This window comes from Camelus dromedarius, chromosome 8 (assembly GCF_036321535.1).
Source record: "Camelus dromedarius isolate mCamDro1 chromosome 8, mCamDro1.pat, whole genome shotgun sequence".
Classification (NCBI taxonomy): domain Eukaryota; kingdom Metazoa; phylum Chordata; class Mammalia; order Artiodactyla; family Camelidae; genus Camelus; species Camelus dromedarius.
In genome coordinates, this window is record NC_087443.1 from 81,911,080 (window position 1) to 82,196,716 (window position 285,637).

General features: G+C 54.1%; 1 protein-coding gene across 1 annotated transcript; it reads right to left on the reverse strand.

Moving 5' to 3' along the window:
- Nucleotides 1-51,005: 51,005 nt before the first annotated feature.
- On the reverse strand, nt 51,006-223,358 carry TCERG1L (transcription elongation regulator 1 like). The gene is made up of 12 exons (XM_064488626.1): nt 223,020-223,358; nt 220,860-221,006; nt 219,928-220,108; nt 184,430-184,612; nt 106,299-106,390; nt 102,872-102,960; nt 91,276-91,430; nt 80,488-80,557; nt 69,479-69,617; nt 58,502-58,591; nt 54,598-54,716; nt 51,006-51,190 (listed from the first exon to the last, which is right to left on the reverse strand). The coding sequence occupies exons 1-12, from the start codon at nt 223,356-223,358 to the stop codon at nt 51,034-51,036; spliced, it is 1,761 nt and encodes a 586-aa protein (XP_064344696.1). The 3' UTR covers nt 51,006-51,033.
- Nucleotides 223,359-285,637: the final 62,279 nt, after the last annotated feature.

The following is a 285,637-nucleotide window of genomic DNA, read 5'->3' on the forward strand; positions in this document are numbered from 1 at the left end:
TGTGGAGCAGGCATTCAGCAGTGCTTCCAGCAATCCAGGTGAGTGAATGCAGACACAGCCCCAGGCAGCTTGGCCTTAGCAATACAACGCCAATGAGCAATTGAATCCCCAAAGTCACATGCTGGGAAATAGTATTCTTATAAAGGGACGGGTAATGGAGAAATGTAATTTTAAGAAAAAAGTAATTGGGAAAGAAAGGAACGGCGAACCAGGGGCTGAGGACGTTTACGTTGGGTGGATGGAGGTGGGGGGGGCGGGGTCACGAGAGGTTAGAGGTACTTTCTTCTTTTTTCTTTTTTTTTGGGGGGCAAGATCTTAATTTTTGTGGGTAGTGGATTTACAGGTGCTTATAATATCATAAAAATAACTAAATAAGAGGTTACAGATACTCTATATAAAATAGATAAACAACAAGGACCTGCTGTACAGCACAGGGAACTTTGTTCAATTTCTTGTAATAACATAAAAAGGAAAAGAACCTGAAAAAAGTGTATGTCTGTACACGCATAACTGAATCGCTTTGCTGTACACCTGAAACTAACATCGTAAGTCAACTACACACCAATAAAAAAATTTAAAAAGCCCCCAAAACCTAGATAAAAATATAACTCGGGAAAGAGCTGTGTGTTCTGATAAACTGATCTCACAGGGCCCTGCTATGTGCAAGGTGGCATTTTTAAAAATAACGTATTTAATACCACAACTTTCTTATAAGGACATACTCTCAATGTCAGCAGGGAACACGGGCAGCTTCTAAACCCCAGGCTCAGGCTCAGGCGCGTGCTGTGCCGTCCCGTGAGGAGGGCTGTGATCCCTGGACAGCGGCGGGGGGGGAGGGTGATAAAACAGAAGGGGGGGCTGCCACGGTGCGGCCCAGCCAGGGAGAAAACACAGCTGGTCTTTGCTCATGGGTGCGATTTGGGTGATTCCAACCACACAGGAGGCCAGACAGACCTGGGGAGGCAGTATCTTCTTCAGCTACATGCCCAGGAGCGGGACTGCTGGATCACACGGTGAGTCTATTTTCAGTTTTTTGAGGAACCTCCATACTGTCCTCCACGGTGGCTGCGCCAGTTTACGTCCCCACCAGCAGCGCAGGAGGGCTGTTTTCTCTCCACACCCTCTCCAGCATTTGTTCTTTGTAGACTTTTTACTGATGGCCGTTCTGATCAATGTGTTTTGAGTTGCATTTTCTCTAATAATTAGTGATATTGAGCATCTTTTCATAGGAGTGTTGGCCATCTGACTGTCTTCTTTGCAGAAATGTCTATTTAAGGCTTCTGGGGAGGCAGTGTCTTAACACAGGTACAGAGAGGCTAGTTAACTTTCCTAAGGCCACACAGCCAGAAAGTGGCAGAGCCAGGGTTTGAACCCAGGCTGTCTGGCTCAAGAGCCTGTGGCCTCACCCACTGTGTTGCTCTGCCTCGGGGCAAGGTGCCGAGTCGCTGACTCCACGGGGGGGGGGGGGGGGGGGGCTCATAGCGGGGCCGGTGCGGTATAACGGCCCGACTCCTGAGGTATGATAAGAGCGTCTGTCTGTCAGTGTAATTTTTTGTTTTTCTTTGCTTTGCTGTTTTCCCAGCACTTCATACACATCTTCATCATCACAAAATGGGACTGCAATGACCAGTTACGTCCGTTTTCCCTAATCATACATGCCCAGGTTCCGTGGCGCCATGCTGTGTGTGCAGTGGGATGGACACAGGGCACTAACAAAGGTACACCCACGTTCCTGGACGAGCCCCGGGACGCTGTCTGCAGCAGCAGAGAGCAGACTGCAGGCGTGGTTCCTGGAGGCGCACCGTCCAGCTGCACGAGGGGGGCTTCTGGGCCTCTGTGACGTTGGGTGAACAAGGACAGTTGCGCACTGGAGCTTTTGTCTCTGCGATACTGCAGACTGGTGACTCACAGCACCCCGCCCTTCAATGTGACTACACACGTTGGAAAAAATATAAATAAAGACACCTTCTTGTGCACATCGCTGAGTTGGCAGAGGGGTCAAGACAGTCCTCAGAGGCCAACACCGGGGGAAGCGGGGCTTCAGGGAAGTAAGTCAGCAGCTGCAGTGTCTCCTGTCCTGGTGACCTTGACACAGGAGGCAGCAGACGAAGCCCAGGGCCCAGCTCCAGGGCAGGTTTGACAGGACCTTGCCTCAGAAAGCCAGGAATTCTCACTAAAAGGACTGGTTCGGAACAAATAGCCCCTTAAGGAAGGAACGCGGGGACCCAAGTGGGAGGCGGGCTTCCCCTCCGAGAAGCTTCGCCGTGGCCCGCGTGTAAGCTACTGGCCCGAATTTACACCGCGTGGGTGGCCCAGGAAATTCCAGCTTAAGCATTTACTTAGAAGTAGTTGCAGGTTATTGAGTATATGTAGTAGGACCTTGTTGTTTATCTGTTTTATATTCAGTAGTTTGTATCCGCAAATCCCAAGCTCCCAATTTATCCCTCCCCATCCCCCTAAATAGCCCATAATGAAAAAGAATAAAAAAAGGAATATATATGTAACTGAGTTACTATGCTGCACACCAGAAACTAGCACAACACTGTAAATCAACTAGACTTCAACTGGAAAAAAGGGGTTGCAGGTTAGTGGTGTTTCCAAGTGCCTGTCTGAAGTCGTCACCTTCCACTCAGGCCTCTGAGAATTCCCCCAGGTAGGGCTCAAGCAAACACACGCTCTGAGTAAAAAAATAAAAATTACAAACCTCATGAGGAAACAAGACGTCAGGCGTCAGAGCTAACATCCACAAAAGACAAAGCTGGCAGATAGTGAGGTCACTGAAAACAGAACGTAAAACTTAACATAGTTTATATGTTTAAAGTCATAGAAATAAAGGGCGGTGTTGAATATACAAATAGGGAATTTAAAAAGATTAAATACGATTAGGCAGATTTGAAAACTAATGAAATAAAACTTCAACTTCAAGGGATTTAAAAAATACTAAATATTAAAAACTGCCAATGAATCAAACAAAATGGAAACAATGGAAGAGAAAATTTAGTGAACTAGAAGACAGATCTAAGAAGTTGCACAGAACCGACACAGGAGACGAAGAATTGGAGAGGGCGGGAAGGGGCACAGGGACTCAGAGGTGGAGGCAGGCGGTCTGACGTGTGTGTGGTCAGAGTCCGGAAGGAACTCATAGCCAACATCATCTAAGAGTAATCAGATGATAACTAATAGTTTTCCAAATTATTATGAAATCCAGGGACTCAAGTGTTTTCAAAACAGGCTAATGAAAAATATTAAAATTATATATATACACTATATAATATGTAAGATATATAATATATAATGTATATAATTTTAATATTTTAGTTGTATATGTATGCATATATATATTTATAAATATATATGTGTGTGTGTGTGTGTGTGTATCTCCCCATCAAGATGAAGTCTCAGCTTAGTGGAACCACAGCACATTAATTAGACGTAAAAGCTTAAGAGCAGCCAAAGAGAAACACTACAAAGGAGGGGCAGCAGGGCTGACGGCAGGTTTCAGCAGAGCAAAGCTGGAACCCAGAAGGCAGTGGGAAATAGCTTCAAAGGGTTAAGGACAAAGACAAAAGCAAAGAAACAACTATCATTTAACAATTGCCGACATAGCAAATTCGTTCTTTTTTACGAGCTGCGTTGAGACAGCGTTTTCAGGAAAACGAAACGAGAATCGACCGCCCTCGGCTGCGCTCCGGGCCGGGCTCTCAGGAGGAAGGTCCGTGGGGCAGATGAGACCGGTGAGCAGGGCAAGGTCTAAACGAAGAAGGACTGGGTGAGAGCGCTGCTGCGCGGCTTCTGGTGGAAAAGCAGAGCTGGTGGTGCGCAGCACAGCCGTAAACTGGGAGCCGGGGTCAGAGTTCAAGTGCTTTAGAGACTTCGCGTTGTTTGAGCCGATGATAAAACTATCGATTATTTAGTCTGTTCCGTCTGCCGTGGATTCTCCCAGATAACCGTGCAAGGACAGCAGCGGGGCATCGGTGAGGTCGTGGGGCGAGTGCCTCGGCCTCTGGGAAACGCGGGGTGGTGTGGGACCCAGAAAGGATGGCCGTGCACACGGAGGAGCCCTGCAGAACAGAGACCCCAGACGAGACCGGACTCTCCATCTTTAAGCTGTGGGTGGAGAGCCTCGGCAGTGAACTTCTAGAGAGTCTGTTGCAGGGGGTTTGGGGGGACCCAGGGGCTGCAGAGTGCCCCCGGGGGAACTGAGCCCCTGTGCGCAGACCCTTAGAGCACAGGGAGCTCACACGAGTCCAGACAAACTTTCAGCATCTCTAAGGATATAGCTGGAATTTCTTTTCTAAATAACGGTCCTGACTGCAGGTTATTCTGTAGTAAAATACAGTCCCTAAGCGGCCCTACAAAGGCAGGCTGGAGCTGCGCTCCCACACCGGTGTCTGTCCAGCCCCAACCCCTGTCTCACCTCTGTGTGGTTACTAACGTTACAGGGGATGGAGCACGTGTCACACTGTGAGAGTCTGGGAGCTCCAAGGACAACATCTCTCTCTTCTTCTGTTAGAATTGTCAGCGGTAAATAAGGAAAGAGCTTTGACATAATGATAATCTCTCAAGGACCATTGGTAGCGACTCTGGAAAGAACTTTCGCTTGGCTTTGTTTTTTATTCCTGTAATTAGTATTAGCCTTCTTTGTTATCTGGGGCCTTTAGCAGTGCATCAGACCCTCAGGAGGACAGCATTCTGGGGAGAGTACACCTCTTTCGTACTCAACCAGGAGCTAATCCTCCTTCTTTCTTTCCAGAATTAATTTCTCTCCCTAGAAATATTATTTACTTCTTCATACATCAAGCTGTCAATACAAGTGATTTGGAAACCGGCGGGTTCAAGGAGGCTTAGCTTGGGGGAAAGAGAAACGGAATCTTGTGCTAGAGGGAGGTTTTTGAGTTTGAGTCGGGAAGCCCCACTGAGACTGCCGACCACTGTGGGCGGGTTTCCGGGAAGTGTCTCCTCTGCTCAGAAGTGGTGCTTCTGTATGTGACCAGCGAGGTGCTGTCTACAGCAACTCTGTGTCGCTGAGAACGCTCTTGTCATTAAAACGAGGGCAGCGCTGGTAACGTCTTAGAAGGTCGGTACTGAGACCAGAGATGCTCATGTGGGTGGATAAGTGGGTAAATTTTAATCTAAGTGTCTGGTTTATTTTTTTAAGGATTTAAAAAAATTTTATTGGCGTGTAGTTGATTTACAGTGTTAGTTTCAGGTGCGCAGCACAGTGATTCAGCTACACACATACATATGTATCTTCTTTTCAGATTCTTTGCCATTATATGTTATTACAAGAAATTGGGTATAGTTCTGGTTTACTTTGTTTTGAAGATTTTGAACAGGGTCAGTGCCTGTAGCCACCAGAGTTGGCCTGAGAAAGGTGACCAGGTAGGGGGGTGGGGGGAGCCAGGCAGAGGAGGACTGGGGGGCCCAGCGGGTGATCAGGGTCAGAGACAAAGAATCCACCGCTCCCAGGGCCCAGGGCCCAGCAGGAGGCTGAAGCCGGCTTCCACGCCCGCCGAGGCCTGCCGTCCGAGGGCGCAGCGGGCTTGGCCACAGGACTGAACCACCTCCCACGGCTCTTCGTTGCTTTTGGTGGATCAGAAGCCAGGAGTCAGTAAACACCTGTGTGCTGGCTTCCTCTGTGAACCTCTTCACTACTTTCAAGGAAGCACTTAGGAGATGGCTTCACTGCGTCACCACAGGATGGGGACCCAGACCCACGGCCGGAGGGCCAGGCTGGCTGCGGGGCGGGAGAGAGGAATCAGAGCTGAGTGAAGAGACTCGAGGTGACGAAACGCTTGCAGAAGACCCCAGCCCCTGCCCCGCAGGTCCCATGAGAGCCTACCCTCTCCCAAGTCTAGAGACCCCAGCCTTCCTCCCGGAGCTCCCACCCTGTCGCCCTGAGTCTGGGGCCACTCAGGACAAGCACCGCCCTGTCCTGCAGACATCTGGGTCTGCCCGTTTTTCCGCCAGACTCACCCCCCCCAGGACCCTTGTCATTTCCATCAATCTTATGCCGTGGCTCCCAGTCCTTCTCAAGGGTTGCTCCAGATACACGGTGCCAAGAACTCGAGGTGGTGCCTTGGCACGATCTTCCCTGCGGGGAGGGAAGCCCCCATCTACACCGGCCTCTGTCTGGAGTCTGCTCTCTGTGGCAGCACTTGTGCCTGGTGGGGCAGAGGTCCTGGCGGGGGCGCAGCATCCAGAGCCCATCAGAGTTTGCGGGGAGGAGGTTCGGGGCAGAATTACTTTGCTGGGAAGAGCTGGGCTTGCGGGCATTAGTAAGATCAGGAGAAGAAGGGAGCTGGCAGCGAAGCCAGCCAGGTCTGAGGACCGAAGGCAACGTGGGCTTGGCCACAGAGCAGGGGCCCAAGGACTGAGACCAAAGTGAGACCCCGCAGGGCACTGATGCCAGTTCCTGTCACCCGTACGAAATACCCCTGTGGGATGAGACCTAAAAGTAAGGTTCCGTATTGTGTGCTGCCCTGACATCTGAAACTGGAGTGCCTTGAACAGCTAACTGCCAGTGTCCCCTCCCACCTCTGCTCCCACGGGACAAGGTCCCCTGGTCCAAACAGCCCTCCTTATCAAACAAATTAAAAGCAGTCCCTGCCTATCCCTGGGTGGTGAGTCTCAGGGCCCTGCCGTCCTCAAGAATTACTCAAGTACGCCAGTCACATCTCCCGCAGGAACAGGGCACCCCGCGCTCCTGCTATGACAAAGTGCCCTCCCGGGGCCCTGCTGGTTCACTCCGCTCCCCAGACCAACCTCCCAGGACGGCGTGTGGCAAGCCGTGTCCTCCTCCCCCGGCTGTGAGCACGTCGGGCGGATGAACAGCTGCTGATCTCATCTGCCTGGGGTCAGACGTGCGTCTGGTTGTCCCCAAAACGCAGGGGGTAAAAGCCTCTCTCACCAAAGGGGTGAAGAGGAAGCAGTGTAAACAGCCCCCCTGCAGCCCAGCCAGCACCCTCGATGGCGAGCCTGGCCCCAGCCAGGGAGGACAGAAGCTGCTGAAACCTGACACTTTGCAAAGTGACTGCTTGCCTGTTCCTGGTCCGGCCCTCCACATGGAGTACCAGGCACCTGTGAGGTTTCCCGGCCCGGCACACCTGTCCCCTCGTCCTGGGGCCTGGGCTCTGTCACTCCCCAGCCGGGCCCTCTGCCGGGGTAAACGAGCCCACAGCTGCCGCGCCTCCAGCGTGGTCTCCCCTGGGCGCCTCCAGCCTGAGACTGGGGCCCCTGCCCTGACCCCGGCCCTGAGGCTGAGCCGGCCCTGCCCCAGGCTGCCCACCCAGTGGGCTCTCTGTCTGGGGCATCCCGGCTCTTGGAATCACAGTTGTCAAGCTCGACCTGCTGTGATCTGAATGTGCCCCCGAGATTCTTGTGTTGAAACCCTAACCCCCAAAGGTGACGGAATTAGCAGATGAGCCTTTGAGGGGTGCTTGAATCAGGAGTGTGGAGCCCCCATGCGTGGGATCGGGGCCATTTTAAAAGAGGCCCCAGAGAGCTCCCGGCCCGTTCCTCCAGGCGAGGACACAGGGAGAAGGCCCCAGCTGCAACCCATGCAGAAGGCCCGCGTCTGACATGCTGGTGCCCGCACCTCGGACTTCCCGCCCCTGAACTGTGAGAAACAAATTCACGTCCTGTGGCAGCCCCGCGGCCCGAGGTCTTCTGCTGCAGCGGCCCCAGTGGCCTGAGACCTCACCCGCGCTGAAACTCCCGCCCGTGTGTCACGACAGCGGCCTGGCGGCAACGGGCCGTCTGCCTGCCTGGCCTCTGGCATCCGCGCTCCCCCCGCCAGGATCGCTTCCCCGCGATTGGCAGCCCCCGTCCGACTCCCCGCCCTGGGATGCGCGCTCGGCTCACTCCGATGCCGGTATCGGGGCCCTGCCTGCCTGTCCGCGGCCTCCCTTTCTGCATCTCGTGTTCCCTGCGATTCGGGGTGGAGGGAATCCGGGCCTGGGGAGCCACGGAGCCCGGCAGGTCACAGCAGCCCCCGGAGTGCCGCGGGCAGAGTGGCCATCGTCGCTGAGTGGTGACGTGGGTCAGTGGCCACCCTCAGTAGGTCAGAGGGCGATTATTTCAATCCATTGTATTACAGAGGCAAATGATACAATGAAGTTTTCCTTTCATCTACAAAAATAATTTCACACCTTTTAATGACATAATCACAGCTAATTGATCCTACAGGCTATTCTGTTTTATACATGTAGCAATTAATTTACACAAAAAAAGCCAGGAAATGTTCTAAAATGACATCAATTTGAATATTTCTCCTAAATGTTACAAACAAAGCCTTTTAAAGTTCACATTTGACAAATGCTAAGTGCCATGGCCCATGAACAGGTTTTTCTTTTTTTTCTTTTTCTTTTTTTTAAGGTTTTTACTGTCTAGGATTTAACACATGAGTATTTAAAAACGGCCTTGTTTGGCCTTGGTTCAAGATGACACAGACGGTGGAGAAGGCCTGATGGTGGGTGAGGCTTCCCTGAGAGCAATGGAAACATTTTACGATTGTTTAAGGGAAAAACAAAATGCAGAGATCGGTTCTGGAGGCTCATTGCTCTGGAGAAGGGGACCCGTGGGCCCCGGGTAGGAGAGAGAGCCGGGCTGAGACCCAGGTGCAGGACCTGCTCAGGCCAAGTCATCTCCAGGGCCAGGAGCCCTGTCGGCCTCACCTGGGTGACCTCTGGCTTTAAGGGGTGGGTCCCCCGTCCACAGTTGCACCCAGACCTCAGAGACTGTGTGGCTCAGCTCAGGGAAGGAGAAGCTACAACCAGAAGGGGAAGGGCAGGGGTCCAGGGCGGGCAAAGCCAGCAGGTGTCCAGGGACAGCCGATATTTCAGTGATGAGGAAAAAGTGACCTAATTCCGAGCATTCAGACACAGGCACGTTGTCGATTTCAGATAAGCAATCAACGACAGGCCAGCACGTAGTGGGTGGGTAATCAGCCTTTTGCAAATTTAGAATTTAATTATGTTATGTTTAAAATATCTGCATTATAAAGCAATATGTTTAGCATAATTATAAATGCCATTTGGGGTGGTGCGTTTTTCTTAGTTGTTGGGTAATTTTCTGGAATTGGAGTCCCGTGTTCTTCCCTAAATTATGACCTGGGTAATCTGGCATTTTGTTAAAGGTAGAAGAAAAATTACAAAATGTTCAGCATGAGGTTTGCAAATTGGGAAGTAAATGTTGTGGAAATGTACCTAAAAAGATTCTCTGAATACAGTTCACCTTGCATTTAAATATTCATCTTATTCAATTGATGGGAGTTTTCTAGGTGCATCCCGCATGCGCAGGATTGAGGGGAATTTTTTATATCTATTTATAAATTGATCTATTTATCTACCTGTCCATCCACCAGCCAGCCACCCACCAGGCTCTCTGACTTCTGGGTTGACCACCTGCTGGCACCTGAGACACATACGTGTACTCCAGCCACTGAGTCAGTTCCAATCCGAGGTGAAGCTGAGAAGGTCCCAAATGAGGGGAAAAGGCAAACACTGTGAAAGCCGGCAGGAGGCAGGGTGTTGTCTTCTGCAGGTGGCTGGGGTGCCTGGAGAGGACATGAAGGATCAGAAGGGCTTGGCCACACACAGGGGAGAAGGGACAGTGCCATGTGGACACAGCATGAGCTGAGGCTTCAGTCATTTACCCCAGGGCCCAGTCATTTACCCCAGGAGCCCCAGCTGCTCTGACGGACAGGTCCCAGTGCGGACGGAGACTTACCAAGCTGGGGGCTCTGGGGAAAGCTTTAGTTTTCAGAGACGGCGAACCTGGAACTGAGGAGGGGAACCAGAGGGGAGAACGGAGGCAGGGCTGCCACCCCTCGTCCCCACAGGCACAGAGTCCTGGGAGTCCAGACACGGGGTGGGCACTGGGCCCCACTGCAGGAAGGAGGGACCCCCAGCCTGCCTTTTTCCCAGTCTGCGCACCCCAGGAGAGTTTTCCTCAGTGCCTGTGTTGGAACAAATCCGTCTAAAGTCAGTGCCGCTGTCGGATCAGACCTTCTTCCCCCTCAGAGGAGCTCGGCGTGAGCTCCTGCACCTTGTAACTCATCCCATTCTTCTCAAGTGTGCGATTGTAGGTACAGTTGCTTCCTTTAGTTAAAAGTCAATTTTTGCACGAAGATTTTATTCTTAAAAGTCCTTTTTTAAAAAGTAAATAACTGTTCACCCTAACAAAAATAATTAGGAACATCTTGGCTTTTCATTTGTTGTTTCAGTCAGAAAAAAAATGGCATCCTGTTTCCCATCACCCAGGGACAGGCCCAGCCATTTTTTTCATGAAGTCACAGTCCTTTAGCCCCAGGACCTGAATGCTCCTGACCAGCACCTGAGCTCGGAGAGGCAGCCTTCCCCAGCTGAGCCTCAGATGAGACCGCAGCCCTAGCCAACATCTTGATGGCCGCCTCTCAGAGGACCCTGATGAGCTGTGCGTGGAGCCCTGCCTGACCTGCAGGACCTGGGAGGTGACAGTGAGTGGTTTTAGGGAAGGCTCTGGAAAAGCGGTTACACAGCAACAGAGAACGTACCCTAGTTAGAGTCAGTCCTCACTCTCTGTACTTCCCATGGGGTGACAAGTCATCACAGATCCACAGATCTCCAGCACCGTCCACGTCAACCCCCACTGAGCGCGCAGGGCTTCCTAACCAGGTGGAAGCGAAGGCGGATGACATCACCAGCACGTGGTACCCCAAACCCTGCGCACCCCACCCGGCTGCCCCTCGGTCTTCTTTGAGAGGAGCTGGAAGTCACGGTTTCACGGTCACAGCGAGCAGATTTGATGTGTATGTGTAGGTAGCACAGTCCGTAACCTCATTCCTGGTGTCTTCAAGCCTCGATGGGAGAAACAGTGACAGACATAACAGCAGGAAAGCCCCAAGCCTCCAAATTAAACATCCATCTGGCATCGCACTTACTTTTCTAGGTTCTGCTGAATCTTTCTCGCAAGCCAGTTCACAACTGATAAACCGAGCACTTTCTTAAACGAGGTGAATGCCAACGGGCCTTGAAGACCAAGTCGCAGCGGAGCGGGTGGGCCCCTGTCGCTGCCCCTCGTCCGCTCTCCCCGGCTCTGGCAGGAGCGGCCATGAGCGAGGCGAGGCCCACAGCCCGTCTGCCCGCGCCCCGAGCCCGGCCCTGCTTCAGGCCCCGCGTGAAGGGTGTGAGGCCGTGAGGTCGGAGCTCAGAACCCTGCTTCCTGGTTTAGACTTGGTTATTGCTTTGTTTTCAAAAAAATTTGTTTTTTGGTCCCTGGGTTATGAATTAGGGTTAATTTTCTAAGATGTTTCCATTCATTTAAACGAACAGGAGTTCCCAGCTTTCCGGGATAAATGCCCCGAAGGTGGAGAGCTGATGTCCCAAGGTCACGGCCCGTCCTGGCTCACCTGCAGCTGCGTCTGACCCTGGACCCCTGACACTGATGACGCGGGCCGGGCTCTGAGGGCCGTCAGGTGTGTCCCCCTACCCCGGTGCCGGTCACTGAGAAGGACTGAAGCCCGAGTGCGTTAGCCAAGCTGAGGAGCAGCTGACGGCAAGAAACACGTGTGTCCAGCAGGGCCCCTGCTCCTGCTGGGAGCTGAGCGCCAGTGCGGGCTGCGGGCCGGCAAGTCCCCGCTCCGTTGTGTCTCAATGCTGCCCACCCCCGCGCTTGCCGCACTTGGGGAAAGGGCCCCGGATCACTGCTTTGTCATTTTTCAAGCAGCATAAGCTTTGTATTTATCAGATGGGAGATAAGGTGTCCTCACCGTTATCTCCCCGAGGCGTCACTGGGAGGCTGGGAGCAGGGGCGGGAGGGAGCCCGGAGATGCCGCCACGCAGACCCCGAGTACCTGCTCCCGGGCCGCGTGTGTACCGGCGCCATCTACCTAAGAAGACTAGGCTGCTTGTCCCCATGAGAAACCGTTCTTGTCACCAGACATTCCTGTTGAGAATGTGTGGTTGGACCGAAGGCGGTTTAAGAAATAGACTGTATCTGGACGGGCAGAACGAGGGCTGGTGAGACCTGGGGAGGACGCCCGGGCCATGTGCGGACACAAAGGAGACAGCGGTGTGACGTCAGCCAGGGGACAGTCATGGGGGATGCTCTGCAGGGGTGGGGGCCGTCCAAGAACTCGGCCACCATGGGAAGCCCCTGCCACAAGCACCTGCATCTCTCTCCTTCCTCGGCGTCTCCTGCTGGGGTCTCCATTGGCTGAACTCAGCTGTCTCCCTTGGGCAGGTCCCCACCTCGAGGCACAAGGATGGAGAAGGATGGAGATGGGGGTGGGTGGAGCCGTGGGTGAGACCCAGCAGAAGTCAGGCGTCCCGCCCGCCTGCTGGCCTCTGCTGTCTCCCAGTCGGCCAGCCCTCCCCAGACGTCCTTGCCCCACTAGAGGAAGAAGCCAGCCCCATCCCGCCATGCCGTGCCAGGGCTTGGCTCCCGTCTGCCACAGGGGTCACTCATGGGCGCCGGACATCACCAGGTTTCTTGGCGGTGTCCTGCTGCCACTCTGCCCACTGGACCCACCACCTCCTGTGCTCTGGGAACTCCGCATCCTGCGCCTTTCTCGGTCCTGCGCCTGTGCTCTGACGCCTTGGCCTCTGGGAAGGCTCCCTCCTGCAAGGGACAGCTCAGTCCCAGCATCTGCCTCTGCCCTGGTGCTCCGGACCATTCCTCCCTGTTCACGCTAGGACCCGTGCCTGTTCAGGGTGGAAGCTCCCTGGGAGGCGAGATGCCGAAGCTCCCTGGGAGGGGAGATGCCACAGCTCTCCGTGCCCCTGCCGTGGGCTGGGGCTGGGGGCGGGCCAGATGGAGAGTCCCAGCAGCCCGGGCATCACTCCCCCACCCCCGAGACCCGAGCCCCGAGCCCCGTGCCCTCGGAAGGCAGGTGCGGAATTGCCTTCCACAGACAACGGGGGTGACGCCGTCTTAGTCTCAACGGGGCAGGAGCTCACCTGGGCAGGAGGGGTGCTCGTCTACATGGAGCACAAATGGTGCGATGACGCCTTCTTGCAGCACAGGAAGCTCCGGCTTGGAGGCTCGGAGAGGGTCCTGGTCCAGCCGGGTCCGCATCCCACGCGTCTGCTGTCTCTGCCTACAGTGGGAGGGACCAGACATCTGGGTGTGGTTTGCACAGTAAGGACTGGCGGGCGGTGAGTCTGGCTGAGCTGGCCAACACGAGGCGGGTGCAGAGCCCTGGGCTCCTCAGGACCCACACCACATTCTCAGGGCCGTGGCAGCTTCCGTAGTGCGATCTCCAGAGCCTGCACGGGGCAGTCTGAGGGGAGCCCTTATCCTAAGCTGTCCCTCCAGCCAGAGCTGCCCCTCAGGTCATCCGAGTGCTGGAGACACTTGTTCTAAGAGGGTCTTTCTAAAACCAGCACAGAAGAGCCGTCTGGGAAGCATCCGGTTACCTATTCCCTTAGCGCCACCTCCCGTGGACACCCAGCCACGCTGTGGATCCCGCAGATGGCTCATGCCTGCCCCCCCCCCCCCACGTCCACGGGGAGTGAAGGAAAGTCTCCCTGCAGAGCACGGGACCGGCTGGAGGGGCGGAGTGGGCCACCCAGAGTCCAGGTGGGAGGCTGCCAGCCCTGGAGTTGATCAAAGACAAAGTCAGACAAAGAATTCTTCCTTAAGAGGCAGAGCAGCCCGTGAACTTCACCCAGTGGCCGGGATGGACAGGCCCTCCAGGACGGCACAGCTTGGCCCCCAAGGAGCCGTGACCTGGAGGCAGGGCCTTCCTGGATGCCGGGGGGAGGGGACAGAAGTCGGTGACCCCCCAGGACAGGGCAGGACAGCAGGTGTGCAGGGAAGATCAAAGGAAGTGCCCCAGGGCTTCAGAGGGGGAGCGTCCCTCAGCAGCCCCGGCAGGACCCGGCTGCGCAGCCCTGGCGCTGGTGAGCAGGCGGCCTGCTGCTGAGAGCTCGGGACAGAGCTTGCTCTCCAGGAAGCAGCACACAGCAGGGGAAGGAGTAGGAAACTAGCTAACTAGGTGGCTTCCCCGCCACTAGAGCTGTCTGCTGACTCACTGTGACGCAGATTCTTGCAGCGTGTTTCCCCCTTTTCTCTGACACAGCCCATCTCGGCCTCACTTGCTCAGCTGCTTCTGTGCTGAGCAGGCTCCAGCCTTCCCCCACCCTCCCCGCTCCCTAGACACTCTTGACCCAGAACAGCTCGTCCTTTACCCCAGCAGCTGCGCTCCAGCAAGGTGGTCACCCGCCGACAGCCTCCGAAGAATGAACTGGCCCTCCGGAGTTTCTCCGTGACACCAGGTGGGTTCATCAAGATTAAGACGAATACAGCACCCCGGGGAACACCCTGATTGTTGTCACCTTTTTTTGTAAAACCTCAGGACCCCAAACCCAAGGTGGGCTCACAGCCCCTAAGGCACGAGCCTGCTGGGACTCCCTTTGCCCGGCCAAGCAATAAAGCTGTTCTTTGCCGATTCTCCCAAAACTCTGCGTCCGAGTGTCAGTTGGGCCACTGGGGTACAGAGGCCAGCTTTGGGGCAACACGAGACCCTGCACGTGCGCCAGGAAGGTCAGACTGGTGAATCAAGCCGAAGAGCGGGCTTGAGGGGGGGAGGGGAGTCCAGCAGCGCTCCCCCATTGCTGCCCCCTCCCCCACCCCCGAGGATGCGGGCACCCGGGGCGGGTCCTGGGCCACACAGATGACTGGGCTCCACCCCAGGACGGGCCTTGGGCTTCTGCTTTTAGCTTCTCCCTGTGCAGCTCCCAACTGGCTGCCCTGAGACTCAGGTTGGTGGCTGGGAGCCTGTGAGTGCCAGGCACGCAGTCAGTGCCCAACCACTCAACACTAAGGCTCATCGGATGCCACGAGTCCCCCAGACATCACTTTTTACTCCAGGCACAAAGTACTGTCCCCCTCACCACTCGCACAGACACACGCACCCTCATCACTGCAGGGAAAGGGTGGGACTCCCCACGTTAGTCACAGTAAACATGGAACCTTGTTAGCACATCACAGACTCCATCCACCCAGGACAATAAAACAGCATCTGTGTTTGCGCCGCTCCCTCCAGACACAGGCCTGCCTCACAGATGGGGGGGGGGGAGGGGGGCTGGGGGGCAGGGCTGAGACCTGAGCGCTTCCTGGGCACGGCTGGGACGGCGGCTTCAGCACCTCAAGGCGTTGGATCAAAAGCCCAGGTGACTCAGGTGTGAGCAGAGCCCGGGTGGAACGTGCCCTGGAGGAGAAGCCCTTCTGTGGGGTTCGCAGGGAGGGCTGTTATGTCCACTGGGACGAGACCTGGCCTCGCCTGGAGGTGTGTGCCGTCCAGTGTGAGCCCCGGGGGCCAGGAGTCGGGCCCGGCATGTCCTACGCAGCGCAGGGACCGGGGACTTTCTCCCCGACTCGCCAGCGGATCCCCCCTCACTGGGCACGGGGGGACCTTGGGAAGAAGGTAGGGGCCTCCTTAACCACTGCTTTTGGGAAACCTGGGGGTGGAGGCTGTGCCTGGCCTGAATGCTCTGGCCATAGAAACTGACCTGAGAGACGAGCGCACCAAACCGGAGTGCGGCCCAGCTCGGAGCACAGGCTGGGGTGTCAGCCGGTCTCTCTGTCACATTTTAAGGGCAATAAACTGAAAAGGTGATGTTGGTGACAGTGTCTTAGAGCAGCGCCCTGACGGACTCCCAGGCCACCTGGCACCCATCCTGCAGAGCCACCCACTCCATGGGGGACACACAGGTTTTATGGGCCAGCAGGGAAAGTCCGCCTTCAGGGCCCTGGGAAAGCGCGGCCAGGCCAGGACACAGCGGAGGACAGAGCTACTGCAAGTGATCACAATAGGGACCGTCTCTTCTCCTTTTCTTGTCCAGGGACCCTCAGAAGTTCATCATGAAGCTGCAGGGGTCAGACCCCAGGTGCCAGGCCAGGGCTCCCCGCAGAGCCAGAGGCAAAGACCAGCCCCCGGGGAGGGCCGGGAGCTGGGACCTCAAATGCGAGTAAGTCCCCAGTGGGCTCCCGAGGCGGGGTGTGCTCTCAGAGGGCCACCAGAGCAGGAGGCCCCGCGCAGAGAGACTGAGAAGGGAGAATGAAGCCCACAGCCCACGGCCGATCGCAAAACAGAGGACAGCAGGGATAACCAGAGAGAGTCCCAGAAACCTGGCAGGGTGCCTGGAATGCAGCACTCGAGAAGCCATTTGGAAAAGGGGGCCATTCGATCTGGTGGCCCTGGTGGTGGCTTTCCTGTCATCACCCTGTTGGGGTGGGGGGGGGGCCTGAACAGCCTGAAGGCTGGGATAAGGAAGTCCTGTGTGCTTTTTGAGTTGGGTCTGCAGGACCCGGAGGCAGCTTGGACCGAGGATGCTGTCCCATGTCCCACGTCCCACCAGGCAGCGAGACTCGGGGAGGGAGTGTCCCTTCAGGCGGACATGACACCACGTAACCAGAAATCCATCCGTGGGGCAGGTGCGAACTGACCCCTCCATCTGTTTCAGTAAGGAAACTGGTGGAGGGGGCACTTCCAACCTGACCATGGGACATCTTTTTCCTCCAGCTGCCTCAGAAATGTCTGGATCAGGCCAGTGAGTGTTTCCCCTGGAATCTGGATACTGAGTCAGACGAGGCTCTGTGTCCGCTGCCTTCCTCCAGGGCCCCTCGTGGGTCTGGGCCAGGCTCACCGTCGTCCTGGGCTGAGCCCGCAGTGCAGCACACACTTCGGTATCTGACAAAGTTCCCAACTGGAATTGCATTCTGCTTAACATGTTCCCAAATGTGCATGCGGATAAAACCACTGCACAGCTGTGTTTTGAAATGAGGTCATGTTTCATTGGTTTAAAGGGATTTTCCTTAAAAAGAGACTGGGCCATTTCGGAAGGACGTCCTCGTCACGTGGGCTTGGTGGCCGACAGCTGGCTTCCCTGGGTACTAACTCTGAGTCTGTGCAGCGTTCGTGCAGGGGGCAACACGCAGCAGCTGAAACAGGACCAGGAGGAAAACAAAGGCGCCGTCCTCCTTCTCTCCTTCCCTCTCTTGCTCACAGCCCCCCGCCTGTAAGTGGATCCCGAGGGCTTGTGCTTCGGGAGCGGATGCGGCACCAGTAAATTCTGATGATTCCACGCTCCTCTCTGCCCCCGCTTTTCTGCTCCGGACAGGGTGTCCCTTCCCACCCTCTGGCTGTCGTCTCAGCTGTGCGGCCAGCTCTGACCAACAGTGTGAGCGACGTGACAAGTGCTTCTGGGATTGCCTCGGCCTCTTGTGCCTCTGCCTTTCCTGTGAAAACAGCCGGTCTGGTCCAGTCTGCTGGTCCCAGAAGCCTGGACAAGCCAAACCCCAGCCACAGGCCGCCCGGGAGCCAGAGCAGAGCTCTTTGTGGTTTTGCAGACCACTAAGTTCTTGTGGTTGTTACACAGCATGCTGTAGTCATGCTGACAACTGTAGCTTCCCTCTCCCTCATCTCGGAGGCATGGACAAGAGGCCAGTGAGATATGTGATGAGCGAGACACAGCTGAGAGAGACAGGGTGAGATATAAGTGAGACATGGCCAAGAGAAGGCACAAGCACTGGCCTTTCACAGCCTTAAACTCCAAAGTGCACCTGCACACGCATGCACAATGCTCCAAGCTGACCCCACCATGAAGGTAATTCAGACCCTTGACTAAAATTGGCCTTGAGTGGAACTCAGTTAGAATCTGTACAGATTACCAGCTCAATTCCCACAAAGGAGCCAACATCCCTTTGAATTTCTTTAAATTTTGCTTCAATTATGTATCATGTCTAAAATGATAGTGTTAAAAAGGTTTGAAAAGCATTTACACAACTTTTAAATATGAAGTTAAATGAAACCTCAATGTAAACAGTAATTCATTTTGTTCTGGGGAGAAGCTGTGATTCCCAGGGTGGACGTGTGGGTTTTGTTCGAGTCAATACTTTCACTCTAGGAATCCAGCCACCTCCTCCCATTCTCCGAGAAAGCCACCCAGATCGTTTACTGTTAGTTTCCAGGTTCCTCACTGGGTCCGGAGTGCCTGCAGTGCCTTCATCTTTGGAGGCTATGGTTTTGCCCTGACCAGCCAGGCCATTAGGCTGGTACCACCCAAGTGAGGTGCGTTCAGGGAGGACCCAGTGCGGGGAGGAGGGCGGACATCCCCTCCTGACTCCTGATCTGTTCCAGTCACCAAAATGAAAATGTGTGGCTCTTGGATTAGGATATTTCTATTAAGCTATGAAATATTTTTAAAACAAACCAAGGAGCCCAGAGAATATCGTTATGAAAACACAGGACTCTCAGCACCACCAGGGAGGGACAGCTCCTTCAGAGCTCCCCCCCCAAGGGGTGCACCGATGTGCGTCTCACGGGAGGACACCTTGTGGTTTCTGTGTGAACCATAAGCAGTTTGCACGTCCTACCATTTTGTGTAAATGTCACTCCGTCCTCCCCGAAACTGGCTCTGTCTGGGGGACTTAGTCGTGTTGACGTCTGTGGCTCCTGGCTGCTTATGTAAATAAACCGCCGTGTGGTCGCGCATCCTGTGAGTCCACACGCTTCGTCCATCCACGTTCTAATTCAGGGAAATTCAGTCACCCTCAGCGTCTTGTGTCAGGACACGCGCTCCGAAACGCGTCCCCACGTGCGCATGTGGAAGGCTGTCTTTCTAGAGGCTCTGAGTTTGAAAGCACAATTTGAAGGGGCATCCTCCACGTTACAAGGTTTGGTTAGATCACCCTAAAACATGGTTGCACAATGTGCTCTCCTCCCTCAGGGTCTGACGGCACCTGTCACACTGCTGTCTCATCAAAAATTAATTCTGACCAGCTTCTCATTCCAATATGCATTTCCCCGCTCATCTGAGGCCCAGAAACACAGTGCGTGTTTCTGGCCACTGATAGGCCCTCATCTGTACGTTACCTGTTTGTCTGCTGGGCCTTGCCTTTTCTTCTCATTGACTAGTTGACCTTTATTTATCTTAGACATTGATTATCTGCATCGCAAATACCTTCTCTGCCTGCGCCTTGACTTTCCATTCTGTTTATGGCCTCTGTTGTCAGAAACGTGACACTTTAATGCTCTCACATCTATCAGTCTTTGTTTCCACGATTTTTGTTTCGGATCTCTTATTTAAGAAATCTCTGCCTACGCCAGAGTCAAAGATACTCTTCTGAAAATTCTTCTAAAAAATTCTTTAAAAAAACCCCATGCCTTTCATAGCTCTGCTTCTGACAGACAGAAACCTATTAAAGTTGTTTTTGAGCCTAGCTTTGTTTCTCTGGCTTTCTTTTTCGAAATCGTGTGCATCACTGATCTGCACTGGAAGCTCGTGGGATGTGTGCAGTCGTAAGCCAGCAACCCCTTCCCTGTCAGAAGTCAGCTCTGAGTCTAAATGAGACTCAAAGCTACTTTGTAGCCAGGGTGGGGGGAGGGCTGAGGAGGAGGACGCCCCTTGACCTCATGGAGGGAGCCTTGAGTCCACAGGGAAAGTTCCCCTGACTCTCTTCTCATTCCTGCGATCAGCAGAAGCGCTCTGGCGTCGGCCGAAGTGGCTCATTTCTTTGGCGTGTCTCCTGGGTGTTGTGTTGAGCTGTCCAGCCTGCTTAACGCGATCGCCTCCACCTTTCTCTTGCTGGGGAACCAGGGCTCTGTCAGGATGCAGGGTTCACGGTGGCAACTTCTCCATCAGTTCTCGGCTGCCCCAGCATTTTTATTTTATTTTACTCCCCCTACGCCTCATCCCGGGTGTCTTCCCAGCATCTCCTGCTCAGGGATGCCCACCGTCCCCAGCACTTCAGTTCCCAAACTCACTCCCCTTCCCTGCTGTGTCTCCTTGATGGCTGTCACTCCTGTCAAACCATCGCAATGACTATTTTTCTTCTCGTGGCCCAGCTTCCCATTAGAAGATAAACCTCACGAAGGCAGGAACTGTTGCTGCCTCCTGTCTGTTTTGCGCATCACACCATCGCCAACACGCAGGAGGCGACATCCAGTAAATGTTGAGTGTGTGCGGCCGTGGATTGCTTCAGATGGGTCTTCACGGCGTGGCCGGACTCCTGTCTGTCCATGACGTCGGGACAGATCCAAACTGGCCTTTCGGAGCTCTTCTGGGGCGTGGAGGGGCGTTCCCCTCCCTTACAAACCACAATCTGTGGGGACAGAGGCCTTGGGCTGCCAGCTGCCGTTTGTCCTTCTGCGTGGAGAAAGCCCATCTCTGGCAGAAGCGCTCAGAGACAGCTCAGAAGGAGAAGCAGAGCTCAGGGAGGGAGAAGAAAAAGGAGGAAGAGAGAGAGGACCGTGACACCATCTGGGCCCCAGGATCCAGCTGCGGCTGAAGCTGCCCTCGGAATTACAAGTCCCAGGAGGCAGTCAGTTTGCTTCTTGGCTGGGGTTCCATCACTTGCAACTTTTGGGGATATTACAGAGTGCCTCGCCCTGGGCCGCACCAGAGAGCTAACAGGACCTCGCCCCCAAAACACACCCGAGAAGCACAGAGCTTGGCACAACGCTGGAGCTTGTTTAAGGAATGAGAGGCCCTTTCCAGCCAGCCCTCTGCACCCCCAGCAGGGCACTCGGGGCTTCCCGGGTGCCTGGTCTCTGACCCCCCCCCCCGGGGGCACGGCGCTCCAGCGCGGGGCTGTCCTGCCTCAGGCACCTGCTCAGCGAGGAGGCCAGCGAGGAACCAGCTGCGCAGACTCCGCGGCTGCTGGACCACACCCTCCCCCTCCCCTGCCTCTGTCTTGTCATGTGACCCCGACTGGTTTGGACGGCACTACGCCCAGCCTGGAGGGCCAGTCAGGACCCGCCCAGCTCGGTGCCACCGCCTGCTGCCTCTTCACCTGAGGTGGCTCTGAGACGACAGGCAGCCCGGCTCCGGGAAATGAGAAGCAGAAGTCTACGGATTCTTATTTTTAAATGTACAGACTTAAAAATTTTGAAATAGCTTAAGACCGACCAGCGTTGCCGCAGTCCCACAGTGAGTTCCCGAGTCCCCTTCCCCCAGCCTCCTCCAGCCTCCCCCAGCGGCGGCGTCTCGCACAGTCCTGGTGCCTTGGCAGAAGCAGGAACTGGCACTGGTGCCATTCAGTTGACACAAATATAGTCTCTGTTTGACTCGTCAGTTATCCACGGACTTGCTCTTGTTTTCAGTCTTTGCCATATGGTCCTATGGAAACTTACTCATGCACAGATTCGAGTCTCCCTCGGTACCACCCAGAGGCAGGGCCGTCCCTGACAGATGCCCACCCCGGTCAAGGAGGACCTCGGTACACGTGGATTAGTCATCACCTTTCAGTCCAAAAGTCCGTGTTCATAAGCCCAACAGAGAACGGAGGAAGCGTCTTTCATGCCTGTCCCAGCAGAGCCCAGCTGAGGGTGAGTCAGCCTCAGCCCGGGTGGTGGACGCGCTCCGCTGGTCTGCGTTTGCCTGGTTGATGGTGAACAAATGAACAAAGAAGCGCCTGAGGCCATTAATCTGACTCCACCCAACATAGAACGACAGGTGTGCCCAGGGATGGAGACCTGGCACAGGACCTGAGTTGTCACATGGGGCACAGTGTCCCCAGCTGGGCTGCAGGGACAAACCAGAGAGCCAGGGCCATCACCGGCCAGTGCTCCTCTGAGCGCGGCTGAATCCCACTGTGTCCCACTGGGCTCTGCAGTAAAGTCCCCGGCTTGAGTTTCTCATCAGCTCTTCTCGGGACCAGGACTGTGACAAACCCTGGCGCACTCTGAGGTCCTACCAGCTGCAAAGCCCATCAAACCATGCAGGCTTTCCAGAGAGGCTCCTGCAGGAATCCCCCCTACATCTTTTATGAGTACATTCATAATGGATTTTGAAAGGATGCAGCGAGAGTGCTGTCTTTGTAAAGCAGGCTGCAGCTCCTGAGTTCACTGCGTGGTTAATTGTGGCTAACAGGAAAACAGTGGACATATGCCAGTATTTATGCAAATAGCAAGGCTGCCCGGGGTGTGTGCCCGGGGTGTGTGCCCTGGGGACATCAGCTCGGCATGGCCGTCTTCCAAAGACACAGGGCCTGGTTTCACAGGGCAATTTAGATTACTTTGCAGATTGGATGGGAATAAATTTTGAATATTAATGCTAATGGTGTCAAAGGTTCATAATCAGAGTCCATGGTCCTAATTTTAGACCCAGGAGTGTGTCTGTGAGAGAACGGGTTGGGAGTGTCTACGGCCATCGTGGGGTCAGACTGGCTGATAGCTCCACTGATCACCGTTCTGGCATGAGGAGAACTTGTTCTGAGCACTGAGATGTGAGGGTCTCAAATGCTTAAGATGCTGTCTAAGAAATCGTCAGACACCCAGATTTTGTAATATCTGCATAGCTGCTGCCCGGGTCTGGTTCCCCAGAAGCAGCACTGGAGATGTGCATGCATGTTAGACTGATGCGTTGCCGGGGTGGCCCTCGAGATGGGGTGCAGGGAAGAGCCAGGAAGCTAAGCAAGAGCTGGTCTTGGCTGGAGGCTGCAGGAAAGCCTCGGGGGACACACACCTGCCAGCAGTGGGCTCCTGGGGGAGCACTGGCAGCGTCCGCCGGAGTCCTCGCCTCACACCGTCCTGTCCACTTGTCCCCGTGTTCCATTCACGCCATCTGGACACAGCTTCTCCAGGACTCTTGTTTCAAGGAGGCGACTCACAGTTTCAAGGAGGTGTGTTCAGAAGACCAGACCCTGGGGCTGCACTGGACTTACAGCCATCAGCAGTGCCATGCGGCAGGGTGTCAGGCGACTTGCCAGACACCTGCTGGGCTTTCCCAAGAACAGGCGCACCCCTGGGGTCCCACTTCTGTAGGAAGACGCTAAGACTTCTGGGACATGGGGGTTCTTGGAAAGTGGCCTCGGGCTCCTCCCTTGATTGTGCAACCAGGAAGCTGCCCCCAGGACAGAGATGCTCGCCTTGTAACCCTCGGGAGTTTTCACAGCGCAGGTGAGGGACGGACGGGGAGGGCCTGTCCCTGTCCCTGTCCCTGCCTTGCCATCCCCGGGACGCTGCTCCAGGCGCAGGGACCAATAAGGCAGCGCAAGAGGCTCAGGCGCCCCCTCTCCCTCTCCGGCTCCCCCAGCGCCTCACCTCCCCCCTCCCTCTGCCTCCCGGCTTGCGGTCGCCATGGCAACACGAGCAGATGTTTTCATCCCTCCCCTTCACTCCGCCAGAGCACTTGGTGGGTGCAGCCGAACTTCTTTTGATCACTAGTCTTCACACTGTGCTAATTATAGCCACAGGATGGGGGCCACAGGGTCAGGGGAAGGGACAGTAGCACGTGCGGGGGAGCCCGCTGTGAGCCGGGCCTGCTGCGGGTGCCACTGACCCACGATGTCCTCGGGCCCAGCCCAGTAACTGGGTTCCAGGAAGGCTTTTTGTGCAGCCCCCCAGTCCTCATGATTGATGCGTCTGCCCCCCTCCAGGTGAGCGAGGACCCCCGCGGGGCCTGGGAGCCGGTCTGAGTCCAGATCAGGCCCGGGCCGGGGCGTGCGGAAGGCGACGGGGTCTCCTGAAGCCTAGTCAAGGCTCCTTCCAGCCCAGATCTCACTACTGGCCTACGTCAAGCTTCGCTGTGGGGACCTCCAGGGTGAGGGGATGGGCCACCTCGCGCTTCCTTCGGCGTCTCCTTAGAGGGAGAGGGAGACAGAAGGGGGGAAGAGGAGGGAAGGAGGAGGTGGCGGGGGAGGAGAGAGAGGGGAGCCCTTGTTTGACTTTTCCACCTTTAAGCATCTTGGTTGGGCATCCTCGGGGTACAGCTAATACGTGAAAACTTTCTCCCCTAGAAAAATACTGCAAACCAGCAATTAACTAAGGGGGTCAGGCACAACTCACACCTTAACACGTGACTAGAAAAATAAAGCAAATTTTCTATTTTTTTTTTTTAAAGAAGTATACAGTTAGCGTCCTCCGTCTGCCTGGCAGCTGCAGGTCCACTCTGGAGGCAAACAGTGACCAGAAAAGCTGCGTTTCCCCAGCGCCGCCTCCACCTTCATGTCACCTAAATTCCAGCAGAGAGACGGAACTTAGTCACGAAGTGCTCGTTAAACAAGGCAGTAATCCCATAAAATGACGCAGAAGAACGTGGATTTGCTATAACTTTTTTTTTGCCGATTCATTTTTTTTTTTCATGTTAAAACACCAGATCAGTCAACTTGGTTCTAAGGTGCCATGGAACTCAGATAAATCTGCAGTTTTTCCTGCTTGCTTCAGGCCCGTCTCAGCCTGGTTACATGCCTGAAAGAAATGCGTTTGACCCTGGAGGCCTTAAAGTGAAAAATCGACGTTCAGCAGAGGCTTTCTTCAGGGGCCGGGGAGAGGGGTTGCCTGGTGGGACACACGGCACGGTCTCACCCCAGCACCTCACGCCAGGACCTCCCCTACAGCCCCGCCTGGCATGGCCGGTGCCCCCAGAGCCCCTTTCCGGAGGGACTTGGCTCTGAACATTCCCGCTCACTTGCTTCTCTCCCAGTTGCTCGCCTTTCCGGCCACCACCCCCACCAGGAACCTGAAGACAAGAGTTCAGCCGCTGTCATAACCACTGTGGGCCGTCCTTCTGGTTCTGAGAATCTCGTGAGGGAAGAGAATTTAGAACTTAGGATTTAGGATTTAATTTAGAATTTAATAAATTAAATTTAATTAAATTAAGATTAAAATTTAGATTTAGACTTCAGGAGCTCAGCTCTTAGGATCACTCTTCCTGGTTGTTGCACCTGAGGGGGCGCAGCTTGGTGACACTGGCTTCCAGGGTGGCCCCATGGATGGATGCCGAGTGCCCGGTGCCCCTGAAGCCCCGTCACCCCAATCAGGGGCAGGAGGCCGCACCAAGGGTGGTGTCCCCACGCCCTGGACACTCGGTCTGACCGTTCCCAGGCACAAGCATCCTTGTCCACATGGAGTCCCCACTTTCCTGGCTGAGCCGGGGCCCGGGGAGGGTCCTGGAGGAGTGGGGACTGGGGCGAAGGAGAGCTGACCGGAGGCGTGGGGGGAGGAAGGGGAGAGTGTAGGATGAGGGACGTGGAGGAAGGAAGCCGCAGGAACAAAGGAGGGTGGGGCGCTGACCACGGTTGGGGGGTGCTGGGTGCCGTGGGGATGGCGGAAAGGCACAGAGCAGGTCCCGCTGCCCATCACCAGCTCTCCTGGGGGGCTTACCTGGAGGAGGTGCTGGGTGGGAGGGATGAGGCAGGCCTGGAAGGCGGGGGCCTCTGATGCCCCGTGGATGAGAAGGAGAGGAGACAGGTCCAGAGGCAGGAGAGCCTGCAGGTTTGAGGTCAGGACAGAGACGGGTCTCTCGGAAGGAGCCCCAGCAAACCACCAAGTCCCCAGGTCCCCAGCTTGCTTCTCTCACCCCACAGCCCTGGGGCGGACTGTGCCGAGGGGGTCACATGTTCACATAGTTTTACTAAATTTGTAAAATCTCTGCCACTCTCCCCCTCATGTGTGGGGTGATGGGTCAGGTGTAGATATTTTTAGGACCCAACTAAGGGGGAGTTAAGTTTAATGAGGCAAATTAATGGGTTTACAGTTAGCTCCTGTCCCGGTATAGAGGTGGCTTTGAGGAAGCATGCCCGACTTGCTCTGATGACTTTCAGGTAAGGGGACATCAAGGTGCAGGACCAGGGGTCGAGGCAATGTGAACGCCCGAACTGGGAGAATATGGTTAGTGAAGGAGGAAAAAGGTGGGAAACCTACGGAGCCAGAAGCTGGTGTGGGGGAGACTTTCCCAGCCGTCACGTGGGTAAAATTCTAAGAAGACAATCAACTTTCATCAACAAATATCTAGACAAAGGGAAGTTTCTCTGGTCAGGTTACCCTCAGATGCCCAAGCACGTACAATTAAAAATGCGTCCTGCACAAAAGTGGCGCGGGCGCATGCTCCCCCTGGGCGAGCCGACGGAGAGGTAGACTGTGCTATCTCAGAGCGTGTGGACTGTATGTTCCACTTCATGCAGTTTCGATGAAAATAATTACGGATGTAGCAGATACACACATGCATGTACATAGAGATATATGCACACATGTATACTATACAGAGAGAATAATTACGTACGTAGCAGATGTGCATACACGTCACATGTGCTGTGGTTTCTTTGTCATTATACAGGTGCATTTTGTACCTATCTCATATTTGTGATTTCATTGTCTTCCCTACATATAATTCTTTCGTACATATTTGTTGACGGAAACTACATGGACACAGTTTATCCGAATTCCTCCTCCTCCGCAGCACAGTTAGCAGGACTAGCAGCTGCAGGCGCGAAGCCTCAGGGCTGACCCACGTTGCTGCTCTCGCGCGCTCACACACACCCACTGAGACACTATTTACATTCTCTGCTCAATTGACAGGAAGTGTTCACGTCAAAGAAGTTAACATAAAACTCACACCGCGTGAGACCATCAATGGCAGACCGGTTAACCAGCGCTGACAACTCAGGGAGGGCTTGACATCAGCGGCTGCGTGGGGCGTCCGGATGCCCTGAAGGCTTATGGTTCACACGTGGGAGAAACCTAACAAGATTTTCCCAAATGTGACACCAGTCCTAAGACGTACATGACGTTCCCGAGAAGCTGGGAAGCTGAAAGAGATTGTCTCAACTATCAATTAGAAAAGGAAGAAAAAAGGGTTGATCTGCCATGCTAGAGGAAAGACCGCTTCCTTTTTCTATTCTACACAGAAGATATTTTGCAAAAGCTTGTTAAATTTAGAGTCCACAGCCAAAAATGTAGTAAAAATAAAGAGGCTTCCGTGGACGTCAGGCAGCTGCTACACACAGGAAGGGTTTTGCTTGCAGAGGGGGAGGCGTGTTGTCTGCTATTTCTGGCGTTCGCCATTATTTTTAGCTTGTACTTTGTGGTGATCCTTTGTCGTCTTTGATGTGTGTTTTTCTCCCTCTCATATTTGTAATTTCATGGTCTTTCTCAAGGATTCTCACTTTCCTCCGCTCCAGCAGTACCTGGCAGGTGACACAGTGGCCAGGAAAGGACCCTCTCTCCCTAGGGGGTGAGATGGAGGGACCGTGGCTCAGATAGAGGGATGTGTTGTCGGTCCAACCAGGTGGGACAGACCTGAAGACGGGAAAGAAATAAGTGGTGGACCAGAAAGCCTGAGAAGGACGAGGCCTGCTGGCCCCGACGAGGGCCGACAGGCGTGTGGGGCAGGTGCAGAGGGCCAGGACGCCAAGGGCACGTTTCAGTTTCAGGTCTCAGAGGTGAACCCGGCTGCAGGGGCTGCTGTGTGTGGAGGTGACGGTAACTGGCGTGAGGCTGCGGCACCAGGGCCGGTGTCAGGACGGCTCATTCACGGGAGCCAGGTCACGGGACCCAGTGCTGCAGGGGGGCGTTGTGACCGAGAGGAACAAGGCTGTGTGAGCTCCCAGGTCCCCGGGGGGCCGGTGTGAAAACAGATGGGGAGAGGGGAGCGCTTCTCCAGAGAACACGAGGCTCGGGAGAAAAGCGGCGTTCCGTTGTGCTGGTTGTTTTGTGGAGGATGGAGCATTAGCTGGAAGTAAAATGAACGCTCTGTGTCCTCCTCTGAGCTGGGAGCAGCAGTTAAGGATCATGGGAGATGCATTTGGTGTCCAAGTCATGCTTTTGGACTCCCAGTCCCAGGCCAGTGTCAGCAGTGGACCGCGCAGGCGCCCCTCTGAGGGCCAGAGCACCAGCAGCTCTGGACCTGGCCCCGAGCTCCCGGGACGTCCTCGGGGACTGGCCTGGGGCTGCCGAGGACAGGGGGGCAGAGGCCTCAGCACGGGAGGGGATGCTCGGCAGTTCACCCTGCAGGTGAAGCCCAGCCTGCTGGGGGCTTTCAGCACATACACAGGGACCAGCACTTGAGGTCTGGCCCCATTCCTGAGAACAGATCAACATCCAAATAAGCCTCCTACACACGCGCTGTGGCCACTGTGGTGGCTCTGTGGCCACTGTGGTGGCTCTGTGGACACTGTGGCGGCACTGTGGACAATGTGGTGGCACTGTGGCATTGTGGTGGTGCTGCAGATGTTGTGGTGGCACTGGCTATAATGCCCATCAGTCAATATACAACAGAGGCTGCAGTAGCTGTTTTCATGGCTCCCTGCCTTCCTTTGCTTGAAAGTAGAAACAGACAGCTACTTTACAGAAAGGTAGGACCCCTCGACATTAAAGGGTACCTTCTCCTCTCTAAGAGCTTGCTTTTTATCTGCTCTATTGGAAAAAACTGCCTCTTTGCTCAGTGAACTAATGGAGAATTTCTGCCCACCCCAACCCCATGGGCACAGTCCTGTGTAATCTTTTTAGCATCACAAACAGGGTAATGAGCCAGCCCCTCCTCCTGGCTGCACCCCACAGAGTTAATCTGCCTGCTGTCAACCAGAGGGGCACACCTCAGTGGGCCCAGCAGGACGCGGGTAGAATGAGGGCTGGGACCAATGACAATATTTCTCAGTTAGTCATCTCTTGTGCTTGGATGACTCAGTTTAATGAGCCCCGTATGAGTGCTGCCCTGTGCCTTCTGGGTGCCTGGTCTCCCCTCTCAGGCCCTTTCTCTGGTTCTCCCAAACCCTCTCCTTGTCTGAGTCTTCAAAGCAGAGCTTTACTGAGCAATAGAAATTGAACACAATAGAAGCATGTTACAGTACAATGCAACTGTATTTTCAATGCAGTGATCCAAGCCACAAATATCACTTTTTAACATTTTCTAACAACCACATGTTTAAAAAAATGAAAAACAGATGAAACTTATTTCAGTAATATCTTATTTAATCTAGTGTATCAACAATATTATCATTAGAACATGTAATCAATGTAAAAATTATTAGTGAAATGCTTTCCATTTTTAATACCAAGTCTTTGAACTCTAGCCTGCATTTCAAACCTATAACCCGTCTCAGTCTTGCCCGGCCCCATTTCAAGGGCTCAGCAGCCTCCCAGGTCTACGGTGTCACTTTGCCATAACCCTCTGCTCAAGAACTTCATGACTTATTATTGCTTTCCCAGGGGTTCAGATTGTGGGTTTTAGAGTCAGACCACTTGGGATAAATCCTGTTGCACCTGCTCTTGGTGACTTGGGGAAGTTCTTTCACATCTCTAAGGTGTGGTTGCCTTACCCACAGAACTACCAGCACACTAGGATGTGGTTGGTGGACCTGGTGTGTCATTGCACTCATCTCATAGGAAGAGCTGAGCCTGTGCTCCCCAAGCCCACTGGCAAGATGGTGGGGCTGGTTTCCTGCACCAGCCGTGGTTTGTGGACCTGTCTGTGGGTGGAGGCTCCAGGACAGAGACCCTCCCCACAAACATCATCCCGACCCCACCCTGACAGCCCCTCCCACTATGCTGATCTCGTCAGCCCAGGCCTTTCACCTTCTGCACACACCCCCCCTCCCCTGACCTTGCTCTCACCATACTGAACTCCTACAGTTTCTCTTATTACTTTCTCATTAATTCACCATAACACTGAATCTGAGCCCCCCTGAAATCATGTTCTCCTGCTGAGTTTATGATTAACCTCTCTGTCCAAAATTGTATTCTCATTCTTGTCCCAGCCCTGTCTCTCTCAGGATGGAGAAGTATCAAAGAAAAGGGGGTGATTGAAACCGAGCAAGATTCTGTGGGGTCTTCCTGGGTACAAAGGCCCCTCCATGACCCCTATTTCTTGTTTGTAGAAAAAGGCTTGTCTCCTAGTCCTTCCCTGACTTCCAAAGAGCAGACTTGAGCAGTTGCTAACTAAAGAAGTGCAGGAATGCAGAAATAAGGAAAAGCAGTCAAGCAAGAAGAACAATAGTTCAGCAATAAAACAGAGCCCTAGCTCCTCCTCAAGGGATATACATAACAATCTGATGCATATTTTTTGAGTACGAGCTGCCTGTTCTCCTTTCTTGGTGCACTGCAATAAATGCTGTACTTTTCTTCACCACAACCTGATGTCAGGTTTGTGACAGATTGCCACCTCCTATATGTTCCAAGGATTCTAGTGGATTCCATGAATGAATGATATGCCTAAGGCTTGGCATAATGGCATTTCTATTTCTTGTTTAGGAAAAGTCTTCTGGACCCAGGACTGTAGCCATCACTGAGCACATTAATACAAGCAGCCACATCACTGAAGACAGAGATAGTAGATAATAGTTAGTGCAATGCTGCAGTGCAGCCCTGGTGATGGAGTTAGTGTAGACCTTATGGGACACAGTCCCCAACTAGCCTGCTCTCATTTCAAATGCCAACTGCAAGTTCAAGGGTCCCCAGGCCTCCTGCACTTCTAGCCAACTGGATACAAATTTTAGATTTTCATGACCTTTTCAGTTTCAGTAATTCACTAGAATGACTCAGAGAACTCCAGAAAGTGCTGTGCTTATGGTTCAGTTTTCTTATAGAAGTTACAACTCAGGGCCAGCCACGTGTAGAATATTGGGAAGGACAAAACTTTCCTTTGCCCTTCTAGGTTCTTCTGGTCATTCTAATAATTAAATTGACACAAGACAGATTAACAGGAGCAAATCCAGCAGAAGTTTAATAACATGTCCACACGGGAGAGACCCAGGAAAACTGAACAACACCTCAAAATGGTCAAAGCCCTCACCTTAAATACCATTTTCAGCTAAAGACAAAGAAAAAATGTTAGAGGGAGTTCTTTGGGACGTCAAAGGGGAGGAAGGCAATTGTCATGCAGATGAAAAAACAAGTTTTTGTGTGTCTCTTTGTTGCTCCATAGCCCAGCAAATATTTGTGTACCAAAGCGTTGCTTTTCCATGAGTCACCTAGTTAGCATGAGCTCTGCTGTGGTCCCAGTGCCTGCTGTGAATGACAAAGATGCCTACTCCTATCATTCAGGAAATCCAAAGGGTTTAGAGGCTCCCAGCACCAGCACAAGGCATAAAAGCTAGATGCATTATTTATTATACACAATTAGTTATTCAAAATGCATTGGAAACTGAGTTCTTGTTCACTGCCATTTCTAGTAAATCAAGAATTATTACATGCTTAGTTCTCTCTAAAGTTATGAAATAAACGTTTGACATAAACACACACATTTTATATGTATTGTAGAAAGGTATATCCCCAGAGTCAATGGGAGAGCAAAGTTCCCATAAGGTACTAGAAAGAGAATGTTGCACACTTTATGCAGATGGAAATAGGGCTGGGATTCACATATACATGTGTTTAAAACAAAAATACAACTATTACAATATAGAAAACTCTTTTAATGGATATACAGTTTTGAACCTAAGGATAAAATTTTTTTTTTTCAAATTGTCTAAATTGACCTCTGCGGAGTAAACATCACATTACAGGTAAGTAAGATTGTAGTCCTATAAATTAGTGGGTAACATGATGAGTCCTGTGGTACTATTTTTATTTCACTGTGACTGTGTTGCAGAAAAATAGGGTGCAAGAGGATGGCAATGTGCCAGGTCCAGGCGAGTCCCTGGGGTGCACCTTGTCAAGTGATGGTCCTTGTGCCCAAGGTCACTGAGAGTTGAATCTTCCACCATCTGGGTTCTAACCAGTTTCCATCCTATTCGCAATTGCTGGGTCATTCTTTTAATGGCTGTGCCCTGCCCCCTTCCCTCCTGACCCAACCACATCACAAGAGTGCAAAGGAGGACAGAATTTGCTCGGAACCTCTGCAGTCCCCCCCCATCCTACCCTGGAAATTACTGCAGTTTAGAGTGTTACTTTTCTGTTAGGGTGAAAAGTTGACTTAAAAAATACAAAACAAAACAAAACAAAACCAATTCCATAACCTAGGGGCATTTGGCAAGGTAGGAAATTTCATACCTTGGGAGCCGTGAAGATTTAACTAACACATGAGATGCCTTTCTAGGTGCCTCTAGAACCTCCTTTGTTTTGTCCTAAGACTTCTATCAAACAACTTCCAGGACAAAACACTAGTTTCTGTGACACCTTTCCTCTTGATTCACAACTTTTACTTTTGAGAGAAAGTAAGTTACTATCCTGAGAGGCTGGTTGACTTGGCTCTCATTTTAAAGGAGGCTTTTCTTGGTGCATGAATATCAGCTAAAAGAAGAAAACAGGAGCTCTGTGCCGAAGGCCTCCTGGGGCACATACACCTTATTTGGAATTTATACAAATTGCAGTGTCAAATAATCTCATTAACATACGGTTTTGTTCCCAAGCTTGGGATGCAGCTGTGCAGAACTGGGTAAAAACGCCGACCTTGATCACTGTGTTACAGCCGCAAATCACTCTCACATCCAGCAGCTGGAGTGAAAGGAAACGGCCTTGCCGTTGACGTTCTTCTTTGACATTTCTCTTAATGTAATTGAGGTGAGTAAAGACCGGAAAGCACAGCAAAGGGAAAGTGTCCACGGAGTTTATTTTTGTCCCCGAGTGGAATGGGAGTCAAAGGGCATAGGGCTTTTGGTTAAGACTGTCGGCCATTGAGAGGTTAAGCAGTGATTTACTTCTGTGCATCTGCATAAATCCATCGGAGAATATGGATCATTTCAGCGGAGAATTGCTCTTTCTGAAAAGACTGTAATTTAAACAAAATTCAAATTGGCCCCAAGGCAAAAACCTTGCCTTGAAAACACCTGCCAGGCCGCTCATTTCCTGCCAATAGGAAGAAGCCACATGAAAGTGCGGAGCCCTGAAAAAGCCCGTGTCCCGGAAGGACCCGGGTTTGTGGCTTGGGGTGGAGGGATAACGGTGCATCCGTTCCAGAACTGCTGCCACGTCGTGTGACACACCGAAGGGAAACCACGCAGGAGCCTGGGGGGACCTCCCAGGCACAAATTCTCCCCGTGTCCCTGTTTCTTGCTTGCAGGAAGTCAGCTTCATTCAGCCTGCCTGACCTCCCCTGAGCTCCAAAGTGCAGGTGCTGACAGTGCTAATCGGGGAAGGGAGGGAACCAAGAACGAAGGAGGGGCAGTCAGCAGACTACAGTGCAGCAGTTAAAGCAGGACCCGGTCCCTCCCCAAGGAATACGCGTGAGCGTACGCGTCCTCTTCTGCAGGCGCTGAGGCCCCCCCCCCCCCCCAGGGGGAGGATGGTAACCTCAGGCTGAGCAGAGACCCCTGGAACATCACCCTCTCACAGCCCCACCGGCCAGTCAGAAGAAAGCCCCACACCCTGCAGCCCTCACCTCAAACTTGCCTGTAAAGACTCCTCCCTGAAAACCATGGGGAGCTCAGGTTTTCCAAGTCCGTTCTCCTTGCGTGGCCCTGCAATAAACCTTGCTCTGCTCCGAACTCTGACACTTCTGTTCGTTTGGCCTCACTGTGCGTCAGGCGCTTGAACGTGCATTTGGTGACGGCAGCAGGTGCCCCCTCGTCGCGCCCCAGGTGAAGCCACTGGTACCTGCTCTTCGCCGCGCCCACTCTGCCGTCAGGACTCCGGATGCTGCCTGTCCTTGTCTTCCGCCTCCTGCTTCTTTTTTAAACTTCAAAGGACGTACATATCTTTGAAATTGTAGAATGTTTTCCTTCCAAGAGCAACTTTGACTATAATGAAAGTCTTAGCATTCAGTACACAAGGAGAATGTCTCCTGTGTCTGGCAACCCACCTGGCTTTGCTGCTTTTGGAGTAGGAACAAGCCTCCCCGAGCCTCAGAGTCTATACCAGATTACACTCTAACGCCATCAATAATCTGCAAAATGTCTCACCCACAACTGTGGAATTTATCAAATCCATAAGAGACAGCCTTGAAATACTGCCTTTCAACAGATTTTTGCCAGGAAATGAAAGTAGGATGCAAGATTTTTCTCCGCAGAAATCCTTTAGCTCTTCAGAGAATCTGTTATAAGTGCTCACTTGAACTTTACGCACACACTTCGCTTTGGGGCCGAGGAAGAAGAGCTGGCTCTGGGAGCAGTTTGACAGGGGGTGTGATTCACGGCTCGGCTCACCTGGAGAATTCTGCTGACATACGGGCAGAGTGAGCGATGTGATTAAAAGCCCCACGGCCACCATGTTGAGTGCGAGTGAAAAGCCTTCCCTGTAAGAGAGGCTTGTCCTGCTTCAGAAACTCCAGGGCCGCCTGCCCCGTCGCTCTGCGGGCGGAAATCCAGAAGGAGACAGCGAGGAGTTCTTTGCATTTTTGTTTAAAGAGGAATCTGGGGCTTCTTCCAGCAAGAAGGAGTAGGTGTATTTTCCGGGTGCATCCTGCTAAGTCAGCTACCACCCAGACGCTATGTGTTGCAGGCTCAGGACGCCTCTGCACCGGTGGGCGGTGTGGACTGGAGGGCAGCTCGGGACCTGCAGAACCACCGGTCCTGAGCCTCCGGGTCCTTTTGTCTCATACACCTGACACTGGAGGGAAGTGGGGGGGGCACAACCATGAAAAGAATGACACAGCAATTAGCACAAGATGTTGGGAGATTCAAGTCCCAGGAGACCTTGAGCTTCGATATATGCTCATTAAAATACAATGGCTGCTAAATGGCCCTCCCACAGGTGCCAGGAGAGTTTCACGGCTGCCCATACAAGGTCAAAGGGTGGTGATGGCCCCGTTCCTGGGAATCCTGGTCCCTTCCCCAAGCAGTTGGAGTAATCCTCCCCCTTATTAGCCTATGAAGTTACCGAGCCCATAAAAACCAACAGCCCCGCCCCTCGTGGCGTTTTCTCTGGCCTTCCTCTGCCTTCTGAGACAGCCCACACTCTGTCTATGGAGCATGTACCTCTCTGAATAAATGTACTTTTACTCAACTATGACTCTCTTTTGAATTCCTGGGTGAAGCCAAGGACTCTCGCTCGGTGGGGTGCATCCCAAGGCCTGGGACACAGCCATCCTCCCGCACCACATTTTTCCTATATTATAGTCAGATTTGGAGCTGAAGAAGCCCTGCCTGTGCCCCAAGGCCAGGTGGGGAGCCCAGACGTCTGCCCTCACCTGGCTGCAATGAGGCATCCGGCCCCCCAGGGGCTGTCCAAGCCAAGTAGGGAGCCAGACTTTGAACTCACTGGGTTATAACAGGGACAGTCCCCTCCCAGGCATGCTGTCAGTGGAGACCGTGCCTGCATGTACACCCCCTCCCAGCAGTAACGAGCTTCCCTTCCCAGCCCCTCCCCACCGTGGTGGTGCGGGAGGAGGCTGAGTGGGGAGTCAGGTGTGTAACCACCATCTAGAGATAACAAGGCCGCCCCAGCCCCTGCGCTGCCAGTGGAGGTCACGCGGGGATCAGTAAGAGGGACTCCTACCCTTCCCGGCCACGCAGGTGTCAGTGGAGGCCCAGTGGGGAGCCGGGTCTCCCTCCCCCCTCCAGCCTGTAATAAAGACAGTCTGTACACCTTGTGTTTCAATGGAGTCAAACGGGAAAATGGACTTCTGCGCCTGCCTGGAAGTCACAAGTTGACATCTACCTCCTCATGCTGGAGTAATGTTGGCGGAAACCAGACAAAACAGAAGAATTAAATTGTATCAGGAATCTCAGAACATAATAGCCCAGATGGCCAGGTTTCAACAGAAAATCACCCATCATATCAAGAACCAGGAATTTCTCCAAATGAATTAAAACTCAAAATCAACAGACGCTGAGACTGAGATGATGACGACGTTGGCACCATCCAAGACTTGAATTCATGACTTGTGCTTCGAGGAGCAGTGACGGGCACACGTGAACCGAGTGGGAAAACAGAAAATCTCAGCAAAGACACAAATGATTTACGGAAAAAACAAAAGGGAGTTTTAGGACCAATAAATACAATGACAAAAAGATACAGTCAGTGGAAGAATGGAGGGGGCAGAGGAAAGGGTCGGGTGACATTGTCCCTAGAAGGTTGTGTGCGGGGTGACTGGAGAGCAGTGGGATTATCCAATCTGAGCAACAGAGAGAGAGAGTAAACTGGAAAAAATGCCGAGAACCCAGGGACCTGCAGGACAATAGCAAAACATGACCACATGTGTGGATGGAGGGGAGAGGACGGGCTGAAAACGTCCTCAAAGAAATAGTGGCTGAAACGTCCCAAATTTGTCAAAGGACAAAACTATAGATTTAAGAAGCTGGGGAAATCCAAATGGGATAACCTGAAAGAAATCCAGATCAAGGCACATTGTACTCAAACTAATGAAAACTAAAGATGAAATAGTTTGAAAGCAGGGAGAGAAAACGGACACCTTACCTACAGGAGAACAGCCACTGGAATGAGAGTGGACTTCTCATTAAAAGCCGCAGTGGCCGTAAGGAAGAGGCTCGGCAGGTTTCACATACTGGAAGGAAGGAATGCCAGCCCAGAGTCCTGTCTCCAGCAGAAGTGCCCCTCAGGAGTGGAAGGAAACGGGGCCCCTTCTGTCGCGGAGAACGGAGAAGCGAGAGAGCTTGTCTCCAGCGGACGGACTTCAGAGTGAGGAAAGGACATTCTCTGAGGAGAAATGAACAGCCAGGAGGACACTCGGGACAACAAGGCATGGGGCAGAACAGGGTTGGGAAGAAGATACATAAGCACAACAGGCTGGCAGTTTCTTTTAAAAGAAAACTAAACCAAACGTGTGTGCTCCCCACGTCCCAGCAGCTGAGCTCCCGGACAGCTCTCCCGGAAAACGAAGACTTGCGTGCACGCAGAAGCCTGGCTGGACCTGGGTGTTTACAGTGCCTTTATTTGTAACAGCCCCAGACCAGAAACCATCCAGACGCCCCTCAGTGGGTGGCTGGTCGCGCCGCGCTGCCTTGTCTCGCCGCACACCGCTCCGCGTGATCTGCAGTGACCTGACAGTGCGCACACCTGGTGTGAGCATCCAGAGAAGGATGCTGAGTGAGAAAAGCCAGTCCCCAGGGGGCACACGCTGCACGATTCCATTCATATGCTATACTTGACATGGCAAAATGTCATGACAGGTCGGTGGTCGCCAGAGGCTGCGGAGGGGTGGGTAGGGGTGGGCGTGTGAGGCCTCGGAGGGGCTGCGTGAGCTGTGTCTCTGCCGTGGTGAGTCTGCTCCGTATTTCAACTCCATCATCATCACTATCCTGGTTGTGGTATCAATTATAGCTGTGCAGGATGTTACCTTTGGGAGAAACTGGCTTTCTGTGTATGAATCTGCAACTATCTCAAAATGAAAAGCTTAAATGAAAAAAGAAGGGGGCCTGCAGATACCTGGAAGCTCTGCAGAGTTCCAGCAATGGTCAACTGCTCACACACCGAGCACCAAGTGTGTGCTTCGGAGCCTCCGAGCCTGGGCAGTGCATCAGTGAGGGAGCTCTTATCATCGGGGACCTCACTGACCCGAGGACAGGTGCAGCCACTGGACTCACACTGAACTTGAAGAACTCTCCAGCTCAAAACATTTTCTGACATAAATCTTAGCAATGTTCTCCTAGGGTAGTCTGCCCAGGAAACAGAAATAAAAGCAAAAATAAACAAATCAGACCTGATCAAACTTACAAACTTTTGCACAGCAAAGGAAACCAAAAGCAAAACAAAAAGACAACCTATGGAATGGGAGAAAATATTTGCAAATGATGCGACTGACAAGGGCTTAATTTCCAGGATATATAAGCAGCTCAGACAGCTTAATAACATAAAAACAAACAACCCAATCCAAAAATGGGCAGAAGACCTAAACAAGCAATTCTCCGATGAAGACATACAAAGGGCCAATTGGCACATGAAAAATGCACAATATCGCTAATTATCGGAGAAATGCAAACCAAAACCACAGTAAGTATCACCTCACACCAGTCAGAATGGCCATCATCCAAAAGTCGATAAATGATAAATACTGGAGAGGGTGTGGAGAAAAGGGAGCCCTCCTACACTCTGGTGGGAATGTAGTTTGGTGCAGCCACTATGGAAAACAGTATGTAGACTCTTTAAGAAACTAAAAATAGACTTACCATATGACCCAGCAATCCTACTCTTGGGCATATATCCAGAGGGAACTATATTTCAAAAAGACACCTGCACCGCAACGTTCTTAGCAGCCAAGACATGGAAGCAACCTAAATGTCCATTGACAGATGACTGGATAAAGAAGTTGTGGTGTATTTATACAGTGGAATACTACTCAGCCATAAAAAAGAATGAAATAATGCCATTTGCAGCAACATGGATGGACCCAGAGATCATCACACTAAGTGAAGTAAACCAAAGGAGAAAGAAAAATACCATATTATATCACTCATATGTGGAATCTTAAAAAAAAGAATATGAATGAACTTATTTTCAAAACAGAAACAGACTCACAGACATAGTAAACAAAATTATGGTTACCACGGGGAAAGGGAGTGGGAAGAGATAAATTGGGATTTTGAACTACTAACTACTATACACAAAATAAACAACAAATTTCTTCTGTCCAGCACAGGGAACTATATTCAGTACCTTGTGAAAATGAAAAGGAATATATGTACGTGTATGTGTGACTGAAACCTGATGCTGTGCACCAGAAACTGACACAACACTGTAAACTGACTATACTTCAATTATTAAAAAATTCTGAAAAAAAGAACTCTCTGACTCTTTGACAAAAATAGACTCTCTCCTGGCAAATCAAATTCTAGAAGCTCTAAGTCTGTTGCAAGTGGAGGTGTTTAAAAATCGGCATTTTCAGCATTTATGGCCATAAAGATGAACATCAAGGTCAATCGGAGGTCACAGGTGACAGCTGTCACGTCCAAGTGCAGCTTCACTCTCAACTCACCTGAGTCCAGCCGTGGTGACTCTCACTGTCTTTGTCTGTGGTACATTATTTACGCTCACTGTTTGGGTTTGTTGTTCTAACTAACATTTGTGCCAATTATCTTACCTAAACTGGAAAGCCATTTTTGTGTGAGAAAAATGAAGGCTAAAAGATATTCTCCACAAAATGTAGTCTTTTGTTTTCACTAAAGATATTTGTTTCCAATACAATAAACCACAATTGTATGCAAATTTCTATGAGTCCGTAGAACACAGCTTTTGTCAGAATCTCAGAAACCTGTGATCAAAAAAAAATTCATCAGCGAAGAGCCGCTAAACTTCCAGGCTTGACTAACGTGCAGGATTTCCCCAAAGGAGTGACGTGCAGAGTGCAGTGTATCTAAATATTACGTGCTTTAAAAAGAAGGATGAGGAAGAAGCCGCTATCTTCGGAAAACAGAGAAGTGGGCGCTGGGTTTAGACCAGTGTCACGCCCAGAGGCCCAGGCGGTCTTGATTAAAGGTGTCACTCAGCCGGGCTGCCCTACGCCCCCCTCGCCTTTCCTAGCGAGGTGCTCGCGTCCCCAGACTCTGACGTCAGTCCCTGCCGAATCGTGACCCAGCTACAGAATTCCAAGCCTGGACAGCTCTGGCTCCAGGCTACCACGTCCCTCCCTGGGGCTCCCTCCGCCGTGACCTGAGCGCCGGCCCTGAGCTTCTCCTGAGCTCTCCCAAGTGCTGGCACTTGGAGGTCACGTGTCCTGGATAGTCCGGAAGCGTCCTCTTGCTGGCTAAGCGACACCACATCCTGGCTCTGAGCCACGACCGACGAGGTCATCCTTCGAACACGGGAGCTTAGGAGCCGAGGCAGCGTCAGGCTCGGGTTTAGAAAGTGCCTCGGCGCCATTGCCGGAGCCCGGCCTGGGAAAATCGTTTGATTCCCCCGTGTCAGCAGCACCGCTCGTCCCAGCAGGCAGTGATTATGGGCCATGCTCCCCTGGGGGCCGGGACAGACGCCCACTGCTCGTCATACGGATGCCTTCACTGGAAGCCCCTTAGGGCCCCTGCTTATCCACACACAGAAATCCCACCTCCCCAGGAGGCTGCTCCAGTCCGGACGGGCCCACATCCAGGCCCCCTTCCAGGGGGCCACGGGGGCCTCTGGGGTGTCTTCTCAGGCTGGGATTTGGGGAGAGGCAGCATCTCGGAAACAGGGAGCAGGCAGAAGAGGATGTGGGCTGAAGGAAGGTGGCGGTGGGCAGTGCAGGTCTTCACAAGGGGGGAAAAGGGAGCCCGGGCCCTCCCCACACTGCGCTCCCAGGGCACGCAGGGTGCCCGCCCTCCTCCACCACGCTGGCCTCGTCCTGAGCCCTGTGTCCCAGGCACCGCACAGCCTGAAACAACCCACTTCCCCACCCCTGCTGCTGCCCCTGCCCGGGACTCTCCGGCTTACCTCCTGCCCGCCCGACAAATTCCCGCATCACCTCCAAGCCCAGCCCAAGCGCCACCTCTCTGACAGAGCTTTTCCTCATTTCCCCAGCGCCTGCCTGTCTTCCTCACCGCTCCCGGGCCAGTCGGCTCCTGGGGTCTACGTCAAAGAGCGCCCCCGAGGACACATTCCTGCGAGCTACTTCACTCCACTCTGGATTCAGAGGGCCTCCGGGGGAGGGTCTCACCAGCTGGGGCCTGGCCCCTACATAGGAGGGTCTTAGGGTCTTCTCTGAATCTTGGTGGTAATTCCACCCACTTTGCACAGGCAGAAACTGAGGTTCTTGCCACAAGCCCCCACCCCCAGCCGGCTGTCCCTCATCTGGATCCAGCCCCTCCTTCCCGGTGGGGCTGGTGGGCTGTGCTCGGCTCCCCCTGCCCAGTGCTGGGATGGGTGTCCTCGGCAATGCAGGGGCTCCCCCTGCTCCGAAGGCTTCCAGCCCACCTCACCCCAGGGCTCTTCAGAAAGCACAGTGCAGACCCCGCAGAGGCCAGGGTGCAGGTCCCCTAGGGGGCAGATCTGAGACTCCCCTTCCCTCCTGAACTGCCCCTCAAAAGATTCCTCGAATCGCATCTGCCCAGTGGCAGATAAAGCTTCATTTCTAAGGAGAAAAATAAAGAAACCAAAATCGCGTTTCGATCATAAACATAAAATAAAATGAATAACAATAAAGCAAGAAAGGAAAAAACAACCCGGACTGGAAAATTAAGATCTATAAACGTGTAATGATATACGAGGAGCTGCTTCTTCAGTCAGTAGAGAGCAGAACAGAATTATGAGATGTTTTTTCAGGAGGCTGACTAAGCCCGCAGCCCTGGAGCTGATTTACATGGCGACGTGGGCTCTGGAAGCTCAAGGGCCAGCTCAGCAGGGCTCGTGCAGCTCTCTACGTGAAGGGCCCTGACTGGTCTTCTTTGTCATCACTGCTGCTTTTAGAAAGTGATACCCACTTATATATAAGAAAGTACGAGGAAGAGCTGTATTTTAAAGAAAGACCTGTAGCGCCGTAACCCAGGGCGAGCACAGTTCGGATCATCTGCCTTTCCTTCCGGGCTTGTGCGCACAGATTTGCATAATTGAGACTATACTGCGTGTGCAACTTTGCATCCTGATTGTTTTCCACTTAATATCGCAGAGTAAAATTTTTTACAAGTCGTTGACAATTTTCAAGAAGTCTTTTAGCGGTGATGTAATTATCTGTTGTATGATCTGGCACAATTTAATTATTCCCTATTGTTGGACAGAAGGTTTTTGCATTCTTTGACCGTTACAGACAATATAGTGATAAGGACCTTGGCAAAGAGGTCTCTGATGGTCACTTTGACTGTTTCCTGGAAACAGATACTAAGAACAGGAATCCCCGAGTCAAACTGTGTGAGTCAAGAAAAAATGAGACAATTAATCCTGACGGAGCAGAAGCAGGTTCTCTGCGGTCGGTAAAGATGAGCATTGCTTCTAAACTCCTCTACTTTAGTAGGGAGCAAACATCTTTCCATCGTGATGACTTGTCTCTTCCTAATCAACAGCAAATTTGAATAATTTTTAAGTTTGCTTATCAATAATCTTGCAAATAGCCTGCCAACGATAAATGCTAAAGAGGGTGTGGAGAAAAAGGAACCCTCCTCTGCTGTTGGTGGGAATGTAAACTGGTGCAGCCACTATGGAAAACAGTATGGGTGTTCCTTAAAAATTCATGTCTCTGTGGGAGGAGCCCCGCCAGACCCGGACCGGCTGCAGAGACTCACCCTCCACAAGCCACTCAAAACTCGAGCTTCTGGGTCCCGGGTCCAGGGCAGCATTTCCCTGCGTTTCTGTATTGAGTCTGAGCGAGACAGTTCTTGCCGTGTCTCTGATAGAAAAAAAAAAATCTTTTAATTAATCAATATTTTGTCCAACCACACTGCTGAGACTATCAATAAACTTTTCTAAAGATGTAAATTTTGTCTGAATCTCATTATTGGAACTTCATCACAAATTTATATTTTGAGCAGCTGATTCCAAGCTCAAGAAACCAGCAGAAAGGTTGGCTGACCCTCAGCGGTGGCGGGGCCAGACCCTTGATGACTGAGGACCCTCTGGACCGAGAGGCTGGACCCACGTGGATGAGCAGGACAACCTGCTGAATCTTGTCTTCCCAGGTGAGAACCGGGTTGTGGGCCAACCCAGGTTTCATCCGCACAGCACCTCACCACCCAGACAACAGAGGCACAGGAACCAAAAGTGAAAAGAAACACCGAACCACCCAGGACCCCCTGGGCCGAGCTGCTGGATTTCCTCTGAGCTTCGGAGAAGGTTAGCTTTTATGGGGAGGCCATTGGGCTGGTCATCACGTGGCATTGCTGAAAGTTAAGAGCATCGAGACGTCTCTGAACAGAGACGAGATCTGAGCTCCGGTGCTGGTCCCCAGGGCGGCCCCTGAGCCCTGCGACTGCCCAAGGCATGGTCAGGGGAGCTTGTTGGTGGGACCGTATCTCTCCTTAAGCCACAACCACAGGGGCAGTGCCTTCTCTGCGCCAGGCAGGGGTGAGCATGATGTTGGTTCTGGGCTTGTGGTCAGAAACCCTCCTCTGTCATGACTGGACCGTGGGTGCTAAGTCATGTGGGGTCTGAAGCCCGGGACCAGAGTGGGAGGGGCACCCAAGGGACCCAGCTGCAGGGTCTGGGGCTCCTGATGGGAGACCTGAGTGCCTGGCAGGCAATACTCTCTCTCCATTCTTCTACGTGTTTGAAAAATTCCATCTTAAAACATGTTTAAAGGCCTTAATTCACTCCAGGTCAACGTCTCATGTAAGTACGTTGAAGTGTTGCTCAGAAACAAAGAAGGATAAAGGTCAGGACATGCAACGATGGAGTCAGCATTTCGTGCCTCTGGTCCCCGGTCAGCCCTCATCCCTCCTGGGACCTCACGCTCCCCGTCTGTCCATCTGTCTGGGTCTCCAGCTGCAGCCGTCCCGCTGCCCAGTTTGGCCCTTGCTGCTTGCCAAGCAGATGACGTGTCCCCAGTGAGCATGGCCTGGCTCCTTCACATCAGCTCCTGCACTGAGCGACACAGAGGCCGCTGTGAACGCACACCTCTCCTCGCCCGGTTCCCGTAAATCACCAGTGCGATCTGACGGCGACCCCCCACCTCTGTCTTCGCTCCCAAGCAGTCTCTCTCTGTTTGGTGCCAGGACCGCTGAGAAGATGATGAAGTCATGAAATACACATAAAGGTAAGCTCAGAGCATCCAAGGAGGCCTCTGCGGGGACCCCACTTCCTCCCCCAGGGATGCAGCCAGAGCCCATGAAGTGGCCGCCCCCGCACAGCACCCCCGGGACGCCCCCACCAGCCACCTGTCGGGGCGGCACTGGGGAGCCGGGCTCCAGCAGCAGGAGTGGGGCCCAGGCAGCACCCCAGCTTTGTCCTGGAGGCTCACTCCACCTCTCTGGGCCTCCTCTGCAGAGCCAGGTTACGGACTAAAGAGAAAGAAAACAAAATTAGGTGAGGAAGGGTGTTTCCTAAAGGCCCCTCTGATAGGTGGGGGGTGGGGTGGGCGGGGCAGCCTGGATGTGGGGCCTGAGCCCAAGCTTTAGGGGCCCAGTGGGGCTGGTCGTGGTGGCAGACAGGCGGGTCCGGCCTGTGCCCCGCCCCATCCCAGGCCTGGAGGTGGGGGAGGTCAGGAAGGATCAGCTCCTGCAAGGCTGGGGAGGGACAAGGGCCGGCCCCGTAGGTTGCCAGCCCCGGGTCGGCTGTGGGAAAGGCAGCTCCAACTCTGCCCGTGGGCGCCGTGTAACTCACATCACCCGCTTGGACCTCGGTGGGAGAATCCTGGAATTCAGAGCAGAAGGAGGCTTGGCAGATGGAACCCAAACCCTCATCTACGGTGGAGAATCGGAGGCCTACAGAGAAAGGGCTGGGCCAGGGGGAGGCCGAGGAGACCCGCTCGGCCCCGCAGCCACCAGCCCCCACAAGATTGGAGGCCCTTTAAAAAGCCACCTTGCACCTGGCCTGCCTTCTCAGCCTGTGGCCAAAGGAACGTTCAAATCCTAAATATTTTCCTGTAAATTTGTCTCTAGACTTATGCTAAAAACAGAAATGATCCTGGAAGGGAACCCATAGCTGAGAGGCTGATTTTTTTTTGGAGATATTTTCATTATTTGATAAGGATTTAAATGGATTTTAACTACCTCCCCAGATAGTTCTTTTTAAATGTTTTAATTTTAAGACCTTCCTGGCTTAATACATTACATGGCGCATAATCAGGTTATATATTCTCTATCTGAACTCAGCTGAATAATAGAAAATGGGATTATAATAATGCCTCTGCAGGGGCGATTAAACGCAGACGTCATGCGGCGAAGCGGGTCTCTTCCCTGTGCGAGCTGGTGGGGGGCTCTCCATTCCCAGCCAGCCTCTCCCTGACCTCCCCTCCCCGCCCGCCTCCGCAGGCCCAGGGGCCCCGCCCGCCCAGGCGGCCCAGCCAGGACCCCCGTCCCCGTGCTGAGGACGTCTTGGGCCCATAAGCGCCTCCCTGTCCTGCACGCGGCATCGACTGGGCCTGTTTGCCGCAGCCACCTGCACTCGTGGCAGTGCCCACCAGCTGGGAACGGCTGTCTGGCAGCAGAAGAATCGATTTGGCACTTCTGGGGGGTTAAAGAGCCAGCCAAGCTCGCCTGGCCGCCGGCGCTCTCTGACCCGCAGACTCTCTTTCAAACAACACTGACCTTCAGTCTTCCCTGCAGGGAAGCTGAGGTCGGGTGGGCTAGATCTGCGGCCCTGGGTAAGTGGCTCTGTCGGAGCCCTGGGACTCCCGGGAGCCTGGTGAGTGTGGGAGGGGTGGAGGCTGTGACAGGGCTCCGAGCCTAGAACCCTTGCCGGAAATTCTCTGTGGAGGTCCCCTCCTGTCTTTACTGCAGGGGATCTTGTGGAACAGGGACCAGACACCCCGATCATCCAGGCAGCCGTCCCGCTCTCCACTCCCTGCCCCGGCGCACACAGCATCTCTTTGACACAGTCTGCCCGTCTATAAAATGGGGCGATAATCCTGACTGGGTCCCTGGTCCATGTGATGACTTCATGAGTCAAGAGCTGGAAGCAGGCAGAGAAATGCCTGGCAGGGGGTCTGGGGACATCCGAGGGCCATTGTCGCCTTGGGCATCCTGACACCGGACACCCGCTGTGAGCGCTCCGGCAGCTGGGTCCCTGTCCCACTGCTGCCTTCCCTCGGCTGGAGTCCTGGAGACGGGGGCTGTGTCTGCATCCCCGGAAGGGAACAGGCCCGGCACGGGGTAGGGACTCAGCGTCTGTGTAGCCAGATTGCCGCGTGGGACCCAGTTGTCCAGCGTCACACTAGAGGCGAAGGGCAGTGAGATCAGGCCCCAGCCAGCCCTGGACAAGGGGCTCCAAGCCGGTCACCCCGGGACTGCTGCCCTGAGCTCACAGGGACTGCCGCCCTGAGCTCACAGGGACTGACCCACTGCCAGGGTTCAGGGTCCCAGAGTCGCTCCAGGAGCATTCCACGCGGCTGGGCCTGAAGTGGCCTCGGGGCAGTGCCAGCATCGCTCTGCCTCCCAGGCCCGCGGCTCCGCTGATGCTTTCACGGCGGGCTCGTTGGTGCCTTTACGGGCAGTTTCTGTTTCTAAAATACGGTGTAAGGATGATGCATGTGGCGAGAAGTATTTATTATGTGCAGGACCGCAATAAATACTTCTTTTATATCCTAAATAAAACCTAAAATTCCGGAGCGTTCTGTGGACCTCTTTTATGTTTTCCCATCATGGCCCCGGTCCTGTGATTTAGCCAGAATTCAGTGGCAGGGAACGCGAGCTGCAGTGGAGCGCTCCGACCCCGGCGGTTGTCGGCACCTGGTGCCGAGAGCAAGTTCCATCGCCCTTGTTCTGAGGAGAGCCCCACTCGGGCAGAAAAGGCAGACGGGGTGGAGAGGCAGGGATGGCGTCTCAACACATGGGCGGCGGCCACGTAACTCAGTCACTGATGTCTGCGTTTAGCACCGTGGCTGGGCCGGGATTTCTCTTTTTGTATCCGAGGGGAGGTGTTGTGGAAAAGACGAGGAAGTTGAGGGAGGAGCGATGGCAAATCCGTTTGGACCCAGGGAGCATCTCAGTCCCGTCAGTCTGAGCTGCAGCGCCCGGGGGTGTAGGTCTGCGGCTCTGGGGTTGAGTGTGGGTGCGGGGCAGGCGGAGGAAGCGGGGCGGGTAGCGAAAGGATCCATTCCTCCACACGCTTGGCCCGACGGCAGCTCCTGTGGGAGGCGTGGGGGCGCCCGCGCTCCGAGGATTCACAGGCAGACCTGGAGGATGTTCAGAAAGCGGAGCGGTTGGTGCTGGACGGACGCGGAGGTCAGTCAAGTAACTTCGCCCCGGCAGCCGCCGCCGCGCGCTGCCCGCCGCTGTCTGTCCTCTGCGCGGGCGTGGCGTCCTGTCCATGCTCCTCTTCCTGGCACCATCTTCTCGAGGAGAGGTCATCTCCCCAAGGACGGTCCACATCACGCTGAGACTGGGGCCCAAGAGGGCGACTCAGTGGACATCTGGCCTGGTACAGAGGTGAGCGTACCCCTGGCTGAAGGCCCCCCGTGTGGGCATAGCACCCATGGATACGAGGCCTTGCCTGCTGGGGACGACTTCCTGAGCTCGTGAAGGAGGGCCTTGGGGACAAAGGAGGGAATGAGGGCTCGGGCCCCACAAAGGTTCTCCAGGGGCAGCGGCTGGGGCCCTAGGAGAGCGGTACCTGCTGTAAGTTGGGCCGGGCATGGGACGCCCTGCCGTTCTTGGGACATGGGGATTTTCCCGGTGATGCCGGCCATCGGGGGCAGAGTGGCCGTCTCCTCTCCCAGTGCTCACCTCGTCCTTGGACTGGATGTGATGCTGACTGATTGTCATGTCTCACTTTCCCATGGATTTTTGTAAAGAGAAGATGGCAAATGAAGTTTATTTTTTTCCTCCACTTTTCACCCATTTTTCCACCCGCCACCCGCCTCTGGCTACCACGGATCCGTGGTTAGTTTCCAGCTAAGTGTTAACAGCTCACTACTGACTTAACCCGAGCTATGCTAGTGGCGTTTAAAATGGGAGCGAAATGTGCAGAAATTAGAGGAAGTTATCATTTCAAAGGAATCTTAGTCTTTTGTGTTTCTGTAATGACTTAAAATAGATGCGGAAGACTGAAAAATAGTGCATTCCTTCTGCAGCCCTGAGAAGGGGCAGCCGTTTGAAATGCAGTCCAGGCGTGCAGGTAAACCAGCTTTTCTCTGAGCTCACGCTTCTCCTTGGAAGCCAGTCCGGTTGGAACCCGGGTGCCGTTTCACCTCCTACCACATGCCGGTTGCCAGTGGCGGGTATGCACATCTGGGAGTTCTCTGTCTGGCCACCTGCAAGTTTAAATCGTGCAATTTTCTTAGATCCAAGAATCACAACTACGTGAGCTAAAATGTAAGCTTCCAAGCACTTCTGTGAGAGCAGAAGTGTCTAGAAACTTCCCCACAGGCTGGCGGCATCTGGGTGTTTCTAAGCACCAGGGTTACGGAAGTTTTCACATTGCATCCAGCACAGAGGCTAGCGTAGGGGCGCACGATCCCCCGTGTCCCCCTGCTGACGGCACCTCCGGCGTCAGTCTGCGTCCTCCTGAGCCCTGGTCGGCCGCACTTCGAGCGTGATGACGATGGTGGTGATGGCGGTGAAAATGGCGGTTCTGATGCTGACGGCGAGTGGATGGCCCCTCAACAGGGCTGACAGCGGAGTTTAACGGAGCAGTGACGAGGGACGCAGGAGCAGTTCAGGGAGATGGAGACACGGCAGAGCTCCTGGGGTCACCCCACTCCAAGCTGGGGCCCACTGTGCTGCAGGATGGAGGGAAAACTGGGCCGGGGGAGGGGGAGCACATGCCCCAATCTCTCCTCCCACCCTCCCCACCGACAGAGCCACCTAGAAGCCAGGGGAAGGAAGCCCCACATAGCCGAGGTGTGCTTGGGCTCCTGGGCCACGGGCAGGGGCCAGGTCTTGGGGAGTGGACCCCCAGCCTCTTCGTAGGTTGACCCGCTGAGCGAGAATCAGGTGGCAAGGGAAAGATGCAGCTGATGTCCTCAGGACCAGGACGGCCCACCGGGTCCCTGGGTGCTGAGAGCTCTGCTGGGGGCTCATGGGGCATCGGTGTTCCCACACTCTGTGACAACCTCGCCATCACCCACCTCCCAAGCCCCCAGCAGCTGGCCCCTCATGAACCCTCTCCCCTACAGATCAATGTGGATTTGTGCCTGGGGCCACCTCCCCCTTCACAGAGGATAGCACTGTTTCCAGTACCGTCATTTTGAACAGCTCACAACAGAGACTCTCCAGGCACCAGTGCTTTCAGGGCCTCTCCTGACCGGGGCTGCCCTGGGGCACACAGTGAGGTCAGACCACTCATCCAGGCTGCACCTGCCCCCTCGGCTATGGGACGCTGAGCAGTTGGCGGGGGCGGAGCTGGGGGCGGGGGAGGTGTCCAAGAGGGGGCGTGGGTTTGCTGGTGCCTTCCAGACAGGCCCAGACCTGGCTGTGGTCTTTCCATTTTACTTTTTTTTTTTTTAATTTTTTCCATGTCAGTGAGTCTGTCTCTGTTTTGTAAATAAGTCCATTTGTGTCTTTCTTTTTTTTAGATTCCACATATGAGTGATAGCATATGATATTTTTCTTTTTCTTTCTGGCTTCACTTAGTATGACAATCTCCAGGTCCATCCATGTTGCTGCAAATGGCATTATTTTTTCTTTTTTATGACCAAGTAGTATTCCATTGTATAAACACATCACAGCTTCTTTAGCCAGTCCTCTGTTGATGGACACTGAGGTTGCTTCTGTGTCTCAGCTGTTGTAAATAGTGCTGCTATGAACACTGGGGTATATGTACCTTTTTGAATTAGAGTTCCCTCCAGTTATGTGCCCAGGAGTGGGACTGCTGGATCCAAGGGTAAGTCTGTGTTCAGTCAGCCTTTCCATTTTAAATGACACACCTCTGTGCATGGCCAATGTTATGCTGGGGAATCAGACAACAGCTCACGGGGGCAATTCTGGCTGCAGACGCTAGTGTCCTAGGGTCCGGTGGTCAGCCCCCACCAGGGCAAGAGGCAAGCCAGCTGGCTTTTCAGATGGATGCTATGGATGGCAGGAGAGGGCACTGGCTTTGTGCAAAACCCCAGGGGTCACCGGAAGCTCTTTACTGCAGCTCCCGCAGGGCCCGGCCCGAGCCTCCCCTGCCCCCCCTTCCACCAACGTCTCTTGGAAGTTTCGGGCAGTGTGTCCAAGGAGACATCGCCACTGGGGTGACCTTCCCAGCACCCTGGAGGGCGTGTCGCCAGCAGCTTCTGCCAGCGTCTCTGCCTTTCACTCTCAGCCACAGCCCTGCCCTCTCCAGCGGGTCCAGATCTCTGTGCTTGCGGGGGCGGGGAAGGGAGGGCACTTTGCATGGATGCTTCCCTGAGCTGCAGTGGGGGTGGGGACAGCTGCTTCTCTGTCTATGGTTCCCAAGTCCTCCAGACGTGCCTCTGCTCACCACCCTCATTGCTCAAATCCCCGTCAGAGGTAGGCATTCTTCCTGTCGAATTTCTCGCTTCCAATTACAAGGTAGGGTCTGTCTCCCGACTGGGCCCCGTCGGATCCGAGTCAGCACTTGCTTTCCCAGAGCCTGTCCCCTGCAGCACTGGCCGTGGGCGCCCAGCCCCACTGGGTCGTGGCCTGAACCGGAGCGATGGCTTGGAACCCACAGAGGCCACCAGCATGGAAGGTAATGGGTAACGATACGGGCATTAAGACCAGGGTGTACCCCATAAAGAGAGCATCTCACTCTGCCCACTTACGTCCTAACCTTTGTGGCAAAAAGTGTTCTTGTAGGAACTGGCTGATGAGAAAGAAGGTAGGTGAGGAGGAGGGGCCGCTGTGTGCGGGGGACACAGACAGCGTATTTGAGTAGGGACTCCATGGATCTGAAGCTGATGAACAGATGCTCAGTGATTTACAGAAAACGATGAATTAGCCAAACATCGGTCCACTTGGGACCGGGAGCTTGAAAAGCAAGGTTTCTACCCGGGGAGCACTTTCACAGCCTGGTGTGCCACCACAAACACTTTTATTTTATTTATTTTATTTTGAGGGGGGAGGCCTTTAGGTTTATTTATCTATTTATTATTTGTTTCTTTTTAACGGAGACACTGGGGATTGAGCCCAGGGCCTCGTGCGTGCTAAGCTTGTGCTCTACTCCTGAGCTACACCCTCCCCCCTTCATCATCAATGTTTTTATGACTCTTTCAAAGTAGAGTATCTTTAGTTGAAACGCAATTTTGTTGCTTTTGTTGGAAGTCTAAGCCACAAAAATACACTGGTTTAAAATATTTATTAATTAAAAAAAATTTAAAATTTTTTATACAAAGATGATGAGAAAAATCTCATGCAAACTCTGGGCATACGAGAAAAAAATAACTCAAAGAGTAGTCGGATGATTTTGTACAAAATAATCCTTTTGTAAGTGGGACCCCCCACAGGCAGCGCAGCCCCCTCTCCAGGCCCGACGCCCCCGGGGATGGGGTGACCACCCTTTGGCCTGCGGGTGGTGCGTGGTCCATGTGTCAGGTGGCCACTGGTGTCACTATGGTGATGACGAATAGCCTACGCTACTACTCAGAAAACTAGACCGCGACGCGGGGACCCTGGCCAGGATGTCCCAACGGCATGGAGCTCCTGAAGACCCGAAGGAACTCGCGAAGGTTTTCAGAAGTTTCAGATAATCAGCTTGACTCATGAAAACGCGTTGAGATGGTGAGAGATGGCGCCTGTTTCTGCTGAGCTACGAACCTGCAGTGGATTTGTAGTCTGTCTATGTTACAAGTAATTTGCATAATTAAAACAATCAAGGGATCGACGTACCATGGCGACTGGAAACGCATCAAACTCTGAACGTGGTACAAAAGGGAGCTTCAATATGAAACAGTAATCTTCTGAGAAGGAAGCCCACGGGCCCGGGGCTCCGCCCCGCCCCCCCCCCCCCCCGCGGGCCCCCAGCTCGGCGACTCTCAGCCTTATTGCCTCTGTGCGCACTCATCTCATTCTCCGCAGCCTGAGTCTGTTCTCCTTATCCCGCTTCTTGAGAATAAGTATGAATTGGTTAAAAAAATGCTCCTGGTCCTTCTTTTTCGGGACAAGTCGAAACCTCTGGTCCCGGCCGTACTTCTCAGCAAACTCCTTAAACGTGGTCCTGAAAGATAAGAAGCGTCCTGAGACCCCTTCCCGGAGAGCGGGTCTGGGTGCTCTGTGCCCCGCGTGCCCGCGTGCTCGGGGTTGGGGCTGCATCCCCCAGACCCAGCCGCTGGCTGCAGGGCCGGGGGAGCAGGACACTCGGGCAGGTGGACAAGCAGAAGGGAACAGCGCTGCACCCCCGACACCTGTCCCACCTGCTCCCCGCCCTGGACCTCGCTCCCTATGTAACCTGCAGACCTGCCACCTCTGCATCCAACCGGCCTCTGGAAACGAGCCTGGCCTCACCTGTCCCTCGGGCCCCGTCTCAGTCCGAGTCCCCCTGGCCACCTGCGTCGCTGCTCGGCCACACAGGCCTTCCTCCGTCCCCTGCCCTCACCGAGCCCCAGTCTGCCGTGGTCTTTGCATGTGCTAGTTCCTCTGCCTGGCCCACCCTTCCCTTATTTCCTCACCTGTCCCTGAAAGCCTTCTCATTCTCAGAAGCCAGGACCAGCCTGTCTTCTTCGGGAAACACGCCTTATCTAGAGGGTCAGAGAACTGGGCTCACCCTCGCTCAGCCTTCATCACAGGCGTCATCTCCAGGAGCCTTACTTGCGCAGGTTTGCCCGCCTCCCTCTGCTCACTAGAGCAAGCATATCACCTGCCTGGTTTTCTGTGGACCATCCTGAGCGTCCAGCCCAGCGGCCGGGCACCTGCTAAGCTCCTAGATGTTGACTGAGTGAATCCATGATTGACAGGCCCGGGGTCCCCTGTCAGAAACTCCAGTGAAGCCAGCCAGGCCAGCGAGGGAGCGGGGCAGCTCAAAGGACAAAGGGGTGGAAGCGGCTTTGTGGGACAAATGGACCTTTGTCAGCACCGGGTCCCCTGGCTCCCTCTCCTCCCAGGCCTGAGCTCTGAGCTGGGGACTGTGACAGCTCCAGGCGGCAGGGGCCCCGAGGAGCCTGGTCTCCCCAGCCTGCGCCCTGCCCGAGCCGCCCTCGCGGGGAGCTGAGGCCGGAGCTGCTCGCCCTGCCCCAGGGGTGCCTCTCACTTCTCCCGTTTATCTTTGCGGAGAATTTTGTATTTCACTGCAGCCATTTAATTATTGTATTCAGTTATTATAACTTAATAGTTCTTTTTTATACATGAATAACGAGATTATACTGACAGGGCTGTTAGGAAACAGGATGGTAATTAGTGGTCACATCCCCACTGCTGTCACTCACATCGCCTCAGTCCTTCCTCACCCAGCACAGCTGCCTCCTGTCACCTGCAGACCTGCCGGGGTCCCTCTCCAGGGTCCTGTCACCCTCCAGGGTCTTGCTGCTCTCACACATCTTGGAGAGAAAACACTTCTCTCTGCTTTTCGACCTCCTCCCTCCCTCCTTCCCAAGACCCCGAGAGCTGGGCAGGGCTGGGAGCTGGCCCTGGCCTACCCCTGCGGCCAGGATCAGAGCCAGCATGGCTGGAGGTGTGGCCACAGACACTGAGGCACCTGCCCTGAACCCCCTGGCGGCCCGCGGGCGGTGCCCAGAATGCACAAGGATGCCTGTGCAATGGCAGGAAGGAAACGGAGCGGGGGTCTCGAAAGGCTTTGAACGGTTGCCGAACTAGCCACCTTTGAAATAAAAACGGTTTTGTAATTATAAAAGTAATAGACGCCCAGTGTACATTTAAAAAAAAATAGCCAGCAATTAAATCCAACTTCAAAGCAGGGTAAGTCTCACTCTCTCCTCGCTTCTAGCAATCGTGTTCCTTCTGTGTGTCGTTTCCCCAGTTGCCCCCATGTTCTGGGTGCTTCTCCTTTGCCTTCATGGTACATTCATGGAGGGGATACACTCCTTACGGTTAACGCTTTACCAGTGGACAGACAGAGGACACAGCTGAGTGTCTTCAGCGGGAGCCCCAGGACCAATGGTGAGACCCCTGCTGGACCTGCCAGGCCCCCCCCCCCGTGTCTCGCCCACACTCCTAGTCACCTGTGAGGCGAGGCAGCTGTCCCTCGGGTGAGGACCCGGAGCTGTGAGGGTCCCAGTGCCTTACTCCGTGGCCGAGGCCAAGGAGGGGCAGGCCGTGCTGTGCTCTGAGCTGGAGACTCCAGAAGCTTCTCCCTCCGCCCTGGGCTCACCGTGCGGGGGGCGGGGGCAGATCAAGCCCCAGCTGCACCCCAGCGTTCTCGGAGGAGGCCGCCTTTCACAAGCCATTAGACCCACGTTTGCTTTTCTAGGTTCACATTTGGTGACGGGGGCTACTCACACCGATTTCTCCTGTCCACACAGTACCTATCCTTCTTACAGCTGGAGGTGTTTTATCAGGACTATGGGACCAGCACTAAGGTACATGACCCAGTCATTGTCAGGAGAATTAACCAGTTACTGATCAAAATGTAGTTGCCTGCACACTGTGTAGGGAGCAAACGTCAGTTAATGTCCGTTTACATATAACTTACTTATGCATTGTTATTGAAAATGCACAATGTCAGCATTATTATTATAAATAAAAATGCATAAGTGTCTGTTTAGAAATAATGTCCATTTAAAATAAAAACACATCAAAATCAGTCATTTCCACTCATAAAAGCTATGGCTGTACAATTCTAAACACAGGATGTGTGCATTAGGGTTTTGAATGTCAGTCAGTGGAAGCTAGTTTCAAAGAGGAGTTAAGCTTATGAATTTCTCTTGTTTCTAACGTCACTTTCCTATTAGCTTACTTCACGGGAGTAATGCCTGATGGCTGTAGGTGAGTGTGACAGCCAGGTTCACCCGGCCCCGCTGCCCGAGTGGCGCGTCTTCCTTCTGCACCCCGGACAGCCACCGAGGCATGTGGAACCCAGCGGGCTGGTGGGGTGTCCTCGGCTGCTGCCGTGTGCTGTTTTGCATTTTCACTCCTTGATCGTTAGATCAGGAATTAGACCTCATCTCACGGGGGCCGACCTATTGATGAGTTATTCTGGCCTTGGAGTCAGGGCAGCTGACGTGCGGAAACCGCGCAGGGCAGACAGCAGGGCCGGGGTGTCTTTGGTCAGCAAACAAACAAATCGCTGGGGTGACGGGGAAGTGGGTCAGGGACCACACCGGGGAGAAGGCGGCTCCCGTCCCCAGCGCAGTACGAAAATCACACTCTGACTTTTATACCTATCCACTTTTTAATGTTTTCTTTTTTTTTTTCTGTTAAGAAACATATCCTGTGAGAAGGAATGTAGTTCGAAGTGTAGTCTCATTTCTAGACAGTATACAGGCATTATAATGTGTGATAGTAGGAAAAAACCCAGAAAATGGCAAAAAAATAAATAAAACGAAATTACACTTTTGATGTCTATGAAACGGAGGTCACATGATTCAACCTCAACAGCCTTTAAAAGCCCTCTGACAAAATCTGGTAAACTTGCAGCCCCGGAAGTTGCCCGGCGTGCCTGTCTCTCCGTACCTGGGTGACAGCTTCGACTCCTCCAGAAGCTTCTTGAATTCCTCTTTGGCTAGCAGCAATTTGCTTTTCTTCTCCTTGTATTCTTCTTTTATTCTGGTCTTGACAAACTGTTCGAATATCTTAAGACACACAAAAGAAAACTGTTACAAGAACGCGTGTCAGAAATGAAATCTTGTGTTTCAAACACGACGCGGCAGTGAGAATCCGAGATAAGCCTGTCTTTCTCGCAGCTGCTGGAGCTGCGAGCAGCAGCCTTCAGTTACGGCCTCTGCGATGAGACCACGTGTCTGCATAACTCCACCCGCTTCCCCTCGAGGCCCATGCGCGTCTGCGTCCAAGCACCCTCTCGGGGTCAAACCCTGAATCCACCCGCTTAGAAACCCAGAATGAGCAGCGGTGGGCGCGGTCAGCAGTGAGGGACCTGGCCCCAGGGCTTGGTGTCCGTGGCTGGGGAGCCCCGGGAGCGGCAGGCCTGGTCTCCCCGACATTCACATCCCCCAGCCACTGAGGCGCCGTGACACGCGGAGCCTGCAATTTGTCCCAGTAAATCGCTGTGGCAGCGTAACTGGCACTTAAGCCTCAGAATGCCTTTGACCTGTGAAAAGACCTCGGCCCAGCACCCCGTGATGTCCCTCACCCGAGGCGCAGGGGCACCCACTTGTGAGCGAGGGGGCTGGCTCCCCAGGGCTCCAGTGGGCACGCTCCCGGGTGTCACGGAAGCGCCCAGCGAGGAGACTGGACCCTCGGGCGCTGCACTCGCACTTGACGGGAAGTGGGTTCTGAGAACTGCCTCGACAGGAAAACCCGTTCCTTCACCTGAGTGATATGAATATCGTCTGGTAGCAAATGCATCCGCGACCCTGAGAAGGTTTCTCTTGGGAACTGGCAGCCAACGTAACAAAATGCCACCAGGGAACCCCTCTTCGCAGTGGACCATAGCGTGACCTGGTTAGACCGAGACCACTCACAGAATGTTCTAACATCAGAAAGCCGTCATTTGCAGACTAAAGCCAAAGGGAGGCGGAGACAGCTGTTCCTTCCCGATGCTCCCCAAGCCTCAAGAAACACTAATGAGAGGGTAAACTGGAGATAATTAGATGTGCCTGCAAACGTGAGTAACAGGATCGGTAAAAAGCCCCCATGTGACCCTGTGAGGCCAGTAAGGAGCAGTCCTGACTAGCCCATCACCGGTCACTGCAGGTGCTGGGAGCCGACCTGCGTGCTCGGGGCGTCTCCACGTCCCTGCGGAGGGGCCAGAGCTGGGAAGCGACCACGTGGCCGGTTACAGCCTCCATCACTCCGCGCAGAATGGGCCTCCTTCGGCTCCGCCTGACCGTTTCAGATTCCATCTCGGGAACGGCGAGGCTTTATAGGATTATAAATACAAAAGGCCGCTTGCCTCCTGCAGAATCTTCAGTGAGATGAAATATTCACGAACAGGACTTAGACGGAGGGCGTGCGTCTGGATTTAAGAATATGATCAACTTATCTCCCTTTCAAGGGAAGTGGAAATGTAAGCTCTCCAGTTCTCTTATAATTTAAGCTAATAAAAAAGGTGAATGCAGGGTGATTATCCAAATAAACGTGTGGGGCTCCATCACTAGTCGGAGTGTTGCTCTGTTAATTTTAAATCTGGAGCGAAGCCCTGGTGGGCAGGGGGTCAGAGCTGGCAGGAAGGAGCTGCCTCTCTCTGCCAAGAACCATTTATCCCTCTAATCAGATCTCGCTCTCTCCACCGCCTTTGCTCTGTTGCTTTATTTATGCTGCTGTAATTTAATACAACAGTTTTTTTCCCCTCCTTTTTAACAAAATACACCAGTATTATTCAAAGTGGGGCATGACTTTAAAAGACAGACCATTGGCCATTACCTCGTCATGGCGCGTTCTGGTGAAACAAAATGGAACACGGTTTCTTACCAGAGAAACAGGGCTGGTGAGCACTCCCAGGACCCCTGCTCTCCGTTTGGGCTCGTTCACGTCTCCTTTGCAGCTCCCGTACGGGGATGGTTGCAATCCACATGCCATGAGCCTCAGTTTTCCCCACCGGACACCACAGGACAGTAGGTCCCAAACAGATTTCACGTCTGTGGCTTCCTCGCCTGATTCACTCGTAAATAGGACTATGAATGGGGTCCAAACAGTGTCTCCCTCATCCGTCTGCTTCAGTACCTCACCTCGTAGAAAGCGCCGCCCTGCCGCTGCGCTGGGCTTGGCTCCTCGCGGGGACCAGGCATCTAACCCGAGGCCCTGGGGCCGGAGCAGGCGGCTGCTGGGGAGCCTGCTTCCTCCTCCCCACGGGGCTCTGGGACCTTGCCGCGGTGTAGAAAGGGGCCTGGCGCTCCCCCTGGGCGACTTCGCAGGGACGTCTGAGGGCTCCCCCCAAAACTCAGGCTCCCAGAGTTGGTGGACGGACCCTCTAGTCTGATCTGTCTGCACCCCGCGCCTCCCGGAAGGCGCGGCCCGCTCTGGGCAGTGCCTGCCTCCCGGACCAGTTCCTCTGGGTCGAGCCCCCCTGCTCCGGCACGTGAGCCTTGTGCCTGGACCGCCCCGCAGGCAGCAGGAGGGCGGGACGCCCTGCCCAGCCCACGAGCCAGTTCCACGCAGCCCAGGTGGGGCCCGGAGCGCCTGCCGTCTGAGGGGCGGGACGCGAGCACCGCGTCAGCCTGGCTTTTCTTCAAGGTGTGGAAGGTCTTGCACCTTCGGTTGCCTCGAAAGGGGCGATGGCTTCTGAAAACATCCACGAGCTGTAGAGGGAGCAGCAGTGGCCATGGCCGGCAGCGCTGGCTGCGCTCGTTGCGGCTGCCGGTGCCGCGGTCACAGACCTGAACGGGCGTCCTACGGGGGTGGTCGCGCTGGCTGGCGGGACTCCTGGTCCTCCCGGTCCCGGCTCACCTGGGCCCCGCTGTCGGACCCCAGAAGCAGGCCGGGGGCCGGGCCCGCCGAGGCCTCCTCTCACACGACCCTCCTGGGCTCCTGCCTTCAGTGGTGGCTCCTGACCACCTGCTCTCTTTCTTTTTGGTGTTAGTTCTTTTTCTTTTAATTGAAGTTTGGTCGACTTACAATGCTGTGTTAATTTCTGGTGTGCAGGGCAGTGACTGAGTCACACACACACACACACAGCCCTTTCCATGTTCCTTTCCCCTGTAGGCTGTATCAGGCATGGAACACGTCCCCTGCGCTGTGCAGTGGGGCCTTGTTGTTCACTCCTCACCTGCTTTCCCTGGGCGCCCTCTGCACTCAGGGCAGAGGGATCAGAACCGGAACCAGAGACTCAGACGCGGCACCTCGATCCTTCTGGAATTTATCTCAGAACCCCTCTCGGGGCTGCTCGGCGAGCATCGGCCCCAGCAGGACTGACAGCTCACGCCTCACAGCTCCGGCCCCGCCCGCCGGCCACACGGCCCGTCCCTCTGTCCGGCTGCCTCACCTGGGAGGCAGCACGGGCTCCAAGACTTGACTTGTGAGCCAGCCAGGCCGACGCCTGCCGAGTCTCCTTCCAGGCAGCTGCCTCTAACCCACTCTTGCTTTCCTGGGGACCTGCTTTCTAGAAACGTCCCCCCATTCCTTATACTGCCGTTGTCCCCTGGACCCTCTCCTATTTCACTGCTACTTTTTAAGATCTTAATACAGTCATCGAGGGTGTGATTAATGTTCCCCAAAGCTGAGTTTCCATTTTAAACACGAGTGTTTGTCTTGTGGGGCCACAGCCTGACGGTGTGCTGAGAACAGGTACCAGGATGACCTCTCTCTGCACCTGTGACTCCTACTGTTCACAGGCTCACAGGCGCTCAGCCCTCACGGCTGCCCCAGGACGCGGTGAAGAAGCCAGGCGCCCGCTCGCCCGCAGGGGTCTCCGGAAGGAGCGTCACTGACGCCGCAGCCCGGCTCCGGCAGCAGGTCCTACCTGTCTGCGCTCCTCGGGGTTGAGCAGGAGATAGCGCGGGTCGAACACGATTTTGTGTAGTTCTTTCTCCCAGGTGGAAAACGCTGACACCTGAAGAAAGATATTCAATAAAGTTGCTTTTAGCATCTAACACTGAGCCCGGAATCGCACTGAAATGATCAATGATGAGAAACAGCATAAAGGAACCGGGGCTGAGTGACACAGCGTCGTTTAAAAGTGTTAGGCACGGCAAACTTTGAAGAAAATCAATATTTAGAACATTGGAGAATTTAATTCCTAGACTCATAACACGGTTTCTCCCCGGGATATCTTCCAAGGCCATGTGCCCTGATCTAAGCCCCAGTTACATCCGTGAAGCTGGGATGTTCTGAAATGTCACGTCTTGAAAGGAGAACTTTTATTTGTAAAAATTTTCAGGATGCCCCAGGCCGTAGCAGAGGCCAGTGTCTTGCAAATGGTCAGAGTTTAGCACAATTTCAATTGATTTTTAATCAAGTTAACCCTTTTTGAGGCAGATCTTTTTTTTTTTTTTCAAACTACCTTATTTTGCAGTAGTTTCAAATTTACAGGAAACTTACAAGCATGTTAGGAAGTCACCATCCACCCCACATCCAGTGTCCTGCACTGTTAGCGTCTCAATGTTAGTGCGGTCGATTTGTCTACACCGTTAGGAACAGAAGTGCTCACCCCGCTCAGACTTCTTTGGTTTTTACCCAATTGTTTTTGCTATCCCAGGACTCCACCCAGGCCCCACTTCTCATTTGGTCTCATGTCTCCTTAGGCAACTCTCAAAAGGGGGTCCTGACCCACCTCTTGAGATGGGGCTGTCTCTGTAAGTTATTTGGAATTCTTGTCCATTCTCCCAACTTTACTAAGGTATTCAACCATTTATTTGCAGCAGGACAGACCCCTGGATGCTGATTTCACACTTTGAGTTATAACCTAATGTGACTTCATTATTTTTTATGCTCAAATTCCTCCAGGTTTGGCCACTGAGAGCTGTTGCAGTTGGCTCCTGTGTTCCGGGGACATTCTCCCATCATTTTGGTTTTGGAGCCCTTCAAAATGCTCCAGAGCCATCTTTGCTCTCCCCGTGGCCCTAGAGTCGGCATTCTCCGAGAAGTCCTGGTTCCTCTTAACTGGGGCTGGTGTCTGGGGCCGGGATCTGGGTGCCAAGTGTGCTCATTGCTACTGGCATGTTGTTGCTTCCAGACTCTGTCAGCTGATGGAGCAGTGAAATGTTTAAGTCATCCGAAAATAATCTATTCATTTAAAAGCACAGACTAAACATTGACTGTGCCTTAGGCCCCTGTTAAATGCTGAGAATTCAGAGAAAATAAGTCAAGGCCACTGAGAGCAGAGAGACCGTGGCCCCAGGCGAGCAGGGAACCCGCGGTCCAAGGCAAGCAGGGAGCTCGTGGTCCGGGGTGAGCTGGAGTGTTCAGGAGGCACTGTCCGTAGAGCAAAGCCAGGCTCCGTGAAGGCTGTGAGATGTGGAGATACATGGGGTTGAACGCTGGGGATGAAGGAGGCCATGAGGGGGTGGGAAGAGGCAGGGGAGACAGACAGAGCAGGGGGGCAGGATGCTCCCAGACCCGCTTAGGAACCAGGGCCTTGTCCTGAGAGCAACGGGAGACAGAGAGGCAGATGTGATGCGATTTTAGGAGCCGGGGTGGGGGATGAACTCTGGGCACTGCGGAAGGGAAGCCGCAGGCAGATCACACAGACAACATCCCTTCACAGTCCTACTTCTGAGCAGGTGAAATGTTTCTGATACAGGAACTATTTCAATAGACACGTGCTTTGCTTGGCACATCATAACACACGGGTTTTTTTAATTGACAATTTCAATCTTCAATAGTAAAAATCAAAGCTCTCTTTCATACCGTAAGCTCTTTTATCGTCGGGGTGACCCGCACTCCACCTGGGGATTTTTCTCAATCAGCTGAGAACGTGGTGAAGTGTGGACTCGTCACGGGGACTAGGGGGAGGGACTGCAGGAAAATGCAGGACAGAGGGGCTCCCTGTTCTTTGACAGCAGACCCTGGACCACGTGAGCATTAGGGTGGTCATGGAGAGAGGGATCCGCTGACCCAATTCAGCCTGATCATGTGGGCATCTGCCCGCCTTGGAGGGACCTGCAAACCCCAGGGGCCCCAGGTCTGTAGGGAGGGCAGGCGATTATTAAGAATTGGTATCTCAGTAACTGAGTCCACAGGCTTGTTGAGAATTTTTGGAGTTCTAGATGTACACTAAAATATATTGAAAAAAATAGTATATCATCCTTGTCTCCAGAGGACTTAACCATCCGTACGCAAGGCAAGGTGAGCGTCTCTACAAGGACTGTCATTTGTGATGATGAAACAGACGCCATCACGTTGCCTGACCGTCAAGCTAACGGACGCTTGAAGCTCAGAGGAGGATGGCCGTGCTTGGGGCGGGGGGGGGGGGGGGGGGACCTGGGACAGCGGCTGGAGTGGAAGGAAAGTCTGGACTATGGAGTTTGAAACGGGGCCCTGCAGCGGGCACAGCCTTGTCTGTGAGACGGATTGTTCACAGAGAAGGACTCGGTAGCTGCCGTTCCCTTAACCATGCAACTCACTTATGACACAAGCCCAGCCACTCTGGTCCACACAGTCACGCTGCCAGTAAGTTCACTCCATGGGGCAGGGACTGTGACCGACACCGCCTTCTTACTGGAGGCCAGTGGGCAGCCACTCTCAGCTCCCGGGGCCCCGCCGTACCCCGCTGGGGGCCCCTCCACAATAGGGCGGCTTCAGCAAACCAGGAGGAAACCTCTACACGGACCCAGCCCTACAGAACAGAGTCACAGCGCCCCAGGGGCTCCCCCTCCTGTTCACAGGCCCGCCCGCTCTCGAGGGAGGGCTGGTTCAGGAGCTGAACGGGGCGGTGTGAGCGAACCTTGGGGCCAAAGCAGGTCCCCGAGACGGTGCGTGTTACTGCCTCTTACTTGACCTTCACGTCCCAGGCGTGATCTCCATCCCTCCTCCCACCTGACAGGCCTCTGATTCTTTGGCATCTTATGTGCGATTTGGTCCTTGACTCACAGAATTCTCCAGCCCATTTTAGACTCTTTCCTGCCAGAGTCCAGCCCTTCGCTGCAGCCTGACTGCGCGACGTAGTGGCCCCCTCTCCCTGCTGGACCCCGTTCCATGATCTTCACGTCACCAGCCGACCATCAGCCATGTACTCCCAGGACCGTCCGAGCATCTCAGGGCGCCGCCGCTGACTCGGAGCCGGCGGCGCAGTCCGCGCTGCCTGTCTTGCAGGCAGTGTGGGTTGCTTCGATGTTGCGGGCCGTTAGGCTCCCGCGCATCCACATTGAACCCCCGCCCTCTGAGAGCCAGGAGAGCAGGGCCTCGGGTCACACGAGCTGTGCTGGTGGTCCCACCGCCTCCTTCCAGCTCCTGCAGCCTGGCCCTCCTGCCCCCAGGCTCCCCTCTGCCTCACCCTCAGGGTCTGAGTTGCACTCCGTTCGCCGCCATTTCCACCACGGAAGACACCAGAGCTGGTTGTCTGAAACACAGGCACAGAGAAGGGGCGGGAGTGGCTGGGGCGCAGTTCCCAGACCCCACAGCTGCCGCCGTGAAAGGGAAACTGTCAGCGGGTGTCAAGGCCTGGGCAGGGGTCCGAGGCCGGCGCCCGGCTGGCCGGCACGCGGGCGTCCTGCACGGCACCGTCTGCACTACAGGAGTCCCTGCAGGAGAGATGACAGGCGCGGGGGTGCTGCAGTTCCGAGGGGAGACGCTGGCACCCTCTGCGGTCACAGAGACTGGGTCCTTCCTTTTATGGCTGTTTTCAATGTTATCCCAGAAAAATAACCTTGTTTAAAAACCCCAACGCGTTTTGCCAGAACGAGCAGCAAAATGGTGACCTCACCCCCGCGGCCCTTGGGGGAGGTCGTCTCGCACCGGGGCGAACGTCGTGGTCTCCTGACAGCTCTTCCGTCCTCCAGCATCATGTTCCCTCGACCCACAGCCCTCTCCTTCCCGAGAGCTCTTTCTCCAGCCCTGAGACTAGCGGGCCAACCGTCAGCCGGCATGCAGAGTCCTCGGTCTGGCCCCAGCTGCCTCTGAGCAGCTCCCTCGCTGGCCAAAGTCCCTCGATGGCGCGCACGCCCGGCGGCGGGGCACGGCCATGGCGACCCTCTCTTGGAAGCCGCTGTGCGGGGACCTGTCCCCGATGAGACTGGTTCCAACCTCAGCTCCAGCTCCACCAAAACCTCTCTGGATTCCAGGAGTGGGTCTTGTGTTGCCCCTGGGGTGACTCAACTTTAGAGAAAAGGGACCACGTACAGGAATGTGGTGTGAGAGCGTCCGCGAAGGCTAAAAAGCAAGATAATCCTGCCAATCCTGCCGGTGGGCCGTGCCCAGGGCCGTCGCCCTCAAGGTCCTGACCACCAGAAGAAGGTGCCCTCAGGCACCCAAAGGAGACAGACGCCTTTCATTTCCAAAACCAAAGGCTGTTTGAGTATCTGTCAATCCTCGGGTCACAGAAAAGGCCAGGAGCCCATCCACCAGAGGAAAAGGAGGTGGCTGAGCCCTGAACTGGATGGTGGGGTCGTCCGGCCATGAGGGGTCTCCCAGGCCGGGCGCTGAGTCGGCACAGGGGACCGGGCTCCCCTCTGCCCGGGGGGCGGTTGTGGCTGCTCGTGCACCTGGGATGTCTGCCTATCTGTCTGTCTGTCTGTCTGTCTGCACCTCGTGCTCGGCTCAGCCCAGATGCAGGGCTGGGTCTTCCCAGGACCTTCTTTCGGGGCTGACGTCCATGCAAACACAAACCCGTTTCTTCAGAAGCTAATGTTTTTGACCAGCTCTGATGCTCAGACACCTGCATTTACTCTTTGCCCCTCAATGACTGCAAACACTGACCTGTTACCCAGGGCAGAGCCGTTCATCCTGAGTGGGGAGTTCCCTTCTGGTTTTTACAACCAAGGGTCCAGCCCCGACCCTTGACCCAGCACCACCCACCTCCATGGGCGGCTCTCCAGCCCCTGCAGAGCCCAGACCCCGCTTCCTGCCGCTGACTCTCCCCCCAGGCCCTCTGCTCCTAAGCATCCCGGGCCCCGCTGCTCTGACGACGCAGTTCAGGTGTGAGGAGGTGCCCAGCCAGCGCCATGCCTGTCACACCTCCTTCCTCTGCCTCCCCTCCCCCCATGCTCCCCGTGCCTGCAGGCTCAGCCCCCAATAAACCCAAGTTCTTTGTAATTAGCGCTCAAGTCATCACCCTCCTTATCCCATTTCCTGGAATGCATGGCTGCGTCTTCTGTTTCCGGCTCTGGAGGTCCCGACAGTTAAAGGCGTGAGCTGGACTCAGCGCAGGGGACATGAGCAGCCGGTGCTCCCGGCTCAGTCCAGCCAGGGAGGCGGTGTCGTCTCCGGGATTGTCTAGAAGCAGCGTGGGACAGGGCTTGGGTCCCGGCGGCGCATTTGGGAGGTGATTCCAGGTGTGCTGGGAGGAGAAAAGCCAAGGGCGGTGCCTGAGCGACCAGGTGACCCCTGGGCCGCGGGGTGAGGTCCTTCGGGGAAGCTTGGAAGACGCATGTAGAACACGCTGGAACCTGCCTGCAATTCGTCCCGTGATGTGGAAGTAGGGGATCCCCCTCATTCCCCCTTCCCTGGCTGAGTGTTTCCTTGGAGGTGTTCAACCCCCAAATTTAGGGGAGGGAGTGGTCGGCATGTGGAAAGTTCCCCTGAGCCCAGGTGAGCCAGGCGACCCTTGGTGAACCCAGAAGTGAGCAAGGGGCTGCTTGCTTCCCCCGAACTCTGGGGCAAGGCGACCCACCCTCACCTCCCAGTGCTCGGTGCTTTACCAGTGTTGGCACTTCCTTCTCGTATTTTGACGGATAGAATACTTCGCACTGCTATTCCACCTCAGCTCAGCTAATTTAACTTACTTTTTGCATTAAGGATAGTTCTAACCCGGTTCTAGGAATTAGCGGTTCACGGCCCCCCAAGTCATCTTCACAATCAGCCCGCACTCTGCTCGCTGACAGAGCGGTGACCACAGTGATATCTAAAGAGCTGAGCTGCCGCGTAGTCAGCACACGCTGCCGACTCGGGACAGAGGAAGCCAAGAGAAAGCACAAGTCAGAGGAAAATGACAATGAGATTCAAAAAGTAGTAAATAGTCAACACCTGCACTTCTCACGGCCCGTGCTGGCGCAGCGCCGGCCGAGCCGGCTCTCTGGAGCTTTCAGACAGCACTAGGGGAAGACATTGCACAAAAGGGACTTTCTCCGGAATACTCTGCTATATAGTAAACGTCAAGTGTTGACAGTGCGTAGGAAACACCCCCCCCCCCAAGTTCCTGCATCGACGTGACCGTGAGGGCGCTGCCTGAAACAGCAATAGCGGGGCACAGACGGAACACATGGAGAGGTGGGATTGTGAACTGACAATGATAGACTACCATGCTCTTACCAAAAATGTTTTCCCAAGGTTTGTAGGAATATTTTTAAAATGCATAAAAGGGACAAAACAGTGTTTAAATATATAAATTAGATTGAATCTTATGACGTTGACTATGCTAAAAAAGTTGGTTCAGCCATGATCAGCCACAGGACAGTCTTGGTTAGACTATCAAGGAAAAATGTTTGTTCTTGATATTTCTTTATAATCTGTTTTTAGGAAAAAAACACTAGAAGGAAATGTACCCATTGATGGGGATGACTGTCCCTCAGGGCAGGATTTCAGGTGCCCTCTTTCTTCTTCTTGGCATTCTTTGTATTCCGTGAATTCTGTGATGAGCACGCGTTCCTTGGGTAGCACAGCTTTATTTTGTTAGTGGTGTGACCACGTGTGTTGCGAGACTTTGAGGAGTTTTCGTGGGAACACAAAGCAGACAAGTTCCCACGAGGCCGATTCGCTTGCTGGGGCAGACGCTGTGGGCGTTCGGGACCCCAGGGCTGCAGCTCGGGCCCCGTCTCCGGGCCGTCTCGCCCGTGACGCCCGCCCGCACATGGGGATGCCGAGCCTCTCCCCACGTCCTGGCCCGGGTACCACTGTGGCTCCAGAGAGGCCATCACCCACCGGGAGGCCCTCCTGCTTTAGGGAGGAGGGGCGGGGCCCAGGTGGCTGGAGGACGCCTGGCAAAGAGCCTCTGTTTCATTTGTACTAACTTTGCACCAACAGCCTCATGGTGGACGCCCGTCTGAGCACAGAAAGGCTCAGGTGTGCGGTCTGTGTGGTTCTCATTCCAGCACAGACTTGGATCCAAACTCCAGGGGGCTCATCTGGCCACGGCGTCAATCCATCTCCCCAGGACTGCCCACGGCCAGGGGGCTGGCTGAGGGTCACCCGCCGAGGGCCTGACCTCAGAGGGCCTGAGTCAAGATCCAGGGTTACGGAAAAGTCTTTCTTTCCTGGCCCCCGGGAAGGCTGTCCCTACTTCCAAGGGGCATTTTGCAGAAGGAAGAGGCCCTCAACAGAACGTCCCCAATGCCTTTATCTAAGCAGACAGGGGTAAATGAATAGTCTTCTGCTCAGTTTGCTCTGCCCCTTACAGCCTGGGTTTTAAAAAGGCTCTCTTGTGGTTTGTACTCGTGAAAACAATATAGAAACAAAAGCTTCCACTTACAGATTACAAAACCGCAAACCCAAAGGCCCCTTCCCCAGGCCAGAATCCCCAGGGAAGACCCCAAGCCAGGCCCTTTTAAACCACCAGGAATCCACACAGCCTTGCTTCATTATTCCATAAGTTCAGGAATTTCCAAGCTGGAGCATTGAACAAATGCAATGAAAAATCGTATTAATCACTCAGTCCATGAATCAAGTGACTTTTCTGGGCCTTGTTTTTAAGCAGCTGGAAATCTGATGGGCTTTGCTATCAAATCCTCGAGTGTGAGCAGCTCATAAAGGCTGCCGGCGTGCTTTATAGAGTCCCGCGGTCGTAAGCGCCACCCTCGCTACGGCGCCAGCGGGGCACTCGGACTGGCCTTGTCTGTTCACGAGCTGCTTGCAGGCTTCTTCTGAAATCCTTGTAAGGTAGGGGTCTAGGCCTCCCCCAGAAAAACTCAGAACACTGGGGCTGGTGCCTCATGTCCCCACCTTGTTTCCACTGATTCTCACATGTCAGCACCTAAGAACCAAGGTCTGGGTGGAATCGCCCACTTCAATGAGGCAAGAAAATCTCGTTAGTAAAACCGCTCAACAGACGCCGTGGGGACGCATTCCGAGGCCGACCGCGTCAACTTCGCATCCCGGGCGGGGGGGGGGGGGGGTGTCTCCGGCAGCCGTCCCGCGTAGGTCAGTCTGATGCTGTGTTGCTAAGTGGGGCCTGGCTGGTTTCCAAAACAAAGAGGGGGAGCACTTCGACATGGACGTCATGACACAGATGCGCGCACGTATTTCTCAAAAGCTCACGCGCCATCGTGTCTAGGGAAGATGGTTCGCACCTCCCAGTCAATTCCACTGGAACAGACTGGTCAGACTGATTCAGGCCCTCAAAATTATAAATACGTCTGCATTGTCAGGCGGGGCGTGGCAGCAAAACTCAGGCGCATCCATCGCGCGGGTCTCCAGGGAGGAGCCCTGTCCTGGGTGACTCTGTGGGGCGGGAATCTGCTCCATCTCATCGCGTGACTAACGCCTAAGCCCAGCCCTGCGGACAATTCGTGGCCACAGGAGTGGAGTAGAGAGAAACAGAAAGAGCCACTGCTCCAGGGGACACACCCCTCATCTGGGCTCCGCAGGCCCCCCTGGAGCCAGTGCCGGGTGGGCCTGGGGGCACGTGCAGCAAGACCAGAGCCCGGGCACTGAGGGGGTCCCGGGGACCCCTGCGTGCCGAGTGGGAGCCCCGCCCTTCCAGGGGCTGCCACCGCACACGGTCACGTGGTGGCACGGAGGAGGCACAGAGTGGTCGCCTGGCATCACGTGTCAGTCGGGTGGGGCGGGCAGGCCGGGCAGGCGGGCTCCCAGGAAGGGACTCGGTGTCAAGAATGGAAGGTGGGCAGAGAGGGCGGTGAGACAGCTCAGGGTGGCCAGCGGGGCTGGTGACTGGCGGTGACACTGGGTACAAGCTTCCAGGACCATAAGGCCAGTGTACTGGACACAGAACCAGCAACCCCTTTGGGTGGCAGTGATGGTGACCAAATGGGGTCAAGGCCCTGTGGGCACTGCCCTCCCAGACGTCTGGAGAAATGGCAGGAACCGAGGGGCAGGAACGGCCGGGAGCTCCGGCTTTTGTCCCTCGCCTCCTGCCTCTGGGGCGGGGCGCAGAGAGGGGAAGTGGATTTGCTGGGCGTCTCTGGTGTCCCCGTGGGAGGGAGAGTGGGCACGTGGGGGCAGAGCCTCGGCGAGGGAGAGGCCAGTGCCCTTCCCATCCGCCACGCCGGGTTGTGCCGGGGCCTGGGGAGCATTCACCCCCTCCACGCACACAGACACACACACACACACACACACACTCCTGTACACATGTACACACACAGACATACACACATGTGTGCCCCTCTACACACACTTATACACTCCCACGCGCACCAGCCACACACACAGCATATACATGCACATACTGGCTCCCCTCTACACACGTACACACCTCTGCACACACACCCTCGTGCATACAGCACACACGCAGACACACACCCCACACGAGAGCCTCAGCTGTTTCAGAGGCCGTTCCGTCCTGCAGGAGCTGTTTAATCAAATCACCTCTACATCTTGGAAAACAAAGAAAGTCTCATGGGGAGGGAGTCTTTTTTAAAATAAAATTTTAGCTTAATAACTGTGGTTTTTAAAATCAGGTCTTTGCAAAGATGCCCTCCGCGTACACCAGGGCGGCCCCGTGCGTGTGTGCACGGCGCTCGCTCTGGCACTCCATGTCACCGGGCGTATCTGCTCATTTAGGTGAACGCGCTGCTCTGCAGTTCTGAGCCCGCAAGGCTACTTCTCCTGCCAGGGCCTTGCGCCAAGGGCTGTATTTTATTTCCGAGCGAGTCTCTGGATAGATAGAGGGATGCAGGCACTAAAATTCTCGGTGCAAAGGGAAAGTGGTCTCCCGCGAGGGTGGCTGAGATAATCTCCCTCTTGCGTCTAATTCTTAAGAGCTGGCGCCACCTCCGTCCTCCCCGAAGCCCCAGGACCTCACCGCACCAGGTGCCAGTGCCCCAGCCCGACTCTGAGGAGCCCGGCTCGGTCCCCCTGCTCGGGGGGGGATGGGTCTCCCGGGCGGCCCTCCCCTGCTGTCCTCCTGGGGCCCGAGTCTCCATTCCAGCTGCACCTGCTCGGGGAGGGGCTGCAGAATGCAGCCTGGGGGGAGCTGGCTGCAGGGCGCGTTTGCTTTTGAACTCCCAAGGCCATCTCCAGGCTTCATTATAATTATCATTACACACACGTTCCTATTACCGCCTTCTGCGTTCAGCCTCATTTTGTGAAGAAATCCAAGTGGCTACACGCTGTATCAGGTTCACTTTATACCCAAAGGCCAAAGCAGGAAAGAAAACTCATTGGCAGGAGATTCAATTATAAAAGGGTTTTTCCCCCTAAATTCAAACGAGATTCAGAAGTCAACTGCCACCAAGTCATCCTAAGGGCGTAAAGACCGCTGGGCCCGTCCACAGGTGCGGGAGCCCCTGCCCGAGCCCGACGCCCGCGGGGCACGTGCCTCAGAGGGGTGTGCGCCCCGGCCCCCAGCCCGGGGCCGGCAGGAATCACATCGGCACAGACACATGCTTCCTCTGCGCCTTCCCTGTAACCGTCCCTTCCAGGGACCCGCTCCTGTTTGCCTGTCAGTGGCTTCCACGTACAGGTGGAGACAGGTGCCCTGCGATGCCACCACACCCTTCAGAGCCTCCTTCCCCATCAGGACAAGAAGCAGGCTCCTTTTCTTTTGCTTTGGCCTCAGATCGTTTGACCCCTGAGTGTCACCCGGCCTGACTCCATGGCCCCGTACGGAAAGGGGCGGGTCCCTGGGCTTGGGGGACGGTCACTGAGGAGCGTCTTCACTTGCGGTCCTTACCCCTCTCTCCAGAAGCATGTCTCGGAAGTGGGTCGCCCGCTCCTCCAGGGGCAGGAGGATCTGGGCAGGCGGTGGCGTCTTGGCGCCCGGGTCCTCTCTCTCTGCCTCCTCAGGCCCGGGACTCGCGAGGCCTTCCGTCCTTCGGGGGACAAGACAGAGAGAGTCAGACGTGACCTTGGAGATGCAGCTGCTTGTCACTGCAACCTTTCAAAAGCCTCCAGGTGACCCTGTCAGAAGCAAAGACCCTTTGAACACTTTGGGAAGCCTGGTGCTGTTGGCCCAGCGAGGCCGAGACTTGGCCTCAAACGGCTTTGCTGTGTTTGGGGCAGAAAGTCGAGACGGAAGCCCCCGTGAGTGGAGCGGCAGCCGGAGGGAAGGCAGCAGGGCCCCCAGGCGGGAGGCTGAGAGGCCCCCCGCGCCAGGGTTTCACTGCTCCAGGCCGTCATCGCCGGGGAACAGAGCCAGCCTTTCTCTGAACAAGTCGCTGAACCCGGTTCTGCTTGGGTTTTTAGAGAGGCCTTTATCTGGGACAAATGCATGGAAGACGGTCCTGGGGAGACTGTTCTCTCGGCACCCAGGGTACAGAAAACAGAACCTGTTGTCCTGAGGTCTAACCCGAAAGGGAGATTCCAGTGACAGCAGGAGGACGGGACCCACCCCAGGCAGCCAGCCCAGGACGGGGAGGGCTGGGCCACCGCGACCCGCAGGCGGTCCCCCTGGCGGGAAGGAAGGGGAGAGGCCGCTTCCGTGAAGCACCAGCTCTGTGACTTGCATGCTTTCTCTAACTGGCCGTTTGAAAGACCTCCTCACAGCTCTGCATCTTATTCTGGAAGCATCTGGAAGCCTCCTTCTAAAACACCTTGACATTTGCTGCTGGAAGAAAGCATGTGGCCAAACGCAGATACAGTAGCTGCCACGCCTGGCCCCCCCGGTCCCTGACCTGGCCTGCTCGGGAGCGGGGTCCCCACAGTCGCCAACCCTGTCTCCTCCCACGCAGCCCACCCTCAGCCATGGTACGCAGACTCGACCACGCTGGCCTGGAGAGCAGCTCGCCTCTCACGCAGACCCCCTGCGGGCCTCCTCCCCTCCCAGGCCTGTCCCCACCCCCGGGGCCAGGGCCTGTGGCAGTGACGCCAGGCGGCAGGTGGCTTAGTGCCTCCTGCGGACCCGACAGCAGGGAGCACGCACTTGAGGAGTCTGGCCCTTCCCTGCTTCTTTGCAAACCAGCCTCACTCCGGGAACTGCCGGGCTGAAGTCACTCAGGCCACGCATGCTCAGTTCCCTGATGCAGGTCGAGATCAGGGCTCTCGCCCGGGTGACTTGTTCCTGGGGGACTCTGGCAGTGTCTGGGGACAGTTGTGACCATCACCGCTGGGGCAGCACTCCCGGCACACAGGAACAGAGTCCAAGGGTGCCGCTAAACACCCTGCAGTGCACGGGACGAGCGGGGCACGTCTACACCCCCGCATGTGGGGAGGGGACGGACTGGTCAAGGTCGTACAGTCGCTCGGCAGCCCGACCAGGGCCACCCCACCTCCCAACACCAGCCAGGCTCACGGCTGTCCCATCCCTGCCTGTCCAGGGTGCTGCGGAAATACGTTAGCTACCAATCTGGGGACGTGCTGAGAATGTACCAGGTTCTATTTCTAACAAGGGTTTTCACGCATCAGGGTTATAATATGGATTAATTCAACCTCATACGATACGTGCGAAGAAAAAAATCTATTTGCTCAGCCCATTAGGGAATCTTATTTATAGACCAACTATTTCAGGAGAACTTACATTCTTTGCTTCTTAGGCGATTATGTGGACTTTTGAAAAAAGAAAATTACCAGTGGATTCGCCATTGTATCACATTCTGAAGGGTGTAATTAGGATTCCTTTGTAATAAATTTTCATTAGTTAAAAATAGATGTGTGGAAACAAGGCTTGCATTGTTGTAACTTGAAATAAGATTAATAGGAACATTGTGGATTCAGCGATGATCACATATTACAGCTTATTCAACAAAATACTCTGTTTTGAACCCCTGGACGCCTTGCAGACAGCAAAGTGATCGGTTCCATTAGGATCAATCAAAAGCAAAGGCAAGCTTGCTAAATATATTTTTAATATTCTTATGGCTAAATACTTTGGGGACAAAAATTAAATTCTAATATTTAAAATGAACAAAAATTAGTTCAAGCCAAAATTGTACCGAGGGTGAGAGGCAGCGTCCCAAGGGCACTGTGGGAACCCGGGTGGGGACGACCTTGTGTCTCGGGAGGGTTCTGCCGCGTGGCTGCGGCCTCGCTAGCTTGACATACTGCACTGGGACATTTTCCAGGTCAAGTTTAGGCTGGAAGTGGCTTGGTCTTGTCCAGCCCTTCCTCTGCAGAGCTGGGGTCTTTCACTGCGAGGGGCGGCATGGCCCCGGCCGCCTGTCCCCACTTTGGAGACATCACACTGGCCATGCCTTCCTCGGAGCCCTGCTCCCCGCTCTGCCCCTCCCCTCATCCCCCCAGGTGCCACTGCGGCCATCTAGCTGAGCCGCTGACAGGTATGCGTGTGCACATGAGCGTGTCTGTCGCGTGGTGGTAGTCCACAATGCCAGGGTTTTCTGACTCTGCCCCTGTGCACAGGACAGCTCATTATTTTGCAGAAGTCAGTGCAATTAGATTTTAGACACAGCAAGTCCTTTTATGGACAACAAACTTTAATTAGCTTATCTGGGGCAGAAGGCACTCGCGCCACTGGCCCTGGCACATCCGTGTGCCCAGAGGTCACCTCGCAGACTCACAGACACGCCTCTTTCCGCCTCCAGAATCTTCCGGTGGAGCCATCCTGAGGTCGGTATGGTTGCCCTGGCAGAGGAATTACAGCTGCTGAACAGCTGCCTGTTACAGTTCAAAGGAAAGTGGCTTTTTATTGTCTTGTCTATGAAGGGAGGGAAGGCGGGGTCGGGGAGAGCGAGAGCGAGAGAGGTTGGGAGTGATTCAGAAAACTGCGCGGACTTTACAGCAGCCGCACCCCGGGAGGAGTATTTCTCAGCAAATCTGAGACCCCTCCTGTTGACTCAAGTCTCACTACTGCTGCCCCCTTATCCCTGGGGAACGCGTTCCAAGACCCCCAGCAGACGCCTGACGCCTTGGCTAGTGCGGAACCTTAGAGATGCAGAGGCAGATACAGATACAGGTTTCCCTATGCAGCCACGCCTATGACAAACTGTAATTTATGAATCAAGCACGGTGAGAGTTTAACAACAAAAACCAACAATAAAAGAGAACAATTACAACAAGGTGCTGCACTAAAACTTATGTGAATGTGGTCTCTCGCTCTCAAAATATCTTATTATGTAAATGCAGTACCTTTTGCATCTTAACTCAGCCCTCAGCATGCACTGCGGCCACAGCTCTGGCGGCAGGGCTGTGAGGGCAGCAAAACCAGCACAGAGCTCTTCCTCCTGCACAACTGCGTGGACAAAAGGCCCCTCCTTACCCTCGATCTAGCAACTTCAGCTTCAGTCACTTTTCTTTTTCAGTCGAGGACGTTCACTTAAAGGAAGCACGGTGTGGATTCTCTTTGGCAGCTCCAAATTGCCGGCATTGCTACTCTTTTGCTTTGGGGCCACTAAGTAAAACCAGGGTCCCTGGGACACAAGCACTTGCCACTGAGAACGTGGACGTGGCGCCCTCGGTGGCTAAGGGGCCAGCGGGCGGGACACAGCGGGGTGATCTGCATTCCGGGTGGGACGGCGCTGACGGTGCGAGATTTCATCTCGCTGCTCAGAACTGCACACAATTTGAAACACACGGATTGTTTATTTCAGGAATTTTCCACTGAATATGTTTAGCCCTGGTTCGACCGCAGATGACGTGAAACCGCCAAAAGGGAACGCTCAGATAAGAGGGGGCGACTGTGTAAAAGTGTCTTCATCATCACAGCAGCCAGATGGGCGGAGGCTCAGAGCACGGAGCTGGACGGGTCAGGTCCAAACCTCACCTGGGGCAGATGTGTCCCGCATGCCTCAGTGTCCTCACGTGGCCAGTGACAGTGCCCCCCGGCAGGGTTGTTGTGCGAATCTGATGAGACGTTCCAGGTCACTCCATCAGAGCAGCCCCCGCTCCGTGAGTGCCCCCCCGCCTCTCCCTCCGTCCCCTCCTCTAGCACTCGCCTTTGAGAGACTTGGAAGAAATGCAGGACTTTTGACTTGACCACCATCTGAACGCAGGCGTGGGATGGAAAGAGAAATGAACGCTGACTCAAGCTGAGATGGGGGCTGCACCCCGGTGACGGCACCTCCTCCAGAGAAACTGCTGGCATCTGAGCAGCACCTCGTTCTGGAGAAGAACCATGGGGGATGGACGGTGGGGCTGAGGGTGCCTGTGACGCTCGGGAGAGGGCGCTGTCCGCATGACCTGGGGAGCACTGTGGGTGCTTGCTGGACCCTGTCTTTGGTAAAATGGGTAATTTGGGAAGGATGAGTCTGACACGCCCCCAAGCAGCCCTGTGGTGCGAACGCACCCGTGTTTTCAGTCCTGTTGAAATACTTAAATGTCTTGATTCTGCCATCAGTTTATTAGCTCTGACTCCCAGGTTTGCAGTTCCTATAAATGTGATAAGTGGGCCTTCTGCATCCAATTTGTTCATAAAAATGTTCAGCAGGAAATGTCAAAAGTAGATGCCTCCAGCAGGTCCCACCAGCCTCTCCGTGCGGGCGACAACCATTCTCACTGGCTGGTGAAGGGCCGGGAGGATTTCTGGGCAGCCCTGGCTGGCCTCCTGCAGAACTTGTGTCTGCTCGCGCTGTGGCTCCCATCTGGGGTCCCTGCTGGTGGCATCTGAGGCTGTGCAGCCCCTTGTAAGGATGGCCACTGAGTGACTTGGGTTTTGCTCAAACCCACATCTCTCCCTCCCTGCCCTTGGGTGGCTTCCCAGGTGGAGGGCAGCTGGAACTGCATTCCTGCTTAACCCACCAACTGCCTGTAACCAGTGACCCCTGGGTGCCACATGCCACCAGTCCCCCAGGGCCCGCAGGTTTTATTCTAGAACATTCAGATCTTCTGTTTGCCCACCGTCTGCACTGGGTACCTCCTGTGGCCTTCTGTGGGGCCTACAAGCCCTCAGTCCAGACCAGGTCCACAAGCTGGTGGCCCGGCCACGACTTCTCATCATTCCACTTCCTCTCCATTTCTTTCATCTCAAGAGTATAAATTATAATAGTACTTGCCACTTAAGAATTGTTCGTAAGAATTAAATTAAACAATGAGAATGACTGATACTTGCTGAAAATGCTGCCAAACCCTCTCCACCCCCTTTACCTACATCATCACATCCAGTCCTCATCACAACCCTGTGGGGCAGCCATGCTTTTCATCCCCAGTTTACAGCCGGGAAAACTGAGGGGCATGTAGGATCCTCAGCACAATGGCAGGTCTGTAAATAGTAATGATGATTATGGGGGTGGTGGTGGTGATGGTGGTGGTGGTGGTGGTGGTGATGGTGGTGATGGTGGTGGTGGTGATGGTGGTGATGTTGGTGGTGGTGATGGTGGTGATGGTGGTGGTGATGGTGGTGGTGGTGATGGTGATGGTGGTGATGGTGGTGGTGGTGATGGTGGTAACGGTGGTGGTGGTGGTGATGGTGGTGATGGTGGTGACGGTAGTGGTGGTGATGGTGGTGGTGGTGATGGTGGTGACGGTGGTGATGGTGATGGTGGTGGTGGTGATGATGTTGGTGGTGGTGGTGATGGTGGTGGGGGTGGGGGTGGTGGCATAATAGTGATAATAATGGTGATTCTTCACCTTCCTTGTCTCTGACAGCTTCTGACCATCCACATCAACCCTCCTCAAGCTGGGTTCCAGCCTTCTGTTTAGCTGGGCGACATCTCGTCTTTTATTTAATTTAATGGATTGGGGAAACCTGTTCTTTCCTCCGGCAAAAAGGGCTAGGAATTTATCATCAAAATACTGCCAGCCTGCAATTCCGGTGTGAGACACAGTATGAAATTCTGCAAGAATCAAAGTTTCTGTGAATTTCTTTGCCTTATGGGGCCTCAGACATTCCACCGTATGAGTTGTAACAAATGGTCTTTAGATGTGGCAAACTTGGAAAGATCTGTGTTCTCCAGTTTTTAGCCTGGATGCTGCAGCCTGGGAGCGTGCCTCTGGCTGCTGGCAGAAGATTGGAACGTTGATCGGGGGTCTCCAGGCCCCGGGGTGGGCTAGGGTGCAGGGCATCTGGGGCGCACTGCCCGTCCACGTTGGGGATTGGGATGCAAAGCCAACGGGGGCATCAAGGAGGCCGCCTCCCCAGGAAACAGTCATGGCCATGGGTGCGGCCCTGACTCTGGCCCCGAGCAGGATGGCGTTGAGCGAGAGCAGCTGTCCTCTGTCCTGACAGAGCAGCCCGGTGAGCAGAGACGAGGCCGCAGGATGGGCAGGGGCACAAAATCCCCTCGGAGCAGCACTAGGGCTCCAGGCTGGGGCTGGGCTGTCCCAGAGCCTCGGGTATCGTCCCCAGCCCCGGCCTCGCTGCTCCCCTGCTCTGACTGTCTGATCATGGCCCACTTGGAAAGCTTCCTGATGTGCCTGGCCCTGCCCCACCCTCTCACCCCTGCTGGTTTTGCCCTGGCCCCTGGTGTGGGGGGTTCTTCTGGCCTGATGACACCTGCCAGGGAGGGGCTCTGGGGGCACTAAAGGCATTCCCAGCTCTGCCATCCCAGGCAGGATGCCCTGGGGACAGACGGCATAGACTCAGGGCTGTTTACAAAGCCACAGGTCTCTATAGAAACAACTGGGCAACTAAACCCAGGGCTGATGTGCAAAGACTCACTCACACAGTCAGTGGTCGCTGACAGCTCGTCTTCCGCTCATGTCAAAGGCCACAAAGAGACACACACCGGCCTAAGAACACGAGACTCCAGCACGAGCGTCGGCATGTAGACCATTCTCTTACCTCTGGACACTCTAAAGATATAATTTTATAGCAATCTTAATTTGCAGTCCACATTTTTTCTAGCAATATTTCAAAGAAGCAATGCCCTCACTTTCTCAATAGCTAACTTTTCCGGGATTCTGGAAATCCGTATATGGAAGTGGAAGAGCTGGTCTCCTTGGTGGGAGGATGGCACGCGGCCAGCTGCCCCTCCCTGCTGCCCGCGCTCAATGACCGCTGTTGCCTTTGCTCCAGCGGGAACAGCCATCTGACTGTAAAGAGAGCGTTTCCTCCCCTTCTCACAGGTGGCTCTCTCAAGGTCTGGGCTGGACATGGGGACAGGCTCAAGGCTAGTGGTTGCAACACCCCCAGACATTGCATTGTTTTGCTTCATTTTGTCTTTTGCATGGTGGTGTTCCTCTTTTGTCCCAGCTGGATGCTCCCTGCCCCAGGCTGTCCCTAGGCCGGGGCCAGAACTGCATGTAGACAGATCCTAGCCTCAGACTGTGCGGGCACCTCAGGGTCACAAGGCGCGTGGAGGATGGGCCCACCTCCGCAGGCTGCCTCCAAAGTCCTTAAGGATGCAGCCCCATCCACGGGACATGCTCTGGGTGTATTTTGGCCACTGGTTTGTCAAGAGGAGAACAGTGGACGGCATTTTGGGGAAGGCAGAAAAATAAGCACAAGGGCACTTTGTGCTGATTCCATGTGCTTGGGTCTCCGGTCCAAGCTCAATCCGGCCCCCTGACAGCACCTTCCTGACGGTAAGATTTTACGGTACAAGGTCAGCTTTGCCACTTACATCCAAGGCCATCAACTGAGCATCCCCAGAGTTTACAAACTACCACACTGAGCTACGTTCCAAGCCAAGAGATTTTTCTTTTGCTGTTCATAATTAAAGAAATCTATACCAAATGGCATAGAAACATAAGTAAGCTTCCAAAGCTACAGGGCCCAAAATATTTGAAAACTCAAAAGAGTTCCTTTCACTCTGCCGTGCTATGGAAAGCCATTAATTTAGCAGGAACCCCCTGGCTCGTCAACTAGCAAAAAGGCAGAGCCTCCTGGGGGGGGGGGGGGGCTGGAAGCACTGCAGACCCCTGGCGATTTCTTCCTTCATCTGTTTTGTGGGTAACTTCACTCTGGTTTTAAACCAAATGGCATCCTTTTGCTGGAGCCTAAAAATAATTCAATTCAATTATTGGAAATAAATCCTAAGTTCTTTAAATAGACAGCACATTCGAAAAGTAAGTCTGAAATATAAAAAAACCTACACGTCAGAAGCCGGCAGAAGCCCTGGGCACTACACACAATTCATGTTCTGGTCCCAGGGAAGGCGTACGACTGTGCGTCAGAAACACGCGGCATTAAGCAGTGAGCAAGCGCTCTGAGGCGGCACTGACAGGCGGCAGGGGATATTGGCGTAAATTCGAAGCTTGTCATTGTGACATACTTCTCTTCCCAGGAAATTTTAGGGAAAGTATCACCTGGCCCTGAAGGATGTGCACAAGTGACTTTCTTCCGTCTGCGTAAGAACATCCAGAATGTGTAAGAACCAGACCCGGGAACACAAGAGATGCCGGAGGCGACAGCACGTCCCAGACACCCAAGTGGTCCAGCCCCTTGTGTCTCGGAGGCCAGGACACGGTGGCTGAAGTCAGACGTCAAGGGGCATTGACGTGCTCTTTGAAGAGGAAAAATTGCATCATTTATACAAAAGGGTCGGTCAAAAGGCGCTGATTCGGGCAAGTTCTCTGAAGCCGGGTCTCTTACCAGGGATGCCAGAGTCAACAAATCAAAGTGTGCGGAGGGGGTTAGACGGCCGAGGAGTCCTTGGACTCACGGACACAACCTTCCCCCCAATGGACTGAAGTGCCCAGATGGCGCTGCTGTCTGTGCAGCGGGGGGACACGCATGCCGTGCAGCAGGAGCTTTGGGAAAGGCCACAGGAGGGTGAAGCTCCCCCAGAGTGAGCACAGTTTGTGTAAATCAGCTCATAAGTGAATGCCCGGGACTCACGGAACATTCCAGATTCTCAGTCCAGCCCCCAACTTCTGCTGAAGCATCTCCTCCCGGATCTCAGTGGCAGAACGGAGCCACTTGGGGACCGAGGCCTGACATGGGGAGGGAGCCCGGGTGCCTGAGCGCCGTCCACACAGGCAGGGCCCGCGGGCCAAGTGGGGCTGGGGATGGAGGACGGAGGGACAGAAGCTTCTTGCAAAACATCCGTGATTCCTTCAAAGCCAGAGCTCGGTCACAGAGGAAGTCGTCCGGATGATTAAAACCGGGATTAACGCCTGGATGCTGTTCAAACACCAAGTGTTGGGCATTGGGGGCCAGTCCAGGGGAAGCGACCACCGGCTGCCGCAGGGGGACGTCCCAGCTGCTCTGGACCCCGCTGAGTCTTCCCTCCTACACGACTTCAGACGCACCCAATGATGCCTCAGGGAGCTCGTTTGCTTTTGAAGTTGTGTGCATCTATCCAGAGCCCAAAGAGAACTGCTTAGCTGACAACCGTGGTCTGAGCGTAACAATACAGAGGTGACGCTTGGGTCCCTTTCCTGGAGCCCTCGGCCCCCATTGGAGGCTCTCGGTGTCCATCCTCTGTGGCCCACACGCGCGTCCTTTGCCCTCGAAAGCGGCTGTCTAAGGAGAAGCCGCGGGGAGGCAAGAAAACAGGGGCCTGTGAGGCTGGGTGGGGCGCAGCTCACTCTGGCACCCCAGGGAGCCCCTGGTCCTGCCAAACTGCAGCCCCAGGTCTCCTTCACCCTGGGAGGAAGACCCCGCTGCTTCCTTGTCTTGGGGAGACAATGCTCATCCTTCTCAGCATTGTTTCTGGAAGCTCTGTGATGTCCGCTTGGTACCTGTGAGAACAGCACTACACCTGGGCCCTGGTCAGCAAAACTATTCCGTGAGGGGCGCACAGTGGGGAAAGGACAAAGGTATTGAAATGGAAGGAAAAATGAACCCACCCGGGTCTAATTCCACAGGTTGGTGGCCCCCCAGGCATCCATCAGAGGACGCCCAGCCCCCAGCTGCCAGGCACCCCCGGCCGGCAGCCCCCTTCCTCCCTCTCCCACCCCCTTTCACCAGGAAACTACAGGGTGAGGACGGAAGAGGTGAGGACGGGTCCAGGTTCTGAGCCAAGACTGCATTTTCCTTCATGGCTGCAAAGATTTGTTATCACAAAAGGCTTACTGCTTCTGAGGCACATTTTTTAGAGAAAACACACACAGTGCAAACATCTTGACAACTGCACTGGGGTTCCCGCTGCAGGCCTAGGGGTCCCACGACAGCGGTGACCAGCCTGCACCTGGTAGCTGAGGGGACACACAGCTGGGCCGACGTGAGGTGGGGCGGGTCCTGCCGGGACATCGGCTCCACGTCGGCACAGGAAGTGGCCCCCGGGTTCCCTTCCAGAGTCGCCCTCACCTTTCCCCACATCGCTCCATCCGTCTCTCCCCTTCCAGGAACTTAGACGCACAGACCCCGAATTCTACCGCTTTATATGGGACTCCGTAGGAAAGGGGCCACGGACAGGGCCTCGCAGGAGGGTTAAAGGGGCAACGTTCATCCCCCAGCTGGAAAGGAAAGGCCGATCTCCCTCCCGCCTGTGTTGGGACCACAACCAAGCCCTCAGAAGCACACTCGGACAGCAGGGTCCCTGCTCCCCTGGTGCTGCGGGAGGTCACCTGGGCCTCCCTCACCCAGGCGTCACCCACTTTGTAGGTGAGAAGCCTGGACATAGGGTAGATTACTTGGCCCAAAGTCACAAAGTGAGACAGAGACAGAGCCAGACCTTCAGCCCACCCTCCGCCAACACACCGCCCCACCTGGCAGCTCGACAGCTCTCTCCACCCCCAGGGGGCTGCGGAAACACGGCCAGGGCTGAGCCAGGGGACGGTGCACGCTGTCCGGCGTCCGAGGTCCCCACCCAGACAGGGGCACAGGAGCAGCTGCTCAGACGCACCCTGAGGACTCCCGCCCTCTGTTTAGGGCTGGAACCCAGCTCTAGGTTCAGTCAGTGGGGTTAGAATGACCCCCTAAGCATCCCCTTCCGGAAAGACGCACGAGGAAAGGACATCGCCACCTACCGATTCCTCTTGGTCTTCAGGTTTGGGTCTTCCCTGCCGTCTTCAGAACTTGACCCGTCGCTGTGGTTGGCTGGAAGAATACAGGTGAACACGGTTAATGCAAAGCTCAGGGCTTTGGCAAACCACAGGGAAGCCCCGCTTTCAAACAGCCTCATCCTGAAGCTAAGAAAACAGATTCCTCTGAAAGATGGGCCTTAAACCCTGTAACTACACTCGCAGTTCACACCTTTCATATTTTGGCAGAAGAGACATCGGATGTGCTGCTGTGCAGAGAAGTCGCCTCCGGCCACCCATGTAGAGGCTGCCAGACCTTCCAGAGGGGCTGGGGGTGGGGGTGGGGGAAGGCGGGGTCCCCCCCCCACCCCGAGGGGGCAGGCGCCGGCCCCCGTCTAGCCCTTCAGCTCACGGCTGCCCTCACATTCCCGGGAGCGAACCCCCAGGCCTCTCGTGCACGGCGCGCGCGCTGCCGCTGTCTCCGAGGTCACTGTCAAAGAGCCAAACTGGTTCTGAGGTCAGGTCCCTCCTCACACCCCGAAGGGCCGGCCCCGTAAATGTCTGATGAGCTTTCAGAATGAAAAAGTGAAACGGGGCTTTGGAGTTCCACACTTGTCTCCAAAAGGGAAAGAGGAGAAACGAGGACAGAGACGGCGCTGGAGCATCATCACTGCGGTCCTGACAGGCCGAGCGCTGCCCAGCCCTGCCGGCGTCACAGCCGTCTTCTCCCCTGGTTTTCTTTCCGTGTCCGTCACCCCCGGGAAACCACCCCCCATCACCGAGTCCCCGTGGGGGCACCGGAGCAGGGGGCTCGCTCTGCAGGGCGTCCTCTGCGCCCCCACCTGCCGCCCCGCCCCCAGGGCTGCTGCAACCCACGTCCTTCCCGAGGAAGCCCTGCAGGGAGCACGCGCTCACGGTGAGTGTGGCTTATGGGGAAAACATCGGTTCCCACAGCACAGACAGAGCCCTGCTCACCTCCTCTCCTTACAAAGCCGATGCTCCTCCTCGGGCACCGCCGGCAGCCCCGCACGCCTCCACCACCAGCCCCAGCCCAGTCCCAGGCGGGCTCTCAGGGTGCAGTGTGGGGCTGCTAGTGAGACGACAGGGTCAGCTTCTGGAGCTCCCAGGCCACCCATCCACCCTGCATCCTTGTTCTCATGGCTCCTTCCTATCGCTGGCCCATCCACGCCAAGTCCTGCACCCCACACCCCAGCCCACCACCACGGGGTCAGAGGAAGCCCCCCTGTGAGAGCCCGAGCCCAGGTGGGCTTCTGAGGGCTCTCAAGCCGAGCTCCTCAACCTGACACCAGTGACGCTTGGGGCTGGATGGCGGGGCATCCTGTGCACTGTAGGATGGCGAACAGCATCCCAGGTCTCCACCCCCAGACGCCAGTGGCGGTGACCCTCCCAGTAGTCACAACCGCAGATGTCTCCAGAAATTGCCAAATGTCCCCTAGGGGACAGAGCCCCTTTCCCGCCCCACTGAGCACCAGCGGTCTAGGGAAGGAGCCTTGTGATAACTGAGCAGATGTGCGGACAGGGAGGGCTCACCTGCCTTGCTCCAATGCCCTGTCCCCACCTGCCGGTCTGCAGCTCCCACAGTTGGTCCCTTTTCTGTTGTGACCCCAAAGGACGCTAGCAGCAGAATAAGAAGGCAACCCACAGAATGGGAAGCATATTTGCAAGTTGCATGTCTGATAAGGGGTTAGTATTCATAATATACAAAACTCAACAACAGCAACTAAAACAGAAATAACCCAATTACAAACAGGCAAAGGCTTGAGTGGACATTTCTCTGGAAAAGACAGACAAATGGCCAAGAAGCAAACGAAAACACTTTTAGTCATTAGGGAAATGCAAATCAAAACCACAGTGAGATACCATTTCACACACTATGATGGTAATGAAATACTACAACTAATAATTTTTTAAAAACCCAGCGAACAACAGGTATTGGCAAGGATGTGAAGGATGTGGAACTCGTGTGCTTTGCTGGTGGGAACACAAAATGGAAAAAAGGTTGGTCCATTCCTCAAAGAGTTAAACATAGAATTATCATGTGAGCCAGAAATTCTACTCCCAAGTGTGTACCAAAAAGAATGGAGAACAAGGATTCAGACAGATACTTGTGTGCCAGCGTTCATACCAGCGTCGTCCACGATAGCCAAAACATAGAAACAACCCAGGTGTCCATCAACAGGTGAATAAATAAACAAAATGGGCGTTACCAATACAATGGAATATTATTCAGCCATGAAAAGGAATGGATCACTGACACGAGCTACAATATGGATGGACCTTGAAAACATCATGCTGAGTGAAATAAGCCAGACACAAATGGACAAATATCACATGGTTTCACTTACACGAGGCACACAGAATGGGAAACCTGCAGATGTGGGAAGCAGAACAGGGGTAACCAGGGGAAAATGGGTCATAGGACGTTACCAATAAATGGTTACAGAGTTTCTTTTTCGGGTGTCAAAAAATGTTTGGAAATAATGGGGATGATTACACAACATCGGGAAGGCATTTAGTGCCACTGAACTGTGTGTGCAGTTAAAAACGGGTAAAAATCAAACTTCACGTTATGTATGTTTTACCACAATAAGAAAAAATTCAAGATCCACTTGTTTTATGGAAAATATCAAAAGAAAAATGTCGGGACGATGACACAATCAGAACACTGGTCTCCTCGACTGACACGGTTCCATGTAATTCAGTAAGAAGGACAAACACCACATCAGGGGAATACGTACCAAAACAAACGGCCAATAAAGCAGCTGGAAGGTTCAGTTTCACCCACAAGTAAAGGAAGGCCAACTGACACAAGGGACGGCTTGTGAAAATCAAGTCTGGATGATCTACGGGGCTTACGAGAATGTGCTGAGTCGTCAGGAGGCGTGTGAGCCGGTCGGTCTTTTTGGAGGAAGGTTTAGCAATGTCTGCCAGCATGTACCCTGAAGGTGCCTTTCGACCTGCGATTCCAAGAATGTGAATTTGTACAATAGAAACGCTTGTGAGAAGGTGATCTCATTGCACTGTGTGTATGTGCGTGAACAAACCGCTGACCTGGAAGCCCATCGGCTGGAGAGACCTGCCGGAGTCACGGGGACCCCGCTGAGAGAGAGAGAGAGAGGGAGAGAGAGGAGGCGGGGAGAGAGGCTCAGAGCACGGGGAGCCGGACAGATGCCCAAGGCGGCGAACACCAGCGAGCGCAGCACGGCAAGTCCTCAGCTGTCCTGTGACGCCCATACATACAAACATCTACGTATTTTCAAAATTATTGTTTCATTTATTTAACCAGCAAGGGTATGTGCATTTTTCAGAAAAGGCACTGAGTGTGCAGGGAGGTTGGAGCAGGGAGTGAAAGGTGTTCCAAGTCTGTGAGACAAGTGTCTTTTTTTCCGCAAGTGGAACCGGTTACCCCAGAAAGGGAAGGCGCGGTCTCTGGTTACAACCCGCTGGAGCTCTGGTGGGGACGGCACGCTTGCACTCGGGCGAGGGGCTGGCGTGCGGCCTACACCTGAGACCCGAGGCGGGAGCACTCGGCAAGGTCCGGGGCTGTAGCTGCTCCTGGGGTCCGGGAACAGGGGTGCCCTGGCCTGTGAACTGGGTGGAACTCGCAGTTCTCCCGTAATAGTGCTGGTCACCACGGCAGTGACCACGTTCGTCGCCTGCGTGAGCCCCACGCATGCGCCTTCAGGCTCACCAGTGCCACCGCGACGTCTCTGCCCCCGGCTCCCGGGGAGCAGAGCTCCCTTAGCACGGACGAGCTTTCTGGGGACGTGAGCAAACGCACGCCCTGAGACCTCACGGAAGCTGGAGGGGCGTCTGCGACCCCCTGGCTGGAAGGCTGGCAGCGGGTTAAATGGCTTCGACACTCACGCCCCGTGCGAGGTGCTCAGCAGAGGCGCCCTCAGAGCTCCTCCAGCCCGGGGGCGCCCCCAGTCCGCAGCCGGGCGCTGGCGGGGGGCGGCTCGCACACCAGGGGGCAGCCCCTTCGGAGGTAGCTGGTCCTTTCACTTGGGTGTCTGCAAACACGGCGATTCGGGCCCCTGACAGACAAGGTGATGCGATGCTTTCGTCCCCGCGTCTGAAGCCATCATTCTCTAGCTTGGGGTCCACCCGCCGAGGCGGCCCTGGGCTGGGACCTTCGTCAGCTCCCGAGGCTGCGACCTGGGAGCCCAGCACGGAGAACGTGCCCTCGGCCCGCCCGGGAAGCTGGGGGAAATGGCCCGGGGTGGAAGGCTGCGAGCGCCGTCCAAGCCCCGCCACGCAGGGCCTGCCGTCCACCCTGCTTGCTCGGAGCTAAGCTTCAGCAGAACAGCCGCAGCTCAGGCCCGCGCTCGCCCTCAGCCCCTGCGGGCGGCTCCCTCTGCGCTTTCCATCACCCATGGGATTCGCCGCAAAGTCATTCGTGGTAAAGTGCTTATTCTGTGGTCTGTTTAAGATTGGTGTTTGTGAGCAGATAGGGGTCATGGGCAGCGTGAAGCACCTCCAGGGGGGCAGAAGGGCCAACGCCCCCAGGACCGGGTTTCCGGGGCAGAAAGGGGGAGGTGGGGCTGCTCGCGGCTGCTGGGCCAGAACCCGTCCACAGAGTGGGGGCTGGCAGTGACCCTGCAGGCACCGTCCTGGACGGCTCTGCACCCACTGGGAGGGAGAAGACACCGGGATGGAGCCCAGGGTCCAGGGGCCGAGGAGACGTGAGGACCGGAGTTCTGCATTCAGTCGGTCGGACATAATAATGGGGTCTTGTGGCCACTTGGAGATTCCGCTGTCCGTCACTGCAGGAACCCCCCCACGTTTCCACGTCGTGACGTTCACTTTGAGCTTGTCCAGGCTCGTGCCCTCTGAGGGCAGCCACAGGGGGCGGGGCCGCCCAAATGTGCTCCGTCTCCTGGGATCCAGTTGAGGGATCCTCCATCCGGCAGCCCCAACCGCTGCAGGTCTGGGGACTCACGCTGCTCCTCCCCGCCCCCCCGGGTGTGTCACTGCCCGTCCGCCCACCCCGCCGGCTGCTGGAACCCGTGCCAAGCCCAGGGCTCAGTCAGTCACCAGTCCCCGACTAAGTAAACAACTGGTTTAAGATGGAATTATCTTCCCCCCTCCCCACACCCCTCCCCTTCCTTCCCTCATCCCTGGGCCAGGAGACCAGGGCAGTTTGAAGCACTAGGTTCTGGGGGAAACGCCTTGGAAAAATGATGTTCCCGTCTGCCCTGTTTAGCAGTCCTGGGACTTGAAGGCACCGAGACATGACACAGGCCTTCCATCAGCACTGATTCGGGGGCATCTGGAAGCCTGCACGAGCCTCGGACCTGCCCATCCAGCCAACTGAGAGGTGTTACAGAGCCTCGTGAAGACCCCGCAGTGCCCGCTGGCCGGGCTGGCTCCCTCCTTGTCCGCCTGAGTCCTGACAAACAGCGGCGCTCGTCCTTGCCACTTTGGAGAACAACCCGGCACTGGCGTTTTCCACGGTCCCGGGCTTGCTGAGCGCCGGCCACCACGTCCCCACTGTGCCGTGGAGATCGGTGCACACTGTCCTTGGGCAAACAGTGCTTGGGAAGTGACCCCTTCACAAGTCACAGCTGTGTTTACTCACAGGGACAGCTTCATGTCCTCCTCGGTGAAATGAATGTCATTGTCAGACTGCACTGTCTTGAATGTAAATGACTGAAATGTTTACAGAGCGACTGAAGCCAGGTGAAGCCGCGCCTTGTGCATTGCAGGTCGGGGACAGGGCAGCGCGGACGCGCCAGGCCCCGCACCTGGCTGCTCCCGGGTCAGACACAGGGAGCAAAGTGTGTTCCAGAAACGCCTTCTTATCGTTTGCTCGTAAGATGCCTGGTGAGGCTGCCCTTCCTTGGATCTGGAGTCAGACCCCCAGGGTGCAAACCCTGGTGCCCACTTACAGAAGCGCGACCGTGGGCGTGTCAGTTAATCTCCTTTCTGTAATTCCCTCTTCCGTACAACAGGCCTGAAGACGGCGCGCTGCAGAATTCTGGCCCCCAAAGGCGTCTAGACCCTGAGCCCTGGAGCCTGTGACGAGGCCAGGTTGTGGGACGGGACGCGGGGGATTCAGGCACGGAGCAGGCAACCTCGGGGCGGGAGGTGAGCCTGCATCATCCAGGCGTGCCCGGGGAGCCACGAGGACCCCGGCGAGGGGAGAGGGAGGCAGCAGAGCCGCCCAGAGCGACGCAGGGCTGCCGCTCTGTGTGACAGCAGCAACAGGAAGCTGAGAGGGGGGCCCCCCTCCTCTTGGGGCCATGGTGAGCATTAAAGAGCTAAGAGCCCCCTTTTTCTCTCCAGGGTCCCCCTCACTGTCCCACCTCTGCAGTCCTCACCCTGCCTCAGCCGGGGAGACAAAATGCAGGAGAGAGAGGTCGGGGATATTCCTTCCCCATCTCTGCCCCTGCCTCCCCTCTTCCCCCCGCCCGCAGGAGGAGCCACGGACGTTTTGTGTGACCGCCCTCGGACACCTCCCGCCAGACTGCACCCCGCCCTCCCAGCAGGAGGGACGTGATTCCCGCCGTGGTCAGGGCTGGGCGAGGAGGCGGCAGGTACCTCAGCCAGGCTGCCGCATGATTTCTACCGTGGACAAAACATGCTGGCGCGGTTTCTGTAAAGGAAGAGTGTGGCCCACAGCCCAGCCCTCAGCCCCTGCAGCTGCCCCGACAGTGCGCCCAGAGGGGACTCACGGTGGAGAAGAGCAGGACGCTGGCCCTCAGGAGCTAAGATGAGCCCTGAGGAATAATGCCCACGAGCCCCACTCTGGCCTCTTCCCGTATGTAGAAAAGCGCTAAAACCATTAGCTTGTGACGTCCGCTTGCTGTGGTTAGCAGCGATCTTTCGATGTTCAGCTGTGTGGTTTTGTGCTCTTTTCTCAGCAAAGGCTCCCACCTACCCGGCCCTTCCCTCACGCCTTGGGAACAGCTCCTCGGAGCTGCCCGGGAGGCCGCGTCCCGGGCTGTGGTCCTCAGCAGGGTCCCCCAGTAAGACACAGCTCGCAGCTTCTAGCTTCTCTTCGGTCAACGCGACCCACTGCTTGGAAGGGAGGTCTTTGGTGCTGCGGGTAAATACAGTGGAAGAATTGAGCCTCTGAAGGATCTGAGAAATGCTGTAGGAAAGACAAACCTGAGTGTGGTCTCCTCCGGACTGACGAGCTCGGGGCCGTGAAGGGCTGTGGTGGGGGGAGGATGGGGGGGGGGCCTGCGGGGGGAGGGGAGGGGGCTGTGCGTGGGGCCCTGGGACTTCTCATCCGGCTGTAGTTCACCCAGCACTGAATCCCAACTAGCGGCATGTCTGCTAGAGCCATAAAAACCTGGATGCACAGCAGGGTAACTAGGAAATAATTCAGGCCTTCATCTGACTCTCTAAGCAACGAAAAAGAATGGGGGAGAAAAGGGACTTTTTCCTTATCTGCTGAATGATGAATGGCTTAGCGCTTTTGGCAGGTCTGCGTCTGGGACGCATAATTGTCCGCCTGACACGTCTTGCTCCCACTTCTATGCCCGACACCCCCAGTACGCGCGTGCACACGCACACGCACACACACACACACTCACTCTCACACACACACACTCACACACTGTCACACACACACTCTTGCACACACGCACGCACACACACACTCTCACACACACTCACTCTCATACACTCACACACTCATACACTCACATACACTCACACACGCTCACACACACTCTCACACGCACGCACACCTTGAAACCTAACAGCCGGTAAACGTAGCAGCCACCCTGTAAAATTCGCTTATCTCACTTGTCTCTCACCTGGATGCTTAATCGCTCCGTGTCAGACAAGCAACAGGCTGTAATGCACTCAAACTGAGAGTGACTCACAGCTGAACAAAATGCGGAAAACAGAATTCTACACCAAGAACCATCTCCCCTAGAGCTGCTTCTTAGAATAATTAGGCTCATGTCATTAGATGTGCCCCGATGGGTGACCAGCCAGGGAAAACGCCCCTGCTCACGGCCGGAGGTCACAGCTCGGCCTGCTGGCGGCTAATTAGTCCCCGAAACGCTTTCTGTCCTGAGTGGTTTGCCGTAGACAGAGCAGTGGGGGTGAGCGGGTCTTAGGAAGTTAGAAGTTACATATGTAAATGTCAGTTCTCTGCAACAGGAAGGTGAGAATTGAGGCCATTTGCGTCTCTTTAAGATGCAGCTTAAAATGCACTGGTTTAAGGAGGCCTCCTCCTGCAGGTCTATCATCACAGATCCACGGGTGGCGGAGTGGAGGGGCCGAAGGGGCTGTGGTGGAGGACAGAGCACCTTGACGTGTTAAATCTGGGTCAGTCAGGTATTTCCGGTTGTGTTTGGCTTAAGGCTCCGTTCTCTCCCTTTTTAGGTGTAAAATGAGATTCAGGGCAGCAGAGTGAGCCGGGGCCCTGACCTGCGGCCCAGGCAACTCAGAGCCTGGCTGTAAGTACTCATGCACGGAGGCCGCTGGGCCAAATCCAAGCCCGTAAAAGCCTGAAGGGTACACATCAACGCAGCCGCTAAGGGGGACCAGTGACGAGGGCCAGCTGGGGTCAGGGGTCGCCGGCCCAGCGGCCGGTGTCCTCTCTCTGCCTCCCCACCTTCTCCCCGCCAGCCTCCCCACTCCTAGCCACTTCCGGGGCGGCCTTGCTGGATTGCAATCGATTTTGGCTCAAATACACTCCTCACATTTCTGATAGGCCTCCCCGTCTCTTAATGCTGCCCTCCACCTGCTGTCCTCACGAGCGTCGGGGAATTGTGCAGACCCCTCCCCGACTCGACTTGGCCCAGAGGGGAGAAGCAAGAGCAGCTGGCACCGGCTGCGTCGCCTGAGACACACGCACAGCCTAAGGGGTGAGAGCTGCGTCTTATCCGGTGGGCGTAGAGCTGTGTCTTATCCGGTGGGCGTAGAGCTGTGTCTTATCCGGTGGGCGTTTCCCAGGACCGGAGCCCCTCGGGCCCGGGACGACGGCCTCTCGATCGCTCTGGGGGACGGCTCTGCAGAGGCTGGGAGGAGCCAGGGTATGTGGGAGTTCTTACCACAAAGACCAGGCAGTCAGAACATCAAAAGATGACTGTTAATTGAAGAAAACCAGATGTCCCAAGTTAAGGAATGTAGCACTTTTCTGTGTAGGGCAAGGTGCAAACGTCAGGGCTCACTGACATCATCCCCTAGACGTGCACCTGCGCTGTCTGGGGCCCGTGTCCTGTGGGTTCCCAGCCTGCGTGCCCTCTGCTCGCTGTCGGGGCGGCCATGGTGGCTGATGACTTGATGGTCACAGCGTCCCTTGTGTGCTGGTGTGGCTTATAGTATTTTCTGTTCACAATTGGTAATGAGTTCCTTTCTCAGTCCTACCACGCCTTGGGGAAAAACAAAAGAAGAAGACACAGCACCCAATTATCTCCAAGAACGCAAGCTCAAGAGAGGAGAAAAGGGCCCGCCTGCACTGTTGGCTTCTTCCAAGTAAATGAAAATCATTGTGAGGACAAACTGCACCTTGATGTCCTCGAGGGGTCTGTGGGCTTCAGGACCCCCGCAGGCCGGCCACACTCTGACCCCTGAGTAAGGACCTTGGGAGATGGGTGTCTGAGGGCTTCTCATTCAAGCCTTCATTCCCCCTGCACAGCACCCTTTTAATAATGGATGTCCGTGAACAAGGGAGGAAACGGTCTTACCGCCCCCGAACACAGCTCATCTTTACAGGTCAGTGGGATGCGCACCTAGGCTGCTTCTGTCCCAGCGTCAGCTGACTCGCGTTGACTCTGCGGGACGCACGTGTTATCCTACGTGAGAGGGCGGGTTAACTGTGCCAACCTCTCAGTCTTAGCAGACTCCTACCGGCTTTGCAAGAGCAATCTTTCCCGCATCTCCGAGCACTGTTCAGAATGCTGAGCCCACTTTTATGATACAGCCTTCTCAAGTTCCATTCAAATGCCTCTGGATCTGACAAACAACGCGGGCTGATGTCTGTCATCTGTGTCAGCCCCACGTGAGGTGGAATCGAAAAGATTATTGCAAACGCAGTAAAACACCCCACGAAAGTAAAACCCTCTTTCAGGGGATGAAGCCCCATCGCCTGGCCTTCCAGCCGAGCTCTGCAGGCCAGTCAGGGAGAGCTCCCTGCCTCGAGCTCCAGTGACGCCAACGTGACGTAACCCACGTGCTCAGGGAGTGGCGCTTCCCCGACACAGCAGCTGGTAAAAAATGTGTGAGATCGCATCGGAAAGGATGCTTTCCGAAAATGCTAAGTGCTCTCCCCTGACCGTGGGGGAGAGGAGCTCTGCGGGGCACCGCCAGAAGCGGCTGCCCCTCCGCCAAGCACCCGCTCTGCCTGCAGCCCAAAGGAACCCTTCCCCGCCCACACGTGCGCTTTCCTGGAACCCAAGCACCCAGTCAAACGCAGGACGCTGGATTCCATCCAAAGCTCTGGCCGGAGCCTGTGAGATGGAAGAACCCTTTCTCTCGCGCTACCTCTGGTCTCAGGTGGCGTCCATAAGACCTTTGGAACAAAATTACATGCTGGAGAGAAAGTTTCGAGGGGCTGATGGATAAAACCTTTCTCTGGGTTAGTAACGTTACGTGGTGCCAAAGGAGAGCCAGAGCCGACCCCTTGGGAGGATCGTTTCTGCAGGAAGCACCATAAAGATGTAATTGCTAAATTCTGAAGCGGGGAACGCGACTCCTTAAAAATCAGTTGCGAACATAACCAGGAAATATGTGCCTTCCTCGCGCATTCACTGGGAACGTATAGTTTAGATTAAACAGGACGGGTGCAAAGGGCCCGCCCTTAGTTACTTGTTGTGGCCTCCAGTTTGCGCTTGTGGGGAGGGTCTTCGATGATCCTGTTGAGGTCCCCGCGGTTCCGCAGGTCCACAGGCTTCTCCCAGACTGACAGCTGCATCGTCGGGTTGAAGAAGAAAACTCGGTCGTCGCCCGTCCACACCACACACCTGTGCGAGTTGAGAAACTCCTCTTAGTTCCCTCAGCGACATTCAGAAAAAATTGGTCAGCATGCGCCCTAACTCAAGAAGCCTCCGGGGTCAAAATCCACACATTTGCAAAGATTTTTTACACCCAGACTGAATAACGGTGATGTCTGGCATCTTAGGGTGATTTCCAGATGTTTCTCGTGTGTTACCTCATTTGATTCGCAAGCGGACACTGTTCTGACCACCCTTTTACCTGTAAGGACACCGAAGTTCAGAGAAGCGAGCGGCTTCACGGGCCCCAGGAAGCCTGAGCCCTTCCCTGCACGCCACCTCCCTCCTTTTAGAGGAATTCGCGCCCTGGCCCCGGGTCCAGGGGCTGAGCGACACCGGGAGTGGCTCCCAGTCAACCTCCCCTGCCGGGCACTGCCCGTGCGGCAAGGTTCATGGGCCACGGAGGTAGACACAGGCCCACAGCTCACCCCTCACCAGCAGAGAGACAGCAAAGGGGCTGCTTGAATTAGCGACCTCGCCCTGGCGTCCTGGCTCATTTCTAGAGCAAACAATTAAGCTTCGTATTTTGACACATAGTGAAAGGAATAACATACAATTTGAAGACCTCGTATCTTTGAAAGGTTATCAGAGAGGAGAAAAGATTACAAAGGGGAAAAAAGCAAAGAAAAGAAAACCAAAAGAAAGGAAAGGGGCCCTTCCTAAGGAATACGGGTCTGCAACGTGGGAGCCAGCACAGGGCTGGGGTCTGGCCTCCGTGCTTCCCAGCAAACATGGTCACTGGGCGGCCCTCCGGCCGTGGCTGTGTCCCCGGTCAGTCTTGCAGTGGTGCAGACGGATGGGCTCTGTCGGACACCAAGGCCTGTTTCTGGTCTGAGCTTTCCAGAAGGTTTCCCTCGGGCAAGGCCTCTCCCCTCCCTGGACCTCAGCTTCCCACAGTGACCACCGAGGGCCCTGAAAGCTTCAGGCCTGTCCTCGGGCTCCCCAGAAGCTGCGGGAATGGTCAGGACACCCACAGGGGCTGGACCCCCCGGCCTTTGATGTCTCTTGGAGACAAATCGGGGGCACTCCTGGGCCCTGCCCGGGCTCCCAGCAGCCGGCCCCTACGTCACCAGGCAGACATGCGTGGCTGTTTGCCCTCTGTCTGGATCCACGTCCGCACAGACCACTCTGCTTCACACACAGAATGTCCTTCCCACCCCTGGTCTCCACACTCAGCCCCGCCAGCCACTTTCCACCGGCCGGATGGAGGGCTTGGGGGCTGGGCCTCCGGTGCTGGAAACTGCAGACCAGGTCCCTTTGCAGAGATGACCTTGGGATGGTCTGTCTGATTTACTGCCCAGACAGACCGGTTCATGGGAGTGGTAGACAGAATAATGGCCCCAAAGAGGTGCCCATCTGACTCCCCAGGGCCTCTGAGTGTTGCCTGACGTGGCAAAGTGGACCTTGCACCTGGGACTAAGGTAATATCCTGAGACGGGGGGAGTACCCTGGACTGTCCAGGTGGGTTCAGTGCAATCACAAGGGTCCTCAGAAGAGGAGGGGAAGGCAGGAGGGTGGAGTCAGAGAAGGAAATGTCAGGACAGAAGGAGAAGTGAGACAGACAGACAGACACACACACACGTACACACACAGGGTTGGGGGAGAGAGATCAGAAGATGCTCCACTGCTGGCCTTGAACTTGGAAGAAGGGGCTCAGGGATGTAGGCGCCTCTAGAAGCCAGAAAAGGGGAGGAGAAGATTCTCCCGGAGCCTCTGGAAGGAGCCAGCCCCGCCCACACCGTGGTTCAGCCCCGTGAGACCGGTGTTGGATTCTAACCTCCAGCACCGTGAGATGACAAACCCCTGTTGCTGAAGCCTCTGAGTTTGTCGTGGACAAGTCGGTGGGCTCCCTCGTGGCCCCTCTGGGTCCTGGGTGCCAGCATCAGGGCCCGCAGCCAGCCAGCAGCGACCCAAACCCCAGCACTGGGCCTGCAGCTTTGGCCACAGCTGGCCTGGTCATCCACTTGGAGGACCGTGACCTGCCTTCTTGGCTTACGCACCCTCCAGCTCCAGACCTGCCCTTGACCTTCAGGTGACCTTGGGAGCTGCCCTCACCCTCTGTGGCCTCAGCGCCATCACTGGTGAAGGCGGGGGTTGGGGTGAGACTAGTGTGACTCTAACACACTCCTCGCTGCGGGGAAATCAAGGCAAGACATGCGGGCTCCACATTTGTTAGAGGCCGGACGGTGCCACAGGGGTGCAGCCTGGGCCCCGGCTGGGGGCTACAGGCCTAGGAGCGATGCTGGCAAACTGGACAAGGTCCCTGCCCGGTGGATTGGGCCCTCCTTAGCGAGCCTGGGCGGGGGACAGGTAACCCCTCAGGGCCTGGAGGAGAGTGCCTGCCTTTCAGTGCAGAGCTGGGCTGGGATAAGAGGCTTTTGTCAACTGTAAAGCTGGAGGTAATTATGCTGTGCCATAAATTATGTAGCATTCTGCCACTGCGTGAGCTCTGTCACAGAATTCCGGGCTTGCAGGGACCATAAGCCCTGCCGGGGCACGTGCCCCTTCCCTCTCACACGTGGCTCCGGTGATGAGTGCTTCCTGGTGGGTCTGGGGGCTGCGTTCCCTGGCAATGCTCAGTGCATGCTCCCGGCCCCACACTTGGCCCACCTGCACTCTTTGGGGAGCATGGGGTTGGGGGGTGGGGGTGGTCTCCTGTCTGGAACGTTGAAGCCCCCAGCTAGGTCAGAGCACAGGCGATGCCGAGCGAGAGGCAAGCAGACTGGCAGCTGCAGGGTTGACGGCAGGCTCTCCCTCCCACGTTGAGTGCATCTAGCCGGGCTCGTCTGGTGCACGTGAGCAGCTGGCCACTGGCCACATGCAGGTTCAGAAGTCTTCTGTGGCTGGGCTGTGGCTGGAAAATAAGCCCCAAGGCCGAAGCTCCTGGCAGGTATCAGGTAAAATCTGTAACAGTCTGGCTTGGATTTTTTTTTTATGATGTTTGACTGTGCTTGGCCTGAGTGGAAAATTCCAGAAGCATCTTTGGCTCCCTGCATCCCTGTCTATCCACTTAAGATTTAAGAGCTGCTATGTGAACCCCAGGACCCCTGACCTCACCTGTGGGACAATGAACTTCTGCTGGTCCAGCTGCAGTGGATACACCTGGCAGGAACCACTGTCCCAGCAGGAGGACCTCCGGCCCCCACCGCCCTCCACACACACACACCAGCGATCTGGGCATCGCACCCCAGCCCCTAGTGGCCTCACCCCCATGGCTCACTGACCTGCTCCCTCCTCTAGACTCCTGGAGGGAGGGCCCACTCAACTGGGGGTCCAGGGTGGAGACTCTGGGCAGTGAAGTCACAGCCGTGGGCCTCAGTGTCCTCCTGGACAGAAGATTGGTGGACTAGCATGATTTCTGAAGTCCCTTCCAACTCTTATTTAACTAGCTTCTGTTCTTTTCTCCTGAGTTTCCAGTTTGGTCCAGGACCCCAGTCATCGTCATGCTGGTGCCCCTCCCCGCGTGTCAGCCTTACGGGCAGGGGAGTCCACCCCCAGCTCCCTGAGCTGGGCTGTCCTGGGCTCACAGCTGCATGTTCTCTGGATAATTGTGCTCAGCTGGTCACTGCGTCACCTGGAGACCCCCCACTGGCAGCTGCCCTGGACAGCCTGGTAGGGTTCATGGTCCAAGGCACTCGGGGCATAGCCTCCAGCTGAGACCCCATCCTGCTCAGCCCTGCCTTCCCACGCCTGCTTTCCTGGAAAGCCCCCTCAGTGACCCACAGGCACCTCGAGCCCTGTCCAAGGTGCTGCTTCTGCAGAGCCCGACTCAGGACAGACCCCAACGCAGAGGACGGACTCTGGGGAGACTTTCCAGTAGTGAGACAGCAGCTGGGGTCTGTGCAGGGACACTTGCCCCCACCACCTCCCTCTTCCCTAAAGATCTGCACCTCAGGTTTTTACAGATGGGTCCTGGTCCCCCCAAACCCGGCACTGCCTTCGCTGTGGCAGCTGCAGGACCCAGGGAGTGATGTGCTCACTGAGGAAGCACCGTCACGGAGGATCCACGGATGTGGAAAAGTCAGGGGTGTGTAAATCCATGCCGGGGGGTAGGGGTATTTCAGTGAGAATTCCTGAGGTGCCACATCCTTGGAACACAGAGGAGGGCAGCTACCGGGAAAGGGTTATGCACCCGAGGGCACAGACAGGGAGCAGAGGCAGCCCGGGCCAGCTCCTAACAAGGGGCCTCAGTGCACCCCAGCCCCTCCCACCGGCTCTGGGGGTGCATCATAGTGTCTCAGTGCAGAGGTCCCGTTGGGCCTGAGAAGGTTCTGGTCAGGGGAGGGGGCGGGGACGGGGGATAAGAAGCAGCTGAACGTAGGAGAGCGAAGACGTCCACTGCCCAGTGAAGAGCGGCAGGACTGCAGGGTCCGTCCAGGCTGCTGCTGACGGCGCCACGGCCACCTGTCCTGCAGCTGGGCCGAGCGCAGGCCGGCGGGTCTGGGCAGGTGTCCCTCCCTGAAGAAGTGGGTACACGCAGACACTGGGGAGCACAGGCTCCAAGAGTCCCCTGATGTGAGGCCCCAGGTGTCCTTTGTCAGGTGCACTCAGGTCTTTATCTCCCTGAGTTCCTGGGTAGCTTTCCCTCTGGCTCCAAGCCTGGCTGTTAACTCAAGAAAGAAGCTTTACATTTGTGGATTTACTTGGGCCAGTTGTCCCCAGATGTTGAGTGGGTCTGGGCTGAACATTTGCTGCCTTGGGGATACACTGTAAGTGCCTGGGGATGCGTCCACGGATGCCCACACCACATCCTCATTGTGGGGATGGGCCTGGACCGCAGCAAAGTGTAGGAAACAGTCACACCTCGCTATTTCCACCACCCACCGAGCCTCTCGAGCCAGGGAAGAATGGAGCTAATTAGGGACTTAATAAGGGATCATTGCCCAGGGGACAGTAGAGTGACAACAGTTAACACGGCACACGCTTACATCCCGGCTACAAAGAACCAGTTCCTGTGCCATAGGGACACGTGCGGAACTGAACCAAAAAGCTGGCAGCAGGGTAAATAAACATGATTTCCCAAGAGAAACCTGCCCATCCACTTGTTACGGCTGGTCTCAACTAGGCCAAGCCAGCTGTAACATGCAAAATTAATTTTATGTATCGTTTTATGCACAATTTAAGTAATACATATACCTTCCCCTTCTTTAATCACACTGATAAGTCCTGGATGGCTGCCACGTTCCTCCTTCTCTCTGACTGTCCTCGCTTCCCAGAGGGTATCATTAGAGCACAGGAGTAGTGAAGTTGGCTACGAAACAGCCTCACTTAGCGGCCCTGATACACGACGATCTGGACTGCAGCAAATGGAGCCTGGGAGTGCTGGCGAGGGGACCGTCCTGCAGAAGGACTCCCGGTCACCTTCGCACAGCGAGCCCCAGCGTTCATGGGCTCTATAAGACGGAAGACATTTCTGCTTCTCTCTCCAAGCATCCACATTGTTCCAGTGGGGAGAGGGGTACGTGCCTCCCCTGCTCCCACCACACCCACACAGGAACCCGCCTGGGTCCTCTCTCCACCTGCTGTTTGCTCCTGCGTGCCCCGTCCCAGGAGGAGTGTCCTGTCGGCAGGACATTCACTGGGTCGCATGCCCAGGGCGGGGGTCTCTGAACTGAAAACCAGCACCTGTGTGCCCTTTGCTCTCCTTCCCCCTCCTGGTTCTGCCCACCTTTGTCTCCGGGAAGGGGCTGACCCGGCAGGGTTGGGTGAGGCAGCCTGGAGACACGAAGGTTCAGGCAAGAGAGGATCGAAACCTCACTCCTGCTCTCGCTCTTGTGACATCATGATTTACATTCAGAAATAAATATTCGGTCTCCATCCCCATTTCTAAACAGGCTCCCCAAACCCTTCCTAACTGAGGAGGGAAGAGCAGCCAAGGTGGAAGGAGCGCCTTCTATCACTCACATCCCAGGCCCCTCCCATCGCACCTGAGTCTACTTCGATGGGGGGACTCTGGGAAGGTGCCGAGGATGGGGCTGGTTACCAGGGAACCAAGCCTGTGACTAGAGGATGCGGACAGCCTCTGGGGAGGGGGGGGGGCTGGAGGCTGAGCCCGTCAACCAGCTCACACCAGTCAGAATGGCATCAGCAAAAGTCTCATGTAATAAGCGCTGGAGAGGCTGTGGAGAAACGGGAGCCCTCCTACAGGGCTGGTGGGAATGCAGTCTGTCGCAGCCATCATGGAAAACAGTACGGACGTTCCTTAAAAACCTGAAAATAGATTTACCATATGATCCAGCAATGCCACTCCTGGGCATATACCCAGAGGGAAGTCTAATTCAAAAAGATATATGCACCCCAATGTTCATTAGCACTCTATTTACAACAGCCAAGACATGGAAGCAAACTAAATGCCCATCAACAGATGACTGGATAAAGCAGATGTGGTATATTTATACAATGGAATACTACTCAGCCATAAAAAGGATAATGCCATTTGCAGCAAAATGGATGGACCTAGAGATTATCATACAAAGTGAAGTAAGTCAGACAAACACAAACATCATATAATATCACTTACATGTGGAATCTTAAAAAAAAAAAGACACAAATGAATGTATTTATAAAACAGAAACAGACTCACAGACACAGAAAACAATCATGGTTACCAAAGAGGAAAGGGGATGGAGGAGGATAAATTGGGGGTATGGGATTAGCAGATACTAACTGCTATATATAAAATAGATAAACAACAAGGTCCTACTGTAGAGCACAGGGAACTGTATTCAATTTCCTGTCATAAACCACAATGGAAAAGAATCTGGAAAAGAATCCGTGTATGTACACGTATGACAGAGTCACGCTGCTGTACACCTGAAACTAACGCTGTAAGTCAACTGCACTTCAACAACGATAAATAATAAATAAAGGACTTGGGTTTTGCTATTAACACATCACTGACATAAACCTTGTACTGCATTAATCTTGATTTTGTGGAAAAAGATATAATCCTAAAGCCAGTGGTTCGATTTTATGAAAACTGCTCATTATTTATAAATCCATAGTCTTAAATAATTTAAAACGGTAATGAATCATTGGTGATGGCCTTTTTTTGTCATTTGAGCCAAAAGCTCATGGGTCTTACACTTCATTTAGCAATTACTTTTGATGTTTTCCCATGTCTTCAATAATTTCCAGAAAAACATTTTAAGTATCTCCCAATAATACAATAGTTTAATTCCGCCCAAATTGCCATTTGGGTCAAAAGCCAAACTATTAAATATAAAGAAGAAGAAGAAACAGAAATTCTTTAAGAGACTTAAACGATGCTATGCTAGTATTAACACACCTGAAAACAGGAGCAGATTTGAAAAAAAGAATAATTCAAATTACGCTGCAACCCTTGCTAGGACGCAAGTCCAGGCTCCCCGTTCCGAGGCGGAGAGGGTGCTCCTCGTGTGGAAGTTCATGTGCAGACTTCGTTTTCTTTTTCCTTCTGAAAATACTGCGTCTCAGTTAATGGCATCCTCACAGCTCCCCTGAGGCGTGAAGCTGAACGAGTTCTGGAGAGCAGAGGCGGCTAAAGAAATTGTTCTGGACTCTGAAACTGTATCCAGTGGTTACACCGCCCAGGCCGTGAGATGAGAGCGGGCAGGCGGCTCTCTCCCTTTCTCGTGTGTCGTCGGGGCGCTGATTGCACATCCTGAAGCGCTTCGTGCTGCCTTAATGCTCTCAAGGAGGCTACGCGTCCGGCCATCTCTCTTGGCAATTAGAGCAGCGGAGAGAGTCGCAGCGAGTTAAGAACAGCTCCGGATACACCCCGCTTCTCAGGGCTCTCCATGTGCGCGCACTTAGATGTCCTGCCCAGAACGGCTCTTACAGAGAACCTCCCTCATCACGTCTAAACCAACCGACACGTCCCTACACCTCCCAGTGTGTTTTCCAAAATGCCAACAGTATAACTTTTAGAAGCAAGTTTCTCCCCGACAAATACACGCATCTGACTTGAGGCCTCAGCTCACCCTGCTGTCTTCTCGAACATTCAATTTCTAAGCCCCGATTTGTTAAAAAGCATAACCACAATGGAAACAGTAGCCAAAAATACGAGTTTGACTTCTATGTTACAGTCTTTGAATCGATTGCCAAACTTTGACTTCCTTTTTGTGCTTCCTGCTGCCCCTACACGGCCCCTCGGTGACCAGGAGTCCTCCCCGAGCCTGTGTCAGCCCAGCCGGCTCGGCCCGCCCCACCTGCACTGCATCGTCTGGAAGCCTCTGGAAGCCTCTAGGAATTCCCAGTCTTCTTAGGAGAATGTTGCTCTGAGGCTGAGGCCGAGGATCTGTGGGCAAAGTGTCTCACGCCCGGATCTGACCTGGGCCGGCAGCCTTCCCTCCGGGGGGTCAGCCCCTGAGGCGGGAGCGAGCTGGCCCTTGACGGGTGGGGGGCGTCCGTGGAGAGGACGCACCATCCAGGCAGGAACAAGGACACGAGGGGCTGGGACATGGGCAGGGTGCCCCGGGCTTCCGGCCGTGAGAACGAAGAGACCCACTTGGTGGAGTCCCCCGAGGGCCCTGGCGGTCCCCACCCCCCGCCCCACTGACAGTGCCTGCAGGACCCTGGCTCGCGTCTTAGAGACCCGGCCGCTTCTCCGCAGCCTCTCCACCTCGCTTTCACCTGAAACACCCGCCCCCGTGAGTCCCTGCTCATCAGGGAGTTAAAGGCACCCAGCGCCCCTGGAACATTCTCCGTCTGGGTGAGGACACCCTTACCTGCGGATGGCCGACTCAAGCGCCCTAAGCTGTGGGTAAGTGGCCGGCAGGGACGGCAGATGGAGGAGCCAGCATCCTGGCCTCCCTGCGCCTCCGGTGGGTCTCTCTGCGCTTTATCTCCTGAGAACCTGGCTGACCCCGGATACGGGCTGACGCCTAGCCAACCCGGGAGCGGGGTCATGGTGGGCGATCTGCACTCCCTGTGTGCGAGAGGCACAGCTCCCGGGGCGGACGGGCTCTCCCTGGGGGCAGACCGCAGTCGGCACGAGGCGTGTCCTTACCGGGGCTTCCGCTTGTGCAATGCCGACGTGAATGTGAGGTCAGCCCACGTGGCAGGCAGCCTCTCCCCAGTCAGAGGGGAGCTGCAGGAGGAGCCGGGTCCAGCGCTGCCCCCGCACCCCTGCACCCTGTGAGGTCCGGGGTCCCTCCTCCACTTCTCAGGGGGCGCAGAGCCTCCCTCCCAGGTGTGGCCGGTCTTTGAACGCTTGCATCCTTAACCTGGTGACTGCTCAGCAAGGCCGGGCAGCCCTCCCTCAGGTGGAACTGAGTCAGGGAGGCAGGGAGAGAGGGGAGCAGAGGTGCAAAATGATGCCGGGTCCAGCCAGCGGGCGTAATTCCCACTCACAAAGTGCACACGGGGCGTGGGCACGCCTGTGGGCACGACCGCTCTCCTGCAGTGTGCAAGCACGTGTCACCTGCCTTCCCTGACCTGCTGCCGCTGAGTCAGGAGGGGACGGCTCCCGCACAGCTGCCGCTCGGGGCTGCTTAATAATTTACAGGCAGAGACCCACACGGAGCAGGAGCGGAAGCCGGGACAGTGCAATTTCATATCTCCCGAAGCACTCTGCACTTAACGGCATTATCAAGGAATGAAAATGCGGCTTCCACAATTAGAAGGCGCTTGTGCTCAAGGTCACGTCTTCACCTCATTGCAATCCCCCAAGCGCAGCACTGCGGACGCAGAGTAACAGGGCCACACCTGCGCTGGGTTTATCCCAACCCCCTGAATATGACTTGTTGTAAAGTGTGTTTGCTTTCGAAACACACGTGAGAGGGTCTGGTCACAGAAGACCCCAGACGGCATTTGTGGCATCATAAAAATGCACATTGTTTGTTTTGTCCCCAGTCAGTTCCTGGCACCAAGCTCCGGAGGCTCTTGGAATCAGTTGAGTGACTGGAGGATCTTTTTATCCATAAGGAGCCCCTCTGACCACACGCGTGTTCACGCTGATGAGGTGACTCTTGGGGGCGGGGGGCTGGTCACAGAGGGACCCACCACGTGATTAGAGGGAGGGTTTTTGGCCCTGCCCCTGACCTCCAGGAGGGGACAGGGCTGCTGTGGGATGAAATGTCCATAAAACCCTATCTGGGTTCGAGAACGTCCTGGCTGGTGACCACATTGATGTCCTGGGAGGGGGGTGGCCCCAGGAAGGCGCGGAGGCTCTGAGGCTCTTCCACGCGCTTGCCCCATACCGCCTCTTCCATCCGGCCGGCCCTGTGCTGTGTCCTTCAGAATAAAACTGTCATCACACGTAAATCACTGTCCTAAGTTCTGTGAGTCATTCTAGCAAATTATCGAACCTGAGGGGAGGTCACGGGGATGCCAGAATTTGTGGTCAGCCAGGCAGAGGTGCCAGCGGCCCGGGGACCCCAGCTGCAGATGGGCCTGAAGCAGGGGCAGGGTTGTGGACTGAGCCCGTAGCCCGCGGGGTCGGGGCGAACTCCAGGGGTTGGCGTCAGAACTGAACTGAATCACGGGACACTCGGTAACTGCTGGGATTGGAGAACGGGTGTTGTTGGAAATACTATGACACTGAGCCTCAGCACGAGGAGTCCCTTCTCCGTGAGACGTCTCCAGTGTGCAGAGCATTTCAGCTGAAGGCAGAGGGCAGGAGGCCACCGGGTGCTGGCGACACGGACCACTGGCCAGACAGAGAAAGTCTCTCCAGTTAAGAGCCCGGTGTCCCACAGTAATCAGGTGACCAGGGTGTGCAGACGCCCCACGTGCCTTTGGCATCGCCAGTCACCAGGGACACCTGCAGGGCGGACGCCACCCTGGGGACCCCGGTCGGCTGCTGCCCCCACCCCGACCGCTCACGAGACGGACACAAGTGGTTGCTTTTCTGCTCTCTGAACGAGCGGCTCCTCCCAGCTGTACCCTGCACTCTCATCTTCAGGTTCTAAAACTAATTTTTGCCATAACAACCTTTTTATTCTGCTTCCGAATCACTCCATTACGAAAGGACATTTAAAAAACACCGAAGTCAGGGCTCCCTGGTGGAGGGCACTTTGTGTGTGGTGCACTCACAGATCAGGACTCCTCACGGGGCAGCTGGGAGAGTCAGACACAGCTTTAATGAACAGCCATTCAGCCAGACTTTCCTTGGAGTAGAGGGAAAAGCCTGTGACCTCAAGGCACGCTGCGCTTCCTCCAGACACTGCCTTTCACCCGCCGACATGCGACCGCATCACGATTTTAATACATAGTTGCAAATATATCGGAGCAGGAGATCTTAGCACTCGCATGCTGTTCTCCTTCCTGCAGAACGTGACAACAGGGTGGAATATACCCACCAGGAGTTGCAAAGTAATTTTTTAAAACAGCGTCACCTAAGGAGCACGCGTTCCCCTGTGGTGAGAGCCAGCACACGCTGGGACCAGACGAGGCTCTTTCCCACGGCTCCCGGGCTCCGGGCATCTTACCAGGGGGATCCGGGCACTGGGGTGGAGGCCACGGGTCTCGTGCCTTTGGCTGCGCTGTCCTCTCCTGTCACTAGGATCGAAGGAGGCTCCTTTCAACAGAAAGAGAAGGAGATCACTTTCTTTGTTTTTTAAACTTAAAACACTCGTCTCCAATGATAAGCAGCCAAGTAAAGGAGAACAGGTCTGCAGACAGACCTGCCCGCAGCGGCTGCTAGGTGGTGGCCCGCTGGGGACAGTCAGCGAAGGGGACCGGGCAGTCGTGCCACAGCCTAGAACCAGCGGCACAACCAGGCGGAGTCACTCAGACTGAGGCGTCCCCCCGGTTAGCCCAAACTGGCTGAGCCGCCTGCTCGTGCGGAATCAGGCACAGGCGTGGCAGCCGAGAGCCTGCTTCTGGCTGCCCGGGCGTCCGGGGGCAGGGAGTCCCGCTGCATTTATCTCTGGGAACGGGCTGACCCAGCGGCTGGAGTCACGGTGCCCCACACGCTGCCTTCAGGGGCAGAGGACCTCGGAGCTCGGAGGGTCCCGGGTGCGGCTGGGCCGCCCGGCCCGGCCCTCGAAGGCAGGAGGAAGTGACAAGGCCGCTCCTTGCCGGGTCCAGCAGCTCCGGTGATGCGCCTCCTAGAGCGTCTCCCCGGGGGCCGACGTCAGGGGTTGTTTTACATCGTGCGGGTGATTCTGGTGCACTGTGGGGTTTGAATCCCTCTGTCTCTGTCTCCAATGAGAAAATAAAAACGTTTGAACGTGGCATCACTTAGAAGAAAATGAAGATTTATTTCCTAAAGTTGAAAAAAAAAATAAACTGTGGCTGGGACACTTGATCGTTGTTCACTATGGATGGAATTTGGAGAAAAGCAGAAGCTGCTTGAGGTGGGGAAACACGGACGGTTGCACCGCAGATCGGACCCCCGGTTCAGGCTGGCCTGTCGGCCGCAGCAGGTTGCAGCGGACCCCGGGTTTTGTTAGACAAAAGGAATCAGAACCCAGTCCCTACAGGGGGGACTGGAGGACCCCAAGGAGGAGGCTGTGCGTGTGTGTGTTTTAGGGAGACTCGGCCTCAGTTTGGGAGTAGCTGTAAGAAAGAAATGCAGTCGCAGAGAGCGCAATAAACCCTGGTGGGGAGGAACTTTTTCCCTTCTGCCAGCTGCCTCCATGGTTTTAAATCCCAAATTTAGAAGACTGTGAAGAGGACGCGTCCGCTGCCTCTCGGAGCCAGGTGAGAGTAGATGCTAGACGTTCCTCAAGGTGGCGGCCGGGCTCTGGGTGGGGTCAGGAGCGATCACGGCTGTAGATTTGTGTGTAAAGAATTGGAACGCAACCCGGAACGCCATCCCATATGTGGAGAATCTGTTTCCACCATCACCACTGTCAGTGCTTTGTGAGTGAAGGCGAGGACACCATTAACCGTTTGCCTGAATGATGACAAGTGGGGACACCACACCCCCTCACCCCGTGTGAGCCTGACACTGCAGGGCCGGCCGTGCAGGGATGTGGCGGTGGATGCAAAGACTTGCTCCAGGGCCCCCGAGGGCCACACTGGGACCAGGACTCATCCCACCGTCGCGGCCAAATTTCTGATTCATTCGAAAGGAAAGGGCCAAATTCTGGGAGCACTGAAGCATCAAATTCAGACATAAAGTTAAAAGAGCACCGAGGGTCTGCACGGGCGAGACAAACCCCAAACGAGCAACGTGGAGCTCCCGCAGAGCCCTCGGCTGCAGAGTGAAGCTGCCTTCTCCTCACAGCGGAGGAGGACCTGGGTCAAAGGGAGCAAACGGCCAGTGTCAGCAGAGCCGGCCGGAGGACGGGCCGGAGGATGGGCGGGAGGAGGGGCCGGAGGCCTGGCCGGGCCCGGGATACAGCACTCATCCTGGCGAGGCCCAGCGTGGACTCTGGGCGGGGCCGTCGGCAGCCCGTCCCCTCGGCCTCAGGCCAGGAAGCCCCAGGCCGCGACAGGCAGTCTCGACCCCATTCCGGGGTCTGCTTGTGGCCCTTCATTCATCGTGACAGGTAATCACACTGAATAAATGATCTGTGATTTATGTAATTATCCCTAGGTTGGTAAGTTTAGGAACAGCGTTTTTCAGAATTCGAGGGTAACAGGAAATGTCCTCGTGTCCCGTGAGAAAGTGAGTTCAAGCTACATAACAAACATGTCAGGAGTGTTCAGAAACAGCTGTGTTAAAACTTCTATAAGTGTTAGGACCAGAGTTTATGTCACTAACCCAATCAGAAAAGCTAGGGGCGGTTTTCATTACGAAGCTAATTGAATAATGAAACCCAATGAGGGGCCTCTGAGCAGGAGGTGACCCCAGCTAATTATTCCAGGGACCTTGGTGGGATGTGATTTGCGACGGGGACTAACACTCAAACGTGGCGACGCCGGCGTTCTCCAGGGCTAATTATCAAGGTCGTCTTCCTGAGGCCCGTGCTGGTCATGATTTCCTGGTGGTGATAAAAATGGCTAATCATGGCATAAAACTCCCCTTCCACGCTGAAGTAATAAAAGTGAGTTAGAGATGCGGAGCCCCGTGATGAAGAAAGTAGTTAAGACAGAAGAAAGACGATCTGCTTAGCAAACACGTAATTCCGGCCTGGCAGTGCATCTCCTCTAGAGAAGTCCTGTGTGGGGAGCGAAAGCTCAGCCTGCACTCGCGTTGGTGATCCACTCACACCGTCTGGCGTCGGCACTCAGGGCAGGAGGGAGCCGTGAACCCCGGGTGGAGCGGCCCGGGGCTGTGGCCAGCCGGGGCCTGGGGCGGACGGGCGGGAACGGGAGGTCACAGGCTTGAGGCAGAGACACTCCCGGTGACAGCGGAGGGAGAGCGAACGTTCACAGGACCCGGGGGCAGACCCGCGGCCTCCAGCGTATCTGACAGATCAGAGCAGGTGCCATTCGTGACTTTCAAAGCAGCAATCAAAGCCAATTCTGTGGGTTATTCACGGGAAGGTAAATGCCTCAAACACACTCAAGGTCGATCCAGCAAAGGCCGTTTGGTAAGGAGCAGGGAAGGACTGGAGATTCTACTGAGTTAAGAAGACACAAACGTGTGTCGGGTTTTCTGTGGCAGGGAGACCAATCTCAGACGACAGCCTTGCCCGAGTGCCATGTGGCTGCAACAGCCTGGCTGCCTGCGTGCACGCGCCTCCTGAGATGCGGGGACAGCGCACGTGGGGGCCAGGGTCACCACCCACACTGCCCTGGGCCCAGACGCGGAGGGGACGGCCAGGCTGCTTCTGCCCAGGTTCCACACGCCCCTCCCTCCCGTTCTGCAGTGAACTGGGACAGTCCCGCTGGGTCTGGCCCTGCTTCACACACAGATCTGCAAAGCGTCACAGCCCAGAGCCGGGCGGGAAAACAGGTGCGAAGGGTGCGCAGGCCCCTGGGCCCCCAGCCCGGGGTTTCACGTCTTTCACGCCCACCGACCTTGTCCTCCGTGTCCCCCGCCGGGCTCCTCCTCTCCGCCTGCAGCGTCGGGGCCGGAGGGCAGGGCGCTCGGCCGCGCTCCCTGCTTTTATCTGTGGGACCAAAGCAACCGTCATGAGCATCCACGGGTCACGTCAGTTTGGAAAAACTGAACAGGGACAAACAATGGCCTGAGAGTTCAAGGTGGTGGCACAAAGCATGCATCCGGGAGGCAGAGCTGACCACGCTTCCACTGCAGCCTCGTGACGAGGTCCCCTGGCAACTCCATCCCCAGCGCAATTGGCTACACCTTGTGGACCAGGCCACACAGGTCACGGACCTACAGGACATGGGCCCCCTGATAGGACAAGGGCCAACGCAGGCGGCAAGGCCAGGCTTTCCTAGGCTTTGACAGTTGGTGGCCGTGATGGGCCACCTGGGGCCTGGGTCCCCCCAGGGGGTCCATGTTGGTCACACCTCCCATTTCCACTTTTTGTTGGTCACTAGAGTGGGCTCTGGCTCAGCCACGGGCGGTCTGCATGGTGCTTTGAAAAGGGAGTGTCTGGGAGGAAGGGGGCAAAAGTGGCAAAAACGTGGTCACAGGATGTGAGAACAGCTTCATCCTCATGGAGGACGCCCGCGTCGCCCTGGGGTAGGGAGCGGGCAGTGCTGGCCAGCAGGGCTGACCGCTGTGTTACTGCCACGGTCAGGAGGGCCCAGACAGCTGGCCACACACCACGCCTAGTTCACCCGGGGGAGCCTGGGAGGGGTTGTTTGACCTGGGGCTCCTGTCTGTCCAGCGCAGCTGGCAAGGTCCCAGGGGCACATCTTCCCAGCGGAAGGGAGGAAGGAGGGACAACGAGCATCTGCGTGTGTGTGTGCCTGTGTATGTATGTGTGCGTGTGTGTGCACGTGTCTATGTGTGTATGCGTGTGTCCTAGTATGTGTGTATGTGTGGATGTGCACGTGTGTGTGTGCATGTGTCTGTGTATGTGCGTGTACTAGTGTGTGTGCATGTGTGTTTATGTGTGTATGCGTGCATGTTTGTGTGTGTGCGTTTCTGTGTGTGTGCATGTGTATGTGTGTACGTGTGTGTGCACACACTGGCTCAGCTCCCGCATGGGGCCCAGCCACGGCGCCCAGGTGGCATCCGTACCTGCACTCATGGCTTCAGAGCCGCATCCAGCCTGCGTGAGCCCTCGGTGAGGAAGCCCCTCACTCCGACCCTCCGTTATGTGCTCGGAGGTGGAGGTGGCCAGCACCCAGGCCCCACAGAGGCGCTGCACCTGGACAAGGCAGAAGCGTGGGGGAGCCAACCCGGATGTCTCCCTCCATCTGTCACCGGCACGGATGGATGGATAGAGTTTGTCACGACCACAGAGAGGCCCTTGCCCACTCGCTGTCACTCTGAAGGGTGGTCTGGCCTGCAGGCTCTCCCCAGTGGCCAGCAGGCTGGTCCTGGCTGTTAAACGGGGCTTTGTGGAGCTGATGGCAAACAGGCCGAGCAGGGAGCCAGGCCTCGTGGCTCCTGTGGCCCTCACTTCTCACGCACGTGCGTCTAGAGCCTGGACCGCACCTTCCTTCACGCACAGAGCCGACCGCGGCGCTCCCGGGCAGACGTGACCACCACCCAGAGACACGCCTCGGGCCACTTCACTGTCGGCCTTGGGGAAGGAGCCACCCACTGGTCACCGAGCTGCAAACCCGGACCCCGCTCCGCCGCACAGGCAGCGGGGCTGCTTTGTTGTCTCCCAGGGTGACAGCAGGGCCCCGGGCAGCGAGCGTCTCCAGAACCTGCAAGAACGACGTGCCCCACGCCTGCCTGCTGCCGTGGTGGGCGTGCAGCGTGGGGCCGGGACTCTGGGTGGGGCTGCCCGCTCCTGCCTCTACTCGGAGGCCCTTTGTGCGGTGGAGACCAGGTGCCCTAAACAGCCGGGAACCCTCGGCAACGAGGTTATCCTCTCAGGGCGGAGCCGGCCGTGGAGCAGGTGCGGTGATGCCATTAGATCGACAGCGCATTCTCCGACGCCCGCCCCACTCATCCCACGGAGCCCCCTGTCTATCAAGGTCTGGAGCCGCGGAGCTCCGTCTCCGCTTCAGCCCTGGCCCCGATCCCACCAGCCAGCCAGCTCGTGTGAGACGGGAGCAGCGAGTTTGCCAGGAGGAGTCCGAGGGGCAGCTCTGGGACCCAGCCGTTCTCTCTGCTCATCCGAGGGCCAGTGCCCAAGGTGGGCAGAGCGGATTTGCCATGACGTCTAGCTGCGGGCAGCCCTGGCGGGATGTCTGGTCTGGCCAGAGGGACGCGAGGGCCCGTTCTGGGGGGAAGCCAAGAGGGCAGTGTCTGGAGACCCCACCAGAGCAGCTCTTGTGGGAAAGAGGCTGGGGACACAAGGACACGGCCTCATCCAAGAGACCGCAGCCACGGGAGCTCCCCAGAGCCGCCCACAGGACCTGGGACCCTCAGCCCCGCCCAGCAAGGGAGGCCAGAGAATAAGCAGAAACCCAGCCAACCCCCCGCCTCCCCACAGAGTCTGAGGAAGGGGGAGAGAAGCTTGAACTTCTAAGGAGGTGGCCCGTTTGGGTTGTGACCCTGGGCTCCGCTTTCTAATTGCTGGACTGAGCCCTGTGTTGTGGACAGAAACGAGCAGATGGCTTTTCATGACCTGAGCTCGAGCCAGAGCCACATGGCCTGGGGTCCTTCCCAGTCTGCAGGGGGCCGTGCCAGGAGGAAGCGGCTGTGTCCTGTGCCAACATGGGGGCTCCGGGCAGGGGCTACAGCCATCCTGCATCACCAGACCCGCGAGTCAGCATCCTCTCAGCTCGTGCAATCACACGCATTATAAACAAAACGGGAGGGGAAACTGAGAGCAGGGCCCCCTGCTCATCAGAACACTCTTCTCGAAGAGAGCCGTCTGCTTACACGTAGTCCCTCGTTACCCCGAGAAAATATATGCATTTTTTCTTGCTTTTTAAAACCAGTTGAGCCTGGTAGAAATCAGCTCCACAAATCCAGCTCTGGGGACAAAGGCACCGGCAGTGCGCACTGTGACTGCTTCTTTGAGAAGGAAGTCCTTCCTGGGGAATCACTTGAAAGCCCCTCGGGGCGCCACGGACCCCCACTCGACTCCTGTGACAAACGCCTGGGCCCGGCCCTGCGCTCCGTCCTTACAAGCCAGCACTTTCTAACCGCACGGGTCCCACAGCCGCCTCGCTGTGTGGCTGAGCCCGGCGGCCCTGCGCTCCCGGGGCGGCTGGCATCTGGCCGTTCCCCCCTGGAAGTGCCGAGGGCCCCAGGCGGCTGCAGGGCCCTCTGACACGCGTAAATGCCCTGCACTCTGGGCCTCTCTGCAAACTCCGACGATGTTGTCATAAAGCGCCCCTGGGGTGCCCTGGAGGACTGGCTTATGGAGGGACACCCACAAGCTGTGAGTCCCCGGGCGCCGAAGCGCTGGGAGCACGCGGCACGTCTCCCCGCACAGCTCACCCCTCCATCAGGCCTGGCTCTCGGGTCTGGAGAGCTCTCAGCTGGCCTGCGGCCGATTTTCCTCCTGGCAGGGCTGAGTGACAGGGGCCCGGGAAGGTGGCGTGGAGTCTGGAAGGGAAAAGGTGCCTGGGTGATGTGGATCAATCACTGACAAACACACATCTGCTGCGTGTCCGGAGTCCAGCACAGCCCTGGTGCTCGTGGGGAGAAGTGGGGGCAGAGGTGGGTGCAGCAGGATGGCGTCTTCCCTCGGAAGGCTGTGGGAATCGGGGAGGGGAGGGGGTACACTGCAGCCCTTGGGAGGTGGCTGGTGGCAATAACTTGTCCCCTTGAACAAAGAGGACAGAAGACCGAGCTCCTTCTCACGGGCAAGGCTTAGCTGTGAAAATTCTCGGCCCAGCAATCAGCCAACCTTGCGTCCCTGAGAGAAGCGTGAGGTGGGTGCGCTGTGTCCTGATCTGAGGGCAGGGGTCCCACCAGCTGTCCAGCATGTCACCCCAGGCCATGATTCCCATCCAAACCGCCTGTCCTCTTAGCGTCACAGAGCCATGAAGACTCAAAGGAACCTGCCGTCTTCGGGCACCCAGGCTCAGACCAAAGATGGCTTCCCCGCGGCGGAGCTGGGTCAGCAGCCGTGCCCCGCGCTTCCGCAAAGGCTGCTTCTGCTGAATAAAGCACTAGGGTGTTTTTAAACATTTAAAAATCATTTTTAATTATTAAAATGAAGAACCTTCGCAGACAAGTCCAAATTGTCTAATGTCTAATGGTCAAAAGTGATGAAAATTAGTCAGCGTCTTCTACTTCAAAGGGTGATTCTGAAATTCAGTCCCATTTGAATCCAGTACATTCTGCCCTGTCTTGGTCTCAGTTTCCTCCTCTAAAAAGTTAACTCATCTCCTAAATTTCTTGCAATTCTAGGACTTTGAAAGTCAACAGGAGGCCTGGAATGCTTGGGGCACATTGCAGGGAAAAGAAGAGGCCAGCAGTGACCTTGGAGGGCCGGTGAGGACAGTCTTCCGGTCTCCTCCTGGGAGGATGGAAGTGGATTAACCCCCCGAAGAGGCAAGAGGCCTTTAGATTCTGGAAGCCAGCAGTGACCTCGCATGGAGTTAGTGCGGGGTCTCCTCCGAGACTGAGGAGACGCCTGACCCACAGACCACCTGCACCATGGGACCCTGACGGTGACTTCCCGGGGGTGCCGGTGAGGCTGGGGGGCACCAGGATGGCTTGAGGTCTCTGGTCGTTGCAGACCACTGGCCGTCATGGGAAGGTTTACAGAGCGAACCCACACCACTAACGCCGCACGCGCGCGGGCCTCAGCCCGCAGCAGGCTGGAAGCAGCAAACATCCTGGTGTCTGCGGGGGCAGCGCTTGGAAGCAGAGGTCTCCTCAGCGACCCCACTCCTGGAGAGGCTGTAGGGGACGTGGGCTGTGAGGTGCAGCCCTGTCATCCTGGGCTCCGTCTTCCGGGGTTGCCACATCTAGCGACCCGTTTCCCTAGATGAACGTTCTCACCTCCAAGAACAAGTGACACGCCGTCCACTTAGGGAAGTGCCTTACGGGGGATGATGAGCGGTGCTTTAATCTTGAATCCTGGCTCCTCGTAAGCACCATCTTAAAATAATTCCTGCGACGCCCGGGCCAAATAGAAACCATCATCTCCCTTTACACGTAAGACGACGAGACGAGGTGAGCCAGTTTCCAGGTTAAAACATAAATCATAAGGGAAGGCGGAAATTATTTGCCAACTGAAGCGGCACTGGGGTCCTTTGAAAAATTTGATAATAAAATAAGAGGAAAATGTAGTTTCTGTGTAAGATAATAAAAATGGCACACGCCGTCAGTTGCGTACGGTTCTGAATGAGGCTGGAGAAGGCACTGATTTCCAGAATCCACCCTCTCCATAAAAACCAAAATATCAAAAGGAGACTGGGCCCCAGGGAAGTGGCCGAGCTCAGTTTTACTGCAGCCCAGGTGGTGCCCTAGCAGGGCTGCCGGCCCTGGAGGACCAGCGGACACAGGAGAGACACGGACAGACGCCGGGACCGAAGACAAGCAAACCGAGAGGAACAGACGGCAGGGAGCAGGGTGTTGAGCTGGTCTGTGGGGGGCGGGGAAGCCTGGCGGAGGGAGCCTGGAGCAAGGAGGTTGCTCCTGCCGTCCCCTGTCCCCTCAAGCTGCGCCACCGGGGAGACTCAGGGGTCTCCCTGCTCAGAGATTGGAAGGGTGGTCTGAGTGGCCAGGCTGGGCTCACGGGGAGCTGTTCTCCCCGCCCTCCTCTCGGGCCCACGGGCTGGGTCTCCTGTCCTCTGGAGGCACCCACCACTTAGCGTGGCCAACGTGGCTGGGGACCTGAGGCTGTGAGTCAAAGTCCCCGGACACCTGGGGGCGCAGCTGCCCGGGCGTGACGATGATGCTGGGAGCGTCCGCACCAACGCATCTCCCCGTCTCACTGGGGACACAGCCTCGGCGCGCACAGCAGGCCCACAGCCAGCAACACAGACAGGACCCCGGCGGCTCGGGCGGTTTTCTCTGACAGCCCCACACGGGGATAAAGGACAGACACTGGTCCGGCAGGGGCACCTCTGGGTGATGCTGTCAGGCCTGCTCAGGGGGCCAGAGCAGCAGCCGGCGTCCAGGACCTCAGGACACTGCGTGCTGGAGAGGGCGAGGGTCACAGGTCACTGATGGGCCCTGGATCCCGCGCTCGGGCCAGCCCGCGCACGCCCACCGTCCTGCTCCCCCAGCAGAGAAGTCCTTCTCGCCTTCCTGTAGCTGGAGCTCATTTTCAGTAAACGGCGAATCGTTCCCGAGCCCTAAAGTTTTCACGGGCAGCGATTTCACAGGGGTGACAAGCTGCGAAGGGAATTCACCCCCGCCCATTTGTAACACCCTGGATCCCCCTTTCTGGAACAAAGGGTTTCAAAACACTCACCTGGAGGACGAGAGCTTGGCTTCCTCCACAAGGAAGGGTCACAGGACCGCAACGTGGGTCCACCCTGTAATGTGACCGTCACCCCACTCCCGCAGAGCGCCCGCACCACATGTCACTTGTCCACCCGCCTCCGTCCCCAGCCAAGATCCCCAGGGTCTGCTGCTGGCCTGATGGACCCCACAGTGTCCGGTGTCACCACTGTGATACAGGAGAAACGGAGCGTGAGAGGATGGCGGTGTCCCAGGTCCCAGGCGAGTCCCTGGGATGTGCCCTGCCAAGCGAGGGTCCTTGGCTTCATGTAGGGAAGAATTCAAGAGTGAGCCACGGTTGAGCAAAGGTAGATTTATTCAGACAGATACACACGCCATAGACAGAGTGCGAGGCATCTCCGAAGGCCAGAGAGAGCGACCAAGGCCTAGGAGATACACCCGCAGCCAGAACGCGGGCCTTCTCAGCCAGAAGGGAGAGCAGTGGCCTCAGAGCATGAAGTCAGCCTGGAAAATGAGACTGGCCACGAGGTGCGAGGTGGCTGGGTTATGGGCTCGGTAACTTCACAGGCTAACAAGTGGGAAGTTTACTCCAACTGCTTTGGGGAAGGGGCGGGGCTTCCCAGGCCCCGGGCCACCGCCCCCCCCCCCCCCCCCCGTTTGACCTCTCAGGGCCAGCCTGGGGGCTGTCCTGGCCGTGGGAGGGCCAGTCGGCAGCCGTCGTGTTACAATGGGCGGATACGGAAGCTCCATGTGGGGGCTGAATCTTCCGCCATCTGGGTGCCCGTGGCCGTGTCATTCCTTGAGTGGCTGTGCCCTGCCCCTCCCCCCGGTCAGCCCTGCCCCCTCTCCTCCTGCGTCGGCTGGACAGAACGGCTGTGGGTGATGGGTTATCCTCACCGACCGTTATAAAACCTGAAGCCCCCGTCCTTTCGTGAAGGCAGGCTACGCAGGCTGACGGGGAGCAAGGTCAGAACAGAGACGTGGGAATCCGGCTGGCAGCGCGGCGAGCTTTGGCGTGTCCGCTGTGACGGCACTGCTGCCCGTTTCCGGCGTGGACGCGGCGCACGGGGGACATCAGGGTGTGGGATGGAAACCGGGCCGGTGCTGCACTGGCCCAGAACGCTGCTCCAGACCCACCGGCACCGCAGCCCTGGGAGCAGGCCTTGTCCACCGGGGCCAGAGGCGGCCGCACCCAGGCAGTGCGTGTCCGGCGGGTGATCCAGGCGGCCGGCTGCCCAGGCCACCCCCCTGCCCCGACCTCAATACACACGTGCTCCGTGAATGAACCGACGAAAGAATGAAGGAGCTACAGGTGAGCCTTATGCAATTTCAAAACATACACACAAAGTTCTGGTTATCATCCCATAGTGGGTACAGCGCAGGCAAGAGAGACATATTAAATGAGACAGCTTCCGTAAGGACACGTAGAAGATTCTGCGCACCCCAGCAGACGTGTACTAAGCCAGTTAAGGCCTTCCGCCAGACTCGGGCCAGGAGGCGGAGGGACAGCGACGGAGACAGCGGGGGACGGAGGAAGAGGCGGAGGCTGGAAGGGGGACGGAGACAGACTCACGCAGACAGACTGCAAACCTCCTTTAAAACACTCCACTCTGGCTCAGGCAGAACGTGCCGCAGATGTGCAGCGTTCAGCCTTCTCCAGCGAGCACACACCCCCTCCGCGGTGCCAGGCTGAGTTACTTCTGCAGCCCCCCCTTCAAGGCAGCGTGGGAGCCACGGCTGCTGAAGGAAGGAGAGCGCCCGCCATCACTCCGCCCCGCCCCCGGGATGCCGGGGAGCACATGCCGGTGACGTCTGTGCCTCCAACGTGGGTGTCACCAAAGTCACGCTGGGCTTGTCACTGCGGTTCCCTAGTGACTGGAGCTGGCAGCGGGGGTGCAGGTGCCCACTCGCCTGAGAGGTGACGGTGCACCCAACACGCACAGCACCTGCACATGCACACGCACACACGGGCACACATGCACAGCACCTGCACACGCACATGGACATGCACACACGGGTACACACGCACAGAAGGCTACTATCTTGATGAGTTTTCAGCCGTCACAGAAGTTAAATTTGTTGTCCCGAGGTCCCCTGCATAGTCAGGTTCTCCAGTCTACACCTGTCAGAAAAGACTGAGAGGAAGCAGACACACACGGAGAAACGAACGAGCAAAGTGTCAGCACGTGGCTTTTTCTAAAGGTGACAAGGAAAATAAGCTGCCACCATTAAAAACAACAACAACAACAAACACCTGTACTTGGCATTGCCTTCAGAACGTGGACAACACCTTGGAAAGCTGTCCTGCAACGCCTCATTCCCCGTCATCCGGCAGAAGCCTGCCGCCCCCGACTCCAAGGGCACTCAATGGCCTCCTCTGGCCTGGGTGTGAGGGGCAGGCTGTGCGCTGCACCCCACGTTCTACAAGCCCCCCAGGCCACCGGCAGCATCCACCTCCGGGCGGCCCCGAGCGGCAGGCCTGGGACAGACGCCGGCCGGTGAACAGGGCGTCCCCCGCCACTGACCCCGCCCGTCTCCCGATGCCCCCCAAGAGCCGCGCTCCCGCTCCTCGCCCCCAGCGGCAGCCGTCCAGCCCGGGGCCCCCCCAGCGGGTCGCGGTCTGCCTCCACTTCCCTCTTCCCCCCGCGGCCGGGCCTGGCCTGCCACCATTTGTATTTAACCAGCGTCCTCGCTCCTGGACAGTTAGTAAGTCTCTGCTTCCCCTGTAGTCCGGAGGATTTTTCGAGCTCCCTCGTGCCCCCCCTCGGAGATCTAACAAACCGCTAGTCCCACAGGGGCCCGCGGTCACCAGGCAGGGAGGGCCTCACACGGCGGCGTCTGAGTGGTGACGCCGGACGCCCCGCCCGGCAGGTGCAGACCTTGGCCCGCGGGTCCCCCGGGGCCCTGGGATCTGGCCTTGGGGCTGACTTCTCCCAGCAGGGCCTCCTGAGGAAGCTGCTTCCAGCCTTTGTGCCTGGAGGTCACCCGTCTTATTGAGATTATGAGTCCAAAACCAGACGCCAGCGCGGGCGCTGCTCCCAGGGGCTGAGCAGCGGGAGTGAGAAGGCCGGCGGGCTGAGGCCTGGAGGTGGTTTTGGACAAGGATGACGCGGTTTGCAGTCTGCGTGTCTCTCGTTCCATCAGCTGAGTTTTGACAAATATGACAATGAGCGTCTCAGGACTCCCGAAGGGTCCTCAGGAGGCTTGAAGGAGGCTCCTCATGGCTGAGTGTGGTTCAGGGACCCTGCTTGATCCGGGGGCACCTCAGCTCTCGGGGACGGGACTCCCGGCTTTCGCAGGCACTGGCCTTATTGAGAACCTGGTGGCGGAGCCCCTCACCGCTTCCTGGACATGAGGTCTCCCCAGTCCCAGGGGCTGCGGGGAAGCACAGGAGGACACAGTGGCCTCCCGACCCCCCACAACAGGTGTCCCGGGGACCCCTCAGCACCCCGTCCTCAGCGCCCACCTCAGCGTACGTGCTTCCAGGTTGACCGTCCGGTTTCTGCACCTACCGGTTCTCTCTTTATCAACTTAAAAAACAGAATCAAGGGATGGAAGCCCACCACCCACACCGGAGAGCCCCAGATTCACTGCTTAATGAGAAAACACAGCAGTCCCAGCAGAGCAGCGCTGACTCCCTCACGGGGCTCAAGCATCCAGTGCCTCGGACGTGCCCCTTACTGCTTGCGTCTTGGTCCCTCGGGGACAAGCTCCGTGCTGTCAGCACCGAGGGGGCCCTGTGCTTCCCTCTCATGGGGACACCAGCCCAGCCTCGAGGGCCCCGCTGACGGCAGAGCAAATGCTCCACCAGGGGGTTCCTGTTAACACACCCCCAACCCCCAAGGTGGGGAAGCAAGCACGTCTCGCAGACAGGCCAGAGCAGCTGGTGGGGGGGGGCCCGAGGCCACCGGGGCAGGAGCGGCACCTGTGAGTGTCCCAGGATGGAGAGCCTCTCTCTTTCCTTCTCTGGGTCACAGGGAGAGGCCAGGCTGTGCTTAAGGGCAGGATTGGCTCCCGTTATAAATATAGGAACGTGAAAATTGGTATCATTTAATTTAGTTTTCAAACTTGTCTGTCGCACCAAGTAGAGGGGTGAGTACTGCCCTTCAGGGCACCCGGGTGCGAAGACCTCCACCCGCCCTCCTCTCAGGCCGCTGGGTCCCCTGTCCCCCGAGGGTGCCTCCTCCAGCCTCACAGCAGACAGGTGGCCCAGGCTGCCCAGCCCCAGGAAGCTGGGGAGTCAGGCAAAGCCCACCCTCCGACAGGGCCTCCGTGAGGGGCGGGGGGCGCGGCCCCAGCACTGTCTTCACACCCCAGGGGACGAAGCAAGGGTCCCAGGTTTTCATCTGACGTGGGCTTTGGGGTTAGTGGGAACGTGGGTGATCTACTGGCTGCAGCGGATGAACAGAGCCCGACATGGTGCTTCACATGCTGAAAGCAGGGCAGGCACTGGGGCGGGCGGTTCGGTCGCACTGCTGACTCGGGCGGTCCCTCCGGGGAGGGGGGTCCCACGCATCCTGGCTCCCCGGCAGCCGCTGTGGTCCGACTGCAGGGTGGGGGTGCTGGCAGCTTCAGAGTCCCCGCATTCTCGTTTCTGTGCCTGGTGACAGCAGCGCGCCCCGAGGACAAAGGGCTCACAACTGTTTCTTCACTTTTTGGTCAAAATCAGGCACCAGGCACAGCCCGGCTCTAATGGGGCACGAGTGCCAGGGGCTGGGGGGGGGAAAGAAAGGCTCTGAAGTCAGGCTGCGCCTCGGGCAGTTCGTGACCGTCCAACCCCACGGCTGGGGCGCCTGGGCTGGGGCAGGACTGGCACCCCCGGAGCCGCGCAGGCGACTACACACAGGGCTGTGGACAGAGGGTCCAAAGGTGGGTGGTGCTGGGACGAGACCGGGGACACCTCACGGAGACAGAGCAGGTGTCAAGTCCCAGAGCTTAGACGTCACGTCCCTAACACACCTCTGCCCCAGAGGCTGGGCGGGCGACGGCAGGTGGGGCCAGAGCAGGGAGCCGGGGCCGGCTGCGGCCAGTGCGGGGCCAGCCGTCCCCTCCCCTCTGCTTGGGTGCCACAGGGAGCCGTGAAGGCAAAAACACGAGGACAGTGACGTGTGCCATCGTCAGTGTCAACAATGCTAACACACGAGGTTATATACGGTACATTATACAGTGGTTCACACACATCGTCAAATGCTTAAACCCATTTTCACACTGAAGGTCTTTCCCAGGCTGCTGTCTTCTGTGACCGTCATTTCCTAGAAGCAAAGGCATCTCCGGAGGAGTCTGCAGCTCCCCTAGGAGCCTCATGACGATGCTAAAATTAAGTGTTATCGCCTCAGAGCTCGAATATCGTATTTAACCCTTTAGTTCTCTTGCCTCGAGTATTCATGGCTTCAGAGCGTAGAACATCCTCAAGGCACCTTTTAATATAACCTTCAGTTACACACGGAAGAGAAGCGAAGCACGCGATTAAATACGTCCATGTTCTAAATGACATCGTTGCATTTTATCAGATCGGAACATAAACGCAAAAAAAGAGAAACCCGATATTAAAGCAAGTGTCACATAAAAGGGAGATTTGAGAAACCTGTGTTTCTGGAGCAGGAATCACAGCCACTGACTGACTTCCATTGTCAGCAATGTCCGTCGCCGCGAAGTGAAGGGCGCTGCGCGCCGCGGCCTTCGGGTTGGAAGCGGCTTTTCAGGGGGGATTCTCACCACGGGGAGCTTCGGGGCGCAGGCCAAGAAGGGCACAGCCTCCCCACACAGGCCGCCCCCAGGGAGCTGACACAGCCACCCCGAGTCTGGGGAGTCTCTGCTGCTCCCGGGTCTGTGTGGTTGAGATGAGCCCTCCGGTTCTCTGGCCGGGACTGGGTCCCCCCCAACGGTGGAGCCCTGGCCTGAGGGGAGGCCGCGGTGGGGCTCAGCTAGGGACCCCCGCTCCCCTCCCCTGGTCTGGGACGTGCAGGAATTGGGGAGGATGGGGGGCAGCCACCGCATCCTGGGGGACCAGACGTGCTGGGCCCCGCACGCAGGCTGGGCTTGGAAGCAGAGCCGGGAGTCTGCGCTCCGCTCAGCTGCTTACTAGGCTGAAGCCTGGGGACCATCTCTTCTCTCCTTTGAGTTTCAGTTTTCCCAACCAAATGGAAAACAATCCCCCCGGCCGCCATAACAAAATACCCTGGATGGGGCGGCTTAACAGCAGACATTCGTTCCTCCAGGCGGTTCTGGAGGCTGGACATCCAGATCAGGGGTCCTGGGGAAGGGTCTGCATGTGGCAGAGATAGGCTGCCCTGGGCTGCTTCTGCTAAGGCTGCCCCTCCCAGTATGATGGCCCCACCCTCACGTCCTCATCTAAACCTCATCTCCTCCTACGGGCTCCGCCTCAGCACTCTGACACAGTGAGGCTAGGGCTTCAGCGAACGGGTCTCCGGGGTGTGGGAACAGTGCCAGCAGCACATGGGAGATTCGGGCCATGGACAGAGGTGCCGAGTATTCAGCGCTGGGTGCAGTCGGCCACGGCGGGTGCTCACACAACGGGATCCAGCAGTCACCGGGGCAAAATCATCCTAAACCAGCCTCGTCTCCCGCACAGGGTCTGCCTGCAGCTGAGCAAGCAGAGAGGACCCCAGACGGGGTGCAGACGCAGGCTGGGCCCTGGGAGTCAGGGACGGAGGGGCTGGGGGGTTCCCTGAGCCCCCAGGTCCAGCTGTCTAATCTGCAAAACGCAGCCTGTTCCTCTAGCTGGATCTTCTGAAACACTGTGGTAGCAATTACTCTATCATGAAAATTTTAAGGGAAGCATTTGACAGTTCTTTGCAAATACGATAGGAAAGACCATTCATTCTTCCCAAAGCATCATCGCTCATGTTAAGATGTAGCTGCAAATCAGGACACAGGTGTCAAAGCCATCCTGACGCACAGTGAATCTCAGTGCATCTGTGTTGCCGTGTGTGTGCGTTTCCAGGCTTTCAACCAAGCCAAGCTACTAAATTCTAGATCCTCTCACAGGCCCCTGAGTCTCCCATGTGAGTGGACACAGCGAGAAAGGCCTGAAGAATTTTCTCATGCCTCTTAAAAAAGTTCATCCTGCCCTGTCGTCGTGTAGAAGCGAGGAGGGCACCAGGAGGGCCTCCCTACGCGTAGGATGCACAAGGGACAAACACCTCTTTTTAAAATTCTCTTAGGTATAAATCAAGATTTGTGATAAATTTGTCTGAACCTAACCCATTTGCATAACTGAAATGAACAGATACCTACAAGGGTGTATACCCGATGCTCAGAAGTGCCCTTGCGTTTCTTCGAAGTCTGCAGCACCGAAAGAAGAGGTGATTTCCAGAGAACTGTGCAGACTGCTGCGTGTTTGATGGCGGTGGGTCTTGGATTTATATACCCGCCGCTTAGCATCTGCAGGCGGGTTATTCTCCAAAGAGCTCGTATTGAGTCCGCTCTGACTTTTGCAGACTAATCTATATGAAAATGCAGCCCTCGCCTAGCTGATTTATTTTCACATTTAGATGTAGTAAAATTAATAGTGCAGTTCTCATCTTGGTTGATGAAATTAACTCAGACCCTTTTTTCTTTTTTCTTTTCCTTTCTTTTCTTGATCCAACTTCTTCCAGTTATTGTCTTTATTTTCAGAAGGGAAGTTATTCCAGTCATTTGATACAAATGGCTTTAATTAGTTTAAGGCAAACATAACCTTTAACAAAAAACACAGGCAGGGGACTGCTGGTCTGCGTGCCACGGGAGGAAAACACAGGCAGGGGACTGCTGGTCTGCGTGCCACGGGAGGAAAACCCAGGCCGTGCTCACCAGTTGACTTGCCACAGCCGCTGCACAGTCCGATCTGGTTCGGCGTCAGAATAAACCACCCACCACCTGGAAGAATGATTCCTCTGCCGAGGCCATCAAACCGCCAGCGCGTCCCCACACACAAACGTATTTATATCACAAGGGCCGGTGCACCGAGTGATGGGGGGGGGGCTGTCAGGTCTGTGCTGTCCACCCTGCTCCGTCCCACGCAAGACAGGCTTGCTCTGGCTGCGAGCAGAGTAGTTTCAAAGGAACTTGCCTTCTTAATAACTGTCTCTTTCAAAGGTATTAAAAGTCAGAAACAGTCAACGCTACGCTTACTGTGGAGCAGCCAGAAGAAAGAGCCTGAATTTCGGAAAAAGTCAAGGGAAGGTTCTCATCGAGGTGTACCCTTCCCAGTTCTGTCGGGCTGGTCGCCGCATGTGCCAGCCCTCCGCCACGAGATTCCGAGTTTCTGGCCCATACACCAGCACTCCTGCTGTGAATCGGACCTTGGACCCCCCACGCCCTCAATGGCCCCTCGTCCTCCGCAGGTCCAGGATGGAACCCAGTCCATCCCCTCCTCATCACGTCCTGTCTTCTAGGACTTCCGCTCTGAACCCCACCCCAGAACAAGCACAGGATGCTGTTTCATGCCCCTGCCGTGTCTGGAGCAACTTCCCAGGCCTCCCGCCAGGTGGGATCAGGGCCCCCCCGCTCTGGGACGCCGCCCGTGGCTCCCCACGTACAGGAGAGCACCCCTGCTCTGCCCTCCATTCTGTCCACGTCTCGTCTCTTTTCAGACCATGCTTAGTCATCGGCTGAAGCACCTCTCCTTCGTGGAAGATAAACTCATTAAGGGAGGGGCCGTGTCTTGGGCAGTCTTGTCAGCCGCGCCCCTGCACAGGCACCTGTGTTCTGCGGGGGTCAGCCAACCCCGTCCACCAAGGTGACCCCCACACCTGACTCTTGCTGCTCTCTGCGCCTGTCTGGGCTGTGCAGTGGGCTTTTCCAACCCCCCACGCTCCCTGGGTTTGTGACTTTGCTGGAAGTTTCAGTGTCCTGGAATTTGCTTCCCTTTCTGCCTGACAAAGTCCTTCCCGCCTTCCCAGGAGAGCGGGCCGCCTTCCGCACCTGCCAAGCCCACACTGGGAGTGGCGCCCAAGCAAAGACCGCACATCCTTCTGTGCGTCAGCACACGTTACACACGTTCCTGCTCCTGCGTGTCACATTTACATGACCCATTTTCTGAAAACAGAAACCATGCCTTTTAATCTTTTAATCGACTTGAAATCAACTGTGTGATTCACACAAAACAGACGCTTAGTAAGTGTGGAACGGCTGACTAGCTGTACACAGATGAATGGACAGCTACCCATGGGGAGAGACGAGGGGGCTTGTCCATCTGCCTCCTCCCACGTGCAGGGCCGTCAAACCAAGAGAAACAAATCAGCAAATAAACAAGACACGAGATCTGGCCGGAGCCAAGGCCGCTGGTGGGGGGGGGTGGTCTCCGTCTCCGAGCAAAGACTCCCACGCCAGTCGCCGAAGGATCCTACTACCACAGGGCCGGCCCCCAGCCACGCACGTCTCCAGATGCTCCGCATGGACATGCAGGAATCGCAGCTGGAACTCGCTTCTCTACTGGCTGAGCCTACAGTGTGGACAGGCAGCCCGGGACTGCCGGGCACCTGAGCGCGTCTGCAGCACGAACAGCCAGGTCGGCCGTCAGCACAGCTCAGGCCCAAGTGGTGCGCCTCCCGGAGCAGAGAGGGAAGGTCAACGTGTCCCGACGGGGGCCACTCATGCTCCACGTGGTGTCTCAGAGGGATTCAGGAGGGCACTCTGTCCGTGAAACGGGAACAGAATGCTCTAAAACCAACAATCAGAAAACGGGAATAAACTCTAGGAAACTATATATAATCCTATTATATTTATATATACTTACATTTTTATTTCCCAAAGAGCTCTTTCTTACTCTCTTTTACTTATGCTATCTTTTAATTTAATTTATGTGTCCTCATATAGAAGTAGGTCTATATCATCTTAATAGAGAAAATGAGTGGAGATTTGAAAGAAAATACAAGGCAACACCCCCGACTGAAGAAGACGGTGATAAAGACCTTAGGGGAGGGAGGCATGAACTTGGGCTTGGCGATGGGTTCTTAGATACGGCACCAGAAGCGGGAGCAACCAAAGAGACAGACAGAGCAACTGCCCTTTACCAAACCTGAAATCTCTTCTTCATCAAAGGGCGATACCAAGAAGGTGAAAAGGATGACTTGCAGAGCGGCAGGAAGTATTTCCAAACCGCGTGTCTGATAAAGGCTTCGTAGCCAAAAGTAAGACACTCTTACAACTTAACAAGAAAAGACAACTGAGTTAAAAAATCAATGAAAACTTGACGAGCTGTTTCTCCAGAAATGATACACAAACGGCCCACACGCACATGGAGAGAGGTTCTGCATCACTAGTCGCTAGGGAGGTGCAAACCCAAAGCACCACTGGAGACCACGTCACACCCACTAGAATGTAACAACTGAAAAAAAAAAAAAGAAAGGAAAATAATGCTGGCGAGGATCTGGAGAAATTGGAAGCTTTGAACATCCTAGTGGGAATGCAGGATGGTGTAGCTGCTGTGGAAAACAGGGTGGTGGTTCCTCAAAACCTTAAGCATAAAATCAACATAAGACATAATAATTCCACTCCTAGTCATGTAATCAAAAAATTGAAAACAGGTACTCAGCAGATGCTTACAGACAAATGCACACAGCAGCACGAGCCACAACAGCCAAGGGGTGGGATCGACACAAGACGCTAGCAGCGGGAGGTTGGGTAAACAAGACATGGCCTATCCGTACAGCTGGCTGTTCTCCAGCCACAAACAGCAGTGAAGTCCTGGCACCGGCTGCAACGTGGACGCGCCTTAAGCCGTGTGCTAAGTGACAGAAGCCGGGCACAAGGTCGCCTTCCCTGATTTCATTCATACGGAATTTCCAGATTAGGACAGAGCACAGACGGGTGGCTTTGGGGCTGGGGGACGGCGAGGGGTGCAGAGTAACTGATTAATGGACAAGAGTCTTCTTTTCTGGTGATAAAAATGTTTTGGAATTAGAAGGGGCAGCTCCCCATCCTTGTGAAGACACCAAATACCACTGAATTGTTCACTTTAAAATCATTGATTTTATGTTCTATAAATTTTTCTTTGATCAAAAAGAGAGAAAAAGTAGGAAACAGAGAGAGAAAAGTAATTTAGGAAGCTGAACATCGAATTAACGGAAGAACCAGAAAGAGAACAGAGAATGCTGGGGGAGGATTTCTGACGGCTCCGGAGACCAGGCTTCAGGTTTACTGGCAACGGAGTTCCACCTTGACCCGTCGAAGTGAGATTTTGGAGCACTGGTGATAAGCATAGATCTAGAACATTCCAGAAAGAAAAAGAGAACTGATCTCCCCTAACCTTCCTAAGGGTGCAGACAGGCCGCAGGTGGCTGTGGGCTGGATGTGGTCAGCAGGAAGACCTCCGTCCTTGGGCACCCGGTGTGTGGTCAGGTGGAGGGGCCGCGGCACGGAAGCTCTGGACTCGGACGCGCCTCTGCTCCGGGTGCTGCACGCACACTGAGATGCCGTCAGCATCCTTGGTGCTCATTGGCTGGCTTTTGCCTTTCCTCACGTGTCTCACAGGGACAAAGATAACGCCTTCATCGTCCCCACAGGATGGCTGTTAGAACAACGCTGGGTGATGTTTATTTGAGACCCTTCGAAGAGTCGGAAGCAGGGATGGGAGCCGAACCTCAGGGAGCTGCCACCAGCCACCAGATCTGTAACCCACACCACCAGCCTGCAGGTCAGCGGCCTTCTACCCTGCGGGGTCCTTTCCCTCCCAGCCCTGCCCTCGCTCCCCGCCGACACACAGCCCTGGCCCTTGTGACCAGAGGCAAGTCCCCCAGAGGCGACACACATGGCAACTCCAAGGGTAACAGAGAAGCCCAGGCTGCAAGCTGGATGAAGGACTGAGACTTTGACACCAAAGACAGTGACCACGGTGACGGTGGGCACATAGATCAAGTTTACTGTCACTGCCCACCCCTCCCATCTCTAGGCTGGGAGGGCCTGCTGAAGGAAGGAGTGATTTGCGGAGTAGCAGATATTTGCTGGGGTGACTTGACCTCCAAGGCAGGGTCCCAGCTCACCCACAGCTGTCCTGGACCCTCCCATCGTCCAGAACATCACAATGGACATCCAAGCGGTCCAACAGGGGGCACCCCACCCGGCGCTCTGCTCTGCTGCTATTGAACCTGCTGGCCTCACTCATCACTGACCCCGTCCCCACCCACCCTGTCCCTCCCTGTGCTTGTGAGGAGGGCAGGTTCGCAAGCGGGTGGCCGCGAACCTCTCCTGCAGCCAATCCTGAGGTATCCGCCCCTGTGGCTGACCAGGGTCTCCCTGGTTCTCCCTGGGGTCTTCAACTTCCCAACTTCCCACCGGCCCCCTCACTATCCATCACCCGCAAAACTGCGCTGAATGGTGGTGTCTGGGCCGCTCAGTTCTCCCGGGGAGCTCTCACGCAGGCCGGCGCTGCCCTCCCTGCCAGCACTCCTTCCCCTGCTTTGGGGCACTGAGGGTGAACAGGTCAAAAGAAGGAAAGAATAAGAGGGTGTCCCGACGCAGCCTGCAGGGTCCACACGGACCCCCACGCCATCCCAGTCAGCCTCCCGCCTCCTGGACGGGAAGGGACCGGTGTGGAGGCGGGCTGAACGCACACTCTGCATCTAAGGTGCTCTTCCCCCCTGAACGGCAGCCTCTCCTCTGCCGAGCCCCCCGCACGCTCCGCACCGGGAGGCCGGAAGTCACCGCCACCGCCTGCCTGGGTCCAATTAGAGCCGGGAGTACCCGGCTTCTGACAAGAAGATGGAGGGCTTGGCTGTCACGGCGGTTAATTGGGGTGTTATTTACGTGTTTTGAATGCTTGTGAAGTTCCCGGGCTGTTTCTGATGCAATGAGCTCCACTGATGGCCGGGTTTATGAGTTGAAATACTGGTAATCAAAGAGCCGCCCGGTACAACAGAACACAGTGAACACGGGCCTGCTCTGCTGGTTTCCGTGCGGAACACCGAGAAAATGGGTTTCAAAGTTTCTCCAGGGAGATAAAAGCTCCCTCTCGCCGGCACAAGTACTTCCTCCACTTTGGAAAGATACAGGCTACAGCCAGAGAGACGTGAACGTCTGAAAGAAGAGGCAAATACACACAAAAACAGGTTTACCTGTAGGCAGCCCAGCACCTAACCAGCAGGGCCAAAACAGAGCTGAGTTTCTCCATTTCATTACTCCAACGTTCAGCAACGGGCACATGATTAACATGCACCCAGGACAATTATTATAGAAGAACTCAAACGACCTCTCACACAAATGCTTCAATAGCTTTGACTCTGGACTCTTTTTGCACATGTAAGTGCGACGTAATTGTGTATTTTTTAAGAAAATCAATTTAAACTTTTACGGATGTAACACTGTACCTCTGAGATTCAGGAGAGCAAAGCACACACGGGCCTTTCTAACGGATCACGCCGTCCATTGCAAGGGCGGGCCACGTCTGTTTAACCTCCCGTGTGGATGGCCGAGACGTTTTCCCCAGCGCTTTGGTGTGCCAAGTCTTACTGCCACGCTCAGCCCTGCACACACTGACTTGGCATCTCAGGGACTTTCCTGAAGGTCAGTCTCGTGAGGGAGCAGCTTGGTCAGAGGCTGCACATAACTGTGACTTTGGTAAGGATGCCAAATGCACCACCTCATCTTTAGCTTTAATGAATGACCAAGCCTCCCACCTGGAGGGAGGGGCTCTGCACCCTGGCCTCACGATGAGGCCTCCTTACCTGTGCCAACGGCAGGGCAGGGGAAGATGGCAGCCTGAGTAAAGGTTCATTTACCTCCTGCTCTTCCATTAAACATAAACTCTGAGAACTTACTGGGTCCCCGGCACCGCTCTTGGCCCTGCAGGAGGCAGCCTGGCCCGGGCGGTACGCAGCGGACACACTGAACCGGCGGATGAAGCTAGTCTCCCCGACCACTGGCTGCGCCCCGTTTTGCTAGCCCCACTGGGGTGTCAGTAGGTAAAGAGCCCCATTCACGGAACTTACACTGCAGAGGACAAAGTCACAAGGTAAAATTAACGGATGAAACGCTAATGGATACACGAAAGCCATATGGCGTTCAGAATACAGTGTAAATTAGTAACAAACAAAGTAAACCCATGGCCGGGCCCTGGGCCGAGGCCAGGACATAGGGGCTCCCGGTCGGCCCCCCACCGGCAGCTCCCGCTTGGAGACAACCCCTGACTCCGGCAGCCGCGGGCCCCGGGGGCTGCGTGTTAGAGAAAGCAACTCCATTCGCTGTGAGCGCCCACCCCCCCGCCACCCGTCACCGTGGACAGAGGGCTGACCTCTCCCCGGAGGCGGGACGTTCACAGGCTCGGTGCCGTCTGGACATCTGGTCAGAGCACCCTCTGGCCACCACTCCTCAAAGCCTCGACGATCACTGTCCTCCTTGAACCTGAGACAGGGCCCAGCCACGTGTCCTCTGTGCAAGCACTGCCATGTCGCAGAGAAGGCAGAGGGGCAGGTCCACCCCAGGGGAAGAGCAGGCAGGACGCTGGAGGCGCGGTCAGGGCGCTGCTGTGGTTGGGCTCCCACGCCTGAGGCTGGGGTGTTCCCTGAAGACAGCCCGGCTGTGCAGGGGGTGCCTCCACTCTTCCAGCCCCACAGGTCCACTGCCTGAAGGTCACTGTGAACACGGCCCAAGCGTCCACCAGTGCAGACTTAGAGCCAGGGCAGGAGGGGCCGTGGGTGCAGGGGACCGCCTTCCCGCCCCTCGGGGACACTGCCAGGATCTCAGCTTTTCTGCGGCCAGAGCGGATTCACGTTGCCTGGCCAGGCTGGCTGGGATGCCACCACCAAGCAATTTATTAGAGATAATAAACAATCTATAGACAAAAACCAATGACCTCTACTACTGTCAAGTAGCAGCCATTCACCCTCTAGTATAAGTGGGTGGATTTGTATTCTTGATACCAGAGATACCAAGACAAGAGGAAGAACTTTGCAGAGAAGGAGGTACTTAGAAAGGGCCCTGACTTGGCCCCAAAGGGAGGCAGAATGAGGAAACTGGGCATCAGGACAACAGAGGAGCTGGGGGCTGCTCCAGAGAAGCAGGAAGGCAGGAGAAGCTGCCAAAGGGAAGTAGAGCCCGGCTGGGAGACACCCCCCCCACGGCCTCCCCTTTCTGCACACGCCATTTCCACGGTCCCTCAGCATCAGGGACCAGGAGTCTCATCACAGCTTTCACTGGGGACCCAACCCAGTCCCCTCCTCCTGAGCATCACCAAAGGGTCCCATTGCCCCTCCATTTCTTCTGACACAAACTGCAGAAGCTTGCAAAGGAACAAAGTGCAAAACGAAGCAAAAAGAAAACTACCCATCATCCTGTATTAGGAGACAATTACTAAACCCTAGTGAATATTTTGTTTCCATTCTAATCTTTACTGATAAACACGTCGGCCCCGCTGAGACGACTGAGGGTGGTGAGTTCGTGTGGATGTCGGCCAGGGATTCTGCAAGCTGCAGGCCCTCATGAGGAAAAATAATATAAAATTACAAAAAAAATTAGACGTAAACGTGAATCTTAACTTAGAACGATGAAAGAAAACACAACATATTCTGAACATTTAGAGATATATATATGTGTCAGCAAATCCAGAAAGATAACATAATATTTACGTTCACTGCCTTTCAGGTTTCTGAAATTCTTTTTGCTCCTACACGTCCAGGCTGCATCCTTGTCGAATGATTCTTCGTACGATAATTTCGTGGCGTCACCTCGTCACTCTGCTGCGGAACAGCAATGCGCTTCCGTGTCCTGTGGGGTCGCCGCCGGCAGTCGCCACACCTGCAGACGTGCTTGCCGGGCGCGGAGTCGCCGCAGGCTCTGCCCCTTCATTTCATGACCCAGGGCGAGAGCAACAGGAGGCAGCAGCCCCCTGGGAGTGGTGCCCACCTGGCATGGCCGGCACCGCCCTGTTGGAAGGGCGCCACGAGCCCGAGAAACCTCCCCCTGCACTTGCTGCACTAAATGCGCCCAAACTTCATTCCAGCTGGATCCTGCTGCCCCTGGACCCCCGCCCGCCCCTGCAGGAGGAGCAGTGGCGGACAGACAGCCAGCCGCCCTGATGGGGCACAGCCCAACGCCTTTGCAGATCTGACAGGAGCACGGGGCAGGGCCAGAGCTCCCCGGGACCTCGGACAGATCCTGAGGGAGCTGGGCGGTGGGTGGGCGGGCCCGGGGCTCTGGCTTCATTCCTGTCCCTGCAGACCCATCCCGGAGGCTTCAGGGCTGCTTGCTGGACTTCCTCCCCCTCCGTTAACACGCACTTTCTCTGTGCTGCCCAGAGCGGCGGGCGTGGCTGTAAAGGCTGCCTGAACTTTCAGCAGAAGCACGCCCTGCAGTGTCCCCAGCCCCTGCTGCTGGGCACTTAAGCTTAATTTTTAACTTCTCCATTTTAAACCGTGTGCTGTGGGGTCCTCATGCATCCTTCCCTGTGGGCCTGTGATGATGCCAAACTGCTCCCTCAGTCTTGGGACCCCCCGCTCAGTTTGCTAAAGAACCTCACCCCACCTCACATGCAGGGGTGCCCGGGGCCGGCAGTGCACCTGTCAGCCCTTCTGTAGAGACAAGGAAAGAGCAGAGCTGAAGGGTGAGAAGGGCCCCAAGACCACAGGCTCTGTAGGGGCGGCGGGCTTGCCCCGTCCGCGGCTGCAGCTGCCGGTGTATTTCTGATCACAGGGTTTCTTAGGAGAGTCCCAGGACTGGAACTGCTGGACTAAATGATACAGGAAAATTGAGTCTCAGTTTCTATCAACCCCTTTTCTTTCTGCCAGAAACATTGCACTAAGCTACATTCCACCAACTACACATGGCGTTTTACCATCAGCAGGAAGAAGAGTGTAGGAAACACTCAAGAGTTGCTTGTAACAGCCCCACGTTAGAAACAGCATGATGTCCAACCGCAAAGAAATAAGTTTATGCCCAAACCATGGATCTGACCAGAGCAGTTAAGACGGCAAATTCTTCCTACGTCACCTTATCTTATGTTGCTAAGTGAAAAGTCAGAAATACAAGCCCTGCACAACCCCATGCAATTTTTAAAAAGCCTTTGCGTTTTCATGAACACTTGTGAGCGCCATCACGCGTGGGAACTGTAAGACCATCACCCCAAACTGCTCATGGAAGTTTCTCAGTGAGAACAGCAGGGCTGAGAGGAAGAAAGTCTGTGTGCTTCTAAATTGATTCCATTTCTGAAGGAGAATCTACTCACGATTCACTGCTTAATTACAAAGCAACGTAAACGTTTAAGTAATTAAGTCTTTAGTCCATAGAGACACACACCTCAGCGGCACGTTGCCTGATGGCTTAGGCTTAATTCACTGTCACCCTAAATGGCAGTGTAGGGTGAGGAGGCCCCTCTGGTCACGGGTGACGGCCGGCCAGGGGCAAAGACTGGGCTGACGGGCACCTGCCCTGTCTGTCACAGGACCGCGAGGAACCCCACTTCTAAACCCAAGGACCACCGTGACAGCCCTCGAAGAGCCTGAACGACCGGCTGGCTGACGACTTCTCAAGGACCAGTAACCGCGTCTGTGAATGACGCTTCACCCCCGTCACCCACCCGCAGAGCTGCGCTCACTCAGCTCCTCGCAGGCAGCTGTGCGGGGGGAGGACCCGCGTCAGGACCTTCCATAATTTATCCGGGGATGTTCGCGGGGATGCAGCACTTCAGGTCAGCTCATTTCGGTGAAGGATGGAGCGTTTAATGAGGCTGATGACAAAGAAGTCTCCAAGACTGCTCTTTTGGCGTAAGACACACCGTTTCTGGCGGAACGTCCAAGTTAGCCCCCCACACACGTCGCTGTTTCCACCGTAAGAAAACGTGTGTGTAGGACTCGTGAGCTCTGCCACAGAAGCGTTCCTCTGTGTTCACCCACTCGGGCTGGAGGTCAGTCACCCTGCGTAAGAACCAGTCATCTTCAGCAGCAGTGATTCAGGGACGTGGTTCCTTCCTTTTGGGGTCCTGCCTTCCCCAGGGTCTCAGAGGGGCCAGAATCGAAGGTAAGTGGGAGACAAGAGGTAGAGAGAGGGCAGGTCCTCTTCTTGACCTGCATAGCCTGGCCCACAGTCCGCCAGTCAGAGCCAGGTCTGCGGACCACCCTGGCCCAGGAGGGGCAGGGAAACGCAGTCCTGGGCCAGCAGACACCTTCCAGCTACAATCCTACACCTGGGGAGAGGTGACCTGGAGTGGACGGCTGATGTCTGCACAGAGCACAGCGGAGGTGGGGTGGGGTGGTACATTAGTCCCAGACCAAGGAGTGGGCTGGTGTGACCGGCTCCACCTGCCAGGTGTCCAGAGAGAGCCGGGGCTCCCGGATCTCGGCCCCTCTGGTAACCCTCTGGGGCTGCCCCATTGGGTCCTCACCTGGGGACCCTGGAGCATGCAGGATGCTCCTGGCATCCACATCATGTCTTCTCAAGTCACGGGGTGGCTTAAAGGGGACAGAGGTTCACTGCTGCAGAACGCTGGCTCACCCCACGATCAAGTGGCTGTTTCTGTAGGAGATGATTAATTATAATTGTTAATTAAGTTTGCTCTGAATTACAGTCATTTTAATTGGGTCATTTGGCCTTGGGGTGTGGATCCCAGTTGTCACAGAGTGAAGTATTTTGATGAAGTCCTCTGTGGGCATGTCGCCAAGGATGTTCAACCCTATTGAGTGAGATTCTCCTGAATTTCATTCATTTCAGATGTCATGGCACCACCACGAGCTGGCGATGCTGTTGCCACGCCTCCGACAATAAAAGGCCCGTGGGTGGCAGACTGGGCACCACCGTTCGCACAGTGAGGAGGGTCCCGCTGGGGCGCCAGCCAGGGGAGCAGAGCAGCCTGGCCGGAGGGGTCTCTTCCCTCCCATATGAGAAGCTCTTTCTTTCCTGTGGTCTCTGTGAACTGAGTGTATTCCGGATGGAAGAAAGTGAAGGCAGGGTGGCCGGAGATGGTTACAGGAGAGAACATGGATCTCCACCCAGAGCCACCACTGTCAGGCCTCCAAAACCCTGTCAAGTGACTTGTCCTCTTAACCTCCACGTGCACAGCTGAGAAGCGGGATAAGAGGGTCAGCTCCAACCTGGGTGCTAGCGAGCACCTGTTAGCCCTTTCCAAAGCGAGGAGTTCCATCAGATGCCAGCTGCCCCCTGCTTCTGGCAGAGCTACCAGCCTTAGCTCTGGGGTGGGCGGGGCTAAACCAGCCGCACGGGTCCTCAGTTGAAGGGCGCTGGTCTAACATTCTTCCCTCGGAGGCTACAACAAACCCACAAGCCTGCGGTGGGACGCGGGAAATTTTGTTTTCAGAGCAGAAGCCCTAAGGGAGAGGCTCTTCTTGGAAATGGGTATTTTCCCCCAGCCCTTGGCAGCTGGCCCGCGGGGTCCGTGGGTCGGCTGGGGACCAGGTGTGTGGGAGCCTGGATGCGGAAGGTCACTGTGTGCGTGAGGCAGAGCAGAGGGAGGAGCAGCGAGACGGGGCAGGAGCAGCTGTCTAGGGAGGGGGTGGTCGTGATGTCTGCTTTGTGTCCTGTGCACCACGTATCCACCCCAATTCCTCCAAAATTTGCAGATTGCTCAGCACTGTGTTAGTGTCCAGGGGTCTGTCAAGATAAATGAGCACAAACTGGCTTAGAACAACAGAAATTTATCCTCTCACAGTTCCGGAGACCAGGAGCCCTAAATCCAGGTGTCGGTCGAGCTCAGCTCCCTCTGAGACTCGGGGGAGGGTCCCTCCTGCCTCTTCCAGCTCCTGGGGGCTCCAGGCATCCTTGGCTTGTGCAGCATCCCCCCAGCCTCTGCCTCTGTCTTCACGTGGCCTTGTCCCCTAGGTGTCTGTGTGCCCCTCCAAGCATTGGATGTAGGGTCTGTCCCAAATCTAAGGTGATTTCATCTCGAAGTCCTTAATTAATTGTATCTACAAAGACCCTCTTTCCAAATCAAGTCAGATTCTGCGGTTGCCTGTGGGTGTGAATCTGGGGGGGGTGCCAGTCAGCCCGGGACACTTCTGTTTTGTCGAAGGATAGCTGTTCACAGCGTTGTGCCGATTTCCAGCGTGCAGCGCGATGGTCCAGGTGCACACGTATCTTTTCATATTATTTTTCATTATAGGCTCTTACAAGGTGCTGAACACAGCTCCCTGGGCTGCACAGTAGGACCTTGTTGTTTCTCTATTTTAGATAGAGCAGTTAGTATCTACAAATCCTGGACTCCCAATTTATCCCTCCACCCCAACTTTTCCGCCTGGTGATCATATTTGTTTTCTATGTCTGTGGGTCTGTTTCTGTTTTGCAAATAAAATTGTGTCCTTTTTTTTAGATTCCACATATAGGTGATATCATGTGGTATTTTTATTTCTCCTTCTGGCTTACTTTGCTTAGTATGACGATCTGCAGGTCCTTCCACGTTGCTGCAGACGGCATTATTTCATTCTATTTTACGGCTGAGTAGCACTCCACCACATCAACCCAGGACACTTCTGAAATAGATTTCCCCTTAGAAGAAGCTACAAGTGCAGCTCCTGCTTCCAAACTGGTACAAGTGGAAACCGTCCAGGGGTCTGCATGGGAGAACGGCCAGGAATGAACGCTAAGGAGTCGAAGGCACAAATGCTCCTTGGTCCTCTGTGCTAAGAAGGGCTCTGGGGCATAGCCTCACCCACACCCTGGCTTCACCCGCAGGTGGAGGAAGAGGTTCTCACCAAGGCTGGAGACGCCCGGCCCCCGGGCTGTGTCCGCGGGCCCCGGGCTCCGCCCGTCTACCCTGAGGCGCGGTCTCCACCTCTGTCTGTCTCGGGGATAAGCCCCGCCCGCCCGCTGCTCCCCGGGGGCTGCTCCGAGTCACTTCAGCCGACCCGCCCAGTCTCACTGCACCTGCTCTTACGGCCTCTGGTGCCTGGTAAGTGGCTCCCTTAAAAGGGGAAGAAAATGTTCATCTCAGCACTTTATCCCTTCATCTCGCCGGAGCTCTTCTGCGGAAAAGCCGCATAATTAAAGAGGGAAGGGAGGTCTCCGCGCTGCATAAATCAGACGCGTCCTGGCTGCGAGCGGTGGTGCTTTCCTCTCAGACGTGAAGCTATGAAATCGAAGCAGGTTTTCAATTTCTCCTAATGCCAAAAAATGGCCATAAAATCAAAAAGTGTGAGAGACAGGGAGAAGGAGAGAGACGCGGGGACGGCGCCCCCCGAAGCGGCCCCGGGGGGAGTCACCCCTCAGCCGTGTCCTGCGGAGCCGCCTCACTCCAGCCTCTTCCTCACATGAGACTCCTCAACGGGCTGGACTTCTATCTGGAGAAAAATAACGCCTTCCTCCTAGGCTGTCGCGGCGGGCGCGGCTTCCTGTGAGCCCGCCTCCCTGCCGCGGCCACCTCGCCAGGGCCACGGGTCCGTCGTAGGCCGGGCGTTGCCGGGACTCGGCTGCTTGTTAGATGCAGCGCCCGCATGGCCGGAGGCAGAGGGAGCCCGGGACGCAGCGCGCGGCGCGTGGCTGACGCTCAGGGGCGCGGTGCGGGGCCCTGGGGTCTGTGCGGGGACAGAGCGGGACACGGCAGACCCCCGAGCCACCCTCAAGACTCCTTAGTCTGGAGGCCCGGCTGGTGGCTCTGCATTCTGGACTGAAAAGCAGAGACACACGTTACTATACAGAAAATAGGTAAACAACAAGGACCTACTGTAGGCACAGGGCACGGTATTCAATTTCTGGTCATAACATACAATGGAAAAGAATCTGAAAAGGAAAGATACGTATGTGTGTGTGCATGTGACTGAATCACTCTGTGTACACCTGAAACTAACACTGTGAATCAACTACACTTCAAAAAAAAATTAAAAAAACAAAAGGATAGACAGCATTTAAACGGCACCTTGGGCACCAACTGACCCTCACCAGAGCGGGCCCTCACAAGGAGGCGGGGGTCCCGGCTCGAACGGCCAGTCTGCTGACCAGGAGCCACGGCCCGGTAGGCGGAGGTGGCAGGGAGCAGAGAGGTGTCACCCAGGCGGACACGGGCAGCTGGTTTGGTCTTGGGCATCTGGGTAGAGGACAGTCTCAGGAGCTCTGACCCGGCCTCCAGGGCCCCCGACAACCTGGGACGGGCAGGACCTGGCCTCAGGACACGACAGAAGGCAGAACAGTGAGTGCTTCGTGTGTGCACCAGCTCTGCGCAAGACGGCAGTGAGCCAGGCGACACGGCTCTAAGTCTGCACAGACAGGGACTCGCTCACTGAGCCCACTGCCAGGCGGCAGGTGTGGGGAGGGCAGCACGGGCAGCTGTCTCCCTAACAAGTGACTGTGATGGGGACCAGAGCATCGTGGAGAAGGTGCCTGCTGCTCTTGGAGCCTGGAGAGGTGGCTGAGACCTGCGGGGGCGGAAGGGAGCCCGGGATGGCCCAGGCCCACAGACCTCCCAGGACCATGCAGAGGCTTAGGAACATGGGGAGAGGATGGGGTGCATCCAGGGAGGATCAGAGGGCTCCTTGTGGCCAAGCAGGGGTGGGGACAATACGGTCTGGGACGGTCACTTCATTCCCAGGTGGGGGGAGTACAGCAAGTCTAGGGAGCAAACAGTCTTCCAATCTCTCTCCTGATTCTGACCCTGGAGAGGTCTCTGTGTGGGCACCATGGCTGGCACCTTCCTCAGTGCCCACCCTCAGATCTGATGCAGGAATCTCCCAGGTGTGTGTTGTCCTTGCCTGTGAACGTGGGATGTGGGCACTCCCCACATGCTGGCCATCAGCATTATTTCATTCTTTTTTAAGGCTGAGTAGTATTCCACTGTGTGTGTGTGTGTGTGTGTGTGTGTGTGTGTGTATGTGTGTGTGTGTGTGTGTGTACACCACATCTTCTTTATCCAGTCATCTGTCGATGAACATTCAGGTTGCTTCCATGTCTTGGCTGTTGTATATAGTGCTGCTGTGAACATTGGGATGCATGTGCCTTTTCGAATTAGAGGTCCCCCCAGTTATATGCCCAGGAGTGGGATTGCTGGATCATAGGGTAAGTCTATTTTCAGTTTTTTAAGGAATGTCCATGCTGTTTTCCATAGTGGCTGCACCAGCCCAGACACGATTTTAACTCGCCTCACCTAAGCCCACATCGGACCCAGGGCCACCCTGAGGACTGAGAGAGGACAGGACTGGACTTCATAAGCCACCATCAGTGCCCTCATCTGAGTCACCCTGCCCGCCACACCTGGGAGGGTCCACGAGCCTGGCCTTCCTCAGCTTGGCTCCCCCGCTCCGGCCACGCGCAGAACCACCCGCTCAGCAGAGACGAGGATGTGCTGGGGCCCGGCTCTGAGCGGACCTCTGCGGTGGTGACATTTCAGCAGATTTCCACAGTCAGAGTCAAAGTGCGAAACAGCACTGACGCACGTGAGAGTGCTGTGGGATCTGCCCCCCCCCCCCTCCGGAGGAGGAAAAACCGCCTGTAGCAAAACTTGCCCTCTCCACCCATTCTTAACAAATGTGCTAAAATCTGGCAAAGCATGAGCCATTTACATGGAGACGCGCGCTAAGCTTACGAATAACTTCCAGTGCAAGTGTAAGAGGAATGTGCGTCCTGCACACGGCAGTTAGGGCTGAGAGTAGGAGCTTTGTTTAAAAATCATTAAAAAATCACTAAGAACTTTGAGGAACTGACGTCTTTGTATGCACATCACACGATTAGTAAAATAATGCTGTTATCACAAATGCAAATGTCCTCGATAAATGGGCTGAGAAATATAAATAAATGATACTTAACACTTGCGAGCTCTGCCAACCTTCTCCGAATAATCATCCAGATCCTGCAGTTTCTGGCAGCCAAAATCTCCCATCTGTCTTCCCCCAACAGTGACCAGCACCATAGAACAGCGTTAAAATAATCGTAATGTTTTAAAATTACTTAAATACTTATTAAAATAAGCTATGAAATAAAACATTTTAATTATCTGAATAAATGTAAGTATTTAAGTGATTTTCACCTGAAAGAACACTTTAAGTATTAACATCACTTTGCAAAGATAAACACTTTTTAAATATTGTTTAATAGGCCAGAACCTTAGTGGCGCCGCACCCAGAGGAGCTGTGTTGCGGATACAAACGCAGCAAGCATGGGTCAGCCTGCATTATGCAGTGCCGTAATCTCACTGGGCTGGCCGTACCAACAAAAGTGAGAATCTTAAAATCTAGAAAAATACTTTTCTTTTCCTAGTTCACAAAAATGTATTTTTGGCTGAGCCAGGAACATGGGTGAGACAAAGATTAGCAGGAGGAAAATAAGAGGCCTGACCTGAAATTCAGGATCGCACCCGACTCTAAAGCACTTTGACGTCCTCTCTCGTCGTTGCCCTGATTTCGAGAAGAACTCTTGTGCCCACGTGCAGACGCGGATGCTGGGTGGACAGGGCTCCCCCTGAGGTCCACAGCCCCCCAGGAATGTCGGCTCATAGGCCGATGCCAGAGCCTCCTGGGAGCCCGCCCAGGCCCCACCCCACCCTGAGTAGAGCGAGAACCTGCTCTCCACACTTCAGTCCCTGCTGTCACCAGAGCCGCCTCTGAAGGGACCCTCCGTGCAAAGCCCCCTCGGGCAGGGAGACAGCCAAGTGGCTGGGCTTCAGTGTGCAAGGACGCTGGACCCTACAGGGCCTTCCAGGGACAGAATCCCCTCGTGTCCTCCACCTGCCTCTTGTCTGTAGAAAAACTTTAGCCAAAGAATAAATTAAATCATGGAAATCAGAGGATGTGGAAAAGAAAGGGGAACAGGCAGCATGGCAAACAAGAGCAGCTCAGCCTTTAGACAAAGTCCAGGACCTTCCATCCCCCCAAGGGCCCTAGGGAACCGCGAGCCCTGCCCGCTGGGCCCCGTCCATGGGTCCTGAGCCCTCACCGGGCGGAGGACGTCAACTACCTGACGACCAGACTGTAGCCACGACATCGCACACAGTTCTGAGAGCTGGCCTCAAGGAAATGGGAACACACCGACCCCGGAACTGAAGGTTAACTGTGCTTCAAACAATCAAGGTGCTGCTGCTGGACTGACTTCAAGGTGACGGCCAGAGCCGACTGTGGCCCCTCACCCTGACTGTGCACCCCTGAAGCTCCCCTCTAGAAGCCCCCACCCCCGACCAACGGTCAGATGTTGGTTCTTGGACATGAGTCCGCCTTCTCCCCCAGGCAGCCGGCCTCCTGAATAAAGCAACCTCTCCTTTCCTTCCAGCGCTTCTCTCTCGAGTATTGGCTTTCAAGTGATGAGCAGCTGAACCTGAGTTTGGTAACAGATAGGCAATGCCAAGGGGACAACAGGAGAGAGAGGACCATCTGGGGACGTAACACAGAGTGGGCATCCAGGCTTTGCCTCTTACAGGTGGTATGGCTTGGCCGGGCCACTTAAACTTGGTGACCATGACACTGAGCATGCCAATCGCACGCGTAGCCCTCGGAGCGCTCCAGGACTGTGCCCGGGCCGGGAGGAGCCCGGCAGGTCTGTCCTGGGGCTGCGCCCTCCCCCTTCTTACTGTTCCTTCCTCTGCCTTTGCTACTCATCCCACCAGGTCCAGGTCACAAACATATTTTGCTCATTAGTAATAAATTATAACTGCAGTCAATAATTCATCTCCCCAAAATTAATTTGGGAGCCACAATACCCAGCTCCCCGTGTAAAAGCAAGCAGGCGCCGCGAGCCTGGGAAACACCGGGCCGTTATTTCACGTCCTCCTGCTTTCTCATTTCTCTCCAGCAAAGATTTACAATTTCCATGAAGGGCTGCCATGCACTTTAATGTTTTAACCAAAATAAAATGTCTGGAGACATTGCTTTCAGTCTCCCCTCCTGACTCCGTCCCGCTCGGGGAGCCTCTGAATGCTTGTTTTCAGACTCTGCCTGCGGCGTGTGGATCTGCGCTCGGAGGATGCAGCGGGCGGTGCCCGGGGCAGGGAGGCAGACCAGGGGCGCGGCGTGGGTGACGGGGCGCAGCCAGGCCCAGCGCGGCCCAGCCCTCGATGCCGGAGGAACCACAGCCCTCCAGCTGCAAGTACAAAACCTAGGCCAGCCTGATGGGGCCGAGGCCTTCCTGAGCCCTCCGGCTGCCAGCAGGCAGAACTAGAATTATACTAGATGCTCCGAATCAGGACAGTGTCTGGTGAGCCTGGGGTGAGTCTGCGCCTGAGCGTGCAGGTACCCACAGCTCTGTCTCACTCCACCGGCATGCCCCGGCTGGGGGAGGGCTTCCTGCGGCAGCTCCCTTCCTGCTGTTCCGGACCCGTGCTGTGACGAGGACCCTGCTCTCACACACAAACCTTCCGCCAGCACCAACATACCTCAGCCACCACTGCCGCCGCCTCCACAATCACCCACCATAATCATCATCACCATCACCACTTCCATCACCACCGTCACCACCACCACCGTCACCACCATCACCATCATCATCATCACTATCACCACCACCATTTCCATCACCACCACCACCACCAGCTTTGTCACCATCATCACCATCGTCATCATGGCAGCTGCCCTCGCCATCTTCACTATGACTGCTAACACTTGCTCTAGACCAGGCCGGCATTAATCATCTTTATATACGGTGTTTAATTCTTCCCATTACGCTCTGCACTGTAAATACCACACTTTATAGTAAAGACGCTGAGGAGCAGAGAGGTGGAGTGACTTCCCTAACATCAGGCAGCTTTTACATGATAAAGCTTAACATTGAACCCCAGACATCCGACTCCAGGACCATGGCGTCTAAGCCCTAACCACCTGTTAGGGCCCCGATGCTGCCCTGGGCTAACCAGCTCCATCCTCCTTGCCCCCGGGGCCCGGGGGTCTCCTTCCCTGTACCAGGCTGGTGTACGGAGGCTGCCACCTCCATCTCCCCTTCTGCCCGTGGCCTGGACGCCCATCCAGGCCCCACTCTTGGGTATCCCTCAATTGTTGCTCGTGTTGCTCTGTCCCAGAACTGAGCTGGAGGTGTCACAGTCCTCGGGACAGTGGCTGGCTTCCCTGGAGGGAGAGTGGAATCAGCAGAGACAGATCTAAACGCCCACCCCACCTTGTGTATCTTTCCCTGGAGTCTCTGAGTCTCTCTCTGCCATGCACATTTAACTGTCACTCAGTGTGGCTCCCAGGGACCAAGTCACGGCCAGAGACTGAGCAGGGAGCCCAGGGTCAGGGAGGCTCCTCTCTGTGCCTCAGCTCCCTCGTCTGGGGAGGGATCACTACACCTGCCATTGCCTTCCCCCTGGGCTCGCAAGGGGGCCAGGATGAGTGCCTTCCTGCGATTAGATTATCGTTCTCAGGCAGGATTATTTAAAAACCTTCACAAGGAACCTAGATTCTTTCAGGGGAGCGCTTCAGCATCCTGAGTTGGCTTAGAGGAAAGAATTATGTTTCCAGACTAGAAGCTTACATTTTCACTCACTGCTAAAATCTCCTCAGTCCAGCAAAGTTCAAAGACACGATGCACAAAGACTTTGAGACTCAAGGTGCAGTGTGGCCGCATCACTGCGTGTCTCAGGTGGACGGGAGACCATCTCATCCCCCGGTGATGCTCTGAAAGGCAGGCAAGGTCCGCTGGGCTTGCGTCTGCTCCCTCGTTCCCTCTCTCCACCTGCCGACACATCTTAACTCAGACGCAGAGACCAGGCAAGACAGCCGTCCCCTCTCCCATCGCCCTTAGAACCCTGGCCCAGTTTATTTTGCAAGGTCTTACAGGAAATGCCTGGAAAATCCTTCTCCGTGTCCACACTTATGACCTGACATTAAGAATGTCCCAAATGCATGATGGGAAACTTCATTCATCCAGGCAAATGCGTGATAGGAAACGTCATTCATTTAGAAATGGCATCTGTAGGATCAAAATTTCTCTCACCTAATGAACCCATAATTAAATTTAGCCTCTAAAAAGGAATGGTAAATAAAAGAGGCGAGGTTCCAGGTGATTTGACAAATGTGTGAGAATGATTTTTGAAGGGTCTCCGGTACCCTCTAATTTGCACGGACCCAAGTCTGCTATTCCAAGAGTCTTAATTATACCTGAAACTACTAAATTAGATCTGTTTACCGGTGGTTAGTAAAACAGCTAATTCACTTGTGAATGCTGTAACTGCAGATGCAAATAAAAGCTCACGTTACAATAAGGTGAAAATCGCTGAGGTGTGGGTAGTCAGGACAGGTCCCAGGTGACATGTGCCATACAGATGAGGTGCCAAGGGTCCCAAACGCGCCCTGCCCGCAACCTACTGGTCCACCTTCCTTCCATGCGTGTTGGGTCTGAAGACTTTCGTCACTAACCAGCCCCAAAATGCCCCTCTCTGCTCCTGTGAGACAGGCAGCCCAGAAAACCATCTCCTAACAGCCTCAACCAGAGGTGGCATAGGCAGTAAGGGGTGCCTGCGGGGCCTGAGGGGCGACTGCCACCCTCAGGGGCCAGGAGGAGCCCCCTCCTGGGCCGGTACGGCCCTGACACCTGGAAGCTGTCGCATCTCGAAGCAGGAGGGAGGCTGGAGAACCAGCACGTGTGCGTGGACCCCTCTGTGATGGGGGGGCTTGAAGTCCGGGACGTTTCTACTGAAATTCAAACCCAGAAACCAGACATAATTGGAGCAACAGTTCATAATATAAAATAATTTCTTCACCAGGACCAGCTATTTGTAAACTTCCAGAAGGTACTTAAACAATTTCCCAGTGAAGCAGCAGAGCCACTAAGAGCTCAGCCTGGGGCAGCCCGAAGCGTCAGCGGGGTCCCGCTCCCCTGGGCCGCCCTCTGTCTGTCCGGCGGGACTGTGCCTCGGTCCCTTTCTGCAGGTCGGGACAGTCGCCAGACCTGGGTCCAGTGCGGAGAACGCATTTAAGCAAAGCACTTAGAAGTGCACCTGGCTCCACGTAAGCCCTGAACACATGTGAGTCCTGTGTCCTGCTCTCTGCTTTGTTTGCTGAGCAAATGCCTGATTCAAAGAGTGATTTACACACGAATGGGAGCCTTCAGGTCGGCAGAAGCTTCCGGCTGCTGCGGGGCTAGGATGCTGGGGGGCGGTGCGCCAGCCTGTATCCCCCACCACCCAGAGCCCCTGGGGGGGTGCGCTGAGCTCCTCTCCAGCACTGGAGACAAATGGAAACCTGACACCTGCCCCACAGGAGGCCCGAAGGGCCTGCTCAGCGGCGGGAGGATGGCGGTTTCCCAGGTCCTGAGAAGCCCTCCCAGGTACTGGTCTGTCCTGCAGGGAGGACGGCTGGCGATGCGGAAGTGGATCCGTTTAATCCACTTCTCTGTTCCCTGTGTGTCAGGATGGGGACGTGCTTTTAATGTAAAATAAACAGAACAAAACAAAACTCAGTGACCCTGCTGACCGCAGAACTGGGCATTTTTAATGGAAGCGCGGCTGATTCACAGTGTTGTGTTGGCTTCAGGTGAACTGCGCAGTTACTCAGTTATACATATATATGTTCTTTTTAAAACTCTTTCCCACCCTAGGCTATTATAGGATATTGAATACAGTTCCCTGTGCTCTGCAGTGGGTCCTTGTTTGCCTGTTTTACATACAGCAGTTTGGAGCTGCGAATTCCAAACTCTGAACTTAGCCCTCCCCGTGTCCTCTCCCTCGGGAACCAGAACGTGTCTTCTACGTCATGAATCTCTCTCTGTTTTGTGAATGAGCGCATCTGTGCCACTTTTTGGATTCCACGTACAAGTGATACATGTGGTGTTTGTCTTTCTCCGTCTGACTTCACGGAGTATGAGCATCCCAGGCCCGTCCATGTTGCTGCAAGCGGTGTTGTTTCATTCTTTTTATGGCGGAGTGGTGCTCCACTGTGCATGTGCACTGCATCTGCTTTATCCAGTCATCTGTCAGTGGATGTTTGGAGAACTGGGCATTTTTTGTGTGACTTCAGCTCCCTGCAGAATCTCACAGGCTTCCTGGCAACCTCTATCCTGGCTCTGAGGCCCTAACACGTGAGGACTGGGCTTCTGAGGGGCCGGACTCACATCCCAGCCAGCTTGGCTGGTCCAGAACGTCCCATGTGAGGCCAACTCATCGGGCCCCAGAGTCCCTTCCTGTCTTCAGACCCCCCTCCACACACACACACACACACACAGGCCCAGGTGCAGGGCAGTCCTCCCAGCTGGGAGGCCGCCGCGGCCCACGGGCTGGGCCGCTCACCTCCCTCCCTCCCTCGCAGCGGGGCTGGGAGCCGGCAGGTCACCCTTCGGTCTCTGCCTGTTGGTGTGGGAGCGAGCCCTCCTCCCAGAGCCGGGCGCTCCTTCAGGAAACAGGGGCACACGCAGTCCGGGTGCAGACAGCCCACGTGCGTGCTGTTGAGGCAAAGGCGGCACTTGTCGTGGACACCTCCTGTGTGCGCCAAGCAGTGAGCGGCGGGAGGAAGAGGCGTTTCCTCCCTTATTTAAGTGCTTCCCTCTGAGCCCACCCAGGTCTGGCTCTCAGGAAGCGCCCAGTGCTAACTCCAGGGGAGGGGCAGGCGTGAGTTCCACCTGAGGAGGGATTTCAGCCCTGGAGACGGTCTGCAGGCCGCGTGGGTGTGAGTGGTCCCCGTTCCGTGCCCCGCTCTCTCCCAAGCCTGTTACAAATGTCTCACCGAACTTTCACACCAGCCCTGCTGGGAGGCTCGGTCCTGTCCCCGCTGCCAGGCAGGGAAGCTGGAGCTCAGAGCCGCGCCCATCGCCTGGCCCGGAGGGCGCGGAGCAGGTGCAGGGCGGGACTCAGCCCGGCCAGCTTCCCAGGGTCTCCCTGCCCAACCCCGTCCCTCCGAGTGACACATCCGCATCGATGCTTTCTGGTCGGCGCTGCGGTCCTCAGAAACCATCCTGGCCCCGACTCACTCGCGACCTCTGACCTTCAGGAAACCCGAGACCCGAGTCAGCCCTGCGCGCCTGTGATCTCCCAGAAATGAACAGCTTAATCAGATGAGTTTTAAGTCACCACTAGATAAACACTCAACTCCTGAGAGAAAATTACCTTTAAATGTATATTTAAACGTAAATTGGGAATTTTAATTCCAATCCAATTTGATTGAAACGGAGTGAACATACTTGGTGAACGCGGGGCCTTGTGCCCTGTGGAGTCTCTCGGTTTGCGGACCGGATGGAGGGTCTCACCGGGGGGGAGCACGGGACCCCCTGCAGGGAAGAGCGGACCCCCGCCTGAGGAAGCAGCCCAGGAGGGAGACAGGCCCGAGCACCTGGTCCAGCCCCGGGAGGTGTGGGCTGAGGTCCGACAGAGGCGTGTGGACGAGACGGGCGCCCACCCAGGGCCTGAGAGGCAGTCGCTGAGGACCGTGGGGAGAGAGTCGTCACAGGCCCAGGGTTTAACCCTCAAAAGCCCAGAACCATGCAAAGAAAAGGGCAGGCTAAGTTTGTTTCAGGGAAGCACGAAAACACTTCCTGCAGCAAACCCACAAGACAGAGAGAAATAACGACCAAGCTGGAGCGCGGAGAGGAGGCCAGTCTGCCGCCGGTTCAGGAGCAGGAGTCCGAGCGAGCATACGGCCACGGTCACAGCTGAGCCTGGGCCGCCCCGCGCTGTCTCCGCGTCAGCCCTGAAGGCAGAGCTGGACTGGAGGAGAATCACTTCACTTTAAGTAAAAACAGTTTCAGGTTGGCAAGATCCGGCCAGCAGCCATCAGTGAGTCACTTCCTGTCCACTCTGCCCTTGATTAGGATGGAGAAGTGGAAAAACAGACCCAATCGTACGAAGCCCAAGAGGACACGGAAAGTCAGAAGTGGGTTGGTTGTAAGACAATAGGGAGGGGTGGAGACTGGGGCAAAGTGGAGTTTACCAAGCATGCAGGCCCCGCTTTGAAAGTATTAGCCCTTAAGCACTCAGAGGATCTGTACTGTCTTGTCTCTGATGCTACAGCTCTCTGCTCTGTTCAGTGTGGCCTTCAGTTTGGACAACATGTTGCCTCTTCGGAGGGCCGTCTTGAGACCCCTGGGATCAACAGGCACGCGCCCGCTGCGGGAGCTCTGGGGTAGGTTTGCTCGTGCGCTCGGGCACTACGAAGGAGGCGGGGGCAGGAACGCCTTCTCCAGCAGCTCTCCTCCGCTTCACTGGGCTCCGATGGCGGACAGCAGCAAGAGGAACAGACAATGGACCTAAGAAAACAGCCTGCTGATCAGCCCAGGGCAGCTGGCCTTCACCTCCACCACCACGGTGGGCAAACAGATACTGACAGCTTTTATACAAAGGCACACTTCATGCCAGTCACAGGCTGGCCACGGGATGTGCCTCACTCATGTCTCCAGCCACCCCACTGTCTTAGAAGGGACATGCCTCCGCCCATGGCTGGATGAGGGAGATGCTCTTGTCCAAAGACTCTGCTTCGTGGCAAAGAGGACAAGGAAGCAGGACCGAGGCAGGTCTGGATCTGAGACACAGGCTGGTGGCCTGGCATCCGCAAAACATCCTCACTCCAACCTCCCTGCCTGACAGTGATGGCACTAGTGTGCCCAGAAACCTGGAGGGTGGCAGCGGGGCCACACCAGGTGGGGAGGGGAAGCTCTGATCTGACCCTACGCGGTGGCTGGCATCCCTCAGTGCAGGCAGAGCTGGTGGCCCCCGTTGCCTGGACGAGCCAAGGTCTGGTGCTTCCCAAGTGCCGACCCTGCTGGCAGATGCCTCCCTCCCTTCCCAGCTCCCTGAGTGTGTCCCCCGGGGTCTTGATTTTCCCTGTTACACAGCACGTGACTTGTGTTGTATTTCTACGCAGAGTTCTGTGGGCGCTGTATTAGAGATGCCAGTGCATCGAACAGAGAAAAGGAATTGCTAGAAATGCCCTTTTTACAGCACCCGGGGAAACACCGCGTCGTCCTGTTAGCTGTCCACCCTCGCGCCGGGGAACAAAGCCGCCCGGCCGCCCCCTGTGGGGGTCCCGGCGCCTTCCTGGCTTGAGAGGTGTCACAGCGCTGCATGTCGACTCACAGCTCTGCATGAGAACTCTGAGTGGTCCAGACCGGGCTGAACTGAAGCCCACCTCTGCAGTCGTCTGTCCTTCCCGCCCGGGAACCAGCCCTTCTCAGCCTGTTGAATGCGGGCACTGGGCGTAGGAGGGCGAAGCATCAGTGGTTTAGAATTGAGCCAGTGCATCGAGTGGGACCCAGTTCTCGTCTAGAAGCCTGAGGGCAGCTGGGTGCACCCCCGGCCCCGGGGCCCACCGTGCTCCCTGCCCCTGACGGCTCAGGTCGGGAGGGTCCGCAGCCAGGGAACAGCGCACGGCTGTGCGGGGAAGCTCCTCCCTCCACCGTCCTTCTATCAGCACAGGGGTCCCTGGGCAGACGGAGCCAGAGGGCACCTTCTGTGAGCTTGACTCATGGGGACAAAGCTTCTCACTCCATCCACTTCTCAGTGTCAGTGTACCTGCCACTGTCATAGATTCTACTTCTTTTCGTTGGTTTATAAACATCAGTGGGTTTTCTAGGGTGGATTCCAAGAATATATTTATCTCTTTACCACCAGATACGTCGCGATGGGGCTCTCCTTTGACAAATCGTCAAATGAGTCACAGAGGACCTGGAGCCCCGCGTCTGCGCTCCTAGCAGGGCTGTCTGACCTTGCCCGCCGGGCGCACGCCCGTGTGCCCAGCGTGGGTCCTGGCGTGGAGATGTCGTCAGCCCGCACCGCGGCTCTTGGCGGAAACGTCCTAGTTGCCCTGCTTTAGAACTGAGAAGGTCCAGTGGAGTCAGGAATGTGTGCAGGTGTCCTGGGAGCCCCGAGCTGGAGGGACCGTCAGCGTCACAGGACATTTGGGCAAAGCTGCGTGAGTTTGCCGGGGTGGTGCTGCCTTCCCGGTGGACCCAGACGCTTATGCACCAGGGCCGTCTGTCTTCCGCGAGGATAGGAGCGGGGCTCTGCAGCCTGGTGAGTTCCAGCCACACTGAAAATTCGCAGGGTGGCCAGAGCCCCGCAGCCCTTGTCCCTTAGCAAGGTGAGTTCTGTCCATCCTTCAGACCCTGACTCCGATGTCCCCCCAGGAGCCGCCTGCCCTCCCTCTGCCTGGCAGAGCCCCAGACGCCCTCTGGGATGAGCTGGGGCTCTCAGACATCACTCCCACGACCGGCACGCATGCGTGCTCGGTGGTTGGTCTCTGGTCCGAGTTGTCCCCACAGCAGGCACCGTGGATGCCGGGCTGCGCGGACATCTAGCTGTCTCCCAGGTGATCCCTGTGCTTGTCACGCAGCCTGGCACATAGTAGGTGCTCTGCAAACATTTGTTGGGGGGTGGCTGAGTGACCCTTAGCCCGAGGCCACTCTGCAGCTCGTGGCCTCTGACCCTCAGCTATGTGGGGGGTTGCGCCCAGGACCCTGGGTGGCTTCCTCACTGTCCCCATCCACGTTCCCAAACCCCGCAGGAAAGCTTTCCCAGCCAGCCCCACCCCTCAGGAGTCTGGGGCACGAAGCCCACCAATGGGCAGGCACCCAAGGCCATGGCCACCGCCACGGGGTTTAACACTCATTGACCTGCATCTCCTAAGTGACGAGATCGACAGTTGTCACCATGAAACAGTGTCTAGTGTCTGTCACAGTTGGAGGGCAAAACCAAAGTTGATTGTTACCATAACGCTGTGGTTGACAGACCGCCCTGGGCCGCCCTAGGGCCCTCCCTGGGGTGGGTGGGCGGCGTCCTGCCCCGGTGCCCTGGTGGAGCTCGGACTGCCCCCGGGCCAGCTCCGAGCAGGGCTGCGGGACGCACAGCCCCACACGCCCTGTGGGCACAGACAATGTCCAGATTCTGCTGGCCTCGGTGGCACGTCCCTGCCGTTGTAACCTGGGAAACATGCCTGGTTCCCATCCCACTGAGATGTCAGCCAAATAAAAACAAAACCCAAAACCCAACCCAGCGATGCTGGCGGCTCCGGGGGCCTCCCCAACCCCACTCTCAAGCCCAGGCCCGCTTGCATGCCGTACGTCAGGGCCGAGCCACGGGCTCCAGACCCAGGCGGCCCGGACTTCAGTTCTGGACTCGCCACCCAGGGGTTCCTCCGAAACCTAGTGGGGCCGGGGTTTCCTCTTCTGTAAAGTGGAGATGACAGCGGCCCCTTCCCCCAGGCTCGCTCTGAGGGTCACACGTGTGAAAAGCGCACGTCACAATGTAAGTGCTTCACTGATACTTAATTGAGTAAGGGCTGGATAAACGCGCGGGCTCTGGGCCGACAAGTTTGTGCGGCTGGAGGATGCCCCGTCCTCCCACACCGGATCGACCGCTCAGACGTGGACCAGCCAGAGGCGCCGAGCCCCGGGCCCGGGCTGATGGGGAGCGAACAGAGAGGGCGCTCTGAGCGACAGCCTCTGCTCTGCAGACACCAGGAGGCTGCCTGCGGAACCTACGCTGCGGGGGCCAGAGCGCACGGGGCACCTCGGGCCAGAGCAGCGGCTTCCGGACCCAGGACACAGGCGAGGGTGGGAGCCCCAGTCTCACGAGGGGAGAAGAAACTGGGCTAAAAAGTAGTTTTCTCTCCATGACCGAGACCCGAGCGTCTCAGCTCATTCTCCGCAGGGTTCAGGCCCAGGAAAGCGCTGGTTCCAGCGCTCCTCAGCTGGTTTCGGAGAGAGGACACATTCAGAACGTTCAGCCCTGCGCCTTCTGGAGCCACTGCGAGCAGAACGCATCTGAGAATCTAATCAAGGAAGCCATCCCTTTTTAGAGGGGAATTTCACTGGTAATGCCAAGTGTCTACTTATATGCATTTAATTTATAAAGATTCCCAAAGGACAGATTTCCTGCTGATTAAAAATATTTAACCATGTTTCTTCTTTGATGCTAAACCAGCCTAGTGGTGTGAAAGCACAGACCTTCTTTTATTCTGAGGAACGCGCTGTTGTTTTTAGGGAGGAGAGGCATTGTGAGGAGGCAGGCTCCCCGGGGGTGACACATGTGATGGACCTGAGGCCTATTCCTCTCAACACCACCTTGTACAGAACCGCCAGGAGCGCCCTGAGGAGAACCCCCCCGGGCGAGGGCGGGGAGGGCAGGCCAGCAAGACCCCAGCTGGTGCCCAGAAGCCCGTCTCCTCTGCGCCCAGAAGGTGGCCGGGAAGGACGGGGCCGTCCAGCCGTGTCTCCAAGTGCAGATTCCCAAAAGGTACACAACAAGCAGGTAACATTAGAAGGAATTCAGTTTTAAAATACACCAAACAGGTTAAAAAATGGCGTGTTTCTCTCTCTCATAAAAAACAGATTCGAATTCTCCGCACAGTGAACTTTGGCACCGTTTTTCACAGCCAACCAAGTCCGCGCGGTGCGACTTGGGGCTCTAAGTGCAGACCCCAGAACACGTCCCCCCCAGCCTGGCCGCGTTCCCGCGGCACCGACGTCCTCCGGGCAGAGTGGGGCCCCTCTGCAGAGGCTCGCCCCGTCTCGCACGGAGCCTGTGCGGCCGCCCCAGCGACAGCCACCTCGACCTGCGGGAGGGGACGAGGCCAGCTGTGGTCCCGGGTGTGCCGACTTCTGCCTGCCCTGTAGCTGACAGGCTCCCGAGGCTTCGTCCTCAGAGAAGACAGACACAGTAAACCCTCGAGTCCTTGGGCGTGGCCCGCTCTCTGCACCAGCACAGAACCTGTGAGAGGGCTGCTTGCTTCGTCAGGAGTGCAGCCGGGTGACAGGTTCTGCAGTAAATGGAAAACCAGGCCGCTGAGACGCCGTTCCCCTGCAGGCGCTGGTTTTATCCCGGCAAATACATCGACTTGTCCAAGTGAGGAGGGAGGGAAGGGGGCAGGGCACAGCCATTCAGGGAGTGACACAGCCATCAGCACCAAAGTGGTGGAGATTCACTCCCAGGGGACCTGAGGCCCAAGATGGTGGGACACTTGACTTCCAGTCGACCTTGAGCTTCATTGCTGCTCATCGTAATACGTCAGCTTGGCCAGTGGCCCTCCCACGGGCGCCAAGACAGCGCCGAGGCTGACCGTGGAAGGTCAAGAAGTGAGCGGTGGCCCTACTCCCTCCCGGGCAGCGCCGCCCCTCCCCCAGGGGCGTGGTGACAACCCTCCCCCTTGTCAGCCCGCGAAGCTCCCGAGCCCACAACACTAGCGACCCTGCTCCTCACGGCCGCTCTGCCGTCCGAGTGAGACCAGCTCTGTCCAGGAGTGTGTGTCTACTTTTACTTTAACCTGGGCGCCCAACGCCCACACTTCGTGGCCTTTCTCTCACCTTCTGGAACAGCCTGCACTCTGTCTATGGAGGGTGTGTCTCTCTGAACTTTACTCAGCTGTGGCTCACTCTTGAACCCTTTCCCGCACGCAGCCAAGGACCCACACTTGGCGAGGCATGTCCCCAGGACTCAGCTGAGGCCTGGGACACAGCCCTCTCAGCCCCCATGTCTTCTTGCATCACAAAAAGTGAATTACTGATGCCACCTCAGGACCCTGAGTGCCCCAGATCTGACAAAGGCTTCAGAATCACCCACAAATGATGCTTTGCTGGGACAGGGATGCCTGCGTTTTGAACCCTGCTCTGCTGGCTATTAATCTGTGACTGTGTGCCTGCTAACAGCCCATGAGTCTGAAAAATGTGTTGACTTCTTTAAACAAAATTCAGCATCCTGAGAAAGGTGCGCGCCTCCCTTGGTAGGTTGGCCGCTCACGGCAATTTCTCCACCTAAATCAGAAGGCAACCCCAGTGCGCGTGTGGCCCGCAGGAGGGTGCGAAGGCCCCTGCGGAGACAGGAGAAAGTTCTAGATTTTCAGACGGGCTGTTCAGCACAGTGGATCTTTGCAGACTTCCTGGGTGCCTCCCAGAAGTGAGGGTCCTGGAAACAGTCAAGCTGTGGCCTGGCTGTTTGGGACCACCGTTCTCTGGAGAAGACCGCCCTCCTGCAGTCCCGGGCCTCTCTCACGTGGGCCGCCCCGCCTGGTCCCTTCCCGCCCCCCTCTCGCCTGTGGTTTATTAAGCAGGCAAGGTCCTTCCCGATTCAGAGCCTTCTGGGGAGACGGTAAGGGAAGCCCCGAGGGTCCCGTCAGCCGAGGGCTGAACCCCGCCCTCCCCGTCCCCTGGAATCGAACTTGGCGGCAGAATTCCATCCTTGAGGATGGCTTGTCCCCCCACCACTCCCTGGGTCCTCAGAGCACGCAAGCATAGTTCTTAATTCCCCACGAATCAAGTAGAAGGGGTGAGGACCCCCGGGGCTCCCCATCCTCTTGTGCGTCTCAGGGAGCAGAGGCCAGGCACGATCCGGGCCCTCATCGGAGCTGCGTGTCCCCGCTCCCCTCGGTCAGGGTCCTCAGCGTCAGCTAGCCGCCCACGCCAGGTCTCTGCAGCCACGGGCCTCGGGGATGTCAGGCCGCCCAGTGGGCAGCGAGGCAGGGACCCACGGGGCCGTGTCCCAGAACAGGAGTCCCAGCCAGAGGCCCTCCCGACAGGTGCGTGGGGCCACCTCTCCTCTCTGCTCCCCGGCCCCCATCCCAAGGGCCCCCCTAACCGCAGCTGGGCTTGTGTGCTGCCCACGGAGGGTGAAGGGACAGCCGCTATGCTTTATTCAAACATTCTTTTAAGGCCACTTTTTTCTGTCTTTGATTTCTCTCTGTCTGTTAACTCTTTTCTTAGAATATACAGACCCCAATGTCTTTACCTAAAAACCAACAGCTACAAGAATGAAACAAAACAAAATACGTGTGTGTGTGGGCCCCCCCCACCACAGGGCCACACAGCACAACGCTCCTACAAGGATGCTCACGATCACACACACGCACACTGTTCTGACCCGGTTGTGGCGGTCACTGCTGGGTGGACTTTCTTCCCAGCATGCCGTCCTGAACCGTCAGACCGTTCTGAGTCTGTGTCCTGCGCCCTGAACCCCGTCCCCCCAGGGCCCAGGTGACCAGACACCCTAGCTCTCGGCACAGACACTTCAGGGGCAAAGGGCGCGGCTCTCCTCAGGCTCTGCCCGCAGGGCCCTGTAGGCTGCACGGGGTGACCGGCGACCACGTCCAACAGGGAAGAGCACCGTCTGGGACCCGCCGGCCCGCAGGCCTGCCCTCACGCTCAGGTCGGGTCACGCCTCGCAGTCTGCCGCTCGCCCACCGAGCCCCCGACACCGGCGTTGCTCTGCCCCGAGCTCCTCCCCCAAGCCTCCCAGACAAAACATAAGAAAACACCAGGAATCTGGGGAAGTGACAGGAAAGCAGCTCTGGCAAGTTCCAGTCCTGATAAAACCCCTGTTCTACTTCTGAGCACAGTGGCGAGTGGGGCCTGCTCTCTCACTGCTGGAGGCAGCAACGATAACCTGGAGATACTGCGGAGATGGGCACGGTTCAGACTACTCCACGTGTGTCTGTCATGCCCCGGGCACCAGCCCAGGCACTGCCCATCAATGCCGTCGCCGTGCCACCCCGTCTCACGGGGTGCGTGAGGCTCTGAGGGCACCACCTCGCCCCGGGCCCATAGCTGGCAGCACCCAGATTTCAGCTCACTCCCCCTCGGACGCCAGAGTTTGGACTTCCCTCCACATCACGCACCTTATTAGCTTGTCAGAGGACAGAGACTTCGAGGACAGCAGAGCGACTGCAGCTGGGTGGCATCTGAGATGGGCCACGTGCCCCAGACAGGAGTAGCCAACAGAGACAGTGACCCGGCCCGGCCGAGCCACTCGGGCCGGAGCCCCTGCGCTGCGGCCGGAGTTGTCAACAAGGACCACGGGGACCGGGTCATGGGAAGTCTCTGCGTCTGTCCGCGAGCACACCCAGATCCGGGGCAGGGCTGAGGAGAATGCAGGCGGCCTTCACTTCTTGACCTAATAACTCCGAGACCACCGACTCCCAGCGCTGCCTTCACAACACCCACACTTGTTTTTATTTCAGACCAAGGATACACTATGATTAATTTCGAGACCCAGTCGCCATGCAATGCTGACACCCAAAGCAACACAGAAGGAAAACCCCAAATCTCACAGCTAGCACAGAGGGGTCCCCACGACGTGAGAAATATGGGCTCTGTGGGATGCAGATGAAGAAAATTCCCACCTCAGTGCAAGTCCAGGGTGTCACCCGCCATCCCTCGCGGGAGTAATGCTCTGACCCGTGTGTAATGGTGCCCGGTGGTAGCCTCAGGGTCAGGTAAGTGTTCTCGGCCTCATGAATGCAGACTCCAAATCAGTGCGCTTGTTTTAAATCATCCTAACGAGACGAGATGCCTTGATGGATACGCACCTCACTGCCACATCCTCTAGACCCCAAATATGAATTTCCCTGAAACACCTAATTTGCCTGGTGTTTCCCTGCCCAGCAGAAACGGGAGACCGCCTTTCCAGAAGAGCAGAGGGAAGTCCAGGAAATGATTGGGTTTTCAAGTTTTCCTTCAGCGCCATAAAAATGAAGATTACAGCTGGGGAAATCAGCATTCAGAAGAAGCCGTTTTCCCTGCCCCGCAGCTGAGGCACTGAAGTGTGGTCTTATTAAGCAGACAACCAAAGGAAGTGAGAAATATGGAGCAGCTGGTGGGGAAGAGACAGAACTGCACCCACAAATTCGGTTTCAAGGCATTCAAGGTAAATTAACCACATAGTAAATACATGTAATCAAAAATAATTATAGTTTATAAGTTTAAAAGCCCAGGCAACGAGAAACGAGGTTCATTTTGAACAAAGAAGAATCCTGTCTTTGCCGAGGGGCATATGGACAGATAAAATGTTGTATTTTAATGTTGGTGTAAAATTTGGAAGAAACAGGTTTCCTGCTTCAAAATAAAAGCACAGAAGCAAAACGAAGGCCCGAATGTGGGGAGTTCTGACACCGCTGGCCTCGGGGTCAGCTCCCGGCGGCGGGAGGCGGCTGCCCCAGGCCAGGTGGGCCCCTGGGGGAGGACACGCCCCTCCCCTCCCCCTCCCCCAGGTGTCACCTACTCTCCCAGCTAAGTCCCCTGCCTGTGGCCTCCTCACAGCAGCGAGGCTGGAAACTGGCCTGGCCCTCTGCCCTGGCAGGCCCCACCCCATCAGAGGCCAGCACTCCAGAACTTTCCATGGGAGTGGCCGCTGGTCTCCAGCAGGGAGCTTTCCTTTAGTGAGGCGTCACCACCAGGGATGGAGATGTGACAGCCGGTGTGAGCCCCAGCAGCTCCCGTCCCCGTGAAGGCCCCCATGTCTGCACCTGGGCCAGGTGGTCTAGGGAGAGACCACCCCCCTTTCTCATCCTCCCGGGGTGGGCTCGGAACTGGCAAATGAAGAGCAGAGTGCACTCAGGTGGGCTCTGAGAGGTGGGCAGCGCTGGACAGGGTGGGCCCTGCACTGGCCTCAGGCTCTGCCTCCTCCCAGGCGGGCTGGGGTCCCTGTCGTCAGGGCTGGGGCAGGAGAGGAGCCCAGTGCATCCCCCACGCCCTGATGCAGACCTGAAGTGGCAACACCTCCAAGGACCGTCCAGCTCAGGCTGCGAGGGGGAGACGGAGAGGCCGGCGGCACCACCATCACACAGATCTGTGGTTTTCACGGAACTGACCTCTGCGCTCAGCCGAACAGCCAGATCAGCTGAGTTTAAGAGTCCATCAGGCTGGCTGTCTCTCAGAATTGGCCGTTTTAGCCTGAATAGATGCATAGACGGGGCTACGGACAGGAGCACACAGCCTGAGGGATGCATTGTGATTGTTACAAAAGGATTACAGTCAGACGCATTGAAACATCGATCACTTGCAAATACTGTTCTTTATGTCTCATTTTTCAACAGAAAAGGGAAGCTCTTCTCGTGGTGTCTGTCCAGCTCTGAAGTTTTAATTTGAGTGCCGTTACCTTGAAAGCCATGTGTTCAGCAGCCGTCCAGACACGCCGGCTGGAGACCCTCTAGCTCGTTCACTCTCCTGTCTGGCCCCGGAGGGCGGTTCCCACCTCTGCCCCAGTCACTCCAACCCTCCCTCCGTCCTGACTTTGATCCTCTCCCCGTCCCTCACAGGCCACCGCCTCTCCTGCCCCCAGCTGTCTTTGCTTTGTTAGTAACATCCCGGGAGCATTAATCCGGACTATTTCATGGGTTCTGGAGTCTGGAAACGGCAGCTCTCAACGACCTTGTGAGTGTCCCTGCCTCTCGTAACCTCTGGGTCAGGGTCATCCCAAGACCGGCTGGGGCCACGTTCCAGCAGGACAGAGCCTGGGCGCTAATTCTCCCTTCAGAATTCCACTTAGATTTTTTTTTTTATTATTTATTTCCAAATGATGGATCAGGGAGGAAGCTAAATGCCTTCACATAAAATATCAAGTTCTTTAGGGAGAACGGGTCTTGGCAGTCAACGACCCACACGTGCTTTATGCTCCCCGCCCTCACTCTTCAACTGCCAAGGTGCCGGCTGGGGCATCCAACTCCAGCAGGAAAGCTGCCCCTCCAAGTGAAGGTCAAAGCACTGCCAGGCTGAGCAGCGTTAAGTGGAAGTGCCAGTGCCTCATTAGCGCAGGCATCGGCCTCTGCATCTGGGAGGGGCGTGAAATCCCAGGGAACACGCAGGGGTGCTCTGCCAGAGAAGGCAGGGACTACGGATGCAGGACTGAGATGAGCAGCCCTCTCACTGCGTTCAAGTCTGACTTCGGAAGAACGTGTTCCCGTTTTGCTGCTGTCACCTCTGCCCCTTCCTCTCGCTGGCTTATGGGGCAGGGCCCTCCCCACAGAGACTGGCCCGGAGGTTCCTCTGATCAGCCAAGAAGGGGGCGACAGTCATGGTCCGTCCACAGCCTCAGCCCCCGGCCCCGACACAGTGAGCTGACCGTCCACACAGCCCGGCCAGAGCCCTTCCTAGGCGGCTTCTCCACCTGTGGCCGCTGTGGAGAGCAATGGGCCTGCCCCAGCCAAGGTCACCGACCTCACAGCCACGGCCGCCTCAGACCAGCGGGCACAGTGAGGCCACCTGCCCGCCCCCAGGGGCTGAGCACCCCCCCCCACACACACACACAGGGCCGAACAGGGCGAAAGGGCAGAGGAAGGAGGGGTCGTGCTCTGCTGACCGAGCGCCAGGACGGCATCTTCTCCTGCCCTTAGCTTCTGGTCCTCAGGCCCTGGGACGTGGTCTGGGATCTACCCCACGGCCGCCTGCTCCCCGTGGAGGGCTTGGAGCCCCCCACGTGCTCTCCTGGGCCTCAGCTTGCAGACAGGGCAGTGGGACATCTCAGCCTCTGTAATCACACCAGCCAACTTCCTATAATAAATCTCATTATAGTCGCACCATCTCAGGATGTAGAACCCTGACTAACACAATATACACGAGTGTACATGTGTGTACGAGATGCGTGTGTGCACACCCGTATATATGTGATACGTACGGAATGGAGACCTTTAAAGAGGGTCTGTCACTTCCTTGGATTTTGAGATTCTAACTGTTAATATTTAAATACACATCCAAGGGGCTCACAGGTGATTGCGCATCTAACAGACACTCCGTCCTGATTTCAGGAAACAAACACCGGGCGCCACTCCTGTGTGGTCCCCGTGGTGGCAGCAGCCTGCGAGCAGCAGGAATGCAGACTCTCAGGCCCTCGGACCCTGGAATTGGAATCTGGTGTTACCTGGATCCCAAGGCGATGCCTGTGGGCAGGACAGGGTGGGTCACACTGGCCCGAGCACCCTCTTCAATGGGAGAAAATTCTGTGCCGGTGCCCTGCCCACGGGGCTGCTGTGGCTCAGAGATGCGTCCTGCCCCCAGTACCACCCCGGCTTCAGGGTCCTCACTGAGGAGTGATGGCTCCCCTGCCTGCAGCCATCAGGGCCTGAGGATCCCACGGGAGCACCGTCCCTAATCTGCTCCCTGACCATCCAGACCCACCTCCCTAAATTCACCTGCAGGCCAGCCAGGCTGTGCTCGGACCCTGGCCTTGGAGGCTGTGAGCCCACACATGAATATTTAGCACATGCGTTTATTATAACCCAAGGGACTCACAGTGGACTGGAAATAGAGCTTACAGCCTCCATGAGCAACTGGATACCGAACACACAAAGACAGAGTTCTCCCTTTTGTATAAGGATGTGTGTGTGTGTGTGTGTCCATGAGTGAGTGTGGGTGTGTGTGTGTCTATATTAATGGGAAAAGGAAAGCCCAGAAGGTGGCACACACACTTTTACCAGCATCAGCCGTGTTCCCAGCAGAGTGAGATCAGACTGGCTGCAGGCAGTATTTTCATGTTTATTATATAAACTCTTCTGTTGTTCGCAGTATTTCAAGAAGCATGTGTGACTTTTGTCATCCATCCTTTGTCTGCTGCGTGCCCATGACCGGCTCCCTGGCCCGCCTGCCCGACGCCGGGCGACCAGCCCACTCAGGCTCCCACTGCCGTGTCTCTGTGTCTGCACCTGCTGCCCCAGAGGGCACCGGCTGAGAAGCACAATCCGGGTGGGTTTCACCTGCAGCAAATCTCTAGCAGGTGGAGGAACACTGGCTAAAACAACCTTTTTGCAAAAGACACAGGCATATTCTGCCAACTGGTGGACCCCTGTTGGTGGTGGACCCCTGTTGGAGGGAGAGGCTACACTGAATTACATCTCAGCAGAGCCATTCGTGCAGGCAGTAAGAGGATCGCTGTGAGTGTGCAGCCGGGGATGCCACTGTCCGTGGGCTGCGAGCTCAGGGCTGGAGCTCCCTGGCTGCTGGGAGAGAGGCCAGGTCTGCACCAGCCCTGGGAAGTCCCAACAGGCATGTGGCCGCAGTGCTGAGGGGCTGCGGGGGACAGTGTGCCCCACACCGCCACAGAGGGAACGCTGCAGGGGGCCGTGTGCAAGGCCAAAACTGAGCACTTCGTCTGCTTGGGGTGCAGAAAACAGATCCTGAGAGCCACCCCTGAGAGCATGACAACCGTATAAGCAGGAGGTACCAGCTGATGCTTGTGCCTGCCGCGTGTCCTCCTCCTCCAGCCCTGCCCTCCGAGGCGAGTGTCAGGATGAGCAGCTGAGGCTCAGAGAGTCCGAGCCCCGGGAAAGGGGCGGCCTCAGGTCATGCCAGGATCTGCCTGGACCCCGGCTGCCCTCACCGCACGCCACTCACCCCACACCACCTCCTGCTGAACCACAGGTGAGTCACAGGACGGGGTGTCGCCCTCACAGGATGCGCAGTGTGGGGTGGGGCGAGTGTGATCGAGGCAGGTCCTCACTATTCTCAAAGAAGAGATAAGGCCACTGGAGCAGGAAGATAAGGGGAAAAGCCAACACGCGACGTCATCCAACAGGTCAGGTTTCACCTCCCATCGGCACCAAGAGACCCCGACGGACTGAGTCTCAGCGCTCTGAGACGGGTGGGGGCTGGGGAGGACCCGGCTTCCATATTTGGGGCCCTGGGTGGAGATGGCAGGTGGACCTGACTGCCAGGAGCCCCCCAGGTGGGCAGACAGGCCTGAGTGAAACTTTCAGAAGTTTCCCTGGCTTCGTGAAGTGTAGGGGGTCGTGGAGGTAGGAGGAAGGGACGGAGCAAGCTGAGGATGGGGGGGCACTACTGAGGGAACGGGGGGCTTCCAGCAGAGAAACACCACAGGAGCCTCCCCGACGTGCAGAGCCCCCATGGGGCGGAATGAGCCAGGAAGACCCCATCTGGGCCCCCCGACCAAGAGAGGAGACCCACAGAGCTCAGCAGAGGGTCTCAGACCCTGTTGAGGGTCTCAGGTCAAGCCCCTCAGGGGGCACAAACCAGCCCAGCCAGGCCGGCACGAGGACCCAACATCACAGAGACACTGCTGGCCAGACGGCCTCCACCCTGGGGAGGCAGATGTGACCAGAAGTCTCCCAGAGCGCGCGAACCTTCCAAGGAGACTGCCAGCCAACCATGACGAGGCGTTTCCTTTTGAAAAGACTGAGTCTTTAAAGAGAACGAAGAGCTTGTAAACGGTAGCACCCCACTTAGTAGGCGGATACCCCAGAAAGCAAGGCCCCCGAGGATGTCTGTGTCCTGCCTGTGGCAACCGCAGCGAAGCCCTGGGTGCCCGCCCTGGAAGGGACCGTCGTGCCTCCTCCCTGACCCTCAGCGTCTGGCCTGGGGCTGAGGGCACGTGAGCCCATGTGACGCGACCGTGGCTTGAAGCACCCGTGCTGCCGGGCTCTCCCCCTCTCGCACTTCTGCATCCCCATGCCACATGGCTGGCCAAGGACGGGGGCCGTGCAGGGCACCCGTGATTCTGCACGAGACCATCCTGGTCCCGTGGCTGCCAGCCAGCCCGCACCTGACAAGCAGCTGCCCAGCTGACGCCTATTGCTGCCCCCACCGGGATTTTGCATTTGTTACGCGGCTCCTCTGGGAAGATACCTGATACAGCTCACCCCTGCAACCAGCACGAGCCCACGTGCACCTCCCAGAAGAGGCTCTGAGGAAGCCTGCTAACCAAGTCATTGCCCACGACCTGGGCCATAGCTCATCTTTGCTCACAAGAAGTGAGTGAGAGGTTGATGAGTCCTGAAAAAAGTTTTTAAAAAGCTTGTGTTCTTTCTCTTTTAAATTGCCGTTTGTAGAAAATTGCCAAGAACACGGCAATCGTGCTCTAGGAGTGCTGACTCCTCAAGGAGCGTGCGCACAGACAGCCGTCCGCCGGGAGCTGCCTGCGGACCCCTCCCGCCCTCGCCCCACCACCCGAGTTCACTCCCCAGCTCACGAGACAGGAGGCCTGGACTGAGACGCGGGACTCGTCTCCTGAAAGTCCCCACCCGCCTCCAGCCTCCGCAGCTGAGGAACACCACGTGTGGTCAGCATTCCACGTTACTCCGGGGTCATGGTAAATAGCTTTTCTAAAAGGCTACGTAGAAGAGTTACTTCAAAGAACCACTGGTACCTCAGACCATCGGAGATGCAAGTTGCTGTCAGTTTTAAATATCACAGAGAGCTCCGCCCAGACTCAGCTTCCCGCGTCCTGAGACGGAATTTCAGAGGATGCCAACGTCTATAAAGGAAATGATATGAATTCCCAAAATGTTTTCAGAAGGACACTTTATCTGGCTAACAGTAGCCTCCGAGACTGTCTCCAGCAGCTTCTCCCGCAGGGGGAGCGCAGTCAAGAAGAGGGGGCGGGAATCTTGCAGGAAAATATTGAGAGTCCTTTGTCATTTGCATTTATGATTACTGATGAAACTACATTTATTCTGTAGATTTATTAATGCATGTATTTCTACCTTCTTGATCCCTTATTCCCAGCATTATATTTTCATAAGCAGGAGACACCGTTCATACACGTGTGTGTGGTGTCAGTACATACGTATACACGCGCGCACACGTAGGGAATCGAGGCCAGGCGTTCAAGTCTCCCTGTCTTTGGGGACTTTGCCCTCTCATTTCTGCAGCTCACTGGCCCTTTTCTCTCCAGATGTTTTCCCCAGTTAGCACTGTTTTTACGTAACTCTATAATCCACTTTTAATGGTGCAGGAAAACATAAATTTTAAAACTGTTAAATATAGGCTGCAGGAAAAAAGAGACTCCATGGTTTTAATTTCCATTAAACTTCTAAGAAATGATTTAATTCTTTAAAAATTCTCGGAAGCAGATCATCAAGTATCCATGTATGTATGTATTTGTTCTTCTCATTTCCTCCTTTTTTAGTGACGTACAGTCGGTTGGCAACACTGTGTCAGTGTCCGCGCACAGCGCCGTGTTTCAGTCATACACACACAGACACACAGACATTCATTTTCAGATTCTTTTTCATTCTAGGTGACTACAAGATTCTGAATAGAGCTCCCTGTGCTGTACAGTAGAAACTTGAGGTTTATCTATTATATATATATGGTAGTTAGTATCTGCAAATCTCAGAATTCCAATTTATCCCTCCTCCCCCCTCCCCCCGGGTAACCATAGTTACCCTCATCGTAGTTACCATCAAAATATAAATACTTGGTGATCAAGTATTTATGTTTTGATTCTTTCCTGCTCCAGCTGACCCCAATCCATTGCATCTAAGAGGCCCGACACACCTTTCAAGCCCACGGCTGGAAACACACTTCTAGGAAAAGCAGCTACTTTTCCTATGCGATTTCATGAATGACTGCTAAGACAAACAATATTTTTGCAGTTTATCACTAGCTGTGAAGCACAACAAATTGCTAAAATCCTGGGATGAAATATGAAGCCCATGGAGCAAAATTATTAAAATCTTTTCTGGGAAACTTCTGAGGAAACCAGGGCTTCCTGACCTGCAGACGGAGGACTGAGGCTCGGAGTTCGCGCTGCTCAGGCGACTGTCTTGGAGGTGACGCCCGCGTTCTCCCATCGCGGCGGCGGCAGTTAGCAGGGCTGGAGCGGTTAGCGCATCGGCAGCTAGAAAGCGACGTCTGTTCCATCTCAGCCGTCCCCCGGGGGGGAAGAGCTGTAAACCTTTGAATCGTCTCTCTCCCCATCTCGGATCACAGCTGCCAACGACCCAGGAGTGAGGACACTGCAGACAACCGGGTCTGTCGGAGGACCCACCAGGAGCTCAGACTCCGGGGAGAAGAGCGCCGAGAAAGGTCCCTGCAGGCCGGTGCACTCCAGACCTTCAACTGAGCCATCCGTTTACATGAGTCAGCAACTTGACATGAATAGACGACATTTGTTCTAGTAAATTTTATCATGTGAGCATCTGCTTCCCCCTTTGCCCCCACCCAGTTTATTCTTAGCAGCCAGAGGGGTGCTTCTCACTATGAGACACGCTGTGGCACGTCATTGTCCCAACCCTGCAGAGGCCTCGGGGCACAAGCAGTGGGAGTCCGTCTTGCAATTTCCTCCAATGCCCATCTCCCCACCATCCCTCCGACCCCGTCTCCCGCCATCCTCCCGATCCCGTCTCCCCGCTATCCTCTAGGCCCCGTCTCCCCACCATGCTCCCGACCCCGTCTCCCCGCCATCCTCCCGACCCCGTCTCCCACCACACCCACTTTATCCTCCCTGCAGGACTCTGAGCGTGTGAGACTCACTCCTGACTTGGGTCTCTGTGGGGGCTGTCCCTGCTGCTGGAATGGTCCCCTCCCCAGAGAGCCACGGGGCTGAACCCCTCACCTCCTTCCAGCTTTGCCACAAAGGTCACCTTCCAGTGTGCCTCTCTGACCCCCGTTTGATCCGTGAGAGCCCCTCTGCACCCGGACCTCCCTTCTTGTCTGTCACTCTGAGTCCCAGATGCTGTCACTGTGTCACACGACCCCCTAAAACACCTCGCCTTTGTTTACCATTTGCTTCGTGCGTTGTGAGGTGCACCCCTCAAGGGCAGAGATGTGTACTTGTTTCCCAAGGTTTCCCACAATCAGTTCTTTGCACAAAGTAGATGCTTAATGACTATTTATGGAAACAAGTGAATGTATAAAGGAAGGTACGTTAGTGTGTCCCCTAATTTAATACTTAGTTGTCTGGTATCTGATGAATCAAAATTGCAGATGACTTGCATAAAATTTCCCCGCTTCGCATGGCACTGTTTCCCAGGAGCGCTGCATCCCTCAGGCGCACTGGAAGCTGGGGCTCTCGGTGCTGTGTGGCGGTCGGTGTTTGTCACTACTTCCAGCACTGTGCACTTGGCAAGCCCGGGGACCACGCCGCTGACCCCACGTCCTCCGTGCTGACGCCAGGCAGGCGGGCAGCAAATCCTCGCTGAGTGAACTGAAGACTGAAAACGCGACCTTGCCGTGCTTGGCCGTGCATGTCCGAGCGGAGGCCGTGGGGCTCCCGTGTCCGCACACAAGGAGTTTTCAGGGATACAAGGAGGCACCAAGGGCAAAATACTTCTCAGCCTTGAAGCAAAGAGTGAGGTTGGGGCAGTTTCATGCTTCACTCTGAGACACTGGAAACAAGCCAGTGACTACGCACACCTGGCGGGGGCGGCTAGGGCTCCTCACAGCGAGACCGCACTCACCACTGGCAGCGATGCGGGAGCCACGCACACACTGCTGGCGCAGCTGGCCCACGGTCAGACGGGCAGAGGAACGGCCAAGTCGCTCTCTTGTAAATACTCCCCTGCAGGTGGAAGGGGCTGGACCCCACGACAACCAGCGGTTTGCATTTCAACACTCTTTCATCACACGTACTGAGGACTGAGTTGCATCTGCTCACATTCACGTGCTCTCAGATTAGATATTTTATCAATTTTTGAATCAGAGTATTGTGGGTAGCCCCCCCACCCCCCCCAAGTCCTAATTCAGAGCACTCCTAACTCAAGCACGGGGAAATAAATTGCTTTATTTTCATCAAAATGCTTTTTGGTGTTTTGGAATCTCGAGGAACCATTAGTGACATCAGGGTCTGCCTGATGCCTGCCACCCTCCCCCCGCCCACCCACCCAGACCTGGGTCAGCCTCGCCCTTCAGGCTGGCGCTGCCCTCGGGACCACGGCTGGCACAGGTGTCTCATTGAGGACTCTTCATGGAGCACCAATAACACTGTTGCTCCCTGGATCTGATATTTTGAAACATTTCTGCAGAAGGTGCTCAGCTTTCAGTCCAAAAGGAAGGGTCATGGAGCAAGTCCATGCTCTGTAGGGCTGGGGCTCCCCTCCGACACCACCCGAAGCCCACCACCTGCAGAACCTCCTGGCCCAGGACGGCATCCCTGTGAGGGCAAGGCCAGCCAGGCCGTGTTTCATGCGGGGGCCCCCAGGAAACGGGGAGGGGCCTCGTCCAGGCAGAGGCGTGTTTCCACGCCTGGCTGCTCTCTCTGCTGTTGCTTTGAGTGTCCCAAGACTCTGAGAAACAGGAGACCACGCTTGCATCTGCGCCCCCCGCAGTGTCAGCTGGACCATCGAGAACAGGGCCTGACTAGACGCTCCCATGGGGGCCGGTGGTGACTGCTGCAGGAGCACTGGGGCCGCGGGCCGGAAACGGGCTGGAAGTGGGCTGGATGGCCCAACCTCTCACCATCAGGAAGCTGGGCTGAAGGGAAGGAGGGCTGGCTGCAGCCTCCGCCCAGCCCTGCAGGCCCAGAGCCCTCTGCCCACAGATACCGCGCACTGCTGGGTGTGGTCCATCCCACCTGGTCACCAGGGCGCCCCTGGCAGACACTGCATTCCGACGCTGTCTCCTTGCCAGGCACACACTTGAGCTCCAAGAAGACTGAAGCAAAGGCCCCAAGCAGCACTTGCGCTCTGCCACCTGCTGTTAAGCAAGCAGAGCCCTTTTCCCAAAAAACAGTCCCCTGAGGCCGCAGGAACCACGCAGCTGGGACGTGGTGCAGCGCGGAGCTGAGCTGGGACAGACTATTTCACTCTCAGTAGAGACAAAGTCATATCTGCAGCCCCCTTTTTGAAATGTAATTCCACACCTTCACTTGAATGCAGTCTTTATCAGACATAAAAAATAAGTAACAGTCCATAAGCTGCTTGCTGATATGGGAACCAAAGATGTGCTGATACGGGGATGCCCACCGAAGACATGCAGGACACCCGGAGCGACAACGAGAATGAGATGTCAGCGTACGTCTTGTCTCCCCAAATAAAGACATGTCGAACAAAGAACATGCTCCCCTGTTATCTGCTTACTTATTACCTCGAAAGAAAGCTTTTGCAGATTTGGACAAGTGGTCCAACGGTGGAAACAACCCTGGTGATAATCAGACAGCTTTCGGACACACCACGGTCAGAGATTCCTGTCTGCAGGGATGCCCAGCGCCTCCGCTACTCAGAACCCAGCTGCCGAGGGAACAGTAACCAGAGGCCAGCGGAGCAGCAGAAGCAGAGAAGGTTTTATGGGATTGACCTTGAAGACCGGGACGCCAGGTGCCCGGGGAGGAAATCGCTCCCGGCGCTGTGGAAATCATGCCACTTGACTTTCGGCCCCAGCTCCTGCACGAAGGAGATTGTGGTCACTTCCTGATCTGCACAGACCCCGCACCAGCTCGGGGCAGAGCCAGGACCCTTCCAGGGCGCCTCGTGGCCTCTACAATGGGGGCCCATAAAGCTCCCCAGAATACAGAGGACTGCGATGCCAGCCAGGCGGGAAATGGGAACGGGGGTCGGGGGAAGAGCCTCTCCCTGGACCAGAATCACCACCTGTCCTTGTGCTGGGACGGGATCGGCCACACCATGTCACCCCCGACTTTCATTCTATGCAGAGACCTTGTTTCAGGAGCACAGTCGCCTGTCACACCAGTTCTGGGCACAGAGGTGGACGGAGCTGGGGGTCGGGCCCCCGGGACAGCGCCCTCACCGTGTGGCCCCACGTCTGCGTCCTCCTCCGGTTGCCGGTACTTTGTCACCCGTACGGGAGTTGGGAAAGGTCCCCTCCTACCCCTGCGCTGTCCCCCTTCATTCCTTTACTGAAGGCATTTAAGGAGCTGACTTACTGCCTGCCGTCTGCGTCCTCTGTCTGACCTGGAAGCGCCCTGAGAGCAGGGACTTTTTGCCTCTTTCATAAACTGACCATCTCAACCCCTGGCAGCAGTAAGAACTCGATGAGCACCTGCTGAATGAACGAATGAAGGTCTGTCCCTGAGGCCAGGCCCAGTGTGAGGTGCGGAGATGTGACAGTGGGCACAAGCCCAGCCCCGCCCTGTGGATGCCAGCCTTGTGGGAGGACAGTAATCAAACGTTCTTAAACACTCACACACGTCCTGACGCCTAAAGATCATGGAGGTGCGATGGCCGCTCATCCCTTCCCAACACACAAACACAGAACCAAGAAGGCGAAGAGCTCACGGGAGGGGGAGCAGAGGGACGTCACTACCAGGGGAGATGCCACAGGCTTCAGGGAGGTGAGGGGCAGAGGAGCCATGGCCCAGGGTCCCTGGTCAGGGGGACGCAGAGGCATTGGGTCACTCGGCTGAGACCCAAGAGGCTCTGGTGCCCCCTCCTGCAGAGCAGAGGAGACCCACAGCCACGCCCACGTCTTCTCCTCAACCAGGAAAGAGCAGGAGGGAAACACGAGGAGAGGTGGCAGCAAGACAGAGACTGACTAAGGTGCTCAGAGAGAAGGCGTCACCCAGGAGGTGGGGGCTGATAAAGCGGAGCGCTGAGCGGAGGGCGGGGTTAGGGGCGGGGCAGGGGAGGGCGGGGCAGCGGGGGCGGGGTTAGGGGCGGGGCAGCGGAGGGCGGGGCAGCGGGGGCGGGGTTAGGGGCGGGGCAGCGGAGGGCGGGGCAGCGGGGGCGGGGCAGGTGCTGGCAGCGCCCCCTGACAGGGAGCCCAGACACAGCCCAGACACGCAGAAGCGGGGCGGTTACGTGGGACAGACCGTCTCTACTACACCACGCCCAACGCGCATTGGCTATTATGCTACATAGAACACAGCGCACTACTTTGCACTGCGCATAGCATATAGCATAAATGCAGCAGCGCAGAGCGTATATGAACTGCACGTGTGTGAATGTGCTCCTGTGCTTGTACCTGGAAACAGGAGAATTTCCCAGAGGCAACGAAGAACATGACTCTCTGTATCGAAAAAGTTCATAGAATTTTCCACAAAACTGATACTTTTAAAATGTGTAGACGTCATCAGAGAATCAGTAAACATCAAAGATAAACGTGAAAGCATGACTGTAGTATTTTTCCACAAAGAAAACACAAGTCTCCTCTAAAGTAACACCGGCTGGAAGACACCTTCCCTTTGCGAGCTCAGGTTTTAGGAGATATCAGAACAATGTCTTCAAAAATTCGGAGAAAAGCAATTCAAGCAAATCATTGTATAATAGGCAACCTGTCAGTCAAGTTTGCAGACAAACGAGAATTGTAAACATCAAAGAAATCAGATGTTATCTTAGGAGATGCTCCAGGAAAGTGTGGCTGTGAATGAGGGAAGGAGAAGACACCAAATGCGGTGGCTCAGTGCCAGCGGGGCGCTGACACGGAGGCCCAGCCTCCCCGTGGGAGGGAACTGCCGAGAGGAAGAGAATCAGAAAGACAGGCGCTTTGAGGAAGGACGTGCCTCCGGGAAAAAGAAGAAAAACAGGATAGAAAAGTACAGTGAGGAATGTGAGAAAGACACTGGCCACATGTGAGAGTGAAGAACAAGGAACGGCGGGGCAGCCAAGCCGAGACACGGAGGAAGCCATGGCTTCATCTGGCGCGAGCACGAGCCATGAGAGACGTGTCTGTGTGTCCGTCGGGCTCTGAGGACGACACATCGTCCCGGGGGTGGGGACTCCCTGTGGAACGTCATCTTCCTGACTGTAACAGTGACAACTTTTTACTTATCTACTTATTTGTCAACTTGCAGAGCCAGCCTGTGGAGGAAGCCAGAGAGCCCCAGCGGTGCCCGTGGGCGAGGCCACCATCATCAGCACCCCTGGCCTAGAAAAGTGCAGCTTCCCCAAAGGCGGGCTGCGAGGGAAGTCCGGGAGCTGGTCTCCCCATGCTGTAAAAGAGAGAGTCACCACGTTAGGGAAGAAACTCAGCACCTTATGGGAAAAGAATGAGAAGTTGAAGTGTTTTATTTACCCATGCTTTATTGAGAGAGTATTTAGTTTGGAATATTTGAGAAGACACGGCGTCACGGTGAGGGCCTGTGCGGCTGAGCCCAGCTCTCAGGGAGGCTGTGTGGTGACAGACCCCTGTTTGCTCACACTGCCCCGGGTCCGAGTGCCTTGGAAGGCCACCCGTACTGGCCCTCGCCTGGACCATCGTATCTGCCTCGCCAGTGGGACAGAAGCCAATGTGACTCGGGCAGACACCTGAAAACTGCTCGCATGTTGTCTCCCCTGTCTCGCTATGCCTAGAATCCCATGACCTCCACATGGAAAGCGTGGCCTCAGAAAGGAGGGGCACGTGGCCTGACCCCCTTTCTTCCTGCTGAAGTCGGCAGACAGGCGTGTGGTTAATACCGCCTGGATCAGCCAGCCAGGGGGCAAAATGACAGCTGATGGTGATGCACGGGGGACCAGCTGGGAGCCACAGAAGTACCACCCAGCGGAGCGTGGCCCCAAGTGCTGATCCGGGGCATCATGAGCTAAATAACCCCGGTTGTTTAAGCCACTAGGTTCTGGAGTGGTTGGTCACGTGGCAGTGTGTGACTGTCACAGAGAGCTGTACAGAAAGGGCTCCCAAGGCAAAAACCTACAAAGCGTGGCATTTACATGGGGACGCTGGGTCCCGTTTATGGAACGTGGGAACCGTCAGCAAGGCCACTGCCTGTGCTCACTTGGAAGGTGGAAGATACACTCAGTGAGCAGAGTCGCTGAGCTGGGAAGATGATTTCCAGGCAAAGGGCTGCAGGCGTCAGTCAGCTGCCGTGGTCTGCTGGTGACGAGGCAGGAGACGGGCAAGACGAGCTGAAGAAAGGTTTGTTCCGTTTGCAAGTAGAATTGAGAGGGGCCCAGACGTGCAGAGTTGGAAGAAAGGAACCTGTTTCTCACCCCAAGGCCCCAGCTGCAAGTGATCCTCAAAGTGCAGTGGGGCCTGGGCCCCAAACCGAGTAAAACCAGCTCCCGTAAAAGACTTCGGTAAGGCCTCCGAATGGTTCGGGCTGGCGTCAGCAGCTGGGGAAAAGGCCGCTGAGGACTCTGGCCGCTGAAAGCCTGCAGAAGGCTCGTCCTGCCGCCGCTGACGGCTGAGTCTCCGCAAAGGGCGTGGGTGTGGCTTTTGTCAAATCCGATGCACAGAAAACCCACAGAGCTTTCAAGAGTGTTACACCAGGGAGAGGACCGCCGCCTCGACTCAGCGCAAACTGCTGATCTGCCAGATCACGCATTAAATAGGTGGCCATCCCGCTGGCCCCCTGCCCGGGGTGGTGCGCTGGGAGGGTTGCTTTGTCAGCAAAAGCTCACTCTCCCATCATGCGGCCAGAGAGGATTCGGACCATTCCTCACCTTTCCTGAGACGTCAACAGCCATTGTCTAAAGCCGACAAATCAAGAAACGAAAACATCAACAGCCTGGTTACAATGGAAAAGTTAACTGATGAAAATTAAAAAAAAAAACAAAACAAAAACATAAAAGTACTAGCCGTCCAAGGAAGCGGGCTCTGGGGTGGGGCGCGCGTCCCTGGAGCACGAGACCCTCACTTTCCCTCTTGGTCTTCTGTTCCAGTGCGTAAGATGCATGAGTGAAAGTAAATGTGAAGACCTGTGAAGTTAGAGCCTCGGGAAGTGGCGCAGAGCTGAGGTGCCAGACGCATCACACCACACGACAGGCACACGCGGGGCAGGGTGCGCGCCCAGGAGCGAGTGAGGGGCGAGTCCCCATCGGGCAGCCCCAGGGGGTGAACCATGCAGAGTGGGCGGTGCGGCCCGGGGGCACTTGAGGGCGGGCACTCTCAGCAGCCCACAGAGAGGATTTAAGGTGTGGTGGGGAAAGGATTCAAGAGTAGTGTCTCACAGACTCACCACCTGGGGTCGGGGGACATTTAGGGCAGACAGTGGCCCCCTCGCACACGACGTTGTGTCCCTGCCGGCCTTGCCGGGACCTCAGTGTTGGGACGTCCTGGGTGTGGCGGGATGTCCTTGACGGGTTCTGGTCAAGTGACCAGCCGGGACGGGATTCCTCCAGCTCATGGCCATTGAAATCATGGTGCAATCTGAATTTGCTTTCCCTCTGGACACGGTCAACTGTGTGACTTCAGTAGCACCATGGACTTAAAGGGCCTGGGTGTCCCCAGCACCCCCCCCCCCCGACCCCGCTCAGCTGCTGCCTGGAGTGCGATGCCGTTCCCCTGGTGGGCGGGGGATCACGAAAGACCTGGCACATCTCCCATCCCGTGAGCACAGGTGGGGCCGGTGTTTGCCTTGGGGCAGCAGGAGGAGCTGCGGTGATTATGGGAAGAGGCAGGGCCTGCAGGAGCACCCGGTAGAGAGAAACCCCATTCAGGGCAGTTCTGGTGGCGCCTGGAAAAAGCCAAGCCCCAGCCTCGGAGACAGCATCACTGTCACCCGCGCCCGGACCCCGGGGTAGGCTGCTGGGAAATGAGCCTGACTTCAGTCACGACCTTCCCATCAGGGAACCGGAATTCCTCAGGGATGGATCTGCACCACGAAAGGCCAGCAGGACCTCATGCTTCCTCGAAGGGGCCTCTTTGGTGTGTGGAGCAGGGCACTGCGACCCGCCACGCGCTGGAGAAAGCGTTGGTGAGACATAATTACAGAGGCCAGTGGAAGGAGGCTGCGGGAGTGATATTAATTACAGCCTTTAATCCATCAGGCGGTGCCGCCGGCTTAACCTCTTCGGGGTTCTCTGAGTTCGTCTATGATTAATTATTTTTGGAAATAACAGCCAACATCATAGCTTGTTAATAGGTTTAAAGTAATAAATTAAAAAAAAAAAAACCTGAGAGGTTTACAACGGCTTTAGCTTCCTAAGTGTCGTAAGTAATTTCGCCAATAAAGCATCCACTTCCGTCCATGGGATCTTCTCCTCCGTCTGCGTTCTCTCTCCACGAAGGCACAGCTCTCCGGGCGCAGCAGCTGAGACACGGCGAAGTCAGCCGCTCGTGACCCTCCCAGAAAACCACATGCCTCGCGGACAAGTCCTCCTGCGTCTCAAACGGTGACGGCTCAGACCAGAGGTGGGGCCGCCCAAAGGGCCTGGCGTGATTCACTCTGGTTAAGAGTTAACATCCTGTCCTAATACGGAGCTGGTCCAGGTCTGCGTTGGCGGCAGGGATGCAGCGGGCGCCGTACACGTTTGGGAAATGCGCACAGGCTGCTTTCACCCGAGAAGGGAGCCAAGTGCAGCGGGGCTGAGGGGAGGCTGGACTGGAGACCTGGTCTGGGCAGCAGAGGTCGCTCTGCGGGCAGGTGTGCGGGCAGAGGGTCGCTGGCTGTCTGCATCACCCTGGAGCATCACACATCTCCTGACTCTGACACCTTCGCCCCCAGGGTCACAGCGGGGAGGGGTGCTGCTGCCACCAGGCAGGATTTCATCCTGGACCGAGCACTGGTGGACCGCCGTGGGGTACTCGGCTGTCCGGGGGCGAGAGGGAGGGTCACGGTGTATCCAGGCCCTCGCGGGCTCGCTCACAGTCTAGTGGGGGTGGGCACCGCGTGAATGGACGGTGACAGACGAGCAGGTGCCCCACATGCAGGTGCACTCGGGGAGGCTTTCTGGGGCGACGCCAGCTGAGGGTTCAAGGATGAGCAAGAGCTGGCCGGGACCTCCGTGGAGAGACGCCTGGGGCTCCCAAGGGCTGCGGGGAGTGCTGGGCCTGGAGGGAAGGCGGCGGCTGGAGAGGGGAGCGGGCCACATGCCAGGCCAGGACCAGATGCTGGAGCCGGGGGGGGGGGGGGGGCGGTGAGCAGGCTGGGAACAGTGGGGCTGGAGCGGAACACCGCCGCGTGTGCCTGCCCGGCTGTGGGAAAGCGGGCAAACCAGGCAGAGGGAGGCGGGACCTCACCAGCTGCAGGAGGGGCAGCGGGAAGCAGAAAGCTGGGGGCCGTGACACCCCCTCCTCTCCCTCCTGCACCCTGACCCTGCAGAGGGCTCCTCCTTGTGGCTGTCCCTGCCTGCATGCGCCAGAACCCAGGGGCCACCCAGGGGTGTGACAGAAGTCACAGCAAAGGCAAGGGGCTTGGTCCAGAGGAGAAAACTGGGGTCACCTGCCCCTCGGGCGGGACTACCGGGGGGGTGAGATGCCCTCATCCGCTCTGAGCACGGCAGGCAGTGGGCACCCTTAGTCTGCACCTGGAGCGACGTGCTCCGGGGACAGGGTCCCCAGTGCTCCGTGTTCAAACACAGATGGCAAAGCCCTTCCCAGGCCCCTCAGGTGCCTGGGCTCCAAGAATCCCCAAGTTCACGGAGGTGTAGAGAGGCTGGCACCTGAGTTCATTCAGCCCTGTGATGGGGGGCACAGCTCAGGGGTAGTGCGGACGCTTCACATGCACAGGGGCCCGGGTTCAATCCCCAGTGCCTCCGTTAAAACAAATAAAATAAAAAATAATTAAATAAATAAAATGGGTAAAAATTTCTAAAAAAAAAAAAAAAAAGGAAAAGTCAACTGACCGCATTAAAAAATGAATAAATAAAATCAACTTGTTTAAAAAAAAAACACTGCGCAGGGATGAAGCCCAGCACCATCTCCAGTAGAGACGTGGAGAGGAGCTGTGCACCCGCTCACACACACACACACGCACACACACACACACGCACACACACACCCCATGCGCAGCAACAGGCGCATTGTCACTGGACGCCGCACCTACAGGCACGTTCGTGCTGGGCAGGAGCAAATTCCCTCAGGTGTGTAATTTGTTTCAATTAATTACTAGAAATGATTACATATTGGATAACAAATTACACCTGCGAGTTCTTATTATTCCGCATTTTGAGACGCGTGCACGCAGACCGGTGCGGCAACCAGACACGGCCTGTTTACCCTCTTGTCCCCACAGGAGCCCCTTCCTTAAATGACCTCGCACACCTGCAGCCCCCCGGGTGAGCCCCTGGCGCGCGGGAAGAAGATAAGGTTTCTATGGCAGAGGAGTTTCTCACTTGATGAGAAGGACAAGATAGGAGAAAAATGATGAAAAGATCCCCACGGACGAGGACACATCACAGAGGAGAGTTTAGGGCAGAACTTCCTGACTTCCCTCACTGCATCGTCCACCCTGGATGGACCCACAGGTCCGGGCCATTTACTGTTTTCCAAATGGTTCTCAGATACGCTCCTGAAAGCTGCCTCCCCCCACCCTCACCGGCACCGGCACTGTCACCTGGCCCTCTGCCTCAACCTGAGCCACATGCCCACACACTCACACACACCCCCCAGCACACAACCGCATAAGCATTTGCACACACTCAGACCTGTGTGAGTTACTGAGCAAACCAGAGGAGACGTGATGGATTCTGGACAGACATGCCGAGTTCTCTGATCCCCATCATCTTTAAAACGAGAAAGAAAGATGAAGATGCTTCCTTGTCCTGGCTCCCGTGTGAGGAGACGCATCTGAAGAGTGTGAGGCCTCCCACCTGAAGGGCTACTGAAGTGAAGACCGTCCCACGGCTGGGAGCGCCTGGATCCAGCTGTTCCTGAAGGCATCCGCGCAGCAGAAGGAACCACGCCCCTAGCGCCCTGGGGCGCCTGCTACCTCTGTAGCCCCGTGGGGCCACATTTCATGTGCATCCTCCTTCCCAAGACAGGGCACGTTCCAGAATGGCTGAAGGAGGGGGCAGACGGAGGGGTTTAGAGACCGGGGACAGCTGGCTGCCCAGAGCTTCCCAGAGTCGATCCCCTCCACCAGGCGGTGCCGCCGGCCTGCAGGCACAGAGCCGGCAGTGGCAGGAAGAAGGTGGGCTCCATGCCTCCCCGCAGAGCTGACCCTGGAGGGGGAGTGAAATGGGGCCGGTCGTGAAGTTGTTTTGCTGCAACAGCTTTATTGAGCTGAAATTCACAGGCCATACGATTCACCCACTTGAAGTGTCCGAAAGGATGGTTTTTAACTAGATGCACAGAGCTGTGCAGCCATCACCACAACCAATCGTAGAATATTTCATCACCCCAAAAACAAACCCCAGACCACCAGCCATCAACTCCTTTTTCCACCTGGGCCTCCTGCTCCCGCCCTCACCCTAAGCAGCCACTTGTCTGCGTCCTGTCGCTGTGGATTTGCACGTTCCGGACGCTTCATAGAAATGGAATCATAGAAATACACGGTTCCGTGACCGGCTTCCTTCACAAACGCGATGTTTTCAAAGCTCATCCGTGTCTCAGCCCCTGTCCGGGTTCGGTCCTTTTATTGCTAATATTCCGTCGTTGGGGAGACTGCACCTAATTTTCCCGCTCCTCAGCCGCTGAACATCTGGGCAGCTTCTGCATTGGGGCCGTTATGAATAACGCCGCCGTGAACAACTGTGTACACGTTTTTGCATGGACATACGTTTTCATTTCTCGTGAGTGCATGCCTGGGGCGGACTTGCTGAGTCTCACGGTCATTCTACGTCTGCGCACTCGAGGAACCGCGCGCCTGTTTCCCAGCGCAGCTGCACCACTTGGCATTCCCACCAGCGGTGTACGAGGCTTCCAATTCCTCCCCGTTTCCACCAGCACCTGCCATTGTCCCTCTTCTTATTTTAGCCGAGCCGTCAGCATGCAGTGGAATTTCATCGTGGTTTTGATTTGCATTTCTCGATGACTAATGCGGTGGAGCGTCTTCCACGTGTTTACTGGCCATTTGCTTCTCTTCTTTGGAGAATGTCTATCAGGTCCTTTATTAACTGGGTTATGTATCTTGCATACACCCCTTTACAAGTACAAGTGAACCTGTAACGGACGTTGTAATTCCACAACACGTGGGAAATGACAACAGCACACACATAATGAATGCAGAGCAGATGGTTTGGGCGCGAGCGCACGCCCTTCTCTGTTAGGCCGCGGACCTCTTATCAAAGGCTGCACATCCTCTCCAGGAACAGGGCGCAGCCTCCGTGACCACAAAACTACAACCAAAGGATGCCTGACCGGCCACCGGTGTCCCTGCCGTCTGCCCCAGCCGCTGTCCTTCACGTGCCCTCCACCCGCACACCGTGCGTCCTCGCTCTGCTCGTGTCCCCTCAGATGCTGCCTTGAGAAGAAGGACGACGACAAACATGACAGCTTGTCTGATGGACCTGTCGGGACATGTGGGCACAGCTGGGGTCTGCTCAGTGGGAGGTGTTTACTGAACGCACAGGTGGGAGTGTCGCGTAGACGTCAGGACGGAGGAGGCAGAGACTGGGGGTAACGCCACGGAGCCGACAGCTGAGCCAGGAGACGGGGCGGCGTATTGGAGGTTGCGCCCGTCAGCTTGGGCGGCTGTGCACACTGAGGCGGAAGGGTCAAGGACTGAGACCAGGCTGGCTCCGTATTTTTGGGGGTGACAGGGCCGTCTGCACGGGTTTCCTCCAGCAGCCGGTGGTCCACAGCAGTAAGGAAGGAAAGGGGACCGGCAGGGGCTGAAGCCACACGCAGCCCTCAAGCGCTGTCTACACCGCGAGCAAACGCTGGCGAGGCTTCCGTAGTCCATGTGGGGCAGAGGGGTTGCGGGGAACTTTCATTTCTCAGTTAGGCTCTCGGTTTTTTCCCAAGTGAGCTTTTATCACCTTAACAATTAGGGGGAATTGCTGAGCGATACAAGGAAACGGTAAACAGCAGCCGGAAAAGATGCCCTTGGCTCAGCAGCAGCTGGACCCCAGGCGGCGTCACCAGAACTTTGTCACGGCCACAAAAGGACGAATGACCCTAGGTGTCCCCAGAGATGTTCCGGTCCCGTGGACGTGTTTCCTGCTGTCACTGAAATCAGAGCTGGGCTGCAGTGTGAGCTGAGGGGAGGCAAAGGGGAGGGTGAGCTGCAGGTACAACCGGCGAAACGTGGGGGCCCCCTCGGGGACCAACAGGAAGTACCGGAGATGTCTGCTGCTGGGGAGCTGCTCCCTGCGCCGCAGAAACTGTGTGTGGGGGGGAGGGGGCGGGTGAGACAGACAGACAGACAGCGTGTGCCAGCGTGCGCGTGTGTGAGGGAGAGTGAGACCCCCAGAACTTGCTCTCTGACTCAGACGCTAAGAGCCTTTTGACTGTAAACTGTCATTGGTCCCCAGTCATCACTTCATCTCACCCCAAAGTGTTCCATACAACTGGGGACAGAGGAGAGGATTCGGACCCATCCACCTGCAAGCCTGGACCCCACACCAGTTTGCTTAGGAAACTGTCTCTGTGGCTCAGCACAGACAGATGAGAGAGGCTGCCCATGAAAGACAGGGCACAAGGAAGGGGACAAGGGGCCGCCCAAGACTGCAGCAGCGCCGGGGAGACCCCTGTGTGTCCTGCCGGTGCTGACAGCCGACCTGACCAGAGTGGAGAGAGGAGAGCTTCCTGGGGCCGGTGGGCAGGGCTGTGTGGGGGCTGGACCATTTTGTCAGCTCATTTCTAGACAATCAGGAATTACTTCTCTGTCCTGAAGCGATGGGCTCCCCTTTGCCGCATCTTCCCGGGATCCAGACCCCCTGGCTCTGAGCCTCTGCCCGCCCAGCCCTCCCTCCACCCCTCACAGTGGGACCAGTGGGACGTGGACACCTGGCCTGGCGGGTCCGGGCTCCTCCCCAGCCCACCCCTGAGTGCACAGGGACAGGTGATGTGGGGCGACTTCCCAGCCGCACTCAAAGTGGGCCCCAGGCGTGGACAACACAGGACCGTCTGTGTGCGCCGTGGTCCTTCTCCGGCTCTGTGCCTGCAACGCTCTCTGATGTTGCACGGCCCAGAGCACTGCTGCTTTCCCCCGGTAGAAGGCAAATGAGCTGCAGCCGATGACACTTTCTGTGGCTAGAGGAGGACTCACCAGCGCCCACGCTCCCCCGAGTATAAGGCTGCTCAGCTGTGCACGGGGACCTGGAGCTGAAAGGAAACGCAGTAACGCCTCTCGGAGGAAATGTGCCATTACTGCTCCCCCCTTCAGTCCATCGGGCTGTACTTACATGGCCACAACAGGAAAAGACCGTGCTGGCTACCTGCTGCATAAACAGGGAGGGGGCTCTTGTGTGACGCGCTGTAATCGTAACAAGTCAGCCTACTTGACTGACAGAAGTCCCTGCATCTCCTCCGGCCGCCGAGTCTCCCGTCCGGGACATACTCTCGGAGCTGTTCTGAGTGCTGATCGGGGAGGAGACGGCGCTGTGGTCTCTGCCCCGTGGACGCTCAGCGTGGACAGGCCACGTGTAAACGTTTGAACAGTTCACTGTCAGTTAAGTGACAGGTGAGACCAGGCACAGGATAGGCGTTTGAAGGCTGAAATGGTTTTGATTGACAGAAGGGGTCAAGGCAGGCACCACGGACGAGGTCAGCTCACAACTGGGCTTCCAGGAAGGGGCTGGGATGTGAACACAAGGAGAGGAAAGGCCGCGGGAGCGGGGGGCAGGGGGAGCACAGCTGTTAGCATGCGGGTGTCAGCTCTGACGCCGTGTCCCTGCTGCTGTCTGAGGGTCCGCCCAGGAGCATCCTTCCTCTCTTCCTTTCCTCATGAAGGTGGTCCTGCAGCCTGTCCCCGGGTGGGCTTAACGCATGCTGAGACAAGGGACTGGGGAGCCTGGGACCCCGGCACCAAGCAGGGCTCCATGTCCCCACCATTTCCCCCAAATGGAAAGATGGCCTGTGCACCTGAGTTTGCAAAGTCTCATCCCAAGAACCCTGGGAGCCCAGGAGACACACGGCTGGTGAGCTGGATCCTGGACGCCGTTCATCACACAGGTCTGAGCACAGCCATTCTTACATCAGATCAGGGAATGGGAGGCGGACGTGACAGCCGGCGCTGGCCCGGGTCTGCTCCAGCGCAGCGCCCTCCCCCTCTCCTTCCTGCAGTAGCTGATGGGCGCAGCTTCCAGCTGACTTTTTAAGGCAGTGAGGAGCTCGCATGCTGCTGGATGAGGAAGCTCACCCTCTAACCCTCGGCGTTGATAAGACTGAGACCATGGATAGGACCTTCCAACAGCCCCTCCTTAGCGAAAGGAAGCACCCGAGAGCAACATGCCAGCTCCCTCACCGACACAGGCCATTGAGCAAGCGAAGACCCGCACGCTCCCGCACAGGCACGGTTCTGTGTGCGGCCTTGGTCCTGCTCACACACCAAAGGTCTGTCAGGGAGTTACAACCAGAGCAGCTGGGCCTGAAGGCCCTCCCAGGGGCTCCCGCGACCGGCTTTCCCCAGCGAGTGCACATCCAGGCGCCTCATCCCCTCCCCCCCAACCAGGTGCCACTCCTGCTGCCTCTGGCCACTGGCCACGGACGGGCACCATTTCCACCAGGGCTGTCATCACAGACGAGGCGAGCCGGCGGCCCAGGAAGGAGCGGCCGCTCTAGTTACAGCCACTGGGGGCAGACAGTGTGCCGGCTCGTGGCCGCAGCCCTGGGACCTCAGGCAGCACCCAAGCCCCTTCGAGGATTTCCTCCCTGAGAGCGACAGCCCCTTCCTCTGTCTGCAGGCCTGTTTGCTCACAGTCCTTCCCAGTCTCTTCTTAAAATGCCACCCCCTGGAGGAGCCGAGGCCCAGCCCAGGGATCATACCGCAGGCCCCCCGTGTGTGAGTGCAGCCTGGCAGTCCCCTCTGCCTGGACGGGCCCCAGGGCTGAATGTAGTCAGCATCGCTATGGCGCCAGTAGCCAGACCAGAGTCCTGGTCAGCAGGTCACGGATCTGAGCACAGTGGCTCTGCTGCTGATTGTGAACTGGGGCTGGGGGAGGGGCGGGGAAGAGGGTGATGGGGGAGGGGCTGGTGGGGAGGGTTGATGGGGAGAGGTTGGCGGGGGAGGGTTGATGGGGAGAGGTTGGTGGGGGAGGGTTGATGGGGAGAGGTTGGTGGGGGAGGGTTGATGGGGAGGGGTTGGTGGGGGAGGGTTGATGGGGGAGAGGTTGGTGGGGGGAGGGTTGATGGGGAGGGGTTGGTGGGGGAGGGTTGATGGGGAGAGGTTGGTGGGGGAGGGGTCGGTGGGAGGAGGGCCTGACGGTGGTGCTTACGAAAGACAAGCACGGCCCTCGGGAAGGTGGGCCGAGCTCTGGGCTGGCTCTTACCTTCCTGTCTTTGGCACTCAGGTGAGGAGGCCTTCACCCACCTCCCACTCTGTCTCCCAGCTTAAGGAATGGGATGAGCTGTATGGGGGCCAAGAGCCTTTTCAGGGTGAAAGCTTGAAGTCCCTCAGCAAATGGCCTGGTTTCCTGCTGAGCCTCCGGACTGGATGTCCCGGTCAACGCGTGGTGAAGAGTGACCTCGGGAGCCGGGTTCCACAGCCCGAGCACCCGAGAGGCCCCGGCATGTGGACAGCTGCCCCGTTTCCTCCCCTGTGTGTGAGGACTGAGCCGGGGTGGGGTGCAGCGTGCACATGCTCAGGCGGGCCCGTCACCCTCCCCTCCCTCAGACAGAACGCAGGGGCAGATGCCTTCCTTCAGCAGAGTCGCGGGGAGACGGCTTTGCCCCCAGCACTGCCCTTGGCAGTGGCTCGTGACGAATACAACTCAGGAGGCCCTGGTCCGCCTGGGTCCAGCGTTGGGCTTGAGAGGTGGCGGGCAGCAGAGAGACATCAGGATCACCCCAGACAGGGAGAAGCGCTGCAAAGTAAGCGACAGGGGAGGAGAAGGGACTTCAGCACAGGACGGAGGGACAGGGCCCCTCTCAGCTGGGCCTGGGTGACAGGGGAGAGCCTCCAAGACGGGGCAACGGCCAGCGCAGAGGCCCTGAGGCAGCCAGACGTGACGTGTTTGAGGGACCAGCGGCAGGCGGGTGAGGCGGGTGGGAAGACGGAGAGCGGGACCGGCACCAGAGCGTCAGCCGGGTCACGGACGCTGGGCTTGGGAGGCGCTGGGGAGAAGGTTAGGGTTTGCTCGATGCCCCGTGGAGGACAGTCACTGAGGGTTTTCAGCAGGGGGAAGCTTGGTCTGAGGTGCCTCTTTGAGAACTGAACTCTGGCTCCTGTGTGGGAACGTGGCTGGTAAGGGTGAGAGGAAGCAGAGAGATTACGGGCAGCGGCTCCAGGCAAAAGGTCGGAAGATCACGTTGGTTTGGAGCAGGAAGCCAGGCGTGGGACCTAGACTGGAAGGAGGGACAGCAGTGCTGATGGACTGGAAGTGAGGGGTCAGGCAAAGAAGGAACCAAGGATGACGCCTGGGTGCTGGGCTCAAACAGCTGGACAGATGGGGTGCAGTTTACGAATTAGGGAGAACTCGGGAAGAAGGGGCTCGCTCGCCCAGAAGGCTGCAGGAGAAACCGGCTCCCTGGCTCTGTCCTGTGTTCTGAGCAGGACCGCAGTGGGAAATCAATACTGCCTTGACGGAAAAGCACGGTTTGAGATGCCATCCGGAAGTGCAGGTGTCCAGCGGGAAACTGGTCTCCCAAGCCAGAGCCCGAGGGAGAAACGGGAGCCGAGGTAAAGCTGGGGTGAGCTGTTATCTAGGGTAAGAGTGCCCGGGACACTGGAGGGAGAGGGTCCCGCACACCCCGGGCTGCAGAGATCTGTGCCAGGACCCCCTCTGCCCCGCATCCCAAACCTGGGAGGAACACCAAGGACCCCAAAGGAAGGAGGGACAACTGCGCGGCCGCGTCAGGGACCAGCCCAGATGCAGCCCTGCCAGTGGCAGAGCGGACGACGCGCCAACCCACACATGCTACACCATAGTGAACGTGGCTGCATCACCAGGTCAGCAGGGATGATCAGGAAAGAAACCCATCATTTTGAGCAGAAAAGGCCATCACAGGAGAATGTGCGAGTCATGATTACACTTACATAAAATTCAAAGAGCACCTAAATTCTGAAGTATATGCTTTGGGAATAATGCTTGTATGTAAACATATTTCTTAAAACAAACAAACAAACAAACAGCATAGGAATGGTTGGCACACGTTCAGGAGAGTAATTGTTCCTGAAGGGGCTGGGGGGACAGAAACACCTAATTGCTTGGGCTCAGAGGGAGGGAGGTACGTGGGGGGTCTGCTGTATCCGCGTCCCTTATACCCGCACGAACATACACGCGCTTCTGTGTGCAAGGTGGATCGCCAATTTTGCTTTTCAAAGAACGAGTGAACTGGAGGTGGCAATGCAGATGGGAAGGCGGCAGGAGCGGGGCAGCCCAGGGCAGACAGGCCGCAGGAGGGCTCTTCCACATGGACTAATCTGGAACACGCTTCCCTGCTGATAGGGGCAGTGGGGGCTCCGCTTAGAAAATTCTGCACCTGGCACGGCCCAAATGTCAAGACACCTGCTTGCCTGTTTGTGTCTTGCACCCTTAACACGCATTCACTTGTGGACGACAAGCTGTACAGAGTCTTTTTTTGTTTGCTTAAATCCAAGTAAGCTTCCTGCTAACAGCAGCTCAGTGTCTCCATTAGAAACACACGCGCCCCCCTCACAGAAGCCAGCGGCGTCGCAGGCCCTCTGGGGTGTGAGTAATTACGTTGCGGCAAGATTTTTGTTGCTACAAATCTCTAAAATGTTAATATGTATTATGACATTTTTGATGATGGTGGAGGAGGAAACAATTCCTGGATAAAAAGAGAGAAGGCTGCCTGGCCACGGCAGAGCCATGCCAGCACAGGCGGCCCCAGGGTGGCGCCGAGACCCCGGCTTGGCGACTTCCCTGACTTGCAATGCAGCCCGGCTGGTAGGCTCCTGACAGAGGGAAGAACAGCCACTTCCCAGCTGCCCTGTGGCAGGACACGGTGCTAAATTTAGACCATTGAATAGTTCTGGAAGCACAAGAACAGGCGGTAAACGGCTCCGAGGCAGATGGCACTCCTTAATCGTCGTGTTCGAGAGCCCCTTGCTTTACTGGAGACCCTCGCCATCGCTCATGTCTCACCTTTTTCACTCGAATGCTTACGAAACAGTGGGTGAAGTTTCAAAAACAGCTACCAGCATCCTTAATAAAAGAATCACTTCATCTGTTTCATCAAACCGGGGCCGGCGCTGGCGCTGCGCGGCATTTCCACCCCGAATGTGGGCGCCCCCCTCGCCCCGCCCCGTGACGCGGAGGGGACGGCCGAGCGGGCGCAGGTCGGGGAGTCCAGCCTGGAGGGGGACCAGGAAGGAAGTCCCCATCGCTCGGGCAAGCCCTTCTGCGACGTCTCCCGTCTCCCCGAAGAACTTCACGTTCTCCTTAAAAACTAAGAAATAGGAGACAAGGTACGTTTTTTCCCCGAAACGTGTTCCTTCTTTAACCTGAAATGCTAAGGCTTGAAGGGCCAGCTGAGAACGGGGCAAACTGGTTCAGCTGAGACCTGCTTAAAGGCAGCAACGCGGAGAGGCTTCCAGCCCACCCACCCCTCACTCTCCCTCAGCCCGGCTCCCAGCCCACGTTCGAGGGTCTTCTGACGGGATCTCTCCAGGCAAACCCCCTGCTCCGCCTGCCCTTCCTTCTACCTCGCCCCCGACTCAGGAGCGAGCATGAGAGAAACAGCCCTAGAGTCATGTTCCTGGTGGAATGGGCTGTGTCCAACCTCCCGACGCGCAGTCAGGAGAAAGGACACCGAAGCCTGGGACATTGCTGGGGAGCGCATTGCACGGGGTCATCAGTTCAGCCCCCAGCACCGCAGCAGGTGGGGCGGGAGAGGGAACCCCCCCCCGCCCCCAGCAGGTGGCTCACAGGCTGGGAAGGGGACGAGCAAGTGAACAGACTGAGCACGAGGCCAGCGGGAGACCCCAGGCGAGCCCAGGGCCTTTGGAAGAGCCACAGGGAGGTGCGACTTGGCTGCACGTGGCGGCAAGACTTGGAAAGAGAAAACCCAGCTTTTGGTTGAATTTGGAACGGATTGTGAGTTCTTTAAACAGGGTATCTTCCTCGAAATTCTAAATCACATTATAGGCATCTAATTCAGGGTAAGCTGTGACCGATCTTCCTTCCTCCTTGCAGATCCGGCAGGTGCCAGGTCAGCCCCCCCCGGGCGAGCGTCTTTACCCAGCAGCCCTGGCTGGTGCCGTTTAGACGCAGCTGTAGAGCGTGAACCAGGGCTTCTCGCAGGAGGCGCTGCCACCATCCGGGGCCAGACGGCCCTCCGCCACAGGGCTGCCCTCGGCTGGAGGACGTGCGGCAGAAGGCCTGGTCTCTACGGCCGAGACCCCAGGAGCAACCCCCGGGCCGCAGAGACCAAAACTGTCCCTGGCCATCAGCTAGTGTCTCCTGGGGGCAGAACTGCCCTCAGCTGAGAGCCGCAAAGCTAAGGCGCGTTGGGCGTCCGGCCGCCTGGCTTTGATTACCAAGCCGAGGGTGTGCATGCAAGGCTCACTTGTCTAAGATGGGAATCACTGCCGTCTGAATGAAAGCAGGGCTGTGTACCTGCAGACACGTGAACGCCTACTGGCTTTAGTGAAGTCCATCTGGACGAGGAGCAGACGGCACAGGGCTGCGTTCTTCTGGGCTGGGGGGAGGTGTCTTTTGCTGTCGGTGCCATCTGTCCCCTCCGCCCCGCCCCCCAGCCCCCCTCCCCTCTCCCCACCCCCGCCCCAGGCACCTGTGTGAAGGGGCTTAGGGACTTGCTAGCAGAACGCGTGGACCTCCGCTGAGGACACATGTCAGGACGGGCAGCGCTTCAGCCTCACCCGATGTCACCTCACGGGGCCACCGACGGTGGTTAAAACACAGCTCTGGTAGACGGAGCGTCTGCCCTCGTCTCCTTCAAGCCTCGGTTTTCAGAAAGCATTCGGGGGAACTGTGTGCAGGGCTCCACCCTGCGCGCGGGCAGTCTCTCTCAGGTGCCCTCTGCGGCCGTCAGCGCGGCTAGGCGGCCCTGCCTCCCGGAGAACCACTTCCGGGGCAGCCGTGGGAGCGCCACCCCCTGCGCTCACGCCCGGGACTGGCCCTGGAGCTCAGAGGCCGCCCGCCGGGCTGGGGCCACGGTCCGGGCCGCCACCCCTGTTTCAACCCAGTAGTGATCAGGGTTTCCAGAGCAGAGGGGTCAACGCCAGCATGACAAAGGCAGCCTCAGAAGCCACCTGTCGAGGGCTGCCCCTTGGTCTCCCTGGCTGCCCACGTGGCCGTTACCTACAGGACAGACACTGTGGGGGCGGCCTTTCTCTAACTGAATGCACATGGTGGCAGATTTGATCATAGATCCTTAGGAAACACAGACATGGAGAGACGCCTGGTTATTATGTCACTGTATAAATCACACAACAGAACGTGCAGAGCGAAGCCGCCCCCGGGGAGCACGGGGTTTGGTCTTGGGTTCTTTCTAGGATTAATCTGCTCAGAAAACAGTAAGTCATCATTAAAAAACACCAATGAACTGATGGATTTTAACCAAAATCTTGACACAGCTGTAAATTATGTTCCACACAAGAGACTATCTACGTGTTTTATTTATTTCCCCATCGCACCTGAAGTGCCTGCTCAGTGACAAACCGAAACAGACGTAAGTTCCTGCGACTACCACAGTCTATTAACCGCCCAATTTATCAAGTCAACTTCGAAGTACGGAAGCCGGGGTCCAGCGTCGGGAAGACCACATCAGATTTACTAGAAAGAAGCCCAGAAAACCAAGGGCACTCCCACAACTGAAATATAATAAAACCAGGTTGTTACACACACACACACACACACACACCCCTCTCTCTCACAACCTAGCGATGTTCCCTGTCACTGATCCCCTAGCAATTAATCTGATACTAGTGTGCAATCCTAGCATTAACTCTAGTAGAGAATTAATATTATCATCCCACAGAATTTCTATCCAAACCTTATCGTAGCACGAGAAAAACCACAAGCCAGGCAACGGCACCAGCTCGTGAGACTCCAGCCCTCACTAAGTGCCACTCCTGCTCAAGGCTGCTCTTGTCGCTTTAAGGGCAGGCCCAACCTGCACTCACTGTTATGGCCTGGGCACACGGAGTCCTGGCCACAGTTAGCAGACGAGCGCGCACAAGCGAGAACGCGCTTAGACCGCAGGGTTGCAGCCGACCCAGGACCAGGGCCCTCATCTCCCTCCAGAGCCCTTCCTCGCACGTCTCAGCACAGCACCACGAAGCCTACCGGCCCCGCGTCCGCCACGAGCACTCAGAACAGCACACCCGCCGCACGTGTGGACCCCGCGCCTCGGTGGCCGCTTCAGTGGGCTTCCGCACAGGTCCCGCCGTGGTGGAAGGACCCCGCCGTGTGTGCAGACTGGGCCCAGCTGGCCGGCCCAGGAGGGACGACTCAGTGAGAGCCCCTTGCAAGTCTGAGCTTTGCACGTTTGTGCGTTTCATTAACTCAGAGGCTTAACTATTTTCCAGCACCTTCCCTTTGCTTTCTTCCAAGCTCCACATAAGACAATTAGAAATTCCTCAGTCACGCGCATCGCTCCCCGTGAAGTTAGTAAAGAGACACCCCACGTCTTTAAACAGAAACTTTAAACTGTCTGCGTTAGGGCAGGAAGCCCCTGGGTGGACTCACGAGACCTTGCTCGACGGAGCTGAGGTCCGTTGTGTGCTCTGAAGAGGAGCGAGCCCACGGAATCCCCCCCGAGAGCGCTCCCCCCCCCCCGGTGCTCCTGGCACAAGAACCCAGGGAACTGTGAGCCTGGGCGCTGGCAGGCTCCTGCCTTGGTCACCATGCTGTGGGCTCTGGAACCAGCCCAAGGCTTTGAGAGAGCGGCTCTGTCTTACCGGAGAAGGGTGCGGTCCGCAGGGGTATTTTGATGGGTGCCAACGTCAGAAAGTGGCAGGGCTGCACGCTGGAGGGGGCCGGGCCCCCCAGCCCCTCCGGGTCCACGGAGACCATGGCTGCGGCGGCGGCGATGGCAATGGTGGGGCCGTTGCCGACAGGCTTGAGACTGTTGTGGCAGCCACCTGCAGAGGAGGGACAGGGAGGTCAGCACGCACACCCGGAGCCCACTGGGGACTATGCCACTTCGTTATGCGACATGCGAGCGCCCAGAAGACAAGAGCGCGGTAACCCCCTTTCTTGGAAGCCTGAGCCCGGGGCCACTGTCCTAGAAATAAACGTGATGAGCTCTCATCCTGCCCAAATGTCACCTGTGCAGGGGGGGGCGACGTCACAAGGCTTGCAGGCACCAGGGGACATGCCTGCCTGAAAGAGAAGTAACTTGGCTGCTGCTGCTGCTGCGGTGCTCAGCGAACAGAGCAGATTACGCGATCACTTGTGTGTCTACACGACAGCGTCACTCACTCAACACGGCTGCACGTGGCTCTCTAGACGCCGAAGGTGATCTAGCCCTCAGGTGCAGAGCAGTGGCCCAGGCAGACGGGAGGCCTGCCCACAGGGGCCCCGCATCCAGGTGGGGAAGACACACGTGCAAGCTTTTCTTGTTGATTTGCTTCATGTCACAGGTTAGAGGGAAGGAAAGCGGGGAAAAGGGCCAAGAACTGGTAGGCGGGTTTCAGCTTTAAATGGGGTTGTGGGGAGGGTCTTCACTGGGAAGGGGACGCAGAGGTGACGGCCTGCAGGAGGCAAGCAGGGAGCCACACTGGCCCCTGAGGAAGAGCAGGTTGGGGAGAGGTGAAGGGGGTGCAAAGGCCCTGAGGCGCACGCCTACCCAGTGTGCTCCAGCAGCTGCAAGGAGGCCAGGGAGGCTGGAAGGGGCTGGGGAAGGGGCAGAGATGAGGGACTCGGCGGGGCAGGTTTGCAGGGACACAGGCACGTTGCTGACCTAGGATTCCACTCAGAGAGGCAGGTGTGGGAGGAGGTGGAATGAGGGGGGTGCTCTGACTTCCATTTCACGTCCTCACCCTGGCTGCTCTGCTGGGAGCCGACTGAGGTCCGGACACAGCGCCTGATCCTATTGTGTCTCTTTGTCTTTTTGTAATTTCCAAAGGCCCTATGATGGGCATATACAGATTTTTAAGATTAAGTTTAATTTTTAAAATTTTAACATTAAAAAAATTGAAGTCTAGTTGGTCTACAGTGTTGTGTTAGTTTCTGGTGTGCAGCACAATGGTTCAGTTATACATATATGCACTCTTTTCCATAATCTCTTTCTTCTTTATTTTTCTGGGGAGTAATTAGGTTTATTTGTTTCTTCATTTGTTGATGGAGGGGCTGGTGATTGAACCCAGGGCCTGGTGCGTGATGAGCACGTGCTCCACCCCGAGCCACAGCCCCGCCCCTCACACCCTCCTTCATTACCAGTTACTACAAGCTATTGAATGTAGCTCCCTGTGCTGCCCAGCAGGACCTTGCGGTTTATCTAGTCTGTGCATAGCAGTTGGTATCTGCACGTCTCCGACTCCCGATTTACCCTTCTCTCCTTCCTGGTCACTGTAAGTTTGTTTTCTTTTCTGTGACTGTTTCTGTTCTGTAAGTAAGTTCATTTATGTCATTTCTTCCTTCCGCGTATAAGTGGTGTCACATGGCGTTTGCCTCTGTCTGACTTCCTTCACTTAGTGTGACCGTCTCCAGGTCCGTCCGCGTTGCAGCGCACGGCATTATTTGCTTTTTTATGGCTGAGTAACACTCCATTGTATATATATGCCGCATCTGTATCCAGCCATCTGTCGATGAACATCTAATTCTTCGCACAGCAAGTTGAGCAGGAGGCAGAGAGCCCACACACACCCCCGGACCCGGTTTCCCCTCTGGTCGCCCTGTGTTACCCCTTCTGAGCCAACACTGATACACTGTTATTCATCAGAGTCCAGAGCTGACCACACACTGCTTGTGTTGAACATTCTATGAGTTTTGCCAGATGCACGATAAACGGCACAGCATCACACAGGACGAATTCACTGCCCTAGAAACCCTGTGTGCTCTGCCTGTTCATCTCCACCCCCACGGGCCACCGCCCCTGAGATCTGCCTTCTGTCTCCACGGTTTCCCTTTTCCCACAAGGCCTCACAGTGGGAGCCACACAGAACGGAGCCTTCTCAGCCTGGCCTCTGCCACGTGGCAGCACGGCCACCTCGTGCAACTGCACTTCCCTTGACTGTGCACTGTGGAAACTACCTTCTTTACAAGTTGAAGGGTTGAAGGGCTGTGGAAACCTGGCATGGGGCCAGCCTATCGGCACCACTTGTCCAACAGCATCTGCTCACGTCACGTCTCTGTCACACTCTGATGATTCTCGCCGCATTTCAGAACTGTCATGGTTACTGTACTTGTTGCGGCGGTCTGTGGTCTGTGGTCTGTGGTCGGTGGCATCTGATGTTGCCGTGGCAATTGTTTCGGGCGGCACAAGCCACGTCCACATAAGACGGCGAACTTAATGCATAAATGCTCCGTGTTCTGACAGTTCTGCCCGCCGGCCACTGCCCGGTCCCTCTCCCTCTCCTCAGGCCTCCCCACACCCGAGACACAGTAATACTGGAATTAGGCCATTTTGACTTTTGAGTCTCATTATTTAAGAAATACGTTTCACAAGGCTATAGCCACCCCAGGTGGCAGTTTCTCCGGTGGATCTGGGCAAAGTCAATTGAAAGCCTTCTGGAAAAGATTCGCCATCTGAAGTGCCATGAAGAGCATTTGTGATGCGTGGGAAGAGGTCACAATACCGACCTTAACAGGATTTTGGAAGAAGTTGGTTCCAGCCCTCATGGATGACTTTGAGGGGTTCAAGACCTCAGCGGAGGAAGTCACTGCAGACTTGGTGGAAACAGCAAGAGAAGCTGACTTAGGCGTGGAGCCTGAGGAGGAGACTGAACGGCTGCCCTTTCATGATAACATTTCAGTGGGTGAAGAGCTGCTGCTTAGGGCTGAGCAGAGAAAGTGGTTTCTCGGGATGGGGTCTACGCCTGGTGAAGACGCTGTGAAGATTATTGAAATGACAGCAAAGGATATGACCGCAACTTAGTTTTCAGAGCAGTGAGCGGGATTGGGAAGACGGACTCCAATTTTGAAAGAAGTTCTAACTGTGGGTAAAACGCTATGGAGCAGCACTACGTGCTACAGAGAAATTGCTCATGAAAGAAAAAGTCGATTGGTGTGGCGAATTCATTGTTGTCTTATTTCAAGAAATTGCCACCCCAGCCTTCAGCGGCCACCACTCCATCAGTCAGCAACATCAAGGCAAGACTCTCCAGCAAAAAGATCACAACTTGCTGAAGGCTCCGATGACAGCCAACCTTTTTCAGCAAGAAGTTATCTAAGGCGTGTACGCTGTTGCCGACATAACGCTACGGCACACTTAGTAGGCTGCAGTATACTGTGAACATACGTTTATATGCACTTAGAAGCCAAGAATTCTGTTTTATTGCCGCATTCCTTTCATGGCAGTGGTCTGGATCGGAACCAGCGGTATCTCTGAGGTATGCTGGGATGTATTTATTCCTTTGTGTCCTTTCGTGGAAAATAGCTCATTTCTTTTTATTACTAAATAATATGCTACTGTCTGGGTGGACCACAGTTTTTCCATTCACCTACAGGAAGGATATGCTGAGTGCTTCACGGTTTTACAATTATGAATAAAATAGCTATAAACATGTGTGTGCACGTTTTTGTATGGACAAGGGTCTCAACTTATTTGGGTAAACACCGAGCAGTGTGACAGCTGGACGACGTGGTAAGACTGCCTTCAGTTGTCGGAGGAACCGACACACGGTCTCCCAAAGTGGTGGCCCCGTTTTGCGTCCCCAACAGCAACGAACGAGAGTTCCCATGGCCCCAGAGCCCCACTGGTGCGTGGTGTCGATGCTGCAGGTGTCAGCCGTCCTCACGTGCGTGTGGTGGTGTCTTAGCGTCGTCACACACAGATTTAAAGTCAGGAAAAACCCCACTATGCAACACATGTCGTCTTACTCAACAATAAAAACATGTTATAGACAGTACAAAATGGAGTAAATGAGACATGAAAACGTGCCCAGGGTCCTGCAGCTGAACGCTGATGATCTCCTGTGACGCACCGACTGGAAGTGCCCAGCACCGCGCTCCGGCTGTGCTGGTGACGGGCCGCCAGCAAGCAGCACACTCTGCCCTTCCATGGGGCGTGAGGATAAACTCTCCCCTCATCATGGAAAGGCCCTCCCGAGCCCAGTGGTTAATTGGAGCCCAGCATCCCAGGCCGTGGACCTGCCACACAAACCTGCCACGTTCACGTACCCAGCCCATCCTAATCGGTGGTGCTCGTCATAAACGAACGCGACACAAACAGCTGTGTACAAAGGTAATTTCTGCACGTACCGCCTGTCCCAGGAGGGACGTCCAGGGTCAAGACCGGGGGAGCACTGCGGGCGTGCCTGCGCCAGTCTGGTGAGGTCATTCTGTGACGTCCGCACACGGCGAAGCTGCGCACAAACGTCTCAGTAAATCCAGCCCCGCCCCGTTTCTATTCACTTCACTGCAGGTGTTTTCACTGAGTCCAGCCGCTCGTCGGCCCCGCTCAGACAGGGCTGCGGGCGCGAGCCTGCGTGAAAGACCTGGGACTCTTAACGTCTCCCCTTACCAAGTGACCTCAGGGACGGGCCACCTGATGATTCGGTCACTGAACTTCATCTACTGTGCGGGATGAAGGTGACCTTTCAGCAAAGGATGAGAAAGTAACCAGCAATGATGCAAAAGAAACAGGTGCTGGGCAGGAGCTTCTCACAGATGAGGGCGTGGGAGGAGCTTCATCATCACATGGTTCTGTTCTCAAAAACAGTGAGTCAACCAAAACGGGGGGAAAAAGTCAATTTTACCTGTCTCTTAAAAAAAAAAAACCCTGGAAAGATAGTTTTTAATCTGCTTTGAGTTCATTCATTTACATATAAAAATGCACCACCTGCCAGTTAGTTCACAAAATCGAGTGGATGAGATGAGTGGAGATGGAAGGTTATAACCAGTGTGGATGAAACTGCTGCCGCGGTTGGTGGATGAGATGGAGAAGGGGTCCAGGTCTCATCCCCACGAGGCCCCCATCAGCCCCCAGGCCTGGCCCAGGTGCGCTGTGCCTGGCTCCTCTGCGGGTGCAGGACTCAGCCCCCAGCCTCCAGCCTCCAAGCCGGGAGCGAGAGCCAGGTGAGCTCAGCGCTCTGGGCTGGTTGAAGAGGCAGCGCATGCGCCGTGGGAGGAGGGGTCTGCCCTCCGCTGATGCCACGTCACCACCAGCCCAGCGTGGGCGGAACCTCGGATCCCTGCGTGGGCGGAGCCGCTGGCCGCTTCCTCCCTCCGTCTCCATCCCCCCCGGCCCCGCCCCTCGGTCAGGCATTTATCAAGCATCTCCATGCGCCAGGCCGCACACAGCCCCTATGGGAAAGACGATGCCACAGGAGACACCGATGCAAACAGTGGCCCGCAGGTCCCTGCTGCCCGCGGATGCCAGCCAGGGGGTGCGCAGGGCCCACCAGGGCCCGGGGACACCAGCTGCTCCGGGAGAGATGCCTTTTGAGCTGAGTTTTGGAAGATGAGCCGGCACTCAATAAATCGTGCCAGCTGATAAGTAATTATCATAACTTGCTTTCCCCAAAGGACTGCTGAGAATCCCTTAGCTGAGTAAATAAACTGAGGTAAGAAGTACAGCCAAAAAAAAAAAAAAAAAAAAAAAAGCCGCTAAGCCAGCTAAGAGGTAAGCCAGCAGTGCTCTCCCATAAGGATTACTGATAAAAATCAATCTGTTAAGTAAAACAGTAATTAACCGCGTGCTTCCCTCGAAGGCAGTCAGAGGAGAGCGCGCCTGCCGGCCACTGTGGGGACCACGGGGACCCTGGGTTGTAGGTTCTGTCACTACTGCTGGCTCCTGCTCTCTCTCTGAAGGCCACACTTGCCAAGGAGCTCTGTTTGCATCTTTACTCTGAACCACCCCATGAGAGCCACATGAAGGACGACTTCTATGGCCCTGTTGTAGCCAGAGACGTAGACCCAGGGAGGCTCAAAAGACTCACAACGGCCCTGGAAAAAGACCGGACCAACTCTGAAGCCACGTGGTCTGCCCTGAGCCCCGCGGCAGGGCTGGCTGGGGCCCATCCAGCTAAACACGAGCCCCCTCCAGTCTGGACCCCTGGAGGGACTGGAGCATCTTAAAGACTTGCTCCCTTGTGCTGCCAGAGCCCAGCCTGCCGTCCGCATGGGGCCCTGTGGTCACTGACACACTCATGTACTTATAGGAGAGGGCGGGGGTCCCTCTGTGGCCTGCTGGGCTCACGGACACCCTCCTAGCACCTGCTTCCAAAACTGGAACCCAGAGCATCTGGAGTTTGCTTTTCCCAGGATTCAGCAGAAAAGAAGAAAAGAAAGCCTGGTGGCCCAGGGACTGGGACAGTGGGACAGGCAGGGGACCTAGGCCATCCAGCCTCAGGCTGAGATGCCAGGCGGGCTAAGGTGCTGGGTTCAGGGGTGTCCTCTCAGACACCGGGCAGCCTGGTCTGTTCCTGACCCCCAGCTCTTCTCTCCCCACAGGCTTGCACTGAAACAGAGCTGGCTGTCAGCCTGAGGGTCTCCGTCACTGGCTGCATCCCTCAGGGGAAGAACGGGAGAGGAGAGGACCTCCCCTGCCGGCCAGGCCTCTGGCCTCTCTGCCGGAGGGACGCTCAACCTGGAGGGGCTTCCCTGGCAACGGAGGATCCTTGGGGTTGTAACTGCCCATGGGCTGCAGAATAGATAGAATGCTAGACATTTAACTTCTGTATCTTTACAAAAGAGCAGGAAGAAGGCCTCACCTGTGAGGACACTACGAGGACGGAAAGACCTTCATCTCAGGACGCAGAGGGTGTGGAGTGAACACCGGGTCGGCGGCGGGTTCTGACGACCAGGAGCCTCGCCTGGTGCCCAGCTGCCGCGCTCCCTGCTCAGCCATATCGTCCACACAGCCAACAGTCGTCACTTTATTTCAGTTTATTACATCTATTTAGTAACAGATTCGCCTCCAGGCAATGAACCTACCAACTGGTAATTATGTCTGCAAACACGACTGTTTGGTTGGGCTGTGACTTCAAACAGCCGTGCATGTGCAGCGGCTTCACCAGAGGTGGTTCTGGGGTCTCTGGTGGCACATGAGCAGAGGGGAGGAGGGAGGGCCGGGTGCGATCAAGAGCGCAGGCTCCTCCTTCGTCCCCTGTCCTCTGAGGGCGTCCTGTCCTGTGCCCTGACACCCAGCTCCCCAGAACAAGGAAATCCGTCCGCGCTCACCCGGCTCCTTTTAGGAAGCACAGTGACGGGGCTCGGTGCCTAAGGCCAGCGCCACGTTCCTGCAGGTGTGTTTGAACTGCTGCTTAAAGAGGTGGCCCTTTGTTTGCCTTTCTTGGTGTTTGCATTCAGCGGTTTTCTGAGGGAGGCACCCAGTTCCCGGTCTTGTTAACATTTTCCACGTGCTGAGGACGCAAACTCATGGGCTGGGCTGCGTGTCCACCCAAGCTCCACGGTCATGCCCGCCTCCCCCGCCCAAGTGTCTGTTCCCCCATCGGGCTCTGGCTGGGTGTGAGCCGCTCAAGGCACCCGCCACACTTGTCTTCTCTGCCCCACCCGGCACCTCCCCCCCCCGAGAGGAATTAACACAAATCTTGACATCCCAGGGTATGGTGACAAAAAAAGGAAAGAGACAAAAACCAGGTGGAAGCTGCTGGAACCGAGATGGCACGGATCTGCCCTTCGGCAGGCCTGAGTCCCGGTCTACGCTGATTTCCCTGCATCAGCTCCTACGTGACACACCTATGACCGCAAGTCATGGGCCAGAGAAGGATAAAGAGTGGGTGGCTCTGGCCCACTCCTCGGAAAGCCCCGTCCCTTCCACGGAGACGATGCAACTGCCTCCCCATTGCGAGCCTCACTCCTCCTCCCTCGTCTTCACTCTTTAAAATCAAATCCCTCTCACCACGTGGGCGAGAAGTTGATCTGGGAACCAAGTTCCTGCTTCTCCAGTCTTTGGCCACCAAATAAAGCTGGCGCCGCATCGACCTCAGCTCTGGCTTTGTTATTGGGCTGCACGACCCCTAACAGAAGAAGAGCCCTTCAGCCCGAGGCAGAGGCCCCGGCCAGGGGTCCATACGACTTAATTCAGCAACACCAGCACCACCCCCAAATGCCCATGTTAGTTCTGCTAGATGCCTGCCCCCATGGACCCCGAGTCGGCGAGATTTACCCACGTTGGGTGCGCTTCCCTCTGCCTCCCCTCAATTCCAGTATTCGGAAGACGACTTTCTCGTGCAAATCCCCTTCGCCTGTCCAAAGATCCCCTCCGTTTGGGGGGATTTACAGGCATGCCTGGCACAGAGCCATTCTGCAAAGGGCGGGTTTCAGTTTAGCTGTTTCACTTAAAACTTCCCTGGGACGCCAGCTCCTCAGCAGGGCGCCCTGCTGCTCTCTGACTCACATTACTGCAGCTCTGGCCGCACATCCGTACACGTTGCAGGTTTCACCCAGAACTGGGAGGCCCCATCGACCCCCGATACATCCTGGCTGTGGGCACAGACCCCGAAGACCCCACGGTGGTGCTCCGAGCCCCCACCCCTGACTGATGGTCCCTCCAGGTCCTTGTCTCCAACCATATGATGGAAGGTGCTCCCTTCCTTGACGGGGCCACCAGCCAGGATTAGTCCAGACACTTCCCTCCCAGCCCTGGGGACCCTCTCAGCTGGGTCCCTCCCACGGAGCGGAGGAGCAGAAGGCGCGGTTTTGACGTGTGGCTCTGTCCTGTCAGGGACACTGATGACACAAGCTCCAGCAGTGCCCTGGGACCCCACCGCGTCACTGCGGACCAGCACCTGTCCCCAGCAGACGGAGGTCCACCCCTCACCCCAGAGCCGCAGGCATCGTGAAGGCGGGGGACCAGCTCTGCCTGCCCCCCCAGCACACATGCCAGGCGAGGATGTGCGAGTTACTTCATGCCAAGAGGGGGCGAATTCACTTAGCTTTGTGCACCAGCTTAGAAGTACTGATTTACTGTTATTTTTATGGTTTCCTGGAAGTGGGTGCACAATAATTTGAATATTCATTTTATCAAAGCTAGAGATTCATTACACCCCCCCCCCCAAAGAACAGACTGCCACTCATACCGAGTCATCCCGGTGTCCCAACGGCTGCAGTGAGCTTGGCCAGTGAGGAAAGCGGGAGGGGAGCAGGGCAGCAACCGCCTTCATCAGGAACCGGCAGGCAGACTGACTGTAGCTTCTCATGGGCGCCTCCCGCCCGCCTTCCCCTCTGGGCCGGCACCTGCCTGGGCAGCCGGCTCTGTGGAACCCCAGACCCAACACGGGGAGGAGCGGAGTGGGCGGCTGACCCGGGCCGCGGTGGCAAGGGACTGGGACAAGTGCACGTGCCCGGCCAAGCTGGACCCCGGGCTGGCTCAGCAGCGTGACTGCCCCCCGACCCAACTCACGCTCCACCGGAGCGCCCAGGGCCACACACGGTAACAAACCCCTTGAGGGCAGGGCTGAGCTCGCAGGACGTTTTCCAGTAAGGCGTATGCAGTGGGAGCTTAACAAATGCACCTCAGCCAAGCGGCTGCTCGACATTCGTCTCCTGCAGGGCCCGTTCTGCAAGTGGCTTAGTGGGCTCAGTGGGCCCAAGCAGGTTCTCCGACTTCTGAGGGGACTCCCGGTGGGGGGCTCCCTCGGGGACTCCGGCCACGGCGGCCCCATGCGGGGTCCCCGGGTGCACGTGGCTGTCCCTCGAAGGACTGTCGTTTTCTGTAGCACGCCGTGGCATTTCAAAGACTTCACTGTTTGCTTGGAAACAGATGCGTTTTCCCCAAGAAAGCTGCAGCAGGGGGCTTCTGCTCCCACAGGCCGCCCGAGGTCTCACTGACCTTGAAACAGGCCAACATCCTATCTGTCTGCACAGCAACAAAGTTGTGGGGAGGGCGTCTGGGAGGCAGTGAGCAGAACCGCGCTCGCGCCATCAGACAGCTGTTCCCAGCCCCTCGTGATGCTCAAGGCGGACACGATTTACGCTCACCTCTTACCTGTCTCATAACATCCCACGGCAGTAATAAAGTGCAGGAAATTGTTCTCGGCCCACGTCTTTCTCTTCAGAGACACATTCAGACAGCGACACCATCAACCAGCTGACAATTTTTAGTTTCCCTGCTTCGCGGTGTCTCTCCTCATTATGAAATTAAGATGATTGAAGACCTCATGATGGATACGGCAAACACGCCTTTCCCTTCACCACCTGCCAAGAGAGGGTTCCGTCCCTGAATCCCCAGGCAGAGGCGTTCACGAGATGCTCAGGGGGCAGACAGGGCTCTAATGATTGCACCGGGATAGACGCACCCAGCTGACAACTCAGCTCCTCAAAACCCAAACGCTCTCCCAGGAAAGAGCTTCTGGAACAGGGTCCGTACATCCCCCCAACGAACGCGCATGGTGTTTGAGAACAGAAATATCTGAGACAGACATTTTCAGAAAAGTGTTCCTATGTAGTTGCTCTTAAAAATGCTGCACTGAACACGCCTCAGCAGAACAGGGTCCAGCTGTGCTCGTCCCTGTGCGAGCGCTGGGGCCTAACCCCTGGCCACCAGGCAGGGCGGTGCCTGTCCTTGTGGAATCGGCCCCGCAGGCGAGAGGAGAAGTTGAGTTTTCAGAATCAGGGCGTCGCTGGGGGTGGGGGTGGGACCCCTGCTGAGAGGGGAACCCTAGGGAACAAGGGCACCCGCACTTGCCCATATGACGCCCGCCGCCAGCCCGGGCACCGCTCCCCACGGAGGGCGGCCGCTGAGGACGGAGGGGGGCCCGCTACGGAGGCTGCGGAACATGCACAGGAGATGTCAGCTCATTCTGAACTTCAGCTGCTGAGTCATAAGAAGGACTTCCCGCAGCAGTGCGTGCACACCTTGTAGCTTTCACAGCTGTCCCCGTCACTGCAGCTACACAGGGGACAGCAGGAAATCCCCTGCAGGCTGGGGAGGTGGTGGCCTGTCCCCACTCCAGCACAAGGAGGCCGCCCTCTGCTTCCTGACGAGATGCCGACGTCCAGCCACGGCCGTGTCCATGAGCTCGTTCTCCCAGGGAGCGTGCGGGGTGCAGCATGGCGGAGGCTGCCAGCCCCCTTCCCGGCAGGGCCTCACGGTCCCCTGAGAACGCAGAGCCGGGCTCTCTGGGGCAGCACCTCCACTGACTCCGGGACTCCGAGCCCAGGGCCTTGGGCCGGGGAACGTGACCTCCCAGGGCCCGCAGATCCTCACTGAGACTTCAGGACGGCCGCGCCTTCCCCAGATCAGGCTCCTGCAGCCCCATCCCCTCTGGTTTATCTCCACACTTGAGCCACAGGTGCCTTTTCAAAACACAAAACTGACTGTGTCTCTTCCGTAGGGTCATTAACTGACGCGGTGGCGGCTGGGTCACCCTCCTGCCTCCCTGCCCCGCACTCCTGCCGCTGCTCCAGAGTTGCTCCAGGCCCCACCCCCAAGGCTCACCTCTCCCCATCTCCCCCCCGCCCCGGCCCCAGGCACTTGCAGGGGGAGCACTCTTCCCTCCACGTGTAAAGTCGCCCCATCACCCTGACAGCCCCGCCTTCTCCGACTCGGTGACTGACGACCCTCCCGTGGGACCTCGTGGCCCCACACCCCTCCCCTCGCAGGCACACCTGCTGCCCCGCTCATGCCAGTAGGGCCTTCACACCGTGAAAACCTGTCTCACCCGGGGCCTCAGAGCTGCGGGAGCCCAAGACCTTGGCTGATCCAGTTCAGCACCGCCTACCGGGAGCTGGCCCAGCTGCGCCGCAAGACCAGTGTCCCCGGGGTGGGAGAGAGCGGTGTCACCTGCGCCACAGAGTCTGGGTGAGGGTTTGCTGAGCTCATCCCCTGGGAAAGAGCCTGCACACAGCACACGCACAGAGCAAGACTGGTCATTTTCCTGACACTCTGAAGGCATTCTCCACATATACTGACTTTACAAGGGGACAGAGGAAGGGAGGGAGGGAAGGAAAAAGGGAGGCAGCGGGCGAGCAGGTAGGCAGGAGCTGAGGATGCTGGTGCAATACGTTTACGCATAACCGCCGTTCCTGCCAGTAAGCTCCGGGCATCTGGTCCCATCTAGAATTCTTATGGCCTGATGCCTCCCCAGGAGGGGCCAAAGGAAACTTGTAGCATCATGGTCAACAGCACAGTGAAGGATCCCTGGGAAGGTGACATTTGGTGAGACAGGTTTATGTCACACCTTTAATGGTGCCCAACACAAAGAGAAGACCGTGGCCAACTTCGCCCGGAATCCGGGAAACTGCCAAACAAAGGAGACGGAAAATCGAGGTGACCTGGGAGGGACACTGGCCATCCCGCGCCCCTCAGAGGACTGTCAAGCTTCAACAAACCACCTCGACTGTCAGGGAGACAGTCCTTGAACAATCCAAAGGAGTAAAACATGGATGCGTGCAGGGCCTCAGTGCGTCTCAGCCGAAGCAAACCCGTCCACACCCACTTGAAGCCACTCCCTCTGCCTTCCACTGCGGCGGCTGAGCCACTCTCTCGGGAGTGCTCCCTCCTGCCAGTGGGAGCTCCCACGGGGATTGTTCGGTGAGAGAGTCTCCCTTCATAACGGGGCCTCGCTGAGCCGGCCTGCGCCCTTCAGTGTTAAGCTCCGTGTGGCACCCGTGCCCAGGGGAGGACACACACACGCATTCTTTTTTGGCAGGAAACACGTTTGCCTGCGTAGCCTCGGAGCAGCACCTGTGATAGGTTCAGGGCAGGCCGAAGTGAGGCTCTGCACCCAGAGGCACCCTGCGTCAGGGTTCCCGGGCCCCGTCTTTACGCCCCTCCGGCACAGAGAAAAGCTCTGTCAGACACGGAGTCCAGGCGAACCCCGAGGCCCCGCCCTTCCTCCTCTGTCTCAACGTTTCTATCTTGGCCTTTGGAGCCAGGCGCAGCATTTCATTTCTAAGCGCCGTCACGGCCCTCTGCGAACTCCGCTCCTCTCATCCGTCAGTGTCCATACCCTCCCTCTCACGCTGTCGGGGCAGCGATCCACCACTGACAGGCAGTAGCCGTCTTCCTTCTACTGAAAATTGTAAAACCCCGTTCTCTGCGTCCCAGGTTACATCCAGTCTGCCTTTCACTGACTCAATAGACATTTCTTGAGTGTCCGTTTCGTGTGAGCCGCGCTGCACGGGGAAGTCCACGTGCAGGTTGGTCTCTACCACGGGGAATGAATGCAAACAGGCTGATTAGATCAGGAGCAACTCAAGGTTCATTTCCAATTTTAAAACATCCACTGTGCTGAGAATAATGCTGCCTGAAATGAATACTCACTTCCCTTAGAAGAGTGCATACACATTGTCTCTATAAATGGCATTATTGTTGATGTCAGAGGAACAAAGAGAACGCAAGCCAAATTCACGACCGCCAGCTCGTTATCGCGAGGGAAAGTGCAAGGCGTGGTCACTGAGAAGCACTCACGTGGGCCTTCTTTCCAGGGCTGACGAGCCCTAACCTCCAGGTGTTCACTCACACGGACCCGCCCAGGCCTCCGGCCCCAGTTCCTGTCAGTGATTTTGTATTCTTTTCCTTAAAGAGGACACTAAGTCTGTGTAAGTTTCATGGTCCCAAACCCCCGGCTGCCCCTGCTTACCGCCTTCAGTGCTTGAAGGCAAATGTTGTCAGATACAAATGAAAGTCCCTTCTTCTGCAAAGCCACTTAGAAAGACTTTACCCAAATCTCCGTCTCCTAAACCACACACGATAGCTAGACATTCAGATCTCCACCTTTCAAGTTTCTAGGCATTTTAACCAAAAACACATGCACATGCGTTACCAAACGTAACTATGACAAATTATGACAAACATGGCCAAGCATACAGGGAGTTTTAGGAGCACACATAATTTTTTAACATTCCTGATGCAATTGTTTTGAGCATTTGCTGTGTTGGCCATATCTAGTGAGCAGAAGGGGACTGATTCTTCATTTAGAAACCAGGGGAAGTAGCCTCAGGTGTTACACCTGAGAGACTAGGTCCCCCATCTGGAAACTGCCCACCAAGAGTATTTTAATCTATGAATACAAGTGATGCTCCGAAATGGAAACACACTAAGCTAGACTGTAGACCTATGGAAGCAGAGGTTCCATTGGCTTTGTTTCATGCTCTGTTCCCCAGCACACAGACTGGGGCACAGGACATGGTAGGTGCTCGATCCATATTTGTGATATTGATTATTGATTTAATATTTTCTGTGCCCTTGTCAGAGACAAGGCCCTCTGCCAGGGGCTGTAGATACAGGAGTAAATCAGACGGACAAGGCCACTGCGCTCTAAGAACCCACATCCTCCCCTGCATGGCACTGTACTGAATGTCTAAAGGAAGAAGATTATGGCAGGGCAAGCTGAATATTTAATTTTCATCAAAAACATTATTTCTCACAGCTTATGTCTCCTGGGCCTTGAAGCCAACTTTTGAATGAAATAAAGTCCTGGTGATAGCCATGATTCAAGGGAAATCTGTAAACTTACTACCCACCCAGCTCTTTGCCTGGCTGTGAGCCCACAAAAGTACGTAATCGGAGAAGAAAATGTGAACTGTGATGAATATTTCTCATCATACAATTCTAGAGATAAGTGGATGGGGGCCGCTGAGCTGACCAACGTTTTCAGCCAGAACAGTTGAGCGGACTCATGGCTCCATCAGTGCGATGAGCAGTAACAGGGGGCTTCAGCACCCACTTACAACAGCGGACAGCCCATCCAGACGGAAAGTCACCCAGGAAACAGGCCCTCAGTGATGCGTAGCTCAGATGGAGTTAGTGATATTTACAGAGCGTTCTGTCTGAAAGCAGCAGAATGCACATTCTCTCCAAGTGCACGTGGAACATTCTTGAGGATAGAGCACATGCTGGGCCACAACGCAAGCCTCAGTAAACTTAAGAAAATTGAAACCATATCAAGCATCTTTTCCGACCACAATGCTATGAGATTGGAAATCAATTACAAGAAAAAAAAACTGCAAAAAGCAACAACAACAACAACAACAACAATGACAACATGCTGACTTAGGTGCTCTGAGGGACTCCCAACCACTAGAAAAAAACTGCATTGAGTAACCTCCACTTTTTGATGCTTCACTAAACTTTCTGACAGCAGAAGGAGTCTCCAAGGACCCCACCTCTTCCTATTCCCAGAAGATCTCTGGTCTTAGATTTACAGGAGGCAGACACGGAGGGACAGGCTTGCAACACGGGCAGACGTGGGGACTGGCCAGCAGTGGACAGGGGAGCTGAGTCTATGATTTTAGAATTGAGCAGGAGCTGTATCTTCATGGGGATTGGCCTGGTCCTGGGCTAGTGGTGCCCCTTAGCTCTGCAGAAGCAGGTGCAAAACCTTTTTAGAGGAAAGCATAACCAGCTTGGGCCTGCTGAAGTTCCACCTATAGTGACAAAGTTACAACCGCATGACTAAAGTTCGCCAGGTCAAAGAAGACAGCCAACGAGAGTGAGAGAAGTCAGAATAACAAATAACAAAGCTGAGCCTCCAAAGCTTAGAGGTGCTGGGATTTTCATATGCACAATATAAGATGTTTGTGTGTGAAATGTTCTCAGGAGGGGCAAGGACCAAGACACCACGAGCAATGAAGAAGTAGATTTGAACAAAAGAAGCCAGTGGAATTTCTAGAGATTAAAAGTATAACTCTTGAAGTAGAAATCTTCATGGAGAGCTGACACAGAAGATTAGATACAGATGAAGAGAGACATAATGACTGGAAAATACGTCTAAAGAAATTATCGAGATTACAGCATAGAGAACACAAAGATAAATACTACGAAAGGAAACTAAGAGATGTGGAATTTAGAATAATAAGATTTAAAATATTCCTTATCAACATTTCAGAAGGAGAAAATGAAGACAACAGAGAAAAGGTAGCATTTGAAGTCCTAGAAATCAAAGACATAAACTCACAGGAGTGTAACATAGAAGTTATGAATTTTTAAAAGAAACACATCTAGACACAGTGTGATGAAACTGTAGATTATGACGTCAAAGAGAAAATCTTTAAAACACTCAGAGAGAAAAGATAGATTACTTACACATTAACATCATTTAGAACAATGGAAAACTTAGCAGAAATTAATACATGCCATACATTATTGGAGTATCTTCAATGAGTTAAGGAAAAATTACCATGAACCAGAAAAAACATCCTTTAAAAATGAGAAAAAATTTTTTCTCAGATGAGCAAAAACAGGGATTTTACTGCTTGGTGAATTCACTGAAAAAAATCATAAAAAATTTAATAAAAGAGAAGAAAAATGATCCTGAAGGGTCATAAGAGAAAAATCAAGAAGTGGCCTTTAAAGCAAGTGAAAGACTTTGACAACTTATATGAAGATGTCTTTAAGAAGTCTGGAAATTATGATAAAGAAATTATGCTAAATTGCCTAAAAGATATTTACAGACAGTGAAAATTTGGAAACAGTTTCCTCCGGTGTATTTATGATAAGTAAACTCTGATTCATCAGCCGGAATTTTGAAAATTCATTAAAGGTGACATTTACTAATTTATACTACGATAGAGAAATACATAGTGAAATCTGAAGTCAGGGCGGAGCACAAAATCGTGGCTACAGCAGTGCATCGTGCATGGTGCACCTGAGCGTCAGCATTGTCCCTAAACACCTCCTGGAGCTGCGGGTGACTTTTTTTCTTCCTTCTACATTTTGGTAGTTTCTGGTTTTTTGATATCTAACAATATGAGTTCTTCTTAAATTGGGAAAAAAGAAATGTGTACAGATAAAAGACATACAAATGTGCATATGGACACCATACACCTTTGCACCTTTTAAGTATTTTACACATAGGCTAAAAGAGGTGCTCTAGCTGTTTATAAGGCCACCTTACAGACATGGGAGGGGCACCGAAACGCCAGGTGGTCACAGAACGGGCAGTAAGCGAATTCTTCTAATGCTACCTTGACACCTCACTGACTGGTCACTCTGAAATATACTCTCAAAGAGACCTTCAAGATCATCACAGATAAGCATGGCTGTTGCTTTCCTGCTGTCCTGTCTTATTTTGGGGACTTTGGCTCCATTGTCAAGGGAGCACTTGAGATGTGGTTGGTCTGCACTGAGATGGGCTGAATGTAACATACACAGTGGATTTCAAAGACAATACAGAACAAAATAGGGTGAATATCTCCTTAATGAATTTTATATTGATTATCAATTATATGTTGAAATGATAATGTTCTAGAGATATTGTGATAAATAAAAGAAATTACTAAAATCAATTTCACGTTTCATTGTACTTTTGAAAATATGAATACCAGGGAATTTTAAATTCCATATGCAATTCACATTGCATTTCCAGTGGAGAATGCTGCTTTAGCGTGGATGCTGGCACCTGGAAACTTCCAACGAGAAGAGAGTAGGGGGTACTCAGTCATGACTCCATTAGACGTTAAATCCACAGCCGTCGTGGAGCCCGGCAGTTCCTTGGTGACCTCTTAACGGGATCTCAGCACTAATACAGTGATTCAGGATTGTATCTGGAACTTACAACTCTCATGTTTCAACAAACTGATTTATTACTTTGTGGACTGTCACCCATAAATTCAAGGGAAAAAATGATCACCAGGACACAAACCCCAACTTCTTTAAAGTGGTATGAGTTATGTTGGTAAGCACAAATCTCATTTGATTTTTTCATTATCTAGACAGTCTCTCAATTTTAGTTGGTGTCTGAATAATTTGCCATTGGATCTGGGGACACAACAAATTCTCATACAAACGGAGCCTTGAAGTACAGTCTAGAAAGCATAAAGTGGTCGAAAGTGAGAGCTGGCTCACTCGAGTGTTCCTGAGAAGGCGTCTGCCTCCATCCTATCTGGAGAAGCATCAGGTGGGAAACGTCTACGCAGAGCAGTTGGAATAGCGCTGGCCCCACAGATGATGGGGGGTTAGCCATTTGTATCAGTTACTGACATGACAATAATAATGCATTTAACACGTGAAATGACCCCACTTAACAGGCGAGAAAACTAAGGCGCAGAAAGGCTAAACAATGTCCCCAAGGTCACACAGCTAGCAAGTGTCAGGGGTCAACCCAGGGAGTCTGGCATCAAAATCTGCACGTCATGTCGCTTCTCTAGAAGCAGAATCTCGAACAGGTTATTAGAAGACGGCCTTGGACGAGCGTTTCTCACATGCGAGTGTTTTTCTGACTTCTTCCAGATGGTATAATTCATAGTCCTTCTTGGGTTTCCCCACCCCCCTAGTTTTCGTGGGAACTGGAGGGAGGCGTGAACGCACTAGCTGGGTGAGGGCAGACCCTGACTGGCAGCGCTAGCCGGCCGTGCCCTCCACGGCTTCCTGTGGTCTCCAAGAGTCAGACACATTTGCATCTTCCTCTGAAATATCCGTTTTCCATGATATAAAAGCAATGCGTCTCCCCAACTCTCTAAGTAAAATTGGGGATCCTGAAATATTTATCTGTTTATCCTTTTGCTCCAGAAATTGCTGGGCACGGGGCCCACGCCGCTGGAGGGCTGAGGCCCAGGGACAGCTGCGATGTCACAGGTTCCTTCCATGTAAGTCGGGCTGCTTCGTGACGAGGAGTGGTTTGCTCTATTCACATCCCACTCCTCCCCGGCCACCCCGTCTCCCGCGTCTGGACGCACAGGCTTAGGTGAGGACAGACCACCCTGTTCAGGACGGAGCTCTGTGGGGACGCTCATAGTCAGGGGAAGCCAGCGCTGCCCCCAAAGATCCGCAGGGCTAGAGCCCAGGAGGAAACGGAAGCTCTCTTCCCGAGCCTCTTCCAGGTGCCTAGCTCCACGGCTGTGAGGTGACGCGCTCCTCCGCCCCGGATGCGATGCGCGGCTGGACACCACTGAGCTGCGCCTTAGCAGTGCCGCATCCTCACGGGACCGTGAGCACAGCTCCACTGCCACCTGCCAGGGCCACGCGGCCGACGGCAGGCTCAGGCAGCAGGTGGTGGTCTCACTGTCAATGGCAAGAGGAAGAAGCATTTTCACGTAGTTTATGGCACTTTTTATTATGTAAGTAATACACACTCATTAAAAACGGAAAATAACAGATATTACATAGTTGGAAATAAAAGCGCCCCCTCATCCTGGCATCCTGAAATACACGCTATTAATATTTTTCGTATGTTTCCTTCCATCTTTTAGCAGCATGTGTGTATGTGTGTGTGCGGTGCTCTCAAATGGGCAACATCCTGTTCGTACAGTTCATAAGCTGCTTTTAAAAACTTACCACCACCAAACAAAAGCATTTTCTTTTGTCCAAATAATCTTCCAAATGTGATTCCACTGATAGTTGCAGGCTATTCGTTCTTTGATATTGATACATCGTAACTCACTTAACCACTTACCTAGTCGTGGACATTTGAAATTTTGTTTTTCCTTTTGGTATCAGATAGTATGATGTGCTGAATCACGGTGCATACATATTTGTTCTCTCTTCAACTTGCCATGAAGGAGAAGCAGTGAGTGAAATTATATTCATTTCTTAAAGGGTCTGAAATTCAAACTGCAGACCCAGCACACACCACGTCTAACAGCACGTGCCAATGAATGCAAGTTCTATGACTCTATTGCAAACACTGAGTAGAGCTTTTTTGAAAGTCTGTGCTAATTTAACAGCAGAGTATTTTATTTGGTGGTTTAAATTTGCTTTCCCTGAGTTACTTGTGAGTAAGCCACATATTGCATAATGACCATTTATAACTATTCTGTGAGTCATCTGTTTATGTCTGTCTATTTTTATTATGGTATTAAAATATTGTCCTATATAACAATTCTTTTAAAATTCATTGTATTGATCTATATGTAGATTAGTACATCACTACCACATTTTAAAAAAACTGATCTAACTCTAGAGTAATAAGTTAAATTCCCATTATAAATTTTTTAGAAGTATGCATTTGTTCATCTCCTGGGTATATTCCATTCTCGATGGTTTTAAATGGCTCTATCACATTTTGAAAAAGTAATAGAATTAGCATTATATTATTCCCATAGATTAATTTGAAAAGAGCTGATATCTTCACGGTGTTTCATTTTCCTACCCACGCTCATAGGGAGTCCCTCCAGTTGAAAAACATCATTTTCAGAAAATGCTTTGTTCTGTTTGTCCAGGGTTCGCTCGGCGTGAAGGCTGTGATGTGTCAGCTGTGCCCGTGGTGTGTCCAGGAGCCGTGTGCGCTCTCCACGCCGTGTGAAGAGACGGTCGTTCCTGCTGCAACATCTACATACCTATGAATATGCAGGAAACACGTTATCTTCTGCAGGTTGGCATTTTATCAATCGACTGTGATGAACTGTCTGTTCAATTCTGAGAGTTTTTAAGTTGAACGTTGTGAGTTTTCAAAATATGAAAGAGTATATGAACTTCAAGTGGTGTTTCTGTTTCATTTTTTATTGCATTGGCTGGAGCCTCCAGAAAACAGTCAAATAAAAGATGCTAGTGACTGGTTTTCAAGGGAATGACAGTGATGTTTCCACACGATGTGGCGGTTTTTAGATAAATATTATGTATCAAGTTGAGGAATTACACATCAGTTTTTACTGTTCTTATTTTTAAAAATTTTCTATGTGTATACAATTTTTAAAAGTTACTTTCCACTGACAGTTACTACAAAATATTGGCTATCTTCCCTGTGCTGTGTAATATATCCTTGACTTTTCTGATTTTCAACGGCTGTTCACTTTTATCAAACAACACATCTTCCTATAATCTGATGAAAGAATATATAGAGTTTCTTATCAAACCCACAGAACGATGTCGCTGTCAATGCCTTTCTTCTTATTATAAAATTTCTGCAACCATGAGATGCCCTCCACTTCACCTTGGCAGAGGCTACTGCCACCACATCACTAAATTTTCAGTAATACTTGTAGGATTTGTATAGCTACCTTCACAACGGGGATCTGTCCGTATAATTTATTTGCTTCTTTTTTTTCCCTATTTTTGAAACATGGGTAAAACGGGTCACAACATTGTCATCTGTAATTAGGTCTCACCATTTTCTATGTTGTGAAGCAAACTCTTCATCAGCAGAAGATTCTCCTTGGAGTCTGAGAGACGTACAGTAAAACCTGCGGCGTTTCAGGGTGCAGGGGGCTCGGGCTAAGGGAACAGGTGAGGATGGGGTCCCCAAGCACTTGCCCAGCTAGAAGAGGCAGGAGACCTGTGGCCGTCTGCACGGGCTCTTCCATCTTGACCCAAGTGGAACAGCTCCCAGACAGCAGTTTACTAACTGTGAAAAAATACTGGTATCAAGCAGAGATGTTCCCAGTAATGTGTTTCTTTTTTTTCTGATCATGGGAGGAGAGATTTTAACCAATGTAATTCATGTCTGCTTTTAACCCTGTAGATGTCTGCCTTTGTTTTTACCGTTTGCTTCCTCACATTTTTCTTAGATTTCCCTAACTTTCTACCGCCGCGACGGGAAGCTGATTTACGCCGCGCCCTCGCTTTCACAGTTCACCTGCCGTCTTTTCTGACTCCAGATGTGCCTGCTGTTAAGTGCTATTGGCTGCAACCTGCGACTTCTAATATGCACACATCACGGCTGGTTATTTTATAAAAGGCTTGTTTTTGTGATATTGATTTCTGTCTCGTTCATTTATTTTCTGGCAGTCTTTCAGCTTCGAGGCTGCTGGGCGTCTCTTCATAGTTCATGTTAACTGTGAACTGTGGCTCCATTGCCCTGCGGCAGGCGTGTGAGATCTAGAGTCACTCCTGGTAATTTCTTGAACTGTGCCTCTTGCTATTGCTTTTAACTCTTTTTTCTTTAATTTTTATTATGAAAACTTTCAGCAGTAGCACGATGGAGGATAGCATAAAGAAGCCCACATCCCCACTAGCCACCTTCCGCAGTCGTCAGCTCACCCCAGGACGGGGCTGCGCTCATCTCTGCACCCCGTGCCCCCACGTCTGGATAGCTGACATAACACAGATTTTATTCCAGCTGCATGTGTTTCAGCAGGTGTCTCAGAAATATCAGGGTTCTTTTTTAAAGCATGAGCATAGAGCTCTTATAACACCTGCAAATTAACAAAATTAACAATCATTCCTTAAAATTATTAAATACTTACTGCTCCAATTTCTCCAGTTGTCTTACAACTTTTTGCTTGATTTGGTCAAACCAGGGTCAGTTTTAATGGGTATGTCTCTCTTAAACAAAAAAAAAAGGAGGGTGCCTTCAGGAATAATTTATACACAGTGGAACTCATGCTCCATAAGCATACAGTTTCCTGAATTTCAGGAAAGGCCGTCCTGCAACCACAGGCACAATCAGACAAACGTGCCCCAGTCCCTTTGTAGTCAACACCCCCCTCCCCAGGTCCCTGGAAGCCGCTGATCTGGGTTTGGCCTTCTAGCTTTGCTTTTCCTAGGCTGTCATGAAAAGGGAATTGCACGTGATACAAATGTCATATTTGTAATCATTTGTAATTTGCAAATACTTATTTTGGGTGGGTTCTCACACTGGCCGTGGTGTCCCTGGGGTCTGATCACATCGCTGCCAGCACCAGAAGTCCATTCCTTGTCTCTGTCGTGGTCCGTCGTTGGCATGTGCCCAAGTTTGTCGGTCTAGTCAATGGTTAATGAGAATCTGGACTGGTCCCAGATTGTGTTGCTCACAATAAACCCGCCATACACACCCGTGTGCAGGTTGCTGTGTGGACACATCTCTTCATTTTCTTGGGGAAACGCCTGGGAGTGAGGTTTCCAGGTATATGATGTGGGTAGGTTTATAAGAAACTGTCAAACCGATTTCCAAAGTGACTGCATCGTGCTGCGTTCCCGCCACCGTCGTGAAAGTTTCAGCTGCTCCATGTCCTCACGGGCACTGGGTGCCACCAGGGTGGCGTTCAAATCGCAGGCCTTCTAACAGGTGTGTGAGGGCTCGCATTGCAGGCTTGGCGTGCATTTCCCTAATGAGGGATAATAGTAAGCGTATTTCTGTGTGCTCATTTGTCGTTTCTTTGTTGGTGATGCGTCTGGTCACGTATTTTGCTGGGTTATTTGTTTTCCTATCAGTTGGCTTATGAGAGTCTGTTGTATGTTGTGGATACCAATTCTTTATCACATATGCGCTTTGCAAATGTTTTCTCCCAGGATGTGGCTTTTCGTTTTATTCAAAGTCATTTCAAAGAGTAATAGCATTTAATTGTGATGAAATCCGATTATCAGTGCATTTTACCTTATGGTTTATGCTTGTGATGTCACACCTAAAATTTTTTTGCCTAAATCAAGGTCACAAAATTTTCTTTTATGTTTTCATTCAGAAGCTCTAGGACTTTAGTTTTAAAATCAGGTCTCTGATCTATTTTGAGCTAATTTTTAAACATGACACAAGGTATTGATCAAGGTTTATTTTTGCTTATTTTAAAGATGAATGTTCAATTGTCCCAAAACCATTTATTGGAAAGGCAAGTTCTTCTCTATTGAAGGTGCCTTGGCACCTTTGTCAAAACTCAGTCGACCGTGTGTGTGTGTGTGTGTGTGTGTGTACCTCTGAGGGGCTTCACTGGGTTCTGCCGGCCTTTGTCCCTCTGCTCACCAGTTCCACAAGCCTCCACTCTGGTAGCTTTATCACAGCCTTCAGACTGGCTCTATGTGAGACTCCACACCCACCGTTCTTTTTCAAAGCTGCTGTGGCCGTTCCACTTCCTTGGCTTCCCATGTCAGGTGTAGAGTTAGCTTGTCAGTTTCTGTGACACTGGGGACTTGTTTGGGATTACATAGAATTTCTAGATCAATTTGGAGAGAACTGACGTCTTCGCATTATTGAGTCTTCCAGCCCATTAATACAAAATGTCTCTCCGTATTGGAACGTCTTTGGTTTCTCTGCTCGATGTTTTGTAGTGTTCGGGATTCCTATTTTGTTAGGTTAATCCATAAATATTTCCTGGTTTGTTGCTTTAGTGGCACTGCTGTTTTATTTCAATGTCTAGTTGTTCATTACCAGTCACGCAAGGATACAGCTGCATTTCACATTGACCTTGTGTCCTGCACCCTTGCTAAGTTCACTTCTTGGCACTCGTAGCTTCTGGGGGCCTCTCTGAGACTGTCTATGTGGCCAAAATTTGGTCTGCGTGTAGAGACTTCTATTTCTTTCTTTCCAATCTGTATGTTTTTCATTGTTGCTGGTTTTGTTTTTTTTTTTTCTTTTTGCCTTGTTGCATTGGTTAGGGCTCTCAGTACAACTCTGCAAACAAACGGAGAAACTACAGATCCTTGGCTGGTCCTTCTCTGTCTCAGAAAACATCAGGCGCTCGTGATTGCACACGGCGTCAGCTGTGGTTCTTCCGTAGGTGTCCTTTGTCAGCTCGAGAAAGTCTCCTTTAATTCCGAGTTGACGTAGAGGTTTGTTTGTTCTTAATCTGAACAGATGTTGAATTTGACAAATGCATTTCCTGCATCTGTTGAAATAATCATGTTGTTTTCCTTCTTTGTTCTTTTGATAAAGTATACAACGTTGACTTTCTAACACTGAACCAGCACTGCATTCCTTGAAAAAGCCCCCCTTGGTCACGATGTGTTATCAACTTTATGTATTGCTAACACCACGTTGGGGGGTTTTGCATCTGCGTTTATGCAGAATGCTGATCTGTAATTGTCCTTCCTGATAGTATCTCCTTGGTTTTTGTAGCAGAGGGATGCTGACCACAGAAGAAAACAGCTTGGGAAACGTTATTTGTCCTTTCACTTTCCGAGGAAGTTTGCTTAAGTTTGGTGCCATCCTTCCATAAACCCTGGCAGGACTTCAGTGCCGCTGTCTGGGCCTGAACGGCTCTCTGTTGGAAGGACTGAAGTTATGAACGACGTTTTAAATAGGTACAGTGCTCTTCATGTCTTCCATTTCTCCCTGAGTGAGCACGGGTAGCTTGACTTGCACAGAGTCTGTGTCCTCCATGTAAGCTGCTGAATTTATCGTCAAGAAGTAGTTGATACTGTTGTCCTAGTGTATGCTCAGTGTTCAGAGCTAGTGTCATCCCTTTTCTCATTCCTGACTTCAGTAAGCCAAGTTGTCTCTCTTTTTTTCTTATTTTTCTATAACCAGTGGTTTATCAATTGCCTTGATCTGTCTTTTTTTGTTTTAAAGCTTCTGGTTTAATTTATTTTCTTTATATTTTTCTGTTCTTTATTTGATTTCTGCTCTTGTGTTTACTATTTCCTTTCTTCTGTTTGTTTCCGTTAATTAGCTCTCTTTTTCCTAGTTTCACAAAGGAGAAGCTTAGATCACTGATTTGAAAACTTTCTTTTTCCTTTTGTTTATTAATTTTTCTTTATTTTTTGCTGAGAACATTTTATATCTAGTCTCTTAGCAACTTTCAAGTGTACAATATGGTATTGTTGACTGTAATCACCAGGTCGTACTTCAGATCCCTGGAACTTACTATGTCATATAGGTGGGCATTTGTACCCTTTGGCTCTCATTTCCCCATCCGTCCCACCAGCCCCTGGCAACCACCACTCTACTCTGTTTCCATGAGTGTGGCTATTCCAGATTCTACGTGTAAGTGAGACCATTCTGCATTTGTCTTTCTCTGTCAGACTTATCTCACTCAGCATAGTGCACATCCATCCATTCATGCTGTTGCAAATGGCAAGATTTCTTTCTTTTTCACGACTTCATAATATTCCATACATCTCCTTTATCCATTCATCTGTATGTGAACACAGGTTGTTTCCACATCTTGGCTATTGTGACTAATGCTGCCGTGAACATGGAAGTGTAGATATCTTTTCAATATTCTGTTTTCATCACCTTTAGATAAATACCCAAAAGGGAAATTGCCAGATCATATGGTAGTTCCATTTTCAATTTCTGAGGACGCTCCGTACTTCTTTCTGTACTAGCTGGACCAACTTTTATTTCCACCAGCAGTGCACAGGGTTCCCTCTTCTTCAGACCCTCACCAGCATTTGTTATCACTTGTCTTTCTGATAATAGCCATTTGAAGAAGTGAGGTGATATCTCACCGTGGTTTTGATTTGCAGTTCCCTGATGACTAGTGATGTTGTAAGCACTCATTCATGTACCTGCTGGCCATCTCTGTGTCTTCTTTGGAGAAATGTCATTCAGTTTCTCTGCCATTAAATTGGATCGTTTATGTTTTGTTGTTATTGTTACTGAAGTATATAAGCTCTTTATACATTTTGGATGTTAACTCCTCATCAGATACATGGTTGGCAAATGTTTTTTCTCACTGTTTAGGTTGCTTTTGCTGTGCATAAGCTTTTTAGTTGGATGTAGTCCCACCTGTTGAGATTTGTTTCTATTACTTGTGCTTTTGGGATCACATCGAAAAAAATCATCACTAGGACTCATGTCAAGGAGTTTTCCCCTCATAGTTTCTTCTGGGAGTTTTATGGTTTCATGTCTTTTTATTGAGTCTTTAGGATTTGGGTCTTATTATTAAGCCTTTAATTAACTTCAAGGTCATGTCTGTGAGTGGTATAAGTTAGAAGTCTAATTTCATTTTTCTGTGTGTGTTTATTTAATTTTCTGAACACCATTTATTGGAGAGACTGTCCTTTCCCCATTGACTATTCTTGGTTTCCCCTGTCAGATGTTCGTTGGCTGCTGACACTAGCTTATTTCTGGGCTCTCAGTTCTGTTCCTTTGGTCTGTGTGCCTGTTTTTATGTCAGTGCCATATTGTTTTAATGACTGTAACTTATAGTTTTAAATCGGGAAGTGTGATGCCCTCGACTTTGTTCTTCTTTCTCAGGATGGCTTTGGCTCTTCAGGGTCTTTTGTGTTTCTGCATAAATTTTTGGATTGGTTTTTCTATTTCTATGAAAAATGCTATTGGAATTTTGATCGAGATTGCACTGACTCCATCGATGGGTTTGCATAGTACGGTCATTTTAACTATGTTAATTCTTCTGATCCGTGGACACAGGGTATCTTTCCGTTTCTCTTGTCTTCTGTTCCTTTCATCAAAGTCTCACAGTCCTCCCTGTGTAGACCTGTCACTTCCCTGGTTAAATGTATTCCTACGCATTTTATTGTTTTTGTGCTATAGTGAATGGGTTTGTTTTCTTTATTTCTTTTTCAGATATTTCATTGTTAAGTCATAAAACACAACTGGTTTCTGTATGCTGAGTTCGTATCCTTCAACTTTACCGAATTTGTTGAGTACGTCCAACAGTTTTCTTAGTTGAGTCTCTAGGGTTTTCTATATATGAGATCACACCACCTGCAAATAAAAGCAGCGGTTCGTCTTCCTTTCCAATTTGGATGTCTTTTATTGTTTGCTTTTCCCCCCTCTACTGTTACAGCTAAGACTGCTAGTACTATGAGAAATAAGGGTGGTGAGAGTGGGTCCCCTTGTCTTCTGATCTTTGGGGAAAATCTTTCAGCCTTTCACCATTAAGCATGACGTTAGCTTTGGTTTCTTCATACCTTTATTATGTTGAGTTAGGTTCCTCCTACACCAGTTTGCTGAGGGTTTAGGGTTTTTTATTCATGAAAGAATGTTGTATTTTGTCCAATTCTTTTTCTGCATACACTGAGACAACGAGATGATATAGTGATCTGCTGTATCACGCGTATTGAGTTACATATGTTGAACCGTCCTTGCATCCTGGGGACAAACCCCACTTGGTGGTGTACGATCCTTTTAATGTGCTCTTCAATTTGCTTTGCTAATTTTTTTGAGAAATAATTTTTGGTGCTATAAATTTCCACCTGAACACTGCTGTAGCTACATTCCACCACGATTTTTTGATATGGATTTTTATTTTCATTCAATTCAAAATATTTTCTAATTCTCTTTGTCACTTCTTTTTTGACCCAGGTGTTGTTTGGAAGTCTTTTTGTTTCGTTGCCGGATATTTGGTGATTTTTCTGGATATTTTTTCTGTTACTGATTTCTAATTTAATTATATTGAGGCCAGAGAACAAATTGTGTATATTTTCAATTATTTAAAATGTACTGACTTTTTCATGGCCTAGAGTATAGACTGTATTGGTGAATGTTCCATATGTGCACAAAATGTGTATTATGTTATTATTAGGTAGTGTATTTTATAAATGTCAATTTAATCAAGTTACTGGATGGTATTGTACAAATTCTGTAACTCCTTATGGATACTTTACCTTCCTGCTCTGTTAATTACTGGGGGATGAGTGTTGAAATTTCCAAATGTAATCATGGCTTCACCTGTTCCTTTGTTCAGTTTGATCAGCTTTTGGTCCATGTGCACGAAGCTCTTTCGCTGGATGCACGCACACCTAGGGCTGCTACGCCTTCTGGGTATGTTTTTAATTACGTATTGGTAGTTATGTAGTGCCCCTTCTCATTCCTGCAAGGCGTCTTGCTCTAAATTCTAATCTACCTGATACCAGTACAGTCACACTAGCTCTCTCCTGCCTTGTAGTTGCGTGTGATATCTTTCCCATGCTTTACTTTTATCTACTCTAGCTCGTTACATTAAAAACGAATTTCCTGTGAATACAATATATTTGCAATGAAGATCTCTCCTTTTAATTATGGATTTTACACCTTTGTATTTAGATCTACCATCTTGTAGTTATTATTTTTTGAAATATTTGTTTCTTCTGTGCTTTGATCCTTTGTTTTCTTTGTCTGATTTTGGGTTGAGTATTTGTTATGATTCCAATTCTATTTCCACTCTTGTTTTATTGGTATAACTGTTTTTAATTCTTCAGTGGTTGCTCTGTGTTTTCCAATATGTATTTTAATTTGTTAGAGTTCACCTTCAAATAATATTATACTGCTTATTGTGAGATTTTTAGTTCAGTCCTTTAACGATGTCACTTTGCTGGTTTTGGGTTTTGATCCAGGCTTTGATAACCTTCCTTTTTTATTACCTTTCGTCAACATGTCTTCAAATGTTTTTCCTGCTATGTTGTTGTTTGCTATATGCATATTAACCCATTTGATGTTGTCTCACAGCTCTCAAAAGGATGCTCCATGTTTCCACTGTTTTCTCTTTGTATTACAATTTCAGTAGTTTCTGTTGACCAGTCCTTAAGTTCACTCATTCATTCCTTAGCTATATCCTGTCTGTTCATGAGTCCATCAAAGTAATTCTTCATTTCTGACACTACATTTTATTTGTTCTAGTATGTCAATTTGACTTTCTTATATTTTCCACACCTGTAATGAAATTCGCTATCTCTTCATGCATGTCCCCTCTTTTCCCATTAGACTCATTAATACATTAATCACAGTTGTTTCAACGTCCCTACCTAATAGTTTCAAAGTATGTCGTCTTAGGATCTGGTTCTGTTGTTTGCTTTATCTCTTGCCAATGGTTTATCATTTATTGCTCCATTAGTGTGTCTTGTAACCTTTATTCAATGTCCATCATCATGAGTAGAACAACAGAGCATGAGACAAATAGGATTTAGTCCTGGAAATGGGCACACCCTTTCTTCTGTCAGGCTGTTAGTGAATGGCGTGGGTCCGTGCATTCAGGTGTCCACCTGGATTTGAGTTTTGTTGCTACAGTTGCCAGCCTGCCCCACAGACTTCAAAACCCTTAAGAATGACTTTGCTTAGATTAAGTTCCGGGTGTCTGGCAGTCTTAATATTTGTGCCCCTCTCAGCTTCCAGCCACTTCCGTATTCCTGAACCACAGAAAAGGGCCATGGTCCATGCCCTTGGCCCTGCGCCAGTGGTGGGCGGCGGTTACTTTTACCTGCGTTGTGAGGCTGGCTGTTGGGCAGGAGTCCTTGTCCTGTCTCAGTACAGAGAACCTTGTTATCCAGGCTTCCGGGGTGAGAGTTTCCTAGTGTTTCAGCTTCTTTCAGTCTATTTGAGGGATTTTGAAAGGGTTTGTGTCCTCATGTTCCTCACTTCTCCTCTTCCCAGCTTTACCGACATAGTTTGAGGTTATGTATTTGGATTATAATTATTATTCTTTTCAGCTTCAGTTTGGGGGAAAAAGTTTCTTAGAATTTTTCACTCATTCTTGTAACCAAATTAACAAATGTTTACATATATTCCATGGGATGGACAAAAGTTGTTGACAACTACAGATACTTGGAAAACTGATTTTCCCATTCTTAGCTCTTGATTTAGATTAATTCCTCAATTAGTGGAGGAAACAGAAGAGAAAGAAATAAATTTTACGACATAAACGTTTCCCAAGGTTTTCGTATTGTATAAAAGAATTCTCAAGTGACGATGCTGCCGTGATTTGAAAATCAAAGGAGACATAAAGCTTAAATCTGCTTTGTTTAAATCCTACTGGTAACTGCTCGAGAAAGCGGATCGGTACGAGCAGATTCCAAGCAGTCACATGAAACAGAAGTGAACAAACTCCAACAAAACATGCAAGCGGCACAGCGAAAGGCTGGAAGCAGACTGAAAGGAAGCAAGGACAAAAGGCCGTGCAAAGCAGGGTGTTTAATGCTATGCCAGAAGAAATATTGAGGCAAGAAGTCAGTGTAAGCACGCTAAAATCCATTTTTAAAAGGCAAAAGCGGAGGCTGTGACCATAAACAATTGAGCTAAGCTTAGAACAACAGACAAGGCAAAAACTGACGGGAAAGATAAAGTGGAGACGTGGAGTGACGGCAACATCGTCGTTCGACAAAGAAGAACGTGCGGCGAGAGCACTGGGTGTGACAGTCGATCCCTCGGTTTTTTGAGGATGTCTTTGCCTTGCTTACAAGTACATACGACTTTCTTGTTGGGCATACATCTCGTTGATCACAAACCTTTTTCGTCGTAATTCTCTAAGGTTTTCCCCGTCAGGCCGTCACATCTAGTGCTGGACAGCGATCCGAGGCTGTGCCCACTTCTCTGCGTTCTTGTGAGCGGCGGCTCTCCTAGTCACAAACTTCACCAGGTTGTAACGAGCACGGTGCGTGGCTTCGCCACATTTAATATGTCTGCTGCATTTTACTAGTTTTTCAAGGAGTTCAAATAAATGTCTGTTTGTCCTTTGCTCTTTATTTCACTTACCCCTTCTCTCGTTACTACCACCGCTTTCTTCACCGTCACAGCTATGTGTGCCTGAGAATTCTTCTGCGTGGCTTTCGTACCACCCAGCTCAAACCATCTTTCCACATGACTTCACGCCTCCACCAGCTCCCTTCAATTTTTCTTTCATTGCTTTTCTATAAAGTTATTTTTATTCCTATTAAGGTAAACCAAAAGTTGATTTATGCAAAAAGTTTACAAGTTCCTGTGCCAAAGCCTTTTCCCAGGTCTGTTTTTCTTCCACATCTTTTGAGTAAATGAGTCTTTTATGAAGCAGAATATTTTCCGTGACTCCATCTCATCTTCTGCTTTCTCTCTGTCTCTCTCCCATCATCCTTGGGTGAGGTGAGGAACAGCCAGTGTTTTTTCCCAACAAGATGTCAGTAGAATCAGGCTCTTTGATGTTCAGCTGAAGGCATGTGATTTAGACAACTTTTAGACAAATCTCCAGTTTTCGGCAAGCTGTTATGTCATGTGTCCTCACTGGACAGAAGCTGAGCTAGTTATTCTCCTATCACGGGACATTCTAAACCTAGTGAGCATATTTCTGAATACCTCGAAGGACTCTGAAGTTCTTGGGTTTAGAAGTGAAGTACAGAGACTCTTTGGAAGCGCCATTTCCACGCGAGCCCTGCTCACACTTCTCCTCGGATAAGCCCCATGTCCTAGGAAGCAAGGCAGGCCCATCGCTCCCCAGGATGAAGAGGGACTCAGCACTGCGTAGGAGAAGGGGGATGTGGACCCAGGGGATGCAGGGATGGGGCCAGTCCTCGGCGCACAGACACCGGGAGATGAGGGGCTCCAGCACTGGCCTCTCCAGCTGCCTGACCCTGGATCCATGTCTCAGGTCTGGGAATGAGTGAACCCTACTTTCTATCTCAATTCAACCCATTTGCAGTGTCATTAGGGATAATTCCTTTAAAAGTCGCTAAATTATTCATTGGAGACTTCAGCTTCTAGTGCAGTTGTAACTTTGCGTATCCCCCTGCGCCCTGGTTTATTTTTCAGCGAGAAGACCCTGCCTTCTCCGCTGTCTGCTCTGCTTCCTGGGGACGAGTTCACACTTTGGTGAAGCAACCACGGCCCTAAGCCGAGGAACGGCGAAGAACCCCAGGGCGCTATAGAGGGCGCAGGACTCACAGCACGGGTCCAGCGGGATTGCAGGGTTCCGCTCGCGTGAAGAGGTCGAGCCTGGGCGCCCGCTGCCCGCCCGCACCAGCCCCTCCTTCTGCGGCTCAGCCCACTTGTCTGCTTGTCGTCGCCTGAGGAACAGTTTTCATGAGCTTGAGACTTTGCACGCTCCACTCCTGCATCCCCTCCTGCCCTGGGCAGGTTCTGCTGCGTCTTCATGGTGTGTTTAAGGAGGCATCACCCCAGAGTCCTTTCCTGATGATCCGTCCTGAGACCCTCCTCTACCGTCTGCCGGGAGCCCCAGGACCGCGCGCTGGGTAAGTCCTCTACTGGCAGAGCCCCCTGCACCGCTCCTGCAGGAGAGGGGGCTCCTCTGATGGGTGAAGACAGGAATGTGACCGGCCTTCAGTTCTGCCCTTCAAGGTGGCCCCCAGGCTTTCTTCAGGCCTGCGCGTACTGGCAGATCATCACCTTTATCGTCAGTACAGTGAGCCTAGTATATACCAAAATAAAGTCCTTCAAAATATTTATTAAATTTTGCATGACCTATCCAAACACGTTCGAGTTGGGCTAATAGTATATGAGACCGTGTGGCTGTGCAGTTACTTCTTAGCCAACTGCAGATCAGGAGGGGCAGGCGGGATGTGAATGGGAGCCTCAGGGGCTACCCACTGGACATCTCTACCCATCCCAACTTCTAACTCAGTTCAACAGACCACATGCTCATGCAAACAAAGCCACTTTCCAGCGTCACATCATTTGAGCTCACGGTACGTGTTGCCATTGTCAAGAATGATTATTACACAGTCGCACCATCTGTTCAGGAAGGAAGCTGCCCTGAGCTTGCTGGCCCGTTTGAAATGGGGGACAGGGGTCTGACTCACTCTCTTGGGTCCCCTGGAGTTCTAATGGTGCTTCTTTGATAAATTGAAAGAGAATAATAAAATATACCTAAGATTCTAAGGACATTTACTTCTGAACATAACAATTTACAACAAGATTGATCAACTTAAAATATCGATTATATAATATATTCATATATTACATATTAATATATTGTATATACTATATATGACCTATTTTATATTTATAAATGTATAACTTCATATACTATAAACCAAATATCACATTTAAATTAATCAATTTATAACAGGATATGAAATTTAATAGCCACTGTAACAATAACTTTTAACAATACATCTGAAATGTACATGTAAAATGTTTAAATGAGGCTATATCTTCTCATTAAGCTGAAACAATGTGTCCTAACTTTCAACTGCTGGGCGTCTCCGCCATCCATCTTTTTCTGGCTCCCCCTTCCAAGTTCTTCACCAAGCAGTTAGTAGCGTATAAACAATCCCCTAAATGTGTTCTTTGGACTAAGGGCCATTTAATACATGCTTTCCAGGATAATAATTTCTAAGACTTTTGAAATGCAGCAAAAAACCAACATTTTCCAAAATTTTCACAAAGCAATTCAGAAATGCCCATCTCAAAACAAGTATATTTGACTGTTATTAAAATACCTCTGAGGACATATATATTATTCCCCAAAAGATAAGTGAAGCTGTGTTATATTCTCATGGTTCATAAGTCCAAAAAAAATAAAATCCAAACAGGAATAAAAGCAGAGATTTGACAAACGGTAGATGAGTTAGAATGGGCAGTTATCCTGCTGTCGACCATGTTAGGAAGAAATAGTACTTTCTTTTGTCTTTTAAAACAGGTCAGTCAGAAAATCAAAGGGTACAATTAACATGAATATGCTTCATGTATGAAATATTTGCTCCGCGAGGGCAAGCAAACAATATCCATATGATAGAGAAGCTGTGATCATTTACCTTCAGTTTCTTCAACTAAAAAAGTATTTCGCATGTTCCCAGCATGAGTTTTCTAAGAGGATTTGGGTGAACTGCAAATGTCTATGACATTCCAGAATGAGCTGACAGGACGAAAGGCCCCTCAGAGCTTTTGTGGGAACACTTGAACAGATTTCACTCTTGTTTAAACTGAAGTTGCTGATTATCTTGGTGACACTGTGCCGGTGCGCTAGGAAGCGACAATATGATACTTTCACCCGCCAAAGGAGACATCTAAACGCATGCAATACTTGCATAACACATGCATTCTGGTCATCTTTTATCATCATCCAATTAGATAGGAAGCAAGATCATCTTCGTGAGAAGTGCTTATGACTGCACGTGTCCATGAGGCTTACGCATGTTTTAATAGCTCAGCAGCACGTAATTACAAGGACAGAAGGCAAGTTTCCATCAAGAGTCATTAAGGCCCTTGAAAAAACACAAGTAGTTGAGTGTCCTTCCTGTCTTATTACCAAACAAGACCCACAGCAAATGAGAACACGTAAGGTGGACAAAAAGAGAAGAAAGTAAATGTGTCTCCTGATCCAGCATGGTACTGCCCACAGGGACGTGTCCTTCTCACTAAATTTTAGAGGTACTTACTGAGACAAGCTTGCTAGGTAGGACATTACAGGGAAGATAATAGAATTCTGAAGTCATAAGATATTCCATAATAGAAGGTGTTGTGAGATAATTCTGGCATGGGTGACATTTGCTTTTGTAATATGATCATATGTTAAGGTGATTCTAAAAATCAATTTAAAAATTCATAAGATGATTTTGCTCTCTTGTTGCTATATAGGTTTATTACACAATCTTTCAACCAGGGATTATTTCATGGGAGTCTGTTCCAGGATAAATGTTCTTTCAGGTCACTAGACTCCAAAGATAGAACAAAACCCATCTTCCAAACAGTGTACTTTTATAGACCATCGCCAGTCTCATCCCCAACTTCGTGAAGGCAAAATTCACAAAAATTGTGCACGAGCCTCTCTGCTGCAGACCAGGGGGCTATGCAGCTCATCCCATGCAAGTAACACTTTCTAAAAGGATTACTTGATCAACTAGGGTCCCTATCAAGAGCTATCAGCAGATGATTTGGTCCAATTCTAAAAACAGAATTTTAGCACCAAAAATCTGATTCTGTACAAATCTCCTTGGCCATCTCTTCATCTAAAACAGATCCCATACTCCAAAAACGCAGGGAGTAAGCTACCCCAAACTTAATTTCTTTATAAAAAGAATTTATTTCACTGAAAGAATTGGAAAGAATTTTTTCATTAAAATGACAAATATAGTTTTCATGCCTGAAACTAATTTGGAGCTAAAGCGAACAAACAAACAAAACAAAAAACCGAAACCAACCAGCCGCGTCACAGATACGTGAGCACCAACCTGGCGCAGGCCGAGGCGCTGACCGCACCGCGGGGCGCGGCCGGGATGCCGGGGCTGGCCCGCTCAGGGACGTCGGCACTTGGTTTGCCAGCAGTTGAGGTTTTTCGAGCCCATGGAATAATCTCAGTTCTTCAGGATATATCCACGTTGAGTCCAGAGCAAAGGCGTTATTAAAAATGATCTGTTCAAAAGAAAGCAAGCAGAACACTTGGCACCATGCACATGATCAGAGCTAAAGACTGTAAAATATTCGTCTTGTTTTAGGTTGACTATTGGAGGTTCTGTAAGTGGGGACTCCATAAAGTCACTACTCTAAAACTCGAAGACCCACAGGGCTCTGACACTAATCACCTTCTAGTTAGGTCTCCTGGCTGGTCTTCAGCTACTGACTTGGCCAGTTCAGCCCAGCAGCCAGTTTACAGATCATAGAGTCACCCCAGTGAGGGAAGCAGTATGTCCCTGGACTGCTTTCTGTTGGTTTTCAAGTTAACAAAGGGCAGCCAGTATATTTGAATTCAAAAGCCAAGATAAACCGTCAGAAAGATGAACACTCAAAGCCATACTAGCAAAAAAAGAAACTTGCTTTTACAATTTGTGCTTGAGTTATATGATGCCTGAGGCTAGATTTTGATCAATTGGTGGCAGACATAAAAGCTGAAAAATTTTAAAACTAGATTCTGAATCAGAAGTCAAAATTTTATATTGTTCTATGAAATCTAAATATTTTAGGCCAAAACAAAATCCCCCACCACTACCATCTACTGGTATTTTTGAACAGACCAAGCTTATTCTGAAAAGGTTTCTCTCTAAACCTAGATGGTCAGTCTGTTGCAATTAGCAAATAGAAACACACAGTGATTTCTGTTATGGAAATACCCAACGACTTAATAATTAATAGCACATTTATCCAATTAAAGTAGTTGCATTTTTACCTTACAATTAGGTATCCTTTTGTCTATCCAACTTTTCCCAACAAGAGGTGGAAGAGCAGATGGGCAGACATGTGGGAAAATGGGCACCAATTCCACAGTGGAAGAGGGAGACAGTCCAACTGATGGAGAAGGACCACCAAAAAGCCACTGAAACCCAAGAAGAGAGAAGGGAGTGCTTATCCGTTTATGTCAATCAACTCTACTTTGTACTAAAAGACACTGGGATAGCTGCTTTAAAAAGGAATTTTAAAATTCATGTATTTGATTATGAGAAAAATTTCGTCTCCACAGTCCAAATAAAAACCCTATACATATTCAAAAATTTTAAAAATCTATAAAACTTTTTGTATCTGAATCATCATAGTGCATTAACAACACTGCATTCTTTAATATTAAGAACTTCCAAGCACAAAACCGTGAGAACATGGTAAGAAATGGGCTTCTGCCCTGAGAAAACAAGAAAGCACAATGGGAAGGTGAAATGCTGCGTACTCCTTTTATAATTCTTGAATACTTTCCATAAGCAAGCAGAGAGCTGTATTTTATGGTATTATTTTTCCATATAACACTTTGTATTGATTATATTTATAATTTTAAAAACATGCACAAGTAATATTTTCAAAATAAGAGGTTAAGATTCAAAGTTTCCAAAGGTTCACAAATCCAGATTCCAAAGCAAAGAAAATATAAGTGAGCTTATCACATAACTGAAGATCCCAGTGCACAGAATAAAACAGCAAACATTGAAAGGGAGCAGATAATTTAGGAGACAGTGTCCTTCATTAAATTAACTATCAGTGGAGAATAAGATCATTGTTCAATGATATGGAATGCTTCAATATGTATTTGTTTTAAAATCGTAAAAGCATTTTTTTTTTATTTTTCTGTAATGTAAAATGTTCTTCTGGTTCTAAATATTGCTGTTTATCAGAAAATATTTAGCATGCAATATTTTTAAGACTAATAGTAAGATTTGTGGGGGATTTTTCTTTTTAAATTTACACAAGAAAAAAATGCAGTGTTTTATACAGAAAAAAAAAAATGTAGTTCCTTGATACCTCTAGTGGTAGCACTCGGATATATCAACTCCTTCAAAATATCCAAAAAGCTACCAACGTTTATTCAAAAAACCTTAACATGAACTGCATCACATATCAAAATACGATATCTAAGACCACATATATGTTGTATTATTAAGTCTGAAGACCAATTTAGGAAGCGTTAACATCTTTTAGAAACACTCACAAGATAATACTGGAATTAAATTAATTAAACGGTATATTCTAAAATCCATTCATTCGAATATGCTAATAAGGACGATCATTGGAATAAAATACATGTTATTTCCTGATTTAAATGCATCTGCATAGTTAGAGAGCAAACAATGGATCTTGCCAAAACCAGCTTGCCTTGCTCTGTTGCACCATCAATCAAAGGTACAGCCACTTTTTCTTTCTAATTCCAGGTTTTAAACGCCAAACTCTTCTAAAGTGCACTATGACACTAGCTAATTTGGCTAGTGTCAAATTAGCTCAGGCAGACCGAGGATGGGAGTGGGAATCACCAGCAGCATTTCTCAGCATGAAAGGCAGGATTTCCCTGCAGGCTTTCTCTGGTTTGAATTTCCTTAAGCGCTGTCCTGAGTCTATTTTCAAATGAAAAAAAAAAAAAAAGCTAGATCAGAATCTGAAATAGCTCTTGGTCCCCAGCTTGCTTCTCAAGCCTGGCGGAGACTGTGAAAGTATTAACTTCTCTTCTGCAAGCTGGCCACGGTGGGCAGCCGAAACGCTCGGCTCCGAGGCGGCTACTTCAGCACCGCGCTCCGGACAGCGACCCCGGCCGCGGCGAAAGTTGTGGCCGAGGCGGTCCCAACTCCGGCCTTGGGGTGCGGGCCTCCCAACTGCTCAGCTGAGAGACCGGGAAGAGCACTGCAAACACTGCCGACCGGCAGAACGGGACGTCGAAGCATGAACTTTGTTGCCGATGCATGGCTGCCAGGCTGCGCCCTGGTGCTCTGGGGAGCCGAGGACCACCACCGCGGGAGGAAACGGCGCGAGCCCTGGGGCCAGAGCCGCCCGAGCCGGGCAAGGGCCGCGCCCAAGGGGCAGAGGGGAGGCCGGGGGCCTCAAACGGGGGGCTGGGGGCCGGGGGACACGTTACCTGCCCGTTGAGCAAGGGGTAGTGGTGCACGGCGGCGGCGGCGTGGTCTGGCGCAGAGGGCAGCGGCAGCAGAGGCAGCAGGGGCTCGCCCGCGGCTTGCCAGCCGGGCGGCCCCGGGAGCAGAGGGGCGGCGGGGGGCTGGGCCGAGGCGAGCAGCACTGGCGGGGGAGCGACCCCGGCGCCCAGCCGGAGCAGCCCGGCCGAGCCAGGGACCATCCAAACCCAGGGCGGCGGCGGCGGCGGCGGCGGGTCTGCATTCATCGGCCAGAGAAGAGGCTGCCGCCGCCGGGGCTGCTGCAGCTGCCGCCTCCGCCGCTGGAGCCTGGTGCCCACCAGCATCCTACATCCCCGCGCGGGCGGCGGCGGCGGGGGCGGCGGGGGCAGCGGGCGCAGCGGGCGCCCGAGGTGCGGGCCGGCGGCGGCGCGGGCTCCGGAGCGAACTCACTTGGTTCCGCGGCGCGGCCGCTCGCTCCGCCCCTGCCCCGCGCGGGGAGCCCCTCCTCCCGCCCGCCGCCCTCCTCTGCGATCGCGGCCGCCCGCGCCTCCGCCGCCCCCTGGGCCCGGGTGCGGCCCACGGAGCCCCCCAGTTCCGGGCTCTGGGCAACATGCGCTCCTGGACACCCGCGGGGGCCGGCGTGGGAGGGGGCGGGAACGGAGAGGGCGGGGACGGGGAGCGGCGGGGGCGCGGGGCGCTGGGGGCGCGCCTGGCCCGGATCCGGCGGATCGCGCCCGCGGCTAAGCTGCGGCCGCTGGAGGCCGCCGGCTCTCGAGGATGGAGCCCACGGCGGGGAAGGCGCGCACGGCCGGGTCGGGAGCCAGGGTCCACGAGCAGCAGCGAGCGGAGACCAAGGTGGCTGCGCCGAGCCGGGAACGTCCCACCGCCGGGCGGGCCTGGGGGCGCCGGCTGGGGCCATGCGCGGGCCCCTCTCTTCCTGGCTTAACCCGGGTCAAGAGCGCAAGGCCCCTGGGGGATGAAGGCTGCAGCCCCCGACGCCAAGCGGGCACCGATGGTCACTGGGGACAGGCAACTTCTCTCTCTGGAAAATCTGCCACTTTCCTAAGCCCTCAGCAGGTCTTCTGCCCCGGCGGCCCCCATCGCACGCCCCACTAGCTCAGCACGATGCTCAAGGCAGGTCGCCTCTGGGCCTTCGCACAGTACGTCCGGCTGTCGCTGGGACTGCCCACTCTGTACTGGTGCTGGATTCTCCCGGGCACAGAATTGTGCTCCACATTTGCCCGCCGCACGCGGCGTCTGCAGCGCAACCTGAACTGCCTGGGGCTGAGGAGCGACCCCTTTTGCGAGGACTCTCGCTCGGCCTGCGCAGCCGAGCCGGCTCCGTGCTGGTCACAGGCGGTTGCCGCCAGGCGGCGCGCGCCCCCGCTGACCTCCCTCCTGCCGTGGTCCCAGTCGGTGCATTCTCTCCCTCTGATGCCCCGGCTGTGAGACCCAGACCAGCCCTGCGCAGTTCGTGCTGAAAGCTGGTGAGACTTCATGAGCTAATCAACTCAGATCGCTAACGCTTGAGAAGCCGGACCGCGGTTAACACGCAAGCCCAGCGCTTCTTAGGAGCATTTGGTGAAGGCCTTTCCTGCCGCCCAAAGCAGGAGGGGGCTGTTATGAAACATACTTTTAAGAGCTGGTATGAAAAGCCCACCCTGACCTGGGCGGGAGAGCACGCACCCACCCAGGCACACCCCAGGACACGCCGGGGCTCTCCGGGCGCCGCTCTCCTCCCCCGGGACTGGCCCTCTGCCCTCCCTCCCGAGGTAGACTACAGCACCGGAGTGCTTTCAGTTTGCGTCTAGGGTTGTTCCCTCCTCCTCCCAATTTGCTTAATTTCCTCCTGGCCTGGCATGATTTCTTTTAGATCCGGGCATATGCTAATTTACATAGCTGGCATCTCCGTATTTTCCTCCACACCAACCGTTTTTCAATTAGCAAGTTTCTCTCTCTCTTTGATGCAAGAGTACTGGCAAGATTTTGTTTTTTCTCACCTACAGTCAGAAAGCTCTGCAGATTAGAAGCCCGCTACTATTTAGCTTAAGCCGTTAATTCATGCACCTACATTTGTACATGCAGACCCCCGTGATGTGTCTTGATCTTGGTGGCCACGGTTAGACTACGAGACTGGGGCAGGTGTCTTCAGGTGAGCTAATGTGGACCCCTTGAGGGTCCTGTTTGAAGAGGAGTTTTTCGGCCTTTCTTAGTGCCTGGCCGGCAGGCTGCTCTCAGCCAAAGCGACGTGCTACGTGCGCTGAGCCCAGGCTCCTGGGAAGGCAGGGAGCTGTGATGTGCGGAAGCTTCAGCAGGTGTCTGGGGGGAGTCTCACCCACTCCCACACAGCTCTGTCCTTGGAATGGTTCTGCTAAAGTCAGCTTTTGTCAGTTGGTGATGTTTATTCCCTCCCAGGCTTCCCAGTTTCTTGAGAACAGGATGCCTTGGGCGACTGCTTGGCTCTGAACAGGAGCGGGGAAATCACAAGCATGCTCATTCAGAGAACCTCAGAGTAGCCCGAACTCCTCGGCCGCTTCCTGCCACAGCTCGACTGCGTTCACTTATCACAGCTTCGAGCCCCTTTCTGTACCTCACTGTGTGCCGAGTTCTGGGACCCGGCAGAGGACAACACAGATGCCACTTCCACTAGCTAATCGATGGACACCAAGGGGACCTGGGAGATGGGCTTAGCCCCTACTTTGGGCTCTTGTTTCAATCAGATTCATTTCAAGGTTTCTCCACACACTGCACTCAACCCAGGAAGAACCAGACACCCCTGTAGATAGGAGAGCGCCTCCTGGTAGATGCTCTCAATCCAGAGGGTATTTAAGTGGACTCTTTTAAAGCAGGAAGCACTTTCTCCTTGAAGACCAGAGATCAGGGGGCCGCCCGTCTGCCAGGTAAACCTGTTCTGTGGTGGGCAGGGGTACTTACCTGTCAGCGCCTCCGGGGATCCGCCCTGGGCTGGCACCCCATTAACTCAGGCCCTTTATCTCCCTGTAAAAATCAGTGAGAAATTTTCCTTGTGAAGGGTTTTATACACAATCCAGCCTCAAGTTCATGTAACCAGTAAAAACAACCTTAAGTCCGTCCATATTATTCAGGCAAAAGCAGCAGAAATTCCCAGCTAATCTGCGACAGACTGAGGAAAGATGAGACCCACTCCAGGGAAACGTGCGAATTATCCCCCCATGCTAATGAGTTCTGCATCTTTTATTACCTTCAGGAAAAAAAGGAATGTGGGGTGTCAGGGAGAGATCAATGAAATAAGATTTTGCAGCTTGTAGAAGGCTTTAAAAAAAAAGTTTTTACTCTTTTTCTAAGTAAAACATAATAGATCCCACCACCCCCCCAAAAGAGAGAGACAAAGATGAAGATGTTTCCTTCTAGGCCTGCAGAGTTAAACAATCCCCAGGGAACAGGAGGGAGGCGGGGGACCGCGATGTCACCTCCGCAGGGCCCCGCCCCGCCCACCCACTCACACCACCAGAACAACTTTCCAAAACACACGCTGATCCAACTAGGCCCTTCCCCGCTGGAGACTCGCAAGTGTGAGCGATGAGGCCCTGGGTGAAAGCCACAGACGAGAGCCACGGCGCGGGAGGCTGGTGTCTTCAGGGGGAGGAGCTGACGGCTCAACACCCGACTCAGTGAAGGGCGAGAGGAGCGGGGGTAAGAGTCACTTCCCAAGTTGTCCTAAACCTGGGGGTCTGCAGCTGGGCATTGCTTCCCAGAGATGAGGACGAGCAACAGAGAAGAGAGGTCGCCCTCAATGGGATGACTTTCAAGGTGCCGAGGGACACCCGGAAACACCATCTGGGTCACGGTTGGCAATTCCAGTCTGGAGTCAGGAGCGAAGTCTTGGATGGAGACACAACTGAAATTAGCACCAGAATGGAGAGGGACGGCTGTATGTGATGGGGTCACCCCAGGAGAGCACAGAGTGGGAGAGGAGAGGCCAGGGTCTCAAGTGGTGGGGAGTCACGCTCCCCCGGGAGCCTGGAGGTAAACAGAGGCAGGCGGTGGCAGAAAGCCACCCTGGATGGGCAAGAGTGTGCTTGATTGTTAAAGGGTGTTATCATTGACTTTGTCATAAATGCAGTACGCAGAGTATCTGGAAGACATAGAAAAGCATCATGAATCAAGCCCACTCTGAGAAAAGAATATGACCCTTTTTGCTGACCTCTCCTTCATGGTATTTTTTCTATGCATCTCTCTCTATATAATGTGATATGTATATTGTATATATATTGTAGAGAGAGCATCTTATATTATTGCATTTTATATTAAACTGCATTTTATAATAAAGAGTTTTAAACCTTATTTTTCACTCAGCATCATAGCATGAGTGGTTCCCCACATTGTTAAAAAGCCCCGGAGGACCCCCCCCCCCCATCAACAGCAGAGCAGACAGCTCACTGAGTGCGTGCAGGAGTGGAGGCGAGTCTGCCCCAGGTGGGAAGAGGCAGCCGATGTGGACCGCAGTGCCTCTCACCCAACAGCCCGTCCACGTTTTCTAGCAATAAAGAGCCACCTACCTACCTGCCTAGCTTGCTGCCTGTCCATCTATCTAAAATGTATACAGAATGTCCCAACTCCTGGAGGGCGTGGAGACTGTGTGGGGCAGTGAGGCCCCTGAAAACCAGACACCCCAGGAAGATGCTCGAGGCTTGACTCCGAGGATGCTCAGGACAGAGCAGAAGCCCCTGTCACTCCCCAGAGCACTTCTCAAGGTCCACACTGATCCTGGGTCATTGCGTGCCTCAGGTCAGCTCAGTGGAGAGGCCCTGGGGGTCAGGAACCACATGTCCCTCCCTCTTCTTTCCACACCACCCAGTAAGCAATCAGTAGTGCCCAGTGACTAGAACAGGGGACCCCTCATGCTGGATTGAAGCCCAGCCTGGGATCAACCAGAGGTTTATTACTGAACCCCCAGTGGGTGCAAAGGACAGGCAGCTGTATGATGACCACATCCCACCCAACAGACAGGAGCGCAGCCAGGGCTTTGAAGGTTGTGACCTGCACAAAGGAGCCCAGCCAGAGGGTCTGGGGTCCAGCCCAGCACAGGGGCGTGTCCACCCCAAGGGGTGACTTCCTGAGGTGCACACCAAGGTAGTCCGGCTGCCAGGCTCTAGAGAGTGTCCGTGAGGGAGACAGATGCCCCTGTGAAGCTTAGCGTCCAGGGGGTGGGCAACAGCCCCCAACAGGTGACCACAAAAAGCAGTGGACCCTGCTCTCCTGGGTGTCTGGGGACCAGAGAGCCAACAGAGGGAGAGGAACAGGCATCCTCTGTGAGGCCACCTGCCCGCATTCCATTCTTTCTGTTCTTTAGACCCAGGAAAACCTGAGACAGTAGGGAGGCCAGAGACTGGGGAGCAGCTGGGCACTCTCAGGCCTGGCTTCCGGAGTGTTGGGGGTCCTATTGCCCCCATCCTATGCCACTGGCCCTTTCCTGTGCCCTTTTCTGGCCCGAGGCTGCCTGACCAGCCCTGCTGCGGAGGGAGGCGACAGGGGCCTGTAATCTCATCAGAACGTGATTGATGGGCACTTATAACAAGGAGGGAAGGGAAGACACTCAGTGCGGTGCCTCCTCGCCAGCCACACTATTTATCAGCCTTGTTCTCGGCACACACATCTGGTGGCATGATTTGTGGGGTCTGGAGACATGAAATCATTTGCATTTTCTCTACAAAGCCAGGACCAACAAATAGGAGCCACCAGGATGAGTGCTAAGCAGATCTTCCACCTGTCAGAAAACACCTCCACCGCCAATTCTGATGCAAAACTTTATGCTTATGTGTCCTTCTGTTCTGTTCTGTCAAAGCATGTCGGTCTCGTGTCAGATGACGCCACCGTGGTCACCCTGCTCCAACCTGTCTGACGTAAAGCACTCCCCACCCCCTACCCAGACCTCTAACCGGGGCCGGCGGGGGACAGGAATTCCCAGGTCGGTCTCCTGTGGAGAGGTGCCTTGGCCGTCACTCAGCTTGATTGCACGGTGGCTGGGCCACACGCCGACACGCAGGAGAGAAACGTGCTGCGGCAGCCCCGCTAACTGGACATGATGCTGGAGGAGAAGCGGCTCGGTCTGAACCGGGAAAGGGTGTAGACTGTCAGGTGTGTTCTCAACGCGGCCTTACTGTTTGGGGCACAACCAGCAGCACAGGGTGGCGGGAGGCCGGGGAAGCCGGCGGTGCTGCCTCCAGCAGGTGAGACGCCTTCGCTCCTAGTCAGCCTCCCCTCTGCAAGGCTGCACTGGACAGTCCCAGCCGGGAGTCAGCACAGGAGACTGCAGAGCTGACCCACAGCATGGTTCTTTTCTTCAGTTCCTATTTTTCACTGAAGTTTCGTCGATTTACAATGTTAGTTTCAGGTGTACAGCAAAGCGAGTCACTTATACACATACATACGCATATATATTCAGATTCTTTTTCCACTACAGCTCCTTACAAGAAGTTGAATATGGTTCCCTGTGCTCTACAGTAGGTCCTTGCTGTTTATCTAATCTTTAGAGCCACCAGACACAATGCCTGGGGAGAGGATGGTCTGCACTGGTCCCAGCTGGTGGAGCTGACCAGGATGCTGACGGTCAACGCTCACCTACCTTCCCGGCGTGTTGGCAGCATCCAAGCTGCCCAGAAGCAAGGCCCACCACGCAGGCTCGCTGGGTACTGTCACCATCAAAGACCGATCCAGTCCACAGTGTGAGCCACGTGTTGGAGCTCAGAACACTGAGAACGGTGGAAGTGGATTCCTCCAGTGGACCAGCCACTGGTGGTCCTGCACCTGCCAGGGTGATGCACCCATCCTTCATCTCTGTACGTGTCTGAACACTTCCCTTGTCATTAGTGGGGTCCAGCCAGGCAGCCATTCTCTGCAAGTCTTCAATTTAACCAAGCAACATGCCTTCCTGAGAGGCGACAGCTCTGAATCTAGTGATCAGAATCCTTTAAATCCAAGTTCTCTACCCTCAGTGGTGAATTATATTCAACAGAAGGAAAGGAGGAGATGACTGAAGTGCTCTCTGCGCCACTGATTTTCTTAATAATTTTCACCTTGATCAAATATTCTTAGGGTAAGAAAAAAATAAAAATCACAGACGATAGCCTGTGTTTTTTCTTCTCTGAACAGTTAACTTAAATAATTCTGCACATTCAGCAAATTCTTCCACTTAACCTTTCCTCTGACTCCTCCAACTCATTAATAAATACACTGAAATATACTTGCTTTGGGAACAGTCTGGGGGCATCCAACTTCTGACCTTTTTCCACGCTCAGAATGAGGCAGGGCAAAAGTTTGGATTAGTTAGGGAGCCAGGTAGTAAAAGTGTATACGTGAAGTTGGGGGCCCCAGGAGCGAGGTTTTCGTGGGGACACTGGTGGAAGGACAGCTGGGCCATCTTCCTGCTCTATGGGCTCCCTGGAGTGGAGAGGCCTTGCGACCAGCTAGGCAGGATGACTCAGCAAAGTGGCAGTGACTTCCCTCTGTGCAAGTCATTCCATAGATGTCCACAGTCATCCCATAGGATGTCCACAGTGGTTGGGGGCAGAGGCCCCATGGCCCAGCTTCCAGGCCCTATCAGGTAGCTCATAGGATTCTGTCCTCCTCAGGCACCCCCTGCCAAGTCCCTGACATCCCTGGACCTCAGTTATCCATACGTGAGAGAGGTTTGGGTCAAGCCAATATTAACATGCAGTGTGGAATCTCTGAGCTCAGTCTGGGTCCTGGGTGTCCTGGGGGCCCTGTGATTCTGCACAAGTCCTGCCAGGGCCATAGGCTGCTTCCCCAATGAAAGCTAGAGGTAAGTCACATCGACTTAGTAGGGATCCTACGGAGGCAAAAGGAGGGGGGACCGTCTAGGATACTGACCAGCAGAACCCCCTGAGGTGGGACATCGCTGAGGCTGACGAGGGCTGAAAAAGTCATGTCCCATCTTCACCTCGCTTCCCTGTCCAGGAGCACGCACACTGCTCCTCAGCTCCTCTGTCACGGCCACGTCCCCTCTGCCTAAACCAGCGCCTGGAACAGCGCAGCTTGGGAAAGAACAGGCAGGTGACTCGGCCCACCCAGCTGCTGTGGCGGAGTGTCGGAGACGGCGGCCGGCGCGGCGGACTTCCACTTCCCGAAGCCCCGGAGGCTGGTCAGCCCAAGACCCAGGCGCCGGTGGGCTCAGCGTCTGGCAAGGAGCTGCCTTCTGGTCCACAGACAGCTGTCCTCTCAACACGTCCTCGTGTGACAAAGGGCAGAGGAAAGCAAGCTCTTTTGGGACCCTTGCAAGGACACCAATCCCATCATGGGGGCGCCACATTCATGACCTCATCTAAGCCTGATCATCTCCCACAGTCCCCACCCCCAAACACCACTACCTCTGGGCCGGGAGGAGGCTTTCAACTGATGGTTTTAGGGAGACACAATCACTCAGACCATAGCAGCTCGCATGTGCAAAAGCTTCCGAACTCCAACTCAACATAAAGCAAAATGCGCAAGAAACCAAGCAGCTTGTGCTGTTGAGGGACCTTCCTACCATGAGATGGTGGTCATACAACAGCCTTTCTGGGCTCCCAACCAGCAGAACTGGCTCAGAGGTCCGCCCACCCTGCACACCTGGACTCTGGAAGCCCCACCCACTGCCTGGGGTCCATGGGCAGTGACGGGGCAGGCCATGGAAACCTCTCTGGGGTTTCTGCTGTTTCAAAATGGACACTTTACTCAGCACACTTTACTTTGCAAAAGGCAAAGATTAAAATAAAATAAAATAAAATAAGATAAAACAGCCCCAAAGGAGGGAAGAGGGTAAAGCATCCCAAACCCCCGCTCTTCATTGCAAGAGGAGCGCTCCTTTCACTGGGCCAGAAACAGACTCCTACTTTCCAGAGCAAAGCCCAGGCCAGGCCCCAGGACCCTTCTGGACGCTGCCGTGGTCTCGGCTGTGTGGGAGCGGAGGCGCCCACTGCACACAGACAGCAGGGCTGCAGGAGCAAGTCCCGGCTGCTGCCCTGGGAAGCAGGGGCCCCTCTGGCAGCTGAGATGGGGCCAGGATCCTGGTTCCTTGATTCCCAGTCCAGTGCTCTGTCTTCCATCAGTGAGACCAAGACACACCGCAGGCGGACTGACTGGTCTGACGAAGAGAGAAGGCACGTGCAGGGCCATCATGGTGAAGGACCCAGGCCTGCTGGAGCCAGAGCCGCCCTGAGCCTGGGGGGCCCCCGGGAGCCCACCCTGCGCGGGGAGGTTCTTCCCAGCAGGCCCGCCCCCCCACCATCTCTCTCTGACCAGAATGAATACTTGAGTTTGTGAAGGTTAAACATCGACCTGAAGTGACGTCCTCGTTGCATCAGCAGCGCTGCCGCGAGGGGGCTCAGCGGAAATCGCCCTGCAGCCGCCGCCCCTCCCACCAGCACCACCTGTGCAAACACAGAAGCCAAACGTGGGGCGGGTCCTGCCCGCAGCTCCTCCGCCCGGGAGCAGTGTCGCTCTTTCCGATTTTAACAACAAAATTGTGTCCTGCTGGGGTCTGGCTCAGCTCGCCCTTGACCATCACGGGGACTCGTCTGGGGCGTGCAGAGCTGGGGTGTGGGGCAGGTCAGCGACCAGGGCCTGAGCGAAGAAGAGGGTGGAGGGAGGGAGGGAGGGAGGAATAGCAAGAGAAGAAGAAAAGAAGAAGCAAGAGAGTGAGAAAGGTAACTGGACACACATGCAGTTCACTTGTGTGAAAATAAGTAAATTGTAAAGTCTTCTGCCAAAACAGCGAGAGCCTGTCACTGCCTCGTTTCTGCGCTCTGCTGCCTTGATGACATCATTTTATTCATATGTAAGTAAATCAAGTAATACGTAAAAAAAAAAAGCCCAACGTGGCAGGCTTTCCAAGACGCCCACTGCCTCCCTGCCTGTCGGAGCCCCTCCTTCTCCCCTTCCTTCCCCTGCTCCTCCTCCCCGCACGGTCCTCAGAGCCTCCCTGCACCCAGTTCCACTCCTCCACCTGCCGCTGAGAAGCTGCACCCATGCCACCACCCTGTCCAAGGGCCGCTGTCACCCCACCCCGTCCTCCTGCTTCAGATGGAGCCCTTGGTCCCACGCTCCCACTCGCTCTCTCCCCCCGAGCCCAGGCAGGTGTCTCAGGCACAGTGATGGCGCCTCCCTGGGGACCGGGGGGAGGCAGGGCACTGGCTGGGGGTCCTGAGTCATCTGGACACCCCTGCCTCTGCACAGGGTGTGTGTCGTGTTCCTGGAACCAGGAACATAAGAGACCAGCACTTTGTCGAATGAGGAGCTTATGAACCATGTGTCTTGAACAAAGTTTCTAGCATGAAACGTTAAAAAATTATGATTCCAACTTTTTAAAAAAAAAAAAAGGCTGAATTGAGAAAAAAAAAAAAAAAGGCTGAAAGGTTGAATTGAGAGAGAAAAAGAAAAGGTAAAGGGATTTCTGAGAGGCCAAAAATGACAAGAGAACCCAAAACGAAGACGTGATTTGGCTGAAGCCTTCATCTGACCTGGACGTTTACTGCCCGTGGCGCCCGAGCGCTCCTGCTTTCTTGCACTGCGGCTGCAGGAACTGCGGGGAGGCTGCCCGAGAGACTCCCAGGCAGAGCTGGGACCCCGGGAAGGAGACACCCTCCGTGTGAGCAGGAAGGCCTTCCTGCAAAAGGAGGTGGTCAGAAACTGGCCGGATTCCAGCAGTGGGTGGAGAACAGCTCCTCTGAAAATGTATAAACACAAACTGTCCCCACATGGAAAAAATATATATTTGAAGTGGTCCCAGGCACCCAGCAGTAAAGAACGCAAACCCTCTGGAGGGAGACATGGTGAGTGCAGTTTCCAGAGACACGCCACAGAAGATCGAAGGACCTCATGAAGCAAGGCGCACAGAGGGAAAATGTTACAGTGACGGAGGTCTGTGGGAAAAGATTGAAACAGAAGGATAGGACCCCAAAAGATGAAGAGTGTTAGAATTACAGGACATAGAATATAAAATAGGCGTGCTTGACGTAGGTAAATAAAATTTAAATGTTTTGTGCGCTCTTCTAAAAATATTTAAAATCATATACTAAAATTGACTCTAAAAATAAGAGGTTATAAAAGGCAATGAGGTGAATTTGTAAACGGATTTAATTAACCTCTTAGAAATGACAAATACAGTGTTGGAGGTTTAAAACACAATGTGTGGATTAAAAAGCAGGTTAGACACAGCTGAAGAGACAGCAAATGAATGAGGAGATACAGATGAAGGAACCAGTGGGAAAGCCCTGCGTGGCGGAGAGAAAACACAGAGGATAAAGCCGCAGGGCTAACGTGCGGCCGGTGCGGGTTCCAGGAAGCGATGCAAGAGGAAAGAGAAGAGGAGAGGGGCAGTGCTCGGAGACGCCAAACATTTTCCAGAATGTAAGGAAGCCACAAGTCCCCAGTGGCAGATCCCAGCCCATCGCTGCGGGCTCTGAAGGAGACTCGGCCCTGTGGTCACCAGCCAGGAAACCCACGGACAACTCTGAGCGGGTCATCAAAGCCAGCGTCCGCGGGCGGCAGGCCGGATGGTGTGGTTTCGGGAGAAATGATGCAGGAAGAGCCGCAGGCACAGTATTAAACCACAGACACGAGGCCACGCTGTCCAGGACCGTGGGGCTGGGCACACAGGCTCCCGGGGCCACCCTCTGCAAGTCACAGCAGCATTGCCATCTCTCTCTTCTGCTGGGAAATCGGCCAGGAACGGTGCATTTGGCAATAAATAACAGAGAAGACTCCTGGACTTGCAGAGGAAGAGACGGTATCTCAAAACCACCAAGCATCTTCACGTGCTCTGATAAACCCACTCTCTGTTGCTCTAAATCTTCATGGATAAATCATGACACCTCAGACAGACCCATGGATTTTCTAATGCATTTTCAATTTAAATTATTTTTATAGACAGTACCTCACGTGAAATATTTGTCCAGGGCCCCACAGACACTAGGCACAGCCTCGGGCACAAACACTAGCTGAGAGGGAGATGGTTTAAGTGCACGGCTATCAAAGTGCGCTCTAAGACAAGAAGCATCACTAGAGCTTAAAGAGAAGCAACAGGTAGGGATGTGACAGGAAGATAAAACCATTCTAAACGTATGTGCGCTGAATAACATCATCTCAAAATACAAACAATAAATACCAGCAGAATTTTCTAAAGTAAACAAATTATTAGAGACAGTGGGCAATTTTAACACATCTCTCTTAGCAACCAATAGAACAGCCAGACAAATACAGAAATCAGCAAGTGTACAGAAAAAAATTCAAATGTGGTAACAAAGTTCACCTTTTTTGATAAACATGGAGCACAGTCCCCAACACCTGTGGAGGACAAAGACAAGGGCAAAGTGAAGACTCGTGAAAACTAATAAACACTGCGAGCGTTGACTCCAGCAGACTCTCACTAGAGGGAGGCACCATGAGGGTCTGGAGAAGGAAGGACATGGTGGCGGGAGAAAGGTCAGAGACGCAGCTGAGCAGCGAGCACAGACAGCAGTAAGGTGCCGGGGGGCCTACGCCTCCCTCGCCCCACCTCTGCCCCCGCAGTGAGTGAGTGCCCGGCGGAGTTAAAAATTAAGTGAGAACTAACGCTCTGCACAAAAATAGCATGTCAATCTGGAACGAAGTAAAAAGGCTGATTAAATTTTACCTTGGTTAAATATGCATGTTAGAATTTCTAGAGCAAATACTACAAGAATAAAAATAGAGTTTGGCGAGCTTTGAAAAATCAATATACAAGAGTTATTTGCATTTTCATAATACATGCAAGTGGAGCACATATAATTTAAAAATACGTAATATTTAAAATAGAAACAAAAATTATGAGGTTCCTAAGAGTAATCTAACAAAAAACGTGTAATTTCTTTATGGTTAAAATTGTTTAACTTTGCTGGGATAGTAAAGGAAAAAAAGCCTTAAAAAGTGTACAGACCATGTATGGATAAGAGGACTGAATATTTTAAAGCTGTCAATATTTCCCAAAAAATGATGTATTATTTTAATGCAAACAGAATAACCCAAAGTGGGGGAGATTTTATGTGTACATAACATACGCTTGACGTGCTAATTCTAAAACGCATGCACACGTGTTAAAGGCAAGAACAGCTGAGACACGACAGACTGGTCAAACGTCTTCTCAACAAATGGTGTGGAAACTTCTGGATAAAAGTATGAAACACAATACAGATAAACAAAGACTGGACCCCTACCTCCTACCACACGAAACTTACTGCAAGATGTAGCACAGAATTAAAAGTGAAATCCAAAATTATTAAGGCTTTTTAGAAGAAAACATGTTTCAAAATCTTCCCAACCCTGGGGTTGACGAAAATATAAGAAAATACAGAAGGCATAAAATATCAAAGAAACAGTGGGTAAATTCGTTTCCATCAAAATTTAAAACTTCTGCTCTTCAAAAGACACCGCCAGGAAAATGCAGGTATAATTCACAAACTGGTAGGAAAAAAAATCATAAGCCATACCTCTGACAAAGGATCCAGAGTGGATAAAGAACATCCGCTATATAGAAAAACTTCCGTACATCAGCAGCAAAAGAATGCGGTCCAATAAGAAACGATGTGACTAGACATTTCACCAAATAAGGAATACAATTGACTGATGCAAATTAAATGTTAATAAGCTCATGAGAAGTTGCTAAACATCATTAATTACTAGGGAAAATGCGAATTGCAATCCAAGAGAGATAGCATTTCACATCTCCCCAGGACGGCTAAAATCGACAAAGAAACAAAAAACCAAAACTCACCAAATGACCCTACCAAACACCAGCAGGCTGTGGAGTCACCAGAGCACGTGTTTGCTGAGGGTCCTGGTGGCCCGTTGCTCTGGAAGTGCGTTTGCCATGAGACCAACAACTCCACCCCAGCGACTTACCTGAGACACGTGAAAACATCTGTCTGCAATAAACGCGTCCAAACTGAGCAGATTCGGTCATAACAGCCCCAAACTGGAAACATGCCAAGCGTCCATCAACAGGAAAGGGGAAAACAGATCGTGGCGTGTTGCAGCAATGGTTCACTGCTCGGCAGTGAAACAGGGCCTCACTGCTGCCCGCAGCGCTGGTTAACTGCAAAAGCGCTGTGTGGAGGGAAAGCAACCAGACGCAAGTGGACACACCCTTAGCGAGTCCGTTTTCCCCCAAGTCCAAGAACATGGAAAGGTTGTCTATCGTGATAGACATCAGGACAGAGGTTGCCATGGGGCGGAGACTGAGTTGAAGGGGGCCCATTTGAGTGGATGGGGTTCCATGGGAGCAAACATTTGTCAAAACTCATGAAATCTCACACTTACGATCTAAGGGTCACTCTGTGTCAGTTTGTCTCATAAAAACGTAAGTACATGGCCCCTGAGGCGGAGAGGCGCTGCCAGGCGGAAGCTCTTGCTTACGCTTTTAAAAATCAAACTTTTCATTTGAGTTAGTTGTTGATTCTCAGGCGACTTTAAGAAATAATGCAGAGAGATCCTGGGTGCCTCCACGCAGCTCCCTCCAGCCGTAACATCTCGCGAAGGTGCCGCCCATCCGCACAGCCGGGATTCTGGCAGAGATGCAGTCAGGAAGCGACCCTCCCCGCCGCCGTCACAAGGCCCCGCGACGTGGCCCCATCAGAGCCCGCCCCCTTCTGCGCGGCTCCTCCTCCGCCTTAACTAAGCTGCCCTCCGTTCCCACAGTTTTGTCACTCCAAGCCGGTATGCAAATGGGGTGACGTGGCGTGTAGTCTTTTGTGGGTGTCCTTGGTCACTCAGAGGGCCCTCTGCAGGTTCAGCCAGGACGGCGTGTGTGTCCGGAGCTCGCTCTTGGTAGCTAAGAGGTTCGCATGGCGTGGCTGTATCGCAGTCTCTGCAGCTGCGTATCCGTGGAACGCCGTCTGGATTGACTCGCACGTCTGCCTGCTGTGAACGGAGCGTCTGCAGACAGCGGCGCACGGGATTTTATATAAACATGTTTGTCCTTCCCTGGGATAAATGTCCAGAAATGCAATTTCTGGGTCATATGAGAGTTTGGCTTTTTAAGAAACTGTCCGATTAATTTCCAGAGTGCCTTTACCACTTTGCGTGCCCTTATGAGAAATCCAGTTTCTCCTCGGCCTACCAGCACTTGATGCTGTCCCTAAAAAAAAAAAAAAAAAAAAAAAAACAGATCCGTCCTGGCAGGTGCGTGGTGGCGGCTTCACTGCGTCTCTTTCCCTGACTGGCTGAGCGTCTGTCCTGAGCTCGCTTGCTGACTGTGTTTCCTCTTTGGTCCAGTGTCTCCTCACAGCTCCACCCGCTTCCTAGTGGGGCCGCCTGTTCCACTGGCGTCGACTTAGGAGTGCTCCTTACATAGTTTACACAGAAATCCTTTGTTGGACAAGTGCTCGTTGGCAAATATTTTCTCTCAGTGTTTACTTTGTTTCTCCATCCTCTGAACAAGGTCTTTCATAGAGCAAAATAGGTTAATTTTGATAAGTCCACTTTATTATATTTTTCCCTTTTGTGGGTCATACTTTTAGTGTCCAGTCTGGGAACTCTTCGCCCAGCCCTGGAGAGCAAATGTTTACTCTCATGCTTTTTTTTTTTCTTGAAGTTTCATGGGTATTATCTTTCATAAAAGTCCGTGAGTCATTTTGAATTAACGTTTGAAAGAGAAGCGAGATTCAGGTCAAGGTGCTGGTTTGTTTGTTTTGCTTATGTCATTTCAATCGCTCCTGCACCATCTGTTGAAAAGGGTACCTCTCCATCCTCGAGTCGCTTCTGCAGCTTTGCTAGAAATCAGTTAGGGGCGCGGAAACAACCCGAGTGTCCGTCAGCTGGTGGATGGACAAAATGTGGCACTTCCATTCGAAGGAGCATCAGCCATAAAAAGGAATGAAGTGCTGACGCCAGCTGCAACGTGGACGCGCCTCGGAAACATCACGGTGAGTGAAGGAAGCCAGTCACGTGAGATCACAAATGTGATTCCATTTCTATGAAACTTCTAGAATAGGCAAACCTATAGCGGCAGAAAACAGACCGGTGTTGCTTAAGACCAGGGGAGACGTGAGGATCCGGCAGCGACTGCTTAGTGGTTGGGGGTCTCCGCTGAAGCGATGAGAGTTCTAAAGTCAGCTGAGATGGCAGCTGCACACATCGTGAATACACCAGAAAGCACTTAAGCAGGCTCTTTAAATGGGTGACGTGTATCTCAATGAAGCTGTTAACCGTTTAAAACAAAAACTACCCAGCTGGATCGCTCTGTGCTGAGGGGCCGTCCTGGCCACTGCAGGGTGGTTAGTACCTCCAGCCTCTCCCCAGTGGGTACCAGCAGCAACCCTCCAAGTACAGCACTCGAAACGTGTCCTGAGACACTGCCAAACACCCCGAGGGGGCCATCTCCCCGCACGACGATGGGACCCAAGGTCTCAGAACAAGAAAATAGCAAAAAAAAAAAAAAAAAAAAAAAAAAAAAAGAAGAAGAAAAAGAAGAAGAAGAAGAAGGCCCTTGAAGCCCAGGTCTGTGGTCACAGCGGCCGCGGCAGAGCCATCCCGTGGGGGTCCTGGGATGGGTTCCGCAGCTGTCACCCTCCTTGTGTTGGCACATGTGCCCTGGAGCAACGTGGGCCACCTGGTGACCGTCCCCTAAAAGACGGCTCCTTCACTCCCTGACGGAAGCCCCGTCTCTCTAGGTCCGCCCGGTGGAGCGCCACGGGGGGTGGTGAACAGGCCCCTGGGTCGTCCCGGTGCTGATCTCGGTGGCGAGGTGGGCGTGACGGCCCTGTGAGGTGAGTCTGCGCCAGCCCCGTGGTCGTCACCTTCCCCAGCTCACCTCACAGGATGGCTCGGGCTACGGAGCTGCCACTTGCCGTGGTGCAGACCCTCCCCCGGCCGATCCTGCCCGGAGGGCCCAGCTCTGGTCCACACACACGTCCACCGTGTCGACACCACAGATCGCCTCCGCTCCCGGGAGCATCCAGTGCCTTCCTGCTGCAGGGGAAGGGCCCTCTCTTGAACGACATCCCCGAAGGGGAAGTCCTTACTCAGACACCTCAGGGAAGAACACAGAGGACAGCTGTGACCGGCCACCAAGGATGCTGCGCCTGTCACTTCATTCTGACTGGACCTTCCACAGGAAAAGGCGTTAAAAGGCATATTTGGAGACGGCTGCGGTGCCTGCAAGAATGATCCCACTTCCGCCATCAAGCGGCAGGATGGCCTGAAATGACATCAGTCACGCGCTGTGGTGTCCCCTGGGAGCCTGCCTCACGGAGGGCCTATAAATAAAAGATGCAAAAGCAGGCCCTCTTCCCTGGGCTCAGCAGAGGCCGGGGGTGGGGGGGAAGGGGAGGCGCACACAGGAAACCTGCGCGCCTCCACCAGCAGGAACGACACAGCCGTCCGCCTGCTCGGCCCGGAGGCGCGGCTGTCGCCCTGGAGGCCGCCAGAGCCATGCAAGGAAGCTTGCGTCAGGACCAAGCCCTCCCGACGAGCGCTGTGCCTCCAGACTCGGCCCCGAGGACCGGGCCCGGGGGCAGCCGGGCAGCAGCAGGACAGAGCTCAAGCCGAGGACGAGGAAGGTCTCAGAACGGCTCTGTGGAGCAGCACGCTGTGCGGTCCCCCACGCGCACAGGCCTGCCTCGGGGGTCGCGGAGAGGAAAGGTGGGTCGGGAACCATCGGCGCGCTCCACTGAGACGTCTGGAGCCAAACCTCCTCCCCTGTTCCTCTTCCAAGTCTTCTTCCCTGGGACGAGATGTTCTCCCTGCAGGTGAGCGCTGCTGTGTGGGTGAAGCCAGGAATCTGCGTGGAAGGAAAGCAGAGAATGAGTCTCATTAAAGGAGGGCAGCCCAGCCCGAAGTCACAGGGGGAAGGGGGGGCGGTCCAGCCCCGAAGTCACAGGGGGAAGGGGGGGACGGTCCAGCCCCGAAGTCACAGGGGGAAGGGGGGCGGTCCAGCCCCGAAGTCACAGGGGGAAGGGGGGACGGTCCAGCCCCGAAGTCACAGGGGGAAGGGGGGACGGTCCAGCCCCGAAGTCACAGGGGGAAGGGGGGACGGTCCAGCCCCGAAGTCACAGGGGGAAGGGGGGACGGTCCACCCCAAAGTCACAGGAGGAACGGGGGGGTCCATCCCTGGAGGAGGAAGAGGAGAGTGGACTAGCCCCTTCCAAGGAGAGACGAGGTGGCATCTCAGGGGCATCCCACATGTCAGCTTCTCTACCCAGCCCACCTGGGCACAGGCTGTCCCCCCCGTGTAAGCCCTCCTCCCTCCCCAGGGCCACCTCAAAGGCACTCTCAGGCGGAGCTAGTCATCGTCTTTCCCACGTTCACGCAAAATGCGGTGAAATGCGGTAGAGCTGGCCGGCCCTGGGAAGGGCCTTCGGCTCCCCAGGACCCAGAGCAGAGCTGGACAAACAGCAAACACCCCGTCAGTGAGCGGCAGGTTGGGTGGAGGAGAGAATGGGTGAATGAAAAGCAAATGCAACAATTTTATGCTGTCAGCGTAACATATGGGCACACGACTAGTGATGCAGTCAGCTTGTCGAATGCACACCTTTGCCACCTCCACGCATTGTTATACGTAAACAAGTAAACAAGAAGATGCAAAATCACTTTAAAAAAAACTTCAACAAAGAAATAATATAAAATGGCAGAGTTCCTCTTTTAATGTCAGTCTATAAGCACAGAATCCTTTCCCGCAAACGTCAGGCGGCTTTGTTGCAGCAGTACTATTGAGTATCCAGAGAGGTAACATCAAAACCGAAAAGCAGCCCCCGAGCTGCCCTGGGGTGGCAGGGGGGGAGGCGCAAAGGCTCGGAGGCCCGCCCGCCCGACTGCACCGCCAGCACCGCGAAACCGCACTCCCTCCGCCCATGGGGAGGGAGTCGTATTTCATGCCAAGGACAGACTTCTTCTGAGGCATCAATTACCATCAACCCACACACTATTTCATCATTTCTCACAAATTGCCAAGAAGGGGTTGCCGTGTGAGGCCTTCACATCAGAGGACATGTGGTAAGCAAGTCGCTGGGAGTTATTTAGAATATTTTGTGGGGGTGGATGGTGGGATGCAGACGCTGAAAACCGTTCTGCACACCTGTTTTCCATATCTCTTTTTACGGCTTCTTCTGTCCAGCCAGTGACCACCTCCACCTTAGCAAAACGCACACTAGTTTCGGGCCTTCCAAAGCAGGTTGCTTCACCTGCCTTGTTCATTCTCCAATTTATCACTTTTTTTTTTTTTTTCTGTTCTTCCTACATCTTTCCATAAGGAAGATGCCTGGTCCAATGCCTCCATTACCTCCATTCATGTTCTTTTAATTTTTAATGTTAATTTTTTTTTAAATGTGGTAAAGGACAGAAAGCATAACATTTATTATCCCAAACATTTTAAAGTGTGCCGTTAGTGGCGCTGAGAGCGTTCACGTTGTTGTGCAAACATCACCGACATTCATCTCTAGAAATGTTTTCATCTCTCAAAACTGAAACTCCCTGCTCATTAAACAGCAGCTCCCGCTCCGCCCGCCCGCAGCCCCGGGAACCGCCGCGGACTTCCCGCCTCCGTGCACCTGAGCCCTCCGGGGCCCTCGTGCGGGTGGAATCGCAGCGTTTGTCCTTTTGGGACTGGCAGCTCCACTCACCGTGATGTCTGCAGGGTCCGTCTGTGCTGTGCCGCATCTCAGAGTCTCTGTTCTTTTTCAGGCTGAACGGCGTCCTGTCGTGGGTGCAGACCCCGCTTGGTTTACGAGTCATCCTCGGCCCGCTTGCATTGCTTCCACTTCCAGCTGATTGTGAATAATGTTGCTATGGGCACAGATGTGCAGCCATCTCCGAGACCCTGCTTTCGATTCTTTTGGGGACAGACGCAGCAGGGAACCTGCTGGGTCATGTGGAAATCCGACTTTTCATTTTTCGAGTTACCACCACGTTGTTTTCCCACAGCGGCCGCACCGTCTTGCACCCCCGCCCACGGGGCCAGGCGTTCCAGTGTCTCCGCGTTCTCCCAGCACTTCCTGTTCTCTGCTTTGTTTTGCCGTGTTTCTGACGGCAGCCAGCCTGGTGGGCGTGCGCTGGCGTCTCATGGCGGTGTGACGTGCATCCCGAATGGTCAGTGACGTTGAACATTTTTTTCATGTGCTTATTGGCCATTTGTATATCTTCTTTGAAGAAAAGTCCATTCAAGTCCCTAGTCCTTTTTTTGTGATCAGATTGTTTGTTTTTTGTTGCTGAACTGTCAGATTTCCTGGTACATTCTGGATATTAACCCTTTATCGGAGGAATGATTTGCAAACATTTTCTCCTAGTCTGCAGATTGCCCGTTCACTCCGTAGATTCTGCCCTTTGATGCACAGAGGTTTTTTGTTTTGATGTTGGCCAGTTTACCTATTTTTCTTTTGTTGCAACCTCCATTCCTTTTTGCAACCTCTCTCTTTGCTCCATCGTCCTCCCCTCCTTCCTTGGTGAGCTGGCGAGCTCCAGGAGGCCTTAGGCCTTCTGAACAACCCGTGCCTTAGAATCTGACTGTCAGGGTTAAAATCTTAGTTCAAACCCTCTGTAAGCAACTCCAACCAAGGCATTTCACACGTGCAGCTCGGTCTTCTCAGGGACACAGAATAGACATCCTGACATTGCCTTGGCATGTTGTAATGACAACACAAAGCCGGGGCAAATGTCCCCTCTCAACAGAGTTCGCTCCTTCCTGCTTCCAGGAGCACGTGGGCTGGGTCTTCACCGTCACGGAGGCCCCATGGACCTGCTGTGCGTTCAGGAAACGTTTGGTAAACAGGGGAGCCCTGCCTGGCCCCCATTTCACATTCGAGACTGATGCCTCAGGGTGCCCTTCTTCCCTTCTCTGGGCCCGCTCCATTTACACACAGCACAGGCGGTTTCCTCTGAAAATGCACCTGATGGAAACACTTCACGGTTGAGATCATCCTAAGAAGTAAGTCGCACACGCTTTTACACACGGTTGGGATTAGGTTCAGCTAACTAGTAGCAAAAGTAAACAACTGTCTACTTGGTCCGTCTATGCTGTTTAAGCGTTCATGTTTGGGGTTTTCCTTCTTACACGCAGACGTGCTGAGGACCGCCGTCCAGGACCAGGGCTCTGCTCCCGGACGACTTCAGGAATGCGCCTCCTGTGTGTCCCAGGTGGTCCCCGGTGGAGTGCAGCTGTAGCGTGAGCAGAGCGAGGCTGTGTGAGAAGGCCACAGGTGCAGGCCAGCTGGTCTTTAAGGAAGGGTCCAGAGACTGTCATCCACTGGGAGCCTGCGGGGCACTGCTTTGTCCCAGTGCCATGCCTATCTGCAAGGGATTCTGGGAAAATCAGCGTTTGGACTTGGGAGAAGGGTGTCTCAGCTAAAAACTCCATTACTCTGCGGGCAGGAAAAAGGCTTTTAGGTAACAGCTAGCAGCCTCAGCCACGGAGAACATCCCGTGAGAATTTACACTTTGCAGAAAAGACAAATTTACAGAAAGCTGCTTTCATGATTTCAGAGCAAACTCGTGGACAATCGCACACACGGGACTGACTACACAAGACACGAGGACGTTGCTTTTGAGGGCACCACACTCTACACTTTGGGACTGAGGGCCTAGGTCTGCGTCCTGATGCATCAGCTTTGTGACCTTCAGCAATGGCCTTGAGCTCGTGGTCTGGCACGTCACAGACACTCACGTTCGACGTGCACAGCACACTGCCACGGGGTAGTATTTTCATCTTGTACATCAGATGACACTGAGGCTAGGAGGACCACCACCCTGGTCACGCACACGGGCTGAGAGAGGACGGGCTTGCTTCGTGCTGGGCGTGCAGCAGGACAAGTGACCCCCTGGAGCTCCAGTACCCAGTGCTTTTGTTGGTTGGCTGGCACAAGATTGCCCCCTTTTCACTGATACCATTTTGAAAGTTACCTTTCGTTTAATCATGCCTCTGTCCCATGAGTCCCAGCAGTGCCTTCTCAAAGGTTCCCACGTGTCGCCACACGATGCTCCCACTTAGGGACCAGGGACAGCTGCTCAGTCACATGGCCACCACTGTTCTGGCACGTGGTGGATTCTCCTAGAACTTTGGGAACTGCATGGCACTTCCCCAGGTACAGTTCTTGGATAGAAGAATTTGCTATAGGAAAACACTAATTATTTTGGTTTTGCATCTTCAGTTTTTTTTTTTTTTTTACTTCTTAAATTTGACTGAAGTGTATGTTATATGCAGTAAAAAGCATCCACTTTAAATGTCTTTACAAATTCAAACACCAGTGTGCCCACCATGACACGCCCAGTACCTCCAAAATTCCTTTTGAACTCCATCCCAAAAGCCCACCTCAGGCTCCATGCAGCCTCTGACCTGTTCTCTCGGTGAGAGCTGCATGTCCCAGAGTTTCATATAAAAGCAGTTGTACAGTGTTCACACATTTTTATCTTGATTCTTCCGCTCAGCACAATGCGTTGGGATTCCTGCTTGTTTCCATGAGGGTGATTCGTACATTCCTTTTTTTTAGTTGTGCTCCGTGCTGTAAACGTACCCAGACTTGGTTATCCATCTCCAGCTGACGGACTTTGCGGTTGTTCCCAGCCTGGGGTTCAGTGAGTAAAACTGCTCTAAACCCTTGTGTGCGGTCATTGTGTGGACACGTGTTTCCGTCTCTCTTCAGTAAACGTCTGAAAGGAGTTTCTGGGTTACGTGGACGCGCACGCTTACGTTCGTAATAAAGGGCCAAACTGTTTTCCAAAGCGGTTGTACCTTATTTGAGCTCCCCAGAAAAACGGAAGGAACCTGTTGCTTCTAATTTTTACCTTGAATACCTTCTCTAAAATTCACACTGCCAGGGTGAACGCAGACCTTTTCCGCGGGGGCTCGGTTTACCTTGATGATACTGATGCTCCTGAGCACCTGTTCACGTGCGCGTTGGTCCTTCGTGTATGTTGCTCTGTCAAGCGTTCCCTAAAATATTTTGCTGAGTTTTAAATACTAACATGTGAAATCAATCCCACTGAGGTTTAACTTACGTTGAATAAAATGCGCTCATTTGAAGTGTATGTTCAATATGTATAACGTGATGCATCCCTTGTTGAAGTGTCTATCCGACCCCTTGTCCCATTTTTTATGGGAGTGTTTATCTTCTTCTTATTGAGTTGTATGAGTTATTTATGCTTTGGGTACAGTTCCAGGATTCAGCCATTCTTCTTGGATAAACGCATTGTTGCAAGACCGTGGTTAACTTGCAGAGCCCTGAGAAAATTGATGTGGATGAACGTCAGTGTTCTTCCCGCCTGTGCGGAGCAGTGGATTTCCAGAGGTCCCACTCATTTAGGAAGTGGTTTCTAAAAAGACGATTCTCCACCGAATTACCTCGACATTGTGTGCTGTTCACTTGCTCTATCGATCTATCCTTATGCAAACTGCACATTTTCTTGACGAAGGTATCTTAGCGTGAGTCTTGAAATCAGATAATACGATCACGTGAAAATCAGAGATAACCGGAAGAGCCAAAATAACTCCAAAAAAGAACAAACTCAGAGAACCTATAAACGAGCGTAGCGAGGTCAGTGTACACCGGGGCAGTTGTTTATCTTGCTGCCCTTGAGCAGGCAAGGAAACTCCCTTCTGTTCAGATTGTTGTGAATTCATTTATTTTCCTCGGGGGTGGATGTTGGGTTCTGTCAAATGCGCTTTCCACATATATTGAGGCCACTTTTTTATTATCCTTTTAATACAATAAATTAAATTGATTTTTAATGTAAAATCACTCGCCTTCTGAGAATAATCACCACTTGATAATAATACATTATTCTTTTATATATTGCTTGATTTGAATTGCTAATATCTGGCTAAGGGTTTTTACATCTATATTCATGAGGAATATTGGTTTGTAGCTTCGTTTTCCTATGTTTTTTTCATAAATGACTTGAAAAGTGTCCCCCACCAACTCCTCTGTTTTCTGAGGGAACTTGTGTAATATTGGTGTTACATCTCTCCTGAACATGAGAAAATTCAACGTTAATGCCATCTGGGTTTGCAGTTTCCTTTGTGAGGGAGTTTTAAATATAAATTCAATTACACTAGTAGATAAGATTCATTTTTGTATCACTCTTGGTCTACTATTGTTTTTTCAAGGAATTTGCCTATTTCATTTATATTTTCATGTTTATTGGAATACAGTTGTTCCCACTAATCCCTTATTATCTTACGTCTGCAGGCTTTATAGTGAAATCACCTCTTTCATTACTGATATGAATAATTTGTATTTTTTTCTGTTTTTAAATATCCGTCTAAGGAGAGAGTTATCCATTTCATTGATCATTTGAACCATCACTTTCCATTTACTTCTTCTGTTTTTGTCCATTTAAAAAATTTCATTGATTTTTTTCTCTTGTCTTTATTAATCCCTTTTTCCCACATACTTTGGGTTTACAGTGTTCCTCTCCCAGTTTCTTAATGTAGTTCTTGACTATTAATTTTAAAAATTCTCCTTTTCTAAGTCTTTAAAACTCAAATTCCACTCTATGTCAGCTTTACCTGTTTCCCACAAGTCTTGATACTGTTTGGTTTTTATAATTAAGTTTAAAATACTTTTAATTTCCAAATACTTTGGGGTTTTCCAGCTTTTTTAATTTCTATTTTAATTCTAGTTTGTTCGGAGAAGATAACCTATGCGACTTCTATACTGTCAGATTCATCTTTACTTGCTTCGGCCAGCACATAACCTATCGTGGTGATACTTCACGTGTACTTGAAAAGCAATGTGTGTTTGCTGTTGTTGGGTGAAGGGTTCGATGAGCACTAGATTTATTTGGCTAAAAGCGCAAGTCTTCTCTGTTCTTACTGATTCTCTGTCTGCTTGTTCTTAGGTAGCTAAAAGAGGAGTTAAGAAATAGCTCACTCTAACTGTTAATTTCTCCATTTCTTTGTTGAATTCTGAGTGAACATTCTCTGAGGCTCTGTTACTGCGTGCATGCACAGTTAGGACTGGTGTGTCTTCTTAATGAACTGATCCACTCATCACTGCTTGCTGTGTATCACCTATGAGAGACCCTCTTTCTGAATGCTCTGTCTAATAATTCGATCGCCACTCTGACTTACAAACCACTTGATGACCATCACGGATGTTAGGGTGGATGATGAAATTAATTTGTCATCTTTCTGTTTCTAAATGTGTCTCCCTTTTTACACTTAAAGCGCATCACATGAAGACAGCATATAATCGGTTTGCGTCTTTCCCAGTCTAATGAGCTCTGCCTTCTCATTGTAATTTAGACCATTTACATTTAATGTACCTATTGAATGGTTACGTTTAAGGCCATCATTTCGCTATTTGTTTTCTATTTGTCCCATCTGTTTCTCTTTAGCTTTTTCCAGCTTTCGTTTTTTTCACCATTTTTTTGGATTGATTGAGAGATTTTGGTATTTATTTTCTCTCTCCCATTGGCTTATTAGCAAAATCTCCTTTTTAATTTTTCAGTAGAATCTGCGGGGAATATGCATTATTAAAATATCACAACCAGCGCTCACTCATCCACAACTTCGCATTTAATGTAAGAAACTAAGATTTGTATATTTCAATTTTCATTTTTACCCTTTATGTTATCTTCATTCATCTTACTCCCTGACACGTTCTGAACTCCACCACACACTGTTGTTTTCCCTTGTGTCTTTGATGGATGGTCTGGTGCTCAATCCTCCTTTGCTTAGCCAGTCAGACGTCTTCCAGCTCCTGTGTGAGCTGTGGGAATTGTTCATTTTACAGCCACGCAGCAGTTATTCTTTCACTAATTTTATAAAGTTCCACATTGTGTCTGCAGCTTGATATTCTGCCAAATTTCCAGTTGGGATCTCACGAACATCTCTGCAGCCTTTTTCTGAACAGTTCCTTCCTCTCTGGCGAACTGCTGTGCAGATTCCAGCCACGTGAGCCTCACCAAGCTCTGCTCTGATTCCTCAACCCAGCAGGGCAGTCATGTGCCGCTTGGGTCCCGTCCTTGTGCTGCAGTCTGGAAGGAGGGAGAGGAGATCTAATCTGTCTACCTTCTATCAGGGACTGAAATCTCAGGTTGCCAGTTAACAAAAGGCTCCAGAATCTTGTGTTATACGTTTTGTTACGTTCTCTAGTCAGCGGAGTGAAGGTGAAGCCGTGTAACCTAATCCGTCGTGGACGGAAGTGGAACAGGGATTGTGTTCTGTTATCTCATGCTTTTCCTCACTACATTCTGGTTTTATTTACATGTGTTCATGTCTATAATTATCTATTATTATTTCAAATTATTATATATTTTAGTTTTTAAAACCATGGCCCTCCACTTTTTTTTGCACATTGCCTTTCGCAAAGTTTTACTTACGTAATCTTGCCTTTATTTTTAGCTTTTCTGTAAAACCTGGTCTTCTGTGCTCGTGTTTTCAAGCAACTGGTCTGGGCATCTAGGGCCCTCACCACCTCTTGTCATCCTGCCATTCTGTTGAAGTCCTTAAGGAGACAATGCAACTTTTGTCTTAAATACTTAAGAAATGTAACAGGTACACACGTCATCTACTCACAGCTGCTGAAGTGACCATTTTCAGTGATTACAGCTGTTCTGACTGTTGCTCATTACAGTCAACACAAGTCTCACAAGGTACTCAGACTTCTTCATAGAAGTGTTTCTTCTCAAATTATCTTTTGCTTGTTCTCTGTCTTTAAAATAAGCACATGCTGAAGGGAAACATTTGGAAGCATTCAGACACATAAAGAGGAAAATGAAACTCAACCCTAATTCTGCAATAACCTAGAGGTGATCTTTGGAGCATTTCTTTCTTTTTTTGGTTCCAAGTGCGCTATGGAAATTGCGGGTTGTCCACCCAGCCACCGTCATCCCTCTGCTCTCAGTCTTTACGGGCGGAATTCCGGATCCTGTTCAGATAGCAGGTGGCAAAGCGTTCAGGAAAGAGGACTGCTTCCCACCGTCAGAAAGTGAGCGTTAGGTCTGCTTGTCCGCTCCTGTCACCGGAAGTATTTTCGGCATGAACATGTGCAGCCGTGGCCGATCGAGGTTCGGGCCAGTGTAGCAGGGACTTGGCTAAAAGAGAACAGCTCAAAGGAGCAAATACACATTTTCAAAATATTTCACATAATATGTAAAATATATATGAAAAAGAGAGACAGACGTAGAGAGAGAGAGAGAGAGAGGGAGGGAGGGAGATGGCCATTATTTCGGGGTCTGGTGAGAGTTTGTGTTACCAGCAGTCATCCTGTGGGCAGCAGGAGGGAACCTAAGGATGTGACCAAAACAGTAAGAATAATAGATTGGAGGGATGGAAGTGCAAAGTCCTTAAAAGCATAACACACTAATTCTAGGACCATCTATGTGCAGAGTTCTTGTTATGAATAAAAACAACCTCCTCGCTGTGTAACACACCCCAAGTCAGATACTGCTACTCGCACGTAGAAGCACACGCCCTGATACACAGATTTTGTAGGGCTGTGGTAACACTCGTCGTGCAGTTTTGTGGCATGCGTTTCATATGTACCATCATTATTTTTCCATGTCACTGAGCATTTCTTACAAACATGATTTTCAACAGCCACCTAATAACCCACATTTGAAGGTTCCATGTTCCTGTGTTGAATATTTAGGGTTTCCCAAGTTTTCCAACACGCACAACACTGCCTGCCTGTCTTTATGTGTAAGCTTCTGTCTTCCAGTCACAAGAGACCAAAAGGTGCGCCCCCTGTCAAAATTCCTGATGCGTTCTGCCGAGTCGGTGGTGTCGGAGCGCGGTCAGTTCACCTCATGGATCGTGGCCTGTTACCATTTTGAAATTCGTAGAACCTGGCTGGCAACAAGCAATCTTCTTCTGTTGTTCTAATTTGCGTATATGGGATTCCTACGGAGATGGAGTCACTTTTTAAAACACGGTTATTCGCTGGCGTCCATGGGTTCGTATTCTGTTACGAATGACTTACTGCTGGCCCTGGCTCGTTTTTCCACGGTACAAATGTCCTTCCTTAGGTGAACTCTGCCTGAGAAGGCTGACCCACACTTTTCCCTCCTCCTCGTACCTCACGGCCTGAATCAAATATCCCCGCCTATGCAGCACTTTATTGCCCGGTGGCGTTTCTGGTCCCTCGCATCACATCCTCCCACACCCGCCGCGTGTCCTGATCACACTGCTGAGTATCCTTTCTTGTGCTTTTCTTGAGGACAGGAATTCTATCTCATCTGCTCGCACACAGCAGGTCCTCAATAAATACTGCCCCGAGGAATGAATGAATGAAGGAAGGAATGAGTTTGTGCCGCTGCCTGGCGGTGCCGAGGCTCCTGCCTCAGTGCTCACAGGTCTGGGGCAGGGGCAATAGCAGGGAAACCTGGTTCTTCGCCCAAGGAAGAGCTGGAGGAACTGGCCATTGTTCTTGTGTGGCAAATCTGGGGCAAAATGGGGAGACTGGCCTTTGGCAAGGACAGAGGCAGAAATAAGGACCAAAAGAATTCTCTGAGCAAAGAGCATAGGTGGGAAGCTGACCTTCTTGTCAGGTCCAGCCAGAAGACACACGGGAGACAGGACTCCATCACCACCCCCGGCAAAGCACAGCCAGGCAAGCCCAGGGCTGGCGGTGGGGCACACGGGAAGGACTTCCTGTCGTCCACCTGGGCTTCCCGGCCCCGCAGATGCCGTATCTTTGAGGCCTGCCCGTGCAGCCTGGAGCCCCCAGAAACAGGGCTTGAAAGGAACCAGGGCGCAGTTTCTCCATGAGGACTCAGACACCCCGATGCCCATCTCAGTTTCAGTGGGACCTCTCCCTCTGCCCCTCTGGGGTGCCGGCTCTACGGGAATTTTGCCTTTGTGCCCTCGTGTCCATAAGAAACGTCCATTTGCTCTCTCTTCCCCCTCCTCTATTTCGATTATGGAAAAGCAAGATTACTGTGATATTTTTCCTGGTTCTGAGAAATACTTTCAAATGTCAACCAAGTGAAAGGAAATGTGCACGTCGGATGATGCAGGGCGCAGTGTATGTCTCATCATGGGAGGTTCCAGGCAAGGTCAATGGTACGTGGAGAAGTTACTCATTAAAATTCAGTCATTTTTATGTTTTCTTTGGCACTGAATAGTTAACAGGAAGCTGTTTTAAATTGCCAGCTTGTCTCATTTTCAAGAGTAATTGAGATCCTGAAATAACAGGATGAAATCTCTTTTAAAAATGTTTACAGAAATGAATTTCTCTCTAGCTCAAATAATGGGAAGTTAGTGTCTGTTTCTGTTTCAGATTTTTGTTTAATTTAATTCCACCAATCCTGTTCTCCTTTGGCTCATCACTGTCCAAATGCGTCATTTTACCTTTTTAGTATTGATTATTATGTCATCATGCTGTAAAAGCTTGTCCCATCAGGCAGGTGCATTTATGGTGAGATTAGACACTCCATTTCAGAAAGAAAAATCGGGTTTTGCCTTTCCTGCCTTCACGACTATGATTCATTCTTTCCCTGGAAGTACAGTTTGCTCCCAGGAAGGCACCACTCTTGCTTCGTGAAAGGAAGCACGCTCACCCTTTGGCTGTTCTTTCCCCGTAAAGTACTCAGTGTGATCATTCAAACCACAAAGAGGGGAAGAGCAGTTCTCTGATCACCACAAGGGAACCTATAACAGAAAGGTTTGGCAGGTGGCCTCACTCCCTTTCCACGATAAGCAGTGTCCTCTGAGCTCCATCCTAGGCAGAAGTGACAACTCAGGTGCCTCCATAGGCAGACCTTTCTCATCCCAGCCCTTCTGGCCTTGATCAACACCTGGCCCCAATGGGAGAGGCTCCCTGGGCCTGGTTTGCAGCTGTCAGTTCAGGAATGCAGGTGGGTCAGTTACCTTTTGCCGAGGTACCCGCCGTGTAACAAAGGACCCCACACTCAGTGCTGTAAAACAGTAACATTTACTTCCTCATGGACACATGGGTTGGCCAAGCTATTTTGGTCTTGGCTGGGCTCCCCCACACGCCTGGTGTTTGGGTGGCTGTCAGTGGGTCTGTGATGGTTTGACAAAGACCCCTGAGGGACCTGGTTTCCATCTACGTCTCATCCTCCAGCAGCAGCAGGAAAATGGCAAAGGCAGAGGCAGCTGCTGAGAAGCCCAGCCCTCCAGGCTTTGCTCGTGTGTCTGCTGACAGCCTATGACAGAGCACAGCCCGCCTGGGTCCAGGCTCAGCGAGGGAGGTGCCACCAGGCAAGGGCAAGGATCTGGGCAGTGCTGGAAACAGATCACGCCAGGACTCTCTTCTGGCCCAAAGATGGCGGGCTTCGTACTGACTGCTGCCTTCCCTTCACAGTGTGGGCTCGCTCTGATGGGTGGGGCTTAGGAAAGGAGTGGGCCTCTGTGGTGTGGCCTCTGTGGCCCCAAATGACCAAATCAGCTGCCTTACTCTCTGTGGCCTGTTGGTATGGACCCAGGGGCCAGCCTTGGCACATTGTCACCACCTCTCAGCTGTCAGTGGAGCAGCTGTGGGGGCAAACGACCCTCGAGGGGAGTAGGGGTGGGGATAGGAAGGTAGAAATACGAAATGGGTCAGGCATCAAAGCCTGTGAAGAATGTGTCAAATGCGGAAGCCAAGCCCTGGGCGCCCAGCACTGCAGCCTGAGCCTGGCCCTCTGCGGTTAGACAGGAGCCCTAGGAAGGACCCTCTCCCCAGCCTCACAGCCGCCCTGCTGTCCTCTGGGATGGCAAGGATGGGGCCTCACCTGCCTGGTGAAGGCGCCTCTTCCCACGGCAGGGCTTCGGGATGAAGGGCCCATGTGTCCATCTCCAAAACCCCCAAAGGCTCACCTGGTGTCCCCAGAGGATGCAGCTTCTGTCATCATGGGGGAAAGTTCCCTATGGATCCAACAGCAGCTCACTTTGCATTCTGGCTTTTTGGGTCCTGGCTTTGTGATCTTGAATCAGTATGGAAGGTCTTGACTCTCTTTGACCCCATTCCCAAATTGGTAGATAGAAGTTCTGCTTTTTAGGATCATTGTGAGAAACAGAGATTGTGTGTGTGTGTGTGTGTGTGTGTGGGGGGAGATAATGAGATATATACAGTAGAGATATATTTGACAGACAGCAAATAAGGTATCAGTCACACATGTTGTTGCTTCAAAATTGCAGTACCCTCAATCTCATGGGATGAGCGTGTTTCCCAGACTTGGGGTTGTGTTTGTTGTTACTGTTGCTTGACAGCCTGGGGTCCAGAGGGGCTCCAGGGGAACCACCTGCTCAGAAGGATGGCGTGCGTGCTCCAGGACCGGCCTCAGCGCGGGCGCTCGCTCCCCTCACACCCAGGGGCTTCTGAAGGAACGTCGCCGGGGCTCCACCAGGCGTCTGGATGAGATGGTGCAGGCCCCGGCCTGCAAAGCGAGGGTCTCCTCATATTCAGGAGAGCCTGGGTGGGCCGCGCAGACTCCGGGTGGATCAAATGAGGCAGCAGTTTCGTCCAGTGTCACACATGCGCAGCCGGTGCAGAGCTAAGTGGAGAAAAACCAATTAAGAAATGTTTGCTGAACAATCCGACTTGTTTATTCAATGACAGATCTTTATTAAACTCTAACTAGGCCGCCGTCGTAAGGGTGAGAGTCTTAGAGCTTGGAGATCGACAAGGCGGCTTTGAAGCGCTCACAGACGGTGGGTGTGACACCGAAAAGCAGCCTCCCCACTGCCCCCTTGTCTCCTCTGTCCCCCTTTTTCCTTCCCTCCCTCCTCCTCCTGCCCCTTCCTTCCGACACCCCCTTCCGAGCCTGCCAGCCAGGCTCCGGCCGACCTGCCCTCAGCTCGGGGTCACAGGACAGCAGGACAGCAGCTCTGTGATGAGGCACCTGGGAAAAACCTCTTCTTTTCTTTAAACATGATTGATGACTTATAAGGCAGGCACGGTATGACAGAAACTCTTCTGACCACTGTAGCTGGTTGGAATGCGTAGGTGTCTAAAAATTAAACGGTCTTAGTGGGAAAGTCTGAGAAGTGCAGGTGAAGCCGTAACTTCAAAGAATTAACGGTGGAGACGTAAGCCTGGGGGGCTGGCTGGCTTTTTAACATGATCATGTCCTTTGCATCAAGGTCGACAAAATTCTGGCAAAACCTGTCTTCCTGTAACTCTTGCCCACGAGACTCTAGGATTTCACAGCAGGAGAGCGAGCACAGAGGCCTTCCAAAGACAGAGGCTGCAGACTGGGAGCCCCACGGCGCCCACGGCCCTCAGGGAGCAAAGAGGAGCAGGCGATTGCCGCCTCAGGGTGCGTCACCATGCGCACCTGTGCAGAAGGCTCGCCTGCGGCTCCCGCACCTGGCAGCCCTGCCCTTGGGCACAGGCCCGGGGCTGTGTGCCTGCGCTGAGGGCTTGCTCATCAGCAGAGCTGGGATGCCCAGGAGGAAGCGTCTTGGTCCAGGCTGGCCACTCTGACTGCCCTGGATAGAGTCGTCCCGGCCGGGACTCTGGCAGAGACCCACCAGGTCTCAGGAAAATGGTGTTCAGAATTACTTTATTGCTAGCTCGGTCACAGTCATAAGAAGACGGCATAAACTTCCAGGCAGAGCTCCCTGCACTGCCAGCCTCCTCTTGCCAAGTCACCAGGTGTTTCCAAGAAAACCAAGCGGCAGCTGGAAGCCGAGCCTGGGGTGCTGACCTGCCCAGCCTGCATCACCTGGGTGCATCTAAGTCACCCACCTGGGCGTCACTGGAATGCACACTCCCGGGCCCCACCCCAGGTTTTGGGAGGCAAAATCTCTATTTGAACTCCCTGCACAACTGCCATGCACGTTACAATCCTAGTGTAAATGGTCTGAGCTGTTATTTCCTTTTCAAAATATCCCTCGCCACCACCGGCCCACAACTGGAGGGGAAGGAATGCGCTTCGCACACAGGGTGGGGAGGGCCTTCAGCCTGGAGCCAGGAGTGGCCTTCGACAAGCTTTAACTCTCGGCGCTGTATTGCCTTGGGTCAGATGTGGGTAAATGGAGCTGCATCAAGCCAGGCCCCTCATCTGGCAGTGGTTTAGCTGAGGGGAAATCAGTCTAAATTTGAGGATAAGTTATGCAGGTCACCTCTGAGGGAAACCTCTGTGCTCAGTGTCTATTACCCAGGGATCAATGGCACTCCAGAGGTTTGCTGTTTGGTGCAATATTTATTCACAGACTCCAGGCTATTGTTTCGTTGAGTCCATTTCTCTCAGAGCCCTCCGATTGTCCTCCAGCTGGTGCGGCCAGCTGAATTACGATGCACTCACATTCCTCGCCATTGACGCGAACAACACACCCAGAGGTTAAGAGGCAGCTGGGATAACAGAACGACATCTCGGGGACGTCTCTCCTGCTCTGCAGTCCACTGCTGGACACGTCACGTGGCTGCTGGGAGCATTTCTTTACGGGGGCACGATTTGTTTTATTGTCCATAAATCTCGAAGGGCCGAACTGCAGTTGTCCTTGCTGGAAGGAAACAATCTAAAGATGAAATCTCATCGTCTCTGCAGATACCATGTATTCCCACGAGTGGAAGAGGAGCTGTGAGCAGGGTGGGGCGAGAGTCGGGGAGGGCTGCCCTTCCCTTAGGGGGTGGCTCTCCTACGCCCAGGGTATCACCCAGGCGGGAGCCAGGGGGATGCGGGGAGACCGCGCCGCGGGCAGGGAGGGGCTTGATCTTTGTCTCGTGCTCCCGCGGAGGGGCACGGGCAGAGCCCGCAGGCACCGGGGGAGTGGAACCCCGGCCAGACAAGCTTTGTTTCTGGCGGGGAAGCAGCCCCTTGGCAAGGCCAGTGGGCTCCAGGATGGAGCATCCGCGTGGACTTGCCGCAAGCCCTGGCTCTGTCTCCACCGAGCCCCCAGCAGCCCAGGGATCTGCCACTGCTGCCTGACTTGGCCCTTTGAGGCCCTTCCTAACCCTAACTCTTCTTTATTTCTCTCAGAACCTGACGAGAGCAGCTGGGGGCTGATACACTGATTGGAACCGAGTTCTCCACGGGCGGACGCTGCGTTCTAAGTGCGTGTGGGAGAGACAGACGCTGCTGACGGGTGCGCAGGGGTGCGCAGGTGTGCCTGCGTGTAATCTCAGCTTTCTCCTCGCCTCCCCTCACCATCCTGTCCCCACCTCCCAGGGAGGAGAACTTCTTAAACTCCAGCATCTCTTTCTGCTGTTATTTTAACCGGTTTTGCTCCTGTTTCCTTGACTGAGGCATATTACTGAGAATGGGCCACAGAGAACCCTGTGGCTTTTTCAGGTAACATGGGGGTGGGGAGGACTGGCACCTGTATCGGAGCCTGAGATGCGGCTCCTGCTCTACCTGGCTTTAAAATCACTGCTGAGACCTGAGCCACAGGCACATTTTCACCATAATTTCCAGATATGCAGGAGAGCGCTGTGGAGCCCGAGGCTGATGAGAATCTAGGCTTTTGGATCTCAAACACCAGCACGCACATGCCAGAGCCCCAGGGTGCCGGGCACTGCTGTGACTCCTTTACGTACGTAATGCCTTTGATCCCCAGAGCTGACCTAGGAGGTAGCTGCTTCCCTCGCTGTCATCTGCATTTGAGGAACCTTAAGCCCAGAGAGGCTGGGTAATTTGTGGAAGGTCACACAGCTAGGAAGGGACAGAAACAGGATTTAAACCAGGCACAGAATCTGTGTTTATATCCTGCCCTCCAGTCTCCAAACACATCCTGAAACCTGCATGAGGCCGATGCAGCAGGTCTGGGTTGTGCACGGCTCACAGCCGCTGTAGCAAAGAGCAAAGCAAGTCGGCTTGGTACTCGGCAAGTTCAGTCAACCAAGGACATCCAAAATCCTTCCTGCACGCTAGCTGCACACACGGTGGCAGGTTTAATCCAGCCTCCTGGGGACCTGCTTCCTAAGGAAATGATAACCTCGCTGAGCAGACAGGGAGTTTGGCATCAGGCGAGGATGATCCAGTTCAAGGACAGCTCCCGGTCCCATCAGTGCAGACTTCCCCCTGGACAAAGCGACACCTCGGGACTTGCAGTCCGGCTGGCTTTGGACCCGCAGGCGGCCAGCCGTCAGGAGCTGGGGCTCATGGGGGTGCGCAGTGGGAGAGTGGATGAAGGGTGCCTTGGAGTAGGACGGGGGCAGAGGAGCAGTGATGGGGGAGAGCATGCAGGGTCTGGAAGGGAAGCGGGTGCAAAACTCATAACTGCACTTCACTGGTGGCCGACGGTCAGGATCAAAATCACCAGGAGCCACTTCCTCCAGCCCAGGAGCAGACAGGGCCGGGTCAGCCAGGGCCACCTTGACTCTGGGCTCGCCTGACCCCAGAAGCTTCCCAACCCCGCGTCTCCAGGGGCCCAGCCCTGACCTCCCCTGTGGGGCCCGAAAGAAGCACCTTGGCTGACCTGTTAGCTCAGCAGGGGCGTCACGGGCTCGTTTCCATCTCTGATCATCCCCACGATTTCAAACCATAATAACATCATTGGCGTGGATGGACTCCGGGACGTAAGAGGAGGCACACAGATCCCCTCCGGCGACGCATAACCCAAGAGCACACGCCTGCTGCTGTGGGTCCACCTTTCCTCTTTCCTTTGGCTGTTTTATCAGAAGTGGGGCGTGCTGACGCCTCGGATACGCAGTCCTCGATTTCTGACGTGGTGCGCCAGGTTCGGGGGAATAAACTAAGCAGCGAGTGACTTGGACGCAAGAGCGTTCGAACAATCTGCTCACTTATAATTGCGCTTTCAGAATTAATAGTTTCACATGAAATTCTCCCACGAAAGGAAGCAGCTCAGAGTGACGCGGTCCATTTTGAACCAGGCGACATGTCTCGGCTCCCACTGCCCCCCGCCTCGGACTACATTCACTTGTCTGACATCTGGGCGGCTGTTCGGGGGGAGGAAAGGTTCAGGTTCTGCTGATATTTGCCAGGAGAAAGTAATAGAAAGTCCATTTGCATTCATGTGTTTTGTTATGACTGATTGTATCAGTTAGGTGTTCTGAGAAACCCCCAGGAGTGTCTGTGTGTGTGTGTGCGGGTGTGTGTGTGCGTGTGCATGCACAGACAGAGGTAAATAGAGACACAGAGAGAAATGTAGGTCTAGGTGATGTAGACGGAGAGGTTTTCTGAGGAATTAAGTGCCGTGGGACCAGCGAGTCCTAAACCTGTCTGACAGGCTGGGGATCCTGGACTTGACAGCAGAATTCCTTCTCAGGGCAACCTCAGTTTTTGCTCTAAGGCCCTCACCGGATTGGATGAGGCCCACGCACACCGTGGAAGGTGACGTGTTTACTTAAAGTCAGCTGAGCCCACTGTTAGCCACGTCCACAAAGTGCTCCACAGCGACACCTAGACCTGCCTGGCCAGGCTGACACGTGACTGACCATCACTCTAGCCAAGTGTTTGGGGTCCATTTTGAGAATAGAGGCACTCCTGGGCCCCTGTTTCCAGAGTTAGAATCAGGTTAAGGGTCTCCTCTCCCCGCAGGTGCCGGATCCGTCCCCGAGGCACCACGGAGCGAGGCTGCGGCTTCACCAGCCCCGGGTCGTGCCTCCTCCTGCTGCACCCAGGGCTGTGAGTGCAGACCCCAAGGTCCAGCCCAGGGGCCCCCAGGCTTCTGCTCTCAGAGCCTGATAAGAGCATCCACCAGACCCCTGTGGGACAGACAACAGAATTCATTCCCTTTGAGGCAACCATGCAGCCACAGAGGAGATGATGGCTGGAGGAAGGGGCGAGGTGGAGAAAGGGCCCCTGGGGCCCACACAGGTGGGGGTCCTCAGGGCGAGGGTTGGGGCAGATCCCTCCGCAGGTGCGACTGACCCAGGAGGGCTCTGACCCTCACCGCGCAGCCCTTCCCATCTCCTGGCTCAGAGCCGGCCTCGGGACCATCAGAACCATAGCCAGGGCTGCTGTCACCTCCCAGACACTCCTGCCTTCCCCCAGCCTGCCAGGCCCGGTTCTGAACTTCACAGCCACATCTCAAGGAGGGTGTTTCCCTACTAGCCTGGTGGGAAGACCCCAAAGACAGTGGGGAAGACCTGGCCCTGTGTTCCAGCTCCCCTGGACGGTGCCGTGGGTGCCATTTAAATTCTCTCAGCATCAGGTTCTTTGTTTGAAGACAGAATCAATATTACTTACCTGACCTGCCTGGCAGGTGAGGACAAATAAGAAGTGTTAACCACATGGACAGCTCAGCCCCACAGCAGTGGTGACAGTGTCTGATGGTGGGGTCTTCCCTGCCCCTCCTTCCTCACCTCACAATACACACAGCCTGGGGCATCAGACGTCTCTCCCTCCCTGCGCCCACCTCTGCCAGTGGAGCAGAGCGCGTGCAGGTGGTGGACACGTGGAGGGGGCGCAGGGCTGCCTCTGATGCAGCTCCCGGAGCCTCATCCATGCAGCGTCCACCACCTTGGGTTCCCCTGTGGCTGGGGAACACCAGCCCCCTCCCTCATCCACAGCCCCCCAAAGGGCAGTGGGCCCCTAGGTTTGGCTGCCCATGTCTTCACACTTCAGAGCAGCCATTGCCGAGGTCTAGTCTGAAAGCCCCACACCCACCTTCAACACTCATTTCCCCATGAACTTCACTCCAGCCTCACTGTGGTCTCTCCCATTACCCCGTCTTAATCTGTGGTTGTTTCGATTTCCACCCAAGTGACCCACTCGACACACAGCTCTCCTGGGCTTTTCCCTCTAGCGCCGTCTCTCCTGTCCCTCTGGGGCTGCTCCCCTTCCCGTTCACATGCTTGGCCTCGTCAACACCGAGAATCGCAGCTCACTCACAATCACCACGCCCGTGGTGCTCGCCCCTAGCAGCTCACTCCTCTGATGCCCCCACTGGGACCAGGCGCTCTACCCACACTAACACTCCAGGGTCCCTTCCTCCCTGCCCACGTCCTCACCTCCCTCCTGCCAGGGTGACTCCTCCTGCGTCATCACTGCAGTCACTCCTCTGCATGTACCCTCCCTCCTTTGCCCTCTGTTTGGCCAAACCACCAACCTGGTTCAATCCACCCCATGGCCGCTGCTTGCTGCCCCTCCTCCTGAGTGTGGCTGAGGAGGCACCACACTGGTGGAATGTTCTCACTTCAGATCCAGGACCCAGCCCTCACAGGAGCTAAATACTGCCCAGTAACCATCCCACACTCGCTGGCCTTCAAAGCTCAAGCCGCGGCCTCAGGGGCATTTGACTCCTCTCCTGGCCTCAAAGCCGTGTCCACTTCATCTGCATGCTGTGTATTCCTGGCAGGTGCATCCGGGCCCCACCTCGCCCGCTCCCCCTGCAGCTCTCACCTCGCTCCTGCAGCATCACCACAGCTTCCTCCTGCTCCTTCCTTTGCTCTCCTGTCTGTGTTCACAGTAGAGCCTCTTCCTGTTGGTCATGACAGATCACAGCACTGCTCAGGTCAGAGCCCTCCGTGGGCCTATCTTCTGGGATGCAGCCAAGGTCTTACACTGGCCGGCCAGACTCCACCCAGTCTGCCCTCTCCCTGCCTCCCTCACCCTTCCATACTCTGTTCCACATGGCCGCCTCGCTGTCCCTCTAAATTGCCACGCACACACTCACCTGGGGCCACGCCCTGGCTGTGCACAGGTGTGCCCATGGCTCACCCCTCCTTCACATCGGCTTGGATTCCCCATAGCATTTACCATCGAATGTATCACAGCATTCGTTTTATTTTCATTTATTGTGTGTGTCTATGCACTGGGACTGGAGATGTAAATCCTAGGAAGACAGAGACTGTTGTCAGGAATTTTTTGTCTTAAAACTTTATTCATTTATTATTGCTCAGGGGTCTATAGGTCGGCACATGATTCTGTGACCTGGACGAGCCTTGTGGCTGGACTCATTCATGCCCCTCCTGGAAGGCAGGGGGGGTTTCAACGCCGTCCCTTCCCCGCTGTGCCTTCAGCACCTTGGACAGCGCCGGGCGCCCGGGAGGCCTTGAGGAACACCTGCTAATGAGGGGAGCCTGGCTCAGACTCGTAGCCGCAGGCTGAGCTTTCTTTTCACTGCAGCCGACTTTGTGGCATCTGTAAAGCTGGGGCAGCAGCCTCCTTCTGACATCTCGTTGTTTAATGACACAGAAGTCGAAGGGATCTGCAGGACTGGAGACCCACTTCTCTGCTCCTCTTCTGTGCTTGGCAGAAGACAACATCATGGTCACTACACTGATTTGGGGCTGAAAGTCACAGGGCCACTCAAGGAGCATCTAGATTATAACTTAGAGCCCCTTCACCTCATATTTGGACATACTTTTATGTCAGGGAATATCTGGAGAGATTTTTCATTTTCTGAGTTTAAAAAGAAATTTGTGGCTATTTCCAATGTCACTTTATTAAAATAGAAACTAAAAACACTTTGAAGCAATGTCAAAGGCGGTGAGGTTCTCACTTACTGAGAATTTCTCCCCAGGGTGAGCCAATATCTTCTCTTCTCTCCTTTGCCATGTAGTGGGGTAATCGTCCTCCTTCCAAATTGGTTTATCTCAGTCCACTGCAGCTCACAGCTCAGTGTCAGGGAGAAAACCCTTCCTCTGGAAGTGTTTCTGCATGGAATTGAGGATGACAGCCAGAAAACGCCCTCAGTGTGCCTGTCCCCGCCCCATCCCGACCTCTCTGGAGGAATGAGGGGCGAGGCCACATGCCAGGGAGAGTCACGCTGTGACTCACAAGCATGATTCCCACCCTGAACTCCAGCTTCCGTACAAGCGAGGCACATCTCCGGAACTCCCTTCTCCGTTACCACTCACACTCATTTAGGTTTGCTCTGGGACCACGGGCCAGCCATTTCTTCATTCTGTAGTGTTCTCACCCCAAAATGACTAGCTCAAAACAGAAAATGTGCTGTGCCACTGAGCCCCAGTGTCTGGTAACCCTTCGCTCCCTGAACTGTTGCCTCTACCTTTTCCTGACACCAAGATTTTGGTGAGTGGGGGTTTGATAAATGTCAAGAGCGAGACGTCCCAGGGCACAGGGGGTCCCAGGAATGTTAATCCGCCAGATCTGAGAGACTGGAACCGCCCCCCCCCCCAGTCCTGCCAGCGTGAAAGTCACTGGGCACCAGGAGAACTTCAAACCAACAGTGGATTGACGCGACAGAGGTTTTGTCCTCCCAGTGGGGACGCTTCCTAAAACATGCGGGTTCAGCTGACGTGCAAGACTCATGTCTCCACCGGTGAAAATGCTGCCCATCAGGCTTTCATTTCTGCGTTCATGAAGCCGGTTGTCTGCACTCTCACCCAACGTGCAGCTCCGTATGAGGGATGCCGGCCCCCACCAAGCTCCACGTGGGCTTCAGTTATCCCAGCGCTGCCCTGCTATCAGCTTGATGCCAGACCCAGAACAAACGGCGATGATCACGCATGACAGCGCTCTCGGGAGGCTGTCACATACACACTTTTAGAGAAACGACAGCTGCTCACATCTCGATAAAGGGGACGCCCCAGAACTACCCAGAACCACACGTGCAGCTCTTCCCAATCACGAGGTTTTAGTGTGAAATCCTGATACCTCTTGAGGCCGATCAGATGGTTCCAGGTTTGGGTTTCCAGCTGACGCTCGCAGGTTCAGGAAATGCAACATGGTTTCTTTTGTAAAGAGATGCTGGGTAAACAGAAGTCTTCCTCTCTGTTGATTATCCGTCAGGCATTTGAAAACGTCAAGCATTCACATAGTGTCTCTGTCACTTTGCAAGCGTAGTGTCTGATTTTTAATTTCCAGCTCTTTTCAGGCACGCCCACTGCTTACAAATGAAGGTTTCGGTAAAGAAATATGGGGGCATCTCCTGGCAAAAGGACCTGACAAAATTAGTAGTTGTTGCATAGAGATATAAGAGAATAGATAAGGTAAGAAATGTGACCACGTGAAACCGCATTTTAACAAAAAAGAAAGGAACAGGAAAGATAGCATTTTCTACAGGAGCCTTAAAAATCAATGACTGCAGGTTTTCAAGGGGGGAAATACGTCTGCTCAGCATAACTGTTCTCAGCCTCCACGTCAACAAGAAACCTTCTGCTGGTTTCCTGGCTCTGCTGCGCACAATCCAGCACGCCCCTGCTTTGAGGGGCGTCTGCCCCAGAGGGAGAGGGTAGTGGGCTCCCTCCCCCTTGCACTTGGAGCTCAATACTGCATTCTCCGGATCACAGACTTCCTCTCCCAGGCTATCACTTTGTTTCAATAGCGTAAAATGTTCAAACGCTGAGCATGTCAGTGAAGGGGTCAAAACTAGAAAGACCCGTAGGAGAGTGTGTGAGCTCTCTCTACGCCCCGGGTTAGTGTGGCTTCCTCTCCTTGTCATCAATTATTTGTGGCTGCAGAAAAAGAGTAAAGAATGTGACCCTTAAGAAGAGTGCCTCTCAGTCTCCCTGCCTTGTCATCCACATGCACCCAACGCCAGCTGGGCCATGTTCCTGACCAAAGCGAGGATTTGACCCACAAAAAGGCTGTTCCCCAGTGGACGGGGAGCAAACTGTCTGGTAAACCTTCACCGGTGCCACAAGGGGGCCCCACGTCTGAGGGTTCCTTTCATGTTTTGCATTCTCCGCTCCAGGAATCGTGGTTTGAAGTCTTATAATCGAGTTGTTGGAGTCAGTCCCCACTGGAAAATTTCAGACAAACAAAATGAGCAACAGCCTCTTCAACTGCAAAAGAAGGACGATCTGAAGCATCTGAGTAGGCAGACTGTCAATTCTTAACTCTCTCTTAACTAAAGAGACTCACGGGAGCTGGAGGGCAGCCCACCGAGGCAGGCTGGGCGAAATGGCATGTCCCTGGCTTGTCCCCTCGCAGTCTGTCACATCTCAGCAGTTTTGCCTCTTGAAGGCAGTTGATTATCTCTTCACATGGTCGGCAGCCTGACTGGATTTTCTTTTGAAGTTGAGAAGGAAAAGCACTTGGTAAAATTTCCGAAAGCAGATGATGTCCCTTCCGTTAAGCAATGATTGCAGTATCAGTGCTCAGGAAACGTATCAACACATCAAAGGTGACAGCAGTGCCACCGCATTAAAAATACTCCACGGCTGCATGTGGCGCCTTTGAAGGTTATGGTGGAAAAGATTTCAGGCTTAGCTGCCACAAGCAGCGTTGTGTCTTCATGGCCCTCCCACTGCCACGGAACCCAGTCTGAAGGTGTGTGTGTGTGCATGTGTGTGTGTGTGTGTAGGTTTATACACACGTGCATGTAGGTTTGTGCCTGTGGGTCTGTGTGTGCATGTATGCCCGTATATGCATGCATGTACATGTGCATGTATGTGTGTGCATGTGTGCCTGCGTACTCATGTATGCGCACGTATTTGTGTTTCTGTGCGCACGTGTGATTGCGTTTTCATGTGTGTACAGAAGCGTGTGCATGTGTGCTAGTGGGGAAGGGTTGAAAGCCAATGGGCTAAGCGTACTGAGAACCAGAAAAAGAACTTCTGCGGTCCTGATGACCAGGGCTGCGCCTTGTTCACCACTGATCGCAAATGCTGCCCCACGGTGAATTGAAAAATGAGTTAATGAGTGAATATGTGGGTGAGAGCGAAGTTAACAGAACTGGAATAAGACTCTGCACTGCAGACTGAGGCCACCTGCTCATCCTCTTGGCAGACGAGAGAGACACCTCCCCCCACTGTACCCCCAGCCCTCCCAGCCTGTCTGATACCCTGGCATGAGAACCGCAGCCCCCGACAGCCCTAGGAGCCCCACTTAGAAAGGCACCTGCTCACGTCTGAGCTAACTGCATTTTGAAGCAAAACCAGAGATCTGTGCATGAAAGGCAGGCTGCCTTCCAGGCGCTCACATTGCTGGAGAGAAAGTAACCAACAGAATTGTCCATGAATAACGTGAGACATTAAGAGATTAAACCAAAAACAACTTCAGCAGAAGTGTCTGCTTAATTAAAATTAAATTCTAGCAGCAGTAAAATATGTGTGTCCCGTTTAAAAGAAACCCAACATAAAATACTCTGCATTCACATAAACAATAAATTAGTGAGTAGTCGTTCGCATCATACGATTTTTCTTGTCTTTGCAAAGCTTTCCTTCCTTCATTTGTTTAACAAACATTCCTGAACACACACTGGGGCTATAACAATAAATAAGACAGACACAATGCTTGTCCTTAAGGAGCTCGTGCCAGAGAGGGAGAGGCAGACATGCAAATAAGCAGTTATAATAGAGTGTGACAAAGTGCCCCATGAGTGAGTGTGGCTTTGGAGCCAAAGTAGCAGCAGGAGCCCAGAGGAGCAGGGGAAGCTCAGCATGGTGGGTGCAGAGGGAAAGAGCTCTTCAGTGGAGCACAGACCCTGGGTGGTACTCAGAAAAGGGAGCTGTCAGTGTTAAAGGCAGGTGTATTTGTCAGCATAAGTAAGGTCATGCTGCAGTGACAAACATCTCTTATCACTCAGGAGTTTGCAAACAAAGTTGAATTTCTTGCTCATGCAAAGTCTGATGTGGCTCTGGAAACTCTCCAGGGCAATTTTTCTTCAAGTGGAGACTCCACAATCAGAGGCAAAGACCAGACCTGGAAGCTGCACCATCTGAACACTCTTTTTCTGTTAAAATGTCTCACGTCAAAGATTAAATGCTTGGCCTGCTGGTGACGCATAACAATTCTGCCCCTCAGCTAGGGCAACTGGCCTAACTTTGAGCAGTCATGGAAGGACACTCCTTGCATTTGCTGAGAAGGAGAAAAGGACTGGGCATTGGTAAAGAGCAGGAATGCCTACCACAGCAGGAAACACAGAGGCACCAAACAGAGCCCAGGAACTGCGAGTGGGTGATGCCGTCTGGAGAGTCTGTGGTGGAGACACGTGGCTGTTGGTGAGGCTGGCGAGGTCAGCACTTCCTAGGGGCTCTGGCTTGCCCTGCCAAGGCCTCCTGCCCCAGTACTGGTACAGGACCACCCTACACAGTCCCATTGTGCCCAGCAAGACAGGCAGTGCTCAGCTCTGGAGGCAGGACAGGGGGTATCTCTTGCTGAAATTAAGGGTCACCACCATTTGAGAGGAAAAACATGCCAATTTTATGCAGAAAATACTCTGGCTTCTTCCATCTCAATTTTTTGTTCAATGATATTCAGACAAGAAGTGGTTCATGGGCTTTTGGTTCAACTTCAAAGAAATTCCTGTAGTAGGAAAGGGAATGCTTGAGGGAAATCCCGTTGCCAAGAGGCGATTACTCGTTAAGAGGGAGATTTCAGAGCTCATTGGCTTCTCACAGTCCCACCTCCAAGCTCCCACAGATGAAGTGAGCAGGAGGTTTGCTCCTGAGCTCTGCCTCTGCTCTGAACCTAGACACCCCACAACCAAGGGGCCCCCCAGGAGGCAGCAACGTTGGACCCAAGGCTATGGCTGCCACTGAGCCCCCACTCCCCAGGGGAGGTGGAGCTGTCTGGCCTGGGGGGTCCCAGCACAGCTGTGGGTGAAGAGGGGACACCATCCACTGGGAAGCAGCTGCGTTTGGGGCCAGAAAGGGAATGATGGCGGTACTTGGACTCAAGACCAGCTGGCCCCTGGATGCTCACTGGCTGGGGTGCCGTCATGTCGGGAATCCCTGCAGGGCTAACTCCCAAACTGTTAGTGCACTGGGGAGTTTTAATGATAATATTTATTTTCTGTTAGTTTTTTGCCAAATGACCCAGATGGGCGTCTCCAGAACTGAGGGCTCTATTGGTGCAGATTTGTGCCGGCATCACTTCCAGCCCTTAGACAGAGTCCGTGGTTTACGTCTCAGTCTTACAGGGAAGAGAGGTTCATTCCTGTGTTCATTCGTTCAGAAGAGGTTCTGAGCCCCCGGACTCTGACTCCAGACACTGTGCGCCTCTGGCACCTACCCTGTCCGGCGGGCCCCAGACAAACTGCATCCTGGGCGTGAGGACAGGGGATGGCCTTCCTCCACCCGACCAGTTTGCCTCTCCTTCCACCTCGCTGAGTCCCCCTTCCTGGACCTTCTCCCCTCTTGGGGCCTGAGTTTCCAGACCCTTCTCTCTGCAACCACATCTCAGGACATTCCACTTGCTCTCTCACAGCTCGAGCTTTCCCACTGGGTGTCTCTCAAATCCATCTGCCCTCTGTCATCTCTTCCCCCTTGATGACTCGTCCCCCAGTGACCTCATCCACGTGCCATCGAGTCCCCAAAGCAGCGCTGGTCCTGCCCCAGCCCCCGCCCAGAGCTCCAGGCCAGCGCCTCCAGACTCCTCCAGGTAATGCCCAGAGAACAGAACCTTTTCCCCAGACCCCTAAACATCTGTTCCTCCTGAAATCCTACTTAGACCAAGATGCCACAGCCTCCAGACGGCTGCTCTCGGCATTCCAGTGCCATCTTCCCCACACACGTGCGCAGCGCTGCCCACCTCTAGTCTGTCTAACCAGTCTCTGGATCCTGCACTGCCCGTGGAAATCGCGTCCATCCTCTCCATCTTGCTGCCTGATGTTCCAAGTGGGAGGCCACACAGATTCTCCCGGGTCTCACCGCTGTGGGCCCCTCTCTGCACATCATCTTCTAGCCTAGTCACTTCTGCCAAACCAACCCCGGAGGTCACGTCACACTCAACAGCGTCTAAGGTCTTCCCAGTACTTTTGACGCCGCCCAGGCGTCCCCTCACTGTCCCGCCCCGTCCCGGTCCTCCCTGGTCCTCCCGGTCCTCCCTGGTCCTCCCCCACCGCAGGTCCTGTATCAAGCAGCCGGGAGCAGCCCCCTCTGCCAGCCCCACAGCCTTCTCCACTGTCCGCCAGTCTGATTCTCTTCCAGGTCGAGGTCAGATGCTCCTTTCCTGTGGTGCCTGTCTGAACGCCCCGGACAGGGGCGGCCAACACCCTTGATGCTTCTCGGAGTAACAGAACGGCCCTCTAAGGTGTGTGCGCCACACCGCCTACCACAGCTGCCCCCTCTAACCTGGGACTTCGTTGGGGCCAGGGTGAGGGTCCCTCTGCGGGACCTACACTTGGCGCCCAGCTGCACTTGGGAGTAGGGGAGGCACGTGGCATCCAGAGCCTCCTTTGGGGAGAAAGCACCCGAACCTTCCAGGCCACGCACAAACCTTCCGTGGGCTGCGCTCTTCTGCCGTTTACACCTCCCGCCCCTTCTGTTTCTAGGCTGAAGAAACTAGTAAAAGTGCTGTTCACTCTCTCACCCTATAATCACACAGTCCTAGAGCCAGAAGACCCACAGGATTGGCTTCCCGTCATCACGGCTCTGCCCCTCCCTGGGCTGTGACTTTGACCTGGTTTCGTAACCGCCAGGGACTCCTGATCCCTCACCTGCCGTGCGGACTCCAGGGTCCTCGCGCAGAGCCCGGCACACGGGGCCGTCCGGGCGGTGCCCAGCAATGGAGGAGGCTCCTCCTGTGGCTGTCGTGACCGGCCTCATCATCAGGTTCATTTAGTGAAGAGACGTTAGTCACTCCTCTCGGGCGCTGGCTGTGCCCCATGTGGGGACGGATGGTGAACAGGACGGGGCCCCGCTCTTGAGGATTCACTGCAGGGACACGTTCTAGCAGCATCGTCCAGCCCAACTTCTCCGGACACTGAGTTTGTGAGTCAGAATCTGCTTTCTGGACCCCAGCGTGGGGCTCCTCCACCTGCTCTGTTGGTTGGTGCAGCAAAGTTCTCCTGCGGCTTCAGACCCACGGGCGGCAAATGACCCTTAACCAGAGAGCACAGCCCGCCCGCCCCCCGGACAACGACCACCGGCGGTCACAGCCGACACCACCGCCCCTCACCTTCTGAGTGGCGTTCGGGGGCCCGTGGTGCCCGCCCCGTCCCCTCAGCCCCGTCCCCCCAGCCCTCCTCCCCGCAAGAGCGGGAGGAGGAACGTTTTCTTTACAAGCTGGAACGAGTGTTTAGGCCTCGCTGCTCGGCAGCACCATGTTCTCAAGCTGGGCTGGTTTTCTTGGCTGTGTTTCCAACACGTGAATTAAATTGTTGCTTCTGCCCCAGATAATCTTCGTGTGTGTGGCTCACAAAGCGAGTGCTGTGTGAAGGTTAGTTCTGCACAAGAATGTGAAACGTTTTACGCATTTTGCTCTCTCATCACGGAAATGATTTTTTTCAAAGTCAGCCGCCTCGTTTACCGGAGCGCTTCTCCCGCGAGCGGCGAGCTGTGCGCCGCTACGGGCCTCAGTGCAGGGCGCGGAGGGCACCTGGCACCCGGCCGCGGTGGCTGTGCGTGGTGGGCGGGGGCGGGGGGGAGAGGCTGAGCGTGGAGAGGGCCCCTCCTTGTGACGTTGGCGACGAGGGGGTTCCTGAGCCCGCGCTGGTGTGAAGCGGGACGGCCGCCGCGTAGTTGGGCTGCAGCCGGGAAGAACTTCACAAACTTGACAAAAGCGAAACGTCCAGTTGAGAGAACGAATCAGGTCTCCTGCTTTGCCAGGTTATTGTGATGTTTGAAAAAAATAAACCTGACAGTCCTTTTTAAACACAGCAAATCTATGTGTATAAAAAACGGAATCTCTGTGCTGTACCCCAGAAACTGCCACAACATTGTAAATCAACTGTGCTTCAATGTAAACGAATAAATTAATACAGTAAAATAAAGCACAACAGCGACAGCTGGCGGCAGGGTCCCGGCGCTCCGCGTCTGAAATCAGAGTCAGTGGGGCTCGAGCCGCCTGTTTCCCTTAATTGAGCGACTTAGTGAGCGAGCCCCAGTTTCTTGGTTTACAAATCATCATGGGATTCGCTTGACTGTCGCTGCGAGAACCAGCAAGAGGTTAGGATAGTTCCATGTCCTGTCTTCTCCCTTAGACGTTCTGTCCCGTGAGCAGAAATCTACACTCTGTTTCTGGGGAGAAGGCCCCCGGTCCGCCCCGCCTGGCCTTCGGCCCCCCGCGCCCTCCCTGCGGCCCCCCGGGAGCGAGCCTGCGCCCGCCTGCCCGCTCCTCGCCCTCGCAGATGCGCAGGGGCCTCGCGGCCTTGCCGCAGCTTCAGTGCCTCCAAGCCTCCTTTCACCTCGTGCGCTGACAGAATGCACCTAATAGTGTTCAACATCACTAACTCTGAATACATAGCTTGCTTCTGTAGAGAAATGTGACAAGCGACGTGCCAGACCCGCATCTATGCTCTTCACGGGCTGTCTATTCTAAACAATCTTTCCGGAAAAAGAAATCACCACTTGCTAAAGCACAGAGTAAGTTTAGGGAGTGCATTCTGTAAACTAACGTGAGAGACGGCAAAGTTGGTGACGGGCCCAGGGAGCGGGCGCTGCTGTCGGGGACACAGACGAGGTGGGCGCCCCCTCCCGCCCTCCGCTCACTGCGTGCCCCCCCCAGCTCACGTCCGTACAGACTCACCCCCGCTGCGTTCAGGCCCTGACTTTCTACCACGTTCTCGAAGTGACGTGAGCGAGAGCTACTGACGCTCCATGACGCTGTGTTCACGCCCCCTTGATGAACTTAGTTTATTATAAATGAAGGGGTGAAATGGCTGGTAAACACCAAATGTGTCAGGGAAAAGTCAGTAACACGCCTCTCCCCGCACAGCTGGTAGGGTCCTGGGAGCACGCACAGAGCTTTCCGTGTCCATCATGACACATTTTTGCCTGTACAAGAGCACACACTCAAACAAGCGTTCCAGATTGTTCTACCAAAAAAAAAAAAAAAATACACATCAATGATCAGCTCCACCCGGGGCCCCTCAGCATCACACTTGCTCCGAGTTTCCTGTCACCGTCCCGGGATCCCGGCACCTGCCCTGGGTCCACAGCTCTCTCTCCCGTCCACTGGGGTTGATACATTTTCAGCCTCATTTGCTTTTCTTGAATTCCAGTAAATTATTCTGCCCATTATTCTGCTGGGACATTTATACAGCTTTGTGGCTTTCGTGTGACATTCTATATAAACCTTGTATTAGGTGCGCTAAGCATTCAGGATACAGCGCACGTCTTGAAAGTGTGACGCGATGGACTTTCACAAGGCCGACAGTCTGTGTAACTACAGCCAGATCGAGAAACAGTCATCCTCACATTGACAGAAGCCCCCCGCCCCCACGTCCACTTCCGGCCCCCACACCCCCCTCCCCCAGGGGACCCAAATCCCACCTGGATGGGAGAGTCCACTTGCTCCGTTTGGGGTTCTGCACAGCTGGAGTCACACAGTGTGTTTGTGTTGGTCTCACAACCAGAATTACCCCCACTACCCATGGAGCTGCAGTGTGTCCACTGTCGCTGCCGTACAGCCTTCTGCTGTGCTCCCTGCCAGCACGGATGGGCATCAGGGTTGCCTTCCGTTTGAAGCCGTAGCCAATAATGCTGCAGTGGACATTATAGCTCGTGTACTTTGTTAAACACACGAATGCCATTTCTGTTGGATTCTTTCTGGGAATGGAATGGCTCAGCTCTGTGCTGTTTGCACTGCAGTTGAACTGCCACATAGATTTCTAAAAGAGCTGTAACAATTTACATTCCTACCAGCAGAATATAGGGTTCCAGCTGCTGCAGATTTCCTCAGACACTCGATATTATCTACTGTCTTAACAGTTTTGCTGAGCCCACAGTGGTACAGCGTTGGGCCTTTTTTAATTGAAGTGTAGTCAGTTACGATGTGTCAGTTTCTGGTGTGCAGCACAGTGTCCCAGTCATGCATATGCATGCATAAGTTTATTTTCATATTCTTTTTATTAAAGGTTATTACAAGATATTGAATACAGTTCCCTGTGTTATACTGAAGAAATTTGTTTTTTATCTATTTTTATATACAGTGGTTAACATTTGCAAATCTCAGACTCCCAAATTTATCCCTTCCCACCCTCTTTCCCCAATAACCATAAGATTGTTTACTGTGTCTGCGAGTCTGTTTCTGTTTTGTAGATGAGTTCATTAGTTTCCTATTTTTTTTCTTTTTTCTTCTTCTTCTTCTTTTTTTTTTAAGATTTCACATGAGTGATATCATATGGTATTTTTCTTTCTCTTTCTAGATTACTTCACTTCGCATGACAATCTCCAGGTCCATCCATGTTACTGCAAATGACATTATTTTATTCTTTTTATCTCTGAGTAGTATTCCACTGTATAAATATGCCATATCGTCTTTACCCAGTCCTCTGCTGATGGGCATTGAGGTGGTTCCATGTCTTGGCTACCGTAAAAAGTGCTGCTGTGAACATTGGGGGGCAGGTGTCTTTTTGAATTATACTTTTCTCCAGATGTACGCCCAGGAGTGGGATTGCTGGACCATATGGTGAGTCTGTTTTTAGTGTTTTAAGGAACTGCCACAGTGGCTGCACCAATTTGCATTCCCACCAGCAGTGTAGGAGGGCTCCCTTTTCTCCACAGCCTCTCCAGCATTTGTCACTGGTGGACTTTTTAATGATGGCCATTCTGACTGGTGTGAGCTCATATTTGTAGTTTTGCAACATTGGGTCTTAAATTAAGTTTATTGAAGCACAGCTTACATGTTATAAAATACACTTATTTTAAGTTAATAGTTTGATGAGTTTGACAAATACATAGTCTCATCACCTTTAAAAGACCCTTCTGCTCCTGGCCCTGCTTCCCACCCTGTGCTGAGACAACCGCTGACCCGTCTCTGCCTCTGCAGCTGGGCTTCGTGGCTCTAGGATTCTGCGTTAGCACGAGGGCACCTGTGCAGTATGTGCTGGTTTGTGTCTGGCTTCTTTTTGCTGAAAATCATGTTTTGGGGATTCATCCATGTTGCTACGTAAATCAGTATTTTATTCACTTTTATCGCTGAATATTATTCCGTTGTATGATTATTCCAAAAAAAATGCTCAACCACTGTCCTTTTGGAAACACTGAGACCATTTCCAGTCTCACACATTTCCAGCTTCATGAGTGAAGCTGCCGTGTACATTAATGAACCGGCCTCATCCGAGCCCAAGCTTTCTTTTCTCTTAGGTAAACGCCCGGGACCAGGACAGCCGGGTCACACGGGGAACGTGGATTCAGCTCCGTGAGGAACCGCCGAGCTGTCTCCCGAGTGGGCTGGTGCTACGCGCCCAGCCTCCGAAGTGCAGGTCTCCAGTCCTCCTGTCTTCTTCCTTAGCGTCGTCACTAAAACCTTCAGCCTTTTCCGTAGATGGTTTTGATGTCTGTGGACTTTGTTTTTAGAGCAGTTTTAGGTTCACAGCGAAACCTGAGTGGAAAGCGCTCGGTGTGCTTTCGATTCCCCTTCCCTGACGGCCCCTGACGGCTGACGTCCCCTGACGGCTGACGTGCTGCGCTTCGGCTGTGTGCTGGCTGATTGCCCCAGTTCTGTCTTTTGAGGCGTGTCTGCATCTTGCCTATTTTTAATTAGGTTGCCAGGAACCGAGTATCTGTCTCCCCGCAAAATCTGTATGTTGAAGCCTAAATCCCCAACGTGCCTGTGTTTGGAGGCCGGGCCTCTGGGAGACGACCGGGGCATGAGTGGGGGACCCTCGTGGCGGGATCAGTGCCTTCATCAGGGGATGACGGACACGAGATCTCGCCCTCCATCTCGGGCAGTGAGGACAGGAGCCAGGAGCACTGCCTTCTCCAAGAACCAGACCCTGCGAGAGCCTGGTGTCTGTCTCCCAGACTCCAGAACGTAAAGAACGAATGTTCGTCTTTCACGCACAGTGTGTGCAGCCGCCGTGGCCGCCGGAGCTGCTGAGACACGGTCGTTTCTCCTCATCTGCTGCTGCATCTTCCCATGTGCTGGATACAAGCCTGCTCCCAGTTAGAGGTGCTGTAAACACTTTCTCCCCGTCTGTGGCTTCTTATTTTAGTGGAACTGGACAAAGAGCAGCAGTTTTTTATTTTGATGAAGTCCTGCTTATCAATTCCTTTCATTTATGATTAGGAATGATTAAGAAATGTTCGCATGAAAAAAAAAAAAGAAAAAAGAAAAAACAATGACAAACAAACAAAGAAGAAAGCTTTGCCTGATCCAAGGCATTCTCCTGCCTCCTCCCGGGGGCTTGTGTTTTCAAGCTTGTGCACTGTGGTCTATTCTGCTTTAAGCGGGACTTTGTATTTGTGATGAGACAGGAGTCAGTGCACAGCTGCCTGTCCCATTGTTTGCTTGCTCTGTGCTATTTTAGAGCAAGTCTGGAGTAGCTATTTCTAAGGCATGTGCCTCCTGAGTCTCTAATGAAGCCAGCGAGGCTCAATGCTGTCTCCTGGGTCCTCCTGGTCGGAGACAGGATCCCTGTGGGCTCAGGACTGGCTCCGCACATTGCCCTCAGCTGCTGGTCTTTGTCCAGCATCGCGGAATCTCATCCTGCGCGCCCACAGCTCAGTGTTCAGGCGAGGACTCCAGGCGACCCCGAGCGCATGTCTGGAGCCCTTTCTCTGAGAAACTCACTCCTGGGAGGACCCTGCCCTGCAAATTCCAGCCACTCAGTCTCCGGATCCCTTTCCCTGTTTCATAAAATTCTTGTTCATTACTCACTGAGCCCTACTTCCTCCTGCCGGTGTCATCTTCTCATCCGGGGCCTCCGATTGCGGACATTTTAGAATTTCACAGCGTGTCGGATCGTGCGCTGCAGTTCTGTCTGTTCACTGAGTCTTTCTTGCTTTGCTTCAAGCTGGATGTGCCTGTTGACCTGGCTTACAGTTTCCTGATGCATTCTTCTGCCCTTTGAAATCTGCAGTTACACCCACCCAACAAATCCTTTGTTTCAGTTCATATTTTTTTCAGTGCTAGAATCTCTATTTAATTCATCTTTATAAATTCCCATTCTCTGGCAGTAACCGTGCCCAATTTTTCCTGTATTCATCACATTTTATATCAATTTCCTTACCATAACAGAGTTATCTCCAAGTCCCTTCCAGACGCTCCAGTGTTTATGTCGTCCATTGACCTGCTTCTGTGCTCTATTTTACCCCTTTGACTTCAGTCCCAGGACCCTGCGTTCTGAAGACACTGTTTTATCAGGTGGTAGGCACTGTTCATAAAATACTGCAGTGCCTAACGGTGCCATCCTCTTCCAGAGAGGGCCCGTCTTTCCCCTCTAAGGCCACGGGGAGTGACTGGTCATCTCGTTCCATCAAATGCTGGGTCCAGCCCTGGCATGCCCACGGCCCTGCAGGAGATCCACCCGAGACCCTGACGTATTCTACACAGCAAACCCCTCCACTGGTCATAAATTCTAATCTTTAGTTCATGACAGTGACAGAAACTCTCACGTTTTGCGCAGTCTTTCTGTCTAGATTTTGTTTTTTAGCTCAGGACGGCCCTGGGGTTTGCCCACTTGCTTGAGGAAGCCCTGGCTCCACCCTTGAGACCCTCCCAGGCCTCACACAGGCTCCTCTGGTTTACTGATGTGCCAGAGAGGCCCCTGCGGGCCCACAGCTGCGTCCTCGGGTTCCCGCCGTGACCAGCGGCCAGCATCCCCAGAGTGAAACTGCTGTGGAAGCCAGTCGTCCCTCCAAGGCTCCTCCCTCGGTCTGCAGCCTTCCAGCAGATGGCTTCCCTGTCTCATCTTGCTCTTCTAAGTGTTCTCTCAGGGACGATGATCTTCCACCGGCTCTTCCATCTCACCAAAAAAATTATTCTGGTGCAACTGATTATGCGCATTTGCTTCCTTATGTTCTGGGCTTGGGGCTCACCTTCCAGTACGTCTTCTCCTGCATCTCAAGATTGAAAGCGGCCTTTAACATCCTACACTTTCCTCTGGTGCCATTTCTTGTTTTACCTTCAACATTTAAATATTCAGTCCACGTAGAATCTGTAAAATCCGTATGTAACATACAACGTGGCGTTCTAACAAAGTTGGTTTTCTTTTTTCCCTAAATGGAGATCAGATTGCTCTAAGACTCCATGTAAATAATCCACCTCCTCCTCTATGGTTTAAAGCCCTACCTGTGCCTGCAGTGCGCGCACACGGATGCTTCTCTGTTCTGTTACGTTGTTTCGCTGTTCCGTCTGCTCATCCTGCACCGGCGGGACACTTTGTAAACTGCTACAGCTGTACCACACTTTCTGATGTTTTACAAAGTTCTCGCTTCTTGTCTTTCCAGACAAGTTCAGAATCACTTACTGTTTCTCAAAAATATACTGTTAACATTTTGATTTAAAAAAACTGTCTTAAATCATAGAGTAATTATGAGAGAATTGACATTGTTACAAGAGAAATTTTAAATAGTCATTGTTAAGAATAAAAATTTGTATTCCAAGTTGCCGAGTAATAAACTGAAAATATATCATTAAAATTTTAAATATAATTATTGAAACTTAGCATTGTAGTACCTATGATGCTTAGGAGAAACGTAGCACTTAAAATTTAGACAGACTTACATGCCTTCTACTCTTTCTTTAATCTGAATTTCACTCTGTGAGAAGCATGCAGGGGTTTGGTTGAGTCCCTGTGATGCACACCCCCCGCCGAAATCCTCTCCTTCCAAGGCAGAGACACCCCTTTCCCCAGAGCTCACAGCTTGTCGTCCCCCAACCCCAGGAACTGCCCTCAGCTAATGGGGGAGTCCTTACCCGAGGTCCTGCCTTTCCCCAGGGATGGCCGGCCTCCGATGCCTTGTCCCTGTGCAGGGGCAGCGGCTCAGCCCCTTCTCACGCTGGGGGGCAGTGCTCACCTTGGCTCCCAGCCCACCCTGCTCACTTTCTTTCCTTGGGTGTTGCTGCCAGGAGCACGCCCCATCAACTTCCTGCAAGCAAACTCTGCTTCCCGTTCCCTGGGAAACGATTCGAAGGAAGGAAGGAGACTCTGAAATGAATTTGGGGGCTGGATCGCCTGGGCGCAGGCAATGAGGACTCCCTCTCGTTAGGTGGAAGCAGCAGAGATAAGCCCGCGCCGTCAGGAAGGATGAGCTGCCTGCAGGGAAGTGAGGTGGGATGTTGGTGGGCGGGAGGCGGCTGTGGGAACAGCACCCCAGGACTGGCACAGCTTCGAAGGGGCATCCAGCTCAGGGCTCCCGGGGCTCCTGGAGGTCCCCTAGCTCCTCGGACGGTTCTCCTGCCTCTGCCCAGTCCTCCCTTCTTCACCGACGTGGTCCCCAAGATCGCTCCCAGTAAAATTCCTTCACACAAGCCTGCCTCTGAGCTTCTGCTTCCCAGAGACCCAGACTTGAACCAGATCCTCCGCCGCCCAGTTCTTATTTGCGTACAGTAACAACTCACTCCAGTTTTTGTTTGCATTGGAGCTAAAACTGGTATGAAACTGTTTTCCAAAGTGTGTTTTCTGCAACACTGGCCCCAAGATATGCCCTGAAGGAAAAAGCCTGCTCCGTGGACATCCCAATCCAGGAGGGGCTTCCTAGGGCCTCCCTCTTAGGAATCCAAAATGCCTCTTCACTATCAAAGGTTTTGCCACAAAGAAAGCTATTTATCTATTTTTTAACACAACGTGTCCAGAACTCAAGCATGCGGCGCGTGGCAGGTACAGTCCTCGCTCCTGGACTGTAGCGACCAGGGCCTCTGGGAAAGCACACTGCGTTTGTCTGGGGTCAAAGAGTGAGCCACGCGAAACACCCCGACCCGAGTGCAGCTCCCCGGGATTCCTCATTCTCAGCAGGCCCTCCTCACCCCGTGCATCTGCGAGGACTGCAGGCAACCAGAGAGCTTCCTCTCACCAGGACTCTCGAGGGCATCTTCACAGTCGCCCACGCTCCCCCAGTGCCGTCACCAGCTTCCCTTTCACCGCAGCCTCCGGACAACGTGGGGGCTCCCTGTTGGGGGCAGGTGGACAGATGAACCATGGACTGGATCTTGGGTGGCAGCACCCAGGCCCCCTCTTTGGCATCCTCCCTTGGCCCCTGATGTTGCGGCAACTGGATTCTAACCCTGTTTCCATCTACACACACGGGCCAGTGAGGAGTCCTGAGCTCCAGATGCCAGGACTCAGGACAGTGGCCACAACTGACACTAACATGCACAGGGTCTCTAGGGAGAGAGGTCCTCCCGAGGGCAGGTCACTGCCTGAAGCCGGAGTGTAGTGGACACAGGGGTCATTCTGGGCTCAGGAAGGCCCTCGGGTCCCCATGGAACTTTGAAAACCTGCGGTCTCTCCAACAGCAATGTGGCTGCGTTGCTCCAAGGAGCACCCTCCTGGAAGTGGCTTTGCAGCTGCAGACAGAAGCCTCTCCCAGCCCAGCTGCCTGCTGCCTCCCGACACCCGGTGCTCTCCACCACCCACCCCCTCATCCTGGGCCCCTCTACCTCCTCCTTCAGGTCCCAGGTCCGTGTCACCTCCTTGAGCAGGTTTGCCTCAGCTGCACTCAGGGTCACCTGGGGGCCCTGGAACGCCACTGCCCGGGCTCCTGCCCTGCGATTCCAGTCCAGGTGCTCCAGGTGTGACCGGCATCGGGTTTTTCGCAGCTTACCAGGTGACACTGCTGGGTTGCCGAGGTCGAGGACCACTGTTCTGCAGGAAATCTGCACCCTCTGTCCCCTTGCGGCCCTGAGCGTGCCTCCGTGGCGGCCTTGATCAGCCTCAAAGGTGGAATCTTAGCCAAGCGGGGGTCAGCCTCTCACCAGCCCAGCCCAGCCCAGCCCCGCCCCTGCACAAAGGCTGCAATCAGTGTCTGGGGCGGGGGCGGGGGTAGCGAGGAGTGTGGGCGGGAGAAATGGTGGGCACGGAGCTCCAGCTTTCTGGGCCTTGGGCTGAGGTTGTCTCCACTACACAATGTTTAGAATCCAAATATCTTAAACCTTTTAAAATTGAAAGGCATGTGAGCTTATAAATTTATTTTTCTTTACCATTTTAAATATTACTCACATATTGCAAAAGATTTAGAGGTGTGTGTGCACGTGTGACGTTCTGCACAGCTGGCTTTCCTCATCTCCCCATGTTGAAAACTGTGCCCTGGCACTCGGGTAACAAGCAGCCCCGTCTCTGAAAGGTGACCTTCCAGTTCACAGGCTCATTTTCTTTGAGTCAGCCTTGGTCTCCAAAATCAGGGCAGCTTACGAAGTCTGGAGGTGAAAAGAAACATCTCTTTTTTAGCCTCTGACAAGCATTTCCCCAAAGCAAAATAAATGGAGAAAAAGTTTCATCACAATAAAATTTAAAAATATACCAAACCAGTTGCTAAATATGATTTTAGTAATTACTGGAGTAGTCTTCTTTTATATTATTCAAGTTGGATATTTTAAATGAGATTTTTCTGTCCCCTGAGCAGCCCAAAATGCAGTTTTTTAAAATAATTGAATTCGTCCACATTTTGATTAAACCCTTAACCAAGATCACCATGTGTGAATGGCAAAATGAAATTCCCTTTAAAGCCATAGTTGATTTAAAAATTTCCATCGATGACCAACTTTAAGCACAATTTATGTATTTAAAAATGTGGAGAGACGTGACCAGGGTGCTGTAACGGTCTGGGCGCCTGGCCCCGCACCGTCTCACAGCAGCGCCGACTTGCTCTTGGGCTCTAGTCCCACTGTGCGCATGCTGTTCTGCCTGCATTTCTGCTCCCAGCAAACCGTCCTCCCTGCCACCCCTGCTCGTCGAGGGCCCTCACCCCACAGGGAGGACTTCCTGCGCCCAGCCCACCCCCAGCCTAAATCAGCCCCTGCTCGGCCCCCATCACTGTGAGCCTCCCCGGCTCTGAGCACTTAGACCCTGAAGCGTCAGGCGAGTGCGTGGTGACTGGACTGGTGTGTCCCCCCCCCCCCCCCGCTGGACAGCGGCCATAGAGGCAGGGCTGAGTTCCTTCCCAAAGGTCTGTCCCCACCCTGTGCCCAGCCCAGTGGCTGGCCTGGAGCCGATGGGCGACGTGCCATCAGGGTGAGCGTCTGTCCCGGGGAGGAGCACGGCCCTGCGGCGGGAGGCGCTGTCACTCCCCCCTCATGCTGGGAAAGGCTGACCGGGAACTTCTGTTCACGAACGTCGTCTCTGCAGTGATGACCTTGTACCTAAAGGCACTTCTGGGACCTTGGGAACCTCCACTGCAACGTGTACTCCTGCCACTGCCGTCCCCCACGTAGTGTATCCTCGTTACCTTAGGCTCTGAAAACAGCTCTTATTTTAATTATAAATTTTTTCCTCGTGGTAGGACTTCGACGCTCTCCCCCTTTGGAGAGGTGCTCTCTGCCTTCGGCGTGATTTCATCTAAATGGCTTTCGAGCCTTCCTGCTACCTGTAATGCATCCCTTCCCACCCTGTGCGCAAACGCGCGGGGAGACCCCCTGGCCTCTCGGCCTCCGAGCCCCGGGCAGCTCTGCCTGCACCGGCCCGTCTCCCTCCGCTCCCGTGGCCTCCAGGTTCCTTCAACCAGGTCGCTGGGGTCGGAGCTGTCCGTGGTGATGGCCGGGCAGGAGGAGCCGATCCCCAGTTATGGCGCAGCCCTCAGCCCGGCGCCCGGAGACCAGGAGGACGGATGGAGAAGGGCCCTTCCCACGCCGCACGGAGAGGTCTCAGTGGGCGCTTAGCCGAGGGACTCCCCGTGGACCAGGGAGCTTCGCAAAGTCTGATTGACACGGCACAGGGTTTTCTGTTCATGGTTCTACTTGCCTCTTCCAGGTGGTGAACAGAAACTTACCTTAGTTGCTTTACAGGATCTGTTCTTAGGAGGCTGCCGCGTTACCCGTGGCCAGGACGAGGGCACAGCGGTCTGTGTGCGCGTTCCCCCAAACCGGGTACTTATTGTGGACAGTGTGATTCAGAGACTCTCACTTTCCCCGAGGATGAGGGTGTTTGGAGTTTGTCATTACACGGGTCTCCATACACAGGTCTCAGATGGGCCTGACCTGTGCTCTGGAACATCCTTGACCTGGGATTCATGAAGAAGGGCCAGCGTCGACAGGGTCACCAGAGGGGCACGCAGTTCTTCCCTCCTGGGGGAGCGGCCACGATCACAGCCAGGCAGACAGAGGCGTCTCTGCCAGAGCCACCCAAGTGCTCTGACTTCCAGCAGCACGTGAATGAAAACGTAGGTTATGTCATTACACAAATCACAGCTGAGCTCCGTCTGTGGCGGCTGCTGCAGCGAGAAATACCTTATGTTTGGAGAAAACTGACACTGAAGGCTGATCTCACGTCTAAAGATGATGCAAATAAATGCAAAACCCTGAGGGGGTGTGCACATCTGCAGTGCTGGGTGCACGTGTGGGTGATGCGAGTGTGCACGTGTGTGCACGTGTGTTTATCTGGACCAGGTCTGCCCATATCACGATTTTCAGCCGGAAAACTTATGATCTGAACGCGGGTAACTCAGGCGAGCCCTTGTCATCAAGTGTCTGTGCAAGGCTTACAAGAACCATCGTCGGACACAGAGGTAAAGCAGACACATGTGAGAAAATCCCCGAAGCAGCGGGAGGCGGGACATTGGTCCTGAGGTCAGGAGTCCTGCGTGTGACCCGTCTCCTAGGCCGCCGTCAGCAGCGGGGAGGACCCGCCCGTCTTCTGGGAAGCGGACTCAGTCCTGGGCTCGCTCATCAGGGAAGAACATCGGGCCAAGGCTCGCCCTGCAGGGACACAGGCTGCTTGTAGACACGCTGGCTTTGTGTCTGGGGGTCCGGGGAAAAGCAGATCAGCTTCTAAACTAGACTCACGCTGATGTGTTTCCACCACTTCATTCTTCTTTTTTTCAGATGAAGAATTATTGAAATGCCAGCTTTATTTTTATGAACACGTGAAGCTGACACCAAGAAACACGATTCATTAGAAATGGTAAAAGTTGTGTAAAAGGAAGTGAAATTGGTTCTGCTGGCCTTGCTCCTCACCTTCCCTGGCGGCTCTCCCCAAACAGAACACCCGGGCTTGCATCTAATTCACGTCCCGACTCACGGGATCAGACAGAGCAACGCCGCCACGCGCACACGGCCCCCAGGCTGTGGGAGCAATTGCGAAAGACCTCCGTCTAATTACTGAATCTTCAAGAGTCCAAGTAAAGTGACCACCAAGATCAGCAGGGTGGTTATCTGGGCGATTTTCAGGCTCCAGGAGCGGGAGGGTCTTGGTGCCAGAGCACAGCTTCTGACCGCAGGGTCCGGGCGCCGCCGGAGCTGTGCCCACGGGCCTGTGTCCCCTGGGGGCAGAGATGGCCCCCCTCCTAACCGTGTTTCAGCTTCCTCGGTGCCGTCAGTGTTTTCACAGTGATTCTGAGGGGCGGTTTATGAATCTGGAGACAGCATCCCTCAGCACATCCTCACCACTTCTCCCGGGCAAGCGACTCCTCCCCACACAGGAGACGCCGCTGAGCCCGGGATCCAGCCCGCTCAGCAGCCCAGCGGACGCAGCTCTCTCCATCCTCAGTCCAGAGGTGCTTCCTCAGGGTCGACCCTCAGTGACCTTGGTCTCCAGGGCAGGACTGGGGGTCCTGAGACCTGCGGCCCACAGCGGGTGTGCAGCAGGACCCGGCTCATCGCTCACCCGGGCACATTCCTCTACCAGAGTTCCTGGAGTTACGCGATCCCAAATTGTATTCTGCAATTTTACCATAAAGATCACTGTAGACTGTACATTCTGATGTGAACTTTAGTGGAAGACGTTCAGGTGCACTTTTCAGGGTTCTACCCAGTAAACCATCCCTTGTTCTGTTTCCACTTCTGGCTGATGCCCCCTCCCCAGGGCTGCAGGCCTGGCTGGGAGACTGACGCTGCTTCTGAGCAGAAATACGGCCAAGCATGTGCTGGTCCTCCTTTGCACACCGGAAACTCAGGAAGGAATGTTTGTAATTTTCCAGGAAAAGCAAATTAATTCTGTTTGCTGAGTTCAGAGTGGCTCCTGGGAGGAGATGGACCGTGATGGCTTATGGTTTTGACTCTCAAGTTGGGCACATGACACCCACGGGCATATCAGATGAACTGAAAATGTCCTGTGAATGTCTCGAACGTTTTCCAGTGTGCGTGTGAGATCAGAACTGATGCCTGCAGCTCCCCGCTCTCCCGTCCCTCATCTGCTCTGTGTCCCTGCGTTCCCCAGAAGGAGTGGGAAGCAAAAGAGAAGAGAAGGAAGATGCCTTCCCGGGGTCCTGCGGGGTGGCAAGTACCCCCTGCAGGCCCTCTCGTCCCACGAGTGGTCTTCAGAGGGAAAGCCAGGCAGGCGGGGTGAACCCAGAGGCTGGACAGAGACAGGATGTCTGGGAAGGCAGGTGCCCTGCAGCCAGGACCGTGGGGGGCGTGGCTGGCAGTCAAGGGGGAGGAGCAGGAGGATCAGACTCCTCAGCCTTGCGGAGGCGGGGGGTGGGGGGGTGGGGGTGGGCCCCGCCCTGCAGACCTGGGCCCTGTGTGGGCCGCCCTCTCTTCACTGCTCTGGGCTCCCAGGGAGGAGCAGGCTGGGATCCAGACATCTGAACTTGAATCTGGGCTCTGCCCTGGCCTATCCATGTGCCTCTGTGCTCGTGTGTGCCCTCTGCACAGTGGATGGGATGGAAACTTCCAGACTTAGAAATGACACATGTCATCTCCTGACTCGGTTCAGGGTCCCCCATCCCTGTTGCACCCTGGGGAGCAGAGGGCGGTTGTAACTGTCCCAGCAGGGTGTCCGGCTGAGGGGGGGGTCACAGGATCCACCCTAGGCCCCGCCCAGTTCTTCCTACCCCACCCCCTCCACACGCCCTGCCTCTCAGCAACCTGCCTCACCTCTGATCTGTCTGAAGGCCTCAGCCCACCCATGGCTGTCAGTCCCACCCCTACGCTGAGTGGACCCTGGACACTAGACGCCAGACCCCCCAGTGCCCACTCCACACCCTCAGCTACCCCTCCCAGGCCTGGAAACCAGCCAGGCAAGGCCTTTCTCCCTGCGCTCTGGGTGCCACATGTGATGGGCAGTGTCACCAGGGACCCTCCAGGAGACGCTGGTTCAGTGCCCACCTAGACAGTGCTGCACATGCCCAGATGGGCCACCACGTTACCATGAACTTGGAGAAGCCATCCGACCGGCACCCACCCTCAAGAGCTGTCTCCCAGTAACCCAAGGGAGTGTCGGTCCCTTTGCTCCTGGACTTTCTGGAAGCGGCAACATTAACACCAGTGCCGACTCCTGCTTCTCTCTCCAGAACTAATGGCTGTTGGTTAGAAACATCCAAGTTAAGTCCCTTGTACTGTTGCATTAGCTCATTAACGCTGCAACAAATCACCACAAACGCGGAGGCTTAAACAACGCGATGCACTGCCTCGCAGTGTGCAGGTCAGATGCGCAACGTGGCTCTCAAGGTGTCAAAATCGAGGCTCTGGGGAGAATCTGCTCCTGGGCCTTTTCCACCTTCGAGAGGTGCCTGCATCCCTCGGTTTTTGGCCCCTTCCTCCATCTTCAAAGCCAGAGATGTCACAGCTCTCCGACCCACGTAGGCTGCCATGGTCCTTCTCTGCCTCCATCTCCACTTCTAAGGACCCCGTGATGACACGGGCCCACCTGGACGATTAGGACAATCTCCCTGTTCTAAGGTCTGCCGATTAGCAGCCTTAAGTCCCCGTTGCTGCATGGGCTGACATAGTCACAGGTTCTGGGGATTTGGACGTGGACGTCTCCGGGGATGTGTCGGGGGGGACAGCAGCCTACTTATCACTACTGTTAACTGTTGAAAAAGTAACAAAACAGCACATACATGGCAGCAGAATGCTTGCATTCCTTTTGCAACTTCTTTGACAAGAGAAAAGAATCTAAATGGGAATCTTTAGACAATCATTTTTAAGGATTTTATTAACTACACATAAAAAGAGCAGTCCATCTAAGACAGGATGAAGTCATCTGTCCAGATCCTTGTTGTCCATAAATTAGTTCTCCATTTACTTAGGTTCCAGAAGACTTTGAGCAGTCATAAACATGCCCTGAGGACCGGCCCATAATTCCTGGTCTTAAGTTAATCAACGCATCAGACCAGATTGTTTCCAGAGCCTCTGTTCCCAATTACGTTCTTACTACTATTAAAATGGAACGCCATCCTTA

Excerpts from the sequence above, each read along its gene's own strand:
- TCERG1L (XM_064488626.1), bottom strand. The coding sequence starts at position 223,358 with ATGCTGGTGGGCACCAGGCTCCAGCGGCGGAGGCGGCAGCTGCAGCAG. Across the intron at positions 221,007-223,019 it reads ACCCCTTGCTCAACGGGCAG|TGGCTTTTTGGTGGTCCTTC; the intron begins GTAACGTGTCCC and ends CTTGGGTTTCAG. Across the intron at positions 91,431-102,871 it reads CCAGTGCCCGGATCCCCCTG|GTGTGTGGTGTGGACGGGCG; the intron begins GTAAGATGCCCG and ends CAACTCGCACAG.